General features: G+C 49.0%; 5 protein-coding genes, 1 non-coding gene and 1 pseudogene across 39 annotated transcripts; 4 read left to right on the forward strand and 3 right to left on the reverse strand.

The window, feature by feature from the left end:
• Window positions 1-3,597: 3,597 nt before the first annotated feature.
• On the reverse strand, window positions 3,598-12,115 carry TEX52 (testis expressed 52). Of its 5 annotated transcripts, none has more exons than XM_055357608.2 (3): window positions 11,492-12,115; window positions 9,436-9,986; window positions 3,598-4,077 (listed from the first exon to the last, which is right to left on the reverse strand). In XM_055357608.2, the coding sequence occupies exons 1-3, from the start codon at window positions 11,561-11,563 to the stop codon at window positions 3,783-3,785; spliced, it is 918 nt and encodes a 305-aa protein (XP_055213583.1). In that variant the 5' UTR covers window positions 11,564-12,115; the 3' UTR covers window positions 3,598-3,782. The 5 variants fall into 5 exon arrangements, 2 of the variants coding, with proteins under 2 accessions (XP_055213583.1, XP_055213585.1); XR_010129475.1 differs by lacking the exon at window positions 9,436-9,986 and adding an exon at window positions 10,641-10,813 and having other exon boundaries at window positions 3,996-4,077; XR_010129473.1 differs by lacking the exon at window positions 9,436-9,986 and adding an exon at window positions 10,741-10,813 and having other exon boundaries at window positions 3,997-4,077.
• A 103-nt stretch (window positions 12,116-12,218) lies between these two features.
• Window positions 12,219-32,913, reverse strand: FOXM1 (forkhead box M1). Of its 24 annotated transcripts, none has more exons than XM_055357596.2 (10): window positions 32,658-32,913; window positions 29,725-30,273; window positions 26,965-27,113; window positions 23,139-23,330; window positions 20,956-21,084; window positions 19,922-19,966; window positions 19,250-19,319; window positions 18,887-19,062; window positions 15,949-15,982; window positions 12,219-14,218 (listed from the first exon to the last, which is right to left on the reverse strand). In XM_055357596.2, exons 2-10 carry the CDS (start codon window positions 30,224-30,226, stop codon window positions 14,205-14,207), a joined length of 1,311 nt encoding a protein of 436 aa, XP_055213571.1. In that variant the 5' UTR covers window positions 30,227-30,273; window positions 32,658-32,913; the 3' UTR covers window positions 12,219-14,204. The 24 variants fall into 24 exon arrangements, with proteins under 24 accessions (XP_055213571.1, XP_055213559.1, XP_055213570.1 ...); XM_055357584.2 differs by lacking the exon at window positions 15,949-15,982 and adding an exon at window positions 16,202-16,237 and having other exon boundaries at window positions 19,250-19,322; XM_055357595.2 differs by having other exon boundaries at window positions 26,965-27,116.
• RHNO1 (RAD9-HUS1-RAD1 interacting nuclear orphan 1) lies at window positions 32,129-45,143 on the forward strand. Of its 4 annotated transcripts, XM_019038259.4 has the most exons (4): window positions 32,933-33,020; window positions 41,011-41,262; window positions 43,572-43,637; window positions 43,878-45,143. In XM_019038259.4, exons 2-4 carry the CDS (start codon window positions 41,095-41,097, stop codon window positions 44,118-44,120), a joined length of 477 nt encoding a protein of 158 aa, XP_018893804.1. In that variant the 5' UTR covers window positions 32,933-33,020; window positions 41,011-41,094; the 3' UTR covers window positions 44,121-45,143. The 4 variants fall into 4 exon arrangements, with proteins under 4 accessions (XP_063550639.1, XP_018893801.1, XP_018893804.1 ...); XM_063694569.1 differs by lacking the exon at window positions 32,933-33,020 and adding an exon at window positions 32,129-32,257 and having other exon boundaries at window positions 43,572-45,143; XM_019038256.3 differs by having other exon boundaries at window positions 32,890-33,020; window positions 43,572-45,143.
• A 1,331-nt stretch (window positions 45,144-46,474) lies between these two features.
• TULP3 (TUB like protein 3) lies at window positions 46,475-96,957 on the forward strand. Of its 3 annotated transcripts, XM_063694568.1 has the most exons (12): window positions 46,545-46,672; window positions 65,559-65,610; window positions 76,821-76,980; window positions 78,324-78,464; window positions 86,070-86,167; window positions 86,859-87,062; window positions 89,244-89,356; window positions 90,279-90,393; window positions 93,445-93,543; window positions 93,926-94,097; window positions 95,138-95,251; window positions 96,358-96,697. In XM_063694568.1, exons 1-12 carry the CDS (start codon window positions 46,632-46,634, stop codon window positions 96,552-96,554), a joined length of 1,506 nt encoding a protein of 501 aa, XP_063550638.1. In that variant the 5' UTR covers window positions 46,545-46,631; the 3' UTR covers window positions 96,555-96,697. The 3 variants fall into 3 exon arrangements, with proteins under 3 accessions (XP_018893805.2, XP_063550638.1, XP_018893807.2); XM_019038260.4 differs by having other exon boundaries at window positions 46,475-46,672; window positions 95,138-96,957; XM_019038262.4 differs by lacking the exon at window positions 46,545-46,672 and adding an exon at window positions 63,525-65,177 and having other exon boundaries at window positions 95,138-96,957.
• On the forward strand, window positions 85,043-85,103 carry LOC115930315 (U7 small nuclear RNA). Its single transcript, XR_004066955.1, has one exon. It is a non-coding gene; the product is annotated as a U7 small nuclear RNA (small nuclear RNA).
• Window positions 96,958-109,979: 13,022 nt separating the features above from the next.
• Window positions 109,980-110,079, reverse strand: LOC115930299 (uncharacterized; annotated as a pseudogene).
• A 4,663-nt stretch (window positions 110,080-114,742) lies between these two features.
• Window positions 114,743-200,010, forward strand: TEAD4 (TEA domain transcription factor 4). Of its 2 annotated transcripts, XM_055357601.2 has the most exons (13): window positions 114,743-115,224; window positions 115,691-116,096; window positions 150,704-150,958; window positions 167,088-167,152; window positions 168,254-168,316; window positions 173,428-173,556; window positions 174,551-174,594; window positions 175,123-175,178; window positions 176,642-176,781; window positions 177,855-178,028; window positions 193,136-193,276; window positions 195,276-195,428; window positions 195,532-200,010. In XM_055357601.2, the coding sequence occupies exons 2-13, from the start codon at window positions 116,045-116,047 to the stop codon at window positions 195,643-195,645; spliced, it is 1,386 nt and encodes a 461-aa protein (XP_055213576.1). In that variant the 5' UTR covers window positions 114,743-115,224; window positions 115,691-116,044; the 3' UTR covers window positions 195,646-200,010. The 2 variants fall into 2 exon arrangements, with proteins under 2 accessions (XP_055213576.1, XP_063550635.1); XM_063694565.1 differs by lacking the exons at window positions 114,743-115,224; window positions 173,428-173,556 and having other exon boundaries at window positions 115,790-116,096.
• The last annotated feature ends 3,003 nt before the right edge of the window (window positions 200,011-203,013 follow it).

Consider the following 203,013-nt stretch of genomic DNA (forward strand, 5'->3'; position numbering starts at 1 on the left):
CCATTCCTCAAGCTCCCAGCAGCTCAGGAACTTGCGTCAGCAGCTCAGGTCATGACACCAAGATCAGGCTTGGAAAGGGGGAGGTGGAGGGAGGGGAGTTTTTGGCCCGGAAATGGCTGGGAAGACTTCCTTTGCTGGGATTAACTATTGTCCGTGAAGCTGGTGGCATTCAGCAGGGCACAGGGTGTCCTGGGGAGTGAAGTATGTGGGGGAAAGGGGTGTCCATACCTTCACCCCTGCCTCCCTCTCAGAGCTGCACTCCAGCTGTGGTGAAAGAGTGGATCTTTAGGCAGACACAGATACAGAGATTCCCCCCACCCCACCCCACCAAAGGCTTTCAGGACCTCTAGGTTCATTCGTGTGTGGGGATGGAGTAAGGAGGTTGCTCATGCTTACCAGCCAAGTGTATGTAGGCTGAGCTGGGGTGATTTTCTTTTTCTTTTTCTTTTTTGTTGAGTTAGGGTCTCACTGTATTCCCCAGGCTGGTCTGAAACTCCTGGGCTCAAGCGATCCTCCTGCCTCAGCCTCCCAAGTAGCTGGGACTACAGGTGCACACCACTGCACCTGCCTGGCTGGGGGTTGCCTAGTTAGGGTCCCCAGGCCCGGAAGGTCGCGTGCTTGCCATTGCTGCCCCGCAGACCCCCATGGCCTGCTGGAGCTAGGGGGCGCCAGAAGCCTTACTTCTGTGTCTCTGGCCGATAAACAAGAGAGCCTGGATACTGCTGCAGAGCAGAGGCTGTTCCGGAGAGCAGGGCTGGAAGGTGGTGGGGCGGGGTGAAGTCCTGACTAGAGGCTGGGAGCTTCTGGGTGGGCAGGGTCTGCCGGGGCAGGAGCCTGTGTGAGTGCAGCTTCCTTTCTGCCCGCCCCTAGCTTAAGGCCAGAGAGTAGGCAGCTTGTTTTCAAGAATCCCAGTGGCTTTCTTCCTCCCACTCCCTAACTCTTGCCCACCCTCTAACCATGCCCAGGGCCTCTCGCTGTGAGGTGGCAAGTAGCCCGAGAAGCAGATGGTAGCCCAGGCCTTGCAGTCCCCGCTCCAGCACACCCCTCCCGTCCTCTCGCCAGGAGGCTGCCTGGCTTTGTGGTCCGGAGCAAGTGACTTCTCGATGGGCTTCACTTTGCCCATCTGAAGTCTGAGGTTGTTAGGCATGTTTTCTAATGGCCTGCCCAGCTCTGACATTTTTGGATCCTATGTAAAGGGAACCCTCCTTTCCACCCTCATTCCCAGTCCAGAGTGAGGAGATTGGGTAAATTCCCAGAGCCCTGGCACTCCCGTGGAGCACTCAGGTAACGCTCCTTCACCCCTCAATTCTGCCCTCACACACCCCGTCGCACATACGCTCACATACACCATGGAGAGAGGAGCAAAGAGAAGGACCATGTAAGACAATTACAGACATGGCGTTAGAAGGAAACTGAGAAACACTCTACAAGAGTTCGATGTATTACATTATTTTTAATTTAGATGAAATTCACATAACACAAAATTTACCATTTTAAAGTGTACATACACTTCAGTGGCTTTTCGTATATTGACAATGTTGTGCAACTGCTACCCCTATCTAGTTCAAAAATATTTTCAGTTCTCCCCTCCTTCAGCATCTGGGAAGCATCCATTCACCTTCTAGCTCTGTGGCTTTGCAGGTTCTAGACATTTCATGTAAATGCAGTCATACAATATGTGGCTTTTTGTGTCTGGCTTTTTTCATTTAGCATAATGTTTTCAAGGTTTATCCATGTTGTAACATGTATTCTTTTAAAAAAATTTTTAATGTGTAAAATATACATATCATAACGTTTACCTTTTAATCATTCATAAGTACACAAATCAGCGGCATGAGGTGGTCCATTCCCAATGTTGTGCTGTCATCACCACTGTCTGTTTTCAGAACTTTGTCATCATCATCCCCAACAGAAACCCTGTACCCATTAAACAGTAACTCCCGGCCAGGCGCGGTGGCTCACGCCTGTAATCCCAGTAATTCCAGCACTTTGGGAGGCCGAGGTGGGCGGATCACAAGGTCAGGAGATCAAGACCATCCTGGCTAACACGGTGAAACCCCGTCTCTACTAAAAATACAAAAAATTAGCCGGGCATGGTGGCGCACGCCTGTAGTCCCAGCTACTCGGGAGGCTGAGGCAGGAGAATTGCTTGAATCCAAGAAGTGGAGATTGCAGTGAGCCAAGATCACGCCACTGCACTCCAACCTGGGTGACAGAGTAAGACTGTCCAAAAAAAAAAAAAGCCCCCCAAAAAAATCACTGACTCCCCATGCCCTTCCTCCAAGCCCCTGATATCTTCTATTCAACTTTCTGTCTCTATACGTTTGCCTATTCTAGGTACCTCACGTAGGTGAAATCATACAATATGTGTGTGGCCTTTTGTGTCTGGCTTCTTTCACTCAGCATGATGTTTTCAAGTTTCATCCACACTGTAGCATCTATCAATACTCAGTTTCTTTTTATGGCTACATAATATTCTGTCTGCTTATTATTTTTATTCTATGAACACTGATTGACAGCTTCATTTCTGGAGGGCCGCCAGTGTGCTATACACTTTGCAGGTCCTTCACCTATATTCTTGTATTTATTCCATTTATTTATAAACTAATGGTCCCCATTGTGCAGGTGAGGAATCTGAAAGCCAGAGGGAATAGCGACTTTTCCAAAGGTCACGTTGCTGCTTAGTGGTTAAAGCAGCATGAAAGCCCTGTGATGTCTTGATTCCCAGGTGCCTGCAGGGCTTGAGAGAAATGGAGACAAAGAAGGCCGTGGGCAGGAGGCCAAGAGAAGCCCAGCAGGTGCGACCATCAATGTGGGGATGTGATGGGGGTGGGAGGAGGTGAGGTAGGGCCCCCACCATTTCAGCTTCTTCCCCTCCAGCCACCTTCCCATCGCCCTCCCCAACCATCTCCACCCCAGCCAGGGCCAACACCATTCTAACTGTTGCTTTGCCTGCCTCTACTTTACCCCTGGTCTTTGACTCCCTGATAGAAAAAGGTGAGGCCCAAGGCCTCTGGGCTGACTGCTCTTTTGGCATAAGTCCTCCACACCCTTCCCCCACAGGTATCCCCAACAGGGTGTGGAGAGGCCGCTCTGTTACCTTGAAGTTCTGCTTTGTTCTACTCTTGTTCCTCTGCTGAGACCTGGTTAGCCTTCCTGGGGCCTGACTCTCCCGTTCTCCAGCACCAGCCCTGACCTGACCTCTCCTCCTCCAAACCCTGCATGGGGCCCTGCAACCAAGCACAGCTGTGTCTGGTCTTTGTCCAGACATCAAATGGTCCAGGGAGGGGGTGGCATTGTGGTTATTTTTGCCTAAGAGGCTTTCTATACCCTGACCAATCCCAGCCTCATTCCCAGTGGGTTATGAGAGTGGAGATAGCTGTTTCTTATCCATGTTTCTTACAGTGCCTCTTCCCCCACCCCAACAGACACACACACGCACACAGACACACACACAAACACACTCCTTCTTTCCCACTTCTCCTCTCCTTAGGAACTGGAGCCCCTCCCTGTTCTCCCTGCCCTACCCAGCCTCCTGGCCGCAGTCCTCCCACCTTCGATGAGAGTCCTCCAAGGAAGAAATATAACAATTTAGAATTTCAGTTGAATCTCCAATAGCCTGGGGTACAGAGGTGGCTTGAGGCTGGGAGGATGGTGGAGAGGCTGTTCTGCAGAAGCCAGAGTCCTTTTGCTACCCCAGGGCCTCTTGCTGAAGGAGCATTGATTGAGAACACTGGAGCCTGGGGCTCTGGGTATCACGATCGTCCCCTCTGGAAGCCCTTCTAGAAGTGTCCAGGTCTTCTCTTCCTCTTCCTTGCTGGGGATTTGCTTGCTTGTGCCTTGGAGAGATGGTGGAGGGGTAAGGCAGTTCCGTCCTTTATCAGGGTTTGGAAATCCCTTATGAGGTCCTGGCTCAGGGGCGCGCTGGGCAGCAAGGCCAGCTTTAGCACCTTCTCCTGGTAGTGAGGCAGAGGGTTCGGGCAGGGCCAGCTCCTGGCGAAATTATTGGGAAGCGGGTTGGGCATGAGCTGGAGGCCCTGGGGTTCAAACCTCCCACCAGCAGATATGTGCCGGTATCTGTTGGGAGAAGGGTATGGAGAGAACAGAGAGATCAAAGAAGAGATCCAGGGACAGTGGAGAGACGGGGAAGAGGAAGGGTGATGCCGCTGTCCACAAGCTAGTTAGCCATCAGGCGGCAGGGAATCCCTTCTGTCTCTCCGCCTAATCGGATATTGACCTATGCCAAATGGCCTGCACCTTAATATGTGTGTATTGGTGTTAGGCTGGTGAAATAATGTCGTGCAGCTAGTAAGCCTTCCATCCTTTTGACATACTGCATATAATATTATGATCCAGATCCCAATCCAGATTCTAACTGTCCTTCAAGTCTCACCTTTTCCACTAATGCAGTGACAGTGGGAAGATCACAGAACTCAACTCAACTGGATAACTGCCTCTTCTCAGTAAGCCTGCGGTATTGGGTTGAACAGTAGGAAACAGACTTTTGTTTCTTTTAACACAGCTGAATAGTGGCCAGTTTTCTATGACTCAGCACACTTTGTCCCTGGTTCGGCAGATAGTCCCCTGTTTGCTGTTGTTGGTTTATGCAGGGGCTCTCAGCCTGGCTGCACATTACAATCACCCTGGGAGCTTTTAAACACAACCCACCCACGCTGCCCTCAAGGTCAGTTAGTTAGAATCTCCAGAGGGAGGCTCAAACCTCAGCATTTGAAAAAAGCCCCTAGGCCGGACCCAGTGGCTCACACCTGTAATCCCAGCACTTTGGGAGGCCGAGGCGGGTGGATCACAAGGTCAAGAGTTCGAGACCAGCCTGGCCAACATGATGAAACTCCGTCTCTACTAAAAATACGAAAATTAGCCAGACATGGTGGCAGGCACCTGTAGTCCCAGCTACTCGGGAGGCTGGGGCAGGAGAATCACTTGAACCCGGGAGGAGGAGGTTGCAAGCAGTGAGCCCAGATCATGCCACCGCACTCCAGCCTGGGCAAGAGCAAGACTCTGTCTCAAAAAAAAAAAAAAAAAAAAAAAAAAATGGGGCCCCAGGTCATGATAATGGGCTGCCAGGTTTACATGTAAATGTTGTATTTCCCCAACAAGATCATGCTTACATCTCATTCTATGTCTGAAGTCCTCTGGGTCCCTACAGCTTCAATGCTTCAATGTGCTCACTGACTGATCCAGAGTCTTTGTTTTTGTTTTGTTTTGTTTTGTTCTGTTTTTTTGAGACAGAGTCTCACTCTGTTGCCCAGGCCGGAGTGCAGTGGCATGATCTTGGCTCACTGCAACCTCCATCTCCCAGGCTCAAGTGATTCTCCTGCCTCAGCCTCCCAAGTAGCTGGGATTACAGGTGCACCACCACTCCTGGCTAATTTTTTATATTTTTAGTAGAGATGGGGTTTCACCATGTTGGCCAGGCTGGTCTCGAACTCTTGACCTCAAGTGATTCGCCCGCCTTGGCCTCCCAAAGTGCTGAGATTACAAGCATGAGCCAACACGCCAGGCCCAGAGTCTTTTTTTTTTTTGAGACAGAGTCTCGCTTAGCCGGGCGTGGTGGCACGTGCCTGTAACCCCAGCTACTTGGGAGGCTGAGGCAGGAGAATCGCTTGAACCCAGGAGGCAGTGAGCAGTGAGTGCTGAGATCATACCATTGCACTCCAGCCTGGGCGACAAGAGCGAAACTCCATCTGAAAAAAAAAAAACTAAAGATTTAAAGATGTATAGGGCACTTACCGTGAATGCAGTTTGCAAGACTGGAAGTTGCTCTGGGTGAGTGAGTGAGTGGAGAGTGAGTGAGTGAATGTGAAGGCCTAGGACATTACTGTACACTACTGTGGACTTCATAAACACTACATGATTTGGTGACACTAAATTTATTTATTTATTTTGAGATGGAGTCTTACTCTGTCCCTGATGCTCAAGCACAGTGGCCGTGATCTTGGCTCACTGCAATCTCCACCTCCTGCGTTCAGGCGATTCTCCTGCCTCAGCCTCCCGAGTAGCTGGGATTACAGGGCCCCGCCACCATGCCTGGCTAGTTTTTGTATTTTTAGTGGAGACAGGGTTTCGCCATGGTGGCCAAGCTGGCCTTGAACTCCTGACCTCAGGTGATCCACCTGCCTTGGCCTCCCAGAGTGTTGGGATTACAGGCGTGAGCCACCACGCCCGGCCGCTAAATTTGTTTTATTTTATTTTATTTATTTTTTTATTTTAATTTTTTCCCAAGATGTAGTCTTGATGTGTCACCCAGGATGGAATGCAGTGGCGTGATCTCAGCTCACTACAACTTCCACCTCCCGGGTTCAAGTGATTCTCCTGCCTCAGCCTCCCCAGTAGCTGGGATTACAGGCATGTGCCACCACGCCTGACTAATTTTTGTATTTGTAGTAGAGAGAGGGTTTCACCATGTTGGCCAGGCTGGTCTTGAACTCCTTACCTCAAGTGATCTGCCCGCCTCGACCTTCCAAAGTGCTGGGATTACAGGCGTGAGCCACCATTCCCGGTCCACTAAATTTATTTTTAAAATGAGGTAATTGTGCTAAAATGTTAAGACAACTTCAACATCATCAGGCAGGAGTTTTTTTTTTAGCTCCATTATAATCTTATGGGACCGCTGTGGTATATGTGGTCTGTCATTGACCAAAAGGTTTTGTGGCACATGACTTCCTGTTATGTGTCCTGCCTTCTCTGGGGACCTAATTCCTTGTCTGAGACTTGTCTGAGACACATTCCTTCATTCCTGGTTCCAGGGCCTGGGCCTACAGCAGTAAACATGTGAGACAAGGATCCTACTGTCATGGAGATACCATACTAATAATGATACAATCTATTGAGCCCCTTCTGTATGTATGCTAGGCCCTGTGCCATTTGACCCTCTAACCACCTTAACCACCTGCTGTGGGAACTGTTTTCTTTTTCTTTTGAGCTAGGGTCTCACCATGTTGCCCAGCCTGGAGTGCAGTGGCACAGTGATGGCTAACTGCAGCCTCGACCTCCTGGGCTCAGACAGTCCTCCCACTTCAGCCTCCCATGTAGCTGGGATTATGGGCATGTGCCACCATGCCTGGCTAATTTTTTGATATTTTTGGGGAAACAGGGTCTCATATGGTGCCCCAGGCTGGTCTTGAACTGGCCTCAAGCGATCCTCCCACTTCGGCCTCCCAAAGTGTTGGGATTACAGGCATGAACCATCATACTCGGCTAGGCGAGATACTTGACCTGTCCAGCTCAGATAGCCCACCTGTAAAATGGGGTTAATGAGGCCGGGCACGGTGGCTCGCGACTATAATCCCAGCACTTTGGGAGGCTGAGTTGGGCCTGAGGTCGGGAGTTCAAGACTAGCCTGGCCAACATGGAGAAACCCCGTCTCTACTAAAAAGTACAAAAATTAGCCAGGCATGGTGACGGGAGCCTGTAATCCCAGCTACTCGGGAAGCTGAGACAGGGAGAATGGTTTGAACCCAGGAGACGGAGGTTGCAGTGAGCCAAGATCACACCACTGCACTCTAGCCTGGGCGACAGAGGAAGACTCTGCCTCAAAAAAAAAGAAACAAACAAAAAAAAAACGGGGTTAATGATAGTTTCTACTCAGAAGGTCCTGGGGGATTAAATAATACAGAGAAGTGTTTGGCAGAACACCACCTGGCACTGTCATGCCGCTGTGAGTCTCTCTGGAGTGCTCTAAGTCTTTCTCCCCTTTGCCAGGGTCAGCAGCTATCAGCAACTGGCAATCTTCAGGGCAAGGGTAGCAGGGAGGCAGGGAGAAGCCTGGGTCCGCACAAAGGAGACTGATCTCTCAAAGTCACCAACCTTTGGTGGTTTTTTTTTTTTTTTGAAACAAAGTCTCACTCTTGGCACCCAGGCTGGAGTGCAGTGGCGTGTTGGCTCACTGCAACCTCCACCTCCCGGGTTCAAGTGATTCCCCTGCTTCAGCCTCCTGAGTAGCTGGGATTACAGGCGCCTGCCACCACGCCCAGCTAATTTTTGTATTTTTGGTAGAGACGGGGTTTCACCATGTTGGCCAGGCTGGTCTCGAACTCCTGACCTCAGGCGATCTGCCCGCCTTGGCCTCCCAAAGTGCTGGGATTACAGGCGTGAGCCACCAGGCCCGGCCTGTTGTTTTTTGTTTGTTTGTTTGTTTTTTCAGATTAAAAATCTTCACAGCCACTCCAACTCCCCAGTGCTTTGGTCCTGCCCTTGGGATTGGAATTTGAGACATTCCTTTTTATTGCCTTCCCCCTTTCTTGTTACTCTTGCATGCGTAGTGCCTGGGCTGGACACAGTTGGGAAGCATCCGTGAGTTCCCAGGGTGGCCGGGAGGGGGAGCTGCGGGGTTCACAGCGGCTCCTCTCAACGTTCCTGACTCCGCTCCGACTTCTCAGCCCTGCCTGGAGGGGCTCAGCCACTGCTTTTAGCTGTCTGCTGGCTTTCCACCCTTCCAGCCTGAACCCTGACTTCCCCATGAGGCCTTCCTGTGGCGGGGACACTCCAGGTCACTGCACCCCTTCTCTCCTGAATTTCTGTAACGACATCTAACTTTTATTTAATTAATTAATTTATTTAGAGATGGAGTTTCTCTCTTGTCGCCCAGGCTGGAGTGCAATGGCGCCATCTTGGCTCACTGCAACCTCCGCCTCCCAGGTTCAAGTGATTCTCCTGCCTCAGTCTCCTGAGTAGCTGGGATTGCAGGCACCCATCACCACACCTGGCTAATTTTGTATTTTTAGTAGAGATGGGGTTTCTCCATGTTGGTCAGGCTGGTCTGGAACTCCTGACCTCAGGTGATCCGGCCGCCTCGGCCTCCTAAAGTTCTGGGATTACAGGCATGAGCCACCATGCCCTGCCATAACATCTAACTTTTGTTCAGTTCTTCCACATATTCACTAGCTCAATTTATCCTCCCACAGTGAGGTCGGTACCTGAGGCTCCCCCCTTCATCGGTGAGGGAGCTGAGGCTGGAGAAGCTGGGCGCCTCACCGTGGTGATGATGGGGTTGGAACTGTACTCCAGGCCTTTGGGCTACAGCTTTCACTCCAGTTCTTTACATTAATAACTGACTTCCTTACAACACCCCCTGTCTCACACTCTGGGCCCTTTGCATGTGTAGCCTTTTTTTGACAGCTATCTTTGCAAAGCTCCTGAGGGCAGGCACTGAGTCACACTTCTCTGTGTCCCCAGTGCCTAGCCGGTGTCACCTGCATAGCTGTCCCCCAGATTTTAGTGAAATTCCGTGCCTCCACTCGCTGTTCTTCCCTTGTCTCCACCTCGTCCTTCCAGCTACACTCAGAAAAGAGTTTGGTTTTCAGATGGCCAGAGCGGGGAAGGACAGAGTCCCGGTTAGAAACAGGAACCCGAGAGAGGGACGGGTCACCTGGGCAGGGCAGGCTGGGTGGGCTCCCTGAGGAGGCACCGTCTTACTTCTTGAAGCTCACTGGCGGCTGGATATTGCCCTGGGCATCAAGTGGGGGTGCTCTTGCCTCACTCCTCAACTTGAGCTTCTCCACCTCCTTCAACTCCTTCACTGTCCTGAAAATCACCTGCTTCTTCCTTTTCATGTCCACAAATGTGGGATAACAGTGGATGAAGGTCAGCAAGCTGTTTTGCCCCATCCAGGAGGGAGGGGGGATGGGGTGGTCCGTGGGGGGGCATCTGTGGGCGTTGGAGTCGGTCAGCCAGTGCCAGACATTGCTATCGTAGGGCCTGTCAGGCCGGGTGGGGAAGGTGGCAGGCAGACGGCACACATCGAGCCACGTGTGAAAGCCCCAGGTGTGCTGGGCACCACCCTTCCAAGGGTGGATGAGCCGCTGACGCACCTTGGACTTCATATCTGTGCAGGGCGGCAGCTTCAGAGCCAGCTGGTGGTAGGCTTGCCGGGTGAAGCCAGGGAACTCCCAGGACTCACTGGGGAGGAAGAACTCACGCTGAGCCCACGTTTGGGAGGGTGGGAGGGACTCGCTGGCCTGGACCATCTAGGGAGAGACAAAAGGGAGCCTGGGGAAGGTTGTGCAGACAGGGGTGCAGAAAGGTGGGTGAGGCACTCTGCTCTCCTTCCCAGGCACGACCTCTGCCAGCCCAGGATTCTCATGAGGACACAGAAGTCCTGGCAGGGCCGCATCTCCATCCCTCTCCTTCCCGGCGGAAGTTATGGCTGCTGCATATCATCTTCACAGTCACTCATCTTTTGATCTCTTGCCATTGACCATATTTTGGCTTTGACTTCCCACCCTCTGTGCTCAGCTTTCACTCTTTACCTTCACCTCCTTCCTCCGTTCTGGCATCCCCACATTCCCACCCAGGAACTGATGCTCCTTAGAGGGCACATCAGGCCTCAGGAAATCATGAAGGGAAATGCTCCCTAGCATGCCAAGGGGGGCAGCCCACCTTCACTTGCTCCTGGTCTTGGCGGCATACCAGGAAAGTCCTCCAGAAAATAGGGCCAGGGGTTTTCCCATCCCAGACTCCTCTCAATACTCATTTGTCCGTCACTGACGCTTTCCTCCCACTCCTCATTAAAACGCTAGTATAGAAAGCATCTAGAATGGCAGCTCCTTCCCCTTTCTGCACCCTGCCCCCCATGAAATAAACAGCAGCAAGTACATATAGACGCTGTGCTAAATACTTACAAGCATCTGATTGAACCCCCACAACTCTATGAGCAAGTATTGCTATCGTCCCCATCTCAAAGATGCAGAAAGCAAGACACAGTAAGGGTAGGTGACTCACAGGGTGCTGGTGCCTGAGTGACAGCTGGGACTTAAGCCCTCTGTCTGTGCTCTTGCTTGGCATACCATGCTGGCTGAAATGAAATGGCCTTACTTAGCACAGTGCCTGACTGCAACAAAAATGTGCCTCTTTTAAAATGCTTCTCCCTCCTATCCATCCCCAGGGACGTTTTCTTTTTTTAGATGGAGTTTCACTCTTGTTACCCAGGCTGGAGGTGCAATGGTGCAGTCTCGGCTCACTGCAACCTCCACATCCCGGGTTCAAGTGTTCTCCTGCCTCAGCCTCCCGAGTAGCTGGGATTATAGGCGCGTGCCACCATGCCTGGCTAATTTTGTATTTTTAGTAGAGACGGTTTCATCATGTTGGCCAAGCTGGTCTCAAACTCCTAACCTCAGGTGAACCGTTCCCCCCGACCTCCCAAAGTGCTGGGATCGCAGGCGTGAGCCACTGTGCCTGGCCCCCAGGACTTTTCTGATTGCAAAAACCCACCTGTTTCTTGAGCTTGGGCCCCTAAGTCATTTCTACAAGATCACCCCAGTGGGTGGGGCTGGGAGATGTGGCACTAGCCAGGCATCTCCTCTCTGTTCTGAGCTCTGGGTTCCTAGTGTCATAGGATGAAAAGGGGAAGACAGCAGAAAATGTATGGACCAGGCAGTCTGCTGCCCAGAAGAAAGCCTGGCCCACTATAAGGGACAGCCTGTAGCCCAGTGGGGTACAAAAAGGTAGGCAGCAGAGATGGGCCATCCCCTACCTGCAGGAAAGGTTCTTCCATATGAGATGGGTGACTGGGCCCTCTGAGTGATCTTTGCCGGTTACTGGCCATTCTTCTGGGCCTCAGAGCCAGGAGGGGCGGCTTTGTGGGGAAGCCCTTTCTGGCACCATTGTTTACTCCTGGGGTTGCTATGGTGATGCTGCTTGAGTGGTGATGCAGAGAAGAGGCCCTCACCTGTCCCTGGAGCCTCTTGTGTCCCTTGGGCCCCTGGCTGCTTTTCAGGTTAGACAGGCAGGGGATAGCACTTTCTTCAAGTTCTGACTGCAAAAAACGGTAACAGGAGCTGCTGCCGGGCAGAAGAAAAGCAGGGCAGGCTGGCTCCCAGGCCTCAGGGTGGGGATGGCAGTGGGAATGAAGCACCTGTAACTGGGCCCTTCCTGCCCTAATGTTCAGGGGGCCCTACCCCCTCGTGAGCTTGTCTTATTAAGGAACCCTCAAAAGGCCTAAGTTAACCAGCAGGTCCAAAGGTCCCAAGGAACAAGGTGGGAGACGCCAGGGAAAAGAGATGAGCCGTGCAAGACTAGCACTGGGAAAACTGGCAATTTGTGTTGTCAAGTGTGTGCCTGTGCAAGTGCTCCAACTGCTGCTTTGGGTGAACTTCAGGCCTTGCCTCTTCCCTATCACCATCGTCTCCATCAACACCCTCTTTCTTTTCCAACCTCTCCTGGTGCCTTAGGAATCAGACGCCAATAAACCACAGAGCCCAGCATGTCCACCTTCGCTTTTATTGAGTAGTTAGTGTTCTCAAGCTGGCTCACACCCATGCGGTCAGCTGGGGCCTAGGGTGGCTCTTTGCAAAGCTGAGGGGCAAGCTAAGGAAGCCAGGCAGGTCAGGGGCCCTTTCGGCCTTCTCAGGCCTCCACCTGAGTTCTCGTCAATGCCAGTCTCCCTGGTATGATTGGGGACATTATCAGAGAAACATCTAATAGCGCACATCTGGGCACCCACACTCTGCTTCAGTTGCATCCATCCTCCCACCCCAAATTCAACTCCTGACCCAATACAAAAGACTTTTTTAACCAGGATTTCTTCTTGCAGGAAAGCTGACTTGGAAACACAGGGAGGTGGCAGGGAGGGGCAAAAAGGACTCTGGCAAGCAGATCCACTTGTCTGGGTCCCTGCAGTGAAGAACCCAAGATCCAGGTACCTCAGCCTGGAAGAAACAGTGCACTGCAGGTCTTCCCTTCTCTCAAAAACTAAAAGCAAGGAACAGAAGTCAATTGAAACCCCAGGTCATCCTACCCACCTTCTGGCAGTCTCTGGATAATGATCTAAGGAAATAAGCTTACATTTATAATTAGAGGATAATTTGGAGAATTTATACTATTTACACGGGCCACCCTGCAAAGATCAGGGAAGGTAAGAGACTGCTGGGCAGAGAATGGAAACAGGCTGGGGAGTTCCTAATCCCTTTTCACCATTGCCTTTTTGTTCCCACCCTTCAGCTCCTGGCAGGGACAGCAGAGGAATCAGATACCCTTGGGGAACACAAGGTCCCAGCAGTGGCTAGGGTGTGACTGCTACTTTTGCATAATCAGGCAGCAGGGAGCTAAGAGGAGCAGAACAGTCCCTGCCTGCTGTCCTCACTCAGAGGCTTGGGGTGCGCTGAGCCTTGGAATGCCCAGTCACAGGAGTGCCTGGGATGGTGGACAGCTTGAGCACAAGGGCAAGGGCAGGGCTCTACTGTAGCTCAGGAATAAACTGGGACCAGTTGATGTTGTCAGGGCCCAGTGGGTCCTCCTCCAGGCCAGGAAAGCTGATGTCCAGCAGGATCTTGCTGAGGCTATCATTCATTGTGTCCAGGACCAGGCCTTCTGTCAGAGAACGATTGGCTGCAAGGCCAGAAACCTGTGGCTCCGGGGAGCCTGGCTTGGGGACGTCTGTATCTGAGGGAGAGGAGTTGCCAAAGGGGACGGAGATGAGGTCTAAGGGTTCTGAACTGAGGAGCTTTTGCGGTGATTCAAGGTGGGGAGCACTTTGCAAGGGAGTGGTGCTGAGATCCATCAGCCCCAGGGGGTCAGGCAAGGGGCCAGAGGCACCCTGGGGGGTTTGTACTGGGCTGAAATCCAGCACCCCTACTTTGGCTGGGGGCGTGAGCCTCCAGGATTCAGGGGTTCTGGGGAGGACAGATTTGCTCGGGGTGGAGGAGATGGGCAGCGTTTCCTTAATGGGTGTCTTAAAAGGTCCTCCCACTTCCTGGGAGTAGCTGAGCTGGGAGGCAGGCTCAGAGGAGTCTGCTGGGAACGGGAGCTCTGCGGCCCAGCGGGAAGTACTGGGCCCCTCTGAGAAGAGCAGCTCCTGCTCATCCACACAGGGAGGCAGTAGATGCTGTTTCCTCCGAGACCGGCTCCTCTCCCTCCTCTCCCTGTGTTGAATCACAAGCATTTCCGAGACACACCGGGTTGGGGACCTAAGCCCACTGTAGGACTTCTTGGGTCTTGGGGTGGGAGATTGGGACGAATCCTCCCAGGAGTGAGATGATTCCTCTTTGAAAGATGGGGCCGGGGAGGGCCACTCTTCCAAGGGAGGGCTCTCCACTTTGATGGGTCTCGCTAAGTGTGGCATTTCCTCCCCAGGCTGGATTTCTTCCTCCTTGATAGTCTGAACTGGAAGCAAAGGAGAAAGCCCTTCTCCAAACAGGAGTTTCTCCTCTTTCCCTGGTCCTGCAGAAGAAAGAGGAGCTATCCCCTCCTCAGCTAGCAGCACCTGAAAGGGAAACAGAGACAAGGTGAACCAATGGTCACCAGACAGGACGCACAAAAAAATCACATACGGGTTCTGATCCTCTTTGTGTCGTTTTGAAGTCTTAAAATCTGTTAAATATGAGAATACAATGTATGTTGAAGTTGGTAGTTCAATTTCGGGGGTAAAAGATGAGGATATGTAGTATGTAGTGGCATAATTATAATAGCATTCATCCGAGAGAAAATAAAATTGCATGCTTATCTTACACTGTATACAAAGATTTAATGCATGAAAATAAGAACCTTAGGCTGCTCTGATGGTAGCGGGTAGTGACATTATTGTCACTAAAGTTGGTACACAACCCCCAACTGCTAAATTTGACTGGCTTTAAAAAAAAAATGAAAACCTTAAAATCATACAAATCCTGAAAGAGAATCTAGGAGACTACATATACAATCTGAGGGTGCGGGTGACCTTCTTAACCAAGACTGGAAACCCAGAAACTGTAAAAGAGAAGAGAGACATTTGACTACATAAAACTTTAAAATTTTACTGTGGCAAGAGATACCATAAACAAAGTTAAGAAACAACAAACAAACAATGCCTGTAATCCCAGCACTGCAAGACACTGAGGCCAGTTTGAGACCAGCCTGAGCAACATAGTGAGATCCCATCTCTACAAAAAAATTTTTTTTAATTAGCTGGGTGTGGTGGCATGCACCTGTAGTTCCAGCTACAGGTGGGAGGCTGAGGTGGGAAGATCACTTGAGCCTGGGAGGTCAAGGATGCAGTGAGCCTTCATTACACCACTGCACTCCAGACTAGGCAACATAGCAAGATCCTGTCTCAGAAAAGAAAAGAAAGGAAAGAAAAGAGATAAACAATAGAAGTAGAAAAATATCTTCAGCATAAAAGAAAGAAGATTATTTTAACAACAAAGAGCTCTCACAGGGGGCTGGGTACGGTGGCTCACACCTGTAATCCAGCACTTTGGGAGGCCAAGGCAGGCAGATCACCTGAGGTCAGAAGTTCGAGACCAGCCTGACCAACATGGCGAAACCTTGTCTCTACTAAAAATACAAAATTAGCCGGGCGTGGTGGCATGCACCTGTAATCCCAGCTACTCGGGAGGCTGAGGCACAAGAATTGCTTGAACCCGGGAGGCGGAGGTTGCCAAGATCACACCACTGTACTTCAGCCTGGGTGACATAGCAAGACTCCATCTCAAAAAAAAAACAAACAAAACAAAACAACTCTCACAGGCCGGGCGTGGTGGCTCATGCCTGTAATCCCAGCACTTTGGGAGGCCGAGGTGGGTGGATCATGAGGTCAGGAGTTCGAGACCAGCCTGGCCAAGATGGTGAAACCCTGTCTCTACTAAAAAATACAAAAATTAGCTGGGCACGGTGGTGGGCGCCTGTAATCCCAGCTACTTGGGAGGCTGAGGCAGGAGAATCGCTTGAACCCAGGAGGCGGAGTCTGCAGTGAGCTGAGATCACGCCACTGCACTCCAGCCTGGGTGACAGAGCAAGACTCCGTCTCAAAAAAAAAAAAAGAGCTCTCACAAATTGATAACAAAACCTCTATAAAAATGGGCAATGTTCATAAATAAGCAATTCATAGAGGACAATTCCAAGTCACCAAACATAATGACAAGGTGCTCAGACTTACTGATAAACAAAGAAAGATAAAATTAAACAAGCTGGTGATGGGTGTACCAAAATCTCACAGATCGCCACTAAAGAACTTACTCATGTAACCAAACACCACCTGTTCCCCAAAAACCTATGGAAATAAAAAATTTAAAAATAAATAAATAAAACATTAAAAAAAATTAAACAAGAAGATATAACCTATACATATTAGATTGGCAAATATTAAACAGACTAATAATACCAATTGCTGGCAAAGATATAGATCTTATCATATATTGCTGGTTTAAACATGACTTATCATAGCTTTTTTGGAAAGCAATTTAGCAATATTTAGTAGAATTTAAAATACCTTCTCAGCCAACAATCTCACATCTGGGACTCTATCCTAGAGAAATGAAAGCACTAGTAAGAGAGATGCTTGCAAACATACTTATTGCCGTGGCGTTCATTGGGCAACATTTGAGACACAGAATCTGTCCATAAAAGTGGAATGGCTGAAAAATCTGTGGTGTAGCCACATCATGGAGTATTACGTGGACACTAAAAAGTAATGAGTTACGACTATGCCAAGTGACTTGGAAGAAATTCCATGAGGTATTGTTGAGTTAGAGACATGTAGAGGCTGGGCCTGGTGGGTCATTCCTGTAATCTCAACACTTTGGGAGGCCAAGGCAGGCGGATCATGAGGTCAGGAGTTCGAGACCAGCCTGACCAACATGGTGAAACCCCGTCTCTACTAAAAATACAAAAATTAGCTGGGCGTGGTGACGTGCGCCTGTAATCGCAGCTACTCAGGAGGCCGAGGCAGGAGAATCGCTTGAACCCAGGAGGCGGAGGTTGCAGTGAGCCAAGATCATGCCATTGCACTCCAGCCTGGGCGACAAGAGTGAGACTCCGTCTCAGAAAAAAAAAAAAGAGACATGTAGAGAAGTATGTACAACACGATTACATTATCAATGTTCTATGTGTTGTATGTGTACATATAAAATGGCTATCGCTATACATGTATATTATAACTAAGAGCATTGATAAAATATGCAAGAAAGCATCATAAATTATCAACCAGTTATCTTGGGAGTAGGGGTGATGTGGGTGATGGTAGGGTGGAGAGGGGAGCCAAAAAGGAAAGGGGAGAAGAAAGCCACTGCATGAAAACCAAAACAGTGTACATGCTACAGCCACATTAATGAATTTACGCTAAATTATGTATGTTTGGTATAATTTTGTGTGTAATATATTTTATTTATAATTAAAGAAAATGTTTTTTAGAGACAGGGTCTCATTTTGTTGCCTAAGCTAGAATGCAGTGGCACGATTATAGCTCATTGCAGCCTCCAGCTCTGGAGCTCAAGTAATCCTTCTGCCTCAGCCTCCCAAGTGGCTGGGACAACAGGTATACATGAAAATTTCTGGCTAATTAAAAAAAAATTTTTTTTTTTTCGTTACAGACAGGGTCTTACTTTGCTGCCCAGGCTGGTCTTGAACTCCTGGCCTCAAGTGATCCTCCTGCCTTGGCCTCCCAAAATGCTAGGATTATAGGTGTGAACCACTGTGCATGGCCTAAAAGATTTTATATATTAAAAAAAAAGCAAACCCAAGTCGCTCTAAACTCCAGACTCTATGCTATTTTCATCTCTCTGAAGGGGATGGGGGAAGCTTTTCGCTTTGGTTGCATGTCAGCCCTTACTTACAGAACCCTGTAACAGTGTTAAGTGCAGATCTGATGGCTGATCCAAGTTGGCTCTGAATTTACCCTTCTCACCTTCCCCTCAAGCTAGACCAGTGATACTCAAGCAGGGGTGATTCCCTCCCTGCCAGGGGACATTTGGCAATGTCTGGAAGCATTTTAATTGCCACACCTGTGGTGGGTGCCACTGGCGTCTAGTGGGGAAAACAAGGGATGCTGCTAAACACCCTTCAATGCAAGGACAGTCCCTCCCACGCCCAACAAAGAATTCTCCAGCTGTAAACGTGAATAGTACTTGAGAAACCCTGAGCTAGTCTGACCCAGTCACTCTACTACTGCCAGGTACAAACTGCATTTCCTGCCTCCATGGCACTGCCCATTAGCATGCTCTCTCCACACCTGTTTGCTTACCCAAATCTACTTTTTTTTTTCTTTTTTGGGACAGGGCCTCACTGTTGCCCAGGCTGGAGTGCAGTGGTGCAAACAGGGCTCACTGCAGCCTCAACCTCCTGGACTCAAGTGATCCTTCTGTCTCAGCCTCCTGAGTAGCTGGTACCACAGGCATGTACTACCACCGTGGCTAATTTTTTTTTTTTGCATTTTTAGCAGAGACTGGGGTCTTGCTATGTTGCCCAGGCTGGTCTCGAACTCTTGGCTGTAAGCAATACCCCTGCCTCGGCCTCCCAGAGTGTCGGGATTACAAGTGAGACCCACAGCGTCTAGCCTCAAATCCACTTCTTTCTTTTCTTTTTTTTTTGAGACAGAGTCTCGCTCTGTCACCCAGGCTGGAGTGCAATGATCTCGGCTCACTGCAACTTCCCTTCCTGGGCTCATGGGATTCTCCAGCCTCAGCCTCCCAAGTAGCTGGGATTACAGGCATGTGCCACCAAGCCCAGCTAATTTTTGTATTTTTTAGTAGAGACGGGGTTTCGCCACGTTGGCCAGGCTGGTCTCGAACTCCTGACCTCATGATCCACCTGCCTTGGCCTCCCAAAGTGCTGGGATTACAGGTGTGAGCCACCGCGCCCGGCCAAATCCATCTCTTTCTAAGGCCTGCCTCCCTTTTGTATCTTCCTTAATCATCCTAGCCCATCTATCACAATCACTTTTGTCTGAATTCTTACAAGCTCATCAGGTATTTATGGGCCTTCTGACACCACTTACATTGTAATCCAAATACCTTTTTAGCTCTTCTAATGCTATTACACTTCCCTATGTTTTTATGCCTTTTCTACCCAACTAGATTTATAAGCTCTCAAGGAACACTTATCAGAGTGCTTTGCAAGCTGAAGGTTCAACATTCTTAATTGGCCAGAATCTCTCTTCAGAGGAAAATAGGACACCCACCTTGGGGGCGATGCGGACTCGCTTGCTATGGCGGGCAAGCTCTGAGCTCATGAGGGAAGCCGCCAGGGGCAATGGCACCTTCACCGAGGGCTGCAACACCAGTGACTGGTTCACCGGGAACTGGATAGGCACCAGGTATGAGCTGACCCGTGGTAGCAGTGGCTTCATCTTCCGCCCTAGGAGGAAACACGAGAGATCAGGAGCAGGGGGACTGGAGTACACCCCTTCTCAGCCCCAGGAGCTTTGCTCTCCTTCTCTGGGCTCAGATCCCTTTGAGGTGGGAACAGAATCCCAGAGTCTGGTTCCCTAAAGATATGGCCCCAGAACAAGGACCAGGCCTGAGGCCCACTCTCCCATACTAACGTGCGCCCAGGGGGAGTTCGGTTTTGATGGTCATGTTCCGGCGGAGCTCTGGATTCGGTCGTTTCTGCTGCTGCTTGTGGCAGATGGGGAGAGAAAGAAACCTATGTTAACACAATAAGGTAAAGAGGGGATGGCAAAACCCCACCAGCTGCTCTGGTGGTGTGTGCTTGAGTTAATGACAGCCCAGAGAGAGGAGGCCAACCTGAGGGGATGGACGTAGGCGAGCAGTCTCCAAAACTGTGATGAGTGGGCAGGTGGGTGGCCTACAGACACATGATGGCAGAGTGGCACTACCGCTTCACCCACGTGTCCTCAACACCCCTGGGGGATGCCAGAGCAGGTAGCTATATGCGTGGCAAAGAAAAGCTAGGCACAAAAGTGAGCGAACGAACTGCCGCCCCTGAGGCTGGTGCCATGCGCTTGTGGCTGCTGCAGCACGCTCCCCTGCTGTGCCCCGCTCTGCTCAGTGTGCCCTTGTGATGCCGATGGGAGGGGAGGGAAGTGGGTGTGTGCCTGAGCCTCAGGGTGTTCTGTGTCTAGGGCTGGCACCTAGACAAAACATGGCCATAGGCACCCTTCCCCACATCACATCTTGTCTCTGTCCACTAAAGCCATGCTGAGCAGTGAAAGGAAAACAAGGCCAAGCCCCGAGCCAGAGGGAAAGAACCTTACTGATTCCAAGTGCTCGGGCAATTGTGGAGACCCTGGGTCCAGTGGCTGGTGGCGGCCAGGCATTGTGGGAGAGAAATGAGATGAAGTTACCACCAACGTGGTCAATTTGACCGGATTGGGAAAAACACCTATTCCTGACTGATGACAAAAGACACCCCAGACAACTGCCCCTCCCAGGAGAATGGTTACAGCTACCAGCAGCCTTATGGGCACTCTGAAAAACCAAAATAACTTCTTTCTGAAAAGACGTTCTGGTAGCTCAGCTTCTGGTCTCCAGCCTAAGGCAGGCTTTTTTTTTTTTTTTTTTTTTTGAGACAGACTTTCACTCTTATTGCCCAGGCTGGAGTGCAATGGTGCGATTTCAGCTCTCCACAACCGCCGCCTCCTGGGTTCAAGGGATTCTCCTGCCTCAGCCTCCCAAGTAGCTGGGATTACAGGCATGCGCCACCACACCCAGCTAATTTTTGTATTTTTAGTAGAGATGGAGTTTCTCCATGTTGGTCAGGCTGGTCTCCAACTCCCGACCTCAGGTGATCCACCTGCCTCAGCCTCCCAAAGTGCTGGGATTACAGACGTGAGCCACCACACCCAGCAGGAAGGGCTTTTTTTAGAGCAAGCATTCCCAGAATTTCTTGTAAGAATCACCTGAGATGCTTGCTAAAAATACAAATTCCTGGGCCCATCCCAGAAGCACTAAATCAAGAGCCCCAAGAGAGGGGTCTGGGAAGCTGTGTTTTAACAATGTCCCAGGCAATTCCCATTCACAGGGAAGTTAGGAAAACACTGCCCTGGGGAGCCCTTTCTGTTGGGTCAGAACAGCCTTCTCCTTGCTCTGGTCTGGCACAAAAATGTGTCGTTTGGTATTTGTCAAGTGTACTTAATTCACTGGGTTTTGTGCAAGTCACTAATTGGGTGGCTGGCTTCTAACTCTCCCCTAATCAAATGAAAGCATCACTAGCAGAACTTGTTTCCTTTTGAGATGGCTATGACAACCTCCAACTTAGGCCCTATTTAGAGGAAAGCAGGGCATTCACCTTAAACACCTGGTCCAATGTCAAGTAGCGGTTGGCACTGGGGTGAATGGTCCAGAAGGAGACCTTGCCATTGGCAGACGTCTCCCGGACAAACATGTCGTGCAGGGAAAGGTTGTGGCGGATGGAGTTCTGGAAGAAGAGCAAGACAACTGGTTATCAGCTACTTTAGATTCAGAAACATCACCCTTCAAACACATGGGGAAACCAGCCTCAGGCCCCTCCCACTGTGCTCAGCACAGGCTTCGTCTGGTGTCTTTGCAGCCCTGCCTCTCGGCAACTCTCCTGACACTCCACACCGCAGAGCCGTCACCCTCAGCCATAAACCCATCTATTCTATGGGAATAAAGACTGATGCCAACCTTAGATTGTGATAAAGAAAAGACCTAGATAGCTGTCAGGGGCTAGAAAAGCAGAGTAAGGCTGTGAGGTAGTGATCAATAGCAAGAAAGGTGGCTCAGAGAAATTAAGAAACTAGGGAATTAGGCCAGGCGTGGTGGCTCACGCCTATAATGCCAGCACTGTGGGAGGCCGAGGCGAGTGGATCACTTGAGGCCAGGAGTTTGAGACCAGCCTAGCAAACGTGGCGAAACCCTGTCTCTCTCAAAAATATAAAAATTAGCCAGGCATGGTGGCGCATGCCTTTAGTCCCAGCTACTCGGGAGGCTGAGGCAGGGGAATCACTTGAACCTGGGAGGCAGAGGTTGAAGTTAGCCGAGATCATGTCACTGCACTCCAGCCTGGGTGACAGAGTGAGGCCCCATCTCAAACAAACAAACAAGAAACTAGGAAATTAAGGCTGGGTGTGGTGGCTCACGCCTGTAATCACAGTGCACTGAGAGGCTAAGGCAGGAGGAGTGCTTGAGACTAGGAGTTCAGACCAGCCTGGGCCACATAGTAACCAGCCTGGGCAACTGTCTCTACAAAAAAAAAAAAAAAAAAATTAGCGGACTGTGGTGGTGCACCTGTTATTCCAGCTACTTGGGATGTTGAGGAGGGAAGAGCTTGAGCCCAGGGGGCTGAGGCTGCACTCCAGCCCAGGCAACAGAGTGAGACCCTGTCTCAAAAAACAAACAAACAAAAAACTAGGAAAGTAAGCTGATGGAAGGGAGTAAAATTAAAAGTTCTACCATGAATTAGCCAGGTATAGTGGCGGGCGCCTGTAGTCCCAGCTACTCGGGAGGCTGAGGCAGGAGAATGGCGTGAACCCAGGAGGCGGAGCTTGCCGTGAGCCGAGATCGCGCCACTGCACTCCAGCCTGGGTGACAGAGCGAGACTCCATCTCAAAAAATAAAAAAAAAAATAGTTCTACCATGAGGGGCCAGGTGTGGTGGCTCATGCCTGTAATCCCAGCACTTTGGGAGGTCGAGACGGGCGGGTCATTTGAGGTTAGGAGTTCGAGACCAGTCTGACCAACATGGTGAAACCCCGTCTCTACTAAAAATACAAAAAAATTAGCCAGGCGTGGTGGCGCATGCCTGTAGTCCCAGCTACTCGGGAGGCTGAGGCCGGAGAATCACCTGAACCTTGGAGGCGGAGGAGGTTGCAGTGACCTGAGATCTGCCATTGCATTCCAGCCTGGGCGACAGAGCGAGACTCTGTCTCAAAAAAAAAAAAAAGAAAGAGTTCTACCATGAGGAAAACAAAGCACACTTGACTTGGAATTGAGCACTCGTCAGAAGACCTCATTTGTGGCTCTGACACCGACCAACTGCATGAGCTATGTTGACTCCCAGGCATCTCGGTCTTTCCATGAATGAAGTGAAAGGAAAACCCCTGCCCACTAGAAATGCTATGTGACGCTACAGGAGATGACATCTTGGGTCATGAGGCTCACAGACAGCATTGTTTTTTTTTTAATCAAGACATTTTCATAAAACTACTTAGCCACTCTAGCTGCTGGCATCTAGGACGGCTGTTGAGTGTAGCAGAAAAGTGGGCTTGAGTGCTACATTGAAGACCCTCCATGGACTTTAGGTAGTAACACATGAAGTAGTTAAAGAGCTCTTCTTAATGATTTTGCCTGGATTCAGTAAGATTGAGTCACAATCTAAAAGATACATTTGTTTATCATTCTAGTATCCTTTGCACTTAATTGCTGTCCCAGATACAAGTTGCAGTACAGCACTGGAGACAGACCGTCAGGCTGGACTGACCTTGATTTTGGTTGCTATGGGACATATTACCTTCCAGCCTGGCTTGGCAATGTGCTTAAAGTAGGGAAAGTGGTCCTCAATCCACGTATAGATGTCTTTCAGAGTCATGCGCTTCCTCTCAGTGCTGTTGATGGCAAACTGTATCATGGCCATGTAAGAGTAGGGTGGCCGCTCAGACACAGAGTTCTGCCAGGACGCTGATGGTCTCGAAGGCTCCTCAACCTGAGGGTTATGACACAGGGAATGACATGAAAGAGTTCATGAGAACTACCCCCAACCCAAGCCCTTGAAGAACATCTAGAGAAACCTTTATCCCATAGGACGGTCTAGAAACAAACTCATCTGAGACCACTATCTCATAGAATAAAATTTTAGAGTTGGGAAGAATCTTGGAGATGATCTAGCCTAGACCCTAGCCAATAAGAAACTGGTTTTGTCATCCATCATTTTGTTGAATTTGGAGAAAATCCAGTCCCTTCCAGTTGAAATTTCTCAGGAAAGTTTGAGTATGTACTTTGATTCTCAAAGCATTGATGTTACACTAAAACCACGCCCATTTTTCAGACTTTTGGGTCAAGAAACCTAGGTCTTAGTCCCATTTCTATTCCTGATGTGCTGTGAATAAATGCATCTCATTTCAATGTTCATATGAGGGAAACATTCCCAAGACTATGAGTCAGACAATGTCTGTAAAGCACACAGTTAGCTAAGTTTTAGGCAAAGAGCTGATCATTCACAATTTTTTTTCTTTTTTTGAGACAGGGTCTCACTGTGTCACCCAGGATAGAGTGCAGTGGCTGGATCACAGCTCACTGCAGCCTTGACCTTCCCAGGCTCAGGTGATCCTCCTGTCTCAGCCTCCAAGTAGCTGGGACTACAGGCATACACCACCACTCTCAGCTAATTTTTTTTTTTTTCTGAGATGGAGTTTCACTCTTGTTGCCCAGGCTGGAGTACAATGGTGCGATCTCGGCTCACTGCAACCTCTGCCTCCTGGGTTCAAGCGATTCTCCTGCTGCAGCCTCCCAAGTAGCTGGGATTACAGGTGCCTGCCACCACGCCCAACTACTTTTTTTGTATTTTTAGTAGAGATGGGGTTTACCATATTGGCCAGGCTAGTCTCGAACTCCTGACCTCAGGTGATCCACCCACCTTGGCCTCCCAGAGTGACGGGATTACAGGCATGAGCCATTGCGCCTGGCGATTTTTTTTTTTTTTTTTTTTTGGTATTTTTGGTAGTAGAGACCAGGATTTTGCTATGTTGCCCAGGCTGGCCTAGAACTTATGGGCTCAAGCAATCTGCCCACCTTGGCCTCCCAAAGTGCTGGGATTACAGTTGTCAGCCGCTATGCCCGGTTTCATTCACATTTTTAAAAATTGAGATATTACTTTCTAAAGTACACAAATTTTATGTATATAGCACAATTAATATTTACTTACGTACACATGCATGTAAATTTTCACTTTTTTTTTTTTTTTTGAGACAGAGTTTCACTTTTGTTGCCCAGGTTGGAGTGTAATGGCACGATCTTGGCTCACCGCAAGCTCTGCCTCCTGGGTTCAAGTGATTCTCCTGCCTCAGCCTCCCAAGTAGCTGGGATTACAGGCATGTACTGCTGCACCCAGCTAATTTTGTATTGTTAGTAGAGACGGGGTCAGGCTGGTCTGGAACTCCCGACCTCAGGTGATCCACCCACCTTGGCCTCCCAAAGTGCTGTGATTACAAGCATGAGTTATTGCGCCTGGCCAAATTTTCACTTTTAAAGATTGTTGAGCTGGAGGCTATGATCCTAAGCGATTTAATGCAGGAACAGAAAACCAAATACTGCATGTTCTCACTTATAAGTAGGAACTAGGCTGGGTACAGTGGCTCACATCTGTAATCCCAACACTTTGGGAGGCTGAGGCGGGTGGATGACGAGGTCAAGAGATTAAGGCCATCCTGGCCACCATGGTGAAACCCCATCTCTACTAAAAATAAAAAAATTAGCCGGGCATGGTGGCGGGCGCCTATAGTCCCAGCTACTCGGGAGGCTAAGGCAGGAGAATCACTTGAACCTGGGACGCAGAGGTTTCAGTGAGCAGAGATTGTGCCACTGCACTCCAGCCTGGCAACAAAGCGAGAATCCGTCTCAAAAAGAAAAAAAAAAAAGAGGCCGGGCGCAGTGGCTCACACCTGTAATCCCAACACTTTGGGAGGCTGAGGCGGGTGGATGACGAGGTCAAGAGATTGAGACCATCCTGGCCACCATGGTGAAACCCTATCTCTACTAAAAATAAAAAAATTAGCCAGGCGTGGCGGCAGGCGCCTGTAGTCCCAGCTACTCAGGAGGCTGAGGCAGGAGAATCACTTGAACCTGGGACGGAGAGGTTTCAGTGAGCAGAGATTGTGCCACTGCACTCCAGCCTGGCAACAAAGAGAGAATCCGTCTCAAAAAGAAAAAAAAAGAGGCCGGGCGCAGTGGCTGACGCCTGTAATCCCAGCACTTTGGAAGGCCAAGGCAGGTGGATCACGAGGTCAGGAGTTCAAGACCAGCCTGGCCAACATAGTGAAACCCCATCTCTACTAAAAATACAAAAATTAGCCAGGTGTGGCAGTGGGCACCTGTAATCCCAGCTACTCAGGAGGCTGAGGCAGGAGAATCACTTGACCTGGGAGGTGGAGGTAGCAGTGAGCTGAGATCGCACCACTGCACTCCAGCCTAGGAGACAGAGCAAGACTACGTCTCAAAAAAAAAAAAGCAGGCGCTAAACATTGAGCACACATGGATACAAAGAAGGGAACAGTAGACACCAGGGCCTTCTTGAGGGTGGAGAGTGGGAGGAGGGGGAGACAGAAAAACTACCTAGCAGGTACTATGCTCACTACCTGGGTGACAAAATCATTTGTACACTAAACCCCAGCGACACACAATATACCCATGTAACACACCTGCACATGTACCCCCGAACCTAAAATAAAAGTTGAGGAAAAAAAAGAAAATAAAGGTTGAATGAATGATTTACACATATACACAATAGAATCTAAATGTGTTATACTGGTAACTGTGGGAAAAAAAATCCCAGACTACACAATTGGGTTAGATCAATTTTGATTGCTAGGGAAGTATTTAAAATTCATATCTAGGCCAGGCTGGTGGTTCATGCCTGTAATCCCAGCACTTTGGGAGGCTGAGGCAGGAGGATCACTGGAGCCCAGGAATTTGAAATCAGCCTGGGCAACATAGCGAAACCCCATCTCTACAAAAAATACAAAAATTAGCTGGGCATGGTGGCGTGCACCAAGCTGGCGAGTCCCAGCTACTTGGAAGACTGAGGTAGGAGGATCAGTTGAGCCCTGGAGGTCGAGGCTGCAGAGAGCCATGACTGCACCATTGTGCTCCAGCCTGGGCAACAGAGCAAGACGCTGTCTTAAAAAAAAAAAAATGTATATATACGTATATATATAACTGACTTTATCTGCTATTGATATTATATCTTCTAATAAAATTACCTTGTTATATTCTATTCTATTCATACTGTTCATACTGTTGGGAGGCATCTTTAAAGTTCAAGTGGATTCCCAAAATGAAGACCTCTTCATCACTTCCTGAATACCTACTAAGGACAAAATACTAAACCCAGTGCTGGCTGGAATACAGTGACCAAGGGAATCTGCCCTCAAGGAAATTTCACAGATGGGGGAGAAAAGATCCCAGGCAGAAAAGTAGCTCAAAAGTTACACAGAATAGCATGAAGTGGAGAGCTAATACCAGAACTTGGAAATTCTGGTCCATCAGGCCACTTGATCCATTTCCCTACCTAGGAATTCCCTGCACTGGATCTGATTTCTTTAGTGAGGGACGGAACAATTCACCTTAACCTGTCTCCGCTCCAGGTGACAATTCTCCTTTTCCTCCATCTCTTGCTTGATGCTGCAGGAGCCCAGTCCATCAGAACTCATCTTTCGAAGCCACTGGATGTTGGATAGGCTATTGTTGATAGTGCAGCCTGCTGCCTCACCATCTGCTAGAGGGAAAATAATCCAAACCCCACTCAGCTGCCTCATCAGATGCCCAGTGTGTCCATCAGAATTGGTGGCTAGCAGGCCGGGTGCAGTGGCTCACACCTGTAATCCCAGCACTTTGGGAGGGCGAGGCGGGTGGATCTCCTGAGGTCAGGAGTTCAAGACCAGCCTGGCCAACATGGTGAAGCCTCGTCTCTACTAAAAATACAAAACCAGCTGGGTGTGGTGGCACACGCCTGTAGTCCCAGCTACTCAGGAGGCTGAGACAGGAGAATCGCTCGAACCCGGGAGGCGAAGGCTGCAGTGAGCCAACATTGCGCCACTATACTCCAGCCTGAGTGAGACTCTGTCTCAGAAAAATAAAAAATAAAAAAGAAAGAATTGGTGGCTAGGGATCACTTGTCCAAGACCTCTACCTTTAGGGACGGAGAACACATGCTGAACCTATCGTGGCTCTAAGTTACTCTGGCCCGTTATGCATTTCAGGAAAAATTTAGGAGCATAGTTCAAATTGCATTTCAAGCTGAGCCACACTGAGCCTTAGAGATCAATCAAGGCAGCCTTACAAAAGAATTATTGAGATATGCACACCAAAAAAGTCACTTTTCAGCCTGGGCAATATAGTGGGACCCCATCTCTGCAAAAAGAAAAAAAAATTAACTGGGAATGATGGTGCATGCCTGTAGTCCCAGCTACTTGGGAGGCTGATGTGGGAGAATGGCTTGAGTCCAGGCTTTCGAGGCTAGAGTGAGCCGTGATTGTGCCACTGCACTCTAGCCTGGGTGACAGTGCGAGACCGCATCTCTAAAGAAAAAGTCATTTTCCTCCTCTTGCTTCAGTTTTCTCCTTTATCAAGAAGGAAAATGAGGCCAGGCGCAGTGGCTCACACCTGTAATCCCAGCACTTTGGGAGGCCGAGGTGGGCGGATCACCTGAGGTCAGGAGTTCAAGACCAACCTGGCTAACATGGCGAAACCCTATCTCTACTAAAAAATACCAAAATTAGCCAGGTGTGGTGGCGGGTGCCTGTAATTCCAGCTACTCAGGAGGCTGAGGCAGGAGAATCACTTGAACCCAGAAGGTGGAGATTGCAGTGAGTTGAGATTGCACCACTGCACTACAGCTTGGGCAACAGAGCAAGACTCCATCTCAAAAAAAAAAAAAAAAAAGAAGGAAAATGAAGTCAGGCGCTGTCGTTCATGCCTGTAATCCCAGCACCTGGGGAGGCCCATATGGTTGGATCCCTTGAGCTCAGGAGTCCGAGACCAGCCTGGGCAACATAGTGAGACCCCTTCTTCATTTATTTATTTTTGAGACCCCTTCTTTTTTTCATTTTTATTTTTATTTTTTGAGACAGAGTCTCCCTCTGTGGCCAGGCTGGAGTGCAGTGGCATAATCTCAGCTCACTGCAACCTCCACCTCCCAGGTTCATCGATTCTCCTGCCTCAGGCTCCAGAGTAGCTGGGACTACAGGCGTCTGCCACCACGCCCAGCTAATTTTTGCGTTTTTGGTAGAGACGGGGTTTCACCATGTTGGCCAGGATGGTCTCGATCTCCTGACCTCATGATCTGCCCGCCTCAGCCTTCCAAAGTGCTGGGATTACAGGCATGAGCCACCGCACCTGGCCAAGACCCCTTCTTAATAAAAAAAAGAATAAAAACTTTTTTTTAAATAGAAATTTTTTTGTTGTTGTTGTGTTTCTTTTTCTTTTTTTTTTTTTTTTTGAGACAGAGTCTCACTCTGTTGGCCAGGCTGGAGTGCAGTGGTGCAATCTTGGCTCACAGCAACCTCTCTGCAACCTCCAACTCCTGGGTTCAAGCAATTCTCCTGCTTCAGCCTCCCAAGTGGCTGGGATTACAGGGGCCTGCCACCATGCCCAGCTAATTTTTTTTATTTTTAGTAGAGATGGGGGTTTCACCATGTTGACCAGGCTGGTCTCAAACTCCCGACCTCAGGTGATCCACCTGCCTTGGCCTCCCAAAGTGCTGGGATTATAGGCGTGAGCCACCATGCCTAGCCAAGATTTTTTTTAAGAAAGGAAGATGATTTTTACTTTCTTTTGGGTCAATGGAAAGGATAAACAGAAATAATCCTTTTCTAACATAAAGAAAGTAACAGAAATTCTAAATTATAATTGTAACCCTTTCAACAGCACCCAAAGGAGCTGGGTCAAGCTTTCAGGATGGAGGCTAGATGCCTGATTGTTTCGGTTTTTTTGAGACAGAGTCTTGCTCTGTCGCCCAGGCTTGAGTGCAGTGGTGCGATCTCGGCTCACTGCAGCCTCCTCCTCCTGGCCTGGGCAACATAGTGAGGCGATTCTCCTGCCTCAGCCTCCAGAGTAGCTGGGACTACAGGCGTGTGCCACCACGCTCGGCTAGTTTTTTTATATTTTTAGTAGAGACGGGTTTCACCATGTTGGCCAGGCTAGTCCAAACTGCTGACCTCAAGTGATCCGCCCGCCTCAGCCTCCCAAAGTGCTGGGATTACAGGGATGAGCCACTGTGCTCGGCCAGAAGCCTGACTGTTGCAAGCATCAAGACTGACTGCAGACCTTGCCACTACAGAGGAAAGGCTGGGCTCCCTCACCCCTTTCCCTGGAAGACCACATACCACAGGTCTCCCGTTTCTGCTCGCAAAGGGCTCCAGGTGGTCTAGGAAGATTCACATCCCTAGCTGCAGGTTTTGGTCCCAAGGTCTCCAGGGTCACTTCTGTCCTTTTGGCATCATAGCTGGTTTGGGTTTGAGGCTGGAGTCCTGGAGGCTGAGTTGGGGCTCCCCCACAGCTGATGAGGATGAATTTGTTGGGCCCACTACTGCCACTCTCTTTTCCCTTGGCAGTCAGTGCTGTGATGATGCTGTGAATATTAGCATTGTTGGGGATGGCCACTACTTGGGTGTTGGGCATGGTGGGGTGGTTAATAATCTTGATCCCAGCTGGAAACTTGCAAGAGTTGGACTCTGCCACTTCCTTGGAGGCCTCTGCTTGATTAGACTCCTGTTGGGCAGGGGATCTCTTAGGTTCCTCCTCTGATGTTTCACTTGGGGCATTTTGAACAGGAAGGGGCAGCCTCCGTCTTTTGAGAATCAGTGGCCGACGGGGGCTGGTTTTCATTATGAATCTGCGTTTTCACTCTCCATTGAGAATCACAAGTGTGGACCCTGGAAAATGCAAATAGTGGCAAGATGTTAGAGATTGTTTAGGCTGAGAAGAGGTTCTTTTAGAGAAAGGTGCTGCTCTTTATATGACCAGGAACATGAGCCTAAAGGCCCAGGTAAACATTCCATGGACTTTTGTAAAGACCTCAGATAATAAGGAGATAAGCTTTACTGACAAAAGAAAGCTAAAATTACAGCAGACAGAAGCAATTCAAAGGGCAAAAATGGGACTGGGTTGGAGATAAGACAAAGATCTCCTTGAAGCTTCAGAATATTTGGCTACAGAAATGGATGGGATAGCTACAAATATGTGGAAATCTCTATAATTGCCTACTATAATATAAATAGATCACTTGCAATGACTGTATGGACAGAAATGGAAGATGCTAGAATAGAAAAGCATATGGTAATTAGGAGTCCTGACAAAACTCTGATCCCATAATCCATTCAAGACAAAGGATTTTAATTTTTTTTTTTTTTTTTGAGACAGAGTCTCACTTTGTCACCCAGGCTGGAGTGCAGTGGCACGATCTCAGTTCACTGCAACCTCTGCCTCCTGGGTTTAAGCGAGTCCCATGTCTCAGCCTCCTGAGTAGCTGGGATTACAGGTGCCCACCACCACGCCCGGCTAGTTTTTGTATTTTTAGTAGAGACGGGGTCTCACCATGTTGCTCAGGCTGGTCTCAAACTCCTGACCTCGTGATCCACCCGGCTCGGCCTCCCAAAGTGCTGGGATTACAGGCATGAGCCACCGCGTCTGGCCAAGCCTTTTAATTTTTATATTACTTTGTAAATAGGACCAGTGCACACAGAATCAGGGAAGAAAGGCAGATTGTACTATTGCCACATTACTGGAAAAATCATCTCCCAGTTTACAAAACCTCACGTAAAATGGAAACCTCTACTGAAGGCCCATGTAAAGTTGTGCAGCTTGTGCACTGAACAACTCTAGAGGGTGACATTTATTTCACAGACTCTTTATACTTGCTCTAATTTAAAAAGCATGTTTTCTTTTACAATTTGTATTTATACAGTGGCATTTTAGTACTTGCATGTGGTTATATGTATTTCAACTAAGCATGCCACTTTATTAATTTCTTTTCCAGAAATAAGACTATAACCCCTGTCTTCTTAGTACCACAATGAGCTATCATCAATACACTAAGGTGGTTCTGAAATGCTAACAGTGTAGTCTTTTTTTTTTTTAAGTCTTTCGTTGATTTTTTTTTAATTTTTTTTTTTTTTTTTGAGATGGAGCTTCGCTCTTGTCACCCAGGCTGGAGTGCAATGGCGCAATCTCAGCTCACTGCAACCTCGGCCTCCCAGGTTCAAGCGATTCTCCTGCCTCAGCCTCCCGAGTAGCTGCGATTACAGGCGTGCACCACCACGCCCAGCTAATTTTTTTTTTTTTTTTTTTAGTAGAAACAGGGTTTCACCATGTTTGCCAGGCTGGTCTTGAACTCCTCAGGTGATTCACCCGCCTCGGCCTCCCAAAGTGCTGGGATTACAGGCATGAGCCACTGCGCCCGGCCTTTTGTTGATTTTAATAGATACATGGAATACTCTACCATTAAGCAAAATTGTGTAATTCTATTTCATGGACCTTTGGAAGACAGAGGAATTGGCTGTCTCTTTTTTAGGACGCTTATTCTCTCCCTGAAAGGCAACTGCACTTTTTTGACATTTGTCATCTGCATAGCGTTCACAGGCCCTCCACACCTCTACCTTCAAATCTCAGTTTTACTTTCACCTCCGATCTTTCCAGGCTTCCCTCTCTCCCCGCATCAATCAGTAGATATTATTCCTCTTTTTCCACAGGATATCTAAGTCTTAATTTTCTCTTCTACTTCCTGACCAGCCTGTTACTATTATTGCCAACACTTTCTTGCCCGGGAAACTTCCAGAGTGGCTCCTCCGACCCATCCCCATCCTGAGCGGGGAAATCTTGCTACATTCTCAAGAACTAGGAAAAGGGCCCTGCAAAAGGGTAAGATGGAGGCAGTGTTGCCTAGTGGTGAGACAGCCTGGGAGCAGGGGAGTGTGTATGCAGGTTGGTCTTTGACTCAATGTAGTACAATCTCAGTCTTCATCTCAGCCACAGTCGGCCTAAGAAGGTAGGCCACCCCAGCCCTCCCGAGGCCGCGGGCAGGGTGCAGAGGTCAGACTTCCAGGGAAGGCCAAGGGGCGCTTTAAGTAGTGAGAACGCCACGGCCAGGAGGTGGATGCAGAAAAAATTTGCACCCTGGCTCAGATTCTTCCCGTGTGGCCCAAACCTCCACTCGTGGCCCGTGCCCTGCTGCTAGACGCCCTGACCTCCGCGCCCGGAGGCCTTGCTCCCCGCCTGTGCCCAGGCCAGGCCTGGGACTCCATTGCTGCATCCCGCTCACCTCCAGACTGCAGTCGCCGCCGCCGTTAGGCCGTAGCTCCGAAGGCGGGCTCCGAGCTCCTCCAACCTGGGGGCCGAGCCAGGGCCCCGGACGGGGGCTCGCGCCGGACCGGCCGGGTCCCCGGCGGTGCGGGCGGGGTGGGAACCCCGGGGGATCCCGGGAGGGGAGGGGGTCCCGGGCCGGGGCCGGGGGTGGGGTCTGGCACCGGAGCTTTCAGTTTGTTCCGCTGTTTGAAATTGGCGCCGGCGGAGCGTTAAGGTCACGTGACGGAACGCCGCCAATCGGCGCCGGCCTTGTCTCGGCATTCCGGGCTCGAAGGCTGTGAGGTCTGACAGGAGCTGCGGCCCCGTCCGGCCCGGGCTGGTAAGGCGGGCCGCAGGCCGGCTTGTGGGGGAAGAAGTGGCCGTGGGGCCGGGGAGGGGCCGGAGGGGTCCCCGCCGCGTGGGTGGACGAGCCGAGGGAGAGTTTGGGGACGCGCGGAAGCGGCGTGACAGGCCCGGGTCCCTGGGCCCGCTTTCCCTGCCGCGCTAGTCACGCCAGGCGACACGACCCCGCTTCCCCTCAGGCGCCTCTGCTCCCCTTTTCAAAGGTCGGCTTTAGTTGATTTCCTAACTGGGGGAAATCGTACCCCATTTTCCCACAGTGAACGATCGTCTGCTCCCCCCGATTAGACTAAGTTCCTTTGAGGGCTGCGCATTATCTCCGCTTTCTTCCATCTTGAAAAAAAATGCACCATGAACCCTACCTCAGCGCGAAATCTTCAAGTACTGACCTGTCTTTTGCCCCTCCCGAAGCCAAGCCTTCGGATGTAATAGACCGTAGTGCTTTATTTATTTACTTAGTCAACCAGTCTAGTTGAGCAACTGCCGTGCGCCAGGCACCGCTAGGCCCTGAAGATACAATGGCAGACAAGGTTCTTTCCTTCCCCTGGGCTCACAGCCCAATCCTGGAAGAGGGGCACAGACATTTTAATCAAATAAACAAATGTGGGCTGGGCATAGTGGCTCACGCCTGTAATCCCAGCACTTTAGGAGGCCGAGGCGGGTGGATCACTTGAGGTCACGAGTTCGAGACCAGCCTGGCAACATAGCGAAACCGCTTCTCTACTAAAAATTAGCCGGGCCTGGTGGTGCGTGCCTGTAGTCCCAGCTACTCTGGAGGCTGAGGTGGAAGGATCACCTGAGGCCGAGAGGTGGAGGCTATGGTAAGCCGTGATCACACCACTGCACTCCAGCCTGGGCGACAGAGGGAGACACCGTCTCCAAAACAAACAAATGTTGAATTATTGCTGTAAATTGAAACATTAGAGGTTAATGATACTTTGAGTATTTACAATAACGAGATCTTGAGAGGTAGGACAGGAAAGGCTTTTGTAATGAGAGCTTGGTGTGAGATCTGATGCCTTTTACAAAGAAAGGAGGGAACTCCTCTAAGCAGAGGGAATCAGGCGTGCAAAGGCTGGATGGCAGGAGGAAGCACAGTGAGTACAAAGGCTAAGGAATATCTGAGGGGTTTGAGTTAATCGACCTGAATGGAGTGTGGTGTGAGTTGAAGCTGGAGCCGGAGGAAGCAGAGCCTTAGCCATACCGAGAAGTTTTGTGCTTATCCAAGAATTTAAAGGAAACCCGTCATAAGCTTTAAGCAGAAGTGAACCCAGGTCAGATTTGCATTTTAAAATGTCCCTCTATAGCGGGGATTGCTAGAGTGGATTAGGGCAGAACAGTTGGATATTGCAATACTCCAGGCAAGAACTGCTGGAGCTTGAAAAAGGGTGGCGGGGAGAGAGAGAGGAAGAGAAAGAAGGAGACAGAGAGAGTGAAAAAGGGGCATTAAGAAAACATGTTTAAGAGGTACAGTTGACAGGGCTTGATGGTGGGTTGGATGGGAGGTAGAAGTGTCAAGATTTTCAGCTGCATAACTGAAGGAATAATGACACTATTCCCTGACCAAGGGCCCTGGAAGATACTCACTTTGGCCAAGGGACGGGTGGGGGATTGTCAGGGGAATGATCGTGAATTCAGTTTTTGTTTTTTTACTACAAAGCAATGCTCAGAATGAGTTTTTTATTATTATTATATATTTATTTTTATTTATCTTTTTATTTTTTAGAGACAGGGTCTTGCTCTGTCCCCCAGGCTGAAGTCCAGTGGCATGACCTTGGCTCACTACAACCTCAACCTCCTGGGCTCAGGTGATCCTCCCACCTCAGCCTCCTGAATGGCTGGGACCCCCTACAGGCACATGCCACTACACCCATCTAATTTTTGTATTTTTTGTAGAGACAGGGTCTCACTCTGTTGCCCAGATTGATCTTGAACTATTCGGCTCAAGTGATCCTCCCACCTTCACCTTCCACAGTGTTGGCATTACAGGCATGAGCCACTGTGTGCGGCCAAGTTCAGTTTTAAACTTGTTGAATTTTTTTTTCTTTTCTTTTTTTGAAACAAGGTTCTGGCTCTGTCACTCAGGCTGGAGTTCAGTGGCATGATCTCGGCTCACTGCAGCCTCCACCTCCTGGGCTCAAGTGATCTGCCCACCTCAGCCTCCTGAGTAGCTGGGACTACAGGTGCACGCAGCCGTGCCCACCTGATTTTTTGTATTTTTTGTAGAATTTGGGTTTCACTGTGTTGCCCAGGCTGGTCTCAAACTCATGAGCTGAAGCGATCTGCCCACCCCGGCCTCTGAAAGTGCTGGGATTACAGGCTTGAGCCACTGCGCTCAGCCTTACGCATGTTGAATTTGAGGTGCGTTTGAAATATCTAGTTGCTGTTCAGGTAGGTAATGGGATATTTGGGTCCCAAACTTAAGGAATTCTAAAATATATAAATATTGAAGTCATCTACTTCTAGGTGGATACTGAAATACAGGCAGATGAGTTTGCCTAAGAAAAGTATATAGAGTGAAAACAGCTCCAAAGCACAACCAGAGGGGAAGGACTTAGACAGCAGAATGAACTGACCTCTAATTAGAGCAGAAAGAAGATAGATGTTGATACGCATAGGTTTGTATATTTGCTTTCTGGAAAATGAGAGTATTTCCTTTGATGTCTTCTGTATTCTTTGTCAAGTAGGAAGTAAAGTCATTTGTTAAGAGAAAAGGGGTGTTCTGAAGTTCTAAGAAAGTGGGCAGGGTGTGGTGATTCACATGTAATCCTAGCACTTCAGGAGGCTGAGGGAGGAGAATCACTTGAGCCCAGGAGTTCAAGCAAGACCTCATCTCTACGAAAAATAAAATAAGAAACTAACCAGGTGCGGTGGTGCTTGTCTGTATTCCCAGCTATTCGGGAAGCTGAGGCAAGAGGATCTCTCGAGCCCAAGAGTTTGAGGCTGCAGTGAGCTATGATCGTGTCACTGTACTCCAGCCTGGGCAACAGAACAGGACCCCATCTCTAAAAATAATTTTAAAAATTAAAATAAAAATGTTCAGGCTGGGCGTGGTGGCTCACGCCTGTAATCCCAGCACTTTGGGAGGCCGAGGTGGGCAGATCACCTGAGGTCAGGAGTTCAAGACCAGTCTGGCCAACGTGGTGAAACCCCATCTCTACTAAAAAATACTATAATTAGCTGGGCGTGGTGAGGGCGCCTGTAATCCCAGCTATTTGGGAGAGTGAGGCAGGAGAATCGCTTGGACCTAGGAGGAGGTTGCAGTGAGCCGAGATCACGCTACTGCACTCCAGCCTGGGCAACAGAGTGAGACTTTGTCTCAAAACAAACAAACAAACAAAATTTCCACTTTATTTATTTATTTATTTTGAGATAGGGTCTGTCACCTAGGCTAGAGTGCAGTGGCACGATCATAGCTCACCATATCTTCAAATTCCCAGGCTCAAGTGATCCTCCCACCTCAGCCTCCCAAGTAGCTGGGACTACAGGTACATGCCAACATGCCAAGCTAATTATTCTTTTAAATTTTTAGTAGAGACGAGGTCTCACTATGTTGCCCAGGCTGGTCTTGAACTCCTGGCCTCAAGCAGTCCTCCCATCTCAGCCTCCTAAAGTTCTGGGATTACAGGCGTGAGCTACTGCACCTAGCTTGGAGAAGTTTTAAGATAATCTTTGTGGAGAATGAGTTGATCAAGGAAACAGGATTGCTGAGCAACGTACCCATTTGAAGCTGATGACTTTCAGCAAGTCATGAATTTCAAAACTATAGCCATTGCTACCACTGTTATCTTTTCACTGGATTCCTGTGGTAGCTTTTTGTTTGTTTGTTTTCTAGACTGAATCTCGCTCTGTTGCCCAGGCTGGAGTGCAGTGGCGTGATCTCGGCTCACTGCAACCTCCGCCTCCCGGGTTCAAGCGATTCTCCTGTCTCAGCCTCCTGAGTAGCTGGGATTATAGGTGTGTGCCATGACGCCTGGCTAATTTTTGTATTTTTAGTAGAGACAGAGTTTCACCATGTTGGGCAGGCTGGTCTTGAACTCCTGACTTCAAGTAATCTGCCTGCCTTGGCTCCCTAAACTGCTGGTATTACGGGCATGAGCCACTGCGCCCGGCCTCTCTATACTTTTTATTCCTTTCCGACTAGAATGTAAGCACCACAAGGGCAGAGGTTTTATGTTATTCTCTGGTATATATTTTCAGCACCTGGAACAGTGCCTAGCACACAGTAGGCACTCAGTAAATATTTCTCAAGTGAATGAATGAGTGAATGAACAAATGGATATATATTTTTTTTGTGTTTTCTATAAGATGTTAGTTCCTTAAGAATAGAAACTTTGGCTGGACATGGTGGCTCACGCCTGTAATCCCAGCACTTTGGGAGGCCGAGGCGGGTGGATCACGAGGTCAGGAGTTCGAGACCAGCCTGGTCAACATAGTGAAACCCCGTTTCTACTAAAAATACAAAAATTAGCTAGGCATGGTGGCGTGCGCCTGTAGTCCCAGCAACTCATGAAGCTGAGGCAGGAGAATCGCTTGAACCCAGGAGGTAGAGGTTGTGGTGAGCCAAGATCGCGCCACTGTACTCTAGCCTGCGTAACAGAGCAAGACTCCATCAAAAAAAAAAAAGAAAAAGAAAAAAAGAAGAGAAACTGTCCTTTTTTTTCTTAACCTGTATCTCTACTGCCTAGTCATATAAGTCAAAGCATATTATTTTTTGTTGTTGATTGAATGGATCACAAATGCATAGAACCAACCTGCTCTGTTGTGTCTTTCCAGCATGCTCAGCTGCAACTCTCATTTACCTCTCTACCTATTGCATTCAACCTTGTGTCCCACCATTCCACCAAAGAAGCCCTTATTAAAGTTGATCTGGGCCAGGCGTGGTGGCTGATGCCTGTAATCCCAACACTGGGTGGGCGAGGCAGAAGGATTGCTTGAGCCTAGGAGTTCCAGACTAGTCTGGGCAACAAAGCAAGACCCTGTCTCTACAATAAATAAATAAATAAATAAATAAATAAATAAATAAATAAATAAATAAATAAATCTTTAAAAAAAGATGCTCTAGGCACCTTGTGAGAAAAGGCGGGTTGGAGATAGGGGTGGAAAAAGGAAGCAGGGAACTCAGAAGGCTACCAGAGGGGCCAGGCATGGTGGCTCACGCTTGTAACCCCAGCACTTTGGGAGGCCGAGGCAGGCAGATCAGTTGAGGTCTCAGCTGAGTTCAAGACCAGCCTGGCCAAAATGGTGAAACCTCATCTCTACTTAAAATATAAAAATTAGCCAAGCATTGTGGCAGGTGACTATAATCCAACCTACTGGGGAGGCTGAGGGTGGAGAATTGCTTGAACTCGGGAGGTGGCGGTTGCAGTGAGCCAAGATCAAGCCACTGCACTCCAGCCTGGAGGAAAGAGTGAGACTCCGTCTCAAAAGATAAAAGTATAGAGAAAAATCAAACAGGTCAAGGGGTTGAGTTGACTGTTATTTTAGACATAGTTGTTAGGGAAGGCCTATCTAAAGAATTGCTAGTAATCCCAGCATTTTGGAAGGCTAAGGAGGGAAGGATTGGTTGAGCCCAGGAATTTGAGACCAGCCTAGGCAACACAGTGAGACCTCATCTCTACAAAAAATGTTTTTAAAAAAGTTAACCAGGTGCAGTGTGCTCGCTTGTAGTTCCAGCTACTCAGGAAGCTGATGTGGGAGGATCGCTTGGGCTTTAGAGGTCGAGGCTGCAATGATCCATGATCACACCACTGCACTCCAGCCTGGGTGACAGAGCAAGGCCCTGTCTCAAAAAAAAAATAAAATAAAATAGAAAACCTGGGGTGTGGTGGCTCACACCTGTAATCCCAGCACTTTGGGAGGCTGAGGTGCACAGATAGCTTGAGCTCAGGAATTCAAGACTAGCCTGGGCAACACAACAAAACCCTATTTCTACAAAAATACGAAAATTAGCCAGCGCTGTGGCACGAGCTGTAGTCCCAGCTACTTGGGAGGCTGAGGTGGGAGGATCACCTGAGCCTGGGAGGTCAAGGCTGTGATGAGCCGTGATCATGCTACCGTACTCTAGCCTAGGCGACAGATGAGACCCTATCTCGAGAAAAAGAAAAAAAAGGAAATGGGAACACTGGCTGGCTGGATATTTGTTAATGTTAAAGAATTTATGTATTTGTTTAGTCGTATTAATGGGAAGGATACAATATATTTTTTCTTTTTTTTTTTTTTTTTGAGACGGAGTTTCACTCTTGTTGCCCAGGCTGGAGTGCAATGGCGTGATCTCTGCTCACCGCAACCTCCGCCTCTCGGGTTCAAGTGATTCTCCTGCCTCAGCCTCCGAGTAGCTGGGATTACAGGCATGCGCCACCACGCCCAGCTAATTTTGTATTTTTCGTAGGGACAGGGTTTCTCCATGTTGGTCAGGCTGGTCTCGAACTCCCGACCTCAGGTGATCCACCCACCTCGGCCTTCTAAAGTGCTGGGATTACAGGCATGAGCCACCGCGCCCGGCCAAATATATTTTCTTCCAAATAATCCAGGGATAGAAGAAGTGGCTAGGGGTGTAGATGGGTCAGGATTAGCCTGGCCGATAGTTATTGGAGCTGGATGATTGGTACACAGGGTCCATTATATTATTCAGTCTACTTTAGTATATATTTGACATTATCTGGAGTGAAAAATTTTTTAAAAGCCAGGTGGGATCAAATTCTTCTGCTTAAAGTCCAAACTCATATGATGTCACCTGTTTTTTGTTTGTTTGTTTGTTTGTTTTGGAGACGAGTCTCGCTTTGTCTCCCAGGCTGGAGTGCAGTGGTGCAATCTTGGCTCATTGTAACCTCCACCTCCCAGGTTCAAGCGATTCTCCTGCCTCAGTCTCCCATGTAGCTCGGATTACAGGCATGCACCACCACACCCGGCTAATCTTTTTTGTTTGTTTGTTTGTTTGAGACAGAGTCTAGCTCTGCTGCCCAGGCTGGAGTGCAGTTGCGCAATCTCAGCTCATTGCAACCTCCGTCTCCTGGGTTCAAGTGATCCTCAGCCTCCTGAGTAGCTAGGACTACAGGCATGTGCCACCACGCCCAGCTAATTTTTGTATTTTTAGTAGAGGTGGGATTTTGCCATGTTGGCCAGGCTGGCCTTGAACTCCTGGCCTAAAGTGATCAGCCTGCCTCAGCCTCCCAAAGTGCTGGGATTAGAGGCGTGAGCCACCACTCCCAGCCTAACTTTTGTATTTTTAGTAGAGACGAGGTTTCACCATGTTGGCCAGCCTGGTCTCAAACTCCTGACCTCAGGTGATCCGCCTGCCTCAGCCTCCCAAAGTGCTGGGATTACAGGCGTAAGCCCCCTCACCCAGCCATGTCACCTATTTTTTTTTTTAACCTCAGCCTGACACCATGTTTATCCTGAGTTCTTGCCATTTATCTTCTCATACTGTGTCCAGATACATTGAATTTGTAATTCCCAGAATTCACAATACTCCGTCTCGTCTCCATGCCTTTGTGTACACTGTTCCTCGGGCTGGAGTGCCCTCCTTGCTTTTTTGTTTCTTCTATGCCTTTCATACCTAGGTCAGGTATCTCCCTTTCCAGAAAGCCTCCTTTGGAATGAATGGAACCACACTGTATTCTCATACAGTGTTGTAAATGTCTGTTTCCCTTTGCTAGACTTTCAGCTCCTCGAAACAGGGATGACCTCTGTATCACTACAAGTGCTTGGCACTCAGTTAATGATTGTTGAATAAATGGTTATTCATCTTTAAATTCCCAGCACCCAGCATGACACTTAGCACATACTCAACAAATGTTCGTTAGATGAATGTTGAATATGAATATTGTGTTTTGCTTGGTGGTTGTAGGTATAGGAGGCTGTGCTCCCCACAGCCTTGAGGTTTATGGTAGAATTGGCTGGCAGAGGATCAGGAAGAACTGGGGAATCATCTGAATTATTTGCTCCCAGCTTTTGTTTCTTCTCTACAGGCATGGGTTGGAATTGGAGCCTATCCCCCAACCCGAAGGCTAACAGCATCATGTGGTTACTAACTGTTCCTCATTCACCGGTTGATGCCTCCCAGAAAAAAACGCCGCCAGCCTTCCCAGAAAACCCCGCTGCTGTTCCACCAACAACCACTGGAGGGCCCCAAACACAGCTGTGCATCTACACAGCTTCCCATCACTCACACTCGACAGGTGCTCAGCAAGCCCATTGACCACAGCACCATCACTTCCTGGGTAGGCCCATGGGATTACTATTTGACTTTTTTTTTTTTTTTTTTTTTGAGACGGAGTCTCGCTCTATCGCCCAGGCTGGAGCACAGTGGCGCGATCTTGGCTCACCGCAAGCTCCGCCTCCTGGGTTCACACCATTCTCCTGCCTCAGCCTCCCGAGGAGCTGGGACTACAGGCGCCCGCCACCACGCCCGGCTAATTTTTTTGTATTTTCAGTAGAGACGGGGTTTCACCGTGTTAGCCAGGATGGTCTCTATCTCCTGACCTCGTGATCCGCCCGCCTCGGCCTCCCAAAATGCTGGGATTATAGGCGTGAACCACCGCGCCCGGCCTACTTTGACTTTTACTCTGTTAGGTTTTCCAGAATGCTGACTCTTCTGCCCCTTGAACCAGGGACTCCAAAGAATAAGATTCATGGGGGTAGGGGCAAGGAGTTAATGTATTCTGTCTGTGGCCAGCCATCTTCCCTGGTACATCGTCTTTTCTCAGTTCAAACTGAGGAACGGGTTAGTTGGAACTGGAGTCTTTCTCTTCCCCTATTTTCCTCTGAAAGAGTTCAGTGTAAAAGTTTTTTTACCCATTAGCTGGGTGAGAATGCCAGATAAATGGCAGAACAAGTTAAAAATGAGATTGTTCCCTCAACTTCATGTGAAAGGTGGAGCACTTGGCTAGATACTCTGTTTATTGTGTAATGGATTGAACCTTGAAAAATAAAACCCCATAAGAATAGCATATGTCATATTTTGACCGCTTAAAAGCCCTGGGAAGAGAGGCCGGGTGTGGTGGCTCATGTTTGTAATCCTAGAACTTTGGGAGGCCAAGGAAGGAGGATTGCTTGAGCCCAGGAGTTCGAGACCAGCCTGGGCAACATGGTGAAACCCCATCTTTACTAAAAATATTAATAGAAAAATTAGCTGGGCATGGTGGTGCACACCTGTAGTCCCAGCTACTTGGGAGGCTAAGGTGGGCAGATCTCTTGAACCGGGAGGTCAAGGCTGTAGTGAGCCAAGATTGTGCTACTGCACTCCAGCCTGGGCAACAGTGTGAGACCCTGTCTCAAAAAAAAAAAAAAAAAAAAAAAAAATAGAAACCCTGGGAAGAGAATATAGCTACTATACAATAGGAAAGTAGTATAGTAAAAGGGCCAGACAAAAGCATAAGCTTGACTTAGGAGTATTTAATAAATGTAACTTATTCAGGACTGCTTGGAAGAACCATAATACCTGCTACAGGATTGTGGAAGAAACCTAAACATCAGAATCCTGTGGATGAGAGTAGGAATGAACATTTATTGAATATTCATTATATGCCAGGTCCTCTGCTAGTTCTCACCCCCTATGCTTGGAGTTGGCTATTCATTAACTGAGGGCCTTCTTTGTTCCAGGCATTCTGCTAGGTGCTGGGAATCAAGAACAAGACCACTGGTCCCTACCCTCATGAAGTTTAAAGATAAATAAGTTATATCTAGACCAGGCATTGTGGCTTACGCCTGTAATCCCAGCACTTTGGGAGGCTGAGGTGGGTGGATCACTTGAGGTCAGGAGTTTGAGACCAGTCTGGCCAACACGGTGAAACCCTGACTCTACTAAAAATATAAAAATTGGCTGGGCGCCGTGACTCATGCCTGTAATCCCAGCACTTTGGAAGGCTGGGGTGGGTGGATCACCTGAGGTCAAGAGTTCAAGGTCAGCCTGGTCAACATGGTAAAATCCTGTCTCTACTAAAAATACAAAAATTAACTGGGCGTGGTGGTGCGCACCTATATTCCCAGCTACACGGGAAGCTTAGGCAGCAGAATCGCTTGCATCAGGGAGGCGGAGGTTGCAGTGAGCAGAGACGTGCCATTGCACTCCAGCCTGGGCGACAAGAGCAAAACTCTGTCTCCAAAAAAAAAAAAAAAAAATACCTGGGCGTGGTGGCAGGCGCCTGTAGTCCCAGCTACTCGGGAAGCTGAAGCAGGAGAATCACTTGAACTAGGAGACAGAGGTTGCAGTGAGCCGAGATGGTGCCACTGCATTCCAGCCTAGACGTCGGAGTGAGACTCCATCCCAGGGGGAAGAAAAAAGTTATATCCATATGGTGTGATGAAGTGAAAGAGACATCGTCCCCTTTCCTACACATGAGGAAGCTGAAGGCCGGAGAGATGGAATAATTTGCCCAAAGCTTCCTGTTATTATGCCATTAGACAGTTATTTTAGCTTTGTGTTCATTACTACGGTAGACCCCGATTTAAGAGTCTGGTCCTCAGATATAGTTTCCTCTCTTAGGTTAGTACTTAGTTAGGCTCACCTCACTTTTTTTTTTTTTTTAAGGTATCACCTGATTTTGATACAGCAGCAGGAAGCTTGTTCCCAGCCTACCAGAAACACCAAAACCGGGTGAGACACTCAAGTCGAAAACCCACCACCTCCAAATTTCCACATCTAACTTTTGAGAGTCCGCAATCTTCCAGTTCAGAGACATTGGGGATCCCCTTAATCCGAGAGTGCCCCAGTGAATCAGAAAAGGATGTTTCCAGAAGACCCTTAGTTCCAGTGCTCAGTCCCCAAAGCTGTGGGAACATGTCAGTGCAGGCACTTCAGAGCTTACCTTATGTGTTCATTCCACCTGATATCCAGACCCCAGAGTCATCGTCTGTGAAGGAAGAACTCATTCCCCAAGATCAGAAGGAAAACAGCCTTCTAAGCTGCACTCTTCACCCTGGCACTGCTAATAGCCCAGAGCCTGGACCTGTTCTGGTTGAAGACACCCCCGAGGATAAGTATGGAATAAAGGTCACATGGAGGAGACGACAGCACCTGCTTGCTTACCTCAGGGAGAGAGGGAAGCTGAGCAGAAGCCAATTCCTTGTGAAAAGCTGACTGCCATCAGTAATCTCAATAGAAAAGAGATATGTTTTCTGGAGTCATAAAGGAATTCAATTCCCAAGGGTTTTTTGTTTGTTTGTTTTTGTTTTTTGTTTTTTTTTTGAGATGTAATATTGCTCTGTTGCCCAGGCTGGAGTGCAGTGGTATGATCTCACCTTACTGCAACCACCACTTCCTGGGTTCAAGCGATTCTCCTGCCTAAGCCTCCCCAGTAGCTGGGATTACAGGCACCAGCCACCATGCCTGGCTAATTTTTTTGTATTTTTAGTAGAGATGTGGTTTCTCCATGTTGGCCAGGCTGGTCTCAAAATCCTGACCTCAAGTCATCTGCTGGCCTTGACCTCACAAAGTGCTGGCCCAGCCGAGATTTGTTTTCTAAGATACTTTGTGTCATGAACAGTTCAGTTTAGTGTCATGAACTATTCACTTCATATTTTTCTTGTATTAACTGTTTAAATTTTTAAAATATCTTGTAGTAACTCTTTAAAATGTATGTAAGTAAATGGCTGCAGAAAGTTTTTTTAGAGAATCCTGCTTCCGTCAGTAATACAGCAATATTACCCCATCCACTAAAGGTCTTTGTTTCCTTAACCACTACTCATTAATCCTTAATCACCTCATTCAAACTAATTCATTCTGCATTTTTGAGTACCAACTCTTGTCAGGCTCAGCGGCAGCTTCTATGACCTGATGGATGGAAAAAAATCAAACTCTGTGACTCTATGGTTGACTGCCACCTCTGCAACCTTGACTCATCTGCTGAAAAGGCAAGAAGAAGAAAGGGCAGCAAGCCCTGTTTTAGGGACTACATGAGATGAGGGGAGATAAGGGGGACATAGATGAGTTCTTCAGGATTACTTGTGTTTTGAGTTTTTGTTTCTAACTGAAGAAATCTGTCAATATTAAATAGGGTGGGAAAATGGTTTCTTAGAATAACTGTTCAACTGTGTGTAAATAAGGAAAGTTTTCAATGAGTATTACTTATTGTAATTAATGCAGAAGGACTTCCCCAGTCAACCGAATGTCTCGGCCTTTTACTCAGACAAGTAGCATCTCATTAAACCCATTCATTTAGCATTCATTCAGCTGGACCTACTGTGTCAGGTCCAGCCCCAACTAGATCAAGCAGGGATTACTGTATATTTTACAGATGGGAATTTGATGCAGAGAATGAACCATGCACAGGTCACGCAGTGAGTGCAGGCTGACCCAGGCAGTGTAACGGTCCACTCTCAGCGTGTGCCTCCTAAAGTACTAACTTGTAGGTTCAAAACCAATGTGGAAACAACTTTGACCTTAGAACGCCATAAAGCCATTTGTGCAGTGACTTGTCAGGACTCAGGATGTTTTGTAGGGACTATAATGTGCATGTCGGTAGGGAGAAAGGAACTGACATTTGGGGACGGGATTTATTGGAGACGAGTACACATTTAGACAGGGGCTCTCACTGTGGGCTATGGATGTTTGAGGAAGGCCCACAGGAGGTAGAAAGGTAGGTGGAAAGAGTCTTCAGGACGGGCCCACGCCTGTAATGCCAGCACTTTCGGAGGCTGAGGCGGGTGGATCATTTGAGGTCGGGATTTAAGAGACCAGTCTGGCCAACATGGTGAAACCCTATCTCTACTAAAAATACGAAAAATAGCCAGGCAGTAGTGGCCCCTGCCTGTAATCCCAGCTACTCCAGAGGCTGAGGCAGGAGAATCGCTTGAGCCTGGGAGTCGGAGGTTGCGGTGAGCTGAGACTGGGCCACCGCACTGCAGTCTGGGCGAGAGAGTGAAACCCTGTCTCAAAAAATTAAAGTCTCTGGATTCCCTCGTGTGCTTTAGGGGAGTCTGTAGAGCAGGTCTAGGAATGACCTAAAAGCTTGGGCTGGAGTAGGGGAAGCTTAAGTTCCGTGCAGTTGAAGTTCAAGGCCAGCCTATGGAAGATGCGTTTCACTGGGAGTGACTGATGGGAGTGGAGAGGGTACCAGAGGGGGTCCACGAAGGCCGCTGGTATCAGGGCAGGGGCCAGAATGGGAAGCGGCAGAGGTCTGTACATCCTCACAGGGCAGACCTCGGGAAGCGCTCTGGGTGGGCTCGGTAAAAATGGCGGGGGTGCGAGGAGCCGTTGCGTGCGTGGCGGTTGGTGGGGTATAGGAGACTCCTCTGACCGGACTCGCCTGCTGGCCGCGCGGCGGGCGAGGCCCAGGCAAAAACAAAGTCTTCCCCCTCAGTACCGGCCCCGCGAGGCGCTCCAGAGGACCAAGCCTTCGCTCGCGTCACCCCGCCCCCGCGCAGGCGCGTTTAACTCCCGCTCGCCTCCCGCCCCTTAGCAACCCTCTCGCATCGTTGGGCCCCGGCAATAGCCAATGAGACAGGAGCCACGAGAACACGGACCAGTCGGCGGCGGCGACAGTGTGGAACGCGGTTGCCAGGAGGCGGGACGCGGCGGCGTGCCAGCCTAGCCACTCTAGCGACGGCGGGGAAGAGTGTGTACGTGGTGGGGGCTTCCTCGGTGGCGGGCATGGAGGCTTCGCGCTGCCGGCTCAGTCCCAGCGGCGACAGGTCAGACAGGGCCGTGGCAGGTCTCCTCCTGAGCGAGGCGGAGGGGCGAAGCGAGAAGGCGGAGGTCCTCTCCGGGAGCCCTGCGGGGAGAGGGCGGGACTCGGGACTTGGCGACTCAGGGAGGGACTGGTTTCGGCGGCGGGAGGGGACCCCCTCGCCCTGCTCCCGTGTGGGGACCCCTTTCTCAAGTGGAGCGGCGGCACTACATCCCGCGCCGTGGGCAGAGACCTTTGGTTCAGGTCCCTGCTCAGGAACTTCTGGAGTTTTCGTGACGGGCTCCCTCGGCCCCTCTGGGCCTCGGGTTTCCCTCGGGGGAGAGGCGCTGGCCCCGCTTAGCTGCCACTGCCCGGCGGTGTCACAGCCGAGAGGGGACCCAGCCCCTCCCGGGAGGCGGTGCGGGTGATGTTTAGTTGCTTGTTCTGACGCCGCTGCTTCGGACGGGTAAAGCTGAATTCTGGAGCAGAGTCCGAGGAGCGGAAACGCGAAACTTCTTTTTCCTCTCTGCTTTCCAGTGTTTGTCCCTGATTCGGGATGGTCTGACTGATTTGCCAGTGGGCCACACCCCTTGCTTGTGCGCCTCTTTCTCTGCCAGAGGGAGAGCCTCGGAAAAAAAAAAGGATCCAAAATCTCAGCGTGTCACTTTATTGTTAGCTAGGTTAATGAGAAGTTAATGGGAAGCCGTTTGAAATCATTGGTTAGAAACTTTGGCGTCATCTGAGGATTTAAGTCCTACACGCCAACTGTCTACCCCGCTTTTTATTCCATTACCAAGACAAAGATTTGGGGCCAGGCGCCGTGGAACACGTCTGTTATCCCCAGCACTTTGGGAGGCCAAGGCAGGAGGATCGCTTGGTCTCAGGAGTTCGAGACCAGCCTGGACAACATAGCGAGACCCCCATCTCTAGAAAAAAAATAAAATAAAATCAATCAGTCAAGCAATTAAAATTTGGCCGGACACGGTGGTGCGCGCCTGTAGTTCCAGCGACTCGAGAGACTGAGGAGGGAGGATTCCTTGAGCCCAGGAGTTCCAGACTCCTGTGATGGGCCACTGAGCTCGCTAGCCTGGGCAACGCAGTGACATCCTGTCACCTTAAAAAAAAAATGATTTGACGTGTAAGGATTTAGTTTGATATTTCCACTAGTAGATATTTAAACAATTTTAAACCATTTTTAAAAATTGTCACAAAGTTGTTGGGGGTAAAGAACATGTATTTTCCTTTTTCGTCAAGTTCTATTGAGGTGATAGCTGCACTCTGAAATTTGTTCACTGTGCTTTTTTTTTCCCAAGTCGAGGAAGAAAACTACATTTACAGGTGTAAGTGGTAGGGGAGATAAGGTTAGTATTCAGCATCTCTGGTTGAATTCAGAAAATATTTGTTCAGTTGTGGGCGCTCAGTTTTAATTCCATGAATTTAAAGTAGTAAATTTCATGAGTACCAGATGTTTGATATGACTCAGATTTTTGGGGAAAAAAAAAGGGATGCGGGATTGACTTTGAAATTGGGACCAAGAGGCTTTTCCTTCCTTTTTTTTTTTCTGAGACGGAGTCTCTCTCTGTCGCCAGGCGGTAGTGCAGTGGTGCGATCTCGGCTCACTGCAGCCTCCGCTTCCCGGGTTCAAGTGATTCTCCTGCCTCAGCCTCCTGAGTAGCTGGGACTATAGGCACGCGCCACCACGCCCAGCTAATTTTTGTATTTTTAGTAGAGACGGGGCTTCACCATGTTGGCCAAGATGGTCTCGATTTCTTGACCTCGTGATCTGCCCACCTCGGCCTCCCAAAGTGCTGGGATTACAGGCGAGAGCCACTGCGCCTGGCCCCCTCCTTGTTCTTCCGAAAGAAACTAGCTCTTTAAATTTTATTTTCTTTTAATTTTAATTTTTTTTTTTTTTGAGACAGGGTCTCACTCTGTCGCCCAGGCTAGGATGTGGTGGGCGATCTCAACTAATTTCAACCTCTTCTTCCCCAGGTTAAGCGATCCTCCCACCTCAGCATCCCTAGTAGCTGGGACCACAGGTGCGTGGCACCACCTGGCTAATTTCTTGTATTTTTTTGTAGAGGTGGGGTTTCGTCATGTTGCTCAGGCTGGTGTCGAAGTGAGCTCAAGTGATCTGCCTGCCTCGGCCTCCAAAACTTCTGGGATTACAGGCCTGAGCCACTGCACTTGGCCCTAAATTGTAAAATTGACATCAAAGGGGAATGTGTGAGTCACCAAATGTTTCTCCTGCCCTCTGTAATGTTAGTGCAACTTCTATCACTGTTTAACTCTTTTGTTACTAAGAGGGAGTCTCTTGCTTTTTTCTTTTTGGGCTTCAGGTTGTGTGTTTAATGTTTTTTTTTTTTTTTTTTCCAAACGGAGTTTTGCTCTTGTCGCCCAGGCTGGAGTGCAGTGGCGCCATCTTGGCTTACTTGCCTCCTGGGTTCCAGTGATTCTCCAGCCTCAGCCTCCTGAGTAGCTGGGATTATAGGCATGCGCCACCATGCCCGGCTAATTTTTATATTTTTAGTAGCGAGGGGGTTTCTCCATGTTGGTCAGGCTGGTCTTGAACTCCCGACCTCAGGGGATTCGCCCGCCTCGGCCTCCCAAAGTGCTGGGATTACAGGCTTGAGCCCCCCAACCCTGCCTGGCTGTTTAATGTTTTTGATGAAATACATTGATAGAATTTTCTGTATTACTGCCTTTCAATGTAAGGATAACAACCAACTTTTAGGTTTTCTGTGGTTTTTTTTTTTCTTGGAATTATGTAACTTTTATCATGAAGCAGATTTATTTTCAACAAAATAGAGAAATTATTAACTACAAATATTTTTTTTAATTTTTATTTTTTTGTAGAGACAAGGTCTCATTATGTTGCCCAGGCTGGTCTTGAAGTCCTGGTCTCAAGTGATCCTCCTGCCTCAGCCTCCCAAAGTGCTGGGATTACAGGTGTGAGCCACCAGGCTTGGCCTATTTTTCTTATATCAGAAATATTTAGTGAAAATTGGAGGTGAAATTTGAAACAACACTCAGGACCTTTGGTGAGGCTAGGCATTTTATAATATAGATTCCCTGGAGATGACAGGGGTTGGCTGGTGCTGGAACTTGAGCCCTATCTGGCCTTTTGTAAGTGATAGAGAATTGAGAATTGAAGGCGTGCTTCCCACTGTGGTGTGACCTTGTGAGCTGGAGTCATCTAAGAAGTCCCAGGCGGTAGTTTGTCCATATGCTATGATTTCTCTTTAGAAATATAAACAGTAGGCTGGGCGTGGTGGCTCACACTTGTAATCCCAGCACTATGGGAGGCTGAGATGGGGGGCGGGGGGGATCACCTGAGGTCACGAGTTCAAGACCAGCCTGACCAACATGGAGAAACCCTATCTCTACTAAAAATACAAAACTTAGCCAGGCATGGTGGCAGGCGCCTATAATCTTAGCTACTCAGGAGCTGAGGCAGGAGAATCGCTTGAACCAGGGAGGTGGAGGTTGCAGTGAGCCAAGACTGTGCCACTGCACTCTAGCCTGGGTGACAGAGCAAGACTCCGTCTCAAAAAAAGCAAAACACACACACACACACACACACACACACACACAAAAGAGATCTGTCAAGATAAAAAGCTCAATAATAGGCTGGGTGCGGTGGCTCATGCCTGTAATCCCAGCACTTTGGGAGGCGGAGGTGGGCAGATCACAAGGTCAGGAGTTCAAGACCAGCCCAACCAACATGGCGAAACCCTGTCTCTACTAAAAATACAAAAATTAGCCTGTTATGGTGGTGTGCGTGTATAGTCCCAGCTACTCCAGAAACTGAGGCAGAAGAATTGTTTGAACCTGGGAGGCGGAGGTTGCGGTGAGCCAAGATCACGCCACTGCACTCCAGCCTGGGCGACAAGAGCAAAACTCCATTTGAAAAATAAAATAAAATGAAATAAAAATAAGAAATAGCGAAAATAAATAACATTCCCAAAGAGAGAAAATGTAACCCCTGAGAAGGGAGAATTGGGCAAAAGTTAGAACGAACTTAAGTTCTGAGTAATGTCTGTTTGAATCTACAGGTAATAAATGCATTCTTTTAACTTCTGGATTAAATCATACATCTTAAATAGCCTTTTTGTTTAGTTCAGTCAAAAGAATGCTTTTTGCTTTTGCTGTGTGGTACTTGCAAAATCAGGAGGGGTTTACTCTAAAATAGTTTTCCCTGCAGCGTTCTTTGGGGCTATGGGAATGCTCAAATCAGCGGCCAGCCTTTGCTTCTCATTGCCTCCCTCTCCCCAGGCAATTCTCCCTGCTCTGATTGTGTCTCTACTAAGTGGGCCTCCTAGGAAATGGATGTTCATTCCCTGGCTTCAATTAAGTTAGCTCCAGATTGTGGCCGTCTTTCAAGTAGAGGACAGCTGAGCCTAGAATACTAACATTTCTCCCTAGATGAGGAAGGATAGATGTCAAAGGAATTCTTTTCTGACACTTCTCATATGACCTTTATGTGTCTTTTCTCAGAAGCAATATTTTGTTCAAGCCAGATGTGTTCTTGGTGTGTCAGTATGTGTAAAAACATGGCCTTCGAATATTGACATTTAGGATTTGGACAAGGTGAACCTATTTGTCAATTGAGTTAGGAAACATACTTTGTTAATAGCTCTTTCCACAATTATCTGAAATTGTTATCAGTTTGAACATGATGAAATCTGACGACTCTTTCACTCTATACAGTTATTTGCCAGTTAATGATGGGGATGCATTCTGAGAAATGTGTCATTAGTGGATTTTGTTGTGTGAACGTCACAGTGTACACAAACCTTGATGGGATATCCTACTACCTACCTAGGCCCTGTGGTACAGTCTGTTGCTCCTAGGCTACAAAGCTGTACGGCCTGTTACTGTACTGAAGATTGTAGGCAATTGGAACACACTGGTAAGTATTAGTGTATCTAAACATATCTAAACATAGCAAAGGTACAGGGAGAATACTTTTTTTTTTTTGAGACGGAGTTTCACCTTTGTTGCTCAGGCTGGAGTGCAATGGCATGATCTCGGCTCACTGCAATCTCTGCCTCCCAGGTTCAAGTGATTCTCCTGCCTCAGCCTCCCAAGTAGTTGGGATTACAGGTGTGCACCACCATGCCCAGCTAATTTTATATTTTTAGTAGAAACGGGGTTTTACCATGTTGGTCAAACTGGTCTTGAACTGCTGACCTCAAGTGATCCACCCGCCTCTGCCTCCCAAAGTGCTGGGATTACAGGCGTGAGCCACTGTGCCTGGCTGACAATATAGTGTTATCATCTTAGGGGACCCCTGTTGTATATGCAGTATGGTTGACCTAAATGTCGTTATTCAGGGCACTCCTCCCCAGGGCTGCTTAAAAATCCATTCACTGGCTTGGAAGTTCTACCTAAAAATAGCAAGTCAGCTGGCATTTTTAATGAACATATTGAAATACCAGAGAATGAAATTCCTGCCTCTGCTGACCATTTTAATACACGTGTTCAATCGTGCGGTTTAACACATTCAGGTAGATTGGGAGTGAGACTTGTGATTGAATTCGGGCTATTTCACTGATCAGCTGTTTGACCTTTAGAATATGAGCTATAGTTGTAAGTTTAAAATTGCTTTCCTGTGATGTGTAGAAAATAAGGCTGTAACAAGAAAGCAAGAAATATTTTTCAAATATGCTCCTGGAAAAATAAAATTATTGCTATTTAGCTTTGCAGGAAGAAACTTCAATAAATCTACAAGGTAGGTGCTATAATCTCATTTTACAGAGAGATATGAAACTCATATGAAAGGAGTTCACCTCCTTTCTCCCGAAATTCATTTAGAGCATCTATGAGTTTCATATCTGTCTGTAAAATGAGATTATAGTGCCTACTTTGTCAAGGTTATCGTGAAAATTATCACACATCATATGTGAAAAATTATTTAATATAATTCCTGGCAGGCAGTATTAAATATTCACTAAGTAGAACTGTACTTAAGTGCAACCAGCAGAGTGACAACACATTTTAACAATGTTTCGATAACAATACAATTTTGGACTTTTAAATTTTTTTTTGGAGTCTCGCTCTGTCGCCTAGGCTGGAGTGCAGTGGCAGGATCTCAGCTCATGGCAACCTCCACCTCCTGGGTTCAAGCAGTTCTCCCTGCCTCAGCGTCCTGAGTAGGTGGGATTACAGGTGCCTGCCACCACCCTGGCTAATTTTTGTATTTTTAGTAGGGACGGGGTTTCACTATGTTGGCCAGGCTGGTCTCGAACTCCTTACCTCAGGTGATGCACCTGCCTTGGCCTCCTAAAGTACTGGGATTACAGGCATGAGCCACTACGCCCAGCCTAAAGATTTTTTTAATACAGGGGAAATTATTAGAAATTTCTGGGTTTCCAACATTCGAAAGCTTTTGAAAGGTGATAAAGTATTATGATGAAATCATTAGTCTTCTCACTGAAGTGAAGATTAAGGTAACACATTCATTTGTAGTATTAAGAAGTATTTGTAAAACAAAAATCTTCCCAGGCACAGTGGTTCAGGCCTATAATCCTAGCACTTAGGGAGGCTGAGGCAGGAGGAAGGAGATCACTTGAGGCCAGTAGCTCAAGACCAGCCTGGGCAACATAGTGAGACCCCCTGTCTGTCTGTTGGTCTGTCATGCTCGTTTGTTCTCTCTCTCAAGAGATAGGGTCTTGCTATATTGCCCAGGCTAGTCTTGAACTCGGGCCTCAAGTGATTCTCCCACCTCGGCCTCCCAAAATGCTGGAAAGGCATGAGCCACTCTGCCTGGCCCGAGACCCTGTCTCTTAAAAAAAAAAAAAAAAAGTCTAGGCCCAGTGCGGTGGCTCATGCCTGTAATCCCAGCACTTTGGGAGGGCAAGGCAGGCAGATCACCTGAGGTTAGGAGTTAGAGACCAGCCTGGGCAGCATGGTGAAACCCTGTCTCTACTAAAAATACAAAATTAGCCAGGTGTGGTGGCGCATGCCTGTGATCCCAGCTACTTGGGAGGCTGAGGCATGAGAATCACTTGAACATGGGAGGCAGAGGTTGTAGTGAGCCAAGATCGCGCCATTGCACTCCAGCCTGGGCAACAAGAGCGGAAACTAGATCTCAAAAAAAAAAGATAATAATAGCAGTTGCAGTTTGAGTGCTTACTATGAGCCAAGTTTCATTTAATCTTCACAATAACCTTCTGAGTTAAGCGTCATTGTCCTCACTTTGTAAATTAGGAAACTTGAGGCTTTACTAGGTTAAGTTGTACTGGGAACTGTGCTGTAACCACATAGCACACGTCTCCAAATGGGGATTTACAATTAGTTTGAACTAATGTAGGCCAAGCCAGGGGTCAGCAGACCTTTTTAATTATTTTTTTTTCAGATGGGGTCTTGCTTTGTTGCCCAAGCTGGTCTTGAACTCCTGGACTTAAGCCATCTTCCCGCCTCAGCCTCCCTAGCAGCGGGGACTATAGGCATGCACCATCACCCCTGGCCAGTAGTCCTTTTCTGCAAAGGTCTTAACCAAACGTTTTTGGTTTTGTGGGCCATACAGTCTCTGTCCCAGTTACTCATTACTCAGTTTTGCTGTTGTAGCACAAAAGCAGCCATAGATAATAGGTAAGTGAATGAATGTGTCTGTTTCAATAAGACTTTATAGACACTGGAATTTGAAGATTTTTTTCTTTTTATTCATTACTTCCTGCACAGTGATAATTTCTTTTTGGGCTGGGGGGACAGGTTCTCACTATGTGCCCAGGCTGAGTGCAGTGGTGCAGTCGTAGCCCACAACAGCCTTGAACTCCTGGGTTCAAGCAGTCCTCCTGCCTCTGCCTCCTGAGTAGCTGGGATTACAGGTGTGCACCACCACACCTGGCTAATTTTTAAATTTTTTGTAGAGACAGGGGTCTCACTATGTTGCCCAGGCGGGTCTCAAACTCCTGGCCTCAAGCAGTCTGCCCACGTAGGCCTCCCAAAGTGCTGGGATGACAGGCATGAGTCACTGCACCTGGTTGGAATTTGAATTTAATATAATTTTTACATGTCTTAAAATATTATTCTTCAGGTATTTTTAACCTTTTAAAAATGTGAAATTCATAGGCTGGGCGCAGTGGCTCACACCTGTAATCCCAGCACTTTGAGAGGCTCATGCGGGTGGGTCACCTGAGGTCAAGAGTTAGAGACCAGCCTGACCAACATAGAGAAACCATGTATCTACTAAAAATGTAAAATTAGCCGGGCATGGTGGCCCATGCCTGTAATCCCAGCCACTCGAGAGGCTGAGGCAGGAGAATCGCTTGAACCCAGGAGGCTGAGGTTGTGGTGAGCTGAGATCACGCCATTGCAATCCAGCCTGGGCAACAAGAGCGAAACGACGTCTCAAAAAACAGTGAAATTCATTCTTAGCTCAAAGGCAGTATAAAAACTGACGGCAGGCCAGATTTGGCCCACAGGCTATAGTTTGCAGCCCCTGTGCTAAATCATAAAAGTATTTTTTCCTGGAAGGTCATAGTTATTCATACTGTGAATATTATTTAAGAGAGCATTGAAGATTGTTTTTATATTAAAATGGAACCCGTTACCTTATGGAATAAAACCCAGAATTTAATTTTCAAGATAAAACTTGGAGACGGGGGCCGGGCGTGGTGGCTCACGCCTGTAATCCCAGCACTTTGGGAGGCCAAGGTGGGCGGATCACGAGGTCAGGAGTTCGAGACCATCCTGGCTAACACAGTGAAACCCTGTCTCTACTAAAAATACAAAAAATTAGCTGGGTGTGGTGGCAGGTGCCTGTAGTCCTCGTTACTCGGGAGGCTGAGGCAGGAGAATGGCATGAACCCAGGAGGCAGAGCTTGCAGTGAGCAGAGCTCATGCCACTGCACTCCAGCCTGGGCGACACAGCGAGACTCCGTCTCAAAAAACAAAACAAAACAAAACAAAACTTGGAGACGGCCGTGGTGGCTCACATCTGTAATCCCAGCACTTTGGGAGGTTGAGGCAGGCGCATCACCTGAGATCACGAGTTCGAGACTAGCCTGGCCAATGTGTTGAAACCCCGTCTCTACTAAAAATACAAAAAAAATAAAAAATTAACCAGGCGTGGTCGCACTCCTGTGGTCCCAGCTACAGGGGAGGCTGAGGCAGGAGAATAGCTTGAACCTGGGAGGAAGAGGTTGTAGGGAGCCAAGATCACGCCACTGTACTCCAGCCTAGCGACAGAGCAAGACTCTGTCTCAGAAACAAAAACAAAAAAACTTGGATTCTAAAGATACTGTTCTGTAGATGGTCTCTGTACCGTACTTTCCTCCTTTCTCCTCAATTTCATTTACAGCATAAAAGCACTTTCTTAGGCTGTTTGAAGCACTTGGATTGGAAATGTTGCCTACAGTAACCTATATAAACATCAATATATCAATAACAGATTATTAGTGCAAAATTTAAATGTCCAAAAACTGAAAGGGAATAATGATCGGTGACTGGGTCTATGAAATTACAAAAGTAAAGCCTAAGGGAGATGGCAAGCTTTCCTATTCTGCTACCCTTGTCAGCTGATGTCCTGGTATAATTAATAAAGTACTCTTTTTAAACTCAAAAACATCTGTTTTGAATAATACTTTTTTTTTTTTAACACCCTACCTTTGAGGTAACTATTGTTAATAGTTTGTGTATATCCTTCTGGAATTCTTCTATTCCTGTAGACCTTGCAGATAGTTTTTTTTTTCCTACTTACAGTTATTTTATTTTTATTTTTTGTTTTTTGAGAGTGTCTTGCTCTCTCACCCTGGCTGGAGTGTGGCGGTGTGACGATAGCTCAACCTCCTGGGCTCAAGCAATCCTCCCACCTCAGCCTCCCAAGTGGCTGGAACTATAGGCATGCACAACCAAGCCGAAATACTTTTTTTTTTTTGTAGAGACGGTTTCACCATGTTGCCCAGGCTGGTCTTGAGCTCCTGGGCTCACGCGATCCTCTTGCCTCTTAAAGTGCTGGGATTACAGGCGTGAGCCACTGTGCCTGGCCATGTTGTGGTTTCAGTACACACTTACCTAATGACTAATCATATTGGGTATCTTTTCATGTGCTTATTGCCCATTCGGAAAAGTTCTTTTGTGAATATTTTGGGCCCCCTCCCCCCGCCTCTTTTTTTTGAGAAAGGGTCTCTGTTCCCCAGGCTGGAGTGCAGTGGCACAATCACGGCTTACTGCAGCCTTGACCTTCCTGACTCAAGCAATCCTCCTGCCTCATTCTCCTCAAGTAGCTGGGACCACCGGAACGCTCCACCACACCTGGCTAATTTGATTTTTTTCTTTCTTTCTTTCTTTCTTTTTTTTGGTAGAGACAGGGCCTCCTTATATTGCCTAGGCTTTTTGCCCAATTTTTATTTTGTTTTATTTTATTTTTTGAGACAGAGTATCACTCTGTTGCCCAGGCTGGAGTGCAGTGGCGTGATCTCAGCTCACTGCAACTTCCGCCTCCCGGGTTCAAGCGATTCTCCTGCCTCAGCCTCTTGAGTAGCCGGGAATACAGGCAAGCACAACCACACCTGGCTTATTTTTTGTATTTTTAGTAGAGATGGGATTTCACCATGTTGGCCAGGCTGGTCTCCAGCTCCTGGCCTCAAGTTATCTGCCCGTCTCAGCCTCCCAAAGTGCTGGGATTACAGGCGTGAGCTACCGTGCCTGGCTTCAATTTTTAGTTAGGTTGTTTGTCTTAATAAATCTGTAAGAGTTCTTTAGATTCTAAATATAAATTTTTTGTTGGATATATGTTTCACAAATATTTTCCCTAGTTTGTGGCTTGCCTTCTAATTTTCATAACAGTATCTTGCAGAACAAAAGTTTTTCATTTTGATGAAGTCCAACTTGCTGATTTTTAAGTATGTGAATTTAAGTAAAAGTTATAATCATACCTACAGTTTTTCTTCTAAAGGATGTTAGTCAATCTTCAAATAAGCGTGAATAACTAGATTTAAGAATAAAAAATTGTTTTTTGTAGTTGTTTTCTTGAGGTAAACCTTTTATTTCCTTTATCTTTCCTGTGTAATATTTTTGCAGTAATTCCTTGTCTCACACATACAATGTTTATTTCTGATAGGTTGAGTTGAACCAAATTTTTGTAAATTATATTTATTTTAGCTTCATGCAGCAGCTAATTACTAAATATTTACAATTATGAATTTCTCTAAATTGCCAAATTGTCCTCTTTATCACTGCACACTGGCACTTATTGCATTAATGAAAGAAGATAACTATATCTAATTTCTAAGTCTAAAAAATATCAATTTGCGATGTTCTGAGGCAATACTGTAGTCAGTAAAGGAAGCCTTCACTCAAGTTACTATCAGGAAAAGCAACAGGCTGCTCACAGGCTTTATTTTTGCAAGTCTTATCCTGCTGCTTTCCTGGCAAGGATGGTGTTTACTCTCTCCAGTACCACAGAAGGAGCCTGTTTAGCCTCCTGCATCAGTGGCCAAATTGCAGTTGAGTGCTGATTACAGCATCCTTATCTGGCACAGTGTAGGAAGCAGCAAGAAACACTCTTGATTGTTTAGTGGCAATAGATTTTGTGTTACTGGCAGCTCGAAAAATTTACACTTAACAGGCTGAGAGAAGTTGACAGGAACGTTGAGAGTCCCGAATAATCATAGATTCTTGAGGGTCATTAGTAACATTATTCAGTGCTTCAAAGTACTTGGCAGCGTGGTCTGTTGGGTATAGCACTAGACTAGCAATGGAGAGTAATGTTTTAAAGTATGCTCAAAGTTTCTCTGTTACTTATCTTTAGCAAATTCCTTCATTGTTCATACCATCTTCATTCCCTAGAAATACTGTGTGAGCATAATTTAGGTGCTAGATTAAAGGGCAATGGGATTTTTTTTTTTTTTTTGAGACAGAGTCTCGCGCTGTTGCCCAGGCTAGAGTGTAATGGCGTGATCCCAGCTCACTGCAACCTCCACCTCCTGGGTTCAAGTGATTGTCCTGCCTCAGCCTCCAGAGTAGCTGGGACTACAGGCACGGACCACAACGCCTGGCTAATTTTTGTATTTTTAGTAGAGATGGGGTTTCACCATGTTGGTCAGGCTGGTCTCAAACTCCTGACCTCAAGTGATCTCTCCACGTTAGCCTCCCAAAGTTCTGGAATTACAGGCATAAGCCGCTGCACCTGGTAGCAGTGGGATTTTTAAAGGTAGCCAGTCCACAACAATGAAAAAAAAATTACCGAAATGTATATTTTCTTTTTTTCTCTTTGAAAATGTATATTTTCTTTTTTTCTATTTTGAAAAAATTTGGCTGGGCACGGTGGCTCATGCCTGTAATCCCAGCACTTTGGGAGGCTGAGGCGGGTGGATCACCTGAGGTCGGGAGTTCAAGTCCAGCCAGACCAACAGGGAGAAACCCCGTCTCCACTAAAAATACAAAATTAGCCAGGCGTGGTGGCGCATGCCTTTAATCCCAGCTACTTGGGAGGCTGAGGCAGGAGAATTGCTTGAACCCGGGAGGCGGAGGTTGCGGTGAGCCGAGATCACGCCACTGCACTGCAGCCTGGGCAACAAGCGCGAGACTCTATCTCAAAAAAAAAAAAGAAAAAAGAAAAAAATGAAATGTGCTGAAAAGTCGCAAGAAAGCACAGTTGATAAACTTATGCCCTTCACCTAGATTCCTCACTAGTATTTTTTATACCTGATTTTAAAAAATCTTTTTAGACTTACAGAAAATTTGCAAAAATATTAGAGAATCTCTCTATACCTTTCACCAAGTTTCCCCTAATGTTAACATCTTCTTTTTTTTTTTTTTTTTTTTTTTTGAGATGAAGCCTAGCTCTGTTGCCCAGGCTGGAGTGCAGTCAGTGGCACGATCTCGGCTCACTGCAACCTCTGCCTCCCGGGTTCAAGCGATTCTGTAGCCTCAGCCTCCTGAGTAGCTGGGATTACAGGCGCCCACCACCACGCCCAGCTAATTTTTTTTTTTTTTTTTTTTTTGAGGCGGAGTCTCGCTCTGTCACCCAGGCTGGAGTGCAGTGGCGCGATCTCGGCTCACTGCAAGCTCCGCCTCCTGGGTTCACGCCATTCTCCTGCCTCAGCCTCCCGAGTAGCTGGGACTACAGGCGCCCGCCACCACGCCCGGCTAATTTTTAGTATTTTTAGTAGAGACGGGGTTTCACCGTGTTAGCCAGGATGGTCTCGATCTCCTGACCTCGTGATCCACCCGCCTCGGCCTCCCAAAGTGCTGGGATTACAGGCGTGAGCCACCGCGCCCGGCTAATTTTTGTATCTTTAGCAGAGATAAGGTTTCATGGTGTTGGCCAGGGTGGTCTTGAACTCCTGACCTCGTGATCCGCCCGCCTTGGCCTCCCAAAGTGCTGGGATTACAAGCGTGAGCCACCGTGCCTGGCCTAATGTTAACATCTTATATAACCATAGCCACATTATCAAAATCAGGAAATTAATATAGAATCAGTACTGTTAACTGATTCACAGGCCTTATTTGAATTTTGTCAGTTTTCCCACTAATGTCTCTTTCCTAGTCTAGGCTTTTTTGGTGTCCGTAAATAAAGGTGAGTGAGATGGGACACATTGTCAGAAAATTATCTTTGTGTACACTGTGCAGTGTTGTAAGGCCTTGCAGTTATCTTCAGTTAGTTTTTATTTTATCTGTCTATCTCACCTATATCTATCTGAGATGGAATCTCGCTCTGTTGCTCAGGCTGCTGTGCAGGGTCACAGTCACAGCTCACTGCACGCTTGAACTCGGGCTCAAGCACTCCTCCTACCTCAGCCTCCTGAGTAGCTGGGACCACAGGCTCATGGCACCATGCCCAGCAGGTATCTTCAGTTTAGCCTTTACTGGTTGGTAAATGGCGAATAGTTCAAGAGAATGGTGTTCTGTGGGCATTCTCCTCTGCCACGCTTGAGTGTTTCTGTGTTTCTTCAAGATGTGTGTTTAGGGTTTCCCCTGTTTGTACCAAGAAAATAGGAAATTTTCTTTGAGAAAAATGAGAGGAAAAAGAATTACTCCACTTTTTTTTTTCCTGTACAAATTCTTTCTGTTTTGTGTTGATTTATTAACCAGGCTTGGTTATGGTTAGGCTTGCTATTCAATAACTAAGTTTAAATGAAGGAAAGAGAATATTAACACAGGCCGGGCATGGTGGCTCATGCCTGTATCCCAGCACTTTGGGAGGCCGAGGTGGTCAGATCATCTTTACCTGAAGTCAAGAGTTTGAGACGAACCTGGACAACATGGCGAAACCCCGTCTCCACTAAAAATATGGCAGGCACCTGTTATCCCAGCTGCTTGGGAGGCTGACGCAGGAGAATCGCTTGAATCCGGGAGGTGGAGGTTGCAGTGAGCTGAGATCGTGCCACTGCACTCCAGCCTGGACGACAGAGTGAGACTCTGTCTCAAAAAAAAAAAGAATATTAAATCAGAAAAATGTAAATTTATTAAGATGATATTCCAGATTAGACTAGAAATTTTAGTTCAGATTGAATATGTCTATAAAATGTCTTTTTTTTTTTTTTTTTTTTTTTTTTTGAGACAGAGTCTCGCTCTGTTGCCAGGCTGGAGTGCAGTGGCGTGATCTCGGCTCACTGCAACCTCCACCTCCCAGGTTCAAGCAATTCTCTTGCCTCAGCCTCCCGAGTAGCTGGGACAACAGGCACGTACCACCATGCCCAGCTAATTTTTGTATTTTTAGTAGAGACAGGGTTTCACCATGTTGGCCAGGATGGTCTCGATCTCTTGACCTTGGGATCCACCTGCCTCAGCCTCCCAAAGTGTTGGGATTACAGGCGTGAGCCACCGCACCCGGCCTTATAAAATGTCTTTATAGGTTATAATTTAACTAAAGGTATAACTTTTTAAGTTATAACTTATTTAAACTTAGAACTCAGGGAAAGTGTGACTTTTGATATATAGGAGACTTGTAAATGTTACAGTTACTTAACATGTATTTATTATCTCTTCTGTTCAGGTCAAAATGCTTTGATTATACCCTATTTATTCAGATTGTCTGTTCAGCTTGCCCAGGCTTGATGAAAGGAATCAAGTGGTGTCTAGATGTACTGTCAGAGACACACCTGTTTTTTTCACTATTTGAGGCCTTAAGAGAAACGTTTGAAAACTTTAGTCGTATGCCAGAATTTAGCATTTTTGAAGAAGTTTTAGCATGGGTAAAACTAGTTTTAGCAAAGCTAAAACTTTGAAGAAGTTTTAGCATTCTAAACAAATCATTTAGAATGATTTGTTTTCCCCCATGCCAGAAGTCATCACACCTTTGGTTTAGTGTTGAGAACAGAGTGCAGATTTGTAGCAGCAGCTGTTTGAAAATACTAGTTCATGGTGGAGATTGCAGTGAGCCAAGATCATGCCACTGCACTCTCTAGCCCAGGCGACAGAGCCAGACCCTGTCTAAAAAAAAATTTTTTTTTTTTTTTGAGAGAGAGTCTTGCACTGTCACCTGGGCTAGAGTGCAGTGACACCATCTTGGCTCACTGCAACCTCCGCCTCCCGGGTTCACACAATTCTCCTGCCTCAGTCTCCTAAGTAGCTGGGATTACAGGTGCCCACCACCATACCCAGCTAATTTTTTGTATTTTTAGTAGAGATGGGGTTTCACCATGTTGGCCAGACTGCTCTTGAACTCCTGACCTCGTGATCCGCTGGCCTCGGCCTCCAAAAGTGCTGGGAATACAGGCGTGAGCCACCGGCCCTTTCTTTTTTCTTTTTTTTGAGACGGAGTCCCGCTCTGTCATCCTGGCTAGAGTGGTGCAGTGGCGCGATCTTGGCTCACTGAATCCTCTGCCTCCTGGGTTCAAGTGATTCTCCGGCCTCAGCCTCCTGAGTAGGTGGGATTACAGGTGCACGCCGCCATGCCCAGCTAATTTTTTGTATTTTAGTAGAGGCGGGGTTTCACCATGTTGGCCAGGCTGGTCTCGAACTTCTGGGCTCAGGCAATCCACCCACCTTGGCCTCCCAAAGTTCTGGGATTACAGGCATGAGCCACTGCGTCTGGCCAAATTTTTTTTTATTAAAAAAAAATGGCTGTAATCTCAGCACTTTGGGAGGCCGAGGTGGGTGGATCACCTGAGGTCAGGAGTTTGAGACCAGCCTGGCCAACATGATGAAACCCTGTCTCTACTAAAAATACAAAAATTAGCCAGGCGTGGTGGCACACGCCTGTAATCCCAGCTGCTGACGAGGCTGAGGCAGGAGAATCGCTTGAATCTGGGAAGCGGAGGTTGCAGCGAGCCAAGATCACGTCATTGTACTCCAGCCTGGGCAAGAAGAGTGAACCCTTCATCTCAAAATAAGTAAATAAATAAATAATAAATTTTAAAAAATGAAACTACTAGTCCATAACAGTGGACTTTTTTCTCCAAGTTTTCCTTTTGCTATATAATGTCATTTTATGCAGAACTTTAAAAATTTTATACTGATACACGGCCAGGTGCAGTGTGGCTCACGCCTGTAATCCCAGCACTTTGGGAAGCCGAGGTGGGCAGATCACTTGAGGTCAGGAGTTCAAGACCAGCCTGGCCAACATGGCAAAACCCCGTCTCTACTAAAAATACAAAAATTGGCCAGGTACGATGCCTCACACCTGTAATCCCAGCACTTGGGGAGACTGAGGTGGGCATATCATGAGGTCAAGGTCAGGAGATCGAGACTATCCTGTCTAACCGGTGAAACCCCGTCTCTACTAAAAATACAAAAAATTAACCCGGTGTAGCAACGTGCACCTATAGTCCCAGGTACTCGGAAGATTGAGGCAGGAGAATCGCTTGAACCTGGGAGGCAGAGGTTGCAGTGAGCCGAGATCGTGCCACTGCACTCCAGCCTGGGTGACAGAGTGAGACTCTTGTCTCCAAAAAAAAAAAAAAAATACAAAAATTAGCTGGGCATGATGGTGCATGCCTGTAGTTCTAGCTACTCAGGAGGCTGAGGCACGAGAATGGCTTGAACCCAGGAGGCGGAGGTTGCAGTGAGATGAGTTCAAGCCACTGCACTCCAGCTTGGGCAGGAGAGAGAGACTCTGTCTCAAAAAAAAAAAATTTTTTTTATTCTTACACACACCGAACACCTGTAATGTTCTAGCACTCTAGTTTTGTTTTTGTTTTATCTTTTTTTTTGTCACACTATATTAATGAAGGATTTTTAAATTTGGGATTTAAAAATACATGACTGCCGATAAAAAACATTAAAGAAATATAGGAACATATGTAGGTGAAACATCGGGGGCACAAAGTCAAGGCCAGAGGCTGTTGTATCTGACATTTTTGTTTATTTGTTCCTCTTTGGAGCTGGGAGAAAAGAGATGATTTATTGAGCACCCAGTGTTTTTTTATTTGTTTTTTAAACATGAAGGTCATGAGTGAATTAATAGAGAGGCATGTCAGAAAATCACAAAGCACCTACACATCTGTGTGAGGGTTGTTGAACCTGCCTCACAAGTGATGAAGAGGAAGAATCTTTGAGACAGCATGCAAATTGAAGTTGCTATGCATTAGTAAGATGCGTAGAACCTTCTAAAATGTAGGAATATAGTGGCACACCATTAAGCCATACATAAATGTTTTGGTATATTTGCCCCAAATTTAGCAAAAACCATGTTTCTCTTTGTGGTAATGGAATTTGTCTTCTTAAATAGCACCTTGTAGTTCCAGTTTTTCTGGCGCTAAGTTCCCAGTAAACATTTATCATCCAAATAATTGAGAACCATTTATGCTTTATTTCATACTTCACACTTTCCAAGAATGCCAAGTCACAAAATAAAAGTCTTAAATTAGGAAATTGTCAAAAATAGAAAAGGCTTCAGAGAGAGGTTTTTTGTTTTTTTCTGTTTGTTTGTTTTGAGCCATAGTCTCACCCTGTCGCCCAGGCTGGAGTGCAATGGTGTGATCTCGCTCTTCTCCACCTCCCCGGTTCAAGCGATTCTCCTGCCTCAGTTCCTGAATAGCTGGAATTACAGGTGTGTCCACCACACCCGGCTAATTTTTTGTATCTTAGTAGAGACAGGGTTTCACTATGTTGGACAGGCTGGTCTCGAACTCCTGACCTTGTGATCCACCTGCCTTGACCTCCCAAAGTGCTGGGATTACAGGTGTGAGCCACCGTGTGCCCGGCCCAAAGAGTTTTTAAATGTTCAGAAGGGCTTGGTTCATCAGCTGAAGACTGGTTTTATTCCATTTTTATTGTTTTTTTCCTTCTTCAAGCAAATCTGTCTCTCAGTGGCGATAAATGTCATCTGTTCATCCATACTTACAGTCCTCCTCTCCTTTGATGACTGGCATAGTAAGTGTTATTAATGACAGACTTGAGTAAGTTAAGTGAAATGCCCAGATCTTCAGGAATTCAGTAGGCTCTAGTAAGATGCTATACACAGTGAAATTTTTCCTGTCTTAGAACTAACTCCAAAAAATAAATAAATATATTTGATTTTTCAGATGTAATTTAGATGCCAGAAGGAGACCAGAATTGGGATCTGTTTCTGCTGTTTAGCCTTACACATGACTCTTCAAGTCTGTTTCTTCATCTTCAAAGTGTGAAAAATAATGGTACCTAGATCCTAGGGCTGTTTGAAAGAATAAACAGAATAATACCATGTAAAATGCCTACCACTGTGTTCAGAGCATAATGCGTACCCAAGACATTGTTTAAAACAAAAGGAAATCCCTGCATGCATGGGGTCTGTGTTTTCATCTTTTTCTTGTCCTTGGAGTATTTCAGTCTCCTCAGGTCCTCTGGAATAAGTGTGGTGTTAAGGGTGGGAAGTCCTCCTGTAGTCAGTGTGGGTAGCCTCTAGAAGCTGATGCCTTCTGTAAGGCAGAATCGATTGGTTCCAAATAGCCCAAAAGAGTACATATGTAAAAAGATGAAATTGACAAGGCATTTTCTCTTTATATACTTGCTTTATTATTATTATTTTTTTTTAACAGTGTCTTCCATGAAGAAATGATGAAGATGCGACAGGCTAAGCTGGATTATCAGGTGAGCAGAGTCTCCTCTTTTGAAATAGGTGGCCAACTATACTGACCGTGATGCTGATGGTCTTGGCTCTGAAGCCTTTGGCAGGGCTATGGAAAGAAGACTGGAAGGGAGAAGGCTCGGGTGGTTACCTGTGAAGCAGTGTCTGGAGTTAGTGGTTGCTGAACCAAGGCTCTGGCTATGGCAAGACCAAAGTGCTTTGAGGATGTCAGCAACAAGACTGGCCTTGGATTTACAATCACCAAAAATTCCTTGGCGCCTTTCTTTCCGAGGAATTAGAAGAGTGTTAACATTGTATTTCTGTGTAGTAATTTGGTTTTGCTACCTTAAGTACCTCTCTACGATGTCATTTCACTGCAAGATGGTGTTCTTATGCGAAAATGCATATCCGAGCTTGCTGCCGTGCTGCTTTCAAATCTCCATCGCAGGGCCGGGCGCAGTGGCTCACGCCTGTAATCCTAGCACTGTGGGAGGCCGAGGCAGGCAGATCACGAGGTCAGGAGATCGAGACCATCCTGGCTAACAACGGTGAAACCCAGTCTCTACTAAAAAATACAAAAAATTAGCCAGGCATGGTGGCGGGCACCTCTAGTCCCAGCTACTCAGGAGGCTGAGGCAGGAGAATGGCCTGAACCCAGGAGGCGGAGCTTGCAGTGAGGCGGAGCTTGCAGTGAGGCGGAGCTTGCAGTGAGGCGGAGCTTGCAGTGAGCAGAGCAAGACTCCGTCTCAAAGAAAAAAAAAAATCTTCATCGCATAGAGAATAATTTTCTTCACAGAGCTGCTGGCACATTTAGTTTGTTTTCTCCATTACACTAAGCTCTGTGAGAACAGAGCCAAGCATGTTTTGGATAACCATTATATCAGAAGTTCTCAGCACAGTGCTGGACATGTAGTAATCCTTCATTAGGTATTTGAACAAAGGAAGGAATAAATGAACGGTTTTGTGTTGTTACATGCTGTGATCATCATATTCAGGTAGCTTAGAATGTATACCCAACATACATTGCATTTATATTCCCTTTTTTCTATGAATCTATTCTAATTCAGCAAATTCTGTAGCTAGGATCGTTAACAGTCAAGATGTCTGGATTCAGTAGGTGACTAAAAGTCTGTAAAGTTTTGTCTTCTCTTCTTTATGTGGTTGGTGGAACTAATAATGGGACTTCTAGCCTAGTAAGTTATTTTAAAGGTGGAATTACTGAAAACTAAGAAACAAACTAATTTACTGTGATCTTGGAGAAAATTCTGTTACACACACACACATACATACACACTTATCCCTCTGCCCACAGAGATCACAGTAATTGTGATGAGCCCTTTATTTTCTTCATTCTGTTGCAGAGCAAATTGTATTTAGGGAGAAGTGGGCACAAAAATGTAGATCTTTGATTTATTTTTATTCATTTTTATTCTTAGGCATCCTAGTATCATAAGGCCCAGTTGTACCTACTTTGTTAACATTAGGTAAAATCTATGGTTCATCTGTCGATCATGTTCTAAGACATTAGTCTTTAAATTTTGTATATGGATACATTTTCTGAGTGTTTTTTTTTTAAGGTGGCCCTAATATTTTGTAATTGTATTCTTTTCATTGAAAATGCTACGTGTGATAATAAATGTTGTAACTTTTGTAAGCCTTTTTGTAGCACAATTTTTTTTAAATTATGTTTTTACATAGGTAATAAAAACATAAGAATTCAAATAATATAAGATAGATGTTTGATGAAAACATCTCTCTCTGCTTGGCTCAGTTCTTTATCAGTGGCTATCACTGACTTTTAATATATCTTCCAGAGATAGTGAATTTTTTTTTTTTTTTTTTTTTTTTGAGACGGAGTCTCACTCTGTCGCCCAGACTGGAGTGCAGTGGCACAATCTTGGCTCACTGCAAGCTCCAACTCCCGGGTTCACGCCATTCTCCTGCCTCAGCCTCCCGAGTAGCTAGGACGACAGGCGCCCGCCACCACGCCAGGCTAATTTTTTTTTTTTTTTTTTTTTTACTAGAGATGGGGTTTCACTGTGTTAGCCAGGATGGTCTCGAACTCCTGACCTTGTGATCCGCCCGCCTTAGCCTCCCAAAGTGCTAGGATTACAGGCGTGAGCCACTGCGCCCAGCCTTTTTTTTGTTTTTTTTTTGAGTCAGTGAATTTAGAGACATAAAATTTTATAGGAATTTTTTTCACATGCCTAGGAGTTTCAAAGGAATTTTTTAAAATTAAAAAAAAATCTCTTTGGATCAGATGTATACATTCTGGTGTTAAATAATGTACGAGAAGCTGGCATGGTAGTGTGCACCTGTAGTTCCAGCTGCCTGGGAGGCTGAGGAGGAAGGATCCCTTGACCTCATGTGTTTTAGTTCAGTCTGGGCAACACAGCAAGACACCACCCTCCATCTCTTAAAAAAAAAACAGTGTATGAGAATATTGTTAGAGCCATGAAATGCCAATACGTGCTTAAGAAGGAAGTCACTCAGTAGGGGGTAAGGGAATTTCCACAAATGCAAGCTGAGCGTTCAAATGGTGTATAACAGCAACAAAGGCAGCACCACATAATGAAGAAAACATTGGGCTGGGAATCAGAAGGCTTTGGTCTAGTTCTGGCTCTGCCATTATTCAGCTGTGTGATTTTAGGTAAAGTTCTTAAAGTCAGTTGGCCTCAGTCATTTCATCTGTAGAGTGAAGTTAGACTGGATAAAATAATAGAATGTTAGAAAGAATCTTAAGCGTGTCTAACTTAGAGCCAAGATGGAGGCATATTGAGGAAGGGCAGGCTACAGCTCAGCCCAGGCATCCCAGGTGGGCAGTATCTTGGTGCGAGCTTCACAGTCCAGAGTAGGCCAGCCTGCCCAAGGGATACAGTGCACACCCATCAGTGACGGTGGCACATCCTAGCAGTTACCCTCAATGGAGGTGGCAGAGGCTGGGGAAGCCCTGCCCAGATGTACATTAGATTAGACTCAGGAATTCTATGGCAGTGTCCCTTTGGTTGAGTGTCACTGGTCATGAGCTTTGTAGGATAAGAAACAGCTAAAAGCAACCAAAGTTAATCAGTCTCCCGAGGATTGGTTTGTATTAGCCAGTCTCGTAAGTGATGAATCTGAATCTGAGAATCACTTTCTAGTGAACTGTGTTCGAGAATTAGCTGGTCATTACATTCCCAGTAGAAATATCTGTGGGAAGTTTGCGATCAGGACATAGCTTGGTATATTCGAAATCAGAGCAGGTAGAGTTTGTAAAATGCTATTTATAGTGACACATTAAAATATGATAGTAGGATTAATTCACCTCTTCTGAAGGGATATACCTATCCAAGGAAGGAGATTCGCATGTGCCCAGGACATTCTCCCTGCCTTAGTGCTAGAGACATAGGGTAGATCTTGTTCTTTCCCTTCTCTTAACACATTCTTTTTTTTTTTTTTCCTTCTTTTGAGACAGTCTCCCTCTGTTGCCAGGCTGGAGTGCAGTGGCACGATCTCGGCTCACTGCAACCTCTGCCTCTGTGCCCAGCCAGTTTTTCCACATTCTTACCAACACTTGTTATTGTCTGTCTGTGATTTAGAGCCATTCTAGTAGGTGTGAAGTGGTATCTCATTGTAGTTTTGATTTGCATTACCCTAATGACTAATTATGTTGAGTTGTGTGTGTGTGTGTGTGTGTGTGTGGTGGCCTTTTATTTTTTTATTTTTTTGAGATAGGGTCTCGCTCTGTCACCCAGGCTGGAGTGCAGTGATACGGTCATAGCTCACTGAAGTCTTGACCTCCTGGGCTCAAGCGATCCTCCCACCCCAGCCTCCCAAGTAGCTGAGACTACAGGCATGCACGACCACACTTGGCTAATTTTTCTTTTTTCTTTTCTTTTTCCTGTATTTAGAGATGGGATCTTGCAGTGTTGCCCAGGCTGGTCTCAAACTTGTGACCTCAAGTGATCCTCCTTCCTCTGCCTCCCAAAGTGCTAGGATTATAGGCATGAGCCATCATGCCTGGTCAGGTTTTATAGTTTTAGCTTTTACACTTTCCGTGGTTTATTTATTTTTATTTATTTATTTTTTCTGAGATGCAGTATTTCTCTGTCCCCCAGGCTGGAGTGCAGTGGCACAATCTCATCTCACTGCAACCTCCGCCTCCCGGGTTCAAGCAATTCTCCTGCCTCAGCCTCCTGAGTAGCTGGGATTACAGGCATGCGCCACCACGCCTGGCTAATTTTTGTATTTTTAGTAGAGACTGGGTTACACCATATTGGTCAGGCTGATCTCGAACTCCTAACCTCATGATCCGCCTGCCTCGGCCTCCCAAAATGCTGGGATTACAGGCATGAGCCACTGTGCCTGGCCTCTGTGGTTTACTTCTAAAACTGATGTATAATAATTGTACATATTTATGGGGTACACATGATATTTGATATTTGATACATGCACACAACGTGTAATGATCAAATTATTGTAATGATCATGTTATTTAAGGTATCCATCACCTCAAACATTTGTCATTTCTTTGTGTTGGGAACATTTCAAATCTTCTAGCTATTTTGAAATATACAATAAATAATTCTTTTTTTTTTTTTTTTTTGAGACGGAGTTTTGCTCTTGTCGCCCAGGCTGGAGTACAATGGCGCAATCTTGGCTCACTGCAACCTCTGCCTCCCAGGTTCAAGCAATTCTCCTGCCTCAGCCTCCTGAGTAGCTGGGATTATAGGCATGTGCCACCATGCCCAGCTAATTTTGTATTTGTAGTAGAGACAGGGTTTCTCCATGTTGGTTAGGCTGGTCTCGAACTCCCGACCTCAGGTGATCTGCTCGCCTCAGCCTCCCAAAGTGCTGGGATTACAGGCATGAGCTACCACCCCCAGCCAATAAATTATTCTTAACTATAGTCACCCTCTTGTGCTATTGAACACTAGAACATATTTCTTCTATCTAACTGTATGTTTGAATTAATTGCTGTGTATAGTGTGAAACAGAGATTCAGCTTCATTCGGATATCCAGCTTTCCCAACACCATTTATCGAAATACTTTCCTGTTGAGTATATCTTGCTTTTATTTTTACCAGTTTCACTAGGATACTGTTTCTTGTTTTTGAGGAGAAGTCTTTCTCTGTTGCCCAGGTTGGAGTGTAGTGGCGCAATCTTGGCTCACTGCAACCTCTGCCTCCCAGATTCACGTGATTTTTGTGCCTCAGCCTCCAGAGTAGCTGGGATTACAGGAGTGCACCACCACGCCTGGCTAATTTTTGTATTTTTCATAGAGATGGAGTTTCACCATGTTGGCTAGGCTGGTCTTGAACTCCTGGCCTCAAGTGATCCACCCACCTTGGTCTCCCAAAGTGCTGGGATTACAGGTGTGAGCCACCATACCTGGCAAGATACTCGTTTTCAGGGTATGTGGGCACCTTAGCAAACTGCAGAATGGATTTTCTTTTCTTTTCTTTTTTTTGAGACAAGAGTCTAGCTCTGTTGCCCAGGCTGGAGTGTAGTGGCATGATCTTGGCTCACTGCAACCTCTGCCTCTCAGGTTCAAGCGATTCTTATGCCTCAGCCTCTCGAGTAGCTAGGACTACAGGCAGATGCCACCATGCCTGGCTAATTTTTTGTATTTTTAGTAGAGACAGGGTTTTGCCATGTTTGTCAGGCTGGTCTCAAACTCCTGGCCTCAAGTGATCCACCCATCTCGGCCTCCCAAAGTGCTGGGATTACAGGCGTGAGCCACTGCGCCCAGCCCAGAATGGATTTTCTGATTCTTGCTGTGATATTTCTGACATGGATGCATATTAGGTAGAGTACATTTATTTCATCTGATGAAAATGGATTAAAGTACAACATAGCTCATTTGAGCCGAGTTGCTCATCTATTTGTATGATGAGAGGTCATCACTGCACTGAATGATATTTTAAGAAGTCTAGTTTAAAAATTTTAGTCTTATCTTCCTATGATCTTGCTTTGTGGGCAGGGAGATTGAGTTAGTTTTTTTATTTTGTTTTTTTTTTTTTGAAACAGAGTCTCGTTCTGTTGCCAGGCTGGAGTGCAGTGGTGCAATCTCGGCTCAGGCTCACCGCAACCTCCACCTCCCGGGTTCAAGCGATTCTCCTCCCTCAGCCTTCTGAGTAGCTGGGACTACAGGCGCATGCCTCCACGCCCAGCTAATTTTTTAAATTTTTAGTAGAGATGGGATTTCACCATGTCGGCCAGGATGGTTTCAATCCTTTGACCTCGTGATCTGCCCGCCTCAGCCTCCCAAAGTGCTGCGATTACAGGCGTGAGCCACTGTGCCCGGCCAAGATTTTTAAACAAACTGATAGACCGCAGACAACTAGCCTGATGCTGGTTGTACTCTGTGGTTGGTTGGTCTGTTGGAAAACTGTCATAGTGTAACCTCAGCCCATCACCTCTAGGGTGACTCCTTCTCTAGGAAAATTGAAAATTAGTTAAACTATCATTAATTTAAATGAAGTTTTATTTATTTTGAGATGGTTGCTCTGTTGCTTAGGCTGGAGTGCAATGGCGCGATCTTGGCTCACTGCAACCTTTGCCTCCCGGGTTCAAGCAGTTCTCCTGCCTCAGCCTCCCAAGTAGCTGGATTTACAGGCTTGTGCCACCACATCCAGCTAATTTTTGCATTTTTAGTAGAGATGGGGTTTCCGGCATGTTGGCCTCGAACTCCTGACCTCAAGAGATTGGCCCACCTCAGCCTCCCAAAGTGCTGGGATTACAGGCGTGAGCCACTGCGCCGGTCAGAGCTTTATTATTTTATTAGATAAAGTTATTTCATGGAAATTTCCACCTATCTGATCTCCTTTAATTTCTTATTGTTTATTTTGACATCACCATTCAATATTTTAGCCCCAGGCAGTATAGTAAGACATACCACTAAATTCTTGGGAAGATAGATTCTTTTACGGTTCAATTCCCAAGATAATTAGGAAATTTAAAAGTGATTAAATTTTAGTTTATATGACACTTAAAATCATGAAGGCAGTGTGTTTTAATTGCATTTAGGGCATCTAACCATCAGCTCTGGCTTTCTTCCTGGTGCCCTGACTTACTCTATCTTGGTAATGAGTCCTTCGTTGATGTAGCCTCGTTTAAAGCACTCTTAGGTTTTCAGGGAAGTAAAATATAGATGGAATAGGAATTGACATTGTTACATTCAAACACAAGTAGCACTTCTCTCCTCCCCCATCCAAACTGCATGACGGTTTTCACCAAGATGGCAGCTTGCACATATATGTTTAATGGTATTTTTCTTATTTGTAAACTTGGGCAGTAGTAAGATCTATTCAATACTGAGGTATAGTAGCTGTGGCCCTGATTACAGTTTGAGTCTACAGTTGTTTTTTTCTTAAGTCATTGGTCTAAATGAGTTTCATTTGTCTTTAAGTAGATAGAGAGAGGCTTCCCCAGATACCTTGGCGGGAACACTGTGGTCAGGGGTCTAGTCTCCCCTTTACAAGTGAGAGCTTAGTTTGTCAGTGAACTGGATATAACCAGGTCCTTTGGCACAAATTCACACTAGTTAAACCCACACCAGTAAGTTTTAAAACCAGAACCCCAAGTTATTAATTTACAAAGGGAGCTCTACTCTTTCAGTGTGTATTCATGTCTACTGTTCATAATACTCTTTTCCTGGGAATACGATACCTAAGAATTTAAACTGCAAATTAGAAGGCTTATTGGTGAGCAAGCAATCAGAGGGAATGAGGTCAGGAGTTTGAGACCAGCCTGGCCAACATGGTGAAACTCCATCTCTACTAAAAGTTTAAAAATTAGCTGGGCATGGTGGGGTGCACCTGTAATCCCCGCTACTCGGGAGGCTGAGGCAGGAAAATTGCATGAACCCGGGAGGCAGAGGTTGCAGTGAGCCAAGATCGCACCACTGCACTGCAGCCTGGGCAACACAGCGAGACTCTGTCTCAAAAAAAAAAAAGATACTTCTCTTTCTTGGACAAACCGGATAACCCTATCAAATTCTAGCTCTTTGGCCTCCCTTTTCGAGACCACAGCAGAAAACTCCTTTTCTATAGAAAATATTTTCCTTAGCCGGGTACGGTGGCTCATGCCTGTAATCCCAGCACTTTGGGAGGCCAGGGCGGGCAGATCACGAGGTCAGGAGATCGAGACCATCCTGGCCAACACGGTGAAACCTCGTCTTTACTAAAAATACAAAAAATTAGCCGGGTGCGGTGCCGGACGCCTGTAGTCCCAGCTCCTCGGGAGGCTGAGGGAGGAGAATGGCGTGAACCCGGGAGGCGGAGCTTGCAGTGAGCCGAGATCGCGCCACTGCACTCCAGCCTGCGTGACAGTGCGAGACTCTGTCTCAAAAAAAAAAAAGAAAGAAAGAAAAGAAAATATTTTCCTTGCATGTGAACCCCATCTCTACTAAAAATACAAAAAAAATTAGCTGGGTGTGGTGGCAGGTGCCTGTAATCCCAGCTACCCCGGAGGCTGAGTCAGGAGAATTGCTTGAACCCAGGAGGCAGAGATTGCAAGTGAGTTGAGGTTGCACCATTGCACTCCAGCCTGGGCAGCAAGAGTGAAACTCCGTCTCAAAAAATAGCTACAGCATTCGTTTTTGTTTTTTTTTTTTGTTTTTTTTTTTTTCAGACAGTCTCTCTCTGTCGCCCAGGCTGGAGTGCAGTGGTCCAATCTCGGCTCACGGCAACCTCTGCCTCCCAGGTTCAAGTGATTCTTCTGCCTCAGCCTCCCAAGTAGCTGGGATTACAGGCGCTTGCCACCACGCCTGGCTAATTTTATTTTTTAGTAGAGACGGGGTTTCACCATGTTGGCCCGGCTGGTCTCAAACTCCTGACCTCAGGTAATCCGCCCACCTCGACCTCCCAAACTGCTGGGATTACAGGCGTGAGCCACCGCGCCCAGCCTACAGTATGTGATTTTGTTTCATGGATCATTTCACAGACTATGTATGAGACGAAATAGCTGTGGCCACATAGATAAGATATGGCAGTTTCTTATGATTTCAGTACTTCATATTTACCACCTTTTCAGGCAAGTTACTTTTTTTTTTGAAATGGAGTTTCGATGTTGTTGCACAGGCTGTAGTGCAATGGCACAATCTCAGCTCACCGCAACCTCTGCCTCCCAGGCTCAAGCGATTCTCCCGCCTCAGCCTCCAAGTAGCTGGGATTACAGGCATGCACCGCCACATCCGGCTAATTTTTGTGTTTTTAGTAGAGACGGGGTTTCTCCATGTTGGTCAGGCTGGCTTTGAACTCCCGACCTCAGGTGATCCGCCCGCCTCAGCCTCCCAAAGTGCTGGGATTACAGGCATGAGCCACTGTGCCCGGCCAGCAAGTTACTTTTTATCCATTATACAAGACTTCTTGGTTGCTAGAAGAATTTTTTTTTTTTTTTGAGACAGAGTCTCGAGTCTTGCTCTGTCGCCCAGGCTGGAGTGTAGTGGCATGATCTCAGCTCACCACAACCTCTACCTCCTGGGTTCAAGTGATTCTCCTGCCTCAGCCTCCTGAGTAGCTGGGATTACAGGCATGCGCCACGACGCAGGCCAATTTTTGTATTTTTCATAGAGATGGGGTTTCACCATGTTGGCCAGGCTGGTCTCGAACTCCTGACCTCAAGTAATCCACCTGACTCTGCCTCCCAAAGTGTTGGGATTACAGGTGTGAGCCACTGCGCCTGGCTGCTAGAAGAATCTTAGTGGCCAATTCTGTTTGGTGGAAGTCATTATAGCCTCCTGTGTATTTAGTGTTCCTGGGTTAACGTCCTTCTATTCATGGTAATTCATGAAATCTCAAAATAATCTCCAAACAAGTTAGTCCTTGCTCTAACACCTATTCATTCTTGATGGTATATTCCGTATTGGCACGTTATCTTAACTCCCCAATCTTTTCCCTCTATACGCAAGCTATTGAATTAATCAGTGTGCTCTCATCAGCCCAGTTCAGGAAAAACACACTTCCTTTTTTGATAGTCTCACCCCTTGGAGTGACTCTTCTTCCTGGAGGCACTTTTCTAAAACAGTATCGATGGAAAAAAGTAAACAGATGGCTTCTTTTGCCTGAAAAACAGTAGTAAGTGGGTTATAATATATTTGTTTTTTAATCATGTCTTTATTTTTTAGCATGGGGCTTAACATTTTTCCTACTCTGAGTTATCCCAGATCAATAATAATTTCTATATATTATAAGCCCTTATTTGCCAAAAGGTACTAGTACTATGTGCTAGTACTTTCCTTTCCATTTCATTGGTTTTTTTTTTCTCATAGTCTGTCATGCTTTTTTCCTGACTTTTCTTGCTACCATAGTCTTTATCTTGCTTTTATTCATAGAATTGACTGCTTTCTATTTGATATGCTCCAACTGCCATTTTTTTCTTCTCACCCTTGATCCAAATTTGATTTCTAATTATATAAGGTAAACAAGAACGCCAAACTTACTGCTCTTTGACTAATTAGAACATGGAAATAATTTGAGTTTTAGAGAATAATAAAGTTTTTTTCTTCCATTTACAAAAGTAAGAAAACTTTGGAAAAAAAAAAAAGACTAGAAAAGAGAAAACAATCATGCCATAGTCTGCCACCTGAAGAAACCACCCTTGCTGTGTTCCTCCATCTGTCCCCCGTGCATGTGTGTTTGTATGTTTTGAACTTGTGGTCACATTTGATAATGCTGTGATGATTCCCATACATCTTTAGTAGACTTGGTTACGAATGCATTGTGTGGGGCAGGTGCAGTGGCTCACGCCCGTAATCCCAACACTTTGGGAGGCCAAGGCAAGCAGACTGCTTGAGCTCAGGAGTTTGAGACCAGCCTGGGCAATATCGGGAAACCCTGTCTCTACAAAAATACAAAAAATAGCTGGGCGTGGTAGCACACACCTGTAGTCCCAGCTCTTCAGGAGGCTGAGGCAGAAGGATTGGGCGCGCCTTGGAGGTCAAAGCTGCAGTGAGCTGTGATGGTGCCACTGCACTCAGCCTGGGCAACTCTGTCTCAAAAAAAAGGAAAAAAAAAGCATCATCTGATTTTAAATAGATCTTTATAGGTGTTAGGTGTTCAAAAGTATTTGTTAAATGAAATGATTGAATCCTTACTCCTCTCTGTGCCTCAGTTTTCCCATTTCTTATATGGGGAAAAAATAATTTACAAGATGTTTTGTGAGGATCAGTGAAAAACAAACTGTGCATGTTGGAAATGGTTAGGTCATGTCAAAACTCTCCTTGCTGGCTGTCATATCGCTTTTTTCCCAGAGGCTACTACTTGAGAAGAGGCAAAGGAAAAAGCGCCTTGAGCCATTTATGGTGCAGCCCAATCCAGAAGCCAGGCTACGTCGGGCAAAGCCAAGGGCCAGTGATGAGCAGACTCCCTTGGTGAACTGTCATACTCCCCACAGCAATGTCATCTTACATGGTGTGTATTTAGGCAGCATCACTTCCTAGTGGGGTACAATTTTCACAAACTAGAAGGCACGAGGATTGTCAGACAGACCAAAGGGACAATATTATTAGCACCATTACTAGGTACCTTCATAAATCTTTATAATCACATTTGGGGTCTTTGAGGAGAATAAAAGCAATGATATAATCAGTGGAAGATGCCTTAAGGTTTGTGTCCATTTTAGAACTGTTGTTTTCTTTTTTTTTGAGACGGAGTTTTGCTTTTGTCACCCAGGCTGGAGTGCAATGGCGTGATCTTGGCTCACTGCCAACCTCCTTCTCCCAGGTTCAAGTGATTCTCCTGCCTCAACTTCCCGAGTAGCTGGGTTTACAGGTGACTGCCACCATGCCCGGCTAATTTTTTTATACTTTTAGTAGAGACGGGGTTTTACTATGTTGGCCAGGCTTGTCTCGAACTCCTGACCCAGGTGATCCACCCGCCTTGGCCTCCCAAAGTGCTGGGATTACAGGCTTGAGCCACCATGCCCGGCAAGAACTGTTGTTTTCTAGATGCCAGATGAATGAGTTTAGAATGACCTATTTGAGGAGCTCTTGATTGTTAAATCGTGGCAGAGGTGAATCATGAAGCCGGGAATAGGTAGAGAGCGTTCGTTCTTCCAATAGATAGTTGAAAGGACCATCTGAGATGGTGAGGGGCGGAGGAAGAGTAAGATTGTAAGTGCCTCTAAATCAAGCCACTGGAGCTATTGGCTTGTACAGGATCTGTACTATGGAGGACCTACTTTGTTTTCTTGGTCTCATTCTTAAGTTTCTGAAGTACATATTACTTCAGTTACTGAAGTACAAGTACATATGACTTTAGTAACAGAGCATGTTAATCAAATGAACACCAGGCTGGGCGTGGTGGCTTATGCCTGTGATCCCAGCACTTTGGGAGGCCAGGCAGGCAGATCACTTAAGGCCAGGTGTTTGAGACTAGCCTGGGTAACATGACAAGACTCCATCTCTACAAAAAAATTAACAATTAGCCAGGTGTAGTAGCACACACCTGTAGTCCCAGCTACTCGGGGGACTGAAGTGGGAGGATCGTTTGAGCCTAGGAAGTCGAGGCTACAGTGAGCTGTGATTACACCACTGCTCTCCAGCCTGGGTGACAGAGTGAGATCCTGTCTCAGAAAAAAAGAACACCAGTTCTGACCTACTCTCTTAACAAATGTTCTTATGGATGTTAAGAAAGGAGGGAAGATAAAATGATTTGGTAGTTCTTAATTCTGATCACATACGCCAAATCTACCCAACTAAATAGTGAATAATACTTTGCTCCTTTTTTAAAATTCATTTTATTTTGGCCCTTAGGTATTGATGGTCCAGCTGCTGTCCTGAAACCAGACGAAGTTCATGCTCCATCAGTAAGCTCCCCTGTTGTGGAAGAAGATGCTGAAAACACCATGGATACTGCTTCCAAGCCAGGACTTCAGGAGCGTCTCCAAAAGCATGGTGAGGACTGGTAATGATTTTAAGGCAATTTGTCTTCTTACTCAATTGTAATCTTTTCCTTTCTTTTCATTGTGGGTAACAATCTACATGACTCAAAATTACTCATGGCTTAGGGCCTCACAGAGGTGACAGTATTTAGCATCTTTTACATCTGAATGTTGGTAATTGTCAGCAATGGTAGTATTTATACTGTTACCTGAGAAAAAGAAGATAATTAAATATAAAATACTAGCTACCATAGATGACCATAGATGACTGTTTCTCTCTTTTTGACTATTTTCAGTTGCCACCCTCTTCTTCTGACAGAGTTGTCACTCAACCCCTCTACTCCACCTCCATTTCATAGTTGGTGATGATTGATAGCCTTTCTTCTAGTTGGAGCTCTCATTTCCATAAATATTCCCATACATTTCAAAGGTCCCTTGTAGTCTTCTTTCCTTTTTAGAAAAATAATTTTTTTTTTTTTTTGAGACGAAGTCTCACTCTGTCGCGCAGGCTGGAGTGCAGTGACGCGATCTCGGCTCACTGCAAGCTCCGCCTCCCGGGTTCACGCCATTCTCCTGCCTCAGCCTCCTGAGTAGCTGGGACTACAGGTGCCTTCCACCACGCCTGGCTAATTTTTTGTATTTTTTTAGTAGAGACGGGATTTCACGGTGTTAGCCAGGATGGTATCGATCTCCTGACCTGGTGATCTGCCCGCCTCGGCCTCCCAAAGTGCTAGGATTATAGGCGTGAGCCACCACGCCCGGCTGAAAAATAATTTTATAATGAGAAGGGATTAAGCATCCCCTTTGCAGATGAGAAAACTGAAGCCCAATAATGAATATGTATTGGGTACCTACTTTGCATTAGGCAAACATTGCTAGGTCCTGGGATATATGAATCAGGAGAGTCTACCACAGAATGGCATAATAAATGAAAGTTTAAAGAAATTCGTATATTCACTTATTTAGAAAGTATGTTTTGGCCAGGCTTAGTGGCTTACGTCTATAATTCCAGCACTTTGGGAGGCCAAGGTGAGTGGATCACCTGAAGGTCTAGAGTTTGAGACCAGCACATGGTGAAACCCCGTCCCTACTAAAAATATAAAAAAAGTAGCCAAGCATGGTGGTGGGTGCCTATTAATCCCAGCTACTCGGGAGGCTGAGGCAGGAGAATTGCTTGAACTTGGGAGGCAGAGGTTGCAGTGAGCCAAGATTGCACCATTGCACTCCAGCCTGGGCAACAAGAGTGAAACTTCTCAAAAAAAAAAAAGAAAAGAAAAGAAAAAGAAAGTTTGAGTCCAGGCATGGTGGCTCATGCCTATAATCCTAACACTCTGGGAGGCTGAGGCGGGCAGATCACTTGAGTCCAAGGGTTCAAGACCAGCCTGGGCAACATGGAGAAACCTTGTCTCTACAAAAAATGCAAAAAAAAAAAATTGGCTGGGTGCAGTGGCGCACACCTGTAGTCCCAGCTACTTGGGGGGCTGAGGCAGGAGGATGGCTTGAGCCTGGGAAGTGGAGGTTGCACTAAGCTTGCGATTGCACCACTGCACTCCAGCCTGGGTTACAGAGCAGGACCCCGTCTCAACAACAACAACAACAAAAGTAAAGTAAGAAAATATGTTTTGAGTACATACCATATCTGAGGTAACATTCTAGGTACTTAGGATACATGAGTAAGCATGGTTCCTGCCTTCATGGAGCGCTTATTCTAATTGAAGCTTCATGCACTTAAATAGGCTAGAGCTAGAAAATCAAGGTGCTGAGAGAGCCCGACGCCTCACTCCACTTGGACACTTTCCCAGAGAAAGTGATATTTGAGCTAGAGCCTGACTCAGGAAGAGGTGCTGGCCAGTTCAGAATGGCAGCAGCTCAGGGCGTGTGGTCATAGGGTAGGAAGGGGGATGTAGAGAGATGAGCCAGGAGAGGGAAGTGGGCTCTAATTATATGGGACCTAATAGACCACGTCAGGAATTGGGACTTTATCTAAGGAGTAATAGAAGGCTGGACATGGTGGCTCACATGTGTAATCCCAGCACTTTAAGAGGCCGAGGTGGGAGTATTGCTTGAAGTTACGTGTTCAGGACCAGCCAGGGCAACATAGCAAGACCCAGTCTCTAACAAAAAAATTTTTTTAATTAGCTGGGTATGGTGGTACACACTGGTAGTCCCAGCTACTTGAGAGGTTGTGCTAGGAGGATTGCTCGAGCCCAGGTTATTGAGGATGCAGTGAGCTATGATCATGCCGCAGCACTCCAGCCTGGGTGACAGAATGAAACCATGTCTTTAAAAATTAAAAAAAAAAAAAAAATTGGGTTGGGTGGAGTGGCTCATGCCTATAACCCCAGCACTTTGGGAGGCTGAGGTGGGAGGATTGCTTGAACCCCAGAGTTCGAGGCTTCAGTGAGCCAAGATTGTGCTGCTGCACTCCAGCCTGTGTGTAGAGTGAGACCCTGTCTCAAAAAATAAAAATAAAAAATAAAAATTAATTAAAAAAAAATAGGGCTGGGCGCTGTGGCTTATGCCTGTAATCCCAGCACTTTGAGAGGCCGACACGGGTGGATCACAAGGTCAGGAGATCAAGACCATCCTGGCTAACACGGTGAAACCCCGTCTCTATTACAAATTAGTCAGGTGTGGTGGCGGGCGCCTGTAGTCCCAGCTACTCGGGAGGTTGAGGCACGAGAATGGCGTGAACCCGGGAGGCGGAGCTTGCAGTGAGCCGAGATCATGCCACTACACTCCAGCCTGGGCGACGGAGCGAGACTCCGTCCGTCTCAAAAAAAAAAAAAAAAAAAAAAAAAGCAGTAAGAACCTGTGAGGAATTTTAAGCTGAAGAATGATATGATCACAGTTGAGCTGTGGAAAAATTACTGTGTACCAGAAAGAAGGAATTGAAGGGGGCAAGTCCAGAAACAGGAAAGCTATTTAGGAGATCGTTTGACTGATGATGGCCTGACCTCCAGTTCCAATATAGTGTGGTGTTTGCAAAAGCACAGGCAGGGGAGATGCAGAATTGCTCTGCTAGGGCAATGAGAAGAGACAAGAGAGGTACCAGGAGGAAGGGAGGGGTGATTCCGCTGAACAAAGAAGGATGTGTGTCTGCCTGCGTGCTAGGGGAGCGGGGAAGTAGCTGGAGCCTGACATTGTGAGTGTCCATCATGTGTCAGGCACTTGACATGTACTACCTCATCTGATGTAATAGTTGTAATAGTGCCTTGGGGGTTTGTAAAGACAGTTTTCCTGTCTTTAACCTGAAGGTGACCATGGTACTTGCCTATTATTTTACTACCACTATTTTTACAACAAAAGAAAGTGAAAGATATGCGTTGGACAGATAGGATGAGTCGGAGCAAAAATAATTTTCTGTTTAACCAAAGCTAAATTACTCACCCTGAGTCAGCTAGCTGAAAAGTGGCAGATTTAGATTTTCTGATTCTTAGTCTCGTTCTTTATCCCTGACTGTAAACACCACACTGTCTCCTTGTGCACTGCTCTATGAAATGGCTGTTCGTTTTCAGAATTGGCCTTCCAGTGCCAGGTGAGTTAACGCCTTTTCATGTCTCAACAGGTTGCATCTTGACTATAAAACCCATTAAGTGCTGTTTTGATTAAATTCTAAGAAGTGTCAGTTCGGCAGATTATGTCCCTGTAAGTGGGTCCAATTTGCTTGTCTTAAAAGTTTCAGAGAGATCTTTGATCTCTCAAGACAGATTCACGGGAACTGAGTTCTTGGTATTAAAATGGCATTTGAAAGCATAGTAATAGGTGAAGATAGCCATACGATAGTGATATCTCAGGAGTTTCTGCCTTTTTGCTACCAATAAAAAGGGGGGGTGCCAGGTGTGGTGGCTCATGCCTGTAATCCCAGCACTTTGGGAAGCCGAGGTGGGCGGATCGCTTGAGCCCAGGAGTTTGAGATCAGTCTGGGCAACTTGGTGAAACCCCGTCTCTACAAAAAATTACCTGGACATGGTGTAGTCCTATGTACTCAGGAGGCTGAGGTGGGAGGATCACTTGAGCCCGGGAAGTTGAGGCTGCACTGAGCAGCTGTGATTTGGCCACTGCACTCCCACCTGGGCAACAGAGTGAAACCCTGTCTCAAAAAATAATAATAATAAGTTAATATTTTAGACAGCAGAAGGAAAAAGTGTCCTTCGCAAAGCAAATAATTTTTTTAAGTAACAACTCTTTTGAGATATAAATTACAGACCATACACCTCATCCATTTCAAGTAAACAATAGGCCAGGCATGGTGGCTCACGCCGGTAATTCCAGCACTTTGGGAGGCAGAGGCAGGCAGATCACCTGACATCAGGAGTTCGAGACCAGCCTGGCCAACGTGGTGAAACTCCATTTCCACTAAAAATACAAAAAAAAATTAGCCGGGTGTGGTGGTGGGCAACTGTAATTCCAGCTACTCGGGAGGCTGAGGCAGCAGAATCAATTGAACGTTGGGGGTGGAAGTTGCAGTGAGCAGACATCGCGCCATTGCACTCCAGTCTGGGCTACAAGAGCGAGACTCTGTCTTTAAATAAATAAACAATAAATTGGTTTTCAGTACAGAGTTCTACAACCATTTTCACAATCAATTTTACAAAATTTTCATCACCCCCAAAAGAAACGTCATAACCTTCAACAGTCATTTCCCATTTCCCTCCGATCCCCTCAGCCCTAGGCAGCCACCAGTCTACTTGCTGTCTCTGTGGATTTGCCTGTTCTGGACATTTCATATTGATAGAATCATACACTACTTGTCTTTTTATGTCTAGTGTTTTACTTGCATAATGTTTTCAGGGTTCCTTCATATTATAACCTCCGTACTCCATTCTTTTTATTGTTGGGTAACACTCCATTGTATGGATAAACCACATTTTGTTGATCAGCTGATGGACGTTTGATTGTTCCCACTTTCCCTGTTAGGAATAATGTTGTTATCAACACTCATAAGTTTTTGTGTGGACCTATGTTTTCAGTTGAGGCTGATTTTTTTTTTTTTGAGACCAAGTCTTGCTCTGTCGCCCAGGCTAGAGTGCAGTGATGTGATCTCGGCTCACTGCAACCTCTGTTTCCTGGGTTCAAGGGATTCTCTTGCCTCAGCCTCCTGAGTAGCTGGGACTACAGGTGCCTGCCACCGCACCTGGCTAATTTTTGCATTTTTAGTAGAGACAGTGTTTCACCATATTGGCCAGGCTGGTCTCGAATTTCTGACCTTGTGATCCACCCACTTCGGCCTCCCAAATTGCTGGGATTACAGGCATGAGCCACTGCGCCCGGCCTGAGATTGATTTTTTTAAAACTGACCTTTGTCTTATCCTTGTGTTCTTCAGTAAAGCTAATACCAATCTATGTATGTACCGTATAAAAATAGATCATTTTTCTTTCCGAGATGTTGAATGTGCACAAAAAGTGGTTCAGAGAAAAAAGCCACACTTGTTAATTCCATCTGTAAATCTATGATTCGAGGACCATTTCAATGAGGGGTAACTTCACCCCGCAGATACTAGACACAAGGGAATTTAGTTTAGGTCTTGCTCTGCCTCTTTCTCTTGGAGAAATGATTCTTCCTGAGCCTGTACTCCCACATATAAATCTGAGGCTCGTCACTCTTTCATAACACACATCGATCACACTTTATTTTACATCTGCATTCCCCTCCAGATTATATACTCCATGAACAAACAAGAAATAGTAGAAAACAACAAGACTATCAGTATCTCCTCCTCTAACTCAAATGTAAGAATAAAATGAAAAAATAGTTTTTCATCCAGCAGTTTTAAATTTCCTATAAAAGACGCTCCATAAATCCAAAGTACTAGTATTTCAAACATTCCTAATTAGATTTAGTTAACTAGACAGAGATTAAGAAAATGCCGGGGGGCCAGGCATAGTGGCTCACGCCTATAATCCCAGCACTTTGGGAGGCTTAGGCGGACAGATCACCTGAGGTTGGGAGTTCGAGGCCAGCCAGACCAACATGGAGAAACCCCGTCTCTACTAAAAATAAAAAATTAACTGGATGTGGTGGCACATGCCTGTAATCCCAGCTACTCGAGAAGCTGAGGCAGGAGAATTGCTTGAACCTAGGAGGCGGAGGTTGCGGTGAGCCCAGATTGCGCCATTGCACTCCACCCTGGGCAACGAGAGCGAAACTCCATCTCAAAAAAAAAAATAAATAAAATAAAAAGAAAATGCTGAGGGGAATAAAACTACTGTAAAGAATAATGCATCATTGAATTTTTTTTTTACCGTGGTAAAATATGCATCGTAACATAGAAGTTACCAGTGTTGGCCTGGCATGTTGGCTCACACCTGTAATCCCAGCACTTTGTGAGGCCAAGGTGGGCAGATCACCTGAGGTCAGGAGTTTGAGACCAGCCTGACCAACATGGTGAAACCCTGTCTCTACTAAAAATACAAAAAAATTAGCTGGGCTTCGTGGCGCACACCTGTAATCCCAGCTACCGGGGAGGCTGAGACAAGAGAATTGCTTGAACCCAGGAGACAGAGGTTGCAGTGAGCTGAGATGGTGCCACTGCACTCCAGCCTGGGCGACAGAGTGAGACTCCATCTCAAAAAATAATAATAATTTACCAGTGCTGCAGCTCTTTTTAGAATTTGTCTAGCAAGTTTTCCTGTTTTTACTGAAGCCTTCCCTTCCCTTCCAAATAACAAAAAAGTACACTTTTTTTTTTTTTTAAGAGTTCGGGTGTCATTCTGTCACCCAGGCTGGGGTGCAGTGGCACAAGCATAGCTCACTTTAGCCTCAAAATCCTGGGCTTAAGGGATCCAACCACCTCAGCTAGCTAGGACTACAGACACACAGGTACCATCGTGACCAGCTAATTTTTTTAAAAAAACTTTTTATGGAGACAGGTCTCAAACTGGTGGCCTCAAGCAGTCCTTCTGCCTCAGCCTCCCAAAGTGCTAGGAGTTCAAGCACGAGCCACTGTGCCCTGCCTAAATTTTTTTTGTTTTGTTTTTTTGAGACAGAGTCTCTGTCTCCCAGGCTATAGTACAGTGGCACAGTCTCGGCTCGCTGCAAGCTCCGCCTCCCAGGTTCAAGCGATTCTCCTGCCTCAGCCTCCTGAGTAGCTGGGACTACAGGCGCGTGCCACCACACCCGGCTAATTTTTTGTATTTTAGTAGAGACGGGGTTTCACCATGTTAGCCAGGATGGTCTCAATCTCCTGACTTCGTGATCTGCCCACCTCAGCCTCCCAAAGTGCTGGGATTACAGGCATGAGCCACCGCGCCCGGCCTGCCCTGCCTAAAATTTACAACTTTAATCAATTTTAAGTGTGAGATTCAGTGACATTAAGTGCATTAACAATGTTGTGCAACCATCACTACCATCCATCTCCAGAACTTTTTCATCATCCCAGAGACTTCACACCCATTCAAGATAATTCTTCATTCTCCCCTGCCCCCAGCCCCTAGTAACCTCTATTCTACTTTCTGTCTCTATGAATTTGCCTGTTTTATGTATTTGGACAAAATAGTTGTGTTTATGGTCAGAATAGTTAGGAATGTTTTAAGCAAGAAAATTAAAACTATCTTTGTTTCAAAGACCTTTTTTAAACAGTGTTGGCAGTGCTAACAGTTCTTCCTTTTCTGCTAGATATCTCTGAAAGTGTGAACTTCGATGAGGAGACTGATGGAATATCCCAGTCAGCATGTTTAGAAAGACCCAATTCTGCATCCAGCCAGAATTCAACCGTATGTAGTTCTGAAACTTCTTCCATTAGAGCTAATTTGACTCTTTCTCAAACATATCTTCAGTATTTATTTATTTATTATTATTATGTATTTTTTGAGGTGGAGTCTCGCTCTGTCACCCAGGCTGGAGTGCAGTGGCATGATCTCAGCTCACGGCAAACTCCGCCTCCCGGGTTCACGCCATTCTCCTGCCTCAGTCTCCCGAGTAGCTGGGACTACAGGCGCCCGCCATGACACCCGGCTAATTTTTTGTATTTTTAGTAGAGACGGGGTTTCACCATGTTTGCCAGGATGGTCTCGATCTCCTGACCTCGTGATCCGCCCGCCTCGGCCTCCCAAAGTGCTGGGATTACAGGCGTGAGCCACCGCGCCCAGCCCTCAAACATATCTTCAGTATTTAAATACCATTACTGAGTGAGAGTTCCTTCAGAAGTGTAAGCTCAAATTTAGTTTATGATCTAATTTTTTCTGTCTCAGGTCAGCTATTGTGAGGCTTTGTCCCATTTTGATACTTACTCTTCATTACTCTCAATATTCATGTACTTAATTTAACTTTTCAGTTTTCCTCATTCTGTCAGAAGACGGAAGACACGGGTAAATTACTAAGTTGCTTTGTCCACTAAGTGTTTTTCAAAGAGAATCAGATTTTGAGTCTCGGCCTCTTGTTGCTCATGTATGGCTGTCCTTTCAGGATACAGGCACTTCTGGTTCTGCTACTGCAGCCCAACCAGCTGATAACCTCCTGGGAGACATAGACGACCTGGAGGACTTTGTGTATAGTCCTGCCCCTCAAGGTGTCACAGTAAGATGTCGGATAATCCGGGATAAAAGGGGAATGGATCGGGGCCTCTTCCCCACCTACTATATGTACTTGGAAAAAGAAGAAAATCAGAAGGTATGAGAATTGATTTCTAAGAAAACTCTTGAGAGAGAGAAGAATGTTGTGGGAATAGATTGTTGATGGGCCTTAGGGAACTAACTCTGGTATTAGACCAAGCCAGCTGGAAGTAGATTGTATCTTTCAGTCCCCAGATGCTGTGTTCTCATTTTCTGCAAAGAGCTCATGGTCTAATAGGCAGCAAGCTCTGCCCTCCCACAAATAAGAGCTTTATCCACAAAGTGGGAAAATGGACGGGTAGTTGTTAATGTAATTATTTTCACCTGTCTCCCATGATTGAGTTTTTGAATGTTACTGTTTGTTCTTTTGGTTTTTCTTTTTATTACGGTAGAACATGACATTGTGGAAGGAGAGTGAGTTTTAGGGAATAGGAGGAATTAGAAATACAGAAGGACCTACAAGTTAAATGTCTTGTTTCTCACCCTAGAAATTCTAATTTATTTTATAAGTTTGAGCCAGCGATGAACTTTATTTTATTAATTTGGATTAATACCAGGTCTTAACAGATGATTTTAAGAGCCTAGAAATAAGATAATGATACTAGGTGTTAATTCTTCTAACCACCATTTATTGAGTGTTTACGACAGACCAAGTATATGCATATAAATCTATATATATTATCACCTGTAATCCTTGTAGCCACCTTGTTAGGTAGGATTTCTTATCTCTGCTTTAAAGATGAGGTAACTGGGGCTTAGGAAGTGACTTACCTACCCCACATTGCACTAAGTGGTGGCAGAGCCAAATTCAAACCTATTTCTGCATAATTCTAAAGTCTTCCTGCTTAGCCACTGCCACTCTCCTGCTTCCCTATTATGGTCCTAGTCTAGGAGAGTTTAGGAAGGATGCCTATATAGGATGGTATTCATGCCATTGAGGTCACAGTGGTTTCACACAACAGCAGTATAGAAAAAAGAGTATTTCCTCCCTGGAGAGGCTTCCCTTTTGTCCCTTCTTGCCCTTTGCCTAATCAGAGTCTTTCCTGATGTGCTTCACCAGATGTGGTTGACATTCCTCTGTCTGTGTCCCCATGGCATTAAGAAAGCTATCACAGGCCAGGTGCGGTGGCTCACACGTATAATCCCAGCACTTCGGGAGGCCGAGGCAGGTGGATCCCTTGAGGACATGAGCTCGAGACCAGCTTGGCTAACATGGGGAGACCCTGCCTCTAGCAAAAAATTAAAAAATTAGCCAGGAGTGGTGGCATGCACCTGTAGTTCCAGCTACTCGGGAGGCTCAGGCAGGAAAATCACTTGAACCTGGGAGGCAGAGGTTGCAGTGAGCTGTGATTGCACCACTGCACTCTAGCCTGGGTGACAGAGTGAGACCCTATCTCAAAAAAAAAAAAAAAAAAAAAAATGCCATCACAGTAAAGAATGGGAAGGTTTTCAGGATCCTGTCTCTCCTAAAGTTGGAAAGACTCTTAATCATGGCATTGGATGAACATTGATTGTTATTTATTTATTGGATTTTGCAAGGTTGCCCAGGCTGGCCTTGAACTCCTGGACTCCAGTGATCCCTCTACCTCAGCCTCCCAAGCAGCTGGGATTATAGGCTCATGCCACCTGGCCCAGCTTTGGAGATTTTTTTTTTTAACTGGAAGTTTTAGGGATGAAGTTGTAACTAATTATATGGAGAATCAAGCTAGTGAATTTAGAAAAACTGTATAGGAAGAAAACCCTGATAGTGAATTCTTTTATTTTTATTTTTATTTTTTTTTTGAGACAGAGTCTCATTCTGTCACCCAGGCTGGAGTGCAGTGGCATGATCTCGGCTCACTGCAAGCTCCGCCTCCTGGGTTCATGCCATTCTCCTGCCTCAGCCTCCTGAGTAGCTGGGACTGCAGGCGTCTGCCACCACGCCCAGCTAATTTTTTGTATTTTTAGTAGAGACAGGGTTTACGGTGTTAGCCAGGATGGTCTCAATCTCCTGACCTTGTGATCTGCCCACCTCGGCCTCCCAAAGTGCTGGGATTACAGGCGTGAGCCACTGCACCTGGCCTGATAGTGAATTCTGATAAGAGAGTTAGAGAAAGGGATAAAGACCCAAAGATTAACAGCTTGACATATGCTGGGGACTTGCTAAACACTGGCTGAATGAATATGTAGGACAACCATGGCCAGGGGTGGGGCAGGTTCTCTGGACTTCATTTTTGACTGACACTTTTTCTTTTCCCAGATATTTCTTCTTGCAGCTAGAAAGCGGAAAAAGAGCAAAACAGCCAACTACCTCATCTCCATTGATCCAGTTGATTTATCTCGTGAAGGAGAAAGTTATGTCGGCAAGCTTAGGTGAAAGCACCCTTAGATCACTGTCCTATTCTTTCTGATAGTCTTATTCCTATAGTTGCAGAACAGTCCTTATCTTGGTTACAACTAGCATGTATTGATGTTGTAATCTTAAAAAAAAAGAAAAAAAGAAAAAGAAAAAAAAAAGCTGGGCGCAGTGGCTCACACCTGTAATCCCAGCACTTTGAGAGGCCAAGGTGGGCGGATCACTTGAAGTCAGAAGTTGGAGTCCAGCCTGGCCAACATGGCAGAACTCCCTCTCTACTAAAAATACAAAAATCAGCCAGGTGTGGTAGAACAGCCTGTAATTCCAGCTACCCGGGAGGCTGAAGCACGAGAATTGCTTGAATCCAGGAGGCAGAGGTTGCCGTGAGCCAAGATAGTGCCACTGCACCCCAGCCTGGGTAACAGAATGAGAGTCTGTCTCAAAAAAATAAAAAAATAAGGCTGGTGTGGTGGCTCAGGCCTATAATCCCAGCATTTGGGGAGGCTGAGGTTGGAGGATCACTTGAGGCCAGGAGTTTGAGACCAGCCTGGGCAACACACTGAGACATTATCTCTTCAAAAAACTTTAAAATTAGCCAGGCGTGGCAGTTCTCACCTGTAGCCCCAGCTACCTAGGAGGCTAAGGTGGGAGGATGACTTGAGCCTGGGAGTTTGAGGCTGCAGTGAGCTATGATCCCTGCCACTGCACTCCAGCCTGGGCGACACAGCGAGACCCTGTCTCGAATTAGTAAGTAAATAAAAAGTTAAAAGATAATCTCAGTTCCTTCCTTGCTTTAATGAGATATTTTTGAAAAAGTGATGATGAACATTGAGACATTTGGAGAACAGGCAAATAGGCTTCCATTTTCCTTCTCTTAGATTGTGTTTGTATAAGAAAAAAAATACAGATCATCATGGTGACTTTTTCTCCTGACTCCAGATCCAACCTCATGGGGACCAAGTTTACAGTTTATGACCGTGGCATCTGCCCCATGAAGGGCCGGGGTTTGGTGGGAGCGGCCCACACCCGGCAGGAGCTGGCTGCCATCTCCTATGTGAGTGCTGCTTTCCCAGGGCCGCTGCCTGCCCTCCTGGTGTCCTGCTGGCACTTTTCACCTAGTGTCGCTAAAGAACCTCCCCTCCCAAGCTTGTTTCTATTTCTGTGATTTCTGTTGCTGTACCATTTTCTCCATGTATTTGAGTTTTAGTTATTTGAATTGCCAAGTTCAATTATTTTTCACTCTCAGAATATTTCTTCCCTTATTTCCTTTTCTTTTTTCCTGCTGCCACTTAATTCAGACCTTTACTTCTTATCCAGTGGCCAAAGGTTACAATAAATTAAAGCTGATCTTTTTTTGCTTTTAATCTTTTCCTATCTAGTTCATTCTCTTTTTAATCTCTTTTTCTTATTTTTTTTCCTCTTTTTGGCATTTATAGTCCACTTCTTTTTAAGTTTTATCTTATTATTATTTGTTTTATTGTACTTTTTCATTTTATTTCACACCCGGGAGAGACCTGAGAACTATCTAGCTCATTCTCTGCTGCTACCAAATGAATCTTCCTAAAACGAGGCTCCAGTTGATCCTCCTGTTCTGCTTCAAATCTTTTAGTGACTACCCATTGTGCGAGATCTAACATGGTAGCATTTGCTTTCAGACTTCTCTATTGGCATGCCCCTCCTTCCCATCATTCTAGCCAAGCAGCCCTCCTGTCATTCCTTTGTCCAACCACACTCATCTTTCCTCCTTGGAGAGGCTTCCCTTTTCCTCTTTCTTGCCTTTTGCCTTATCAAAGTCTTTTCTGATGTACTCCACTAGATGTGGTTGACATTCCTTCATCTGCGTCCTTGTAGCATTTGTAACCCACATGTATTTGTTATACTTGTTCAACATGAACCGTCTCCACCAGTTTGTAAACTCTTGTGAATTCTTACTCATGGCTATATCCATACTAGCACATGGCTTGGCACACAGTAGATATTCAAAGAGTTGTTGAGTAAGAGAAAGCAAGAAGGAATTGACCCATCTCAGCTGGTTTTTTTATTCCAAAGTCTCAACTTTCTTAAGTTGAAATTAATCCCATGAGATCTTATCTACATGCCTGAGAACCATTTGACTTCACACTTTGATGTAAAGTGTCTTTCCTCTATAGCTTTCATATATAATCTGCTTGGCTTGGCTGGGCTTGGTGGCTCACACCTGTAATCCCAGCACTTTGGGAGGCTGAGGCGGCAGATCACTTGAGCCCAGGAGAGACCAGCCTAGGCAACATGGTGAAACCCTGTCTCTACTAAAAATACAAAAATTAGCCGGGCATGGTGGCAGTCGCTGGAGTCCCAGCTACTGGGGGCACTGAGGCAAGAGGATCACCTGAGTCTTAGGAGGGTCGAGGCTGCAGTGAGCCGTGATCACACCATGCACTCTAGCCTGGGCGACAGCATGAGACCCTGTTTAAAAAATAATAATAATCGGCCGGGCGTGGTGGCTCACACCTGTAATCCCAGCACTTTGGGAGGCCGAGGCGGGTGGATCACCTGAAGTCAGGAGGTGGAGACCAGCCTGGCCAGCATGGCAAAAACCCGTCTCTACTAAAAATACAACAAAAATTAGCCAGGCGTGGTGGCAGGCACCTGTAATCCCAGCTACTCGGGAGGCTGAGGCAGGAGAATCGCTTGAACCCAGGAGGCAGAGGTTGCAATGAGCCAAGATTGTGCCACTGCACTCCAGCCTGGGTGACAGAGCAAGACTCCATCTCAAAATAAGAATAATCTGCTTGGCTTGATGGGCATTTTTAATACCTAGTGCAGGCCTTATTTAACCACAACTCATTTTCACTGTATGTAATATAGTGCTATGCCCTCACTGGGAAATAAATATGTGTTGGTGCTGACAAAGTTGGACAGTTTGTTCACAGTTATCTCAAATCGCATTTAAGACTTAAGAGTAAGAGGCCGGGCGTGGTGGCTCACTCCTGTAGTCACAGCACCTTGGGAGGCCAACATGGGTGGATCATCTGAGGTCGGGAATTTGAGACCAACATGGAGAAACCCTGTCTCGACTAAAAAAAAAAAAAAAAAATACAAAATTAGCCGGGTGTGGTGGCGCATGCCTATAATCCCAGCTACTCAGGCTGAGGCAGGAAAATTGCTTGAACCTGGGAGGCGGAGGTTGTGGTAAGCTGAGATTGTGCCATTATACTCCAGCCTGGGCAACAAGAGTGAAACTCTGGTCCCCCCAAAAAAAGAGTAAGAGTAAACTCTCAAGCCAAGAGATTCTGTTTTAAATGTAGGTGTTTAAAGAAGGTATAGGCCAGGTGCAGTGGCTCACGCCTGTAATCCCAGCACTTTGGGAGGCTGAGGCAGGCAGATCACGAGGTCAGGAGATCGAGACCATCCTAGCCAACTTGGTGAAACCCCGTCTCTACTAAAAATACAAAAAATAATTAGCCAGGCGTGGTGGTATGCACCTGTAGTCCTAGGCTGAGGCACGGGAATCACTTGAACCCAGGAGGTGGAGATTGGAGGTTGCAGTGAGCTGAGATTGTGCCACTGCACTCCATCCTGGCGACAGAGCGTGACTCTGTCTCAAAAAAAAAAAGAGAAGTATAAAGAGATATAATATTACTTTCCTGTTTTTGATTCTCTGTTTACAGCAAAGTAATAAAATTATTTTTGGTACACCTGATTTTTTTTTTTTTTTTTTTTTTTTCTGAGGCAGAGTCTCACTCTTGTCGCCCAGGCTGGAGTGCAACGGCGTGATCTCGGCTCACTGCAGCCTCTGCCTCCCGGGTTCAAGCAATTCTCCTGCCTCAGCCTCCCAAGTAGCTGGGATTACAGGCGCCCGCCACCACGCCTGGCTAATTTTTGTATTTTTAGTAGAGACAGGGTTTCACCATGTTGGCCAGGCTGGTCTCAAACTCCTGACCTCAGGTTATCTGCCTACCTCGGCCTCCCAAAGTGCTGGGATTATAGGCGTGAGCCACTGCCCCGGCTGATACAGCTGATATTGTCAGCATCTTACATTCCCAAGAAAGTCTCATGTTATAAAAGAATGTGGTCTCTATTTTTTTCCTGTTTCCAAGTTCTGCTTTGTTTTCCTGTCTTCCAGGAAACGAACGTACTTGGATTTAAAGGTCCTAGGAAAATGTCTGTTATCATTCCTGGAATGACACTGAATCATAAGCAGATCCCATATCAGCCACGAAACGTGAGTAAGAATGTATTTAAATCAGTGAAAGACCTAAAAGACAGTAGTACAATACACAGATTAATACAAAAAAAAAAAAAAGATTGAGCTTCCAGAGCCCCACACTGGAGATAGCTCCATACACTTCTTTAGGAAAGCTGCCCCTCCAAAACCTCAGGATGAGAGCAGTTGCAGAGTCGTTGCCTTGAAACCATTTTTTCTACAAAGAGAAATGCTGGATGATGTAGAATAATTAAAAAAAAAAAACCTGTCTTTATTGTTGGCTTTCATTCTTCGCTTCTGGTTTACCCTTTCTGAAATGGAGAAAGTATTCTCCTACTCTACCTTCTACTTCGCAGAGTTGGAGTTCTCAGTACAAAGTAATGATTTTCCCTTTGGACAGAACCATGACAGTTTGCTCTCACGGTGGCAGAACAGAACTATGGAAAATCTGGTTGAGCTGCACAACAAGGCCCCCGTCTGGAACAGTGACACTCAGTCCTATGTCCTCAACTTCCGTGGCCGGGTCACTCAGGCGTCTGTGAAGAACTTCCAGATAGTCCACAAAAATGACCGTAAGCCTCCAGGAAGGGTTGGGTGGGAAGAGGAGGACAGATGCTCTTACAGGATGGGAATGCACATTCCCTGTACATGATAAGAAGTGACAGTCAGCAGATAATCATGGAGGAGAGACAGGATTTCTTTGGAAAGATGAAACTACAGTTTTAGAGAAAACTTGTAAATCACTGTGTTGAGGAGGGGAGAGGAGTGTGAGAGATGCTATAGCAAATCAGAGAAGTTGGCTGGGCACCATGGCTCACGTCTGTAATCCCAGCACTTTGGGAGGCCGAGATGGGCAGATCGCTTGAGACCAGGAGCTTGAGACCAGCCTGGGCGACATGGTGTGAAACCCCATCTCTACAAAAAAATAGAAAAATTAGCTGGGCGTGGTGGCAGGCACTTGTAGTCCCAGCTACCCGGGAGGCTGAGGTGGGAGCATCACTTGAGCCAGGAGGTCGAGGCTGCAGTGAGCTGAGACTACATCACTGCACTCCAGCCTGGGTGACAGAGCAAGAACCTGTCTCAGAAAAAAATAAAAAATCAGAGAAGTCATAGAGTAGGTTGTTTGGGAAACAAAGGCAAATGACCCCAATAAAGGTTCCTGGCAGCTCTAGCCTATGGAGTTTATGACATTCCCAGCAAGCTGCTCTCTATTCTACAGAAACCTGGTGATTAACTGGCCTATTTGGAGGATTCTTTCTGTATCATAAATAGGATCCCAGCACTTTGGGAGGCCGAGGCAGGAGAATCACTTGAGCCTAGGTGTTTGAGACCAGCTTGAGCAACATAGTGAGACCCTATCTTCACAAAAAGTAAAATATTAGCCAGGCGTGGTGGCGCTTGCCTATAGTCCCAGCTACTCAGGAGGCTGAGGTGGGAGGATCACTTGAGCCTGGGACGGGAGGTCAAGGCTGCAGTGAGCTGTGGTCATTCCACTAGGCTCCAGCCAGGGCGACAGAGCAAAACCCCATCTAAGAAAAGGAAGAAAAAGAAAAAGATTTCCCCGAGTGCAACCACATTATATTCTAACATGTTGATTTCTTTCTGTTTCTAGCTGATTATATAGTCATGCAGTTTGGACGTGTGGCAGATGACGTGTTCACACTGGACTACAACTACCCACTTTGCGCAGTACAGGCCTTTGGCATCAGTCTTTCTAGCTTTGACAGTAAGCTGGCGTGTGAATGAGAGAACAGTCAGGCAGGGAGCCCTTCTCCCCACAGAGCTTTCAGGAGCAGACGGTGGCCTCCCCTTCCCCTCCCTGCCCCAGGACTTAAAGAGCAATAGTTTGCCCCTTTTGGAACGATCCCTGAATATATAAAACACACACACGAAGAGCAATAGTTTGCCCCTTTTGGAACGACCCCTGAATATATAAAACACACACGAAGAGCAATAGTTTGCCCCTTTGGAACGATCCCTGAATGTATAAAACACACACACGAAGAGCAATAGTTTGCCCCTTTTGGAACGACCCCTGAATATATAAAACACAGACATGAAGAGCAATAGTTTGCCCCTTTTGGAATGATCCCTGAATATATAAAACACACACACACCCCATGCACTCTCACTCCTTTTCCAGGTTTCATAGACTTGGTGAGGGATCACAGCTTAGCATGGGTGAGAGATGATTTAAAGCACAGGGAGATTCTTGTCACGTTGGGGTCTCCAAAGCTAGAATGGGATTTCATGTGCTTGGAAACTTGCAGTAGAATCAGGGACTGACATCGCAGTTCCTCTCCTCTCTTCATTCCCTCACAGCAGATTGGCCAGCACCAATCTTAGTCAGAATGGCTGTGATCACATTTGTGATCAATTATGTGAGAATTTTATATAATTGTCTTCATTTCAATTAAGGCTGAAAGCATAAACTCTAGAGGTGACTCAGTCAGGACCGACAGTAATGTGATAATTGCCTTCATTTTCAACCCAGGAGTGCCTCTCACAGCTGTATCACTACGGATCCATTAGTGAGGAGCGACACACACACTTGTAGGCATCCTGTGCAAACACTTTGTCATTATCAAGAGAGATGGCAGTATTGACCATTTAGTTTAGTTAAAAAAAAAAAAAAAAAAGGTGGCAGGAGAGGCTTTGGGGAGGATCAGCCAGCAGACATGAGCACTGCTGGCCGGTGTGGCAGAGCTGTGGACTTTCTTCTCGGCTCCCTCAACCCTGGCTCATAGGCACAGAAGGTGTTTTGCTACGTTTTTTTGATTATTACACCCCACCACGTATTATGTGACTCTTACACCAGTTCACCCTTCCCAGAACGTATCCAAACCTTGAGAATGCAGGAGCTCTGTGAGCTCCACCATCAGCACCATTCAGCTGCATCCCTTGTGCACAGAACTGTTTGCCAGCTTTGGGTGGGACACCCATGGCGGCTGCTCCCTCAGACCTCCCTTCTGTGGACTGACCTCTCACCTCCGCCTGTTGTTCCTGCACCACATCAGATAAGCATGTGAAGGAGAGCCAACTGGCAGCTGCGGGACCCTTGGCTTGTCCCCCACCGACAAGTCCCACCTGCTGGGTGAGGACGAGACTGTTTCCATCTCAGGCATGTATCCCACCAAGTGCCTCCATGCCCAGAAGCCTCACACCTCGTCACCACCACCACCCCCCACCCCATCCTGAGGCACTGCCTGGCAGATCACCCTGGTTGGCCACAGAAGCTATTAATACGCGACAGCATGTGGGGAAGGACTTATGGTGGGCCAGGTGGACCTCATCCTGCTTCTTCCTCCCTCTGGTTTAAAGAGATATATAAACTAATTTCACATAATTTGTGTGTGCAGGTGATTGGTTTTTACATAAGTCCTATTTATACCTTTTATATGTTACAGAAATAAAAGTTAATTTATATAAAAATGTGTCACTGCCTTTGCAAGTCCTATGCCTCAGGAAGTTCCTACTGTCATGTTCTATAATCATAATTGTCATCTTGGGCCACGTGCAGTGGCTCACGCCTATAATCCCAGCACTTTGGGAGGTTGAGGCAGGCGGATCACCTGAGGCCAGGAGTTGGAGACCAGCCTGGCCAACATGGCAAAACCCCATCTCTACTAAAAATACCAAAATTAGCTAGGTGTGGTGGTGCATGTCTGTAATCCCAGCTACTCAGGAGGCTGAGGCACGAGAATCGCTTGAACCTGGGAGGCTGAGGTTGCAGTGAGCAGAGATCACACCATTGCATGCCACCCTGGGCCACAGAGTGAGACCCTTGCCTCAAAAAAAGAAAAAAAAAATGTTTTGGTAACACATCAGTTCTGTAAAACCAGGTGATTACTAACAACTTCATCCTGATGTAGAGCAGGAATCTGCAGACTAAGAAGGCTGTGTTCCGGAGGCTACCTAGACACACTGTACACATGATAGCCAGGGGCATCTGGACAGAGGACGGGACCGAGAGCTGAGCTTAGCAAGGCCACAGAGGGTAGAGTGTACCTTCTTTGCATGCCTGCCCAGGTCCGCTTCCCAGGTTTGTTCTTGTTGGCATTCTTTACTGGTTCAGCAGCAACACAAATGAACTATCTCATAGACCCCATCACTTGCCTCTGAGTGTTAACGTTTTGTTTTTTGAGACGAAGTCTTGCTTTATAACCCAGGCTGGAGTGCAGTGGGCATGACCTCGGCTCACTGCAACCTCTGCCTCCCAGGTTTCCGCAATTCTCCTGCCTCAGCCTCCTGGGAAGCTGGGACTACAGGCGTGCGCTACTACACCCAGCTAATTTTTGTATTTTAAGTGGAGAAGAGGTTTCACCATGTTGGCCACGCTGGTCTCACCTTGGCCTCCAAAAGTGCCAGGATTACAGGCATGAGCCTCTGCACCCGGCCTTTTTTTTTTTTTTTTTTTTTTTTTTTTTTTTTTTTGACGGAGTCTGGCTCTGTTGCCAGGCTGGAGTGGAGTGGGGTGACATTGGCTTACTGCAACCTCCGCCTCCTGGGTTCAAGCAACTCTCCTGCCTCAGCCTCCCGAGTAGGTGGGACTACAGGCGTAAGCCACTGCGCTCGGCCCCCCCCCCCTCTTTTTTTTCTTTTTTTGAGACAGGGTCTCCTGTTGTCCAGGCTGCAGTGCAGTGGTGTGATCTTGGCTCACCACAGCCTCAACTTCCTGAGCTCAAGGGATCCTCCCACCTCAGCCTCCTGAGTAGCTGGAACTATAGGCATGTGCCACCAAGACTGGCTAAATTTTTGTGTTCAAGTAGAGACAGGGCTTCACTGTGTTTTTCAAGCTCAAACTCCTGGGCTGAAGTGAGCCTCCCACCTCAGCCTTACAAAGTGCTAGAATTAGAGGCACGAAACACCATGCCCGGCCTTCACATTTTTAAGCTGCCCTATGTTCAGAAGTTGAAAAAAAATGCTGGGTGTGGTGGCTCATGCCCAGCACTTTGGGAGGCCGAGATGGGAGGATCATTTGAGGTCAGGAGTTCCAGACCAGTCTGGCCAACATGGCAAAACCCTGTCTCTACTAAAAATACAAAAATTACCTGGGCGTGGTGGCGGGTGCCTGTAATCTCAGTTGCTTGGGAGGCTGAGGCAGGAGAATCACTTGGACTGGGAAGGCAGAGTTTGCAGTGAGCCAAGATTGTGCCACTGCACTCCAGCCTGAATGCGACTCTGTCTCAAAAAAAAAGTGTCCACAAAGCTTTCCTAGGCTTTCTGGCTCTTATCAGCATCACAGTGATGAACACATGGAAAGAAGCAAGAAGAGCCTAAAAATCAGGACAAGAGCTGGAGTCGATTCTTACAACTTGATTTTTCCTTTTTTTTTTTTTTTAGTCTTCCACATGCACAACATGTATTTTCTTTTTCATATGATTCTTTTTGGCTAAGGTGCATGGCTGGCCAGTTTTTCTGCTTTTTTTTTTTTTTTGAGACAGGGTCTGGCTCTGTTGCCCAGGCTGGAGTGCAGTGGTGTGATCTTGGCACACTGCAACCTCCGCCTCCTGGGCTCAAACCATTCTCCCACCTCAGTCTCCTGAGTAGCTGGGACTACAGGCATCCACCACCCCCAACTAATTTTTTAATTTTTGATAGAGACAGGGTTTCACCATGTTGCCCAGATTGGTATTGAACTCCTGGGCTCAAGCGATCCTCTCCCCTTGGCCTCCCAGAGTGTTGGGATTACAGGCATGAGCCACCGTGGGTGGGCCAAATAGATTCTTTGTGACACAGTTTTGTACACTAGTGATCAGGGACATACTGGTGGGCATTGACATGAAAGATTTCAGCAAGTGTCAATTACAAGTCTAAAAACAGGCCTGCAAAAGGCTCTTTTTGATCAGTTTAATAGATCATAGAAGAAATTAGCATCAATTCATTTCCTTGAGATCAGCATTGTAAGTGCAGAAATACAGTGATGGTTCGACTAAGGCAAAGTCTTCCTGGGTTCTGACCCTATTTCTGCCAATGATTTGCCACATGCCTCCTTTATAGATTGAGAGACTTTGAACTACGTGCCCTTTTACATTCTTTTTTTTCTTTTTTTTTTTTTTTTTGAGACAGAGTCTGGCTCTGTCGCCCAGGCTGGAGTGCAGTGGTGGGATCTCGGCTCACTGCAAGCTCCGCCTCCCGGGTTCACGCCACTCTCCTGCTTCAGCTTCCCGAGTAGCTGGGACTACAGGCGCCTGCCACCACGCCTGGCTAATTTTTTGTATTTTTAGTAGAGACGGGGTTTCACCGTGTTAGCCAGGATGGTTTCGATCTCCTGACCTCATGATCCGCCCGCCTCGGCCTCCCAAAGTGCTGGGATTACAGGCGTGAGCCACCGCGCCCGGCTACATTCTTGAATTACATGTTTCTCTGCACTCATGCTGACAACACTCTGGCATTCCCCTGTTTTGAGCTGAACTCACTGGTTACCCCTGGACAGATTCATGTGCATGGCTCATGTTCATTAGCTCTGTTCATGGCTAAGGACGGCTAGCCTGAGAGGTGACACAGAGTTCAGGGAAAGCACAGATTGCCTCAGCGAAGGCACCATGGAGAGGAGACCGGAATTGTGGAAGAAACAGGATCGTGCACTGAGAAATGTCCTCTTTATTCTACCAAGTACGATTTATTAGCCAAGTTGACATTTGTCGATTTGGTTATAGTAACTCTTACAAGCAATTCTTAAGACACACACACAGCTTGCTCCTGAACTCCAGCATGTTGCAAGCTGCGTTTTTCCTCAGCCTCCAGCTCCTGCCCGGGAACTGTCTGCACGTCTAACACCTGCTTCTCTTCAGTCCACAGCTCTCTTAGCCTGGCCCACGCAGGCCCCAGCCAGGGGCATGCCAAGGACTTGCCAGTTTCTGTGCCACCTCCTGAGACACGTTTCCTGACCACTGGCATATTGGATCATTTTGCCTCCTTTCCTGCTTACTTCTCCTCGTTATCACTGTCGATGGATATGCTTTAAAAGTCTCACAGTCTTTTTTATCAACCAATAGACTCCCCTCATCCACTAAAAGCTGGGGCTGCCACAAATGAAGGGGTGCAGTGAGAACGGTAGATGGTTCCATGGCGCCACCTACTGTCCAGGAATGCATGTTGCAAGTGCGTTAAATGGGCAGTCCCCGCACAGGTGAGGAAGTCACCAGGCGAAAACAGCAAGCCGACCACATGACCATGCATTTACCAAGCACCTCGTGTTAGACCATGGCTCTCTTCTGAAAGCCTGAGAACACTAATATTTCTGGAGTTTAGAAACTAGTTAAGGTGCCGGGCACGATGGCTCACGCCTGTAATCCCAGCACTTTGGGAGGCCGAGGCGGGAGGATGACGAGGTCAGGAGATCGAGACTATCCTGGCTAACACGGTGAAACCCCGTCTCTACTAAAAATACAAAAAATTAGCCGGGCGCGGTGGCAGGCGCCTGTAGTCCCAGCTACTCGGGAGGCTGAGGCAGAAGAACGGCGTGAACCCGGGAGGCGGAGCTTGCAGTGAGCCGAGATCGCGCCACTGCAGTCCAGCCTGGGCGACAGAGCAAGACTCTGTCTCAAAAAAAAAAAAAAAAAAAAGAAACGAGTTAAGGTATTCCAGGTAAAATGCCCAGGATCTGGCCGGCACAGAATAAACACTAAGTATAGTGGCAGATATCTATATTATCTTTTTTTACTTTGAGGCAGGGTCTCACTCTGTTACCTAGGCTGGAGTGCAGTGGCATGATCTCACTGCAGTCTTGACCTTCCCAGGCTCAAGTGATCCTTCCATTTCAGCCTCCGGAGCTGCTGGGATACAGGCATACAGGCGTGAGCCACCACGCCCAGCTAATTTTTTTTTTTTTTTTTTGTATTCTGTAGAGATGGGGTTTCATCATGTTGCCCAGGCTGGTCTTGAACTCCTGGGCTCAAGCAATCCTCCCACCTCAGCCTCCCAAAGTGCTGGGGTTACAGGTGTGAGCCGTTGTGCCCGGCCATCATTTTTATTAATGTTCTTTAAAAATAAAACAATGAGCTCGAATGGTGGCTCGCACCTGTAATCTCAGCACTTTGGAAGGCTAAGGTGGGAGGATTGCTGGAGCCCAGAAGTTCCAGACCAGCCTGGGCAACATAGGGAGACCCCATCTCTACAAAAATAAATTAGCCAAGCACTGTGGCACGAGCCTGTAGTCCCAGCTACTCGGGAGGCTGAGGTGGGAGGATGGCTTGAGCCCAGGAGGCTGCAGTGAGCCAAGATTGTACCACTGCACTCCAGCTGGGCAAAAGAGTGAAACCCTGTCTCTAAGAAAAAACTTAACAGAACAATGATCTTCTTAGCCACGCACTTATACAGAATGGCTTATACATGTTTATAAAGCAAATTTAGATGGTTTTTCAGAGACAATAGGAAAGGACAGAAGCACAGCATGGTTTAATCAGGTTACTCCACACACCAGTGCTAGCCCAGCCCTGATCCTACCTCCCTTTCCTCACTTTGTACCCATCTCTCTTGTTTTTACTTGAAGTAACTGCCTGTACAAATATTAGCCCTGATGTTGTTGGAAATTTTTGAAGTATTTCAAATACAAAATGGGCCTCCAAGATTCTTTCTAGATGTGCCTTGTCTTTTGGTCCGTCAGGCCTGAGCCCCAACACGGCTTTGGCCATGACCAAAGCGGGGTAAAGCTGGGGGTGTAGGTGGGGGCAGGCTTTTTCCTGGTCTATCACCAACCTTTACTATACCTCTTTGGTTTAACATTGGGGCTCTCAAGCCACAGGGTTTAACATCTAGTTAAGCACTTTCTACCTAGATTCTGCCCCTTGTCATGAATCTTAAGTGTTTCAAGAATAATTATCCAAGGCTGGGCGCGGTGGCTCACGCCTGTAATCCCAGCACTTTGGGAGGCCGAGGCGGGCGGATCACGAGGTCAGGAGATCGAGATCATCCTGGCTAACACGGTGAAAGCCCGTCTCTACTAAAAAATACAAAAAATTAGCCAGGTGTGGTGGCGGGTGCCTGTAGTCCCAGCTACTCGGGAGGCTGAGGCAGGAGAATGGCCTGAACCCAGGAGGCGGAGCTTGCAGTGAGCCGAGATCGCGCCACTGCACTCCAGCCTGGGCGACAGAGCGAGACTCTGTCTCAAAAAAAAAAAAAGAATAATTATCCAGCGGTTCTCTCTCTTCCGTAGTTTGGGAGTAGGAAGATTGGGAAGGAAGAATGGTTTGAGGAGAAAGGAGGGTGACTGGCAGAAGAGGGCTAGGAATTAGAGCAGCATTTTTAAAATGTGTCTAGGCCGGGTGTGGGAGTGGTGGCTCACACCTGTAATCCCAGCATTTTGGGAGGCCGAGGCGGGCAGATCACGAGGTCAGGAGTTTGAGAATAGCCTGGCCAACATGGTGAAACCCCATCTCTACTACAAATACAAAAATTAGCCAGATATGGTGGCGCACGCCTGTAATCCCAGCTACTCAGGAGGCTGAGGCACAAGAATCACTTGAACCCGGGAGGCGGAGGTTGTAGTGAGCCAAGATTGCACCACTGCACTCCAGTCTGGGTGACAGAGTGAGACTGTCTCAACAACAACAACAAAAAAGGTGGGTCGAAGTTCCATTTCCAAAGTACTGATGCATACTTAGGACAAACTATACCAGGCTAAAGTAGAAAGTGACCTTGAAAAAGGTTTCCTGATTTTTGCCTTTGGTCAGTTGTATGTTGTTCTATATCAGCTATTTTTTTTTTCTTTTTTTTTTTTTTGAGTCAGAGTCTCGCTCTGTCGCCCAGGCTGGAGTGCAGTGGCGTGATCTCGGCTCACTGCAAGCTCCGCCTCCCGGGTTCACGCCATTCTCCTGCCTCAGCCTCCTGAGTAGCTGGGACTACAGGCGCCTGCCACCACGCCCGGCTAATGTTTTTTGTATTTTTTTTAGCAGAGACGGGGTTTCACCGTGTTAGCCAGGATGGTCTCGATCTCCTGACCTTGTGATCCACCCGCCTCGGCCTCCCAAAGTGCTGGGATTACAGTCGTAAGCCACCGCGCCCGGCGTATATCAGCTATTCAGAGAGATAGAGATACATAAATGTAATCTTTGGGCCAGGTGTGGTGGCACACACCTGTAGTATTTCCAGCTACTTGGGAGGCTGAGGTAGGAGGATTGCTTACGTGCGCTAGGATTGCACCACTGCACTCCAGTCTAGGGATAGAGCAAGACCCTGTCTCAAAAAAAAAAAAAAAAAACACACACACACATGATTAATGTACAAATTGCCTATCTACAGGGGACTAGTTAAAAACACTAAGGTAAGGCTGGACACAGCTGGCTTATGCCTGTAATTAATCCCAGTACTTTAGGAGACCCAGGCAGGAGTATTGCTTGAGCCCAGGACTTTGAGACCAGCCTGGGCAACATATCAAGACCCTGTTTCTACAAAAAACAAACAAACAAACAAACAAAAACACACAACACTTTTTTTTTTTTTAATCAGCCAGGTATGGTGACACATGCCTGTAGTCCCAGCTACTCAGGAGGCTGAAATGGGAGGATCACTTGAGCTGGGGAGATCGAGACTGCAGTGAGCCATGATCACACCACTGCACTCTAGTCTGGGCAACAGAGAGAGATTCTGCCTCAAAAAAAAAAAAAAAAAAAAGAGGAAAAAGCCCACTAAGGTACTTCCCACAATGGAATACTGTGGAGAATCAACAAGTATGAGGAAGACTGTATTGATTGATGTGGAAATGTCTGCAGGATCCATTCAGTGAGAAGTGAGCTAAAGAACCACGTATACAGTATGCTTCCTTTTGTGCACAAAGGGTGGGAAATTGCAAGCCCATTATTATTTTTGCATAAACACTGAAAAACTGGAAACTAAAAAGTGGGTTAACTATAGGAGCAGAACAGGGCACAGGAAGGCAAGACAGATGTGGGAGGAATCCTTTTTTTTTTTTTGAGACAGTCTTACTTTGTCATCCAGGGTGGAGTGCAGTGGCACAATCACGACTCACTGCAGCCTTGACCTCCTGGGTCCCAGTGATCCTCCTGCCTCAGCCTCCTGTGTAGATGGGACCAGAGGCACATGCTACCATGCCCGAGTAATTTTTGTTGTTGTTGTAGAGATGGGGTCTCACTATGTTGCCTAGGCTGGTCTCCAACTCCTGGACTCAAGTGATCCTCCCACCTCAGCTTCCCAAAGTGCTGGGATTCTAGGCATCCACCATCATGCCTGGCCAGGAGGAATCATTAAAAAAGAAGTTTTAAACCATAAGAAATTACTACTATTAATTAATAAATTATTATTATTATTATTTTTGAGGCAGAGTCTCACTCTGTGGCCCAGGATGGAGAGCAGTGGCGCGATCTCAGCTCACTACAACCTCTGCCTCCCGGGTTCAAGCGATTCTCCTGTCTCAGTCCCCTGAGTAGCTGGGACTACAGGCATGTGCCACCACGCATGGCTAATTTTGTATTTTTAGTATAGATGAGGTTTCACCATGTTGGCCAGGCTGGTCTTGAACTCCTGACCTCAAATAATCCACCCTCCTTGGCCTCCCAAAGTCCTGGGATTATAGGTGTGAGCTATCACACCAGGCCAATGAATTTTTGAAAATGGTCTCGTTTTGCTGCCCAGACTGAGTGCAATGGTGCAATCATGTCTCACTGCAGCCTCAACCTCCTGGGTTGAAGTGATCCTTCCTCCTCAGCCTCCCAAGTAGCTGGGACAACAGGTGTGTCCCATCAGCCACCACACCAGGCTAATGTCATCTTAGTCCTCTTCTTTCTCATTCTTCACACTTAGTAACTCCCATAAGTTTACACGTTTACACTTGCTCTCTCCCACAGTCCCACATTTTTTTGCAAGCTCTGCGAATGTTATCCAGTTGTTGCTGGGCATCTCCCGCTGAGATGGTGCACAGCTGTGCTGGCCAACATGTGGCTATTTACATTCAAATTCATTCTAATTCAGTTCTTCAGTCAGGCTAGCTACATTTCAAGTCCTCAGGCTAGTGACTACCACATTGGACAGTGCAGATGGAGAACATTTTTCTTTCTCTGTTTTTTTTTTTTTTTGAGATGGAGTCTCGCTCTGTTGCCCAAGCTGGAGTGCAGAAGTGCCATCTTGGCTCACTGTAACCTTCAGCTCCCCAGTTCAAGCGATTCTCCTGCCTCAGCCTCCCGAGTAACTGGGATTACAGGTGTGTACCACCACGCCCGGGTGATTTTTGTATTTTTAGTAGAGACAGGTTTTTGCCATGTTGGCCAGGCTGGTCTTGAACCTCTGACCTCACGTGATTCACCTGCCTCAGTCTCTCAATGTGCTGGGATTACAGGCATGAGCCATGGTGCCCAACTGTTTTGTCGTTGTTTTGAGACAGAGTGTCATTCTGTTGTCCAGGCTGGAGTGCCGTGACGTGATCTAAGCTCACTTCAACCTTTGCCTCCCGGGTTTAAGGACTTCTCGTGCCTCAGCCACCCAAGTAGCTGGAATTACAGGCATGCTCCACTGTGCCCGGCCGAGAACATTTTCATCATCACAGAAAGCTGTGTTGGAAAATGTTAGTTGGTCTACAGAAATCTCAACTTCAGGTTCCCAAGCTAACTATCTTCTTAGCAATTCTGCTCCTGTGTTCCACTCGTAGCAGCCTGAGAGGCAGACATCATGACTCCTCTGTTTTCCACACATTCAATAAATGTGGAGTGAAAAAATGAGTGATGAGGAAACCGAGGCTCACTTAGTAGGTGGCCAAGCTGGAATTTAAACTCTGACTGTTTAACACCCGGACAAGGTCATCGCACACAACTTAGTGAACTCTCATTTTCAGAATATTTTCTCAAACAGGATTACTGAAGATGAAGATTTTAGCTGAGCAAGATTGGAGAAAGCCTTTCCTTCCTTTTGACTTTTTTTCAGGAAGCTCCTGGATAGCTGAGGATAAGACCCCATAGGAACTTCACCCTGCTTGAGAATTGTGCAGAGAAGGCTTCCACCTCTGTGCAATGGAAACCTGTTGTTTGTTGCAGTTTGGAAATATATATACACTGAATTAGTCAGCCTGGACTGCCGTAACAAAATCCACAGACAACAGAAATGCATTTCTTACAATTCTGGAGGCTGGAAGTGGAGCATGCAGGTGCTGGCAGGTGTGGTCTCTTCTGAGGCCTTTCTCCTTTTCTCCGTGTGTCCTCACATGGTCATCCCTTGGTCTGAGTGTTCTGTGTCCTCATCTCTTTCATGAGGACACCAGTTACACTAGATTATGGCCCACCCTAATGACCTCATGCTAACTTAGTCACCTCTTTAAAGGCCTTATCTCCAACACAGTCACGTTCTGAGGTACTAGGGGTTTGGACCTCAACATACAAATTTGGAGGGACACAGTTTAGCCTACAGCATATACTGTTCCCTAGACAGTGGACCTAGGGCCTGTTCTCTTTCACTTTTTTTTTTTTTTTTTTTTTTTGAGACAGGGTCTTGCTCTACTGCCAGGTGGGAGTGCAGTGATACAATCATGGCTCACTGCAGCCTCGACCTCCCAGACTCAAGCAATTTTCCCACCTCAGCCTCCCAAGTAGCTGGGACTACAGGCACATGCCACGACACCCGGATAATTTTGTTTTTATTTTTTGTAGAGATGGAGTCTCCCTATGTTGCCTGGGCTGGTCTCGAACTCCTGGCCTCAAGTGATCCTCCTGCTGCAGCTTCCCAAAATGTTGGGATTACCGTTGTGAGCCATTCCGCCTGGCCTACATTTGTCTTTCATGAAGACATAATAGAACGAATAGTATGCTTATCAAATTATTGACTACTTTTATTCTATAGACAGTTGGGGAAAACAAAAACAAAAACAAAACAACACAAAAACAAAAACAAAACCTTTGATAAAGATCCGTTTTGCCTAGGTGAGAGGATAGCTTGAGCCTGGGAGGTCCAGGCTGCAGTGAGCCATGATCCTGCCACTGCACTCCAGCCTGGGTGACAGAGCAAGACTCAGTCTCAAAACAAAACAAAACAAGGCCAGGCGCAGTGGCTCACGCCTGTAATCCCAGCACTTTGGGAGGCCGAGGTGGGCAGATCATGAGGTCAAGAGATGGAGACCATCCTGGCCAACATGGTGAAACCCGTCTCTACTAAAAATACAAAATTTAGCTGGGCGTGATGGCAAGAGCCTGTAATCCCAGAACTTTGGGATGCCAAGGTGGGTGGATCACCTGAGGTCAGGAGTTTTGAGACCAGCCTGGCCAACATGGCAAAACCCCATCTCTACTAAAAATACAAAAATTAGCTGGGCATGGTGGCGAGAGCCTGTAATCCCAGCTGCTAGAGAGGCTGAGGCAGGGGAATCGCTTGAACCCGGGAGGTGGAGGTTGCAGTGAGCCGAGATCACGCCACTGTACTGCAGCCTGGGAGACAGAGCTCTCGCTCAAAGAAACAAAACAGGCTGGACGCGGTGGCTCACGCCTGGAATCCCAGCACTTTGGGAGGCCGAGACGGGCAGATCACAAGGTCAGGAGATCGAGACCATCCTGGCTAACATGGTGAAACCCGTCTGTACTAAAAATACAAAAAATTAGCTGGGTGTGGTGGCATGCGCCTGTAATCCCAGCTACTTGGGAGGCTGAGGCAGGAGAATCGCTTGAACCCGGAAGGTGGAGGTTGTAGTCAGCCAAGATCGCGCCACTGCACTCCAGCCTGGGTGACAGAGCGAGACTCCATCTCAAAAAAAAAAAAAGAAACAAAACAAAACAAAACAGGAAATGGTCTGTTTTGTCCTTCAAAGCACAAAATGAAGTTCAGCTGATGTCAAGTGAACATTCTCTTAAGGAAAAAAGTAAATAAAAGTATAGGATGGGCCGGGTGCAGTGGCTCACACCTGTAATCCTAGGACTTTGGGAGGCCAAGGTGGGCGGATCACTTGAGGCCAGGAGTTCAAGACCAGCCTGGCCAACATGGCAAAACCCCATCTCTACTAAAAAAATAAAAATAAATAAATAAATAAATAAATAAATAAATACAGGATGGAGAGGTTAAAAAAGAAAAAGCACCTGAGTCACAGCTGACCAGCAGGAGTCATTGCATAATACTCTCCAAGGTATGGGGAGCAGCTTTGAGGAAATCTCCAAAGCAAGATGTGGCCCGGCACAGTGGCTCACACCAGTAATCCCAACACTTAGGAGGTCCAAGGCAGGAAGATGGCTTGAGGCCAGGAGTTTGAGACCAGCTTGAGCATATAGGGCAATCTTGTCTTTACAAAAAAAATTTTTTTTAATTAGTCAAGTGAAGTGGTGCACACCTGTAGTCTCAGCTACTTGGGAGGCTAAGGTGGGAGAATCACTTGAGCCCAGGGAGTGAAGACTGCCGTGAGCCCTGATTGCACCACTGCACTGCAGCCTGGGCAAGAGAGCGAGATACTGTCTCAAAAATAAAAAAAAAAAGTAAAATATTTGCCTTTCACCTAAAAGCTAGGAAACAATCTCTCTTTACTCTGTCAGTTTCCTATTAGGCCATTCAATCCAGCTGTCAGTTGTTTGTTTGTTTGGTGGGAATGGTTTGATTTATTGGGGAAAAAAGTTTCTAGAGTTGTAAACTGGCAGTCAGCAATAGTTGAAACAAATATGTAGGATAATGAGTAGATCGATGAGAAGTCTAGAAGACTTACATGGCGGCGTTTACTCAGAACCTATTCATTGAGTTCTTCTAATCCTATATAACCTCTTTGCTACCACCACCAGCTTTACTGAGGTATAGTTAACAAATAAAAATTGTATATATTTATGGTGTACAATGTGCATTTTTTTTTTTTGAGACAAAGTCTCGCTCTGTCGCCCCGGCTGGAGGGCAGTGGCACAATCTCCGTTCACTCCGCCTCCTGGGTTCCATGGTTGGCCACGCTAGTCTCAACCTCCTGACCTCAGATGATCTGCCCACCTTGGCCTCCCAAAGTGCTAGGATTACAGGCTTGAGCCACCGTGCCCGGCCACATTTTTTTTTTTTTTGAGACGGAGCCTTGCTCTGTCGCCAGGGCTGGAGTGCAGTGGTGTGATCGCGGCTCACTGCAACCTCCGCCTCCCAGGTTCAAGCGATTCTCCTGCCTCAGCCTTCCAAGTACCTGGGAATACAGGTGCGTGCCATCACGCCCAGCTAATTTTTGTATTTTTAGTAGAGACAGGGTTTCACCATGTTGGCCAGGATGGTCTTGATCTCTTACCTTGTCATCCGCCTGCCTCAGCCTCCCAAAGTGCTAGGATTACAGGCGTGTGCCACCACGCCCAGCCTTTTTTTTTTTTTTTTTTGAGATGGAGTCCCTCTGTTGCCCAGGCTGGAGTGCAGTGGTGTGATCTCGGCTCACTGCAAGCTCCGCCTCCCGGGTTCACACCATTCTCCTGCCTCAGCCTCCCGAGTAGCTGGGACTACAGGCGCCCGCCACCACGCCCAGCTAATTTTTTGTATTTTTACAAAAAAGGTGCCAGGCCTTTTTTTTTTTTTTTTTTTTTTTTTTAATGGAAGACTTCATGAATTTGTGAGCTCGGGGGCCATGCTAATCTTCTCTGTATCAGTATCCAATTTTAGTATATGTGCTGCCCAGGCAAGCACCACAATGTGATATTTTCATATGTGTAAAGGGTTTTGTTTTTTAAAGATGTGGAGAAATTAGGGAAGGGTTAGATATATAGTTCTAGGCACATTTGTCCCTGATTATAAACTACAAGTTTGTTACAGAAAATAAAGAATAGGAGGCCGGGCGCTGTGGCTCACGCCTGTAATCCCAGCACTTTGGGAGGCCGAGGCGGGTGGATCACGAGGTCAGTAGATCGAGACCATCCTGGCTAACAAGGCGAAACCCCGTCTCTACTAAAAAATACAAAAAACTAGCCGGGCGTCGTGGCAGGCGCATGTAGTCCCAGCTACTCAGGAGGCTGAGACAGGAGAATGGCGTGAACCCGGGAGGCGGAGCTTGCAGTGAGCCGAGATGGCGCCACTGCACTCCAGCCCGGGTGACAGTGCGAGACTCCGTCTCAAAAAAAAAAGAAAAGAAAAGAAAAGAAAAGAAAAGAAAAGAAAAGAAAGAATAGGGCTGGGTGCAGTGGTGCATGCCTGTAATCCCAGCTACTGGAGAGGCTGAGACAGGAGAATTGTTTGAACCTGGGAGGCGCAGGTTGCAGTGAGCCAAGATTGTGCCATTGCACTCCAGCCTGGGCAACAAAAGCAAAATTCTGTCTTAAAAAAAAAAATAAATAAATAAAAACAAGAAACTAGATCCCCTTAATTTGCAAACTTTCAGAGATAATCCCTTTAAAATACTTTTTCAACTTTTTTCAAAAACAGGTCATCTGATATATAGTTTTTATTTATTTATTTATTTTATTTTATTTTTTGGAGACGGAGTTTCGCTCTTGCTGCCCAGGCTAGAGTGCAATGGCGCAATCTCTGCTCACCGCAACCTCTGCCTCCAGCGTTCAAGCAATTCTCCTGCCTCAGCTTCCTGAGTAGCTGGGATTACAGGCATGTGCCACCACGCCCGGCTAATTTTCTATTTTTAGTAGAGATGGGGTTTCTCCACGTTGGTCAGGCTGGTCTCGAACTCTCAACCTCAGGTGATCCGCCCGCCTCAACCTCCCAAAGTGCTGGGATTACAGGCGTCAGCCACCACGCCCGGCTATTTATTTATTTTTTGAGATGGAGTTTCACTCTTGCTGCCCAGGCTGGAGTGCAACGGTGCGATTTAGGCTCACTGCCACCTCACCTCCTGTTTTCAAGTGATTCTCCTGCCTCAGCCTCCCAAGTTGCTGGGACTAAAGGCGCGTGCCATCATGCCTGGCTAATTTTTTGTATTTTTAGTAGAAATGGGGTTTCACCATGTTGGCAAGGCTGGTCTCGAACTCCTGACCTCAGGTGATCCGCCTGTCTCAGCCTCCCAAAGTGCTGGAATTACAGGTGCAAGCCACCATGCCCAGCCCCTATATATAATTTTTAGAATCTGCTTTTCCACTTATATCATGAATGTGTCTGGTTTATTTTATTTTATTTTATTTATTTTTTCTGAGACAACGTCTTGCTCTGTCACCCAGGCTGGAATGCAGTGGCGCAGTCATGACTCACTGCAGCCTTGACCTCCTGAGCTCAAACAAGCCTCCCACTTCAGCCTCCCAAGGAGCTGGGACCAGAGGTGTGTGCTACTATGCCCAGCTAATTTTTTTTTTTTTTTGGTAGAGGTAAGGTCTCATTATATTGCTCAGGCTGGTCTCAAACTCCTGGGCTGAAGAGATCCTCCAACCTCGGCCTCCCAAAGTACTGGGATTACTGATGTGAGCCACTGCGCCCAATTAATGTGATTTTTAACTTTGACTTTGGAATATAGCCAACACAAATACCCCTACATGAAACCACCCAGCCCTGCCCACACCCTTACTCTCCTCCTCCTGCACAGTCCATCATCAAGCTTGAGTGAGGATCCATTTGTAGGATCCAGACAGCTGAAATATTTCCACCAAAAGACTCATTCCTGAGGGTCAGTGAATTAGGGTCCTGTCCCTTAAGAAATGTAAACATCCCTGGGAAGGGCTGATGTGTGGGTAAAATCACCTTGCCTTTAACTCTTCAGAATTTGTACATCTGTTAACTTTCCTTTACCTAGACATTCCTCAACAGCTCCAAGCCTGAGGTCCCCAAAGCTCCAGAGCTCTCCAGGAGACTATAAGGGTACGGGCCAGAAAGTCAAGATCCTGAAGATACACCTTTCCAGCTTGGATCACTGATGGTCTTGGATAGTTAAGACTTAGAGGGAATAAAGATCTCCAAGTTCGTTGTCAGCAGTCTACGCTAAACGTGACACTAGGGTTGCTTTCCTGTTTCCACTCTGGACTCTCCTGCTTTCCTCTCTGTCCCCTGAACCTGGCTGGATTCCCCTCCGACCTCACCCCACTCCCCTTTTGCTTGAATTTCTTTTCTTTTTTTTGAGACGGAGTTTCATTCTTTTTGCCCAGGCTGCAGTGCAATGTCGTGATCTCAGCTCACTACAACCTCCACCTCCTGGGTTCAAGTGATTCTCCTGCCTCAGCCTCCCGAGTAGTTGGGATTACAGGCATGCACCACCACGCCCAGCTAATATTGTATTTTTGGTAGAGATGGGGTTTCTCCATGTTGGTCAGGCTGGTCTCGAACTCCTGACCTTGTGATCCACCCACCTCAGTCTCCCAAAGTGCTGGGATTACAGGTATGAGCCACCGTGCCCAGCCCAGAATTCTTATCTCACTTACTGACACCAACCATTGTTCAGCTGTTAAAGGTTAGCGATTTTTGTTTTCTCTCTCACTACACAGCCAAATGATCTGAACCATTTCCTAGCTCCTTCCCCTCCTCCTCAACCTCAGGACCACTGCTTGAGTTTTAGGGCACCCCGAGTCTCCAGTCCAACTGCAAGACTGTTGCCAGAGGGTCTTCTTGATGGTGCTACTGATTAAGTCACACTTGTGTCTTTTTTGATGCCTAACTCTTCAGCATGGCACGCAATGACCTTCAAAGTCTGGTATCCACGTCCTTCAATCTTATTATTCACATCTCTATTCTCCAGCCACACCAGTTTACACAGCTTTGCTAAACACACCAGCAGACTGGCTGCCTCACCTTTGTAGGTGCTATTCCATGTATCTTAAATGGGGTTTCCAGTTTCAGTTTGGCAAACCCTCATTTATCCTCAAGAGCTAGATCAAATGCACTGTAATTGGATTTCACTGTTCCTTCCCTTGGGTTCCCATTGAACTTTGCATAATTGTCTGTCTTCTCACCTAGACTGGAACTACTTGAGGAAAGGGACCTACCCCTTCCCTTAGTGCGGTGTCAAAGTCAACAAACACTCCAATGATTGCTGAATTAATATAATTATTATTAATTACTTTGAGACAGGGTTTCGCTCTGTCATCCAGGCTGGTGTGAATTGGTGCATTCACCGCTCACTGCAGACTCAACTTTCTGGGCTCAAACTATCCTCCCACCTCAGCCTCCTGAGTAGCTGGGACTACAGGTGCAGGCCACCATGATGCCCAGGCTGGTCTCGAACTCCTGGGCTCAAGCGATCCACCTGCCTCGGCCTCCCAAATTGCTAAGATGACAGGCATGAGCCATCGCGCCCCCCATAATTGCTGAATTAAATAGTTGGTTCTTAGTGTGTACTTCACGTGGCGCTGATATGCTGCCTTGTGTTTTGGTCTTTTCATGTGCATGAGGTGTGACCAAGCCTTGATATGATTCATTATTTAACAAGAATACCACAATTCATCTATTTAAATGAGGGCTGCGTCTTCAACGCCTTCACCTTGCAGGACTGGATGCTTAGCTCAGTCATTGCTTGAAACACTTTTGGAATACCTCTCTTGGAAACAACTTTGGCATCGATAGCACTTTCCTTTCAATATCTTCCACGGTAGCAATTGTTTTTCATTTATGCAGCATTTATCATGCACTTCCCTATCCCAGGCACCAGGCTGGTTCTGTGTGAAAGATAAGATAAATCAGACATTACTCTGTCTTCAAGGAAGTTTCTGTTTGGCAAGGGAGATAAGATCTAGACAACCACCCAACACAAGGCTAAGTAATAATGCCCCAGAAAAGGTTGGATTTGATTTTTGGAAAAAGCCAAAAGTCCTTTGGTTTCAGTCTCCTGGCCAGGTAGATGATGGCGCTGCCTGCCAGCACACTGCTTTAAGCCCGTTTGTCCTAAGCGTCTCCAAACAAGGAGCCCAGCGTATTTCCAGCACCTCCTGCCCCAATAAGAGACTCCTGGGAATGTGTGTCTGAAGTCCAGACTCTCACCGATGGCAGTATACACCGAGGCCTCCCCAGCTAAACTCTGAGCTCTTTGAGGGCAGGTGCTGACGGCTGATCCTGATCTTCACAGTATCTGGACTCATCATACATATTAGATGAATATTCATTGAGTCACTGAGCCCAGAAGGCGTCTCATGGCATGCCACATGGACTTCAAACCGAGTGCCCTTTCTCCCATGTGGTTTACTCGTAGTGGCGGTTTTACAGATGCCCAAGGGGCAGGAGAGAAAAACGGAAAGAGCTAAAGCCGGGGAGGGCAAGCGAGGGGGCACTGGCAGCGGATCTGGGAATGGAGCCCGCGAGTTCCTGCTTCCTGGTTCCCCGGAGCAAGTGTCCTTTGGTGGGAGCCGCAGGGAAGGGAGCAGCCCTTCCTGCGCGCCGGGCGCCCGCCCCTTCCCCGGCCTCCCAGGGACTCGTGCGGAGGGACGCCGGGTGGCGGGGCGGGAGTCTGGGCCCCGTCCACCCCCCCGCCCCCGGGACAGCCCCACCCCGGCGAAGAGGAAGGCTCTCGGCTCCTGGGAAAGGGAGTCGGGACACCGCCAGGAGGGGAGGGCGCGGAGCGCGCAACGAGCTGCCAAAGAGTCGGAGCGGAGAGATCGAAGAGCGAGTGGGAGTGGGGGCCGCAGCCGAGGCCCGGGTGGAGGGGTCCCCGCCGTCCCTCGGCCCCCTCCCCCGCCGCCCGCCCCGGCCCGGCCCCGCCCCACCCCGGCGGCCCGGCCCCTCGCCCGCCCGCGCGCGGCGCAGTCTCCTCCCCGAGGTGCCGGTGGCCCCGCCGCCACTCCCTCCGGCTCCCTCCCTCCCGCCGCGGCGTGCATCTCATTCCAGCCCTCATTCCGCGCATTCCAGCGTCCTCCTCGCACACTCGAGGCCAGGGGGCGGGAGGGCCGCAGCTCCGGCGCCGCCGCGTCCCGCCAGGTGAGAGGCGCCCGCGCCCGCCGCACCCGCCGGCGTCCTCACGGGCCGCGCGCCCCACGCCGCCGCAGCCGACCGCTCGCGCCGCGTGCTCGGCTGCTCTTTTCTTTCCGCCGCCCGCGTTCCCGCCTTGGACCTCTGCGCCCCGGCGCGCTCCGTCCCGACCTCTGGCTTCCCTCCGCGCTCCGGCGCTGCTCGCTGCCCCTCTCCCGCTTCCCTCCTGTCCGCCCCGCGCTCCCCTCCTCGCTCCCGGTTGACTCACTCCTCCAGGAATAGGGATTCCCGTGTTTTCCCGTCAGTCCCATTCTGGGAAAACTCCTCCCTCCGCGCGCTCCGCTCCGCTCCGCTGGGCGCACCGGGGCCGGTCGGCGCGGGGTGGGCTTGGCCCCGCGGCCCCGCCTTCACTGCGCCGCCCGTCGGCCCCGGCCGGAGCCCGGCTCTGCGCGCTGACGCCCTGTCGTCCCCGCAGAGCGATCGCCGCGGCCGGAAGAGTTGGCGTTCGGGGCGGACTCCTTGGAACTGGCTTAGCGCACCCATCCCACCTTCCCGCACCCTGGGACCGGTAAGGCTGGGGCGCGGGGACTTGGTAGGACTTTGCCGGAGGGCAGGAGTCTGCGCGGTGCGTGCGGAGCTCCCTCCCGGGACGAGACTGGGAAGAGCGAGGCACGTGGAGGCGGCGCGACTGAGGCTGGTGGAGGCGAAGCGGCTCCAGGGGCGGATAAGGGGGGTGGACACTCGGGACTTTGGGGGAAAGGGAGGCCGGTGTGGAAAGGACCGGAGAGGCAGAACCGAGAGCATCGACAACAGAAGAGACCCAGCACCCATGCCTCTTTTCTGCTGGGCCCTTTTCGAGCCTGGAAGGGAGAGACCTGGAGGTAAGCGGACTGCCTGTTCTAAGTGCAAAGGCGATGCGAAAGTGGGGGGACCCCTGCAAAAGGTCCTACACCTCAGGGCTTGGGAAGCTGCTGTGTTTCCTGATGGGGACTAGTGGATCGATCCAGGGAGCAGAACTTTCAAACCCCAAAGTGAACATTTCCCCCGTTGTGCTGAGGCACTTGAGGCCCCGCGGACTGACTGCGTCTGTGCTGAGGCTGTGTGACACCTGACTGCGAGTCTCCCTCGCTTTGAGTCTCTGTGTGGGTGATGTCTGTTCACGTGTGGCTCACCTTGGCTTCCAGTGGGCGTATTTGTTTGTGTTGAACGTGAGTGACAGAGTGTGTGTATATGTTTGCGTGAGAAGGGGCTCTCTGAAAGTGAGTATCTCTGAGTAGGTGTGTGATGCCACGTCTCTTGAGTTTGTGTTTCTCTTCGAGGATGTTGGTTCTGGCTAGGACTGTTCTTCCTCCCTACATAGCCGTGGGCAAGAGTCAGTGTCTCTGGTTGCCTGAGTGCAGGGATAATTTGACTGTGGTTTTGGAGTGTGTGGCCTCCAGGCTCCGTTTCCCCTGGACCGGGCAGAGCTGGAAGGAAGCTGTCTCCACCTGCCTCTTGGAGCCAGGAGGCTGACTTTCTCAGGGCGAGGGTCTTGTGCTTGCCTGGAATAGGTCAAAAAGCTGGTAGGAGGCTGAAGGAAGTTGAGATCTTTGCCTTTGGGGGATGGGATGGGCGAGTGAGATTTGGGAAGGTTTGTCGGGGTGGATCCCCGGGAAAAGGAGACAGTTTTGAATCTGGAGACTTGTGTAAATAGTGCTTTTAAGTTGGCCCCAAGGACAAACAGGGAGGTATACCAGCCTGAACTACTTTTCCTGGTTTAACTCTCCTTGGAGCTGACCAGGTAACCCAGTAGAAGAATCCCTCATTCTTTCCAACTTGCCAGACACTCAGCACTTCCTTTGAGAAGAGGAATGAGTAGCTTGTTGCATGAGGGCTTCAACGTGGATATAATGTGTAGGGCTTCTTGGAAGGAAGGAGCCAGAAACTGTCTCGGGGGTTGGGGGTTCTCGTCCTTGCTCCTCCATCCATCCTGAGGATGTGGCTGTTCTTGTGGGAAACACCTCACCCTCTCACCTCTTCGGCCTGGTGTGCGACTGATCTAAAAGCAGCACTGATGGAGTGGAAAGGGCACAGGTTTGGGGTCAGGCAGACCAGGGTACAAATCCTGAGTCTCTCACTACCTTTAAGGCTCTCAGGCTGTTTCCTGGTGGGTAATACGAGCGGAGCTTTTCTGTCCAGAAAGTTTCTTGTGAAAAGTCGATGTCTGCAGAGCCCCCACCCAGTAGCACAGTGCCTGGCACATCCATGGACTCCATAGGATAGCTGTTGTATCCAGTGTTTCCTTAGCTTATTTCAGTAAGAACCCCTTTTTCCTAGGGATTAGTGTTTTTTGAATTAATGTTTATCTGAGCACCATTTGAGAAACCTTGCCCTGTCTATCATGTTTATTTAGCAAACATGAATCGAGCATTTACTATGAGCCAGGCCCTGCGCTGTGTTCCGCGTCCTTAGGAATCCAGGGTCCTAGTGGCCCAGGTCAGGAGGGAGGGGGACAGACAGGGCTTTGTCACCAGAGAACAGAGTGCCAGCTTCTATTTTCTGATTCCAGTTTTGCCTTGGCCCTAGGGTGAGCTTGCTGAACATTATTAGATACCCTAATGTCAGCATCTAAGTCCCCCATTTTATTTTATTTTACTTTATTTTCATTTTATTTTATTTTATTTATTTTTGAGACGGAGTCTCGCTCTGTCGCCTAGGCAGGAGTACAGTGGCATGATCTTGGCTCACTGCAACCTCCACCTCCTGGGTTCAAGCAATTCTCCTGCCTCAGCCTCCCGGCCGGCTAGTTTCATACATATATATATATATATATATATATATATATATATATATATATATTTTTTTTTTTTTTTTTTTGATATGGAGTTTCGCTCTTGTTGCCTAGGCTGGAGTGCGATGGTGCGATCTCGGCTCACCACAACCTCCGCCTCCCGGGTTCAAGCGATTCTCCTGCCTCAGCCTCCCAAGTAGCTAGAATTATAGGCATGCGCCACCATGCCCCACTAATTTTGTATTTTTAGTAGAGACGGAGTTTCTCCATGTTGGTCAGGCTGGTCTCCAACTCCCAACCTCAGGTGATCTGCCCACCTTGGCCTCCTAAAGTGCTGAGATTATAGGCATGAGCCACCACTCCCAGCCGTTTTTTGTATTTTTAGTAGAGGCGGGATTTCGCCATGTTTGCCATGCTGGTCTTGAACTCCTGACCTCAGGTGATCCGCCTCGGCCTCCCAAAGTGCTGGGATTACAGGCGTGAGCCACTGCGCCTGGCCTAAGTCTCCCATTTTAAAGATGGGGAAACTGATGCCCCTAGAGGGACAGTAACTTGCTTAATGCCGCAACCCTGGTGAGTGGCAGAGCGGGGATTAGAACCTATGCTCTCCCCTTGGCGTTCTGTCTCCTGCCCTGTGGATTGCAGTGCTTGTACATCCCCTACTCCCCCTAGCCGCCTTCATCCAACAGGTGCGGAAGCTGGAGCAGACTGACTTGGGCCATGCGTTGTGGCTCAGATAAGGTGGGTAGGAGGCAGAAATACTCTGCTCTGTCCTGGCAGAAAGCACATAGCTGTTCTGGGGAAGGAGCCATCTCACTGTAGAATCTGTGCAGTCGGGAAGGGGCCCTCGGGTCTTTAAAACACACCCTCCTCTCCCCTTGATGAGCCGGCAGGTGAAGGTTCTCCCTATCTTTTTAGATCTCCTGGGTTGCAAATGTCACAACCTCCTTTGATTTCCACTCTGGAGTCTTGCCCCGGTGACTGTCACAAAGCACTGCCTGTTGCCAAACCTGTGGCTCCTCCTTCTCCTTCCCAGTGGAAGTGGAGGACGTTGGTCCCCAGCTTTGGACCTTGCCTTTCCTGCAGTTGAGGTCAGTCCAGTGGCAGTTGGAAATTCAGGGCTTGTGAGGGTGGCTTTACCTTGCCTGTCTTCCTTTGCCCCCATGACCCTTTGTTGGCCGGGGTTGGACGACAGCTCCCTTTAAAGCTCTGAAATTGGAGCTGAACAGCTGCTGTCCAGTAAAGGGGGGTGAGGGGGCTGTCAGCAGCCAGGGGGGCCCAGGTGGAGGTGGGGGCAGGGCTTTGTCACTGGGGAGCACACAGTCTCCAGCTCCTATCTTCTAATCCAGTTTTGCCTGGACCTCTTCTGAGATGACGTTCTTCCCTTGCTTTTGGTTTTTCCCGCTACTATCCGGGAGATTCTAATCACACCTGTGTGATCTGGCCCTGGGGCCCTTAGCTGGTGGGGACTGGATATTTGGGAAAATTTCCACTAGAACTCAGGTCTCCAAGATCTATGCCCACGTCCTCCTGCATTTAATACAGGGGGGCTCCTGGAAGGGCCAGAGGATGGGCCAGGCTCCCTGTAGCGGGGCCGGCTCCTTGGCTTGGCGTGGGCAGGCGGGCCCCCATGGGTGGGGACTCTGCTTCCTTTGACCCAAACTTCATGGGAACAATAGACTTCAGAGGAGTCACCAGGGGCAGGAAATGGGAGCTGTGCAGAGGCAGGGGTGACCCTCCTGGGGGATGGGATTGCATATCCGGTAGAGGGTTGGGGGCAGTGCAGAGGGCGCTGGGGAGGGGCTGATGACACATAGGGTGGGCCTCTGGGGTGGGGCCCTCCTCCAAAGGGGGCCGTTGACTCAGTGTGAAGCTAGAGCTCAGTGCCGGTTCTGTGCTGAGCTTTCGGCTCTTACTAGTACAGGGCTCGTGTTTGCCAGCCTCCGCTCGTGCCATGCTCGCCCCGCCAGGACTTGGTCTTCCCCTTACCCTCAAGCCCCTGAGATGTCTTTGTGAATCATCCTGGCTGGGATAAAAGGCTGGTGTTGTTGCTCCCTGGCTGGTCTCCACCTTGGCCGTGAGCACTGGACAATTGTGGCTGGAACGGCGATCTTGGGTTGTGGGCAAAGCTCTGGACAGGGAGTCCCCAGGCTGGGGTCGCTGGACAACGTGAGGGATTTCTTTCTTTCTTTTTTTTTTTTTTTTTGAGACGGAGTTTTGCTTTTGTTGCCCAGGCTGGAGTGCAGTGCTGCAATCTTGGCACACCACAACCTCTGCCTCCTGGATTCAAGCGATTCTCCTGCCTCAGCCTCCTGAGTAGCTGGGATTACAGGTGACTGCCACCACACCTGGCTAATTTTTTTTTTTTGTATTTTTAACAGAGACAGGGTATTTCCATGTTGGCCAGGCTGGTCTCGAACTCCCAACCTCAGGTGATCCACCCGCCTCGGCCTCCCAGAGTGCTGGGATTACAGGCGTGAGCCACCGCGCGCCTGGCCATGAGGGATTTCTTTAGCCGCAGGCAGAGCGAGACAGTGGGTGGACTGTTCTGGAGGCGGAGGACTCTTATCTTGCCTCCATCTTTGTAAGGGTCGACCAGACTTTGTGAGAAGGCCACAGCTTACCCTGAGAGAATTGTGAGTCAGACCACACGAGCTGCTTTGCCTGAGTTCAGGTTGCCGGATTCTCACAGATAGGCTTTGGGGTCCCAAGAGAAGGTGTAGGAGTGACCCCAGAACCACTGCCAGGACCTGGAAGGAGGGTAGGAGTAGGAGAGACAACACATGCTGTCTTGATTTGTTTCTTCAAGGGAGCAAGATGAGGATCCTGGAAATGGCAGACTCCTAGAATTGATTCCTTGCCCAATTCTTGGTTAGATTTTGTTTTTTAATGATTTTTTATTTTTTGAGACAGAGACTCACTTTGTCATCCAGGCTGGAGTTCAGTGGTGCAATCATGGCTCACTCCTTGAACTCCTGGGCTCAAGCAATCCTCATTGCCTTAACCTGAGTAGCTGGGACTACAGGTATATGCCACCACACCTGGCTAATTTGTAAAGTTTTTTTTGTGGAGGTAGGGTCTCGCTTTGTTGTCCAGGCAGGACTCAAACTCCTGGGCTCAAGCAATCCTCCTGCCTTGCCCTCCCAAAGTGCTAGAATTGCAGATGTGAGCCATCATGCCCTGCCAATTTAAAATTTTCTAGTAGCCACCTTAAAAAAAAAAAAAACATGAAGTTAATGTTGGTGTTTTCTTAAACCCTAGTATCATCAAAAATAATTTCAGTGTAATAATTTTTTTTTTTTTTCTGAGACGGAGTCTCGCTCTTTCGCCCAGGCTGGAGGGCAGTGGGGCGATCTCTGCTCACTGCAAGCTCCGCCTCCCGGGTTCACTCCATTCTCCTGCCTCAGCCTCCCGAGTAGCTGGGACTACAGGCACCCGCCACCACGCCCAGCTAATTTTTTGTATTTTTTAGTAGAGATGGGGTTTCACCGTGTTAGCCAGGATGGTCTTGATCTCTTGACCTTGTGATCCGCCCGCCTCGGCCTCCCAAAGTGCTAGGATTACAGGCGTGAGCCACCGCGCCCGGCCATAAATTTTTTTAAATTATCATTATTATTATCATCGTAGACAGTGTCTTGCTCTGTCACCCAGGATGGAGTGCAGTGATGCGGTCATGGCTTATGCAGCCTTGACCTCCCAGGATCAAGCAATCCTCCCACCTCAGCCTCCTCAGTAGCTGGGACTGCAGGTGTACACGGTTGCACTCAGCCTAGGTTAGATTTTTGAACAAACAATATGTGGAGAGTGTGAAAATGAAGTTGGGATACCTAGTAGCCAACCTGGGTTCACTCTACCAAGTCTTGGAGAAAACAACTCTAATTTGGGTGGAGGAATGTTCAGTAAGCCTTTTCAGTCGAATGATCTTGGTACAAGAGAAAGCAGTGTGGTCTGGCTGATACAGCAGGGAGATGGATGTGTGACTGCTTGACCCACTACGCTGGACGCTGACTCCTGACTCCTGAGCTTGTGTTACTGTGAGGAGGTCCCCGTGATGTGCCGCAGGGCTGTCTTTGGCTTAGTCCTCTATGTTTTCCATAGATACGAGCCTCTCCCAGGAGCCTGTGTGGCCTGTGTCTTCTGTGTCTCATTTCTTTTTCTTTTTCTTTTTTTTTTTTTGAGATGGGTCTTGCTCTGTCACCAGGCTGGAGTGCAGTGGCGTGATCTTGGCTCACTGCAACCTCTGCCTCCTGGGTTCAAGCAATTCTCATACCTCAGCCTCCTGAGTAGCTGGGATTACAAGCACACGCCACCATGTCCAGCTAATTTTTTTGTATTTTTAGTAGAAATAGGGTTTCACCATATTGGTCAGACTGGTTTCGAACTCCTGACCTTGTGATCTGCCCGCCTTGGCCTCCCAAAGTGCTGGTATTACAGGTGTGAGCCACCATGCCCGGCCTATTTCTTTTTTTTGAGATGGAGTCTCGCCCTATTGCCTAGGCTGGAGTACAATGGTGCGATCTTGCCTCACTGCAACCTCTGCCTCCTGGGTTCAAGCGATTCTCCTGCCTCAGCTTCCTGAGTAGCTGGGATTACAGGCACCTGCCACCACGCCTGGCTAATTTTTGTATTTTTAGTAGAAATGGGGTTTCACCATGCTGGCCAGGCTGGTCTCGAACTCCCGACCTCAGGCAATCCACCTGCCTTGGCCTCCCAAAGTGCTGGGATTACAGGAGTGAACCACCGCACCTGACCCTGTTTCTCGTTTTTATGGGCGTTGAGGGTAGCAAACATTGGCTGATAGAACCAGGGTTCAAAATCATCTCAGTTGACTGGAATGCTGCCATTAAGTAGAAAGATGAAGTTTAAAAATATTTCTCTCTTAAAATTAATACATGTACATTGTAGGAACCCTGGAAAATAAAGAAAGGCATAAAGGAAAAAAAATGATACATAATACTATATTTCGGGTGGGCTGGTATTTAGGTGAATGTCCTTCCAAATTTGTGTTCATGCAAATCTATATATTTTAACATAATTGCAATTATACTCTATCCTGTGTTTTTCCCTACTGAATGCTATCTAATGGGTAATAGTGCATGTCATAAAAAATATTTAAAACCATAATTTTAAGGATCCAAGTAACATTTCATTCTATGACTATACTATATTTAACTATGCCCTACTGACTTTAAAAAATTGTTTTTAGTTTTTAGCTTTTAAAAATTACTTGACATTGAGCAATGTTGAACATATACTTATCTCAAGAAGAAATGTAATAGGTTTAAGTGTAACATCCTGCATTTAAGTTCAAAACATCAATTATGTAAGTCTAGAATAGAGTGGGACTTACTATTCACTCATGTTGAGGGAAAAGGCTTGGGGTTTTTGGCTGAAAAAGGAAGGAAGAGGGAAATGAACATTTTAATGCCTGTTAGGTGCTAGACCATTATTCTAGACATTTCTGCCTTCATCATCTCATTTCATCCTCTCAGCCCTGTGAGAAAGGTTTGCTTTGTTTTTGTTTTGTTTTTCAACCTCTACTTTACAGAGGGGACACTGTAGAAGTTATACTGCAGTTGGAGTTTGTACCCAGGTCAATCTGACTCTTAAACTGCCCCATTAAACCATAAGCCTGTGTGGGCCAGTGCTGTGGTAAGGTCTGTGTCAAGGGAAACCTTAACCCACTAAGCTCTGTGACCCTCCGGCCACATTGGAAGCCACATCTGGTTTTGGAAAGTTTATATATCCTGAGCTGTTAAGTATTGAGCTCACCATTTTTGTGGGTCTTCCTCTACCCCCAACCAGTGATCTGATCTCAAACATGTGGGTCTTTTTTTTTTTTTTTTTTTTTTTTTGAGACGGAGTTTCGCTCTTGTTGCTCAGGTTGGAGTGCAATGGTGCGATCTCGACTCATTGCAGCCTCCACCTTCCGGGCTCAAGCGATTCTCCTGCCACAGCCTCCTGAGTAGCTGGAATTACGGGCATTTGCCACCATGCCTGGCTAATTTTGTATTTTTAGTAAAGATAGGGTTTTTCCATGTTGGCCAGGCTGGTCTCGAACTCCCGACCTCAGGTGATCTGCCCACCTCGGCCTCCCAAAGTGCTGGGATTACAGGTGTGAGCCACCACGCCTGGCCCTTTTTTTTTTTTTTTTTTTTTTTTTTTTTTTTTTTTTGTGAGACAGGGTCTTAACTCTTGTCACCCAGGCTAGAGTGCAGCATTGCAATCACAGCTCACTGTGGCCTCAACCTCCCGGGCCCAAGTGATCCTCCCACCTCAGCTTTCTCAGCTACTCAGGTCTCAGTAGCTGGGACCACAGGTGATGCCATGCCCGCCTAACATTTTTTTTGTTTTAATTTTTATTTTTCATAGAGACAGGATCTTGCTGTGTTTCCCAGGCTGGTGTTTTTTTGTTTTGTTTTGTTTTAATAGATAGGATCTTGCTCTGTTGCCCAGGCTGGAGTGCAGTGGTGTGATCATAGCTCACTGTAGCCTCAAACTCCTGCACTCAGATGGTCCTCCTGCCTCAGTCTCCCAAGTAGCTGGGATGACAGGTTTGTGCCACCATGCCCTGCCAATTTTTAAAACTTTTTGTAGAAACAAGGTCTTGCTATCTTTATGTTGCCCAGGCTGGTCTTAAACTCCTCGCCTCAAGCGATCCTCCAGCTTCAGCCTCCCAAAGTGCTGGGATTACAGGTATGAGCCACTGTGCCGGGCCTGTAAGTGTCTTAACAGAGGCTAGATGAGGACTTAGAACCTGCCCAGCATCTGGGTGCTGTCATTTCTCATTTCTAGAAGGTAGGCACCCTTTACAGCAGTAGCAGGTTAGGTCCATCTGACCTGAAGTCTATTACTTCATTATGTAAAACCACATAAAACTAGTGGGCCCTCTGTATCTGTAGGTTCCACATGGATTCGACCAACCCTGGATCGACAGTGTTCAGGAGAGTTCCAAAAAGCAGAACTTGAATTTGCTGCTCACTGAATGCTGCATTGAATCCATGCAAATGAAGTGATGTGCATGCGTTGTGTTAGGTATGATAAGTTCTCTAGAAATGATTTAAAGCACATGGGAGGATGTGCGTAAGTTATATGCAAACACTGTACCGTTTTATATGAGGGACTTGAGCATCCTCGGGTTTCAGTATCCGTAGAGGCCTTGGAACTGATCCCCCACAGATACCAAAGGACTACTGTACATAGAGTTTCATTATGTAGAACTTACTAGGGATGCTTTGGAGGAGTCTCTGCCCTGCATGGGAAAGGACTAGGTCACCTCCAGGGCCACTGCTTCCTCGAAGATTTTGTGGTCCTGGGCCTCAGTTTCTCCACATATCAGCATGCGGGGATTCCACTAGATGAAACACTTCGGGATTCCTGCTACAGGGACGTAGAGCGAAGCTGCACCTGGAGTTGGAGGCAAGGCTTGGGACGAGGGTGCAGTGTCTGAGCAGTCAGAGGAAGCAGAATGGGGAGATGAGGGAATTATTGCGTGGCTGCCATCGGCTTTGTCCAAATGAGCACGGTGTTAGGAACAGGCGGAATCTGGGTCCTGCCCTGAGGCTGGAGGGTGGGGAAGATGACCCACCACAACCCCAGAGAGCAGTGGCTATCAGTGCAGACTCCAGAGTGGTGCTGTCCAATAGAAATACAATGTAAGCCTAGGAGCTACATTTAAAAAGTAAAAAGAGCTGGGTGTGGTGGCTTTTGCCCACGGTCCCAGTTACTCAGGAGGCTGAGGCGGGAGAGTTGCTTGAGCCCAGGGGTTTGAGACCAGCCTGGGCAACATAGCGAGAACCCTGCCTCTAAAAAAAAGAAAGGAAAACTTAACTGGTAAAATGCATTGTAATAATATATTCTTTAACCTATGACTACAATATTATCATTTTAACGTAATCAACAGTAAAAAGTATCCATGAGATAGTTTACCTTCTTTCCATACAAAGCGCTATAACCGTAGTGTGTATTGTACACTTAACAACACGTCTCAGTTTGGACTAACCACGTTTCTTGTGTTCAGTAACCATGTGGGGCGAGTGGTCGTGGTTGGCACAGTGTGGCTTTCCAGCCAGCCCGCCTGGATTTGAATCTCTGTTCTGCCACTTAACACCTGGGTGGGATAATACGGTTAATAGAACCAACCTCATACGGTGTATGTGAAGACTAAGTGAGTTAATGTCTGTAAAGTGCTTAGTTCTTTCCCCGGCACATAATAACCACTGTGTAAGTGTTTGTCAAATAAATGACCTATAAATGGTTCCTAAAAACTGTTGAAGCTGGAATTTGTAAGAGGTAGGGGGTCGATGATGTGTGTGGAAAAACCCAATCGTAGAGTGGCCCTGTGGAGTTACTGATAGTCCACGTCTGTACTGTGGTAGTTCTCCATAATGAAATGGACTTCAGATCCGAAGATCCTAATCTACTCTTTGCTGTGAAGAGCACCTGCCTTCTGGAAGTGAGAAATGACAGCATCCTGATGACAAGACAGGTTCCCATCCCTCAGCAGGTACATCCTGAGCATCTGTCTGCCTGGGGCTTGAACTGTGCCGGGTGGCATGCAGGAAGCAAAAGCATCCTCGGAAATGCTCCATCATAAATTGCATGACCTCGTGTTGGAATGAGAGGTGGGGTCACTTCCAGCACTTGGAGGTTGAAGCAATAGTTGCTGCTTATGCAAGAGAAGAAGTAAGCTGTACCAGTGCCTCCCATACCTCCTCAGGGCACTGCCAGCCCAGCACAGCCAGCTCTCCTCTCTTGGCATCAGCTCCCTCCGACTGCACCTGCCCTCACCCAATCCACAGCAGCCACAGCACCCACGGTGTGCCCGGCACTGTGCTAGGTGCAGCGAGAGTATGGAACGGAAGCCCTGGTTCCTGTCCTCATGGAACTTGCAGGGAAATGGACTGTGAAGCTAGCAATAACATACTGCAAGACGAAAGAACATGCACAAGCAGGGTCTGTGGCAGTGCCTGGTAAAGGATGATTGATTCTGTCCCAAGAGGAGGAGGCAGTTGAGCTGGCTTTGAGAGTGGGTGAGGCACTGACAAGCGTGTATGTGTGTAAGAGAGAGGGAAGCAGACAGAGAGGAAGAGAAACAGAACTATCCTTGAGAAGACAGAGAAAATGTAGTGATTTGAGGGCTATTGTCATGAAGTGATGAGAGGAGGGGAGGTAAGTGGGTTTTGTTTTTTGCGGGTTTTATTTTTATTTTTATTTTATTTTATTTTATTTTATTTATTTTTTTGACAGAGTCTCGCTCTGTCACCCAGGCTGGAGTGCTGTGGTGCGATCTCGGCTCACTGCAAGCTCCGCCTCCCGGGTTCACGCCATTCTCCCGCCTCGGCCTCCTGAGTAGCTGGGACTACAGGCGCCCGCCACCACGCCTGGCTAATTTTTTGTATTTTTAGTAGAGACGGGGTTTCACCATGTTAGCCAGGATGGTCTCGATCTCCTGACCTCGTGATCCGCCCGCCGCGGCCTCCCAAAGTGCTGGGATTACAGGCATGAGCCACCCCGCCCAGCTGTGGGTTTTATTTTTATATCCTTTTTTTTTCTTTCTTTCTTTTTTTTTTGAGGTGAAGTTTCACTCTATCACCCAGGCTGCAGTGCAGTGGCATGATCACAGCTCACTGCAACCTCCGCCTCCCGGGTTCAAGTGATTCTCCTGCCTCAGCCTCCCAAATAGTTGAGATTACAGGCACGTGTCATGATGCCTGGCTATTTTTTGCATTTTCAGTATGGATGGGGTTTTGCCATGTTGGTCAGGCTGGTCTCGAACTCCTGACCTCAAGTGATCCGCTGGCTTCAGCATTCCAAAGTGCTGGGATTACAGGCGTGAGCCACAGAGTCTCACTCTGCCACCCAGGCTGGAGTGTGGTGGTGTGATCACAGCTCCCTTCAGCCTTGAGCTCCTGGGCTCAAGCAATCCTCCTGCCTTAGCCTCCTGAGTAGCTGGGACCACAGACATGTGCCACCACACCTGGCTAATTTTTAAAACATTATTTCTAGAGATAGGATCTCACTGTGTTGCCCAGGCTGGTCTCAAACTCCTGAGCTCAAGCCATCCTCCCGTCTCGGACCCTCAAAGTGCTTGGATTACGGGTGTGAGCCACCATACCCGGCCAAGTGGGTTTTATGAACAGGGTGGGTTTGAGCTAGGCCCTCTGGGCAGGATAAGAAGGTCTTATTTTACGTTTATTTTTTATATTTATTTAGAATCGGGCAGCATCTCTTTTTTTTTTTTTTTTTTTTGAGATGGAGTTTCGCTTTTGTTGCCCAGGCTGGAGTGCAATGGTGCAATCTCGGCTCACTGCAACCTCTGCCTCCTGGGTTCAAGCAATTCTCCTGCCTCAGCCTCCCAAGTAGCTGGGATTACAGACATGCGCCACCACACTCCGCTAATTTTTTGTATTTTTAGTAGAGACAGGGTTTCTCTGTGTTGGTCAGGTTGGTCTCGAACTCCTGACCTCAGGTGATCTGCCCGCCTCGGCCTCCCAAAGTGCTGGGATTACAGGCGTGAGCCGCCGCGCCTGTAGAATAACATCTCATTCTATAAAATAGAGTGAATCTTTCCCTAAATTTATTTTTAACATACATACAGCAAAATACACTGTTTTTGGTAAGTAGTAGATGTTGACAAATGCACAGAATGTGTTTTAACCGCCACCATCAAGGTAAAGACTGTTCCATCCCCCAAACGATTCCATCATGCAGTGGCCCCTTGGAGGTCATCCCTCCCCCTTCCCCTCTTGGCATCCCCTGGCCACGCTGATCTGTTCATTCCTATAATTTTGCCTTTCAAGAAATGTCTCACAAATGGAATCATGCAGTTACACAGCTCTTTGGGTCTTTGCTTCTTTCACTCAGCAAGGTCATAGCTCACTGCAGCCTTGACCACCTAGGCTCGAGTGTCCCTCCCACCTCAGCCTCTTGAGTAGTGGAGACCACAGGCACACCCCACCACGCCCGGCTAATTTTTGTACTTTTTGTAGAGATGAGGTTTCGCCATGTTGCCTAGGCTGCCCTTGAACTCCTGGCTCAAGCAGTCCACCCGCCTCGCCTCCCACAGTTGTGGGTGTGTGCCACCATGCCCAGCTGTTGTTCTGAGAGTTCTTTAATATTCTGGATACAGGTTCTTTGTCAGGACAGTCAGATATGTGATTTACAGATGTTTGGAGGAAATTAATTTATGGAGAAAATCTTCACAAGATGATGGGAGTGAGGAACTCTGAAAGTGAGGTGAGAGTTTGGTGTCCTGAGCTGTGGCCTTTCTCACAGTGCAAGATGGGACCAGGAATGAGGAGTGGGGTACACCTAGAGAATGACATGAAAAAGAGGAGTCACGGGGCCTTCCAAGAAGCTCTGTTCCTGGCGTAGAGCATGGTTCAGAATGAGAGGCACAGGTGGGAATTTTGGTTTGCCAGGCATCCTTCCTGCCTGGCGGGCTGCACCTGGTCTGCTGCTAATGGCCTGCTGGGTCAGGCCGGGCTGGCCCCATCCAGAAAAACAAATGTTCACGTCCAGCCTGCATTTCAACCACTTCCATGGCCTTGTTTCCAAACCGGATGACCGTGCCTTCTGGAATGGGAGGCGCAGTAACTGGCAGGCCTGCAGGAGTAAGGTGCTGGGTGTGTGGCTGTTGCAAGACAGAATCAGTGGGGGTGAGTTTTCTGGGTCAGGATGGGTCCTCTGGGATGGTAACCTCAGCCTAGGGTCTGAGTGAAGGCTTCCAGCTATTTTTTTTTTCTTTTTTCTTTTTTCTGAGACGGAGTCTCACTCTGTCACCCAGACCGGAGTGTAGTGTCACGATCTTGGCTCACTGCAGCCTCTCTCTCCCAGGTTTTCAAGGTGCCTTAGCCTCCCGAGTAGCTGGAATTACAGGCTTGAGCCACCACGCCTGGCTAATTTTTGTATTTTTAGTAGAGACGGGAGTCTCGCCATGTTGGCCAGGTTGGTCTCGAACGGTTGACCTCAGGTGATCCACCTGCCTCGGCCTCCCAAAGTGCTGGGATTACAGGCGTGAGCCACCGTGCCCAGCCAGCTTTGAGCTGTTAACAGAATGTCTGAAACATCATAATCTTCCTTCCTATCCCTGACCAGGCAGGGTGGCTCTGGGACAGAAGACTTACATGAAAAATGACCAAGGCCAGGATGGATGCCACCTCCCACCTCTTGTCCAAGCTCATTCTAACCCCGCCTGCTCCTATGTCCTCAGAGCCATGGCCCAGTCCAGATGCTCGAGTCTTCATTCTTCCCCCTGGGGGTGCAGATGCTTTTCCGGAGGTGCTTAGGGCGTAGGGCTGGAGAGTAGGGCAGAGCTGAAGAGTCCTACTTTCCCAGAGCTCCTAGTGCCCTACTGCCTCCAGGACGTCCTGTGGCTCCCTGAGGCTCTGGGTCCTGGAAGGCATTCGCTGGTGTGGAGACTCCCTCTTCTGCCTGGCTCCTCCTTCTCCCAGGGCAGGGCGTTCACCGAGGCCCCACCCCGGGTGCCTGTGCTGCTTGGACACCTGGTTTGGGCTGACCCTCGGGTTCTGACAGGGTGGGATCCTCCTGCCTGTCTTTGAGACAGCAGCTGATTGAGGGCAAACCCACCCCCGGGGCTGAGGAAACAAGTGTGCTGGCTTTGACGGAATTCCAGGGCAAGTGCTTCTGTTAGTCACTCCCGGGCTAAATCTATTAATATTTTCAGATCTGCATTTTCCTAGGACACGCCTCCTTAAAGTGAAGCCAACTGGTTTGGTTGAGTACTTTTGCCTCTCAACTACTGTATTTTAATAATTTTTGCTTTTTGCTTTATTTCACTTTTAAAATTTTGTATTTATTTATTTTTTAGTATCCCTGTCATGGCAACTTTTGCTTTCTTCTAGAACCCTGAAGAAAGGCCCCGAGGAGAAAAAGTCTCTCAACCCTTAAAAAAAAAAAAAAAAAAAAAGACTATAATTTTGAGTAGTTTGGGGTTTATAGAAAACTTGAGCAGAAAGTACAGAGTTCCCGTAGATACATTCTTGCCCCGCCCCCAGTCAGTTTCTCCTAGTCTTAACATCTTGCATTTGTTGCAATTGATGTACATTTGTTGCAATTAATGAGACAATATCGGCACATTATTATTATTATTATTATTATTATTATTATTAATATTATTATTAGAGACGGAGTCTCGCTCTTGTTGCCCAGGCTGGGGTGCAACGGTGTGATCTCGGCTTATGGCAACCTCCGCCTCCCAGATTCAAGCAATTTTCCTGCCTCAGCCTCTCAAGTAGCTGGGATTACAGGCATGCGCCACCACACCCAGCTAATTTTGTATTTTTAGTAGAGACAGGGTTTCCCCATGTTGGTCAGGCTGGTCTTGAACTCCTGACCTCAGGTGATCCGCCCACCTCGGCCTCCCAGAGTGCTGGGATTACAGGCGTGAGCCACCGTGCCCAGCCAGCACATTATTAGAGTCCATAGTTCACATTAGGGTCCCTTCTTGGTGTTGTCCACTCTGGGTTTTCGCACATGGGTAATAATGTGTACCCACCATTACAGTGTCATGCAGAATAGCATCACTGTTCCCCAAATCCTCCAGGTTCCGTTTATTCATCCCTCCTTCCCACTTCTGGCAACCATTGATCTTTTGACTGTCTCTGTAGTTTTGCCTTTTCTAGAATGTCATATGGTTGGAATCATACACTATGTGGCCTTTTCAGATTGGCGTCTCTCACTAGGTAATACGCATTTGAGTTTCCTCCATGTCTTTTCATAGCTCATTTTTTTTTTTTTGAGACAAAGTCTTGCTCTGTTACCCAGGCTGGAGTGCAGTGGCATGATCTCGGCTCACTGCAACTTCTGCCTCCTGGGTTCAAGTGATTCTCCTGCCTCAGCCTCCCGAGTAGCTGGGACTACAGGCACGTGCCACCATGCCCGGCTAATTTTTATATTTTTAGTAGACACACCATTTTGTGTTTCACCAAGACGCCAGGCTGGTCTTGAATTCCTGACCTCAGATGATCTGCCCACCTCGGCCTCCCAAAGTGCTGGGATTACAGGTGTGAACCTCCACACCTGGCCAGCTCATTTCTTTTTTTTTTTTTTTTCTGAATAGTATTACACCCCGCGCCCCCCAACCTTTTGTTTTTGCAAATGGAGGCACTGAGGCCCAGAGAGGGGAAGTGACTGGCTCAAGAGGCACCACAAACCTGTGGCAAAGCTGCGCTTGGAGGCTAATTTGCCTTCCTCTGGGTACCTGTTTCGAGGGGCCTCTGGGCCGGGCGCTGTTCTGGAACTAAACCTGTTTCATCACAGCTTTGTCCAGAGGCTGAGGGGAGGCCAGGGGGCAAGGGCTCTGTTCACCACTTGCCTTGACCCACTTCCTGCATGTGTGGGGTGGGGCCTGCAGATACCCATGCCCCTGACGCGGAAGGGGTTGGGGGTGGGGTTCCCAGCTTCCACCTCCCTGAGAGCTGAGGAGATGGGATGCTCGCCACCCCACTGCCGCCCGGGCCTGGGGGCTGGGTGGGAAGAGACTGCTTGGGTTGGGCCTGGGCTGGGGCCTGCAGCATTTAGGAATCTTATCTCCATCTGTTGCTCTCTGAGCTGCCCCTCCCACTGGAGACTCCTCCCAGCTGGCCTGCATCCCAGGCCATCTCCACCTACTTAATTTACCTCCCCTCTTGCTAGCCTGCAGGCCTCCTGCTCCTTCCTCTCCGTCCTGCCCTCCATCATCCCTCATGATGACTACAGGGCAATGACCGTGAATCACGTGCGAGGAGCCCCTTTTTGGGCTGGGCTCTGTGCTCCTGTCTCAAGGACATGATGGAATTCAATCCTCACAGCCATTATTTGGGGAGATTGAGATTGCACTGGTGCCTCTTCAGTGGTTGGGAGGACACTGAGGATTAGAGTAGCTTGCTCAGGACTCCCAGGTCCCTGTGAGGCTGGGCCAGGATCTGAGCTCAGGCGTCTGAGTCCAGAGCCCAAACGCTAAATCTCTGCCCCATGGCGTCTCTCTCTCTTTCTCTTTCTCTCTCTCTCTCTTTTTCTCCCCTTCTGCGCGCTCTCTCCCTTTCCCCCTCCCCTTCTTTTTCCTCTCTTGACCAGGCATTGCTCAAGGGGTCCAGCTCTCTGACTTTTGTTCCAACATCTCCTTAGCCTGGGAAGGATTGTGGGGCCTCCCCTCCTCTCACCTGCTCCCCATTCCCCATCCTGTCCTGAAGCCAGGTGTGATGAAGGCCTCACACCAAAGGATGGCCGGGAAGGTGCTGCCGTGCATTGCCTTGCAGGGGCTTTACTTGCTTTTCTCAATCCTCAGTGGCTCTGCAGGCAGGAATGCTCATCCCCATTTGACAGGTGATGAAACAGAAGCTTTGGGGAGGTTCAGTAAGTTGCTGAACAGCTGTGCAGCATAGCTGGTGAGAGGCAGGTTTCACTCAGGTCATAGGACTCTGAGGTGTCTTTAACGTGTCCCGGACTTCACGTGGCCTTTCCCCGAGAACTTGTTGCATTTCAGGAGAGGAAGGGGCACTGCTCAGCAAGAGGAAGGCACTCCAGTGGTGGGAGCTCAGGCCCCAGGACACCTAGGTTTTCTTGGTCTTGTTTTCTGAGAAGGGCCCTTTTCTGGCCTCCGGCAGGCCCTGGCCCTTCCGAAATCACAGTGGGATCTGTGATTCTAACTGAGTACACAGCCTGGCCCGGCCCAGCCCAACCCAATCCATTTCTCTGCTGGGTTCTTTCCTTCTCCACCAATCCATTTCCTTCCATCCCTCGGGACTCACCTGCCTGTGACCTGGGGACTCTCCTGTCCTTCTCTTTTCTTTTCCAGGTGTAACCAGGCCCTTTCCTTTGCTTCTGTATTTCGGGACCAGGTCCCCTGCAGTCCCTCTTTTCCTTCTCTGCCCTCTTCTTTTTGTCTTCTATCTCCTGGTGCGCTTTAAACAATTTTTTTGGTGAAATATATGTAACATAAAATTTGCCATTTGAACTCCGAGTGTGCAGTTCGGTGGCATTAAGGACATTCACAGTTGTGCTGCAGTCTCCTGCTTCCATCTCCAGAACTTTTCATCTTCCGAAACTGAAACGCTGTACCCATTAAACAGTAAGTGCCTGTTTTTTTGTCTTTTGTTTTTTTGTTTGTTTTGTTTTGTTTTGAGAGGGAGTCTCACTTTACTCACTTTATTACCCAGGCTGGAGTGCAGTGGTGCGATCTTGGCTTGCTGCCTCTGGGGTTCAAGTGATTCTTGCGCCTCAGCCTCCTAAGTAGCTGGGACTATAGGCCTGCGCCACCACCCCCGGCTAATTTTTGTATTTTTTAGTAGAGACAGGTTTCACCATGTTGGCCAGGCTGGTCTCGAACTCCTGACCTCAGGTGATCCACCTGCCTCGGCCTCCCAGAGTGCTGGGATTACAGGTGTGAACCACTGCGCCTGACAATGATTGTTTAATGTTATGAATGAAACTCCCCATTCCCCCATCCCCAGCCCCTGATAGTCTCTCTTCGGCTGTCTCTATGGATTTGCGTATTCTCAGTACTTCGTTGAAGTGAAATAACATGAGATTTGTCCTTTCATGACTGGCTTGTTTCACTTAGTGCAATGTCCTTAAGGTTCATCCATGTTGTAGCCTATGTCAGAATTTCATGCCTTTTTTGTTTGTTTGTTTTGGAGATGGAGTCTCACTCTGTTGCCTAGGCTGGAGTGCAGTAGTGTGATCTCAGCTCACTGCAACCTCCCCCTCCCCGGTTCAAGCGACTCTTGTGCCTCAACCTCCCAAGTAGCTGGGATTACAGGCGTCTGCCACCATGCCCAGCTAATTTTTGTATTTTTAGTAGAGACAGGGTTTCACCTTGTTGGCCAGGCTGGTCTCGAGCTCCCGACCTCAGGTGATCTGCCTGCCTCGGCCTCCCAAAGTGCTGGGATTACAGGCGTGAGCCACCGCGCCCGGTCTCATTCCTTTTTAAGGCTGAATCATCCTCCATTACCTGGATGCACCACATTTTGTTTATCCATTCCTCTATTGATGGACATTTGGGCTGCTTCCCCTTTTGACTATCCTGGTGCCTTTTGACATTCTGTGCTTAGGAACAGTAGACAGCACTTCCGCACTATGCTTGGGGCCACTTGAGGCAGCAAAACCACCTGCAAAAGTGCAGAAGTCATAGCACTAAATAGACCCAGAACAAGACACTTGCAGGAGAAGTGACCCAGGTAGACGAAGTGCGACGTTGCCTACCTCAGCTGGGAGCATGCGCGTCAGGCAGTGAGACTTTGTGGCTGCTCAGCGCACGCATGTGTCTGCAAATGACTGTGAAAATACTGGGAGTAGTGATTTGGGGGTTAGAAATTTTAGCAAGTTGGCAAACTTGCAAATACAAAATCTGTGACTATTCTGTGATTAATGAGGATTGACTGTACTTGCATCTTCATAGATGACTCTCCCTCCTTCCCTCCTGAGATGACAGCATTAGTCCATTCAGCAAGGCCCAATCACATCTTAAAGGCTCCATCTCCCAACATTCTTGTGTTGGGGATTAAGTTTTTAACCCACAAACTTTGAGGGGTACATTCTTACCAGAGCAGCGCCCAATGCCTGTCGTACAGTACACGCCCAGTGAACAGTGAGTGAATGAAGGGCACAAGGACTGAAGTACCCGTGCTGAGCTGTTAGGCATGAGAATCAGCAGGGAGAGATCTTTCTGGCAGGGGAGCCTGTTCCTCTCCTCCCTGGGAGCAAGCCCTCTCCTGTGCTCACTGAGAGGCATCCAGTGATGGTCATGGAGGTTGGAATTGTGTGGCAGAAAAGTGCAGGCCTCAGATGTAGTTCTAGTCCCAGTTTTAACAGGTTTTGTGGTCTTTGGCAAGTCACTTCACCTCTCAGGGCCTTAGTCTCCTCACTTATACATTGGAGGGCAGTTTTCTCCCCCGAGATTCTTTCCTCACACAAACCCTGGGAACCCTGCCTCTCTCCGCTGGGATCTTCACTGGAGGCTGTGGGAACACTGGGGTCCACGCAACAAAAGAGACCAAGAGGTCTTCGTGTCTGCAGAGATGAACTTCTCTAGCTCCCTTAGCCTGCCAATCCAGGCTACCCCTCCCTCCAACTCTGCACATCTAACTTGCATCCCTCGTGCTGCAGAGTCAGATCATCCCCCTTCCTATTGCCAACAGAAGTGTTTGCAAAATAGGCCAGATGTGGTGGCTTATGCCTGTAATCCCAGCACTTTAGGAGGCCGAGACGGGCGGATCACTTGAGGACAGGAGCTGGAGACCAGTCTGGCCAACATGGTGAAACCCCACCTCTACTAAAAAAACAAAAATTAGCTGGGCATGGTGGTGCACGCCTGTAATTCCAGCTACTCAGGAGGCTGAGGCAGGAGAATCTCTTGAACCTAGGAGGCTGAGATTGCAGTGAGTCCATATCGCTCCACTGTACTCCAGCCTGGGTGACAGAGCAAGACTCTGTCTCAATTAAAAAAAAAAAAAGTTGGCAAAATAGGTCAAAGAAGCATCATGGCCAGGCGCGGTGACTCATGCCTGTAATCCCAGCAGTTTGGGAGGGCGAGGCGGGCAGATATCTGAGGTCAAGAGCGAAACTCCATCTCAAAAAAAAGCAGCATCATGATGGGCAGGAGGCAGCTTGCAGTGGGGAAGGGCTTCAGAGCCACAGTCTGAGCCTTGTCCCTTACTGGCTTTGGGCTGGGACACAGCACTTCACCTTAGGAGCCTCAGCATCTTCACCTGCCAAATGGGGCAGTGCAGCTACCTCAAGGGGCTGGGGGCAGGACTGGAGGAAGATGTAGTCAAGTGCTTTGCCCAGTGCCTGATGCAGAGTGGGCATTTGAAACGGGCACCTCCTAGTGTTAAAGTAGTAAAACGTGTGTCCCTCAGTGTCCTGGGCACCTCTTTGACACTCAGGCCTCCCACAAGTGCTGGGCTGCCTGTATCCGTCCTGCAGGGTCGCCTGCCCAGTGCACAGGGGCTTGCACTGTGTGAGGAGGCAGCACAGCCCACCCGGCACTGCCTGCAGGATAGGTTCTTCTTTCCCACCCAGGTCTCCTGGCCTCCTCCCTTTGTCTCCCAGCTCCTGAGTTTCCAAGCTTAGTTAGCGTGGAAGACAGCAGACAACTGACGGGCCAGAGTGGCACAGCACATTCAGGCAATCAGTGTAGCAGCTCAGGGGCCTCTGGGAACTGGGGCTCAGGGAACCCTTCAGGGTGGAGGGGGCCTCTCACTGCACCCGCTTGTGCCCTGTACCTACCTCCACCCAAGCCTCTGACACTCCATAGCACTTACCTGTTTGCATGTCTGTCTAGTCTCCCATCCCCATCTGAAGTCTGAGCCCCATGAGGGTCTGGACCCTTTTCTCTAGAGTTTAGTCCGAGAACAGGTACTTTAAGTAAAGAGTTAGTTGATGGACTGTTGGCAGGAATTAAATTAGTACTGAGGCCCACCCTAAGCAGGGAAGCAGTATGAACAGACTTGGGGCTCAGGAGATGGTGAGAAGCCCAGGGGCGCTGGAGGGTAGTGGGGATGCGCCTGGAAGAAGGCTGGGGTCTGCTGCTCCTCTTTCCCCTGTCTCATTTTAAGAGATGATTTCTCTTAAAATGAAGAGACTTCTCCATTTCTTATTTTGAGAGATGAAGCCCAGTGACCCCCAAAATCGGGGTGTTTTCTTCTGAATTCTCTGTCTCAGCTCTAGAGGCTGGAGGAGTTGTGAGGGGCTTAGGGATCACAGTGGCTGCGGAAGGCTCTGAAAGGAGGGCTCTGGGAGCGTGAGATGGATCGGACTGGGGAGAGGACGTCAGGTTGGCCTGGGGTCTGGTTCTGCCTTTTCTCAGGGCAGGTCCTTTGCCCTCCCTGAGGCTTGGCGTCTCCATTTGAAACTTAGCATCCTGATTCCCTTCCTGTCCTGAAAGTGTTTTTGGAGGAGCTTACTTTTCTGAGTATTAGGGAGATCTTAATAAAAGCCCATACATTCCTGATCCTTCTGGAAATTCCTGAGTAATTAGCACCTGTGGGCCCTAGGATGGAGCAACCTTCTGTCTTCTGGGGTTGCCCTGGGGGCTACCCTGTAGCTTTTGGTTGGGGCTGAGGCAGCGTAGAGGCTCCTGGGCTGGGCCCTGAGAACCAAGTCTGGGATTATTTTTACTCTTCTGTTCACAGCGCATGGCCCAGCTCCACGATGCCATCTGTCCCCCGCCTCCGGCTCTCCCCTGGCAGGCCCTCCTGGGTCACTGTGGAGCACTTGGGGAAGGAGGAGGAGGCTGGTGCTGGCTTACCCCATTCCATGAGCCGCAGGGCAGGGCGGTGCGTGGGAGGTTTGCCTGGTGGCGGGAGGCAGCTGCCAGCCCCGGGATGTGGGCCGCAGGCAGATAGGAGAAGCTCGCCAGTGACGGCTGTGAACCTGGAGCACCAGGGACACGTGGGGCTGGGAGCAACTCCATTTCGGTAACAAACCCTGTGGCCCAGGGCCTTGGATGACCTGCTGCCCTGCTTTTCCTGGGACAGACCCAATCCTAGGGACATGGAGTGCAGGTCCTCAGAAAACCCCACTCGTGGGGCAGGGTCTGGCATTAGGAGTCTTTGGTTCTCCCCAGGTGTGTGTTCTGCTGGGCTGCCCTAGGCCCAACTTCTGCAGGGACTGATGGTGCTCACTTCACCAGGCCCCAGCTCAGCTTGGGTGAAGGAAGGGGAATTCTGAGGAGGAGCAGGGCCCAGAGACCATAGAAGGGGTCAGGTGGGGTAAGGGAGGTGGCGGCCCTCCTTTCCGTCTCCTGACATCCTGGCCTCCACTGCACCCTCCACCTGACTCAGGGCATCCATCTGTACTTAGTGTCAGGTCCAGAAGAAAATCTAGGCTACAACCAGGACTTAAGAGGCCTCAGGTATTAAAATGATTAATTAATTAAGTATTAATATTAGGCATTAGGGCTTCAGACTTTCTACTTGGCATTGTTTATGGCTTAATAACAATGAAGACAATAAGAAATAGCTCTTATGAGCACTGACTGTGTCAGGCCCTACGCTAGATGACATCTCACTATGTCATCTCTCCTGTGGGGCAGCCTTCCGGGATGGATCAGTTCCCCAGCCTTCTGAGCAGAGCCACACGTGAAAGTCTGCAAGGTACTTTTAGAGGCCACTGGAGACTTCTGGGATCTGGGGAGGGAGTGTGAACCACAGATACTGCTAGCACAGAAAGGACCCTGGATCCCAGTGAGGGCATCCTTCTTGTTTTACAGATGAGCAAAATGAGGCCCAGAAAAATGAGGTGGTTTGTCTGTGGTCGTGCAGTTGGTGGTAGAACTGGAACCAAAGCCAGGCTCTTGCTTCCCATACATCACACTTCCATTCTACAAGCCTCCAAAATAAGCCCCAAAGGGATTTATGCACAATTCAAGCTCTTTTTCTGGTATGCCAAAATCCAGACATTTCCTGAGGTTTCTTTTGTTTCCCAAAACTAAGCACAGAGCAATCTGTTCTCCCCACAGAAAAATCATTATTCCACAATAACACTTAACAAATATCCCTTCGTTTGTTCATTCTGTGTTCATCAGCTCTGTGCAGCGTGCTGAGGACTTACAGAGGAAGACAGCTGTGCCTGTCCCCATGGTGTCTAAAGTGTGGTGGAGACCAGTCCTTACTGGGAGATGGGGGCTGGATATGGAAATGCAGGAATCTGCTAAGGTTGGAGTCATCTTCCCAGAGGGAGTGACATATAGCTGGATCTTAAGGCTGAACAAGAGTTGGTCCGGTGAACAAGGAATGGAAGGGAAGTTTCAGGTAGCAGCACCTCCACCAGGAGTGGAGAAAGAGCCTAGCATGTTGGAGGTTGATTTGGATGGCTGAGTTTGGGGCTTGGAGGTGGGTTCAAAGAAGGAACTACAGAGGGTGGTGCCTGTGTGCGGAAGGTATGGCCGGAGACCAGGGATCAGCAGATGCAAGCGCTAGAAAATCCCATCATGGAGTGTGTAGTGTTATCTTAAGAACAAAGAAAAGGCATTGAAAATTTTTAGGTAACGGAATCATGTGATCAGGTTTGCATTTTAGAAAAATCCCTCTGGCTGGGGTGAAGAGATTATGGAGCCTGAATGGGGTTGCACCAGGTCATCCAGATGTGCATCGCTGGAAGCTTGGATTAGGGCTGTGAGATAGAGTAGATTCAGGAGACATGTAGGCGACAGAAAGACAGGATGTAGTCATTAGTTAGATGTGGGAGATATTAATAAGAGGGAAAAGTCAAAACAGTCATGTGCTGCTTCACGAAGGGGATGCCTCCTGAGAAATGTGTCTCTTGGTGATTTCATCCTTGTGCAACCATAATAGAGCGTCCTTACACAAACCTAGGTGGTATAGCCTACGACACACCCAGGCTGTGTGGTACAACCTATTGCTTCTGGGCTATAAATCTGTACAGCATGTGACTATACTTAGTTCTATAGGCAACTATAACACAGTGGTAACTCTAAGTGTTAGTATTTGTATATCTCAACATTCCTAAACAGAGAAAAGGTACAGTGAAAATAAAATATAAAAGATAACAAATGGCACACCTGTATGGGGTACACCATGAATGGAGCTTGCAGGACTGGAAGCTGCTCTGGGTGAGTCAGTGAGTGAATGGTGAGTGAATGTATGCTACTGTAGGCTTGACTGTACACTACTCTACACTAGGACATTACTGATACTACTGTAGACTTTATAAAAACAGATACTTAGGCTACGCTAAATGTCTTTAAAATGATTTTTCTTCAAGAATATATTAACTTGGCTTTCTGTAACTTTTTTACTTTATAAACTTCTTAATTTTTTGATTCTTTTATAATAACACTTTAAAACGCAAACACCTCACGCCTGTAATCCCAGCACTTTGGGAGGCCAAGGCGGGCGGATCACGAGGTCAGGAGGTCGAGACCATCCTGGCTAACATGGTGAAACCCTGTCTCTACTAAAAATACAAAAAAACTAGCCATTCGTGGTGGCAGGCACCTGTAGTCCCAGCTGCTCAGGAGGCTGAGGCAGGAGAATGGCATGAGCTCGGGAGGTGGAGCTTGCAGCGAGCCGAGATTGCGCCACTGCACTCCAGCCTGGGTGACAGAGCGAGACTCTGTCTCAAAAAAAAAAAAAACGAAAAACAAAACTCAAAAACGCAAACACGTTGTACAGCTGTACAAAAATATTTTCTTAATTTATATCTTTATTCTATAAGCCTTCTTCTGTTTACAAAATCTTTTTTTTTTTTTTTTTTTTGAGACAGAGTCTCATTCTGTCCCCCAGGCTGGAGTGTAGTGGCATGATCTCGGCTCACTGCAACCTCCGCCTCCCGGGTTTAAGCGATTCTCCTGCCTCAGCCTCCCTAGTAGCTGGGATTATAGGTGCGCACCATCATGCCTGGCTAATTTTTGTATTTTTAGTAGAGACGGGGGTTTCAGCATATTGGCCAGGGTGGCCTCGAGCTCCTGACCTCGTGATCCACCTACCTCACCTGTTTTTTTACTTTTTAACTTTGTCGTTAAAAACAGAGACATACCAGCCGGGCGTGGTGGCTCACGCCTGTAATCCCAGCACTTTGGGAGGCCAAGGCGGGTGGATCACGAGGTCAGGAGTTCAAGACCAGCCTGGCCAACAGGGCGAAACCCTGTCTCTACTAAAAAAATACAAAAAATTAGCCAGGCGTGGCGGCGGTTGCCTGTAATCCCAGCTACTTGGGAGGCTGAGGCGGAGAATCGCTTGAACCCGGGAGGCAGAGATTGCAGTGAGCTGAGATCGCGTCACTGCATTCCAGCCTGGGGAACAAGAGCAACACTCCATCTCAAAAAAATAAAAACTAAAAAAAAATAATAAAAACAGAGACAAACGCACACATTAGGCCTGCACAGCGTCAGGGTCGTCAGTATCACTGTCTTCCACCTGCATGTCCTGCCCCACTGGAAAGCGTTTGGGGCAGTAACTCGCATGGAGATATCATCTCCCAGGTTAACAGTGTCTTTTTCTGGAATGCCTCCTGAAGGGCCTGCCTGAGGCTGTTTTACAGTAATTTTTTTTTTACAAGTAGAAGGAGTACATTCTAAAATGATGATAAACGCTGGGCGCGGTGGCTCACGCCTGCAATCCCAGTCCTTTGGGAGGTTGAGACGGGCCAATCACCAGAGGTCAGGAGTTCGAGACCAGCCTGGCCAACATGGTGAAACCCCGTCTCCACCAAAAATACAAAAAAATTAGCCGGGCGTGGTGGTACGTGCCTGTAATCCCAGCTACTCGGGAGGCCGAGTCACGAGAATCGCTTGAACTCAGGATGCAGAAGGTGCAGTGAGTTGAAACTGCACCACTGCACTCCAGCCTGGGTGACAGAATGAGACTCTGTCTCAAAAAATAAAAAAAAATTAAAAAAAATAGATATAATAAAAAAAGACGATAAAAAGTATAGTATAGTAAATAGTTAACCAGTAACACAGTCGTTTATTGTCAAGGATTGTGTACTGTACATAATTGTGTGTGCTAGACTTTTACACAACAGGAAGCACAGTAGGTTTGTTTTACACCAGTGTCACCAGATACGTGAGGAATGTGTGGCGCTGCCATGGTAGGGTGGCTCTGACATCACTAGGCAATAGGAAGTTTTCAGCTCCATTATCATCTTATGGGACCCCCTTTGAATGAACGTTTGGGACTGACTGAAATTTTGTTATGCAGTGCATGACTGCGTTCCTAGCTTTCTGGTCTCTGTGTGGATAGTGGTTCATTTCCTGAGACAGAGCCGAGGAGGTGGAACAGGATTTGGGGACAAGCTGAACACTTGGTTTTGGGCATGTTGAGTTTGAGGAGCTCTGGAGATTGATTAGAGATGCCTGGTAGGCAGTTTCTGTGAGGACCTTCACCTCAGGAAAGATACACAGATTTGGGGATTAAACCAATAGAGTGGGAATGCAAGCCTTGGGTGGGGATCCCCCCAGGAGTCTGTTTAGGGTTTAAAAAGAAGAGGTCAGGTCAGAACCCAGGGACACATCTTTATAGAATGAGTCTGGTGAAATATGGAGCCCAGGGAATATGGAGAAAGGAAGCCTGGAGCCGACTTGGAAGACTACAGACTCCTCCTGCTTCTTCCATGTGTTTTCAGAATCAGCTTGTTTTTTTGTTTTGTTTTGTTTTTTTTTGTTTTGTTTTTTTGAGACGGAGTCTCACTCTTTCACCCAGGTGGGACTGCAGTGGCGCGATCTCAGCTCACTGCAAGCTCCGCCTCCCGGGTTCACGCCATTCTCCTGACTCAGCCTCCCGAGTAGCTGGGACTACAGGCGCCCGCCACTGCGCCCAGCTAAAGTTTTGTATTTTTAGTAGAGACGGGGTTTCACCGTGGTCTCGATCTCCTGACCTCGTGATCCGCCCGCCTCGGCCTCCCAAAGTGCTAGGATTACAGGCCTGAGCCACCGTGCCCAGCCGGGAATCAGCTTGTTAAGCTTTGTGGAAAACTGTGTGGAATTTTTTAAAATCACAATTTCAGGGCCGGGCACGGTGGCTCACACCTGTAATCCCAGCACTTTGGGAGGCTGAGGAGGAGGATCACTTGAGGTCAGGAGTTCAAGACCAGCCTGGCCAACATGGTGAAACCCTGTCTCTACTAAAAATATAAAAATTAGCCAGGCGTGATGGTGGCACGTGCCTGTAATCCCAGCTACTTGGGAGGCTGAGGCAGGAGAATCACTTGAGCCTGGGAGGTGGAGGTTGCAGTGAGCTGAGATCATGCCACTGCACTCCAGCCTGGGTAACAGAACAAGACTCCATCTCAAAAAAACAAAAACAAAATAAAATAAAATAAAAAATCACAATTTCATTGAATTTATTATTTATTTGGAGAGATTCAACATCTTCATAATATTGTTTTCCCATTCATGAACACAGTTTCTCTCCATTTGTTTAGGTATTGTAACACTGTCAAATACATACTAGGGGTCTGGCACGGTGGTTCAGGTCTGTAATCCCAGCACTTTGGGAGGCTGAGGAGGGTGGATCACCTGAGGTCAGGAGTTCCAGACCAGCCTGGCCAACATGGCGAAACCCCGTCCCTACTAAAAATACAAATGCAAAAATTAGCCGGGTGAGGTGGCGGGTGCCTATAATCCCAGCTACTCGGGAGGCTGAGGCAGGAGAATCGCTTGAACCTGGGAGGCAGAGGTTGCAGTGAGCCGAGATTGCGCCACTGCACTCCAGCCTGGGCAAAAAAAAGCTCAAAAAAAAAAAAAAAAGATATATTGGGACTTCATTCAGTTTCCTGCCATACAACTCCTAAAATCCTTGCAATCTTCAAAACGATGTGTCTTTTTGTATGCTAATGAGTCGATTTAGGGCTTGCAGTCCCTAGGTAGCTTCAGGATGGGACCAGACTCCAGAAAGACAAAGGGCAGGATTAGAGGGGTGGAACTTGCAGCCACACCCTCCAACCTCAGGGAGGCAAGAGGGGCTGAAGGTCAAGTTGATCACCAGTGGCCAATGGTTTAATCAGTCATGCCTATGTAATGAAGCCACCATAGACACCTAGAAGGACTGTGTTTGAGGAGCTTCCAGAAAGCTGAACAGGTGGAGGGACCTGAAGGGTGGCGTACCCAGGAGAGAACATGGAAGCTTCTCGAACCGTCCCACGTGCCTTGCCCTATGTGTCTCTATCCTTTGTGAGATCCTTTAGAATAAGCTGGTAAAGGTAGATGGTGTTTCTCTGAGTTCTGTGAGCTACTATGGCAGGTTAATTGATCCTCAGGAGAGGATTCGAGGAACCCCACCTATAGCTGGTGGGTCAGAAGCACAGGTAAAACAACCCAGGGCATGGGATTGGCATGGGAAGTCGGGAGGCAGTCCTGGGGAACCGAGCCCCCACCCTGTGGGATCTCCTGGCTTCAAGCAACCCTCCTGCCTCTCGGCCTCCCAAAGTGCTGAGATTATAGGTATGAGCCACCATGCCCAGCCCTGTTTTTCTCAGTGAGGCTCTTTGATTGGTAAATTCTCTATTATTTTTGTCTAAAAATGCCTCTATTTAATCTTCACTCTTGAATGATTTTTTGTTTGGGTTTTAAATTCAAGATTAACAGATAGTTTCTTTTAACAATTTGGTGATGTTATATTGAGTCTTCTAGTGTTACTGTTACGAAGTTTGCTATCAGTTTGTTGTTATTATTGTTTTTGAGACAGAATCTCCTTCTGTCGCCCAGGCTGGAGTGCAATGGTGCAATATGGGCTCACCGCAACCTCTACCTCCTGGGTTCAAGTGATTCTCATGCCTCAGCCTCCCAAGTAGCTGGGATGACAGGCGCCCACCACCCACGCCCAGCTAATTTTTGTATTTTTAGTAGAGACAGGGGTCTCACTATGTTGCCCAGACTGGTCTCAAACTCCTGGCCTCAAGCGATCCACCTGCCTTGGCCTCCCAAAGTGCTGGGATTACAGGCATGACCCATCACACCAGACCAAGAAATTCAATATCAGTTAAATAGTCCTTCCTTTCTAGATAATCTGCCCTTTTTCCCTCTCCGTGCTTTTAAGATCTCTGTTTTGGGTATTCTGCAGTGTCCCTACGTTATGTGTTCCTTTTATTTGAATGTATCCTGGTTAGGATTCAGCATGGTTCCTGAATTATTGGAGTCATCTCTTCTATTAATCTGGAAAATTGCCTGCTGTTATCTCTTCAAATGTTGCTCTACTTTATTTATTTTCTATGTTCTCTTTTTCTGGAATTCTGATTGCCTTATTCTGTTCTCCTTGCTCTTTACTGTCATTTAAAAAATACATCTGGGTAATTTCCTCAGCTCTGTCTTCCAGATTGTTACTTCTTTATCTAGCTTTATCTAAGTTGTTAATCCCAACCATTGAGTTTTTAATTTCAATGACTACAATGTTTATTTTTAAATGTTTGATGTAGTTCTTTTTCCAGCCTACTTTGTAGTTTTGATAATATCTTGTTCTTTCCCATATTTACAATTCCTTATTTAGGTCAATAGTCATTTAAACATAATCTCTTCAGAGATTTTCAGCCTGGGACCACTGTTTATTTTTAAGAATTGGCTAGAAGTTACTAAGTGATATAAAATTCAGATTTCAAATCCATTAAAGGGTAGGCCCTTGGTTACAAATTCTTTTTTTTAAGAATTATTTTTTATATCTAGAATTTAAGCTAAGACAGAGAATTTTTTTTTTTTTTTTGAGATGGAGTCTCTTGCCTAGGCTGGAGTGCAGTGGCGTGATCTCAGCTCACTGCAACTCTGCCTCCCAGGTACAAGTCATTCTCTTGCTTCAGCCTCCCGAGTGGCTGGGATTACAGGCGTGTGCCACCATGCCAAGCTAATTTGTGTATTTTTAGTAGAGATGAGGTTTTGCCATGTTGGCCGGACTGGTCTTGAACAGCTGACCTCAAGTGATCCATCTGCCTCGGGCTCCCAAAGTACTGGGATTACAGGCATGAGCTGCTTCGCCTGGCCCAGAGAATCTTCGCTGTCATATTTTGTCAGTGTTCTACTGGTTCTCTGAGGATTTAGGTATAGTTCCCAGTTTCAGCTTCTCTGCATCTCTCAGGTCTAAGGTCTCATCTCTGAGCAGCCATTAAAACCCGGTTGTGGCCGGACGCGGTGGCACATGCCTGTCATCCCAGCACTTTGGGAGGCTGAGGCGGGCGGATCACAAGGTCAAGTGATCAAGACCATCCTGGCCAACATGGTGAAACCCCGTCTCTATTAAAAGTACAGAAATTAGCGGGGCGTAGTGGCGCACGCCTGTAGTCCCAGCTACTTGGGAGGCTGAGGCAGGAGAATCGCTTGAACCCGGGAGGCAGAGGTTGCAGTGAGCTGGGATTGTGCCACTGCACTCCAGCCTGGCAACAGAGCGAGACTCCATCTCAAAAACAAAACAAAACAAAACAAAACAAAACCCAGTTGTGGCCGGGCATGGTGGCTCACTCCATGGGAGGCCAAGGAGGGAGAATTGCTTGAGGCTGGAAGTTCAAGACCAGCCTAGGCAACGTAGTGAGACCTCTACAGTAAATACATAATCTCTACAGTAAATAAATAATTAGCCGGGCATGGTGGTGTGTGACTAGAGTCCCAGCTACTCAGGAGGTTGAGGCAGGAGGATCTCTTGAGCCCATGAGTTTAGTGCTGTACTAAGCTATGATCTTCCAGTGCACTTCAGCCTGGGCAACAGAGCAAGACCCTGTCTCTAAAAAATAAAAAAATATAAAAATTTAAAGTGATGAAAAATAAAAAACCAGCTTCCTCATTACTTAAGGGAGCTTTGCTCAGTCGTTTCTAAATTTATGTATAGAGTGAGAGTTTAAAATCATCTTATCTACTATATTGCCAGAAATTAAAGTTGGCAGCTCTTTTAAGTAGTTTGTTTTGGGCTGGACATGATGGCTCACGCCTGTGATTTCAGCACTTTGGGAGGCCGAGGTGGATGGATCACCTGAGGTCAGGAAGTTGAGACCAGCCTGGCCAACGTGGCGAAACCCCGTCTCTACTAAAAATACAAAAATCAGCTGGGTGTGGTGATGTGTGCCTGTAATCCCAGCTACTCAGTAGGCTGAGGTGGGAGAATTGCTTGAACTTGGGAGGCGGAGGTTACAGTGAGCCGAGATTGCACCACTGCCCACCAGCCTGAGTGAAAGAGCAAGACTCCGTCCCCCGACAGAAAAAAAGAAGTTTGTTTTGGAAGTATGGAAAAATGTTTTCATGTTCAGGATAGAATCAAGACCAGAATTTCTGGTAAGGGAATAAGCTAGTTTATTCCCGATAAAGCGACTCTGCCCCCAAACTCTCATGAAAACTTACTTTAACAGCCACAGAGACAACAGGCGACACTTGTTACACTAAAAAGGCCAGTGACTCTGAAGGGCTGAGAACAAGACCTTGACCTGCACCTTGGCCTCACTGTGTGACCTTGGGCGTGTCCTTAGGGCTCTGGGCCTCAGTGCCCTTTTCAGCAAGCTGAAGGAGCTGGCTTAGGTTTCCTGATGGCAGGGGTCGGGCGGGGGCGGGGGGGGGGGTTCCTGCTTTTTTTTTTTTTTTTTTTTTTTTTTTTGAGGCGGAGTCTCGTTCTGTCGCCCAGGCTGGAGTGTAGTGGCACCATCTTGGCCCACTGCAACCTCTGCCTCCCGGGTTCAAGTGATTCTCTGGCCTCAGCCTCCTGAGTAGCTGGGATTACAGGCACCCGCCAGCAAGCCCAGCTAATTTTTTTATTTTTAGTAGAGGCGGGGTTTTGCCATGTTGGCCAGGGTGGTCTCGAACTCCTGACCTCAGGGGATCCACCCGCCTTGGCCTCCCAAAGTGCTGTGATTACAGGCATGAGCCACTGTGCCCAGCCGGTTCCTGCTTTACGTGTCAGTGGCTGTAACCTTTTTCCCACTGCATGTCTGTGCCAGCTGCTTTGCCAAGCTCTTTTTGACCTCTCCTCCTGGGATGTGCCTCCCACACTTAGCCCCTCCCTTCCCTAGATCCTCACCCCCTCCCTCACAGTGCCTCTCTGTGAAGGAAATTGTCCTTCTCACAGGCCATGGGTGGGAGATGAGGGGTTTGAGGGTATGGAGGGGAATGATAAGCGAGGAATGCTCTGGGAGGTCCCACTTCAGAGGATCCGAGGTGGAAGTGGTCGAACTCCGGGGTTTAGACCCCCAGCCTGGGTTTGGGCTGCTGGACTGCGTTGCTCCTCAAGACTAGTGGGGGAGAAGGGATGGGCAATGTGTGTGATGGGATGAGGTCCTCCTTTACAAGTGGACTCAGTGGCTGGGATGGGGAGAAGTTGGGGGCTCTGGGAGGGCTGTGGGAGGTACGTGATTCCCAGCTGGTACTCATAACCCAAAAACTGCCTTGAGATTACTGGTATGTCCTGCTCCTTCACAAACCCCTGAGAACTATGTTTGGAAGCTTACAGCTTGGATGGTTGGAGCCAAGAGGTCACTGGATTTGTCTCATGTTAGGGGAAGGTGGGGTTGTGACCATGAGCCTCCAGAGGCACCAGAAAGTCAATCCTGCCGTTGCTCCAGTGTGTGAGGAGCTGCCCAGACTGTTTCTTTTAGAAAGAGCCTGAGTCGGGAAGGGAACAGGAGAATAGTGACCTACATTATATTGTATATGCATTTTTAAAAATTTTTCGTTGTCGTAAAAAAGACCACAAAATGTACCATCCTAACCCTCTTGAAGTATCCAGGTTGGTAGTGTTAAGTATATTCACAATGCTGCGCAGCAGATCTCCAGAACTTCTTCATCGTGCAAAACCGAAACTCTGTACCTGTCAAGTCACAACTCTGTATCTTTCTCCCACGAGCTCCTGGTAACCACCATTCTACTCTCTGTTTCTATTTGACCACTTAAAAAAAATTTTTTTTTTAAATTTTTAGTAGAGATGAAGTCTTGCTAACTCCTGGACTCAAATGATCCTCCTGCCTCAGCCTCCCTAAGTGCTGGGATTACAGGTGTGAGCCTCTGCACCCTGCCGACTATTTTTATTTTATTGTGTTCATTTATTTTGAGACAGAGCCTTGCTCTGTCACCCAGGCTGGAGTGCAGTGGCGCAATCATGGCTCACTGCAGCCTTGACTTCCCAGGCTCAAGTGATTCTCTGCCCTCACCCTCCAGAGTAGCTGGGACTATAGGTGCGAGCCAGCACACCTGGCTAATTTTTTTTTAATTAATTTTTTGTAGAGATGGGGTCTCCCTATATTGCCTAGACTGGTCTGAAACTCCTGGGCTCAAGGGATCCTCCTGCCTCAGGCTCCCAAAGTGCTGGGAGTATAGGCATGAGCCACTGTGCCTGGCCTAATGTGACTGCTTAGGTACCTCGTCAGCGGAATCATGCAGTGTTTGGGTTGTTCTGTAACTGGCGTGTTTCACTCAGCATAATGTCCTAAAGGTCCGTCTGTGCTGCAGCACGTGTCCCGGTTGCCTTCCTTTTTAAAGCTCCTATTTCACTGTAGGTATACACCACATTTTGTTCATCCATTCATCCATTGATGGACACTTGGTTTGCTTCTACTTTTGACTCTTGTGAATAATGCTGCCGCGAGCATGAGTGTACACATATATCTTTGAGACCCTGCTTTCAGTTTGTTTGGGTATATACCCAGATATTGGGTCATATGGTCTTGCTCTGTCACCCAGTCTGGAGTGTAGTGGCGGGATCTCGGCTCACTGCAACCTCTGCTTCTCGGATTCGAGCGATTCTCCTGCCTGAGCCTCCCGAGTAGCTGCGATTACAGGTGCCCGCCACCACACCTGGCTGATTTTTGTATTTTTAGTAGAAATGGGGTTTCACCATGTTGGCCAGGCTGGTCTCGAGTTCCTGACCTCAAGTGATCTGCCTGCCTCAGCCTCCCAGAGTGCTGGGATTACAGGCGTGAGCCACAGCGCCCGGCCTGCACCATTTTGCATTCCCACCAACAGTACCCAGGATTTTGCGTGCTTTTTGCCCAGGGTCGATTTGATGTCAGTGCAGCCCCGGCACTGCATCCTTGTCTCCTACTTTTCAGCCCTTGTCTGGGTTCCTTGATATCAGGGAGTGCCTAGGTCATTGTGCTCATTCGACAGATGGGAAGACGAGCTCTCCAGAGGGGAAGTGACCTGTTCAAGCCCCCAGGCCTGATTCTCACAGATCTTTCCCTTCACGCTTTGCTTCCTGAGCAACTGATTCGGGCTCTGGCACTCCCCGGAGTGCCTTCATCCCATGGCCCACGCAGTTCTTCCACCGCTCACCGGGGCTGTGGTTCCTGTCCCCACAGGTCCAACGGGCGCTCCTCCAAGCGGAGCCTTGGAGGGCACGGCCGGCACCATTACCTCCAACGAGTGGAGCTCTCCCACCTCCCCTGAGGGGAGCAATGTCTCTGGGGGCAGTCAGGCACTGGACAAGCCCATCGACAATGACGCAGAGGGCGTGTGGAGCCCGGACATTGAGCAGAGTTTCCAGGAGGCCCTCGCCATCTACCCGCCCTGTGGCAGGCGCAAAATCATCCTGTCGGACGAGGGCAAGATGTATGGTAAGGAGCCCGTCGGGTTCAGCCCTGTACCTGAGGCTGAGGCAAGGGGCCGACACCAGAACCTTGGGGTTCCTGCCGGGCCACGGAAGGGGATGACCAGTTGGGGCTTTGTCGGGTGGACACTGCTTTCTTCCTTCCTGGGCTCCCAAGGGATGGGGGCATCTGAGGAGAAGCCTGTGAGGGGGTGTGGAGGGTGGGGCCCCTGGCGGTGAGCAGAGGTGGGAGTGGGAATCTTGCAAAGGGCAAGTCTGGGTGGGGTAGAACGTCCCCCCAGAGCAGGTGGGGAGCACCCCACAAGCTGTACCCCAGCAGGTGCCTGACCAGCAGGCTGCCCACCTTGGCTGTGAAGGATGCTCACTCATCCCCTCTTCATTCACTCACTCATTCATTCAACAAACAGATGCCGAGCCTTCTGTGTGCCTGGTGTGGGTTAGACGGGTCTAGTCCCAGCCTGTCATCTGGGGTGAGGGTAATGTGAGCTCACAGATATCTGCTCTGCAAGACAGCCTGGAGAGCTCCTAGGAGAGGCAGAGTGCTGGAGACCACTCCCCTAGGAAAGGCCCCCCCCCCGCCAACCCAGCAGAGGGTCACCAGAAACGGCTTGATCTTTGTGAGTGGCTGGGGTTGCAGAACACAGCTGAAACTGTTCAGCGCTGCATGGGAAGGACCAAGCAGTTGGCATGGGGCCACGATGACTTTTGGATGGAAGAGGGGGCATCTGGAAAAATGAAGCAGGGGCTGGTCATGGTGGCTCACTCAAGCCTGTGATTCCAGCACTTTGGGAGGCCAAGGTGGGAGGATCACTTGAGGCCAGCAGTTTGAAACCAGCCTGGGCAACAAAGCGAGACACCATCTCTAGTAAAAATAAAAAAAATTACCCGGGTTTGGTGGTGCTAGCCTGTAGTCCCAGCTACTGGGGAGGCTGAGGCAGAAAGATCTCTTGAGGCCAAGAGGTCAAGGCTGCATTGAGCCATGATTGCACTGTTGCACTCCTGCCTGGGTGCCAGAGTGAGGCCCTGTCTCAAAAAAAAAAAAAAAAAAAGAAATGAATAAAAACGGAATGGCTGTTGGAAGGCCCAGATCAGGCTTCTGTTCCTGTTGGAAAGTCCTCTAGGAATCCTAGCTCAAAACGGTGGTCTTGGGGCAGGAGTGAGAGCCCTGAGTGGGTCTCTAAATGGCTGAAGTCAGTGACAACGGGGCCCCTGCCTGGCTTCCAACAGGATGGCCCCAGACCAGCTGCCCACCCCCACGGGTTTCCATTCATTTCTCCCCCACACCCAACGCTGGTGCCACCCCCACCATTGTTGCTTGGCTCAGCTTCCCCAGGGTCGCCCTTACTTTCTGGGTCGGCCCTCCAGACTGTCCCTGCTTTGACCACTTCTTGCTCTGATGGTTGCTTATTTTTTCCTTTTTCTTTTCTTTCTCTCTCTTTTTTTTTTTTTTGAGATGGAGTTTCACTCTTGTTGCCCAGGCTAGAGTGCAATGGGCGCAATCTCAGCTCAACGCTACCTCTGCCTCCCGGGTTCAAGCGATTCTCCCACCTCAGCCTGCCGAGTAAGCTTGGATTACAGGCATGTGCCACCACTCCTGGCTAATTTTGTATTTTTAGTAGAGACAGTGTTTTTCCATGTTGGTCAGGCTGGTCTTGAACTCCAGACCTCAGGTGATCCGCCCACCTTGGCCTCCCAAAGTGATGGGATTACAGGTGTGAGCCACTGCACCCGGCTTTTCTTTCCTTTCTTTCTTTCTTTCTTTTTTTTTTTGAGACAGAGTCTTGCTCTGTCGCCCAGGCTGGAGTGCAGTGGAGCAATCTCGGCTCACTGCAGCCTCCGCCCCGTGGGTTAAAGTGATTCTTCTGCTTCACCCTCCCGAGTAGTTGGGTCTTCAGGCGTGCGCCACCACGCCCGGCTGATTTTACAGGTGTGAGCCACCATGCCCGGCCTTGCATCTGTATTTCTAAATAAAATACTTGAATGTGTTTGTGGCAGTTAAGATAAAATTTGTCTTTAACAGATCCCAAATAACAGTGGCTTATATAAGGGAAATTTCCTTCTCTCTCCTATAAATGTCTGGAGGGTAGGTAGTCCAGGGAAGGTGTGGCAGCTCTGCTCCACGAAGCTCTCAGGGACCCAGGATGCTTCCGTCTTGTGGCTCATGAGCATGCCTTCCATTGTGAATGTTCCCTTAAGGCCCAAGCAGCTGCTTCAGCTCCAGGAGTTACATTGCAGCTAGCAGACAGGAGAATGGGATGAAGAAGAGTGACCTGGATACATTTAAGGAAGACACTGGGAAACTAACCCCTGAAATATTTACTGGCCAGAACTCCTGTGAAGTCCCTTCCACTTCTACTTGTGAAGTTTTGCTTCTTACTTTTAGCACCTGGGGAAGCGTCATGGGGGAGGCAGCTGTGTGTGGAGCACCTGGGGGTGCCTGGTGTGGTGTTGGGTGCTTTGCAGAGGTTGTTGCCATTTAGCCAGGAGGGACGCAGCCTCTGGCACCCCCAGGCTCTTTCCTCTGCTTTGGTGGAGGAGGGGATGGGTATAGATTGTAGCTTAGGTGTGAGATGAGAAAGGGCAGGGGGAGTGTAGGGAAGGGCAGGTGGCTTGGCTGGGGAGCTGTGGTGTATGTCCTGGACCCTTCACAGGGCAGGTCTGTGTGCTTTAGAGGCAGAGGTGGGCCGGAAAACGAAAGTGTGCATGAGGCATCCAGCAAGGGGCAAGGGCGGAGGGCGCTGTGGGTGTCTGGGAGGGCCCCGTGGAGATGCCAGAATGCACTAAATCAACAGACATTTGTGGAATTGAGCACCCCTGGGGACCAAGGGCTTTGAGGACTTGCTTTTTGGGGGTGTGTGTGTGTGTGTTAAAAAATACATAACATTTTCCGTTTTAATCATTATAGTTTTTCAGTTTATAATTTGATGGCATTAAATATATTCACATTGATTTACAGCCATTACTACCACCCATCGCCAGAAATATTTCATTTCAGAGTGAAATTCTTTACCTTTTAGACAATAATTCCCCATTCTCGCCATCCTCCCCGCCCTCCAGCCCTGGCAACTGCCGTTCTGCTTTCTGTCTTTATGGGTCTGACTCCTTTAGTTACCTCATATAAGTGGAATCATACAACATTTGCCGTTTTGTGACTGGCTAATTTCACTTAACACAAGGTCCTCAACGTTTATCTGTATTGTAACCTAGGTCAGAGTTTCCTTCCTTTTTAAGGCTGAGTAATATTCCCTTGTATAGACCACATTCTGTTTATCCGTTCATCTGCCGATGGACATTTGGGTGGATGCTTAGTTTTATTTAGTTGTTGTAGGTAGATGTTTCTGTCCCTGCTTCACATATAAAGATACTGGGGTTAAGAGACCGTGACCAAGCCTGGGGAAGCGCCAGGCTGTGGATCTCTGGCAGGACTTGGGTTGGAATTCTCTTTGGCAGGAGGGAAGCCACTGACTCAGGGAAGCAGACTGAAAATGGTTTGGCAAACTGTCCTGGCCATGTTGGCATCTTGGATGCTGCTCCTCCCCTGTGCTGAGACCCAGGGAGGGACATGGGATGGGGACGCTCGGGAGGGCCTGGAGGAAGAGTGAGGAGGGGCAGAGGTGCTGCTTCACTGTGCTTCATAACACGTCAGCGCTCCCAGCATCCTGGGCATCCGTGATCTTTCGGTCCTTTCAAGGGTCCCTTCAAGGAGGGAGGAATGGCACCTCTGCTTGCAGATGCAGAAATGGAAATTCAGGGAAGCCGAGAGTTTCTCCCAGTCTCTCAAGTTGGAAGTGGAGAGTGGGGCTTTAACCCAGTTCTCCTGCCTCCGAGCTTGGCGTTCCTCTGTCAGCTGAATGGCCTTGCTCCTTCACTGCCTGGCCCTGGCTCCAGGTGGGTCAGGCCCTGGGCAGGGCCCTGGAGGCTGTACTGCAGGCTCTGACAACCGCCCAGCCCCCACAGCACCTGTCCTGCATGAGAATAGGTTCTGCTGGGATCCAGACACCCGCTCACCCCGTCTCTTCTTACCAGTCGCGGGGGGCCGAGCCAAGGCAGGACTGCATGGGGACTGATGGAGGGCTCTCAGCAGGCGGCGCTGACCAGCCCGGCTGGCAGCTATAGATAGCTCTGAGCTCACCCCCAGTGTGTGGGATGGGCCCTCTGGGAGGCGGAATGGGAGGCCGAGCTGAGAGCTGACTCAGACCTCAGCTCACCGTGGCTGCTCCCCTCCTGTCTTCTCATCTTCCCTTGGGGGATCTGCGGTTCCCATCCTCTGTGTACCCCAGCCCCATTCTGAGCCCCCAGCTGCTTCTAGCATCCCCAGAGCTCTGGTCTTTTCTCCCCCCTCACTTCCCTGCATCCAAAGGCCACCAGCCCCTTTCCAAGTGGGCCGGCCCGGTGGGGTACGGGGTGGGGCTAAGAGGATGATTCCCGACCTGGGGACCTGGCCTTAGCTGTTTGAGGACAGGGGTTAGGCCTGCTCCGAGCTCCGCCCACGGCACATTCAGCATAGGACACGCTGACCAAGGCCAGGCAGACATGCAGATGACATGCAAAGCAGCACGGCAGATTAACACCTGCTATTTCTGAGCTGAGTCTCCCACGCTTGTTGGCTCCGGCCCTCCCCTTGAGCACCTCTTACCCTCCTGGGCCGGCTCCCGAGCCCGGGGTGCTTGCCTTCTCCTGCTCACGGCCGCTTTCATTTCTGCCCTGTCACTGTGTGACCCTCCCCCGGCACAGCCAACGCTGGCCGCGCTGACCTCCTTTGGCCAGGCTCACAGTCGGCCTAGCCTAGCGTGCAGGTGGTGGGATTCGAACAACTTCTCGCCCCCTTCTGCCTGCTCCCCGCCTTCCCCGCTCCTCACACTCAGTGCTGGCCGGGTGGGCTGGCGTCCCGCCTCCTGCTCTCTGGAGGGCTGTGGCTGGCTCTGGGGTTCCCTCTGCATTCATCCCTTTCTGCCTCCTATGCTTCTCACCTTCCTGAGGTTGCTCTTGACTTTCCCGAGTCTTCCTGCCTCTTTTCCCTGCCTCTCTCTGCTTCTCCCCTCCTGTGTCCCAGGTGGGCCATCCTATTAGCAGCCCGTCAGTTCTCATTAAGTGACCACCCCCCACTGGGCAGGCCGGGCTGAGGCCGTGTGGTCTCTGCTCTCCACAACTTCATGGTCTAATGAGAGGGGCAGGAAAAACTTCTCTGGACAGTTAGCCACCCAAGCAGACACTGGGGTTGTCCACAGCCGATATTAACCAGATTTATCTTGGGAGTTTTCCTGAAGGAAGCAGAGCTGAGGGTGGGTGCTTGTCTTGGTCTGTTTTCTGTTGTTGATAACAGAATACCTGAAACTGGGTAATTTATAAAGAAGGAGTTTATTCCTTACAGTTACAGAGGCTGGGAAGTCCAAGGTTGAGGGGCTGCATCTGTGAGGGCCTTCGTGCTGGAGGGGACTCTGCAGAGTCCCGAGGTGGTGCAGGCATCCCGTGGCGAGGGGGCCGAGTGTGCTTGTTCAGGCCTTTTCTTCCTCTGAGACAGCCCCCAGTCCCACTCCTGCGCTCTGTTAGCCCATTCATCCCTGAGTGGATTAATCCATCGTGAAGGCAGTGCCCTCAGGGCCATATCACTCCTTAAAGGCCCACCTGTCAATACTGCCACGTGGGGGATTACATTTCAACATGAATTTTGGAGGGGACTAATATTTAAACCATTTCAACATGAATTTTGGAGGGGACTAATATTTAAACCATAGCAGTGCTCCAGGCAAGGGGGTGGAGAGATTGTGAGCATCAGCCTAGAGGCGAGACTTCACATGGTGGGTTTGGGGGACCCTGGTGGAGGATCTGGGCAAAGCACTGTTGATTCGTCAGGCTGTCAGAGGTGAAGGGATTCCCTCGTTTTCTGGATGAGTCACACAGCTAATAAGAGGCAGAACCGGGACCAGACTCAGGCTGAGTTTGGGACTAGATAGAGCATGTCGAGGGTCTTTTCACAAAGGTGATGGGACAGAGGTCATGGAGTCTCACCTGGGCTCCTGCCCCCGCTTCTTCACCATGGCCTCATTTGCAGGATTCTCTGCTCCCCTTTGCTTTGTTGCCCTGTGGGTTTCCAGCTGCTCCTATGCTCCTCCCTACGGCCTACAACCCTGACTTCAGGTGCCTGGAGGCTTGATGACGGGAGTGTTCAAATCTACTCTGTCCCTGAGAGCTGGCGTGACCTTGGGCAAGTTATTTAACCTCCTTGGGCTTCATTTTCCTTTTGTAAAGTGGAGGTCATAATACTACTACCTTTGTGGGAGGTGTTTTGGTTTATTTATTGTGAGAAAAATATACATTACGTAAAATTAACCATTTAAGCCATTTTTATGTGTACAGGTCAGTGGCATTAAGTACATTCACCTTTTTGTGCAACCATCATCACCATCCATTTCCAGAACTTTTCCATCATCTCAAATAGAAATTCTGTACCCATTAAACAATAATTCCCCATTCCCCTCTGCCCCTATAGCCGCTGGTAACCTGTTCTATTTTCTGTCTCTATGATTTGCCTATTCTAGGCATTTCATAAAGGTGGAATCAAGCCAGCCGCGGTGGCTCACGCCTGTAATCCCAGCACTTTGGGAGGCCGAGGCGGGTGAATCAAGAGGTCAGGAGTTTGAGACCAGCCTGGCCAACATGGTGAAACCCTGTCACTACTAAAAATACAAAATTACCAAATTAGCTGGGTGTGGTGTGCATCTGTAATCCCAGCTACTTCAGGGGCTGAGGCAGGAGAATTGCTTGAACCCGGGAGGCGGAGGTTTCAGTGAGCCAAGATCATGCCACTGCACTCCAGCCTGGGCAACAAAGCGAGACTCTGTCTCAAAAAAAAAAAAAAAAAAAAAAAGTGGAATCAGGCCAGGCGTGGTGGCTCATGTGGCTTATGCCTGTAATCCTAGCACTTTGGGAGGCCAAGGTGGGCAGATCACTTGAGGTCAGGAGTTCGAGACCAGCCTGACCAACACAGTGAAACCCGTCTCTACTAAAAATACAAAATTACAAAATTAGCTGGGTGTGGTGCACACCTGTAATTAGCTACTCGGGAGGCTGAGCCACGAGAATTGCTTGAACCTGAGAGGTGGAGGTTGCAGTGAGCTGAGATCATGCCACTGCACTCCATCCTGGATGACAGAGTGAGACTCCATCTCAAAAAAAAAATGTAATCATACATATTTCCCCTTTTATGTCTGGCTTATTTCAGTTGGCATAATGTCCTTAAGGTTCATCCATGTTGTAGCGTGTGTCAGAATTTCCCTCTTTTTTAAGGCTGGGTAATATTCCATTGTATGGATAGACTGCATCTTGCTTATCTGTTCACTTGTGGATAGATGTTTGTTTTGCTTCTACCTTTTGACTACTATGACTAATACTGCAGTGAACATTGGTGTACAGGTATCTTGAGTCCCTGGTTTCAGTTCTTGTGGGATTGGAATTGCTAGCTCATGTGGTAATTTTATGTTTGAGTTTTTGAGGAACCACCAAACTGTTTTCCACAGCAGCTGTATCATTTTACATTCCCGCCAGCAACGAACAAAGGTTCTGATTTCGCATATCCTCATCAACGCTTGTTATTTTCCATTTTTTGGATCATAGCCATCCTAGTGGGTGTGAAGCGCTATCTCGTGGTTTTTGATTTTCATTTCCCTGATGATTAGTGTTGTGGAGCATCTTTTCATGAGGTTATTGGAATAAGACATTGCCTTCTAGTGTTGTAGTAGGGATGAGAGCACACAGTAGGTGCCAAATGCACAGCACAGGGATGAGGGGAACACGTACCTGCCCTCAAGGAACTCACAGTGTGGCGGGGGAGCATGACTAGGACGGACACTGAGGCAGGAATGGGCATGCCCTCTTGGGTGGGGAGCAGTGCAAGCTTCTTGGGGCTTCCTGGAGCTGTGGCCTTGAAGCCTGGCTGATTTCACCAGAAGCCTCAGAGCCCTCCAGGGACAATGGTAGGAACAGCTCAAATGTCAGGCCCAATTGCTGCCTTCTCAGGCTTCAGTCAGAAGTTCCTTCTCCACAAATAGCCTCCTCCTCCAGCCCCAGGTGTTTATGGCTTCAGTTGATCCCTGGATAGCTGCACCCCCCCGCCACACACACCCCGGCCCCTGCTTCGAGGCCATTAGGGATTAGGGTGGGGCAGCGAGGATGGGCCCAGCCTCCTCTCCCTGAGCCCCAACCTACAGGGGTGCAGTGTGGCACTTGCTCACTCCACCAGAGGCCTACAGTGAACCAAAGATGTCCACGCACACTTCCACCCACTCTTGGGTGGGGAGGCTTGTGCCCTCAGCTCCTCAGTCCTTTTCAAGTTTGAAAGCTAATAGCATTCATTCTAATAGGGCTTCGTTAACAATATTAACAGTAATCGCTGACCTTGCTGGCCCTCTGCTGAGTGGTGCGTGCTTTACTTACTCCATGCCATGTAACAGTTTATGGTCTAGAGCTGCCATGGAGAGAGGGGGCTCAGCACAGAGGAAATGAGATACAGAAATGACCTAGCCCAGGCAGGATTTTGCAGCTGGGGTAACGTTTTCAGTGGTGCCATGTGACGGAGGTGGCCGGCAGGGTGTGTGTGAGGCTGGATGTGGGGCTAGGAGAAAGTGGAGATTCCTCGTGGACGCTGCATCAGGAATGCTCCACCCTCAGCCTTTAGGCCAAGGCTCCTGTTTCTCCACGGGCAGCCTTCGCCCCCGGTGGGGTGGGGCCGTGGGTGTGAGCTGGGGGCTGTCGGACACATGTGCTCTGACAGATGGACAGATGGGCCCACAGTCTGGCAGTGGTGTCCTTCCCATCCCCACCCAGGCCGGCCCTGGGGTTGGCCGAGGCCACCTGCCACGTTGCAATGCGCAGCTGCCTGACTGGCCTCCTCCTTCCCCAGCCTGTGTTCTCAGCCACCAGAGGGGGAAGCCTGCGGTTATGCAGCTAGGGGCAGAGCTGGGACAAGGACAAGGACAAGCCCCTCCCACCGCCACCACCTCAGCTGGGTGCTTTACAAGTTTCTCACTGCCATGGCCCTTCTTTGCCGGCCTTCACTGTGGTTCCCACGCTCTACCTGTAGGCCCACGCTCCCTACTCCCTTCCCCTCTTGCCCCTGACTCTGGGGGCCTTCTGGTGTCTACATGATCCAGGATACGCTGGCTCCCACCAGCTGTGGGTACCACTGTCCATGAGTGGTGGGCAGGACCTCGGGTCCAAGTAGTCGGATCTCCCTCCAGGACCTTACCTCATGCAGAGACTTGGGAATCGGGGGGATTGATCCAAAGGGAAGGAGCAGCATTGTCCCTTGCGGAGGAAGCTCAGCCCTGTCAGGGGAGCATATCCTGGGGGGAAATAGCCAGCATGTAATACTCTCGAAGCACTGGGGACAGCCTTGGAAAACATACCTTCTCGTGGTGCCTGGGACACTAGCAAGCCATGAGACTGTGAATAAGTCATTTCCCCTCTCTGGGCTTCCATTTCATCTTCATCGGGCTAAACAGGACCTCTAGAGTCATGTGGTCCAGCCCTGCTTCTGAGAGAAGTGACCTCCAATTCCCTGTTCATTCGGAGTGGTACCATGCAGTAGCCACAGATGGGCACTGGCACCAGACTACATGGACCCGAATCTCAGCCACATGCTTGCCTGCGACCCTGAGAAAATTTCTCAACCTTGCCGTTTCCCTGTCCATAGCGTCGATGAACCCTGAGGAAATTTCTCAGCCTTGCTGTTTCCCTGTCTGTAGCGTGGATGACAGCACCACCCTCATTTAGCTGTTGTGAGGATCGAAAGGGTGAATGCAGATAAAGCTGTCACAGGATACATATCCGTATCCGCACAGATACTTGTACTGATGAGGTATGCAGCAAGTGTTCATTGTCATTAACATTTTCACAGGAGTGACAGGCCACGGCAGCTCCCTCTGTGTGTAAAGCCTGGATTAGATGCCAGCTGGCCTGGAGGCAGTGAAATGGCTGCGTTGACCTCTGGAGCACCCCTGGTGGCAGGAAGGAAGCTGCTTGGGTCCCCTTGGCTCACACACCCACAGACACCCCACACTTCACTCCCCCACGGGGGGTTCTCAACTGCCGGCATCACCCCTGACCAGCACAACGAGGCTGGAGGGTCTGAGATGAGCCAGCAAGGGAGAGGAGGAGGAAGCTCCACAGACAGCCAGGGAAAAGCACAATTTTAACAAATGCAAACCTGGAGGACAGTATGCCAAGTGAAATATACCAGACGCAGAAGGACAAATGCCGAGAGGGCTCACTTAGAGGTGGAATCTAAAACAGTGGAGCTCACAGCAGCAGAGAGTAGAATGGTGGTTACTGGAGGCTGGGGCGGGTGTGACGGGGAGACGTTGGTCAAAGAATACAGTTTCAGTTAGATGGGGAAGTGTTTTTGGTTTCTAGTTTTTGTTTTGCCGTTTTGTTTGTTTGTTTTAGACAAGGTCTTACTCTCTCTCCCTGGCAGAAGTGCAGTGGTGTGATCACAGCTCACTGCAGCCTCAATCTCCTGGACTCAAGTGACCCTCCTGCCTCAGCTTCCTGAGTAGTTGGGACTACAGGCATGTGCTACCACGCCTGGCTAATTTTTTATTTTTATTTTTATTATTTTTATTTATTTTGTTTTTTTTGTTTTTTTTTTGAGACAGAGTCTCACTCTATCGCCCAGGCTGGAGTGCAATGGCGCAATCTCGGCTCACTGCAAGCTCTGCCTCCTGGGTTCACGCCATTCTCCTGCCTCAGCCTCCCGAGTAGCTGGGACTACAGGCGCCCGCCACCATGCCCGGCTATATTTTTTTTGTATTTTTAGTAGAGACTGGGTTTCACTGTGTTAGCCAAGATGGTCTCAATCTCCTGAACTCGTGATCCGCCTGCCTTGCCCACCCAAAGTGCTGGAATTATAGGCGTGAGCCACCGCACCCAGACTTATTTTTATTTTTTTGTAGAGATGGAGTGGGTTTCACTATGTTGCCCAGGCTGATCTCGAATTCCTGGGCTTGGGTGATCTTCCTGCCTCAGGCTCCCAAAGTGCTGGGATTATAGGTGTGAGTCATGACGCCCAGTCAAGGAGGAATGTTTTTGGAGACCTATTGCCCAGCATGGTGACTATAACGAATAATAACGTATTGCATTTTTCATAAGTTGCTAAGAACGTAAATTTCATGTTCTCATCATGAAAAATGATAAGTATTTGAAATGATGGATATGTTAATTAGTTTGATTCAATCATTGCACATTATATACGTATATCATAACATCACTTTGTACCCCATAAATACAGGTTGAGCATCCCAAATCTGAAAATTCAAAATCTGAAATACTCCAAAGTTCGAAACTTTTTGAGATGTGCGCCTTGAAGGAGATGCTCGTTGGACCGTTTTGGATTTCGGATTTTAGGATTAGGGATGCTCAGCTGGCAAGTATATAGTGCAGATAGCCCCCAAATTTGAAAAAAACCCCAAATCTGGAACACTTCTGGTTCTAAGCATTTTAGATAAGGGCTAGTCAACCAGAATGTACAGTTTAAAAAAAGAAAGAAAAGCCAGGCGTGGTGGCTCACACCTGTAATCCCAGCACTTTGGGAGGCTGAGGTGGGCAGATCACCTGAGGTTGGGAGTTCGAGACCAGCCTGACCAACATGGAGAAACCTTGTCTCTACTAAAACTACAAAATTAGCTGGGCGTTGCCTGTAATCCCAACTACTTGGGAGGCTGAAGCAGGAGAATCACTTGAACCTGGGAGGTGGAGGTTGTGGTGAGCCAAGATCGCACCATTTCACTCCAGCCTAGGCAACAGAGCGAAACTCCGTCTCAAAAAAATGAAAAATAAAAATAAAGAAGAAAGAAAAAAAAAAAAAAAGATGGGCCGGGTGTGGTGGCTGATGCCTGTAATCCCAGCACTTTTGGAGGCTGAGATGGGCAGATTACTTGAGGTCAGGGGTCCGAGACCAGCCTGGCCAACATGGTAAAACCTGTCTCTACTAAAAATAACAAAAATTAGCCAGGTGTGGTGGTGTGCGCCTGTAATCCCAGCTACTTGGGAGGGTGAGGTGGGAGAATCACTGGAACCCAGGAGGTGGAGGTTGCGGTGAGCCGAGATCACACCAGCTGCACTCCAGCCTGGGCGACAGCGAGACTCCCTCTCAAAACAAAACAAAACAAAACAAAAAAGAAGATGGCTGAGCTTGCCTTAGACCCCTTGGTGTGGCTCCTGTCCCGCCCCATTACTAGCCTCTCGCCCGGGACTGAGACGGCCTTTCTAGCAGCAGAGCCCTGGAACCTTGTGGCAGAGGGTGAGGGTAGTTGTGGGGTGGTGGGCAGGGGCTCCTTGCAGAGGCTGAGTCCTCTGTGATGTTTGGGGTTAGGGTCTCAGCTGATGGGGGCCAAGGCCTCCCTACTGCTTCTCACCACAGGCTGCAGAGGAAGCAGCACTGTTACGGGGCAGTCCTGCCTGATGAGAGGAGGTTCCATTAACTAAGCATCCTCGCTGGGCCAGGCCTCGGGCCATATTCAAGCACCTGAGCCAAGAGTCACACCTGGGCAGTTAGTCCTAGATCTGCTGTGGGTGATCTGGTGCAGTTCTCTGGCAAATAGGTATAATTACCTGCCCATTGCAGGGAGGAGGTGGATTTACTGTGAAGTTAATGAGGTTTACGCGTTAGGACCCAGCGCTTACATGGGCCCCTTCCAAGTCCCTAAACTTAATTTTTGCTTCATCGAAGTATAACTGACATTACAACAAACTGTACATGCTTAAAGTGGACAAGTTGATACATTTTGACAGATGTATGCACCTGTGAAGCCATCACCACCATCAAGATAATGAATATGTCCATTGCCCCCAAGTTTTTAACCTAATTTTGTATTTTTAAAATTCTTTTTCCCAAAGGGAGCCTCCCAATTGCTAAATGTCTTAGGCCTCACATGGGTTTGCTCATGTACAGAAAAGTTCAATGAGACCAGGATAGGACAGCGCCTTAAAAGTTATGTCGGACTAATCAGAAGTAAAAGGTTATTTGCATGTATTTAACTTACTCCTTTGTCTTAGAAGGCTAAAACAGTTACGGGACATCTGACCAGCATCTTAGCATTCATTCCCTCATCATTCAGGCAGCAAGTATTTATTGAGCGCCTACAATGTGCAGGCAGTTTTCTAGGTGGTGGGTATAAATAAGTGAATAAATAGACCAAAAATCCCTATTCGCATGGACTGTGGTTCTGACGGGGGTGAGGGCACAGACAGTACTCAAATAAGTTAGATTATGTATTGTGCTAGAAGGTGCTGTGGAGAAAAGTAAAGGCAGTGGGTGCCAGGGTGGGCAGGTAGGAGTATGATTTCAGCCCTCAGTGGGGTGGTCAGGGAAGAGACAGTGGCACCCAAGGGGTGCAGGTGGTGTGGGACTCTGGGGCAGAGTGTTCCCTGGAGGAGAAACAGGAAGCACAAGGACCTTAGTGGGGCAGGTGTGGGCTTGGTGTGTTTCAGGACAGCAAGAAGTTTAGGATGGATCGGGTAGACTAGATCAGAGAGGTGACTGAACTGGGGTGGGCAGATCCTGCAGGGGTTTCCAGGCCGTTGTAAGGACTTGGACACTGTTAATCTGGGGCAGATGGAAGCCATTGGAGGGCTTTTGAATTTCGATAGGGTCGCTGCAGCTGCTGTGTTGAGCATAGACTGGGAGCAGGGAATACAGGTGGAAGGTGATGATCCTAATCCAAGTCAGAGATGACGGGAGCTTGGACCCTGGAGGGTGCGGTGGTGCACAGTGGCTGTATGAATTCTGGATATGTTTTGGAGTTAGAGCCACACCAGACTCATTCATTCATTCAGTGAGTAGGTGCCAGGTACTGCAGATGCAGACTTGAATGGAGGCATAGTCTCTTCCTCTGAGCTGCTGAGAGTCTAACAAGGAAAGACAGACACGGATAACTGATGAGCACACGATAACCTGTGTGCAAGGGACGGGCCAGAGGAGCAACCAAGAACTGTATCCCAGATGGTCTGCCATCCCCATCCCTCCTGCTACACCATCACCCACTTCCCAGCTCTTGGGAACCTCTCTTCCTCCCTCATGCTTTTCCTTGCCTGTAGACTAGTCTCTGAGCTGGGTTACTTACTTGGGCCTAGAGCATGTTCGTTTTACCGAAAAGGATACTGAGCCACAGAGTGTTCTCACTGAGCCAGTGTTGAGGTCTGTTTCCTACATCTGTAGAAATTTGGAAAAATCTGCGGGAAAAACCTTAAAGGAACTAGATTTAAGAAGAGAAGGCTGGGCTGGGTGCAGTGGCTCACGCCTGTAATCCCAGCACTTTGGGAGGCTGATGCGGGTGGATCACTTGAGGTCAGGAGTTCGAGACCAGCCTGGCCAACATGGTGAAACTCTGCCTCTACTTAAAATACAAAAAATTAGCTGGGCATGGTGGTACGCACCTGTAATCCCAGCTACTTGGGAGGCTGAGGCAGGAGAATCGCTTGAACCCGGGAGGCGGAGGTTGCAGTGAGCCGAGATCGTGCCATTGCACGCCAGCCTGGGGGACAAGAGCGAGACTTCGTCTAAAAACAATAAAATAAAATAAAAAAATAAAAAAGAAGAGAAGGCTGAGTGAAAGTCCTTAAAGGGAAGAGACTTACCGTGCTCCCAAAGCTCATTGGTGGAGCTGCCAGGCTCTAGCCTGGCTCACCAGCTCCCAGGTCTGTGGCCCTACTTCATTCACCCACCGGTGATGACTTAGACCCGAGATGCTGCATGGGTGGCTTTAGTTAGACCTGGGGTAGAACTGTCGACCGTTCACTGGACCGCCAAAGCCTTTCCCTAGAAAGCTTTGAGAGGAGACATCTTGTGGACTCAGGGTTTCAGGTGCAGATCAGACCACAGACAGTGTCCCCAGACTCCGATTCTCCCCCCACTCCTTCCTCTGACACAGACGAGGCAGTGGTTCCAGGCCAGCACACCTTTTCTGGCAGACCGTACCTCTGGAGAGTAGCCTCTTAATTCCGCCTTGGCATTGGGGAAAGGTCAGCTGGGGGGTCAGCTTTTCCTTGGCCGTGCACTCTGGTTACAACCCAGGTGGCAGGCAGCCCACTCCCCTCACCTCCCCGGGCATCAGCAGCTGCCTCCCACGGACAGCCGCAAGCCCTCCCGGTTCCGCAGCACAGGGCGGGCTGGCACCTGCTCCCTCTGATCCCCCCACTCAAACCCTCTTGCTCTGCCTCTCCTCATCCGATGCTTCTCCATGGTCTAACACTAGCCCGGGGTGAAGGGCCACCCAAGGACTTGCCTGACCACCCAGCCCGAACTGGCCCCCGGTCCTCTGAACACGTCCCTGTCCATAGCACCCATGGATTCCATTGTGTGGGCACAAGCCGCTCCTGAACTAGGTGACACTTTGAAATAAGGAACCCCTTTCCATCATCTTTTTCAATACTGGAAGCCATGGGCGCTCTTTGGGGTTTTCCAGGATGCTTCAGGCACAGCAGCAGTCCCTCGGGGGCTGGGCCCATGGGGAGTGCTCAGCCTTCCTTATTGAGGGGTCTGAGTCAGCCATGGGCTGCACATGTGCACTGACTGGCTTTTCTTTATGAGCGGACGGGCTCAGGCCTCCTCTCTGGGGACACTAAGTGTCTCCAGCAGTTGCACCCCCCAAGCCCGCTACTGCCTGCAGACAGGACAAGAAGTCTGGACGCTCCTACTCGTTTACAGAGGCGGAGGGCACGGTGGCAGTCACACAGGGCAAGGCCGAGGGCCGGGCACCTCCCTGGAGCCTCCCAAGTGTGAAGAAGGCCCAGGAGAAAGTGTGGGGAGAGGAGAGGAGGCGGCCAGTGCCGGGGAGAGGAGGAACAGTGCCGGGAGTCAAGGGAGGCTCTGGAAGTTCCTCAGGCTGTGCGTGTTGGTAGCCACGGACCCTGTTAACCTTGTTCTTGGGTTTCAGTCCCCACAGTGAGGCCTTGTCTTCCTCTTGCTGTTGGGAGATCCCTGTGATCCAGAGAGGGAACCCGCAGAATCCTCACCCCACAGATCTGCTTAGGATGCGCAGAGAGTGAGGGCAGGGCTCCTCCGCACAAGGTACCCCGCACCCCCTCGCTGCTTCCGGCCTTTTGTCCTTCTCTCCGCTGAGAGGCTGCTGGTGTCTTCGCAGGTCGGAACGAGCTGATTGCCCGCTACATCAAGCTCCGGACAGGGAAGACCCGCACCAGGAAGCAGGTGGGCCTCAAGAGACAGGAAGGGGTCTCGGGGGTGGTACCCCAGCACCAGCCTGCTCCCAAGGTGGGCCAGGCCCTCCCAGGACCAGACGCAGGCTTCTGAGGGGCGGCAGCTCTGGATGAGTTATCCCTGTTGGGCGTGTCACGGGTGGTCCAGTTTTCTTTTTCTTTTTTTTTTCTGAGACGGGGTTTCACTCCTGTTGCCCAGACTGGAGTGCAATGACGTGATCTCGGCTCACCGCAACCTCCGCCTCCTGGGTTCAAGCGATTCTCCTGCCTCAGCCTACCGAGTAGCTGGGGTTATAGTCACCTGCCACAATGCCCGGCTAATTTTTTGTATTTTTAATAGAGAAGGGGTTTCACCACATTGGCCAGGCTGGTCTCGAATTCCTGACCTCATGTAATCCACCCGCCTTGGCCTCCCAAAGTGGTAGGATTATAGGCGTGAGCCACCACCCCCGGCCGGGTGGTCCAGTTTTCTTGGGGTCCCTGCTGCCATCACTTAGGAGGAAACCCCTCGCCTCTCTGGAGAGTCATCAGCCCCCATCTCATCCTTCTCCAGGACACTAGGACAGACAGTAAAACATTGGCACTACTTTTCTTTTTTGTTGTTGTTGAGACAGAGTCCTGCCCTGTTGCCCAGGCTGGAGTGCAGTGGTGCAATCTCAACTCACTGCAATCTCCGCTTCCCAGGTTCAAGCAATTCTCCTACCTCAGCCTTCCGAGTAGCTGTAATTACAGGCATGTGCCACCACACCCAGCTAATTTTTGTATTTTTAGTAGAAATGGAGTTTCACTGTGTTGGCCAGGCTGGTCTCGAACTCCTGACCTCAAGTGATCCACCTGCCTTGGCCTTCCAAAGTGTTGGGATTACAGGTGTGAGCCACTGCTCCCTGCCGGCACTGCACTTTTGAAATATTGCCGGCTTCTGGATTAGCTGGGCAAGGCAGGACTGAGGGCCCACCAGTTGACCCTTTCATTCATTCATTCATTTGGTCCACAGATGTGGGTTGAGGGCTGTGGAGGGCGAGAGTCACGAAGCCAGGCTGGGGAACACAGGTTGTTGGGAGGTAGAGACAGGAGTCCTCTCTCCCTGCCACAGGTCTCCAGCCACATCCAGGTGCTGGCTCGTCGCAAAGCTCGCGAGATCCAGGCCAAGCTAAAGGTAAGGAAACTGCAGTGGGGGTGCTGGAGTGGCCAGGAGTGGTGGCCAGCAGCATATCTTCCCTTTGGGGTCAGGGCATCACTGCTGGTGTGCAAGTCAGTGTGCTTTTCTCTCTGTTGAGGAGAGCCAGGTTGGGCCTGCAACCTCTCTCCCATCCGCACAAAAGGGCCAAGTGTGTGGATGCCTGGCTCCCCACACCCTGGGAGCTACAGGCCAGGTTCCTGCTGGGATCCCCCCTTGCTGGCTCCTGCTTAGAGGGGCTCACACGGCTCAGAGCAGCCGGATCACCTGCCAGCCCTCATTTCTTGAGGGCCCCTCAGTGCCCTCGACCAGAGCATGCGGAGTGGCAGGGGCATGGGGGTGGGGGTGGCGTTTATGGTACTGTGGGAGCTGGCGAATTCCTTCCTGCTTCCTGCCCTGTGGGACTGGGGGTTCCTTCCCTTCCCTGGGTCAGCCCCGTCTTGCAGGGCCTCTGCTGATAGGTGATGGCTCTGGGGGGCCTGATGTTGCTGGCATTCCCCTCGGGGTAGCCCTGCTCCCCACAGGAGTCAGGCCTCTGGGACCCTGGAACCAGGGGCCTTTGGGTGAACACTGGGAGGGAGTGAGCTCTCCATCAGGGAGGTGATGACGACAGAGGCTGCACAGCCAGTTGGTGGGAAGATCTGACATTTGAGGCATTAAGTCTAGACCATTTATAAACATTTTTATTTATTTATTTTTAGAGACAGGATCTGTCTCTGTCACCCACGCTGAGTGCAGTGACGCACTCATAGCTCACTGCAGCCTCGACCTCATAAGCTCCAATCACACTCCCACCTCAGCCTCCTGAGTATCTGGGACCACAGGCAAGTGCCACTGCACGGCCATTTTTTTCTATTTTTTTATAGAGACGAGGTCTCCCTATTTTGCCTGAGTGGGTCATAAACCCCTGGGCTCAAGAGATCTTCCTGCCTTGGCCTCTCAAAGTGCTGAAATAATAGGCATGAGCCACTGGGCCTCGCCTGCAAACATTTTTTTTTTTTTTAAAGCAATGTAGCCCCTTTTCTTTTCTTCCCCCAACAAAATGTCACCCTGATGTGTTACCAGAGGAGCCGTTCTGGTCAAAGCTCCTCTCCTCCCGCGAATCCTTTCCCACCCCTTGGAACCTGAACTCTAGGGACCTCAGAACCCAGTTTAAAAGCTACTGGGAGGCCAGGCGCAGTGGCTCATGCCTGTAAGCACTTTGGGAGGCCGAGGTGGGCAGATCACTTGAGGTCAGGAGTTCGAGACCAGCCTGGCCAACATGGTGAAACCCTGTCTCTACTAAAAATATAAAAATTAGCCAGTTGTGGTGGTGCACACCTGTAATCACAGCTACTCAGGAGGCTGAGGCAGGAGAATTGCTTGAACCTGGGAAGTGGAGGTCGCAGTGGGCCAAGATAGTGCCACTGCACTCCAGCCTGGGCAACAGAGTGAGACTCCATCTCAAAAAAGGCCACTGGGCTAGCTGGGCATGCATGCCTGTAATCCCAGCTACTTGGAGGTTGAGGCCAGGAGTTGGAGGCTGCAGTGAGCTGTGATTGCACCTGTGACTGACCACTTCAGCCTGGGCAACATTGTGAGACCCCATCTCTAAAAATATTTTTTATATTAAAGAAAAGCCACTGAATTAGATGACCTTGAAAGTCCCATCTGGCCCTGGCAGTTCATGATCCTGACACTGGAATCTCAGAACGAGTGGGTGGGAACCACAGACCTTTCTGCCTCCTAGGAAGCCACACCCCACTGCCCACTCAGTTCCATTCCTCCTGCCATCAGCCCAGCTGTTCCCCGAGCCCCACAGCTGTGGCCTGGCACCTCGCTCCTTTTTCCCTGGGACAGCTGACCAGCCCTCAGCTGTTGCTCCCTGCCTCTCAGTCTCAGCTCCCACAGCCATGGAGCCCAGCCCTGCTCCCTGTTTCCCCTCTTTCGTCTGCCTCTGACTCACCAGGACCCTGCAAATGACCATGGTGAACAGACTTCCCACTACTGGGTTTAGGGCAATCCCTTGGGGGCTGGCTGTGTGGCCCACATTTGCTTCAGGGAATTGTACTTGTCCGTGTCCACAGGTTCTGACCTGGGGCCCAAGGACAGCCTTCAGTGGATGGCTGGACAAACACCAAGGGGAGCCATAAACTCCTTAAAATATGCAAATTTTCATATATATGTGAGTTTCCTTGGAGAGACTGCCGTGAGGATGTTGTCATATTCTCAAAGGATCTAGAACCCAAAGTGATTAAGCTCTGGGTTGGACAGTGATCCAGTAGAAATCCCTGAGTGAGAGGCTGGGTCCTAGGCCTGGCTCTGCCCCGTGGCCATGAGTGCTTGGGCAGAGTCACTGGGACCTCCTGGAGCTCCAGTTTCCTCATCTGTAAAGTGACAGGCGAGCAAGGTGACATCCAAGTTCCCCTCCCGGCCCTGGTTAGTGGCTCCCTGGCTCCATTGCCCGGCTACAGCTGTCACTCCCCATCAGGTCCTTCCCACTTCCTCTGACCCCTGCCCCACCCTGCCCAGGCAGTGGTTTCCTGAGCCCCAGCCGTTTGTTTAGATCGAGTATCCAGGAAGGCAGGCACTGAGCAGATGCAGCCCCGGCCTCGTGATGGAGTTGTTAAGTGCCGAGGTCTGCGGACTTGCAGGGGTGCGCCTGCCAAGTCCCTCATGCCCTCCTGCGGGGAGAGGTCGGGGGCTGGCCTGGGCACTTTCCTCCTGAAAATTCCAAGTGTCCTGGGAGGAGACACACACTTAGACTTACTAGTTAGCTCCCTCTTTGGTTATCAGAGACAACCTCTGAGAGCAAAGCCCAAGTTTGGCCCCAAAAGGACAGTGGGGAGGGGGCCAGGGGGGCCAGGGACAGACCTCATCTATTTCACTGCTTTGTCCACATTGACAATGACCCACTACTCGGAACAGTTCCCCACTCCCCACTGCCCTCTATGGTGCGTCTCCCCCGACCCCTTGGTTTGCATGGCCCCCCGTGTGCCAGTCTGGTCCAAGCTCACCTGGTCATCATCACCACTCTCAGCACCCTAAGTCACCCAAATTCTCGGAGCCTCAGTTTCTTCATCTTAATGATCCTACAAGTCCTGTCAGTCTCACAGGACTCAGTGAGGTTGTGTTCTTGAAAACCTTCCGTGGGCTGCCTCATGCCACATGGGTGAAATGGTCACCTTGAGAGGATGAGTGGAAGGGCCTGCTGTGTTCTGGCTTCACACCTGCACGGCACCAGGACGGCGGGGGAGCACTGAGCCTCCCCGAGCCTCCGGGCCGCGGTGCTGCCCACCTCATGGAGCTGCGTGTGGACCGCGTGGAGGCATCCCTCAGAAGAGCTGGCGAGCTGCAGGGCTCACCGTTGCTTCTCAACTTCTGTTTTTAGTTTGTGTTTTAGAGACTCCACTCTGTCACCCAGGCTGGAGTGCAGTAGTGCTGTCACAGCTCACTGCAGCCTCGACCTCCTGGGCTGAGGCCATCCTCCTGCCTCAGCCTCCCAAGTAGTTGGGAGGTTCTCAACCTTTGTATCACTTAGGGGAGATCCAGGTCTACCAAGTTAATTATTATGAGTTATTCAATAATGGTTTTATCTTTGTCATTAAAAAAAAATTCATGGCTGGGGGCGGTGGCTCATGCCTATAATCCCAGCACTGGGAGGTCGAGGCGGGAGGATCACGTGAAGCCAGGCATTTGAGGCCAGCCTGGGCTAATGAGATGCTGTCTGAAAAAATAATAATAATCATAAAGATATTTATTTATTTATTTAGACAGATTCTTGCTCCGTTGCCCAGGCTGGAGTGTAGTGGTGCAATCTCAGCTCACTGCAGCCCCTGCTTCCCAGGTTTAAGCAATCCTCCCACCTCAGCTCCTTGAGTAGCTTGGCCTGCAGGCACACACCACCACACCTGGCTAATTTTTGTATTTTTTGTAGAGCCAGGGTTTCGCCAAGTTGCCCAGGCTGGCCTAGAACTCCTGGGCTCAAGCGATCTACCAACCTCAGCCTCTCCAGGAGCTGAGATTACAGGCATGAACCACCGCTTCCGGCCAGGTATCAAATTTCTAATCAGAGCCCCTGAGTTGACTCAGTCGAGCATTTAGCCCTGATAAAGCTGCAGACAGTGAATAATACTTGCTGTTCCAGCCCGTGTGTGTGTGGTCTTATTTTGGATAATCCCTGCTGGGTACAGTAACGCATGCCCGTGGTCCCAGCTACTCAGGAGGCTGAGATGGGCGGATCATTTGAGCCCAGGAGTTTGAGGCTGTAGTGAGCCATGATTGTGCAGTACTCTAGCCTGTGCGACAGAGTGAGACCCTGTCTCTGGAAAAAAAAAAAGAAAAAGACACAATTTCCATGAGGCTTCTTGAAATAGGGAATGTTGTGTCATTGGTTTTGAAGACCTTTGGAATTCGGGCACTCAGGATGGAAACCACTGGCTTATATGAATATAACAAACGATTACTATTGTTACCCGTGCCTTCCAAGTGGCTTTCCCTGTGTGCTTATTTGTTCCGGGCCTATTCAGGGTGAACCCATCCTCTGAGGTCTTGGAGCCTTTGGAGGGCAGACAGTGGGTATTTACATTCTGACACGTGAAAGATGGGTGAGTCCCAGGTGCCTGCAGTGCCCAGGGAGATCCTTAAGGCAGGACTGAGGCAGGAGGGGCCACAGGAGATGGTCTCTTGCCTCCAGACAGCCCGTGTGGCCAGGGATGATGCTTCCTGTGCACTCGAGGAGGGATCCAGCAGATATTCATGCATCGTTTTCACAAGACAGGTGCTGAGCTAGGCACCCGTGGTAGAGAGGTGAGCAAGGCATAGAAGGTGGCCCCGTAATTAATAAAATGACAGATAATGTCTCTGTAAGCTCTGATGAAAGAAGCAGGGCAAGTATCATGCCCCTTTGACAGATGAGAAAACTGACCAGAGAAACCAGCTGACTTTCTCAGTTGCAAAACAAGTTAATAGCACGGCACAGACTTAACGCCTGGTCCCCCAGCTCTGGCCACTGGCAGCGAGACAGCTTCCCTGACCCGAGGGCCAGACCTGCCTGGCCTCAGCCTGACTAGTGACCCTGCTGAGGTCCTCCCTTGCAATGTCTCCCCCAGGACCAGGCAGCTAAGGACAAGGCCCTGCAGAGCATGGCTGCCATGTCGTCTGCACAGATCATCTCCGCCACGGCCTTCCACAGTAGCATGGCCCTCGCCCGGGGCCCCGGCCGCCCAGCAGTCTCAGGGGTAAGTGGGCTGCCGAGAGCCGGAGGCCAGGCCAGCCCTCTCCTCCTCCCTCCTCCCTGTTCAGAAGAGCCAGAAGCATTGGCCAGCCCAGATTTCCCTCACCTGAGTCCTCTTGGCCAGGGCAGTTAGGGAAGGAGGGAACAAGGACCCAAGGGCCACACACGTCCCGGCTTGGCTGGTATTGGGACGGCTTTCTTGGGGTCCTCGGCAATGACTCCACAGACTTCACAAGGGGGAAGGGGGAGCTTCCAGGAGCTGACCACTTGGTAGCTCTGCCAAGTTGGCCTAATTTACAGATGAGGAAGCTGAAGCCAAGGGGGCTGAGCTGAAGCCTGAGACCAGCATGTACCTGGGCAGCTCGTGCCACGCAGCCTCATTCCTGCCCTCCTGCCAGGTGGAGAGCTGGTGCCCAAAAACAAACCCCTGGTCAGATTTTAACTTTCCCAGCCATGACCATGTTGGCCACACTCTCCGAATGATCCAGAAAGGCCCCTTTTCAGAGCTGTCTCCTCACAGGGGCTTTCTTGGCTCCAGGGACTAAATGAGTCTTCAAGGCACCTGCAGCACTGCCCTAGGCGTGTGGGGAAGGGGCAGTGCCAGCCCACAGCATTTTGCAAAGTGCATCCCAGAGAGCACTAGTCCATGTGCATGTTAAACAGATAGGACACAGTGGTTCTGTGGGTAAGCTTGGCATTAAGTGGGTTCTTGGCACTGGGACTTTTCTGAGCCTTAGGTCTGCACTGTGACTCTGTGGGGGGTTGCCCTGTGCTGGGTGCTTTTCCCATGGAGCCCCTCATCCACAGGGCCTGAGAGCCCCCTGAAACTCACTCTGGGGGTGCTTCTGTGGCCTGTTAGCATTCACTAGCTAGGCGAGGGCTCGGGCTCCAGCCTCTCCTCCCAGTGGAGGCCCTGCCCGGTCCCACCCCCACCCCCACGCCACAGGGCCCCGGGTGCACCTGGGGCTGTGCTGATTCCATGCCTTTTGCCTCCTCAGTTTTGGCAAGGAGCTTTGCCAGGCCAAGCCGGAACGTCCCATGAGTGAGTATGGCCTCTGGTTTCTGTTGCCAGTTGCTCCCTGAACTGAACTTGAACCCATAAACTCATGGCATTAAGCCTGGGCCCCAGGGTGTGCTGGGGCCGCTGCTGGGGTCGGCCTTTCAGGATGGCTCTGAGCTCAGGGATTGGGCTCTCCTACTGTCAGCCATCACTGGGCTCATCTGTGATGTCCACACCCTAGGGTGGTATTTGCCAAAACTCCAGTCTGTCCAGGGTATAGGCAGGGCCAGAGCTGGGGTCCCCCAGGGGAGGGGGCTGGGAAGCAGACCTCTGGCTGGCGTGGGAGGAGGAGAGGGAGGGGTGGATTTCTTCATCAGACACGCTGTGTCTGTGGACCCGCCACGAAACCCAAGGGAGTCGGCAGGGGCAGGAGTAGGAGGCCAAGGCCCATCAGGACCACTGAAATCCAGACCACCAGGACCTACCACACAGAGACCACTGGACCCGGTGCAGGGATCCGGGGTGGTGGCCTGCCCGAGGCTGACACCTCCCCTCCTCTCTCTCCCGCAGTGTGAAGCCTTTCTCTCAGCAAACCTATGCTGTCCAGCCTCCGCTGCCTCTGCCAGGTGGGTGGGCGCTGCGTGGCCCCATTGCCATCGCAGCCATGTGGCTCCTGCCTCTGGGCCCAGGCCCCCAGCAGCCGAACGCCTGCGTGTCCCTGTTAGATGCTGCCCCATCATGCACTCTGACCACACGTCCTAGTCCCTGGCCACACCCCATTCCTTGCCCCCAGCATGCACACCTCAGCCGTGTGCCAAGCCCCTTCATGCCCCTCGGGTTGCCTTGCTCCTGTCCCCTCAAAGCGGTGCTCAGGGCTTATGGGGCACGTGCAGTTCCAAGGGCAGTGCCTGTGCCCTGGCGGCTGCCCCACTTGGCCGGCCTTGTTACTGCAGTGTGCCTCACACACCTGGTCCTGGGAGGGCCGAGGGGTGTCTAGCTCACCAGCCTGGGGCCCCTCCCGAGAAGAGGGACCCTTGTGGGAGAAGACCTGGTGGAGGCAGCCAGCGGTGCTGACAGGAGCCCCCACCCCGCCCTCTCACTGACAGGCTCTGCTCTGTCCTCGCCTCTTTCTCAGGAGGGGCCCTCACCACCTCCCACTCTGTAGGACAAGACCAGCTCCTCACTCTTAAAAACTGCCCTTTCTGGTGTGGAGTCTGCCTGCCCGGCCCCTTGGCTTTCCCTGCCACCAAGAGCAGCCCTGATGCCTTCTGCCCCCCAGGTCCTGAAGGCTGCTTTCTCTCGTTCACACATCAAAACAAAGTCACAGTGTCAGGTCCCGTCCACCCTCTGTCTCATGCCAGTCTTCTGTCCACACTGACCGTGTCTTCACTCCAGGCCTGCTGGCTTTTGCCTGTGTTCCTGCAGCAGCCTCTTCACCGGCTCGCTGTCCTGTCTCACCTCCTCTCGTCACCCTGTCACTCACCAGAGCTTCAGTCTCACGGTGTTGCTTCCAGGTTTATGGGGCCTTCCTGGCCCCCTGGTGCCTTCAGGACACGATCTAAACTACAGTAGACTGGAGTAGGTTCATCTGTTAGCAACGCTGGATTGAGAGGCTCTTCTGGGCCAGGCCCTGTTCTGGGAGTGGGGGAGACACATGTGATGCAAACAGGAAACGTCCCCGTCTCTCCGGGATGATGCCATATTGTAATAGTGGATTCATCTGGTTATTTCCCCGACTGGAACAGAAGTTGCTTGAGGGCAGGAACTTAACAGTGCCTGTTCTGGAAGCCTCTCTGTCCTGCAGGGCCCCAGCTGCCCTCCAGAATCCAGTCTTGCTCGGCGGTTCCATGCAGAGTGCTGAGTGGCCCGAGTTGTACCAGGCGAGCCCCTCCCCACCAGGGCAGCTCCAGGATGCCCTGGCCCGAGCCTGGCACTCCCTCCACCACCTCTGCTAGGAGGTCCATTTAGGGAGATAGGCGGTCCCCCAGGCAGCACGGGTCTGTCCGAGGAGGCCTGGGGTCCTTGCAGAGGGTGCGGGCAGGGCGAGTGTCCATGACCAGGTTCCATGTGCCTCTCTCACTTTGTGCAGGGTTTGAGTCTCCTGCAGGGCCCGCCCCATCGCCCTCTGCGCCCCCGGCACCCCCATGGCAGGGCCGCAGCGTGGCCAGCTCCAAGCTCTGGATGTTGGAGTTCTCTGCCTTCCTGGAGCAGCAGCAGGACCCGGATACGGTAGGTCCTGGCCTCTGCCTGGCCGTCTCCCTGGTCACCCCCTCTGTCTCTGTTTCTGCTTCCGGCAGTCTTGCCCCACTCCATGCTGGGGCTTAATTCAAGTTCCCTGTTCCTTTCCGATCTTCCCTTCTGCCCTTCCCCCCACTCCTCCTTTCCTCCTTCACGTCACCCCTCTTCCCTCTTTCCCTCCTCCCTGGCTTCCTTTCCGTGTCCCAGCGCCCAGTCAGCGTCACGCTCCTACCTCCCTGTCCTGTGTTCCTCCTCCCCTCCTAACCCAACTGACCCTTAGTCCAAGGTTGCTCTGGTCCCAGCCCCACCCCTACACTGTCCCAGCCTCTCTCTGGCTCTGAGAAGCGGGCAGGAAGCTGAGGAGTCTCCTGTGTCTGCTCCATATCCTATGGGATACCAGCCTGTCCCCTTCGGTGTCCAGTGTCCTGGGTGACCAGCGTCACCTGCAAAGGTCAGAGGGGGACCTGGAGGAGGCCAAGGTGACAGGATGCCAGGGCCCTTCTCACTCTGACATCTTCAAACTTCTTCTTTTTTTTTTTTTTTTTCTTGAGACAGAGCCTCACTCTATCACCCAGGCTGGGAGTGCAGTGGCATGATCTCAGCTTACTGCAACCTCCACTTCCTGAGTTCAAGCGACTCTCCCGCCTTAGCCTCCGGAGTAGCTGGGATTACAGGTGCCCGCCACCACACCTGGCTAATTTTTGTATTTTTAGTAGAGACTGGGTTTCACCATGTTGTCCAGGCTGGTCTTGAACTCCTGACCTCAAGTGATCCACCCACTTTGGCCTCCCAAAGTGCTGGGATTACAGGCGTGAGCCACTGCGCCCGGCTCAGACTTCTTTTTAGCTGAGGAACCCATGAACCAAATAGACCTTTACTTAGAAGTCCAGGTTGTGAAACAAAAGGAGTAGACTTTTACCATCTCCATTTTACTCATGGGGAAACTATGGCCCAGAAAGGCCAAGCGGCTTGCACCAGGTCACGTGGTGGGCGCGCAGAGCTGAGGTTGTCTGTCTGACCGTCTGGCCTGTGCTCCGTCTCCCTCAGACCCACTCTCTCCACAGTACAACAAGCACCTGTTCGTGCACATTGGCCAGTCCAGCCCAAGCTACAGCGACCCCTACCTCGAAGCCGTGGACATCCGCCAAATCTATGACAAATTCCCGGAGAAAAAGGGTGGACTCAAGGATCTCTTCGAACGGGGACCCTCCAATGCCTTTTTTCTTGTGAAGTTCTGGGTAAGCCTGTGATAAACCCTTCCTTCCTGCCACCAGCGTGTCCGTGGTAGTGAGAACGGGGCGAGAGTGCCCAGAGTGTGCCCTTGCCATGGTAGAAACTTGGGGAGGTGGCACCAGTGAGAAGGGGAGAGTAAGCCCAGCATGGCTATGGGATGGTCGGAGCCGAGCCGAGGAGCGGGGCGGTGATCCCAAAGAGCTGGCCTAGTCGAAGGAGGCCTTGTCTCACGGGTGGGGATGGCAGCTAAGCCCGGCTAACAGTGGAGCCCTCAGGAGGTGAGGAGGTATAGTTCCAGAAAAAGACAAACGGGACCCTACGGGGATAAGTGAAGACATGGCTAGGAGCGCCCTTGTCACCCAGGTCTTTGAATGACAAGTCCTGCATGGGTTTCCGGGCCTGGAGCTGGTCCTTCGGTGCTCGTGTCCAAGGCATGTTGGGCTGAGCAGAGCTTGGAGAAGGGGAGGGAATTGTTGGATGGGTCACCCAGCTGACTCTGCTCCAGGGCGAGGCCACCCCACAAGAAACACCCACCCAGCTTCTCAGATAGCTCAGCCTGTAGACTTGGCCTCTGCTGCCCTCCCACCTCACCCCGGGCAGGTATTTTGTGGGTGGAACCTCCTCCATTGAAACGTCTTGTCTGAGGCCGGGAGGTACAGTAGCTGCTCTGGGAGCTTAGCTTCCTGGGGGCCCAGTATGTGCAGAAAAGGGGTGCGAGGAGAGAGTCCAACAAGTAAGTGCTAATGAAGCCAGCGGTGAGGAAGGGCAGGAAATCAGGCTCTGTGACTGAGGCCTCGAATATTCTCAGGACATGGACTGAGGCTTGGGCGGCTCTGCCCGCATTCCTCTTCCCCACTCCCCTTCAGCTCTCCTCACGCTCTTTTCAGTGCCCCTTGTGCAGAGATTCTTACCCTTTATTTACTCCCAGACCACTTTCATAATCTGAAAGCTTTACTTTTCCTAGAAAGAGGCATATTCACACCAAAGTTTATATAGACGTTCAGATGGCTTGCCGGCTCCCAGTGAGCATCTCCCAGCCTGGCTCTCATCCACAGCTGAACTTGGGGGCAGGCTGTCTCCAGAAGGGGCAAGTGTTGGAACTGAGACCTAGGGCCCCTGACCTTTAAGACACTTAGCATTTGCGCTCTGCCAGCGGAATGGAAGTTGGACCCTGGCCTGAGGGATGGGCACATCTATTGGCAGAGATGGGAAAGGCTGTTGCGGCCTGGGAGTGCATGAGTAGTAAAGGCAGAAGAAAGTGGGCTCTGGAGTGAAGTTGAAGCCATAGGTAAAGAGGGAATAAGAGGAGACAACTGGGAAAGTGAGTTAGATTCTGGAAGGTCTTGATCATACTAAAGTTTGAGTTTTAATCTGTTCTGGAATGAAAAATAAGTAGTATTTTATTTTACTTGGTCTTCTTTTTAAATCAATGCATGTTCATGGTTAAAATGTTAATTAATACCAGGAGGCTTATTTAATGAAAGAGAATGAAGGGCCAGTTGCGGTGGCTCATGCCTGTAATCCCAGCACTTTGGGAGGCGGAGGCGGGCAGATCACGAGGCCAGGAGTTCAAGAACAGCTTGACCAACATGGTGAAACCCTATCTCTACTTAAAAAAAAAAAAAAAAAAATTAGACAGGCGTGGTGGCACACGCCTGTAATCCCAGCTACTCAAGAGGCTGAGGCAGGAGAATGGCTTGAACATGGGAGGCGGAGGTTGCAGTGAGCAGAGATGGCGCCACTGCACTCCAGCCTGGGCAACAGAGCGAGACTGTCTCAAAAAAAAAAAAAAGTGAAAAGCATCATATTCTTGTCCTACTCCTGCCCACACCCAAATCCCAATCCCCAAAGGTAGTCACTGCAAATTTCAGCTGTTTATTTTGGGCTTTATCTCTTTAGTTCTAAGTAATATGCTCATATTGCTGTATCTTGATGTCAGGATTAAGACATTATATTTTCATTTCATTATGGTAGAAAAAATTAGCTGTGTTACATCACTTTTCCCCCTCATCATCCCAATGTAATAATATCCAATAAGTTATTTAATTTAGTAAAAGTCATAAGATGTTCACTTTTTTTTTTTTTTTGAGTCTCGCTCTGCCACCCAGGCTAGAGGTGCAGTGGCGTGATCTCGGCTCACTGCAAGCTCCACCTCCCGGGTTCACGCCATTCTCCTGCCTCAGCCTCCCGAGTAGCTGGGACTACAGGTGCCCGCCACCACACCTGGCTAATTTTTTGTATTTTTTTAGTAGAGATGGGTTTCACCATGTTAGCCAGAATGGTCTCGATCTCCTGACCTCGTGATCTGCCCGCCTCAGCCTCCCAGTGCTGGGATTACAGGTGTGAGCCACTGCGCCCGGCCTGAGCGTGTTATTCTCTAGGCTTGCCCTACAGTTGTCATCCTGAGCCTCCCCTATATTGATACAATTTCCTAGCTCTTGCATTTCTCTCTTTATTGGTATAACCCCTTCATTTTGTGGGAACACATCCTCTAGTACCTTCTAAGAAAAGATGCATGGTACATAAATGACCTTGCTTCTTTGAAATGTCATTATTTTTATTATATCCTTATACTTGACTGACTGGTATTGGTAGTCTGGGTAAAAAATCTAGATCATACATCATTTTCCCTAGAAAATGATGACTTTTTTTTTTTTGAGACAGGGTCTTGTTTTGAGATGGAGTTTCGCTGTGTTGCCTAGGCTGGAGTGCAGTGGCGCAATCTTGGCTTATTGCAACCTCCACCTCCCAGGTTCAAGCAATTCTCATGCCTCACCCTTGCAAGTAGCTGAGATTACAGGCGTGTGCCACCAGGCCTGGCTAATTTTTGTATTTTTAAGAGAGATGGGATTTTTCAGTGTTGGCCAGGCTGGTCTTGAATTCCTGGTCTCAAGTGATCCTCCTGCCTCGGCCTTCCAAAGTGCTGGGATTACAGGTATGAGCTATCGTGCCTGGCCTAGAAATGATTTTCGAGGATCATTCTTTAGTGCATTTGTCATTATCTTCTGACATAAATAGTCTGATAGCATTCTAATTCCCTATCCTTTATTATGTAACTTTTTTTTTTCCTCTGGAAGTTGTAATATTTCTTCTTTCTCCCTCATGGCCAGTTTCACATTGGTGAGCTTTGGGATATGTGTTTTACTTCCCTGTCTTGAGCCAGGTACTTGGTAGGCACTTTTAACTGTGAGATGAGTCTTTCAGTTTTAGGAAATTTACTCATATTATTTCTTTGATAATTTATTTCCCTCTGTTTTCTGTGTTCTTTTCCAGGAATCTCTGTTATGATGTTGGAACCCTCTATGATGTTTACCATTTCTTTATTTTCTTGGACTTATCCTCTACGATTTTTACCATTTATTTTCAATCTTGGTCTGTTTTCTTAGCGATTTCCTTAATTTTGTATTCTAACTCTTTTCTGAATTAGTTAAGGTTGTGTCCAAGTGCATATCACACAAACCCCAAAGAAACAGTGGCATAAATAGTTTTTCTTTCACATCAAGGAAGTCTGGAGGTAAAGACTGTCCAGCGCTGGCCCAGTGCTCCTGACATCATGAGGGACCTGGCTTCTCTCTATCTGCTGTCCTCAGTGTATGACTTCTGTACTCAGGGTCATGACTGCTGGAGTTCCAGCCACTGTAGCCATCTTCCAACCATCAAAAGAAGCCAGTTTAGCTCCCTGTAAGGGGCCTGCTGGGAAGCCCCATAATTAGTTGTGTGGCTGCATCTTGCCGTAAGGAACCAGGGAAAGGTACTTTTTTAGTTGGGTAAGTTGCTGTTCTGAATAAAATCAGAGCTGTAATACTGTAGAAGAAGCTGCATACGTCCTTTTATGGATGTATCTTAGTTCAGTTGATGACATTTTGTTTTTTCTGGGTAGTTTATAAAGTGTGCATCCTACAGTTAAGGGTGAATTAGATGAGTGGAATACAGCAGCATCTCTGCCACACCTTCTGTTGAATATTTAATTTCGGCTCTGACATTTTAATTTTCCAGAGCTCCTTCTTGTTTTGTGATTGCATCAAGATGTTTGATGGATGTAGTTTTTCTCCTCTTTTTCTTAAAGGTATGAAGTAAGCGTTATTTCTTAAGTTTTCTTCTCCTGCTCCTAACCCTCCCCCCACCCACACCCAGACTAAGTCTTGTTGTGTTGCCCAGGTTGGAGTGCAGTGGTGTGATCTCGGCTCACTGCAACCTCCGCCTCCCTGTTCAAGCAATTCTTCTGCCTCAGCCTCCCAAGTAGCTGGGACTACAGGTGCCCGCCACCACGCTTGGCTAATTTTTGTATTTTTAGTAGAGAGAGGGGTTTCGCTCTGTTGGCCAGGCTGGTCTCGAACTCCTGACCTCAAGTGATCGATTTACAGGCGTGAGCCACCACACCCAGCCTCCTGCTCCTTTCTTTGTCTTTGTTTCTTTTAAATTCCGTTTTTCTGTTTGTTTTGGTCCTTGTCTTTCCAGCTGGAGGGTTTTGTTTGGTGTCTTTAGTTCTTAGCTGCCTGTGTGTATTTTTTTAACAGCTTTCTTGCAGTGTAATTAACTTACCTTACAGTTCACCTACTTAAAACATACAGGCCACACACAGTGGCTCACATCTTAATCCCAGCAGTTTGGGAGGCCGGAGCAGACAGATTGCTTGAGCTCAGGAGTTTGAGACCAGCCTGGGCACATGACAAAAACCTGTCTCCACAAAAATAATACAAAAATTAGTCAGGCGTGATGGCATGTGCCAGTAACCCCTACACTTTGGGATGACGAGGCGGGTGGATTGCTTGAGTCCATGAGTTGGGGACCAGCTTGGCCAACATGGCAAAACCCCATCTCTCCTAAAAATACCAAAATTAGCCGGGCATGGTGGTGCGTGCCTGTAATCCAAGCTACTCAGGTGGCTGAGATGGGAAGATCGCTTGAGCCTGGGAGGCAGAGGTTGCAGTAAGCTGAGATCACACCACAGCACTGCAGCCTGGGTGACAGAGCAAGATCCCATCTCAAAAAATAAAGTATACAATTCAGAGTTTTTAAGTATATTCACAAAGTTGTGCAACCATCACCACAATCAATTTTAGAACACTTTCATCATCCCGAAAATAAGCCCTGTTCCCTTTAGCTGTCACACCCCACTCCCACCCCCCAGCCCTGTGCAATAATCTACCTTCTGTCTTTGAAGCTTTGCCTATTCTGGACATTTTGTATAAAAGGGTTTGTGGAGGATGTGGTCTTTTGTGACTGGCTTCTTGAACTTGGCATAGTGTTTTCAAGGTTCAACCATGTTGTAGCACGTACTTTCCTTTTTATGGCCAAATGCTTCCTTGTACGGAGAGTCCACATTGTTTATCCATTCATCAGTTCATGGGCATTTGGGTTGTCTCCTCCTCTTGGCTGTTAGGAGTAGTGCTACTGTGAACATTACATACCAGTGTTTGTGTGGACATTCATTTTCATTTCCATACGCTTACGTCTGGAATTACTGGGTCATATGGCAACTCTCTTTCACTTTCTGAGGCACTCCCAAGAGTCTTCCGAAGTGGCTGCACCGTTTTCTGTTCCCACCTCCAGGGTATGAGGGTATGAGGATCCTATTTTCTCCACATCCTCACCAACACTTGATATTCTCTGATTGTAGCCATCCTAGCAAATGTGAAGTGGTATCTCATTGTGGTTTTTATCTGCATTTCCCTGATGACTGATGATGGTAAGCGTCTTTTCATGTGCTTACTGGCCATTTGTATATCTTCTCTGTAGAAATGCCAATTCAGAAATTTAGGTCCATTGCCCTTTTTTTTTTGAGACAGAGTCTTTCTCTGTCACCTAGGCTGGAGTACAGTGGCGTAATTTTGGCTCACTGCAACCTCCGCCTCCCAGGTTCAACTGATTCTCGTACCTCAGCCTTCTGAGTAGCTGGAATTACAGGCACGCACCACCATGCCCAGCTCATTTTTGTATTTTTGGTAGAGGCAGGGTTTTACCATGTTGTCCAGGCTGGTCTTGAACTCCTGAGCTCAAGCGATTCGCCTGCCCCAACCTCCCAAAGTGCTGGGATTACACGTGTGAGCCGCTGTCCCCAACCCCATTGCCCATTTTTATAATAAATTGGGTTATTTTTTATTATTGAATTATGAGTTCTTAGTTCTGGATGAAAGTTCCTTATCAGTTACATGATTTGTAATTATTATTTCCCATTCTGTTGAATGTCTTTTCACATTCTTTTTTTTTTTTTTTTCTTCAGAGACAGGGTCTTGCTGTGTCTTCCAGGTTGGAGTGCACTGGCATGATTATTGCTCACTGCAACCTTGAACTTGGGCTCAAGTGATCCTCCTGCCTCAACTTCTTGAGTAGCTGGGACTAGAGGCATGCACTACTACACCTGGCCAATTTTTTTTTTTTTTTTTTTTTTTGAGACGAAGTCTCACTCTGTCACCCAGGCTGGAGTGCAGTGGCGTGATCTCGGCTCACTGCAAACTCCATCTCCTGGGTTCACGCCATTCTTCTGCCTCAGCCTCCCAAGTAGCTGGGACTTCAGGCGCCCGCCACCACGCCCAGCTAATTTTTTTTGTATTTTTAGTAGAGACGGGGTTTCACCGTGTTAGCCAGGATGGTCTCGATCTCCTGACCTCGTGATCCACCCGCCTCAGCCTCCCAAAGTAATCATGCCTGGGATTACAGGTGTGAGCCACCGCGCCCAGCCCAAGTTTTTATTTTTATTTAAATTTTTTATAGAGGGTGTCACTATGTTGCCCAGGCTGGTCTTGAGCTCCTGGCCTCAAGTGATCCTCCTGCCTCAGCCTTCCAAAGTGCTGGGATTACAGGTGTGAGCCACTGTGCCTGTCCCCTTTTCACATTCCTAGTAGTGTCCTTTGATGCACAAACGTTTCTAAGGTTGATGATGTCCAGTTTATCAAGTTTTCCTTTTGTTATTTGTTCTGGTTATATTTAGTAGTGACTGGGAGCTCTTCGTGCAAGGCAGGACTTGTCACCTGGTGGGTTTCGCTTTAGGGTGATTGGGCTTGGGGAGCTAGCTGTTTTATTGGGGAAATCAATACATATATGTGTTTACTGGACTTCTTTTTCCCCCTGAGGTGATTTAGTTTCTCCAGAGACGATTCATCTAATTTCCCTGGAAGGGACGTACTTGGTCACAAGTGTTCTGGTAGTGGGATAAAGGGTCTGGGGTAGGGGCCCTGACCATTTCTGATGCTGGCTTTCACTTAACTCTCCTGTTCTTACTCCTCCTCTTCCCTCTCTTTTGAATAAACCCCGTGTCCCTGATACCCGTTGCCCTCCTGTTTAATTTCTGAAGATGGTCACGCTTTGGTCTTCTTTAAAAAGTTTTTTTGTTTGTTTGTGTGTTTTTTAATTTTTAATTTCATAGAGACAGGGTCTTGCTATGTTGCCCAGACTGGTTTTAAACTCCTGGGCTTAAGCCATCCTCCTGCCTCAGCCTCCCAAAGTAATGGGATTACGGGCGGGAGCCACCACACCCGGCTGACCCTTTGATCTTCTACCGATGCATGGGAGGGGTGGGCCTGGGGGCTGGACTGTCCAGTGTACAGACTTTTTGTCAGTTCCTGGGGACAAATCCTGTTCCCTCCAGCTCCGAGCCACGCAGCTCAGCTTCTTATCTGTCACCCCTGAAGATATTGGTAGGTTGTGACTCTTTTTGCTTTCTCTACCCCGTGGAATCCAGTGTGGTCCTAATCAGCTTTGAGTCTCCAGAGCTTGCCCAGCTCTCTTGTCAGCTGGTCTCTTTGTTTTCTTTATCTTTGTGGTGCTGCATATTGTTTAAAGTTACTTGCTATTATCCTTCTAGCCGGGTCTCTGGAAGGGGAAAAAATAAACTTGGGTAGTCAGTCTCCCACCTTTAGCCAGGTGTCCAGGATGATGGGTCTGACCTGTGTGCCACTTTGAAGGGGTCTGCAGTCGCTGTTTGGAGTGCTGGGCTGAGAAGGCTCTAGCAGGGAGGAGTGCTGGGTGGACGGTCATGGCCACGTGCGTAGCCAGGGAAGTATTTGTCAGCCCTTCTCCTTAAGCGATGAGGAGTCATTTAAGGTTTTCGAACAGGGCAGGACGTGGCCAGGGTTGTGCTTAGTTGGTTAACTCCGGCACCCAGACTGGAAGCAGGTGTGAGACTCCTGCAGTGGAGAACAGGCAAGACGCATGAGCTTCCTAAGGACCTCGGCCGCGAGGCTGGCTTCAGGGTGTGGCGTGGGAGGCAGGATGCTGTCCACTTCTTCTCAGGAGGGGCTTAAATCATCTCCCAGTCTCCCTTCCAGCCCCGGTTGTGGGAATTGGAACCTGTACAGCTGGCAGTGGCGCTTCCCAACCCTGCTGTGAGTCTGAGGGGGCCCCCAGCCCCCTGGAGAAGCCTTCACCCTTGCTTGAGCACTCACCGCCCCCGGCCTGTCCAGGCTCAGCCCTGACTCAGCGGAAGGAGCTTAGGCGAGCTGATCTGTGGCTCTTTCCCGGCATGGCTCAGGACCCTGGGGATACAGTTGGGGTCAGAGGGGAGACCCAGTTGGCAGTGGCAGGAAGCACTCATGGGAACACTGCCTTGGAGCGGGAGGTGGCATGTCCGGGACCCTCTTGCACTAGCTCCTGCCTTTAGCTATTGGTGATATTCTGTGTTCTTCTAGCCACCCTCCAAATGAGGACCATCCTAGGTCTCTTGTTTCACCAGTAGGGGAAACTGAGGCATGGAGTAAGCAGGGCCTGGCCCTGAGTCCCCCAGCCAGGGTGACCTCTGTCCTGTGGGCACTCCTGTTGGATACATGCTGTGAGATAGATGGGCCCAGATAGACTGAGAGAGATGACAGCTGCACTCTTCTCACCACGTTACATACAGTCACACGTCTCGTCCTCACCACAGCCAAGACTGTGGATAACCTCATCTGCAGAGGGGAAACTGAGGTACAGACAGGTAAAATCACCTGCCAAATGTTGCCCAGTTGGTAGTACCAGACCCATACCAGACCACGGATCCATACCTGAGCAGCCTGACCCCAGGGTGTGTGCTTGGAGCCACCATACTAAACAGTCCTCCTTGCAAAGTCACTAGCTGCCCTCCATGCAGTGTCCTGGAACTTCTCCTGCTCCCACTGGAGAAGGCTCTGAATTGTCTAAAACAGATCCCCAGCCCCCTGAGGAACAGCAGGCAGTGGTAGCGTGGGGAGAGCAGACTTAGCTCTGTGCAGTCAGTGTAGAGCCAGGCCCTTGGGCTTCTTGTGCGTTCTCGACCTCAGATATCCCTTCCAGAAAATAGGGCAGTGGCCCTGCATGGAGACTAAGGTTGCCAGGGAGGAAGGAGGACCTAGAAGGTACTTTTCCAAACTTGGTAGTGGCCTGTGTCTTCTCTTTCCTTCTGACTCTTAGGGGAGTTTGGAGGTGGGGGTTGATGGGAGAAGAGAGGGTTGGGACAGCTGGTGCCAAGGACATGGGATTCAGCAGGTTCCCTTGTGGACCGTGTGCTCCGGCCGTGTGCTGTGCAGACCCAGCGCGGCCCTCGGCTTCCAGGAGCTCACACTCTGGATGGGAGGATCCAGCGCGAGTCTCAGGGTCCTGGGACAGGAGCCGCTGGACAGGGGGCTGTGGTGTGCCCACCAGCAAGGCCCTTCTGATGTGTCATGGCAGGGCACGGTGGGCAGCAGTTGGCCCCAGCTGGGGCAGAGTCTCAGTTCTACCACTTGAGAACTGTGTCCTGGGCAAATATTGGCTTCTCTGTGCCTCTGCTTCTTTGTGTGAATAGTCAGCAGTTTGATCTTGGGGACCTGCCAGGGGCTGTGTCGCTGAAGACCCCGTGTGCGTGGCCGGCTGGTACTGAGTGGGGGGCTGTGGCCTGCCCTTGCCCCACCCCTTGCCTGAGCCCTCTGAGTGCCAGCGGCCTGGGCAGGGTGAGGACGGGTGAAATCAGAGATGAGGGAGCGCTGGAGGCCAGGGCACCTTGGCGGTCATCTGCTCCCTCCTCCGCATGTGTGGGGCGGGCAGAGGCACCAGAGGAAGACACATATGTGATGGGGAAAGGTACATATTCGTGTTTGCTGACAACGAGACTTTGCGTCAATCGTGGGTCCTCACAGGCTGCCCCGGCTCCCCCCGCATCGGGAAGCTCCTGTCTTCTGCTCCCTGGCCTGGTCCCGCCTTCCCCCTCCATCAGCTGGTGTGAACTTGGCCACACACAATTAGGAAGGAAAACTGCTCAGGCAAGGAAACGGTGTCGCCTCTCCCGGAGCCTTTCTTTTCCTGCCTGGCTGTTTTCTCAGTCCTGGCTCCCAGGCCCTGAATGTGCGTGCTGGAGAGGCAATCAGAACCCCCTTGGAGTGGGAGGAGGACTTGTCCGTCCCCAGTCCAGCCTCTCTGCCTGCCCCCTGAGTTACTGCTCTTACTGAGGGCACTGTGGTGGTCATTCGTAGACTCTCGGACTGCTGGGACACATTTCCAGCTAGAAGTGGCATCTGCCAGCCTGAAGGGCTGAGGCTGCTAGGGCTGTGCACAGCCTCAGCCCTATCTGATGAGCGCCACGGGGCCTGGAGCAAGGGACTGATGCGATGAAGCCCCCTTCCTCCCCCAGAGCCCCGCAAGTCCAGCAGAGGCCACCTGTCTCTGGGGCCGGTGAGAGGGGGCCTTTGGTCACTGGTGGCCGTTAACGCCGCTCTGCACATTGGAAATGCCAGGCAGAGCCGGGCTGCACCGTGGAGGCAGCAGAGTACCCCAGGCCTTCCTCCCATCTCAGCCTGCTCTTCCCTTTCAGGCCTTGACATTTCTCCCAGGCACATACCAGCACATGACAATGAATCTGAGCCCCTCCAGGCCCCCACACCCAGGCTGCGGCTGTCTCTGCTCATCTGTCAGTCACCCGATCCCCCACACCTGTTCCAGGCACAGCTGCCCACCCGCACACACAGCTATGAATAGGGCAGAGGGAGGGTTGCAAGGGGGCACTCACAGGGCAGGGGACGGGGCAGCTCTCATTTTTTCTTAGGCCAAGAAGCGTAGCTTGTTTTGGGTGGGTGCTCAGTGTGGGGGGATACGAGGGTGGACAGGAAATGTCAGGAGTATAGCTGCAGGAGAAAGGGTGAGGCTGTAATTAGAAGGATCCAGGCACTGAGGACGAGTCGAGGTGCTCTGGGGCGGGTCGTCCGCGTCGCCGGCTGGTGTGTTCCAGGTTTATGCAGTGTGAACATGAGTTCTGGGGCTGATTGTGGGATCTCTCTTTCTCCCCCTGACCCATTGCTCAACCCTGGCACTTGTATTCTATTTGTTCTCCCGATTATAAATTCCCTGAGAGCAGAAACAATGTCTCAACCTCTCTGGGTCCCCCTGTCTCTAGTACTGCTGGCCTGGGCTGGATAAATGGGCACCTGAGCGATGGGAAGAACCAGGGAGTGGGAGCTGATGACAGAAGAGTGTATTTGAGATGGGGGTGGAGCTGGGGCGCAGAACTCTCAGGGTGAGCAGGACAGGGTAGGTTCCTGCTTGCGACTGAGGGACCTTGCTCTTCTCACTGGTGCCACCCGGAGGTGAGAGGGTGAACAGCCACCTGCAACCTTGATTGAAGGCCCACCCTACTAAGGCCCTGGGAGAGCTTAGTTCTTGCCTCCAGGGAGCATCGTATCTGGAAGGGGGCAAGGACATCTGGACAGATTATGACAAGCAGGGTAATAGAGGGGGATCTGCCAATTGCTCCTGGGGGCTGGGGGCAGCCGCTGCCTCTGTGTGTCTGGAAGAGCTGGGAGGTGTGGATGCCAGTCCTCCCCAGCTTGGCACACAGGATTCTTCTAAGATGGCACATGAATATGCATTTTTTTAAATAGTTAAGTAGTTGCCCAGGCTCAGTGGCTCATTCTTGTAATCCCCCCACTTTGGGAAGCTGAGGCAGGAGGATCACTTGAGCCCAGGAGTTCGAGACCAGCCTGGGCAACATGGCGAAGCCCTATCCCTGTGTTTTAAAATAACTTTATTTGAAAATATGAAAAATAGTTATAGGCCAGACACGGTGGCTCACGCCTATAATCCCAACACTTTGGGAGGCCAAGGCAGGTGGATCACTTGAGGCCAGGAGTTCGTGACCAGCCTGGCCGACATGGTGAAACCCCATCTCTACTAAAAAAAAAAATACAAAAACTAGCCAAGCGTGGTCGTGGGCGCCTGTAATCTCAGCTACTCAGGAGGCTGAGGCAGAAGAATCACTTGAACCCGGGAGGCGAAGGTTGCAGTGAGCCGAGATTGCGCCACCACACTCCAGCCCAGGCGACAGAGCAAGATTCCGTCTCAAAAAATAAAATTAAAAAAATAGTTATATAGTTATTTTCATATATATTAGAAAGAATAGAATCCTTGATTTCATGGATTTATTGCTTAGAATGGAATTAAGCAATAAAAGTGAGTTGATTTAAAAGAATCAGGATGTGTCGTAGATGGCACATGAATGTGGCATTGATCAGAGGGGCCATGCGCGGTTAAAGTCTGAGGGTCACCACCATTGATGCCTGGCCTCACCTCTTGGTGTTCCCCACCATGTCCAGTGCGTCCTTCCCAGGCAGCTGGGCTTCCTGCCAGCGGCTTTTCAGGCATTGTTCACATTTCTGCCCTGTGCTTCCAGCTACAGCGTATGTCCTGAGCACACAAACTGTCCCCCAGCCCCTTTTTAGGAACAGTCTGACAAAGTCAGTCTCCTAGGAGGAGCAGGTGACTTTGAGAAAATAGGAGACAGGCCAGGTGCAGTGGTTCACACCTGCAATCCCAACACTTTGGGAGGCCAAGGTGAGAGGATCACTTGAGGTCAAGAGTTTGAGACCAGCCTAGGCAACAGCGAGACCCTGCCTCTACAAAAAATTTAAAAATTAGCCAGGTGTGGTGGCACACGCCTATAATCCTAGCTACTCAGGAGGCTGAGGTGGGAAGACTGCTTGAATCCAGGAGTTCGAGGCTGCAGTGAGCCATGATCATACCACTGTACTCCAGCCTGAGTGATAGAGCAAGATTCTGTCTTTAACAAAAAAAAAAAAAAAAAGAAGAAGAAAACAGGAGCCCGAAAGCCTGGGTTCTGGTCCCATTCACCTTATATTTGCCTGTAAGACCTTGGGCCAGTCACAGCCACAGTTAAATCTAGTCCGGCAGAGGCCTCAGCCACCTCTGCCATGCCCCCTGGGCACCCCGCCTACAATGTGTCATCCCCTCCCTCCCAGCATCACAGATGGAGACAGAGTGGGGAGACTGAGGCCAGCTCAGGGGTGGTAGTGGAGGGTGTTTAGGATAAATGCTGCTGTCTGTTTCAGAGGCTGAGCATTGACACGAATGCTTTTTTTCCCTAATGGCCTCATCAAAGCCGAGGCAGGTGCACTGAACCATATGCCATTCTGTTTCAGCATGAAAACAGCCTTTTTTTTTCCTCATCGTAAACGCAATCCACCCTCATTCTGCTCCGTAGCCTGCTTTCCCACTCAGTGTGTTTGTAGTCATCCATGATAATAAATGCAGGTCCTTCTCAGCATTTTTTGTGGCTACATAATGTTTCTATTGTGCTATAGACAATCAACACCCCCTGCCAGTCTAGAGAAAGGTCCTGCTCTGGGAAAGCTTCTCCAAAGGAGAGAAAAATAACGATTGAGTGTCCCCTCATGGCCAGTAGTAGAATTGCTTGGTGCCTGCCTCTGAATCTGACCAAAACCTTCCTGGGGTTCTAGGGATCCCCTTATCTTTGCACAGAAGAGTCCTTGGTGTCAGAACCTTGACCAAGGCCTGACGCTTTACTGCATTTGTAGGGCTGCACTCTGGGCACAGCTTGCAGTGAGTGATTTCAGACCGGGGTGTGGGTGGGAGGAGCGGCCTCCCCTGAGAATAAGCCTTTGTAATGTGCCTGTGCGTTGTTTCTCAGTCTTGACTTGTTCTCTTAGCACCCCTGGCTCAGATGGGGTGATTTGATGTGGGGCTGAACTTCTGGGCATGGGGACCCCTAAGGCATAGGGCTTCAGGAATACAATTCCTGCCTCAGAGTCCCCGAAGCACCAAATTGTCTCATCTGGTGCCTTCCTTTCTTCGCTGTGGCACTCTGCTGGTTTGGGACAAGTATTGGGGTTGGAGGCTGAAGACCTGGGGTCTTTCACTTACCAGCTGGATGGTGTTGGGCAAGGCTAACAGTCAGGACCCCTCATGGATAAAACCGAGGCCGTGGTTTTGGGTGTGAGATCGGCACAGAGTCTTACTCCGCCTTTTCTAGAAGGGAAGTTTAAGATCAGCCCCACATCTGGGCTCTGTTTTCATCAGGGGAAGGAAGAGCAGCCTGTCTGAGGCAAGGTGAGAAGCTGACCTAGAGGACCAGTGGCTGGGCCTGTGAAGGGCCTTGTGAGCCAGGCCGGGGACCAAGACTCCTGTCCCTTGTGGCTAAATGACTCAATGAGACAGTGCAGTGACTTGTCTTCTGAAGAGACTCCCAGGGCAGTTAAGAGAATGAACCAAAGGGAGGGACAGCTGGTGCTGGGGAGATTGCTCTGGAGGCTGAAGCAGAGATGTCAAAAGATCCAAGATGACGGGACCCAGCAGTGCCTAGAGGGGGAAGAGGCCAGCCCCAGAGCCGTTTCTGAGGGAGCATCGATCAGGTCTCTGGCGAGACAAGAGGATGAGACAGGAGCAGCCTTCACCCCTTCCACCCTCCCCACTGCCGGTCTCTTGCCCTGGTTTTCTGTTCTCATGCTTCCTGCACTATCAAAATTGACTCTGGAATAATTCTGATAGACGCATTCAAACTAAAATAGAGCTGACTGGTAGAGATTCAAACCTTTGCAGTTTAACAAGAACAAAGTCTTAGACTATGAAACTTGAAGTCTTAAAGATGGAATCTGGGGCTCCCACCTGCTGGGTGTGTTAATATCTGGGCAGGCAGCAGTGGCCTGAAACTGTGTGGGTCCTAGTGTCCTCTTTTCCCATGATTTAGGCAACACTACCTGATTTTGTACCAGGCAGAGATGTAGAGGAATGTGGAAGCTTTCCGGCGTCCTACTGTCTACCCTCAGTCTGATTTGTTCCCAGCCCTAGAGCCGGGACCGGGACCCTGAGGTCTCCTTGATGCTCCCATCTGACATGGCACCTGCTGACACTCCCTCACCTTCCCCCTGTCTCCCTCCAGGCAGACCTCAACACCAACATCGAGGATGAAGGCAGCTCCTTCTATGGGGTCTCCAGCCAGTACGAGAGCCCCGAGAACATGATTATCACCTGCTCCACGAAGGTCTGCTCTTTCGGCAAGCAGGTGGTGGAGAAAGTTGAGGTAGGAGGCCACCCTGGCGGGTGAGGGCCGGTAGCAGTGGTCTGTGTTTGCTGGGCGTGGCTTCCATTTGCTTTCAGGAGGAATGCCCTCCGTTAGGGAGCCAGGACAATCCCTTGTTGCCTTCCCTGTCTGCTGTCAGTGCTGTGTGCCTCCCACACTCCCCTTGGCACCAGTGTCCTGCCCAGCTCACCAGAGCCATTGCTGCCCTTTCAGGATCTTCCAAGCACGTCCTTGCAGGCACCCCCGGTCCTCTCCAAGAGCAGAGCCGCAGCACAGGCAGGGCCCTGGGGCATCTACCTAGTCCAGCCCTCTGGCTTCACAGTGGAGGCCCAGAGAGAGCGGAGGCCTCCCACCAATCGCCCGCACGTGGTCACACAGCTCACTAGTGCAGAAGCAGGGCTAAGATCTCTGTCCCCTGCTCACTTTGAACTCCATGAATGCCTAAAACTGTTCCTTCCCTGATTTTCTACTTATGGGTACCCTGGAGACCCTGCTCTAATGGAAGTTACAGAAAATTCAGGCCTGCCTTTTACGGTTTCTCCCACTCTGCTAAACCCCCGGCCAAGGGCAATGCAGGGCAGTGGTGAGGAGCATAAGCTCAGGTGAATCCCCACCCAGCCACCCTGCTTTCCGGTGCGTGTTTGGGGGGTTGTGATAAAATCCTCTGTATTTTGGCCCTAAACAACGGCCAAGTTATCTTCACTGTCCGTGACACGGTCTCCTGCAGCACCCTGTGTTCTGGGCCCGCTGCATAGTGGCAGTGACAAGGAGCTGGGACTGAAGGCCTCCAACCCAAAGCACCTGTGGACTCTGAGAGTCCGGGGCCCTGTGCCGCCCACACGCTTGTTAAACCTCCTCACCGTGCAGGCCAGTCTTCGTCCCTGTCCTCACCCTGTCCCCAGATTGGTCTGAATTAACGAAGTCCTACTCTCACAGTCTGTCAGTTATTGATAACCTTCCTCATGCCAAATGCAGCCAGATGCCTGGCCAGCACCAGGGAGGAGACATTCCTCCACACAGTGCTTCTCCGCCTGGCTGCACCTTGCAGTCTCCTGGGAGCTTTGGAAACACACCAGTGCCTGAAACCCATTCATCACCCCTCAGTCTCTAGGGTAGAGTCCAGGCATTAGTGGTTTTTAAAAAGTTCCTCAAATTATTTATTTCTAATTAAACTTGTAGAACTTTTGAGATAATGGTGGATCCACTTGGGCTCATAATCCCATGTGCGCTTTACCCAGCTCTTGCCCTGGCCATATCTTGCATAACTAGAGTATAAAGTGGACAACCAGGAAATTGACGTTGATGCAGTCCACCAAGCTGGTTCAGATTTCACCAGTTTTATCGGCACTCCTGTGTGCGCTTGCATGCGTGTGTGTAGACAGGGAAATTTGCATGATCACCACCAGACTCCCAGGGGTCCCTGTGTGCCCCTCATGGTGTCCTCATGTACAGCCAGGATTGAGAGGCTCCTACCACTGCTCCTGTGTCTCCTTAAGCTCCCCTCCTGCCATCCCCGGTTCCTGCTGGTCACCCATGGAGAAAGGAGGTCTTGTTTAATGTCCACCAACCTAAGAGGGTGACTTTCTTTTTTTCTTTTTGTGAGACAGTCTCACTCTGTCGCCCAGGCTGGAATGCAGTGGTACGATCTCAGCTCACTGCAACCTCCGCCTCCCGGGTTCAAGCGATTCTCCTGCCTCAGCCTCCAGAGTAGCTGGGATTACAGGCACGCGCCACCGTGCCTGGCTAATTTTTGTATTTTAATAGTAACAAGGTTTCACCATGTTGGCCAGGCTGGTCTTGAACTCCTGACCTCAGGTGATCCGCCTGCCTTGGCCTCCCAAAGTGTTGGGATTACAGGTGTGAGCCACTGCCCCTGGCTGGGGGTGACTCTTTTCTTAAGGGCCCCCAGGCTTTCTGCCTTTCCTTCCCATGGAGTTGGGTCTGGGCTGGAGGTGGTCAGAATGGGATTCTAAGCCCCTGCTGTCCCCGGGTCCTGCAGACAGAGTATGCTCGCTATGAGAATGGACACTACTCTTACCGCATCCACCGGTCCCCGCTGTGTGAGTACATGATCAACTTCATCCACAAGCTCAAGCACCTCCCTGAGAAGTACATGATGAACAGCGTGCTGGAGAACTTCACCATCCTGCAGGTGTGCGGCGGGTGCTGCGGGTGTGGCTGGAGTCTGTGTGGGTAGCAGCCATGGCGTGCCCCATCTGGGGCCTTATTAACCGTTGTCTTTTTCTCTCCCACAGGTGGTCACCAACAGAGACACACAGGAGACCTTGCTGTGCATTGCGTATGTCTTTGAGGTGTCAGCCAGTGAGCACGGGGCTCAGCACCATATCTACAGGCTGGTGAAAGAATGAGAGACTCGGGGAGCAGGGAGGGGGGAAGAGACGTGTGTGCAGGAAACGGGGACATGGGGAGGGGACCTGCAGGGGCAGCCCCCTGAAGTGCCAAGAGAGCTGAGAGGAGCAGTTGTGACCTCTACCCAGGAACAAACTGTGCCTGAACCTGAGGTGCCCAACCCCAAATAAACCCAAGATGCTGTGTATTTTCAGAGGACCTGGTCTGGCTGTGTGAGCCTCGGGAGGGACTGGGGGAGCAAGGGGGCCATCTGGGAGGCAGGCCAGAAGCAGTGCTCAGAGACGTACCCCGGGCAGTTCTGAAGCCAGCGTCCCAATGGACTCAGCCAGGAACATCGCCGGACCCTGGAACTGAAGATGTGACAGTCCCTGTGCTACCTCTCAAGCCCCTGCACCGTGGTGCTGGCCACGCCGTGAGGCCCGATGAATGCATGGGCCACGCACCCACAGCCACGTGCGCCCCTGCTGCACTCCCAGGACGGTTCACACAGAGAGGCCCCATCCCCTGGGGGGTGGGTTTTAGGTGTGGCGGTGACAGTTGTTGGACGGGGACACTGTCAGAACTCTCTGGATAGTTTCCGTCCATCTCAGTGGATGTGGATTCCATGACCATCTTCCGTGACCACGTTGGGGGCACTGGTTTCAAATCAACGGAGCCTGAGGCGGGGAGGGCAGGAGGCGGCAGGGCTGAGGCCGGCCTGAGGAGTCTCGGTGGGAGGTTGGGTGCACCAGTGTCCTCTTGGCTGGTCCCCGAGAGCCATTGGTGCTTGTGAGTCTTGTTCAAACTCTGTCCCAGCCAGGGTGCCTGTTAGGTGGAGGCCTCCTCAGAGCCAGCCTGCACCATCTAACTTCTTCCCTGAGGGGTAGTTTCTGTGCTCCCGGGGGTGGAGGAGGGGAGTGGACCCCACCCTGAGCCTAGACTTAGATATGCAGCTGAAGGGGTTCCTGGGTTTATTTCTCCTGAGAACTGGCATGGGCTCTGAGTTTTGCCAGTCCTGGCTTCGGTCCTAGTATTCTAAGCTGCCTGACCTTGGGCATTTGTCAACCTGTCTGAACCTTAGTACCCTTTCCTCTGTAGAGTGGGAAGAGATGGAGTCTGTGAAGCGCCTGGTGCAAGCTGTACTAATACATCTAACAATGAGCTCCTCCCTCCCTCCCTCCCTCCCATGGGGAGGCCAGAATCTGGCTGCTTGCTGCCACCTAGTGGCTCTTTGGGGTCATCTTCCCTCATAGGAACCACAGATCCAGTAGCCTAGAGCAGAAAGGGAAGGAAGATTCAACCTAGGGGTGTTTATGTTTATCGTGTGTCCGGCACTCGGGGAGATAGTGCATGGGACTACATAAGTAAGACAGCATCGAAGAGGTGTCTTGGAGTGTGGTTAGGAGCGAGGGCTCTGGAGTCAGACAAGCTACAGACTAGCTGAGTGACCTTGGGGCAAGTTATTTCATTTCACTGTGCCTCAGTTTCCCCGTCTGTAAAATTTGTATAACGATAACCTACCTCGCGTATCTACAGTGCCTAGCATAGTGCCCCACATAAATGTGTGCACTAAATGTACGTCGTTATTAATCATAGGAGCTTGCAGTCTCACTAGGGCAGACTGGAAAACTATTAAGTGATCCTCAAAGCCACTGGCGCTCAGAGACTGGAGAGATCAAGGTGCAGAAGACTCAGGGAAGGGTAGTCTTGAGGGCAGCTGCCCTTAAAGGGTGGGCAGCATTTAGTGAAGCAGATGGAGGGAAGTTGACCAGCATCCCAGATGTGGGGAAGAGGCCAGCAGCCTAGTCTCCTCCTCCACGGCCCAGCCCCCACTGTCTTACCAAAGAACAGCTTTAACCAAACCCCTCTGGGCATCAGGACCACCGCTACACCTCTTGCCAGGCTGCAGAGCTATGCAATCTGGAAGCCCAGCTCTCATCAGAAGCTGGGGCATGGGCTCTAGGGGAACCTGGGGTCGGATGAGCCCCTGAGCAGGCGGCAGGTGCCTACATGTCCCAGTGTGGGTTCGTGTTTGTGTAAGACTCTCGTGCCCCCACCCCTAGGCACCAGCACAGCCTTTGCCTTCACTCTCTCCCCTCCCCTGTCCCTGGGGGATTGAATAAGGGAAGCTGGGGTTGGCCGTCCTTCTAGCTTGATTGGCAGCACCAGCGCTGTGACGGAAGGATGTGTTGTGCCAGCAGCCTCTTGGCTGCAGGACAAATGCACATTTAAAGAGATAACCTTTTTGGGTCCTGGCTGGGAAAGAGGTCAGTGCAGATGTTTTTGGGTCCAGGTGTTGGCTGTGAGTTTTCCTTTCCTCTATGAACTGACCTCAGCAGCCTAGTGGACAGTCACCTCCTTACAGGTGTAAAATCCAAGCCAGTCAACCATAGCAGGTGGCAGACTTAGCTGCCTTCCCTGTGGTGTGGTGCAGACCATGACCCTTGAGGTAAATGGGTGAGCTGGCCCCACCTCGCCTGCAGCCTCCTCTGACGCTCCGCTGCTGCCTCCCCACTAGCCGCCCTAAATCACCTACTTCCCAGCACCCCCAGCCCGTAGTGCTCATCCCGTCTTCCATCTGCGATCTGGCGCTCATTCTTCCAGAGCCAAAGAGGAATCCCCTCTTCTCATGCAGAAGACTTAGTCATGCCTGTCCTTGTGTGTCAGAAGCATTGCATTTATGCCCTGTTAGAACCCCGGTCACAAGCATGGTGCCTGAACACAGGTGCCTCTGTGGTCTCTTCTCATCCTCGCCCAATGGGTACTATGCTAGCCCCATTTTACAGATGAGGCAAATGTGGCACGGAGAGCTCCACTAACTTGCCTGGATGATTCATGCGTCCACTCATTCACTTAGCAAATACTTATTTAACTTCTGCTTTCCACTAGGCAGTGGGGATGTATCAGTGGGAATGTGTCAGTGAGGAAGACGACAGACAGGCTCCTTGGGAAGCAAAGAGTAAGCAAGTGAGGAGACAGGCGGGCGTGGTGAGGCTGCGCAGGCGCTGAGATCAAGTTGCTGGGGGAGGCCTCTCTGAGGCGGTGGGGCTTGAGTTGATTCTGAAGGACAAGAAGAGCCAGCCCTGGGGGGCTGGGGGAATGGTATTCCAAGTGGAGGGAACAGCAGGTGCTGGGGGCAGGGAGGTGACAGATGTGTCCCAGGTACAGAGAACAGAGTGAACAGGAGAGAGGAGGGGGCCAGGGCATTCCAGGTGGGGAAAGGCAGCAGGTGGCCCAGTGGTGCCCCCTCTTTTGGTGAGGGCTTTGGACCTTACCCGGTGTGATGGGAAGTCCTGGAAGTGTGTTAAGCAGGGGAGGCTTTTTGATCAGATTTTCTAGAAAACGACAGTGGGCTGCTGTGGACCTCAGAGAGGCATGTGTGATAGTGTTTCGGGCTCTTCCCACGAAACTCGGCTCTGTGCAGTGAGACCTCATTTCCTGGTTCTGTTTGATGAGTGAGCGAATGCACATGGCAGGCGATCATGTCCCTTGGGCCTGTGAGGTGAGGAAGGGTCCCTGAGCCCTGTGGGGATAGAGACTCTTCCACCATTCTGACATGATCCGAGTTAGCAGGCAGCACTGTCCAGATGGAAATGGGGATGGGAGACAGACCATCTCTCTCAGCGGGTCCAGCCATGAGCCAGCAGACTGTTTCCCATTGGCCCCCATCTTTCAGAGTGGGATGATCTTTCTAACAAAGAAACCCACACAGGAGTTTGGTGTGTGTGTGCACGCATTACCTTTCAGGATGGAAGCCGGTGGGGTGTGGAGCGAGGGGCTGGCATGGTTGGCCTCGCCTAGCTCCTGTACCCTGTGTGTGCCTAGAGCATGCACCTGCTCCCTCTGCTGGGCTGAGACTCAGAGGACACTGGGCAGGTGGTGGGGGGTAGGAGGGTCATGGCTGTGTTGGGTGGGGCCACATCAGGTGTGTGGCACAGAGGGGGAGGGGGAGGTGGAGTGGCAGTGTGTTCCACCCAGCAGTCCCTGTGTTTGACCTCTTCGTACACTCTCTGTTGTATTAGCTCTCAGAATGAAAACGAGATACTTTTCCCCAATCTATGTATGTTGTTCTTAAGAATGTACACTTGGCCAGGTGCAGTGGCTCACGCCTGTAATCCCAGCACTTTGGGAGGCCAACGTGGGTGGATCACCTGAGGTCAGGAGTTCAAGACCAGCCTGGCCAACATGGCGAAACCCCATCTCTACTAAAAATACAAAAATTACCTGGGTGTGGTGGTGGGCACCTGTAATCCCAGCTACTAGGGAGACTGAGGCAGGAGAATTGCTTGAACCCTGGAGGTGGAGGTTGCAGTGAGCCGAGACCGCGCCACTGCACTCCAGCCTGGGCAACAAGAACGAAACTCCATCTCCCAAAAAAAAAAGAACTTAAAGTTAAGCCAGGCCAGTGATTGAATTGACCTCTTACAAGTCATGTGATCTTGGACAGACACCCTCTAGGGAACTTCATAATCTCATTTGTGAAATGGGAATAAATGCTCCGACTTGGGACTGCCAGTGGGAGGAGGACAGGTCATGGTGTTTGAAGGAGCAGGGCCACCCCTCGCTCACGGCGCGCTCAGGGAATGTGAAATGTGATGTGGGTGTGTAAAAATGTCCCCTGACTCTGCCCTTCCCGCCCCTAAAACACACGCACATGCACGCATACTTATTTTTAGAGAAAAAAAGCTCTAATGTCCCTCAAAGAAGGTGAGGAGAAGACCTTGAGTCTTGGTTTAGCGAAAACTGCCCCGTGCAAGGTTGTGCTTTTAGATTTTCATCCTCACCCTGGTGTTAGGAAAGGTGAGGGAGTGTTCTAAATCGGGGAGATAACTTTGTGGCCCATTAAGGGGAGAAAGAGGCCCCAAGGGAAGGTCTAGAAAGGAAAGACAGGCCGGGTGCTGTGGCTCACACCTGTAATCCCAGCACTTTGGGAGGCTGAGGCGGGAGGATCACTTGAGCCCAGCCTGGGCAACATGGCAAAACCCCATCTCTACAAAAAAATAGAAAAATTAGCAGGGCATGGTGGCGTGCTCTTGTAGTCCCAGTGACTTGGGAGGCTGAGGTGGGAGGATCGCTTGAGCACAGGAGGTCAGGAATGCAGTGAGCTGAGATTACATCATTGCACTCCAGCCTGGGCAACAGAGCAGGACCCTATCTCAAAAAAAAAAAAAAAAAAAAGGAAAAGAAAAGAAAGGGAGGGCAGAGCAAATGGAGGACTAAAATACTCTAAGAAACTGTCAGGAAATCTGGCTTTCATTCAGCTTCCTGAGAAACAGCAGGGAGAGGTGGTCAGGTGCCTTCGTAGAAGGCGGGAGCCCCATTGGTAGAAGTGGCTGAGTCTTCTTAAGCTCATGGATGTCTAATACTCAACCTTCAGTTTTTTTTTGTATTTTTGCTATGTAAAACCCCTTCATCTCTCCAAATCTTCAGTAAAGTCTGCTACATACACAAAGGCCTTTGTGTGCATGATCTTTTTCTTGGAAATGACAGGTGCACACCTGTTCACAGAACACAGAGGTGGCAGCAGCAGGTCGCAGCCACCGAGGCCATCACAGCCTGAAGCAAGGCAGTGGAAGCGGGGACTCAGCCGTGCAAGCTGCCCAGCCTCCCACCCAACACCCCCCCCCCACCCCCCAGGGAATGAAAAGCACTCAGGGACGCCTCCAAGCCTGGGGTCAGGTTCAAGCCAGTATCCTTGGGCTCCCCGGGAACAAGTGTCTCCATGGCTATCTGGTTATCTCAGTCCTTTACTGTCCCCAAGCGAGGTTCCAGGAGGGAGTTCTGTCACCAGGTTCTGTGAGCACTGCACCTTCAGGAGCAACAGTAAATGGACACAGGACCCCCTGGATTTGAAGAGTGGTCAAAGGGAGAGGTTCAGTCAGGGGCCGGCAAGATGTGATCCCTAGCTTGGCATCCTAGGAACTCGAGTCTAGCACTTGGCTCAGGAATAAGCAGGCTTACCAGCAGCCCACATGACTGACTTGCTAGCCAAAATCAGAGCAGCGTGATTGATAAGCCCAAGTGCCACTTCATTAATTCACACGGAACAGCACCGCTCCCAGTACATGGGAATGCTTGTATCTGCCTGTCAGCACATTCCTTCCTCCATGGAACACCAGATCACTTGCACACGGTAGCTTGTGCCAGTGCTTACGCAGGGAGTTGCCCAACCTTAAAGGATTGCAGGCCATTGATGTTGAGGACCTGGTGCCCCTGCGTCCACTACAGGGACCTGAATTCTCCCATCCGAGAATCAAGAAATCCTTTTTTCTGGACATTGGTTAGCAATGACTTTTTGTTTGTTTTTTTAGAGATGGGATCTCACTATACTGCCTAGGCTGGTTGGTCTTGAGCTCCTGGCCTCAAGCAATCCTCCCACCTCAGCCTCCTGAGTAATTGGGATGACAGTCATGAGTCACCGTGCCCAACAACATTTTTTGCCACCACAAGTCCATTCTATCAGAGGTCCCCAACCCGTGGGCTGCAGACCAGTACCCATCCGTGGCCTGTTAGGAACCAGGCCACATAGCAGGAGGTGAGCGGCAGGTGGGAGAGCAAGCATTACCGTCTGAGCTCTGCCTCCTGTCCAATCAGCCATGGCGTTGGATTCTCACAGGAGCACAAACCCTGTTGTGAACTGTGCATGCGAGGGATCTAGGTTGCGCTCTTCTTAGGAGAATCTATTGGCCAGGCGCGGTGGCTCACGCCTGTAATCCCAGCACTTTGGGAGGCCGAGGCGGGCAGATCACAAGGTCAGGAGATCTAGACCATCCTGGTTAACATGGTGAAACCCCGTCTCTACCACTAAAAATAGAAAAAAAAATAAGCCAGGCGTGGTGGCGGGCACCTGTAGTCCCAGCTACTCTGGGCTGAGGCAGGAGAATGGCGTGAACCCGGGAGGCGGAGCTTGCAGTGAGCCGAGATCGTGCCACTGCACTCCGGCCTGGGCGACAGAGTGAAACTCCATCTCAAAAAAAAAAAAAGAATCTATTGCCTGATGATATGAGGTGGAACAGTTTCATCCCCAAACCATCCCACCTGCACTCCCCGCTCCATCCGTGGAAAAATTGTCTTACATGAAACCAGTCCCTGGTGCCACAAAGGTTGGGGACTGCTGCATTACATCATGCAGAAAGCGACGATGCTGCTGAATAGGGTACAGTACGCAGCCAGCGGTCACTCCCCAAACACTACTGAGCACCTGAGAGTTGGCTGCTCGACTACACTCATTTTTAGTAGTTTAGGGTTCAGAGGGGGATCATTCTGAAGCCCCCTTTGTACCTGGAGCAGTTTCTCCCCGCTTCCTCTCCCCGTCTGGGTGGAGAGAGAGGAGGCCTGCCGGTCGCATGCTCAGCACCTTCCTTTCAGACTGTAGGCTGGACCAGTGA

The sequence above is a fragment of the Gorilla gorilla genome, chromosome 10 (genome assembly GCF_029281585.2).
Source record: "Gorilla gorilla gorilla isolate KB3781 chromosome 10, NHGRI_mGorGor1-v2.1_pri, whole genome shotgun sequence".
In the NCBI taxonomy this organism is placed as follows: domain Eukaryota; kingdom Metazoa; phylum Chordata; class Mammalia; order Primates; family Hominidae; genus Gorilla; species Gorilla gorilla.

Coding starts and splice junctions, on each gene's coding strand:
- TEX52 (XM_055357608.2), bottom strand. CDS start 11,563: ATGGCCAGTAACCGGCAAAGATCACTCAGAGGGCCCAGTCACCCATCT. Junction 9,987..11,491: donor TGGAAGAACCTTTCCTGCAG/GTAGGGGATGGC, acceptor GTCTCTCCCTAG/ATGGTCCAGGCCAGCGAGTC. Junction 4,078..9,435: donor CCGCCAGTGAGCTTCAAGAA/GTAAGACGGTGC, acceptor TTCTCCCAACAG/ATACCGGCACATATCTGCTG.
- TEAD4 (XM_055357601.2), top strand. CDS start 116,045: ATGCCTCTTTTCTGCTGGGCCCTTTTCGAGCCTGGAAGGGAGAGACCT. Junction 193,277..195,275: donor AGGTGGTGGAGAAAGTTGAG/GTAGGAGGCCAC, acceptor CGGGTCCTGCAG/ACAGAGTATGCTCGCTATGA. Junction 195,429..195,531: donor AGAACTTCACCATCCTGCAG/GTGTGCGGCGGG, acceptor TCTCTCCCACAG/GTGGTCACCAACAGAGACAC.
- FOXM1 (XM_055357582.2), bottom strand. CDS start 30,226: ATGAAAACCAGCCCCCGTCGGCCACTGATTCTCAAAAGACGGAGGCTG. Junction 23,331..26,964: donor TGGAGCGGAGACAGGTTAAG/GTGAATTGTTCC, acceptor CATAACCCTCAG/GTTGAGGAGCCTTCGAGACC. Junction 19,323..19,921: donor TGCCCGAGCACTTGGAATCA/GTAAGGTTCTTT, acceptor ATCTGCCACAAG/CAGCAGCAGAAACGACCGAA.
- RHNO1 (XM_063694569.1), top strand. CDS start 41,095: ATGCCTCCCAGAAAAAAACGCCGCCAGCCTTCCCAGAAAACCCCGCTG. Junction 41,263..43,571: donor ACAGCACCATCACTTCCTGG/GTAGGCCCATGG, acceptor TTTTTTTTTAAG/GTATCACCTGATTTTGATAC.
- TULP3 (XM_063694568.1), top strand. CDS start 46,632: ATGGAGGCTTCGCGCTGCCGGCTCAGTCCCAGCGGCGACAG. Junction 46,673..65,558: donor CTCAGTCCCAGCGGCGACAG/GTCAGACAGGGC, acceptor TTTTTTTAACAG/TGTCTTCCATGAAGAAATGA. Junction 78,465..86,069: donor GGAGCGTCTCCAAAAGCATG/GTGAGGACTGGT, acceptor CTTTTCTGCTAG/ATATCTCTGAAAGTGTGAAC.